The sequence below is a fragment of the Hemitrygon akajei genome, chromosome 17 (assembly GCF_048418815.1).
Source record: "Hemitrygon akajei chromosome 17, sHemAka1.3, whole genome shotgun sequence".
Lineage (NCBI taxonomy): Eukaryota > Metazoa > Chordata > Chondrichthyes > Myliobatiformes > Dasyatidae > Hemitrygon > Hemitrygon akajei.
The window spans coordinates 39,283,279-39,571,636 of record NC_133140.1 but is presented as its reverse complement, the minus strand read 5'-3'; the positions used below and the strand labels follow the sequence as shown (position 1 = coordinate 39,571,636).

General features: G+C 41.2%; 1 protein-coding gene and 1 long non-coding RNA gene across 8 annotated transcripts; one reads left to right on the top strand and one right to left on the bottom strand.

Moving 5' to 3' along the window:
* The first annotated feature begins 67,954 nt into the window (after window positions 1-67,954).
* Window positions 67,955-268,185, top strand: slc12a4 (solute carrier family 12 member 4). 7 transcript variants are annotated; one of them, XM_073069964.1, is made up of 26 exons: window positions 67,955-68,120; window positions 68,541-68,642; window positions 115,521-115,639; window positions 200,582-200,676; window positions 205,822-205,953; window positions 209,421-209,567; window positions 212,372-212,426; window positions 212,792-212,922; window positions 221,660-221,901; window positions 223,558-223,766; window positions 226,745-226,909; window positions 238,486-238,584; window positions 239,904-239,961; window positions 244,185-244,359; window positions 246,224-246,342; window positions 248,585-248,683; window positions 249,043-249,162; window positions 250,786-250,890; window positions 251,855-252,023; window positions 253,579-253,774; window positions 255,040-255,209; window positions 258,263-258,394; window positions 258,487-258,594; window positions 260,729-260,916; window positions 262,442-262,575; window positions 267,094-268,185. In XM_073069964.1, exons 3-26 carry the CDS (start codon window positions 115,621-115,623, stop codon window positions 267,183-267,185), a joined length of 3,159 nt encoding a protein of 1,052 aa, XP_072926065.1. In that variant the 5' UTR covers window positions 67,955-68,120; window positions 68,541-68,642; window positions 115,521-115,620; the 3' UTR covers window positions 267,186-268,185. The 7 variants fall into 7 exon arrangements, with proteins under 7 accessions (XP_072926065.1, XP_072926066.1, XP_072926069.1 ...); XM_073069965.1 differs by lacking the exon at window positions 68,541-68,642; XM_073069968.1 differs by lacking the exon at window positions 115,521-115,639 and having other exon boundaries at window positions 68,572-68,642.
* On the bottom strand, window positions 148,729-157,832 carry LOC140740632 (uncharacterized). The gene is made up of 3 exons (XR_012101889.1): window positions 157,675-157,832; window positions 157,333-157,446; window positions 148,729-149,202 (listed from the first exon to the last, which is right to left on the bottom strand). It is a non-coding gene; the product is annotated as an uncharacterized lncRNA (long non-coding RNA).
* Window positions 268,186-288,358: the final 20,173 nt, after the last annotated feature.

Genomic DNA, 288,358 nt, shown 5'->3' with positions numbered 1-288,358 from the left:
GTGGGGAGGGAGGATGAAATAAGAAGCTGGGAGATGATGTGGAAAAGGTAAAGAGCTGGAGAAGAAGGAACCTGATATGAGAAGGAAGTGGATTATAGGAGAAAGGGAGGGTGGAGGGGCACCAGGGGGAGGTGATATGCCAATGAGGAGAAGAGGTAGGAGGGGAACCAGGGAACCAGAGTGAAGAAAAGAAGAAAGGGGAAGAGGGAAGAGGGAAAAATATTATTTCAGGATGAGAAATCGATGTTCATGCCATCATGTTGGAGGCTACCTAGACAGAATATAAACTGTTGCTCTTCCAGCCTGAGAGTGGCCTCTTCGAGGCAGAAAAGGAGACCATGGGCCGACATGTCGGAATGGGAATGGGGTCTGGAATTCGAAAGTGTTGCCTCACCTGGGAGGACTGTTTGGGGCCTTGAATCTGTTGGGACCTGTTACTGTATCTGGTGCTCCTGATGCAGCCGCTTCTACATTGGTGAGACCTGATGTAGACTGGGAGGACCACTTTATGGAGCACCTTCACACCATCCATAAAAAGCAGGAATTCCTGATGGCCAACCATTCCAATTCAAATCCCCATTCCCATTCCGACATGGCCTCCTAGGTTGGAAGAGCAACACCTTATATTCTGCCCAGATAGTCTCAAACCTGATGGCATGAACATCGATTTCTCCATTCTCTCTAAATTTTACCTCTTCCCCTTACCTCTTCTTCATCTCCCCACTCCTCCCTGCCACCACTTCTTCTCACCTGCCTGTCACCTCCCCTGGTGCTCTTCCACCTTCCCTTTCTCCTGTAGTCCACTCTCCCCTCCTATCAGATTTCTTTTTTTCCAGCCCTTTACCTTTTCCTCCTGTCACCTCCCAGCTTCTTGCTTAATCCCCCTTCTCCCTCCCACCGGGCTTTGCCTATCACCGTATACTCCTTCCTCCCTGCCCCCACCTTCTTATTCTGGCTTCTTCCCCCTTCCTTTCCAGTGCGGATGAAGGGTCTCGGCCTGGAGCGTCGGATGTTTATTGGCTTCCATAGATGCTGCCTCACTGCTTGAGTTCCTCCAGTATTTTGTGGGTGTTGCTCTGGACTCCCAGCAGCTGCAGAATTTCTTGTGTTTGTAGCCTCTCTCTCTTTTTCCACTGTAGCTGTTACCTGAACCAGTGGCAACTGTGTGTGGGGATTGTTCCCAAGTCTATGTACTCAAAGTACTATGCACGGCCTCCGGAGCAGAGGTCACTCTTTCCGAGCTCTGCATAACTTTGGAGTTGGGTTCTCAATTATACAGCCAGGCAGGCCCAACAAATTCTACTTAAGCTGTTCATGAAAGGATTTCAGTTATATTCATCATTAGAGCCATCAGGGATAGTACAAACAATGGAACAACAATCCCCCACTCACTTCACCGCTCCAGCATTGCTACTGTATGTGATGAGCCCCATTCATGGAGACATATTGCAGCTTACTTCTGCCCAGTGCTTCTCCCTAAAGCACAGGCTTCTCTCGGTCTCCGAGGTGGTGCAGTGGTGTCATTTGCAATGATGCTTTGTGTCCTCACTGCTATCAGCAGCAATGTCATCCTCTTCTTCCCCATTCCCTCTGCTCCTCCCTCTTTTCCTGCTCCTGCATACTGGAGCTTTTAAACACCATTTGAAGCCTTTGAGTATTAAAAATACCATTGAACAATAACTATACTAAGAAACATGTTCTTTATCATGAAACTTTAAAATAGCTATACATGAGGAGGTAAACTTTTTAAATTAGTTAAAATTAGGTAAAATTACTCAAGCAGGCACTGATTAAAATATATCTGACTTTATTAACCTATCTTAATCATTGTAGTAAAACTGCATTAGATTGCTGCACTCAAATATACAGTACTAAGGAAGATTTTTTAATCCAAGAAAAAAATTAGTACTGCATCTCAAAACACAGCTCTGTAGAAATCAGTTACGCAAAAGCTTGAGTGGTAAAATCACTTTGGCACATGGATTGGAAACTCTACTCCACAATCAACTAGAGTCACAGCCAAAGGCTCTTGCTGAATGAACAAGGGATGGCATTGAAAAGTTGTCTAGATTCTGGCCTCTGTGTTGAACCATGGGTTGGGGCATGCCCTCCTGAATCCATTAACCCCAATCCTCTTTGCAGTAGCATGCCACAACATTGATAACTTTGGATGTTCGCTTTCCAAAGATTGTCCACTGTTGCTCAATGACTCAGGTCCTTTGCCATGAATCCTGATGATTTAGTTCAAAAGTGCCTCCCAAAAGCACTTGCTTCATTTTTCCAGTCCTTCGTTAAGATTTTAAGTGGAGTAATTAGATGTCTGTAGATGCCTGCCCTGCAACCATTTTTCCAAAGTTTCTGACACTTGAGGGATACCATCGATCACTGTAAAATAGAACATTTGTGACAACTGCAAAGACATCAGACTGAATTGACAGTGGAATACATTCTGAAGGTTGTGAACTTAGTTTGGAAGGCAGAAGAAACGGAAATGAGAAAATAGACAAAGGTTTGGCAATATGTCATATTATTTTAGTCCTTGTTAAAACATAGGAGGCCTTTCAGCCTACTGGATCCATGTCAGCCCCAGCAGTCCTCCACAACCTGGATTAACAAGTTGATGCCATGTGGAGGCTTGCATGGTTCAAGGACTCCATCAGGCAACACCAACTCAGGGCCAACCATGTTGGAACAGCTGTGGACAAGATGCCAGGTGAAGATTGATCCAACCCCAGCTCCCAAACAGACAAACTCGCATCTGCCCCTCCCAGGCCGTGCCATATGAAACAACTGAGCTGGTTGTTTGGCCAGCTCAAGATCTAGGAAATTGTCCAATGCACTGGAGTCAATGAAGGCTCCAAGGGTGTGCTGATGTTCCTTCCAAAATAAAAAAGAAGGTAGTACCACTTCAGAAGCAGCAGGACTTGGGAACCATCATAATCATCTGCTTCTTGGACAGTCCGGGAAGCTTTTCTGATAATTCAGGGCAAGAAGAGTGATAGTGGCCAGCTTCTCCACAATAAGCACAACACTTCTCTCTTCTTCATCTCTCGCACTCAGATGGAGAGAGTCTGGTTCTGCCTATTTGCATTGGATCCTCCGGTGCACAAATTGGCAGAGATCTGAGCGAAGTCCTTGAACGTGGGGGTCGAAGAAAATGTCGAACAGGTGTGAAGGGAAGTTCACCACATCTTTCTTGCCTCCTCTCAGGCAGTCAGTTGTCAATCCAGATTGCTTGGTCTATGCTAATCTCCAGATCTTCAACTAGGTCTTTGGCCACTAACATGTCCATACGGTTATTATTAAGGCCCTGATGAAGTATGGTGGTCAGCACTTCCATGTTCCAGCCACCCTCTGCAGCCAAAGTGCGGAATTCTATAGAGTAGTCCACCACAGACCAAACCCCCATGTAGATGGAGGAGACTGTTGGCTGCCTTCGGACCATTGGTGAAGTGATTGAACTCCCACCTCACTGTTCTAGTAAAGAAGTCTACATCAAAGTAGGTAGGTGAATCCTTCTCCCATTGTGCCATTGCCCAAAGGAGGGTCCGGCCCAAAAGGAGTGAGAGGATGCATGCCATCTTACTTCAATCTGAAGGGAACTTTGAAGGCTGTAACTCAAGTGCTAAGGAGCATTGCGTCCAAACCCTCAGCAGGACTCAGAGTTAACATCGAGCCACTCAGGGGCTGCTTGGTTTAATGATCCCTCAGAGGAGTCAAGGAAATCCATGGCACGGCACATAGGCGAGTGCTCAGAACTCGGACCAGTCTCAGGAGAACATAAATCTCGCCCAGCCGTCTCAGAGAACTTCTGCAGCAAAGTTAGTATCTCCTGGAGCATGCTCTCACGTTTCTAAACAGGCCAATGTCATACACAACTGTTCACACTCCATTGGGTCCATAACAACTTGCTGTAATGATGAATTCAGACTGCGAACCCAGCCATGAAGTAACTGGAGACTTGAGTATAAAACACTGATGAGAGTTTATTCATGGAAGAATCAATGAAGATACACAGGTCACTCAGAATGAACGTCACTATAGACTAAGACTGAACAACGAGTGCTCAGCAGGCGTAACTTAAATAGTTATCAGGTTGCATGAGAAGCCTGCAGTTACCATTAAGCAGCACGGAAATTTTCAGGGAGCAATTAACATGTAAAACAAGCCACAGTTAGGTAAATTAACGATATTCAGGTGAAGTAGAGTGTGAGGTCTGGGGCATCTGGGGACCTCCCACTGATCCAAAAGATTCATGACAATGGCTCCTGTGCAGTGTGCTTCTATAACTTTGAAGATGTTATTTCTATTCAAGTGCTGATAATAAGTCACTGCGCCAACTTGGATACTAAAATACATTAGCCGATGAGCCATTAGAGCAGAATTACACCGTTCAGCCCATCAAGTCTGCAAAGCCATTTGATTATGGCTGATCCATTTCCCTCTCAACCCCACTTCCCCATAACCTTTCATGCATTGATTTATCAAGAATCTATCAACCTTCGCCTTAAGTACACTCAATGACCTGGCCTCCACAGCTGCCTGTGGCAGTGGATTTCACATATTCACTAGCTAAAGAAAATCTCCCTCATCTCCATTCGAAATGGACAACCCTCTATTCTGAGGTAGGGCCCTCTGGTATTAGACTCCCCCACTGTAGGAATCATCTTCTCCACATCCACTCTATCTAGCTTTGTCAACATTCAACAGCTTTCATTGAGGTCTCTCCTTATTCTTCTAAATTCCAGTGATTACAGGCCTAGAGCGATGAAATGCTCCTTATATGATAAACCTTTCAATCCTGGAATCATTCTTGTGAACCTCCTTTGAAGCCTGTCCAACGTCAGCACATTCTTTCTTAGATAGGGACCTGAAACTGCTCACAATACTCCCTGAGGCATTAACGGAGCCTTATAAAGCCTAAACATTACATGTCTGTTTTTATATTCTAGTTCTCTTGAACTGAATGCCAACATCGCATTTGCCTTCCTCACCACTGACTCAACCTGCAAGTTAACCTTTAGGAAATCCTGCATGAGAACCTACAAGTCACTTTGCACCTCAGATTTTCTCTCCATTTAGAAAATAGTCTATGCTTTTATTCCTCCTATCAAGATGCATGACAATACATCTCCCAACACTGTCAAAACTGTCACTTTTTTGCTCAGTCTCCTAATCTGCTGTCCTTCTGCAGCCTCAACCTATCCTCCACCTATCTTCATATGGTCCACAAATATAGCTCCATAGAACCATAGAACCATAGAACACTACAGCACAGTACAGGCCCTTCAGCCCTCCATGTTGTGCCGACCCATATAATCCTTAAAAAAAAGTACTAAACCCACACTACCCCATAACCCTCCATTTTTCTTTCATCCATGTGCCTGTCCAAGAGGCTCTTAAATACCCCTAATGTTTTAGCCTCCACCACCATCCCTAGCAAGTCATTCCAGGCACTCACAACCCTCTGTGTAAAAAATTTACCCCTGATGTCTCCCCTAAACTTCCCTCCCTGAATTTTGTACATGTGCCCTCTGGTGTTTGCTATTGGTGCCCTGGGAAACAGGTACTGACTATCCACCCTATCTATGCCTCTCATAATCTTGTAGACCTCTATCAAGTCCCCTCTCATTCTTCTACGCTCCAAAGAAAAAAGTCCCAGCTCTGCTAACCTTGCTTCATATGACTTGTTCTCCAAACCAGGCAACATCCTGGTAAATCTCCTCTGCACCCTCTCCATAGCTTCCACATCCTTCCTATAATGAGGTGACCAGAATTGAGCACAATACTCTAATATATAAAACTGCAGCAATTTGGATCATTGCAATAATAATTAAAAGAATCTACCCAGGAATGAAATGTATTACCCTTACATGGCTGATTTTATGGATAAATCTATTAAAGTATTGAGCCTAGCTACCAAGGTTGAGTGAAATGTATTATGGAATTTGGGTGCTTTATATTGTCATCATAGATAGTGCTATACTATTCATCCTGGTCATAGGTAACTCTGACTCAAAGGCTTATGCCACAAGGAGTCAAAAGCATTATAACAAAGACTTGTAATTTGAAATTTTGTAAACTAAATGATTACCTTTATCATTTGCTTTATCGGCACGTCAATTTATTCTGTGATATGAGCCATTGGAATAAAATGGTCTGTCTAAAATGATCATTTCAGTTCTATTTGATATTCTTTTGGTGTGACATACCTGTTCATATCCTCTTGTACAATAAGATGGACTCTTGACCTCCCAATCTATCTTGTCATGACCTCGCATTTAGTGTCTGCACTTTCTCTGTAACTGTGAGACTATATTCTGCATTTGGATTGTTTGCTCCTCGATGTAATGATGTTGCGAAATGATCTGCATGGATGGAATGCAAAGCAAAGCTTCTCACTTTACCTTGACACATGTCAATAAAAAAAAACAGATAATAGTCTCTAGAGTCAAATAATACCCACAGAAATTTAACATTCTCCGTGAGTTATTCTTGTGACTTTTGGTCATATTCATGATACCAAATAATTTTCAATTTGATGATATTTGATATATCAAATATCAATTTGATATTTCAACTTATCAGATTATGTGCAATTCTATAAACTAATGGACACAATTAATCGAGTTTAAACTGATTGAGGATGCTCATGAAAAGAGATTTTTACAGCTTTAAAATTCTAAAAGCAGCATTGCACTTCTTAGCACCAAGTAGCTCTTCCATACAGTTGCTATGTGCATACCAAAATCACACACTGCAGGAACTCCAGGCCCTTCAATCCATGAAGACCACACCAGCCCTCAAAACCAGTCAGTAAACTCCAATACCTGGGCCTCAATATCCCCTTGTGCCATTGGATTCTGGATTTCCCCACTTGTAGACCCCAGTCAGTTTGGATTGGCAACAACATCTCCATGATCTCCTTCAGCACAGGAGAACCACAGGCTGCTTAGCCCCTGCTCTGTTCACTTCACAACTATGACTCACTCTGTGGCTAAGTACAGCTCCAACACCATATACAAATTCACTGATGACCTCGCTGTTGTGGGCTGTATCAATAGTAGTGATGAATCAGCGTGCAGGAGAGAGACTGGAAATTTGACTGAGTGGTATCATAACAACAACCTCTCACCTCTCACTGAACAAATGCAAGACTTCAGGAGAGGGAAACCAGAGATCCATGAGTCAGTAATCATCAGAGGATCAGAGGTAGAAAAGGTCAGTAACTTTAAATTCCTGGGTATCACTATTTCAGAGGATCTGTCCTGGACCCATCATATAAATATAATTACAAAGAAAGCACGACAGCACCTCTACTTCCTCAGGAGTCTGCAGTGATTCGGCATGTCATCAAAAACCTTGACAAACTTCTATAGATGTGTAGTGGGAAGTGTATTGACTGGCTACCTTACGGCCTGGTATGGGAGCAACAATGGCTTTGTGCAGAAAATCCTACAAATGTTAGTGAATTCGGCCCTGTACATCACAGGTAAAGCCCTGCCAACCATTGAGCACATCTGCATGAAATGCTGTCATAGAAAAGCAGCATCCATCGTCAAAGATCCCCACCATCCAGGCCATGCTCTTTTCTCATTGCTGTAAGCAGGTAGAAGGTACAAGAGCTTCAGGACTCACACCACCAGGTTCAAGAACAGTTACTACCCCTCAACCATCAGGCTCTTGAACAAAAGGGGATAACTACACTTGTCTATTGAGATGTTCCCACAACCAATGATCTTACTTTAAGGACTCTTTATCTTGTTTTTTCATGCTATCATTATTTATTGCTAATTATATATATTTGCATTTGCACAGTTTGTTGTCTTCTATGCTCTTGCTCTTTCATTGATCCTGTTTACAGTTACTGTTCTATAGCTTTGCTAAGTATGCATGACGTACGTGGTGACATGTATGTACTCTGATAACAACTTTGAACTGAGAAGCACCCATTTACACTAATCCAATTTCAATCCTTCCAGATCCCAGTGCTCACCTGCTAACTGGGGACAACTAACCCATCATCCTGCACATCTTTGGGGTAGTGGATGAACCTGGAATACCAGGGGAAATCCACATGATCCCAGGGATAATATGCACGTTCCATACAGGGCACTACAGAGGTCAGGACTGAACCACCACAGTAAAGGCTCTGAGACAGCACCTCTATGAGCTGAGCTTTAAATCCACGTTTTTTTTTCCAGACTGACCACCGTGTCTAATATTTTAGTAGATTTTGGCTATTTGTCGGAAAAAAATATACACAGACAGATTCCTTCACTGAACCCACTGCAAGACTTCAGAATCCTCAGGATATCAATTAGATAGGAAGTTTACATTAAATAGCTTGACCCCATTTAAATCTGCTAAAAACATTCAAATTGCAGGAAATTAACACATTCTTAGCAACTATTATGGGCACTCCAGGGGCAGAATAGCACTGAGAACTGTACATTTCATAAATGTTAGTGCATTATGTTACCTTTTGGCCCATGAACTGCACAAGTATAATAATGTGTCTTGCCATCCATTTAGTGGGTTACATTTTCTACAGACTGATGAATCAATTCAGCATCTTTAACTCTCTGTGTACTGTGGCTGGCTAGAAAAATACTCAAAAAAAATAGTATCATTGAAACAATGATACTTCAGTCACATAGATCTACTTTCAACTTGCGTAAAAGTAAACTGTTATCGCAAACAACTGGGATAAGGAAATAATCAAGTGTAAGTAGCACATTTGCTTTGCAGCAAATGATACTATTGAAATTCAAACATGTAAAACTCCAGCTACTGTTTTAAAGTTTAATTCTTTGCAATAGTGTTGTATCTAATATCCCAGCTCACGACCTCATAGCCCTCCCTCCAGTTGTTTTGGAATTAATTCCATTAATCAACTTGTTATGTGTGATGAAATAAGTTTCCAATTATGAAAGCTGGTCATAGCAAGAAAAGGGGTTCCATATTTTACCAATTAAACAAGCATGAGGTCAACAGGGCTTGGCTGGGAATTTAAGCATAAATGCTGCAGTAATCTTCCACTACTGGATGGCTAAAAGTCAAAATCTATCCTTTGTTGTTTGCATTGTACTGTCCCTCTGGTAACTTTCATCACTAAATTGTTCCAAATGGCAATGTTATCATAAGTTGTAGTAAACAAGAAGTAAATTCATTAGAGAATTAGAGAGTTATACCTTGGAATTTCAGGTAGTAAGATTGTTATTCTTCAAAACTATGGAGCTGGCTGGTATTGTTCACCATAATTGTTCTCTAGAGGCAAGTACATTTTTGGGCTGGAGTCACGTGCAGGTCAGATCGGGCAGGGATGATGGATTTCAGTGGTTCAGTGTTTAGGAAGATGTTGGAAGAATGAGGTTTCGAGAACTTGGAGGCGCAGGATAGAGTAGACTAAAATCAGTATGGTTTCTTCAGGGGGAACTCTTGCCTGACAAATCTGTTGAAATTATTTGAGGAAGTAACAGGCAGGATAGAACAAAGGAGAGTCAGTGGACATTGTGTTTACTTGGATTTTCAGAAGGCCTTTGACAAGGTGCTGCACATGAGGCTGCTTAACAAGATAAGAGCTTGTGGTATTACAGGAAATGTACTAGCAGAGATAAAATATTGGCTGACTGGCAGGAAGCAAATACAAGGACTAAAGTTCTAAAAGGATTAAAATCAGCTATTCTGGCTGATTAATCTCATTTTCTAAATAGGAGAATGGTAAGTGCTGGAGCAAGCTTCAAATGCGTGAAATAATTGCAGATACAGCTAATTCTGATTTTCACTATAAAATTAGTCGACAATCTGGACCTTTCTTCAATTTACTACTGTTCCTCTTATCCAATCCTCTTTATGTCTTCATTCTTCTGGGAGAAGTATGACCTCTTCAAAATTTGTTGCCATGTGCAGCTGTGGAGGCCAGGTCGTTAGGTGTATTTAAGGTAGAGATTGATAGATTCTTGATTAGACATGGTATCAAAGTTTCAGGGAGAAGGCCGGGAAATGGGGTTGAGGAGGACGAAAAGAAAGGATCAGCCATGATAGAATGGCGGAGCAAACTCAATGGGCCAGATAGCCTAATTCTGCTTCTATATCCTATGGTCTTATGGTCTTATCCTGATCTTCAAGGGTAATTAATTAATTGAATTATGAAGTACTGTGACCTAGATCTTATGATGTGTTTTACATCTATGGCATTTTGTAAGACTTAAAATGTGTGAGAATTCATTACTAAAATGATCCAAGAGTTACCTTTGGATTGTTGACTTGGAGGAAGTAGGCAAACCAGTTCTTCATACTAACTCTGCACACGGATTCTGTGCCTTCCAAAGTGTAATAATTTGCTTTTGAGGATTGAGGTATAGAAAGGCAGGGAATGTCAAGAAAGTCCAAAAGAAACCTCTCACAGCCCGTTGATCTGCACTAAATGACTAACTAAAGTTGTCATGGACTGAATACTTCAGACTTAAAGACTTTTAAAACTGCATAAATGTCACGGTCCTGGCCGTTTATTCCTCATGTTCTCCTAATTCCCTTTTCCCCGTGTTCTCCCGGGCTTTCTGATTGCAGAGCACCTGATTTTCATCTAGCCTGCAGCATAAATACATCGGCTTTGCTTCCACTCATCACCAGATCAGTGTTTCAGCCAGTGTGGTAGTTCATGTCCCCGGCTGCTTAGAATTGTGCATTCTAAGCGAGGAGAGGTGTTTAGCAAGCAACGGGCCCTTTCTCTGCCTCCACATCGCCCTTACGACTGCACGATTGACCTTCTCTCCAGAGCCTCATTACCCACCAGTTGGCTGTATAGCCTGTCCCATCCAGAAAGAGAAGCTATGGAGACGTACGTAAATGACTCCCTCGCGGCTGGCCTCAGCTGACCCTCATCTTCCCCCATAGGCGCTGGGTTCTTCTTTTTGGCGAAAAAAGATAGCTCGCTACGCCCCTGCATCGACTACCATGGCCTGAGCAACATTACCATAAAAAATAAGTATCCCCTGCCCCTGATCAACTCAGCATTCAAACCCATTCACAGAGCTACTGTATTCACCAAATTGGACTTGCGGAACACCTATCACCTGGTCAGGATACGGGAAGGAGATGAATGGACGACAGCCTTCAATACCCCCCTCGGCCGTTTTGAATACTTGGTGATGCCCTTCGGCTTCACCAACGCTCCGGCGGTGTTCCGGGCTCTGGTCAACGGCGTCCTTAGGGACTTTATTAACCGATCTGTCTTCGTTTATCTGGACGATATCCTAATCTTCTACCGTAACCTCCAGGAGCACACCCTCCATATCTGCCAGGTTCTTCAGAGGCTCTTGGAAAACAAACCATTTGTTAAGGCAGGGAAGTGCGAGTTCCATGCCCGTTCCGTCAGTTTCCTGGGGTACATCACTGAGAGCGGGCAGGTGAGGGCGGATCTCGAAAAGATCCGGGCTGTGGCAGAGTGGCCAAAACCCACGTCGCTTAAACAACTCCAGCAATTCTGGGATTCACCAATCTCTACCGTCACTTCATTAGGAACTACAGCCGGGTGGCAGCGCCCCTTACTCAGCTCACCTCTCCTGATACCCCCTTCCACTGGACCCCCGAAGCGGACTCAGCCTTCTCAGAGCTTAAGAGGCATTTCACCTCCGCTCCCATCCTGGTCCAACCTGACCCATCTTGCCAGTTCATAGTAGAGGTGAACCCCTCTGACACTGGGATGGGGACGGTCCTCTCTTAACGCTCTGTCCCAGACCAAAATCTCCATCCCTGCACCTTCTTCTGTCTCCATCTATCCCCCGCTGAACGGAATTATGACGTTGGGAACCGGGAGTTGCTGTCAAACTCGCCTTGGAGGAGTGGAGGCACTGGCTGGAGGGAGCAGAACACCCATTCATCATTTGGACAGACCATATGAACCTGGGATACAAGGTATATTCAGACAGCTAAACGCCTTAACTCCCGCCAAACCCGTTGGGCACTGATCTTTGGCCGCTTCAACTTCACCCTCACCTACCATCCTGGTTTCAAGAACGTGAAGCCTGATGCTCTCTCTCACCAGTATGTCCTTGAGGAGGGCCCTTCCAATCCAGATACCATCCTTCCACCATCCTGTGTCACAGCAGCTCTCACCTGGGAGATCGAGGCCATAGTTAGAGAGGCCCAATGGACTCAACCTGACCCAGGCGATGGTCCCCCCAGTCGTCTCTTTGGGCCTGTCTCTGTCCAGTTTCAGGTTCTTCAGTGGGGGCATACGTCCTGGTTCACCTGCCATCCTGGAATCAGGCACAACCTATCCTTCTGAAGCGACATTTCTGGTGGCCCTCCATAGATGCTGACACTTGCTCCTTCGTCTCCGCCTAAACTGTGCGTGCCCGTGGAAAAGCCTTCCATTGGCCACCTTCTGGGCTGCTTCTTCCCCTACCTGTCCCTGGCTGCCCTTGGTCCCACATTGCTCTGTATTTCGTCACTGGTCTACCCCCTTCACATGGTAACACAGCTATTCTCACCATTGTGGACTGCTTTTCCAAAGCCGTGCACTTCATAGTGCTTCCCAGCTCTTCCCAAACTTCCTACAGCCTGTGAAATTGCCGACCTCTTTGTCCAACATGTCTTCCACCTTCATGGAATTCCCTCCGACATCATTTCTGACCGGGGGCCCCCAGTTCATCTCCAAAGTCTGGAAATCTTTCTGTCAAGCCCTCGGAGCTTCAGTAAGTCTGTCTTCCAGTTTCCATCCACAGACTAACGGTCAGACGGAGCGAGCAAGTCAGGATTTGGAAGCAGCACCACGCTGCATTTCCGCCAGTAACCCGTCATCCTGGAGCACCCATCTCACTTGAATTGAGTATGCCCACAACTCCCTGGTCAGCACCACCACCAGTATGTCCCCTTTCGAATGCTCCCTCTGCTATCAACCCCCTCAGTTTCCTGCCCACGAAGACGACGTCACTGTGCCTTCAGTTCAGGCCCATCTCCGCCGGTGCCACAAGGTCTGGGGAGATGCTCCGCTCCACTGACTGCAACCGGAGTATCGCTGATCACAGCTGGATTCCAGCACCCAACTATCAGCCTGGTCAGAAGGTTTGGCTCTCTTCAAGAGACATCCCCCTCAAAACCAAATCCAAGAAACTCACCCCTCGTTACATCGGACCATTCAAAATCAAGAGCATCATCAACCCCTCAGCAGCCAAACTCGAGCTACCCAGATCCACGCGCATTCATCCCACGTTCCACATCTCCCAACTGAAACCCGTGTCTGTCAGCCCTTTGTGCCCTCCTGCTGAGCCTCCTCCACCCGCCCGAGTCATCAACAATTACCCAGCTTACACCGTCCGGCGAAAACTGGATGTACACCGCAGGGGTTTCCAGTACCTCATCGATTGGGAGGGATACAGTCCTGAGGAGTGCACCTGGATCCACCACTCCTTCATCTTAGACCCTTCCTTCATCCGAGACTTCCATCGCGACAACCCAGGCAAGCCTGGCGATTCGCCTGGAGGCTCCCATTGAGGAAGGGGTATTGTCACAATTCCGGCCGTTTATTCCTTATGTTCTCCTAATTCACTTTCCCCTGTGTTCTCCCAGGCTCCTTGATTGCAGCACTCCTGATTCCCATCTAAACCTGCAGCATAAATACCCCGGCTTTGCACCCACTCATCGCCAGATCGTTGTTTCAGCCAGTCTGGTCGTTCACGTTCCCGGTCACTTAGAACTGTGTATTCTAAGTTTTGTTTCAGTGTTGTTGCCTGTGTTAACCCTGTCTCTCCGTGTCAAGAGAAGCATTGCCTGCCGCCTGCCTTTCCGTTCACCCTCCTGTTTGCCGTTCGGCTGCAGCCGCACTCTCGCCCTCATCTGCATCCCAACTCTACCTCCGTGCCAGCGACCTGCGTTTGGGTTCACCCACTCTCCGCAGCAATAAAAATACCAAACATTCAAATTTAAATTAACTAGTAATTTGGTTCAGCTCTGACAGGAGCCACCAATGTTTCAAACTGTGAGCTACTTTGTTAACACAAGTACTATTTGCTAACACAACTGCTATTCACTATTTTCAGGTTGTTTTGTCACAGAACTTTCAGAAGAGAATAAGGACACTTGATGAAGATCGATGGACAGATGAAATAGATGGTAGTTCAATGATCCTTTCTCAATTTGATCCCATGCTTGGAAAAGCAAAGTCACTGAATGGCTCTAAAGATAGCAAATATATTTTGTTACATGGAGAGCATCTTCTGTACTAAATCAAGATTCCTTTTCTGAAAATAAAGTTCTTCTGATGCTGCTTTCTTCAGTGTTTGTAAGCTGTTCCTATTATTTAAGCATTAACCTATTCTTTAAGATCTCCATGGTCGAAGGCCAGCGATTCCCAAGGATGGAGATGGGTCAACAGGTGCTGAGGACGAAGACCAGCCATCACTGTGGTCAATGGGCACTGTGAACAAGGGCCAGTGACCACTCCAGGTTGGCAAGTCGTGTGGTCAGAGGTCCTGTGAGTATGGAGGTCAAAGTCTAGTGATCAGTGAGTCTTGGGGTTGCTAAGCAGAGTTCGGTGAAGTCTGGAGATCAAAGCTGGAGGTTGAATTCCAGACTCTGGCAAATCTGAAGTCTGAAGCATGAAGGTTGAAGCCCCTGGGTCATCTTGTCCAGAGATCAGAGGTCAAAGGTCTACAAGTCTGTGAATTTAGGCCAGGAACTGGAGGTTGGAATCCAATGTTTATGACTCTGAGAGCTTGGCGCCAAGGACTGGAGGCACAGAAATGGCCGATCCTGTGATTGGAGGCCTGTCTCCATGTGTGAGTGGATGGGTGGATAGGAAGGTGGGAAAGGGGCTTGTTTTGTTGTTACACACACAGAATGCTGGAGGAACTCAGCAAGTCAGGCAGCATCCATGGAAATGAATAAACAGTCAATGTTTCAGACAGATTGTGCAAGAGATAGGTAAATGAATCTGAATCTGCTGTATGTTTTTGGCCATCAATCTTTTTTATCAAATCATATTGGCAGGAGATTTTATTGGAGTTGTTATTGTAAAATATCATTGGGTTTATATTGTAAAACAAGGAGCTGCTATTGTAAATATCTTGTGCAGTATTTGATAAAATGTACTGCGGGCAAATTAAGAGTAAATGTGCTGTTCGTTGAATCCTGGATTCGTTACAGTCATTATTTTATTTCCTGCTACACTTTGGGTGGAACAGAAGGTGGGGAGCTAAGAGACCTGTGGATAATAAACCCTGGGATTTTATTATCCACCTTTATTAATATTATCCGATATTTTATTAAATAATTGCTTTGACTTTCATGAGAAATTCCAGCACATCAACACATAAATCTCAGGAAGTCTGGAACCCCTGCACGAGTGAAATTCCTGAATTTCTGGCAGATGTTGCTTCAGGTTTTTCTGCCTACGCACTACCGCTGGACCGCTCATAACATTTCAGATTTCTCCAGTCCCAGCATTTGCCTGTTCAGCAGGTTCCAGGTTGGTTCTGGAACAGGAACAGCAACTCCATTTATTTCAGCAGGGAGAGGACATTGAGAAGTATTAAATATTTCCATTTTGTTTTGAATTAATGCAGTTTACATAAATTTGTTGTATTTAAACAAATAACATATAGATTGAATGGATAGACCAAGATTTTTCCAGGCCAGAAATAGCTAAAGACAGGGGCATAATTTTAACGTGATTAGAGGTAAGTACGTGGGGTGTCAGAGGTAGGTTTTTAAACACACAGAGTGGTAGATGTATGGAATGTCATGAATATAGAACAGTACAACACAGGAACAGGCCCTTCGGCCCTCAATTCTGTGCCAAACCGGCTAAAAAGCAAATTAAAAACACCCAAACATTAATCCTTCCTACCTGCATAATGTCCATATCCCTCCATCTTTCTCACATCCATGTACCTATCAGAATGCCTCTTAAAAGCCTCTGATGTGTTTGCCTCTGCCACCATACCAGGCAGCATATTCCAGGCATCCGCCACACTCTGAATAAAAAATTTACCCCTCACATCTCCTATGAGTCTACCGGCTCTCACCTTCAATGTATGCCCCCTGGTATTAGGCATTTCTACCCTGGGAGAAAGATACTCCCTGTCTACTCTATCTACATCTCTCATAATCTTATAAACCTCGATCAGATCTCCTCTCGGCCTCCACCTCTCCAAAGAAAGCAACCCAAGTCTGTCCAGCTTCTCATGATAGCACATGCCCTCTGAATCAGGCAGAATCCTGATAAACCTCTTCAAAGCCTCCACACCTTCCTATGGTGGGGCAACCAGAACAGTATGCAATACTCCAGACATGGCCTAACCAGATTTGATAAAGTTGCAACATAACTTCTTGACTTTTGAACTCAATGCCTTGACTAATTCATAGAAGTCTTTGTAACCACCCGTTCAACCTGTGTAGCCACATTCATGGAGCTATGAACTGGTAAAAAAGTCTTGCCCTTAACAGTATATGCCCAACAAAGGACATAAGAAATAGGAGCAGGAGTAGGCCATCTGGCCCATCGAGCCTGCCCCACCATCTGTCCATAAACTCAGCTCCATCTACCTGCCTTTTCCCTATAACACTTAATTCCCTTACTATGTAAAAACCTATCTAACTGTATCTTAAATATGTATTTAGTGAGGAAGCCTCAACTGCTTCCCTGGGCAGAGAATTCCACAGATACCCCACTCTCTGGAAAAACAGTTTCTCCTCATCTCCATCCTAAATCTTCTCCCCTGAATCTCGAGGCTGTGTCCCGTAGATCTAGTCTCACCCACCAATGGAAATAACTTTCCTACTTCTATCTTATCTATCCCTTTCAAAATGTTGGATGTTTCTGTAAGATCCCCTCTCTTTCTTCTGAATTCCAGACAGTATAGTCCCAGGCAACTCAATCTCTCCTCATAGGTTAATCCCTTCATCCCTAGAATCAACCTGGTGAACCTCCTCTGCACTGCCTCCAAAGCCAGTATATCCTTCCTCAAGTATGGAGACCAGAACTGCACACAGTACTCCAGGTGCGGCCTCACCAGTACCCTGTATAGTTGCAGCATGACCTCCCTGCTCTTGAATTCAATCCCTCTAGCAATGAATGCCAATATTCTGTTTACCTTCTTAATAACCTGTTGTGCACGCAAGCCAACTTTTTGCAATTTTTGCACAAGCACTCCCAAGTCCCTCTGCACAATAGCATGCTGCAATCTTTCACCATTTATATAATAATCTGCTCTTCTATTATTCCTTCCAAAGTGGTTGATCTCACATTTACCAACGTTGTATTTCATCTGCCAGACCTTGGCCCACTCACTTAACCTGTCTATATCCCTTTGCAGATTCTCCACATCCTCTGTACAATTTGCTTTTCCATTCAGTTTAGTTTCATCAGCAAATTTTGCTACGCAAAGTTGAGCTAACCTTTTAACCAACACGAAGATCAATCTAATGATTCTCCCCCACCCCCATGTAGTGCTCCATTTTTCTATCATTACCAATTGGGACAATAAAAGTAGGTGAGAATAGAGACTAATTAAGAAAGAAGAAAATCCCACCACAGCAGCTGAGGAAATTTAATTTGTGTCATTAAATAAATCCATCGAGTTCACTTAATGTGTTTCAGCAAAAGGAGCAGAACTAGGCCATTCTTCCCATTGAGTTTGCTCCGCCATTCTAACATAGCTGGTTTATTATCCCTCTCAATCCCATTCTCCTGCCTTCTCCCCATAATCTTTGACACCCTGACTAATCAAGAACCTATCAACCTCCGCTTTAAATATACTCAATGATTTGGCCTCCACAGCTGTCTGTGGCGATAACTTTATCATCCACCAAATAACTTCTCTCTCATTAATAGATGTTAATATAGGGGCAGAGGTAAAAGAGGTGGCCAATTAATCCCATGAGCAACTTTCAACTTCCAATGAGATCATGACTAATTGGTAACCTAACTCCATTTACCCATCTTGGATCTAAAACACAGAGCATAAAACATCACAGTATAGTACAGGCCCTTTGGCCCACGATGTTGTGCTAACCTTTTAACCTCCCCTAACATCAATTTAATACCTCCTTCCCACATACACCTCCATTTTTCAATCATCCATTTGCCTATTTAAAGGGCCTCTTAAATATCCCTAATATATCTGGCATAGCACCACCCCTGGCAGCACATTCCAAGCACCCACTACAGTCTGTGTAAAAAATTTGACATTGACAACCCGTTACATTATCCTTCAATCTCCTTAAAAATACATCCCCTCATATTCGTCATAATCTGTATGCATTTAATACCTTTCATTGGCAAAAATCTATGAACTACAAAATGAAAATTATTTATTGCATTTCATGGCAATGGTCATCCAGGAAAAATGAATAAAATGCATTACAGAATATTACACTTTCCATTTATATATTTAGACAGAAACCCAATAGGGATTTTTTTCAGTTACAATAACACCAGTGTTGCAAACCAGTAAAAAAACACTTATCTGTTTAGAAGATATATTAACTGAATATGTTGATTGATTAGTGAGTATGCTGAATAACAGTCAGAAGTTAGAAGCTGCCAGTTGGTTTGAAGCAGTCCCAAGAGTTAGGGACTGCCTACATTTTGGGAGGGAAAACGGTTGCAGCTTGTTTTTATACACTGTCAGGCCTGGAGTTTCCAAAGGATTCATACAAGTACAAAAGGAAAGGGCAACAGAACCCAAATACACATTTGATTAAAAAAAACTTAACATCTCTGCCCCATGTATTTTTCATGCTTAACCAAATACAATAATATTTGCAGAAATTCAGAATTGGTGTGAGAACGTCGTTGGTGCATTCTGATGACTGGTTTAAGACACATCACTTACAAATAATGACCTCACCACTGGGCTCAGATGTTAAGGTTGACATTTCTGTATTTTCAGAACATGAACACCACATGGGTCTCATTAAATCTAAAGAGGTGCCCAAATGTGGCTCATTCTATGAATTTTACTTTTGGTGCGGATGAATTCTCATAACAAGCAGTTAGAAGCTCAAGAATGAAAAGAAAGCCAAACTTTTTGAGTCCAAAGATGTGGCCCAGATGACACCATCCTCCGTTTAAGAAATCGATTATCTTCCTCATACAGACATCTGAAATTATGAACTGGTTTTATGATAGAACCTCAAAAGTTTAAGGTGAAGCACGATTAAAATAAATCAGATTTGAAACTTCAGATGTCCATCTTGTTACGTACCCCGTAACTGGGTGTTTAACCAGCAGAGAAAGAAGAATCCGTTGGAGTCTGATGGTACCAAACTAAAGGTGTTTATTAATAAAAATAAGCAAAACCATATCAATAATGCAAATATACATATAAAACAAGTTAGCAGTAATAAACCTAAAAGTGTAGGAATAATAATAATCAATAATAAACAAGCTCTATCGATGTCTGGGGGTAAATAACTTGTCATAGAAAAGTATAAAGTTCAATTCAGTTCATGAGTTCTGATGTAGTTATGGTTGTTGTATTGTAATTGTTAGAGAGAGAGAGAGAGAGAGAGAGAGAGAGAGAGAGCGAGTGAGATGTAACAGCTACAGTCAGGCAAACCTTCCTTTGCTTTCTTAATCCGTCGTATCGGGGTGGTCATTCAGTTATGACCTCTCTGTCCTTCTGCTAGACTGTTCTTCTGTGGTGGACTCGTCACTCTGGCATGAGTGGACACACACACAAGTCCCCACCAGCCCTGCGTTAACACTGATTGCCTTACTGACCGATCTCCTGGTTCGGTCTTCGAAGCCCCCACCTTTCTTGTGGGTTCCAACACTCAATCAGTGTCCACTGGCGTGTCTGGAGGGTGTCTCTCCAGACCTGTCTTTTTATCCCTACTCACGGGGACTCAGCTATCCATTACTCCTGAATGACTGTGTCCATCAAATAAGGCCACTCCTTCAGTCCACTCAGGAATGTTTATGAGCAAACTATTGTCCTTGCAGCGAAACAGTAAATAATTCAAAAAGGAGTCACAATACGGTTAATCAGCAATTTCCCCCTCTCTCTTATCTGTCGCCGATGTTCTTGCTTGTTTTTCCGTCTCTCTTTCTCATGGTCGGCAAAGCAACAGTAATAGTTCGTGGTTCTCAGGAGGGGGATGGTTAACTCTGTACCCCATTGTCCATCAGGTCTGTTCATCACTCATAACAATCTTAAATATAAGTAATTCTGCAAAGTTAACTTCCTGTTCAAGTGATAGAACATTTACATAACTTCTGAGGACATCACAGAATGGTTTAGAGCCAATGAAATAGCTTGCTGCAATAAGACCACTTTTGCAATTAAGGAACCTGATCATCTAGTGTACAGAATAGGTACCAGCAATCAGAAATACAATAACAATCAAACCATCGGCACTTGTAAAATAACAGCAAAATGCTGTAAGAATTCAACAGGTCAGCAGCATCTGTGGAGGCTGTTATGCTTTGTAAGTCCAAAACATAAAAGCTTATTGCAAGAAAATGATAGGAGCCCAGGAGTATGTGTCTTAGTTTCATGTTTACTTTAAGCAAGGTGTGCAAGTATGAGGTGATAACTCTATGACGTATGCCATTTATGTACTTTTACATATCACCTGTAATGCTTAATCAAACTATATATTTACAACATTACTCAAATATTACTGAAATATTAAATACACAACACTCCTCCCTGCTTAGCTATAATCTCCAACTCAATATAGAATCCATCATAACTCTATACACATTATACTCCATAATACTATATAGACATCCACAGCACAGTAAATTTTAAATTGTCCTATTCAAGCTTAAAGGTTTAATTGCTGTGGAGACTTTCTTACTTTTGTGATATAACATCTTTCCTAACAAGTCTCACCTGCTTGGGAGGTAAGACTTGGGGCTGTGAAATAGTCTCAGGTTCTGGGAGCCTCCTTTGTGGTGGTTGCAGGAGTTGACTCTGGGACTGCAGGAAGTGGTTCTGACAGCTCTGCACATTCTTCATCTGGATATGTTGGCCTCCCAAACAGGGCACGGCAAGCTGCTCAATCAGGCCACCAGACAAAGCTTTGAGCCAACGATTTAACTCTGACCACGTCTAGATGACTGTCATTTGGATGGTACAACTCTTAATCCTCACATAAAGCAACATCTGACCAGGACAAGTTCATCCCAGAGCTGTAAAAATAAGGGAACTGGGATTGTTGCTGCACAGTCCAGTCATTTTGAGTCATCATGTAGACCTGAGACAGTGTGGGGTCTTTTCTGGTTTCCCTTTGGATCTTCTCTACCTTAATAGGGAGATTTCTGATTTGCATTAGGGAGAATGTGCCAAGTGGAGTATCCTCTTTTGTAAGTTTTCAGGTATTTTCTTTTCCAAAAGTAAATGGGACAATCCATAAACCTTTCCATGATCAGTCGTCCTCTTGAATACAATTTAGTAACTGCGTTCTCCAAAAAACAGAACCTATTTCTGCATTCGAGCTACTGCTGTTAGTGGAACACCATTCTGTTGACTGAAAATGGACACCAGTGGTTGATGATCAGTAATGAGGGTAAACTCTCTCCCATACAAGTATTTGTTGAAACGTTTTACATCCCAAACCAGACTCAGGGACTCTCTGTCAATCTGTGCATAATTTTTCTCTGCAGCGGTAAGGGAACATGATGCAAAGTCTACGGGGTGTTCAATTCCATCACTCATAACATGTGACAAGACTGCACCTGTACTATAAGGTGAGGTGTCACTGGACGATGTCGATCATAATGTGTGAGCACAGTGTCTGACGTCACCAGTTCCTTTACTTTTTGAAAAGCCACCTCACACTATTTTATCCATTGTCATTTCTTCCTGCTCTGCAATAATGAGTTCATGGAATGGAGCACCGTAGCAAGGTTTGGCAGGAACCATATATTTATAATATTACTCAAATGTTACTGAAATGTTAAATACATACCTGAGGCAAAGGGATAGTATGCAATGATATTTTAACGCATGATATTATGGAAAAGTATCTAGAGTAGAACTTGAACCTACAAATTTTCTGTCAAGGTTTCTGCCACCCAACAGACAGATCGTGAAAGAGACCGTTTACATCTGGAAATTTGAGTGCAGCATTTTGGAGTTAGAAATTATGATCTTTCTCCAATTTACTGGTTTTTGAGATGCCATCATTTCTGGCCTTAAGCTTTCCAAATTTGGTGTTTGGTTTAAAAGGATCCATAACCACAAGCGTTTTGGAAAGGATATCTCTGTTATTCTTAATTATTATCTTGCCCATTTTGTGTTAAAGCAAATTATTACAACGGGAGCGTCATCCCTGTTGTTATCAGTTCACTTAAAACAGACCAGACAACGAAAACAGAAACTTCAAGTCTGCATATTTGAAGTACAAAACCCAGGAGACGATTAACAGCACAAAGAAAGAAGCCTTTTCTGCAATACTTAGTCAGTAACTTATCCTATCTGGATTCATTGCTCAGGAAGAAACAAAGCATTGGGTAGAATAGATGGGAAGGATCTGCTTCTGTTAGTAGAAGGCTCAGAATTAATTAATTAATTAATTAGTTAAGTAGGGAATCAGGAGGAAGTTGGGGAGGATTATTCTCACTTGTGGATGATGGGATTCTGAAATAAACAAAGAATTATGGAGGCAGAGATTTATAACACATGTTAAAGCATCCAATGTTCTAAAAACCACAAGGGCATGAAACTGGATCTATGGTGTGGTATTAAGCCACATTGTTTGTTCATAGCCAGCACAAAGGCAATGCAAATTTCTACAGCACATTTGTTTGAGTACATTTAGACTCATACATGGTTTATCCAGGTTATAAATATTATTGGGAATTTGCAAGAACAGACTCAACAGCGACAAAATAATAGAGGGAAAGTTTAGGATCAAATATGTCACTATATATTTTGCTTTATTACATACCATTCTTCATTACTGCAAATAATGATGGCAAAAATTAAACACTTGTGTTCCTAGTTTGAGAGTCACAAAAGATTCACTTTCAGAATCCAACTTAAAATATGGTATGTCCATTATTTATTAAAAAATCTGTCTAAAGGCAGTTAGTCCATAGAGAAAAGACCTGATCCCAGTCACTCATTGCCAGTCTTCTCATCATATAATAAAATGCCACACTGGCTTTATAACTCCCATTTATCAACAGAGGCTGGAATCAGACTACTTATCCTCATTCAATCAACTTAACATAACTGTGTGTTAGTCAAATGTCTGAGGACACCAGGGGCCAAACTGGCCAAGATCAGAGCAAAACAACCAGCATAAAGGGAACAAGCAAAAGTTCAGAGTTAACTTTCAGAAGGAATTAGGTTTGAATATTGCAATATATTCTGCATAGCGGAAAGCTGACATTTCTTAAAATAACCTCAGAATCACTCAGAGCATTCCTTCCCTCAAAAAGTGGAAAGTGCACTGCATTAGAAGGATTCTTCAGAGGAACGCCAGCAAATATTAGTCAATTTTTCATAAACCCCTTCGTCAACTCTGTATTCAAAATGAAGGTCCAATTCCCACTCCCGATATTATTTCTGATGCAATACTTTGACAGTAGATGATAATCTCATTAAATCTAGCTGGATATGTTAATATTTTTTGTTTACTTGCTTTTCTAAAAATTATTATTGTATGATATCATAGGTAGTCAAAAAATCCTAAGCTATTTCATATTCAATCAGGTATTTTATGGAATTTCTGCTAATCTGTAATTATCTTCTTAAAATTAAGGGAATGCCATCAATGGATGAATGCAAATAAATGATGACATAGATTAGACGATGAAATGAGGATATGGATTAGTCTCCCATGGAAGGAATATTTAATATCTTTTCAAAGGATGTAACAGAACAGAGCAAGAGATTCTAATGTATTCTCATGATCTTATTATTTTATCAACCAATGTATTATTATAAACAAGAATATGGTGCATACAAGTATCTTAAACCAATAGAAGTTGCTTATTTCACTCTTTTTTATGATAATGAAAAATCTTTTATTGTGCCTCACAGGAGCTCAGTGGAATGTTGTTATGCAGAGAAGCAATAGTCCACAGGTAAACACCAGTCAATCAAATTACTAATTCAATTGTATTGTGATGTTAACTGAGGGCTAGATATTGGAAGAACTTTCCTAATCTTTGACAGAACTGGCAGATTCCTTTGCATCCGTCTGAAAATCCTTATCTAATATAGGTACTGGCAAAGTGTCAGTCAAGATTTTGCATAACCAGGATCCAGTTTGTAAGTTGCTACCACCAGCTGAAATGAGCAAAGCTCTGGGCAAAGCCAAATAGGCTTAGGAGATGGAGAGGTGCTTTGTGGAGGGAAGAAGTTGTGGTTGTTTAAATGTTGTTAAACAAATCTGGCTATGGTAACTACAGTGGGATGTCCCTGTGGCCTACCTCAAAGGAACCCATCACCAGGGTTCGCCTCAACTCACTAAAAATCACAGTTTAGATTCTGTCCTCCTAGATGCACAGTTAACACGATGAGTCTTGGCCTGAAAGATTGACTGTTTATTCCTCTCTCTATAGATGCTGCCTGGCCTGCTGAGTTCCTCCAGGATCTTGTATGTATTACAACTCAGTAAAAACTGGTATCAAACAAGGCTGAATCATTTTCTCAACCTTTCCTGCCACGGCATTGAATTTCACCTCTCACAAACCTCCCACAGGTGTGGGGATAATCCTTAAATATAACGAAAAGCTATTTATCTGATAGCATGACCTATTAGAGCCAAGACCCTCAAACCTCTGTGGACAAGCTGCAGCATGCGTACTCAGAGACTAACTCATTGTTAGAATTTTCACTGAAACATACAAGAAAATGGGCCTTACATGCAACATTTGCAAGACCAAGGCCCCTGCTTCACAGATCTTCATAGTGAGACACTAGAAAAATTCAAACTGCTTCCCATATCTGGGGAGCCACCTGTCACTGAAGGCGGACATCTATGATGAGATTGATAGCATCTTCAATGCACCAGCACAGAGTTTGGTCAATTGAGAAAATGGATACCTGAAGACAAAACCTCAGACCTTGCACAAAATCTCATGGTTTACCAAACAGCCATCAAGCCTGACCTCTTAATTCTCCTGAGACTGGACTATCTGCAGCTGACATCTCAAGCCAGAGGAAGAATAATCACCAAATCTGTCTCTGCAATATGTTCAAATTCACTGGAAGGATGGGCAAATTAAAGAAGGAATAACTGGGCAAACAGTGGAAAAGATCCAATGATCTTTCAAAGCCTTCTTAGAGGAATCCAGGGATTTGCTGGCCCATAATCACTGAAAACAGAGAAGAAACATTCTAAATGATGTTGAAAGTCTCAAGTTCATGCATCAGTAGCCCAAAGAAATTCTGCCAAAGCTACAGAAAGAATAGTCCATCTCATAAACTACCAGCCTGATTTTCCAGGAAAAGTCTGTAGTTCTCACACTGGCCTCATCAGCCACATCAGAACCCGCAAAACTGGAGTGGAATTAAATCATGCAGAGGAACCACGTGAATAGAAGAAGAATCATCTACTGCCCAGTCCATAACTGCTTTACACATTGCTGAGGCAATACACTCTAATCATTATCTACTAACCAAGAGCGGAACCTAACTAGCAAATCTATCAACAGAACGTTCACATTTCTTGTTACTCCAAGTCTCACATCTATATGCCGTGCACACTGGCAACACTCCTCAGTAACTTCACATTTGAATAGTCTGATATCACTCTGGAGAGGAATATCCGCCTTGACGAACTAACACTTCCCAGCACCAAGGATGGAATTGATGTTTGCATGGGACAGATAGAGAGTTAAGAGACTGGTAGGTAGTTGAATATGATCAAAAACACGATAAATCCACTGGTGGACCAGGCCCACAGAGTACCTACCGCTCATCTTGTGCAATACATCAGGCCCATGAGTGATAAGGCCATTCAAGTGTTGCTCCTTCTGAGTGTAACACTTACCCAACAGGCTGATATATGTCTAGGGGAAAAGGAGATCCAGCCACACACCAACCCCACCTCCCGTACACGCAGGTGCTGTGAGAATCAAGTTTATGCCTCGCGCCCGCACACAGTATCAAATTCACACCAGATACCGTTATGAAATACACTTTAAAGAGTTTACTGAAACTAAAAGAGTACTAGGCAATACAATATATATGAAAGGAAAGAAAAAAAACAAAAGGCGCCAACTTATCAAAGTTCAGTCAGTTTAGTGCACATCGTTGGAGCTCAACCATCGAACCATTCGACCCCTCGTCGCTTGCCTCTGACCTCCATGTCTTCACACCTGGGACCACCCCCGGTGGTCAACCAAGCAGTGCAGCACACGTCCACCTTCCTTGGCGTCTTCCTCTCAACTCTCCTCAAAAGACCGCGAAAACCCCCCCCAAGTTCCCAGCCTCACAAGACAAAATAACATTCCCCATTGGTTAACAAATGAATACAATCCCCATATCAGCAAGTCTAAAACTAAACAACTGCGAGAGAAACACTTATCAGACAAAGAAGCATTCCTACTCTTAACAAACCAAAGAAGCCATTTTGAGTAACATACACAGGATATTGTACATGAGGAAGAAAGAGTACTGATCGCTCATTCTTTGCTCCATCATTCATATTGATCAAGAAAGTCCCCAGAGCAAATATGCAAAAATGGGCTCTTACAAATTTGATATCAGCACGAGCAGTATAGAGTCCCAACATGATTTACACAGTGTACCAGCAGGTCAGATGAAACCAGTGTACCAGCAGGTCAGATGAAACCAGTGTACCAGCAGGCCAGATGAAACCAGTGTACCAGCAGACCAGATGAAACCAGTGTATCAGCAGGTCAGATGAAACCAGTGTACCAGCAGGCCAGATGAAACCAGTGTACCAGCAGACCAGATGAAACCAGTGCACCAGTGCCCCAGCTTAATCTATCCAAATCCATTGTCATGATCTGCTGTGCTAGATTTTTGATAGCACATACTCTGAACCAACTTAACATAATTGTTAACTGGTCCCATATCTTCCAAGGGATCATTAATATCCATCAAGAGCTGATGATGTATCTAGTGTATTTTCAATGCTAAAATGAAATATAAATGGTTTAACACTGGAAACACACATTGGTTGTATTTTAGCACATCCTTAAATCAAATGTAAAATGCATTCTAAGGACTCAAAGTCCTACATTTCCATCATTATAATGCCTAAATAAACAACTTCAAAATGAGTTATGGAGGCAGACTGATCATGTTACACTACTAGGGTTATTTCATATTCTGTAGACTCTTGTGAATTGACGTCAATTAAAGGTCAACTGTCTAGGCCATGGTTGTCATGTCAGAATTTATATGGCTACACTAATAGACCAATTTTATTTGCAAAGAGTTGTGTTTTATCTGGCACTTTTCCCCTCAGCCTTTGGTATTTTATGTTCTATCTCTCGTCTGTTAGGCTTCCCATTGCCATTCAAGCTGGAACCAGGCATTCAGAGTACGTTATACTAACTCAAGCTACCTTTTCCCCACTGTTGGGAAACATTTTGCCCAGAAACATCTCCAAATTGTTAAGGAGAAGTGAATTTTTGGTAGATCTCAACTGTGAACCCTACACCACCGCCTATTCCGCAAGGATACACAAATTTGCTTTCTGCTAAGACTACACAGAACATAGAACACAGACGAGTACAGGACAGGAACAGGCCCTTCGGCCCACAAAGTTGTGCCAAACCAACCAAAAAGCAAATCAAAAACACTCAAACATTAATCCCTCCTACCTACATAATGACCATATCCCTCCATCTGCCTACCTAAACATCTCTTAAAAGCCTCGAATGTGTTTGCTTCCACGCTATACCAGGCAGCATATTCCATGGCATCCACTGCTCTCTGAGTAAAAAATTTACCCCTCACATGTCTTTTTAACCTACCCCCTCTCACCTTCAATGCATACCCTCTGGTATTAGACATTTCAACCCTGGGAAACAGATACTGCCTGTCTACTCTATCTATGCCTCTCATAATCTTATAAACCTCTATCAGATCTCCCCTCAGCTTTCAGCACTCCAGAGAAAACAATCCATGCTTATTCAGCCCCTCATGATAGTACATGCCCTCTAGACCAGGCAGCACCCTGGATAACCTCTTCTGCAGCCTTTCCAAACCCTCAACATCCTTCCTATAGTGGGGCAACCAGAACTGTACGCAATACTCCAGATGTGTCCTAACCAGAGTTTTATAAATTATACCGTCTGCTTGTATTTGCCCTACCAAAGTTAGCACCTCAGACTTAATCAGGTTAAACTGCATCTGCCATTTCTCTGCCCATAGCTGTAACTGATCAATATCACGCTGCATTCTTTGCCAGTATTCTATACTATCCACAACTCGGTCAATCTTGGTATCATCCACAAACTTACTAACCCATCCATTGAAAAAATAACATTTTCATTCAGGTCATTTATATACATCACAAACAGCACTGGTCCAAGCACAGATCCCTGCAGAACACTGCTAATTGCAGATCTCCAGCTTGAATAAGTCCTTTTAGCCAATACCTTGTGTCTTGGCTAGTTCTGAATTCAAACAGCCAATTCACCGTGGACCCCATGCACCCTTTCAATATTCAATAGGTTTCAATGGGATTCTCCCTCATTCTTCTAAACTCCAGCACTACAGGCCCAGAGCATCAAATAACCCTCATATGATAACCTTTTCATTCCGGGAATCATTTTCGTAAACCTCCTCGGGACCCTATCCTTTGCCAGCACATCCTTTCTCAGATAAAAGACTCAAAATGGATCACAATACTCCAAGTACAGTCTAAACAATGCCTTATCAAGCCTCAGTCATTATTGGCCCTTGTATGCTTTGTCACATCTGGGTGCCCTCATAGGCCGACAGCTGAACAGGGTCGCCAGTCACGCTTGTGAGCATGCACGTTCCAGCCAATTAGTGTCTTACTATGAACTGTTCACTCCACTTCATCGTCTCTCCCTCTGTTCTCGGGCCATCACCGCACATCCTTTTCAGCAAGAGTCAACCACCAAAATGGACCCAGTGGAGAAAGAACAACTGACCATGGTGCAAGTGTTCACGAATAAAATGGCAGAGGCATTTTAAGTTTAAGAGAAACCATAAAGACTCCTTTATTGTCCAACAAACACAAAAAGTAAAGCACAGTAAAAAACTTCACGTCATGACATCATCACGTTAGACCAGCCCCTTAAAGGAGACCCCAATTCAAAGTCAATGGCTGTGAATTATAGACAATAGACAATAGGCGCAGAAGTAGACCATTTGGCCCTTCGAGCCTGCATATGCAGATGTTTCCACCCTTTATATTATCCTACAAAGGCATTTGCAGAATGACAAGCCCAGCTCAACTGAAGTTCATGGAGAAGTTGGTCAGTAGAGTCTGAGATGGCAGAAGTGACTCATGCAGTGTGACAACTACTTTCGGAGTGATAAGCCCAATCCAAGCGGGAGGAATAGGTGTCGGACTTGCAGCAGCAGTTCAGCCGCATAGCACAGACAGCCAGAATCAGATGGCAGCCATTACTGCTCTCACTGCTACTGTTCAGCAGCTCACTACTGACAGCCATTCCTGCTTTTGCTGCCGCAATTCAGCAGCCTTCAGCCAGGACGGTCCCACTCCCAGCGTCCGCAACACCCACTTCTTTCTCTATAACAGTCTCATCTGACTCAGCTACTACTGCCCCGACTCCTGTCACAACGTCCAGACCAGAACCAAGTATTCTTCCACAGGCAGATACTCCAGTGATCTCGATGGCTGCAGGAACCTTTTACCCAGTGACAGCTGACTTTCCAAGCCAAGCCAGGTTGGTTCAGTGATGATGCAGGTAAACTGGTTTGCATGGTGAATAAATTAGACAGATCTCAATGCTCCACGAAAACAAGACACCCCTGCAGCCCAGTCTTTGCGTTAATTTGTATTCGAGTTCAAGAGAGTGCTTGATCTTCCAGGAGGCTCCTGGACCTGGGCCAAGGGAAAGGGACAGTGAGGGGCTACGAAGTAAGCTTCTGCACTGTTGCAATGGAGACGGGGTGGACAAGAGATTCCCCAACAATGCTTTCCAGCGTGGGCTGAGCACAAGGGTTTAGCATGAGATTGCAGTGTATGATGAGTGGGACAGTCTAGATGACCTGATAAATCTGGCCATTCAAACTGACAACAGAGCAACTGAGTGGAGCAGAGAAAGCATGCCCTGATCTTCCTACTCTTTAGATTACCACTTCACTCCCTCCCTCATCGCCCAGTGCACAGTCCACAAAGCAGCCTATAAAGCTAGGGTGCGTCTACGTATCTCAAGAGGGACAAGGTTGGCTCAGGAAAACAGATTCTTGCCTCTAATGTGGCATTCCAGGACACTTTCGGGTATCATGTCCCAAGCACCCCGTAAAAGAGGAATTCTGGTCATTCTGATGGGTCGATTCTCCCTGCACGCATCTGTTCCAATCATGTAATGCTCCCAGCTTCCTGTCGTGGGGCGGGGGGGGGGGGGGTGGGGAGGTCCCAGACCCATGAGCTTCAGGCTCTAGGGCAGCGGAGAACTGCATTGATATCTCTCTGGCTCAAAGAGTTCTGACTTAGCAACTGAGAGGGGATATCGATGTCAAGGCTCTGGATAATCTGCCTCTGGGCACTGGTTTCCACAGAGCCCTTTCAACTTGTACCAGAAGGTAACCATAGGGAACAGCTCTCCTATCTTGTTGATTCACCTGAACCTCCGCTGGTGCTTGGTCTTCCCTGGCTATCTCAACATAATCCATGGATTGATTGTTCCCAAAAGAAGCTCCGTGCCTGTCTACCTCTCTGGGTCCAGCTCCAGCCCTGTCTGTATGTCCCTTCCAGTGCTAACTACTCATGTGGACCTGTCTGGTGTTCCAGCAGAGTATGCTGATCTTCGTCAGGTCTTTAGTAAGCAGAAAGCCACCTCCGTTCCTCCGCACCAGCCGTATAACTGCACCATTGACCTCTTGCCTGGTGCTAGCTCTCGGGGCCAGCTCTTTTCCTTCTCTCATCCTCAAATGGTGGCCATGGGAGAATAAATCAAGCAGGCATTGGCCTTAGGAATTATCCATCTGTCGACTTGGCCAGCAGGAACGGGCTTCTCTTTTGTGATCAAGAAGAACGGCAGGCTCTGTCCCTGCATTGATTATCAGCTCCTCGTCAACATCACAGTGATCTGTCCCTGCATTGATTATCAGCTCCTCATCAACATCACAGTGATCTGTCCCTGCATTGATTATCAGCTCCTCATCAACATCACAGTGATCTGTCCCTGCATTGATTATCAGCTCCTCATCAACATCACAGTGATCTGTCCCTGCTTGCTCCTGCATTTGAACTTCTCCAAGGAGCAACCATATTTTCCAAGATAGATCTGTGCAATGCTTACAACCTGGTTCACGTGCGAGAAGGAGACAAGAGGAAGACAGCATTCAACTCCTCTACTGGCCACTATAAGTACTTCAGATGCTGTTTGGTCTGGCCAGTGCCCCAGCTGTTTTTCAGGCCCTGGTCAATACTGTGTTCTGGGACATGTTGTATCAGTTTGTTTTTGTGCTTTTGGATGACTTTCTTATTTATTTCTGCTTTTGCCAGGAACACACCCAGCATGTCCAGAGGGTTAGAAACATAGACGTAGAAACATAGAAAAACTACAGCAAAATACAGGCCCTTCAGCCCACAAAGCTGTACTGAACATGCCCTTACCTAAGAAATTTCCATACTAAGAAATTACCCATAGCCCTCTATTTTTCTGAGCTCCATGTACCTATCCAGGAGTCTCTTAAAAGACCCTATCGTATCTGCCTCCACCACCGCTGCCGGCAGCCCATTCCACGCACTCACCACTCTCTGCATAAAAAAACTTACCCCTGACATCTCCTCTGTACCTACTCCCCAGCACCTTAAAACTATGCCCTTTCATGCTAGCCATTTCAGCCCCGGGAAAAAGCCTCTGACTATCCACATGATCAATACCTCTCATTACCTTATACACCTCTATCAGGTCCCCTCTCATCCTCCATCACTCCTAGGAGAAAAGGCCGAGTTCACTCAACCTATTCTCATAAGGCATGCTCCCCAATCCAGGCAACATCCTTGTAACTCTCCTCTGCACCCTTTCTATGGTTTCCACTTCCTTCCTGTAGTGAGGCGACCAGAACTGAGCACAATCCTCCAAGTGGGGTCTGACCAGGGTCCTATATAGCTGCAACATAACCTCTCGGCTCCTAAACTCAATCCCACGATTGAAGAAGGCCAATGCACTGTATGCTTTTTTAACCACAGTTAAGATGTCAGATGGCTCCTTGAGAACAACCCTCATGCCAAGTCAGAGAAGAGTCAACTCCACAAAGAGCAAGTGTCATACTCGGGCTACATCCTCACCCCTTCCAGTGTTCAAATGGACCCATGTAAACTTCAGGCAGTCACAGAGTCACCCACATCATCTACAGTCAAACAAGTGAGGCCCTTCATGGGATTTGCAAACTTTTTTCACTTCTTCATCAGAAACTTCTGCTCTATCACAGCCCCCATAAATGCACTCACCAAGAAGACCAATGGACAAGTGAAGCAGACCAAGCATTCTCAGAGCTAAAGTGATGCTTCACCACTGCCCCAGTACTGCAACATCCAGACCCATAGAACCATAGAGCACTACAGCACAGTACAGGCCCTTCAGCCCTCCATGTTGTGCCGACCCATATAATCCTTAAAAAAAAGTACTAAACTCACACTACCCCATAACCCTCCATTTTTCTTTCATCCATGTGCTTGTCCAAGAGGCTCTTAAATACCCCTAATGTTTTAGCCTCCACCACCATCCCTAGCAAGTCATTCCAGGTACTCACAACCCTCTGTGTAAAAAACTTACCCCTGATGTCTCCCCTAAACTTCCCTCCCTGAATTTTGTATATATGCTCTCTGGTGTTTGCTATTGGTGCCCTGGGGAACAGGTACTGACTATCCACCCTATCTATGCCTCTCATAATCTTGTAGACCTCTATCAAGTCCCCTCTCAATCTTCTACGCTCCAAAGAGAAAAGTCCCAGCTCTGCTAACCTTGCTTCATATGACTTGTTCTCCAAACCAAGCAACATCCTGGTAAATCTCCTCTGCATCCTCTCCATAGCTTCCATATCCTTCCTATAATGAGGTGACCAGAATAGAACACAATACTCTAAGTGCGGTCTCACCAGAGATTTGTAGAGTTGCAACATGACCTCTCAACTCTCGAACTCAATCCCCCTGTTAATGAAGCCTAGCATCCCATAGGCCTTCTTAACTACCCTATCAACCTGTGCAGCGACCTTGAGGGATGTATGGATTTGAACCCCAAGGTCCCTTTGTTCATCCACACTCTTAGGTAACTGACCATTAATCCTGTACTCAGTCTTCTGGTTTGTCCTTCCAAAATGCATCACCTCACACTTGTCTGGATTGAACTCCATCTGCCATTTTTATGCTCAACTCTGCAGCCTGTCTATATCCTCTTGTAATCTTCGACCACCTACAGCTCCATCCACAACTGCTCCAACCTTCGTGTCATCTGCAAACTTATTCACCCATCCTTCTGCCTCTATATCCAGGTCATTTATAAAAATCACAAATAGCAGGGGACCCAGGACAGATCCCTGTGGCATTCCACCGGGCACCCCTCCTGTCCTTTCAGCATTGAGATTGATACATCAGTGTCAGCTCTTGAGTTGTACTTTCTGCATATAGCTGGTTGCACCCCTGTACTTTTCTTTCCCATCGCTTGACTCCTGCAGATTGTAATAATACTATTGGGAACCGAGAACCTTTGGCTGTCAAGGAAGTGCTGGGAGCATGGCGATGCTGGCTGGAAAGGGCATAGCACCCCTTTCTGGTGTGGACAGATCAAAACAACCTCTCCTAGATCCATGACGCCAACTCCTGTCAAGCCCGTTGAGCTCTCTTCTTCACCCAGTCTAATTTCACCCTCGTCTACCATCTTGACAGCTAGAATATGAAAGCTGATGTTACTGACAGCTCAATTTACTGAGGACAACATCACTCCAGAGCCTGTACTTCCTTGCTCATGCATAACTGCCTTGGTGATTTGAGGGACAGAAGCAGAGGTGAGAGCTGCCCGACAGTCAGATCCAGGTGGGGGACCCCCAGATTGCTGTTTGCCCTTGCTTCTGTGCACCCCAGAGTGCTGGAGTGGGGACGTAGCCTCGGGATTCTGGGAAATGCTTTTCCCAGAGAGTGGTGAATTTGTGGAATTCTCTGCCCAATGGAGCAGTGGAGGTTTCTTCATTAAATCTATTTAAGATGAAGTTGGACAGATTTTTTTGCATAGTAGGGGAATTAAGGGCTATGGGGGAAAGGCAGGAAGTGGAGATGAGTCCATGGCCAGATCAGCCATGATCTTATTGAATGGTGGAGCAGGCTTGACAGGCCTGATGGCCTACTCCTGCTCCTACTCCTTATTCTCTTATATTCGTACGTTATTCTTCGTGTCCGATTGACCATCTAAGGATTCAATGTGCCTGGAATATATAAAGATACGATTTTGGTAACTGTCTGTGTCGCTAGATGTCCAGGACTTTGTCTCTGGTAGTTGTGGACTAGTTCTCCAAAGCTGTTCACTTCATTTCTCTCCCCAAGCTCATGAAACTGCCAGGCATGTGTTCAGCCTGCAGGGCTTCCTTCAGGACATAGAGTCTGATCAAAAAGCACAGTTCATGTCCCGTCTTTGGACGGCTTTTTTGTTCTCCTTTGGGAGACACCGGCAGCCTCTCATGTTATTTCCACTCCCAATCTAATGGCCAGACTGAGTGAGTCAATCTGGAGACAACCCTGCCATATTGGTACCAACGACATAGGTAGAAAAAGGGAGGAGGTCCTGAAAGCAGAATACAGGGAGTTAGGAAGGAAGCTGAGAAACAGGACCTCCTGGGTAGTAATCTTAGGATCGCTACCTGTGCCATGTGACAGTGAGTATAGGAATAGAATGAGGTGGAGGTTAAATGTGTGGCTCAAGGACTGGAGCAGGGGGCAGGGGTTCAGATTTTTTGGATCACTGCGACCTCTTCTGAGGCAGGTGTGACCTGGATAAAACCGACAGGTTGCACTTGAATCTGAGGGGGACCAATATCCTGGTGGGGAGGCTTGCTAATGCTATTGGGGAGGATTTGGACTAGATTTGCAGGGGGTTGGGAACTGAAGTGAAGAGGCAGAGGGTGGGGAGGTTGGTGCACAAGTAGGGGCAGCTTGTAGGGAGTTTATGAGGAAGGAAAGGCAAACGTTAGAGCAAAGAGGCACTCAGCTTAATGGTTTGAGATGTGTCTATTTTAATGCGAGGAGTATCTTAAACAAGACAGATGAACTTAGACCGTAGATGAACACATGGAACTATGATGTTGTGGTCTCTACAGAGATTTGGATGTCTCAGGAGCAGGAATGGCTGCTGAGTGTGCCAGGCTTTAGATGTTTCACAAAGAACAGAGAGGGAGGAAAAAGAGGTGTGGGCATGGCATTGCTAATTAGGGATAGTGTCACGGCTGCAGAAAAGGAGGAAGTCATGAAGGGATGGTCTACTAAGTCAGAGACTACTTAGCCTCAGAATAAATCTGGTTTTACTTGCATTTCTCGAGTAGAAATTGTATTTTATATCCCAATCAATTTGTTTTCTACTTGTGTAAATTAGGAAGGTACATCTGAAGAAAAATAATCTGTGGTGATATAATGTTTATTAGATGATGGAAAGCACAGAATAGTTAAACTTTATTATTCAGCAGTGCTATTTCTGTATTTTTGAAGCATAAATGTTTATATAACAAGAGTCAATGCCAGCAGCAAGTTTCTCTATCTACAAAATCAAGAATCACATTACCAAATTTGCTTATGCAAACACTCACTTTTCTCTGCATCATTGTGTTTGTGGAATTTGTTTTTGTCAGTTCAAATGTCATCAATTGTTATTGAAATACCATATTGTTTCATTTTTCTCATGTCGTCCAGTTTTAATGCTGACTGCTATTTCACCCCGAGGCCACCTTTAATATCTGAAAACAGATCTGACGCTCTTTTTCTTTCTTTGCTTGAGTGATAGCTTCTGATTTCAAACAAACATTCTAAGATGTCAGATCATGGAGAATTTGTAGAAAACATGAAATTACTCATCTTCAGAAACACTTGTGCACTTTTCCTCCACCAAAAGACGACTTACTCCACGATTATCGCTTTCAAAATTTGCGCTGCTCACACCCACATCAAACAATCTCGTGAATCTATGCAAGAATACAAATTGATACAAATCTGCCTGCTCCAACAAATCTTTGTCCTCCTTTTTTGTTGCATAGAACAAAAACCAAGCTTTTCAACCAAACTTTTATTGCTAGTGGTCCAGGTCAAAAATGATGTGTTTATTTTTTCAATGTCAATCGTCCTTGTTACTCATTGGTTCAATTACATCTCTTTTTATTAAACTTGAAGAACACACTATACCTTTTAAATGTGGGAGACGTTTTGCAATTGGTTGGTAGTCAAGGATACCCAAAAACAGCACAGCAGCTAAGTTAAAACAAGGACTGGACTTTACTATCTTTTCTATTTGATGTCTCTCATCAACAGAAACTGAAAAACACATAGAGGTGCTCACTAATCTGTAACACCAAGCATTCTACCCTAACTTGACCTGTGCGAGGGAGAATGCTGTGGCCCTCTGTCATATTTATTTCCTTGTTCTTGTATATTTTTCTCTTTCCATTTGTTTTACAGCTAGCCCACAATGTCCTAAACCTAATGCTTCTGCCCCCAGAACAAGTGCACAAAGGAAATCTAGCAAATCTCCACAGAAGGTCCTGGCGGCTTGCGTCACTCTCTGATAAGAAGGTGTCAATGCACAGGATGGTGAGCGGTTTCAGAGGGTAGAAAACTCAGCCAGCTCCATCACAGAGACAAGCCTCCCCAGCTTTGAGGACATCTTCAAAACGTGGTGACTCAAGAAACTGGCATCCATCATAAAAGGCCCTCATTGTTGTGTTTTGTAACTTCAAAACACTAAACTAATTCAAAGGCTCGTGAGTAACTTCATCTTTATGGGAGTAACTTTGTCTTTACTTTCAGTGAGGCACATACATAGTAGCTTGATGATGTGTGCAATTAACATATTTTTTCATATAACCCTTAATAATTAAGTATTTAAATGATCAGGAATGATTAGTCAAATAATATTTTAATGCAAGATTACTTAAATATTATTGAAATATTAAATACACAACAGTCCTCCCTGCTTAGGTATAAACTTCAACTCAATATAGAATGCATCTCATCCATATACACAATATACTATACAATACAACTACTATATACAAACATTGCTCCTTTCAGGCCTAATGATTTAATTGCTCTGGAGGATTTCTTACACTTTTGGGATAACGTCTTTGCTGACAAGGGGGATCACTCTGCTTGGCAGGTGAGAGTTGTGGCTGTGAAACAGTCTCACATTCTGGGGGGCCCATAGTGGTTGTAGGAGTTGACTCGGAGACTGCAGGAAGTGGTTCTGACAGCTCTGGATACCTTTCTTGTCCTTTTCTCTCTCTAGATCTACTTTGATCCCTTTCTTTTTTTCTCACATTCCTTCTCTCTTTTGCACAATTCTCTTTCTTGTTCACCTTCCTTTCCTCCATCTCTTCCCTCCTTTTTCTTCATCTATTTGTGTATCTTGATCTTGGGAAGGTCCACTTAGTTCACTGGAGTATTCTCCTATTAATGCTTCTATTGCTCCCTGTACGATCTGATCTCTCCTCTTGGCTTCCTCATTCACGGCGCCCTCTGACAAGTTCTCTGTATTCATATCTCCATTGATTCCTTTCTTTTTCACCTTCCAGCTTCAAACCAAGCCACACTTCACAAGTAACTGCCTGATTAACATATCAGAAGCTTTCTCAGATATGTTGCCTACAAAAACTGTTGTAGTTGGACCACTGCTTTTGTCAGTTTTATGCTTCCTCTAAGCAGCATGGTCCTTCCTTGGTCCAAAGTGCTTTCCAACCAGTGGCAATGAGATTGGCATCAATACCTATTTGGCCTCTGTTGGGCAACAGTTCGTGGTGTTCAGAATGGAGACAGTTGTGGCATCATCCAATACTGTTCTTAATTCACTTTCATATGACTTCATTACAGGTGATGTGGCATGCAAATAGTGGATGAATCTCCAATCAAGCTGTAGTTGTCTCAGCCAATCACATCCTCACAATGCCAGTCCATCTGTTTTTGTCACATACAGAATCAGAATCAGGTTTATTATCACCAGCATATTGCATGAAATTTGTTAACTTAGCAACTGCAGTTCAATGCAATACATAATATAGAAGATAGAGAAAAATAAATAAATAAACCAACAAACAAACAAACATATAAGTAAATCAATTACAGTTTACATAGATCAAAAAATATGCAAAAAAAACAAATAGTGTATATTTCTCAATTTGGTTAGTCTGTTGTTTTATTTCACTACTAAGGAGGTCATTCCCACAGGAGTTATCTCTTCTCCAGTATAAGTTCTTAGTTGGATATCTGCAGGCTTCAGTTTAGTGTCTTTGAAATGCCTCTCAAATCCATTTTGTGGAATAACTGAAGCAGCAGAACCAGTGTCCAATTCCATTTTAATTAATTTGCCGATCACTTCTGGCATCAGCCATAGTGCTTGTCTATTGTTAATTTTCACACTGTAAATTTCAGAGCTACATAATCCTGTGTCACTCTCCTCATTATCAGATTTTTCGTCAACAGCATGCAGATTAGCGCTCTTTTTGAATCTGTATCTTGACTTTTTAGCTTTTTCACTTCTCTGTGCAGTCCATTTATTTTCATCTGCCCGACATGCTCTTTGTATGTATCCTACTTTGTAGCATTTTCTGCAAGTTTTGCCTTTAAATCTGCAGTATTTTTTTGTGAGTGTGAGTTCCTGCCACAATAGTAACACAATTTGTTCTACCCGGCCGGTTTCTGTTGAGGCGATGTAATGTTGTTCACGCTCACTTTCATTCCAGACTGCAACTCAATTGCATCTCTGTCAGTGGTTTCTGTTGAAGTAACAATTTCCACTGCTCTTTTATATGTAAGTTAAGCTTCAGTTAGGAGCCGTTTTTGAAAGCTTTCTTTCAAGATTCCATAAACTAAATGATCTCTCAGTGTATCATTAATCCCAGTACCAAACTGACAATGCTCAGACAATCTCTTTAATTCAGCCACGTTCACGGAAATGGACTCCCCTTCTTTCTGATTCTGCTCATGAAACTTAAAGCATTCCGAAAACAACAATGGATTCAGTTCCAAGTGTTCCTGCGTCACTTTTACAATAGCAGCAAAGTTCATTTCTGATGGCTTGGCTGGAGGAGTTAAACTTCGAAGCAAACTGTATGCCTTTAAACCCAATGCACTGAGCAAAATTGGCACTCTTTTCTCATTGGCTATTTCACTTACTTCAAAATATTGTTCCAATAGTTCAGTGTACATGAGCCAATTACTCATTGCGTAATCAAACTCTTCAATCCTGTTCTTTTTAATAGATAGTTTACTAGTTCCATATGTTCTGTGTGGTGCAGATTATGTCCGAATGATTAGTTCCAGGATATTGGATGGCAACGTTTATTTCAGTGATTAAGCCAATGCAATAGGATGCTGTCTGCTGGTGAGATCCAGGGTAATTGATTCATTTCTCAGGAAAGGTGACAGAATCAGATGTACTGTGATCTTCTCCTGACATGAAGGGCTGTGACCATGAGAAGGACAGCTTGCAGCCTGGACTGATACTTACGATTCTAGCAGCTCGGCCCTAGAAATTTACCGGAACGCTTGCGGAATTGGCAAGCCCTGACGATGTTTCAGAGTGGGAACGGGAATGTAACTCTGTGATTAATAAATTTAGTTTGTCTGTCTCTTCCCCTGTCCATGGATGCTGCCTGATTCATGGAGTCATTCTCCATTAATATCCTTTTGCAGGTGCAACCCGGCATCTCTCAAAGTCAGCACTCTCTGGAAACTGGAATCACATAAATGAGGAGTCAACACGTGATGCCTCCATTAAATCCATGGCATGAGCTCCAAGTGACACTGTTCTCATTTTCAGATGGCATTGACGCAATCAGACAAACAGTGCATACTCCAGTCAAACCTTCTCTCTCTCTCTCTCTCTCCTTCATCTATCCCATCACAATATCCTACAACTCCTTCCTCCATCATGTACTTCAGTATCTTCCATCTTCAAACCATTTACAATGTTCATATCAGCTTCACTGGGTGCTAGTGAGTTCCACATAATCACTAATCTGGATTCTCCATTAGATTTGTGATGAGTGTTTTACTTTAATGGTCCCAGTTCTGGCAAAGTGGGGAAGTCCTTTCTGTATTTGCTCAATAATTTTAATGCCAAAAATACATTGCTGAACATCAGTGCAAGGAGCTAACTGGAACCAAAAGGTGCGTCACCCAAACCCCAAGCAGATTTTGTCAGTAGCAGAAGCCTCCACCAGCATTTACTTTAAAGTTTATAACTTCAAGGTAATTTTCCCAATGGCAGATGAATAGGGTTTGCAGAACTGAAAGAAGAATTTCTTTAGCCAAAGGGTGGTAAATCTGTGGAATTCTTTGTCACAGATGACTGGGGAGCAAAGTCATTGGATATATTTAAAGCAGAGGTTGGTAAGTTCTTGATTGGTAGGGGCATCAAAGGTTTCGGGAAGAGGCTGGGGTTGAGGGGGATAATAAATTAGATATGATTTATTATCATGTCTGTGGAGCAGATTTTGTGGGCCAAATGGACTAATTCTGCTCTTTTGTTGCAGCACAGACTCTCCAAACCAATACAGTGTCCTTGGATTCCACCTGAATCTACGCTGAGACAGTTCAATGGTTCTTCAATGTCCTTTATCACCATCTGGCTCCAAATGTAACTAAAATTAACTTGCTATTGTTCCCTCAATAATCCACAACCTTCTGTTTTAATGACTCCCTAGCCTCTCTGACAACTTCTTTTGCCTTAACCTAAGGATGATACCTTTCCCATTTCAGCTTTGAGCTATTTTTTGGAACATCTATTTCTTTTTTTTTTTAGCATGAGAATGGCTTCAAATATATTCCAGGCTGTATTTATTATTGCCCTAGCAAGCCCTCCGTCACTTTTGCAATTTTGCCCTTTTGATATCTGGAGCTAGCATTAAATGGTAGATGCTAAGGAACATTTGAGAATACTGTTCTTGGTTCATCACTTGATGTACACTTTGAAATGTCCTTGTAAAATCTGTGCTTGAAGCATTTGTGAATGTTAATGCTAGCATATTGTACTCACTTACTAAATGTAAAACAGATCTGGAGTAGATCAAAAGTCATCAGGATTGCTGCAGTCCAAAGCTATAAATGTCAAATGATTTTGGAGAAATTAATATCAGAGGTTTATTTGGCAAAAATATATCCTAGCATAAGTTACAAGAAGCAAAAAAGATATTGCTAAACGAGACAGAGAGCTTTGATTTTTTTTCTCCCCTATGACTGTATGACCCTTAAGGCATTGATAGTTTTATCATTTTTCAGATACTTTTCCCAAGCATTTATTTTAGCTTCAAATGTGCCTTTTCTTTTTATTTATCTCCATCTTTCATGGAGGCTGCCTTATGTGACTCTGTTCTATGCCTAGAATCCAACTATATTGTCCTAACTTTATGCAAAACAGTTACTAGAATTCTGAGCTCTGAGGGCAGACTTTAACATGTTTCACGTAGCAAGAAAAGAGACCATTACTGCAATTCTATATCCACAGATGCTGCATGAACTGCCAAGTATTCCCAACAGTTCCTGTTTTGATTTCACAGCTCTGGCATTCAGTGCACTTGTCATTTTTAAACGTAGAGTGTGCATGCATTGTTTCCTAGTTGGAGTCCCTGCCATCTTGCTTGCTGCAAGTGTCACTGAAGCATTTTAGAGGAGCACTTATGATGTCAAAAGACCTTCCCATACAATAATAAACAAGAAAAAATTGCAGATGTTGAAAGTCTGAAATAAGAACAGAAAATGCTAAAAACAATCAGCCGTTCAGATAGCATCACTTTAAAGAGGATCAGAGGACCCTGGATCTGAAATGTCAACTGTTTCTCTTTTCAGCAATACTGCCTGACCTGTTGAATACTTTCACCCTTTGTGATCCCCAGTGCAATTTAGAAGTACAATAGAAGTAGAATGCAGATCTGGACAGGTTTGAAACATTAATGGAAATTGGAAGGGTCTTTCCTTTGCAGGTAGATGGATTATTGATATCAATATGGATAGACCCAGCTGGAATTCATCAGCCTATTCCAAATCCCTGATTTTTATATTTAATTTACTCCTAAGCCGCTGAGAATCCAAGGGCTCAAACTGAGAATTACCCTGGTGAGTTTACTGTGGTTAAGGACAAAGAAGCAACAGAAGTGACATCATTGTAAAATGAAGTCAAAGTGAAGGAACAGCAGCAGTGATCTTTGTTAAATATCGGTGATGAGGGATATATATATAGAGCTGATCATCTGGGAAGTTGCATCTGTCCTTGTGATCCTTTACATCTGCACAAGAGGGCACACAGGAACTTGGTTTAAAGTCTCATTCAGGTCATCTTTTGGACAGTGCTCTTTCACTGCACTGGGGTATTGGGTTTGAGTCTCGAGAGAGTGTATTAAACCCATAACCTCTCAATCATTACCAATCCAGCTACAGCTGACACTACAAGATGCAAAGGTTAATTCCTCCTCAATTTCATCCTCATGTGTCTGGGGCTAGTCTGTTGCACACATTTAAGAACATTGTTATATCCACAGTGGACCAGATTTTTCTGATTAAAGGTATGGAATGCTGTTAACAGAATCACTAGTATTTACACACTTAAGTGACAGCAAGCTCAAGATGTTCACACATGCAGTCAAATACAACAGAGCCGGGTTCGCTCACCTTTCGTTGGTGCATTCATTTGTTGGATCGTCAGACACAAAGACATAGAAGCAGATTAGGACATTTAATCCATCAAGTCTGCTCTGCCATTCCATTGTGGCTGAGTTATCCTCTCAACCCCATTCTCCTGCCTTCTCCTGTAACCTTTGATGCCCTTACTAATCAAGAATCTGTCCATCTCCACTTTAAATATAACTAATGACTTGGCCTCCACAGCCATCTGGGCAATTACTTCCCCAGATTCACCACCTCTGCCTGAAGAAATTCCTTCTCATCTCTTTTATTAAGGCTGTGCCCTCTGGTCCTAGACTCTCCCAATAGTGAGAATATCCTCTCCAGGTCAACTCTATCTAGGCCTTTCAATATTCCATAGGTTTCAATGAGATCCCTCCTCATTCTTCTAAACTCCAGTGAGTACATGCACAGAGCCATCAAACGCTTCTCATATGTCAACCCTTTCATTCCTGGGATCATTTTCACGAACCTCCTCTAGACCCTCTTCAATGCCAGCACATCCCCTCTTAGTCAAGGGCCCCAAAGCTGTTCACCATTTTCCAAGTGGAGATCAGATTCCAGAGTTAGAGCTCCACCTTGCTGACATTTTCCAAATTGCTATTTGCTTCTCAGATCCGAGGCTAGGTTAACCCAATCACGGGGCCTTCAAGCTTATTGATATGTGTGGGGATTCTGCACCTGTGGGGAAGGAAGGCGAGGAAAGGGCAAGGAGTTCCCTTTCTCCTAAGCATCTGTATTTTGTGTTTAATTTTAAAGTCTCATTTTTTAGTTGATCAACACACACAAAATGCTGGAGCAACTTAGCAAGTCAGGCAATTTCTATGCAGGGAAATAAGCAGTCAACATTTTGAATAAGCTACTTCAGCCTAAAATGTCACCTATTTCCTTTCATAAATGCTGCCTGACTAGCTGAGTTTCTCCAGCATGTTGTGTGTTGCCCGGATTTCCAACATTTACAGAATCTCTCATGTCTCTGCTTTTAGTTGATTCCTTTTTAATTGTAACCAGTTTAAAACTTGTTTAGCTTTTTGTATCTTTATATGAATGTGAGCATTCAGAAACATTTAAAGTTACATAGATTTGACAGGTGACAAAGCTGGGGGTGGTACTTTACTGGCTGTCACTGTTGTTCGGGAAGCTCTGGGAATTCACTTCTTTGTTTTCAGGGCCTTGTTATTGCATGATTGCACTGGGTAAAGAAGATCATTATTGCACAGCAGGAGTGCAAATGAGTGGCAGTTTGGGCATGGAGTGACAACACGCTCATAATGTTGTATATGCACCAAAAAACCCCAGGCAAGTTGCAAAGATCTCCATGCAGCATCAATGGGAAGGAAAAGGCTACCCTGTCATCTTCTTCCTCTATTGAACAGTTTCACTGTCCTGAGACAACAATATGACTCTTTATTTAATGAAGTTGGCCATCCTCAGAGATTCAAACTTTACTATTAAGTGATGTGGTTTTATATTAAATATTGTTTCACTTCACTACATAATCTCCAGAAAGAGAAATTTCAATTCATTTCAGGGTTCTCAAATAAACTTGTGTAACAACAGATTTCACAGAAATAGGTAATATTTTCAACTAGCTTTATTTGAGCAGAGCTTAGGCCAATTGCTCCCAATTCCCACTCATCTGCACGCAGCTAGACCAAGTACAGTGATGATCTTACTGTCCCACTGCACCCTTCAGCTGAATTGCACTCCAACAATGTTTGTCCGGCGACAATAGAAAATGTTAAACTGTAATCAAATAAAATATATAAATTACTTTGAACTGAAAGTTAATTAAAAACATTATTTTGAAGGAAACAATTAAAATGATATAACTATTGACGTAGTTCTTGCAAATGCCACTAGCTACCTACATTTCTCCATGGAATTTCTAGTTTCCAGCACTGACCTGAGTCTCTAGTGGCCTCTTCCAGTCTGTCTTAGTGTTGCTCTGTCAGCTCTCAGATGGGGAAACTTGTCACAGTTTTAAGCAGGAGCAAGTACATTAATATGAATGGGATAAACTGGCTTCTGGGGAATAAAGGGCAAATAGTCAATTTTACATTATTTATTTGAGTAAATTTCAATGTCTTCACTTGATGTTATTTTGGTTTAAAGACTTTTTTTGGACATTCACAATTGTTAGCATTGGTAACATTGGCATTTGGAGAACCTAGGATTGGGGAGATAGCAGGGTATGGGTTGGGATGGGGCTCACAGGATGTTAAAACCACTCCTCTGTGTGCTGCTGGTTGCTTGAATGAGAAAGTATTTGTCACGCCCAGGCAGGGGGAGTCTGTGGAGCTCTGCAGTCAAGGCCATACTGAGCAAATGGTTACTCAGAAACAGGCAGAAGATAATTTTGTAGCCATGAAAAGTTTGTTCCTTTTATTTTAATTACTTTTCCTGTTATTTATCACCTGCTGTTTCAAAATCTTCAACAAATCAACAGGACTAGGGAACAAAATGTAATGTTTCAAAGTTTATTAAGGATATGTAAACAGATGGAAGACCATGGTGATTCTGCAGGACATAGATAGATTCAATGATTAGATGAAAACCTGGTAAATAAAACTTAATGTGTACCATACTGTGAGGTCCTGCACTTTGGTGGGAGGAAATAAAAAGTGTGTTATCAGATAGAGAGAGGCTGAGAAAGAGTATTATTCCTTTTTTTTTCACAGGGATCTTTGGGCCAGTTTACAGCAGTCAAGTGGGAAAAATCCCTCCTGAAATTTTACCCCAATAATAATTCAAATTTATATGACATACTTTTTTGGATCTCTTGCCAAAAGATTTGTTGTTATACAGTGAGTAATTAAAATCACATATAAACAGTATACATAAGGTGGATTAAACTGCAGCTCTTCAGTGTTGAAATTTGCAACATAAAACTTCCATTGTCATCAATGGTGCAAATTCTGTTGAATTTGAACACTGTGGTGAACAGATCTTTTTTTAATCTGAGAGAAGGGAATTTGCATTAATGGCTGGTTGGTGGTTATGGCTGCAGGTTAGTACTGTGTCTATTCTACACTAAAATGAAGAGTAAAGTTGCTGTGAATGATCACTTTGAAATTAATATTCTGATAAACATGAAAGATGTATATTTTTGTAGTTTACTTCATCTTATCCAATGAAGTACTTGTGCAAAGAATCATCCGTGATGATGGCAGAATAATTTAAAAGAAGATGCCGATGACTTAACTCCTGCAACAAAGTACTGGCAATGCCAAAGGTAACCATTGGGCTCTTAACTGCTTCAATAAGAGCAAGTCAGGAACTTCCATGCGTATACTGTCAAAAGAAAAAATCGTAAAGTTATTGACTGATTCGATCATTGAATCTATCAGTTCACTCTGTTGCTGATCACCATATGAATAGAGAGACCAAGCCCAGATTTGCTGAGATTCCCCGGCCTTTGTATCGAGGAATAGGCTCTTGGACCTTGAGTCAGATCAGACCCACCTTGGATCTAACTACAGGCATATTGAGGATTGTCAGCATTCAGATAATAACACAGAAATTATTAAAGGCAATTGAGTTTGGTTGCAAGTTCCTGATTATTTACAAGTATTTTAAAGTGCTTTTAGTTATTTTAGTGAAGCAAACATAATTTTTATAGCTACATTTTCAATGTTTTATGCTTTATTCAGTATGCTTTAGAGATTGTTTGCTGCTTTGACAACTGACAGATCTATGGTGAGACATTACCAGCTGCCAAAGATGAGGAGGCAGGTCTTGTTACTAAACCATTGGCATTGTTGTCATTGCTCAGACTATGTTGCCGGGGATCAGAACACTTCTGACCAGAATAGGAGGCCCTCCACACCTAGATTTACAAAAACATCGGTGTATGGAGAGTGGGGGTGAAGGATTCCAATTCAATAAGTTTCAGCCGATTTTAATTACAATCAGATAATCTAATTTCTATAGCGCTGGTTGAGGAATAAATATTGGCCACCACACCAGGGATAACTACTCCTCTTCAGTGCCTTTTACATCTGACTCAAAAAGCAGATGGAGATCTCCAGTTAATTCATCCTACAAGTCCAGCACTTTAGATGGTAACCCTCCCTCACCACTTCACTGGATTATCAACATCAATTTATTTTCCAGAAGTATCTGACGCAGATATAAGTCAATAATTTTCTGAGTCAAAGGCAAGGTTAATAATGAGACAGAATATTCCACAAGGATTTATAAGTTGTTCCATTTTAATTAACTGTTTATTAATAATAGATAAACTTATTAAAGATAATTTTAAGTAGACATAGATTAATTAATTGCTTTAATTTAGCTTCTCTTCTAATAAGTACAAGGAAGTTGAAGCGTTAAGAACATCCTTACTTGATTTTAATAATATATGGCACAGCTCATTTAATTAATTTGAGGCACAGAATTTTGCTGACTAAACTGTAACATGACTAAATCCAATAGCAGAATAAGAATTCTCTGTGTTCTTTATTTTAATTCATTCAGAACTCAATTACTTCAAATACCAGTAATGCGAGAAGGAAAATTTGGATTAGCTTTCCCTGGTATCAAGTCTTTTATTTAATTCAGGTGAAGGATGTTGCAATTACACCAAGGTTAGCATTTTTGACAAGATCTCAGTCCTGTGGCGGCACTGAGAGAAGGGACTTCATTTATGTAACAGCTAATACCCTCTCTTCATTCCCATCTTACATAGTTAATCCATTATAATATAATCCATATTTTTATGCTGGTGGTCCAAAAGATTGTTTTTTCGGTTCTAGAAATTTGTATAAAATTTTGGTTAGATTGTATATGGAGTATGTGTGCAGCTCTGGTGACTCATTTAAAAGAGTCACATCGAGGCTATGCCTGGATTAGAGAGCATATGCTATCAGGAGAGGTTGGACAAACTTGGATTATTTTTCTTTGAAGTGTCAAAGGTTTTTACTTTGGATTGAAATGTTGGACACTGAAGGCCATAACTTGGATGTGAGGGGTAATGCTTAAAGATGATATATGGATACAGGTTTTTTTTACAGGAGAATGGTATTGCATGTCCTTCGATATCTCGCTCATTTATTAGCCTACCTAAAAGGTAAAATAGGCTAATGAATAAGCAGAATATGGAGGGATATGGATCATGTGCAGGAAGAAGCGATTAGTTTAATTTGGCATCATGCTCAGTGCCGACACGATGGGATGAGGGGCCTACTCTGGTGCCATACGGTTTTATGTTCTGTGTTCCACGTACCCAGCAGCAATCCCTTGCAGCACGGTGTTGATGCAAATTCAAACCATCACAATGTTCTTCTTATGATTTTGAGCATGTGATTATCAGTTTGAGGTCACCAACTCCATAGGTCATATGACCTTATACAAATGGAATTGTTTCAAGTGATCAGTTGGCACACCTTGACGTCTTTTGCCTCTCTGGGTCTTAAACCACGTTTCCAGGTTATACAGCCATAAATAATAATAATCAACACTGTCCAATGTCGAAGTATAAGTCATGGTTTTTATGTAGTGTCATTAACTTGGTAAAATGTTTTCAGTAACATAATCAGATTTAAAAAATACCACTGAGACAAAGAGGGAGACATTATGATGCAAAGCCCGATTAGGCTTGAAGGTTTAAAGCGAGGGCTTCAACACGAGGAAGAGGTGGGGAGGTAACTGGTTAAGAAAACGATTTCTAAGTGTAGAACCATGTGAGCATGGAGATGATGAGTGAACCTTACATTGTGTGAGTTAAAACATGATCAGCAAATATTTGATATTGCCTTTTGCTTAACATTCCACTTACACTCAGTGGCCACTTTATTAGGCACCTCCTGTATCCAATGAAGTGCCATTGAGTAGATGCTTGTAGTCTTCTGCTGCTATGGCCAGTCCACTTCAAGGTTCGACATGTCCATTCAGGAATGCAACTTTGCACACCACTATTGTAATGCCTAGTTAGCTGAGTTACTGTCGCCTTCCTGTCAGCTTGAACCAGTCTGACCATTCTCCTCTGGCCTCTCTCCTTAGTAAAGCACTTTCACATCCAGAACAACCACTTACTGGATGTTTCTTTGTTTTTCACACCATTCTCTGTAAACTCTTGTGGTGAACTACATATACCTGTCTGGACACGCCCCCTGATGACTGCTCCTGTGGCTCCTCCCACAGGCCCCTGTATAAAGGTGATGGAGGTCTGAGCCCGGCCTGTCAGTCTCCAGGATGTAGTATGGTGGTCACTCACTGCTTGTTCCTTCTTCCAGTCAATAAAATTGATGCACCATCAATAACTCACTCTGAGACGTGTCACTCACTGCTTGTTCCTTCTTCCAGTCAATAAAAGCCGATACCTCGCTTTTACGTCTCAGAGTGAGTTATTGATGGTGCATCAACTCTAGAGTCTGTTGTGCATGAAAATCCCAGTTTCTGAGATACTCAAACCATCCCATTTGGCGCCAACAAACATTCCACAGTCAATTAGATCACATGCCTTCTCTATTTTAGTGCTTGATCTGAACTACAACTGAATCTCTTGACCACGTCTGCATGGTCTTATGTTTTGAGTTTCTGCCACATGACTGGATGATTAGATATTTGCATTAATGTACAGGTGTGCCTGAAAAAGTGGCCTCTGGTAATATATTCCTAACTGGTGTGATTAATTCCAATTGTATGAGTGGGCTGTGCTACAGATTCCAAAACCATAGGGAGGCTTTTAACATTAAGCAGCAGGTTTGGGTGGAGATGGAATGGGGGAAGGGTGATTTAAATATGCCCGATCAATCAGTATGTGCTCCAGCTCCTGTGTACAACTTCCAAGTGCTGTGCTAAATGTGAGAGGCAAGCTTGCAAGCTGAATGCCAAAATTAGTGCTTTGAACTATATTTTAATAGCATTCAAACTTAATAACTCAAGTTTCCTGGATTTTCAGAAACTCACCTTTAAAAGCAAATGAGGATCAGGTGGCCATTCAAAACTTTTCCAGTCGGAGCTACTGACCACAGGGGTTATTTTAGCTTACACCAATACTTCTTTTGAGAAGCCAATTTATTGGTTAAGATGCTTTTGGCTGACAACCTCTGGAAATCTGAATGTGTGGGTGGAGAGTCTTACCAAAGGCTGTTACAACTGCGCCCGGACAGAATGTTCACACATCAGAGAGAAGGGACTGTGTCAGCTATTGACTACAGGAGAACCTTTAAGAGAGAAACAAGAAACTTTTGAGTGAGGTTTCTGTTCTGTTTCTCCTTCCACAATCCTTTTTCGCATGGGGTGGCCATACTTAATTTATAGCCTGCTGACGAGCAACTGGTTAGGTACATTCTATAAGCCCCGGGCTGAGATTTCCATTGCTTTACTGGAAGTGACAGAGAGGTTGGCATTCAGTCTGAACAGCCATGTTCTTTACTCCTTCACTCTGAATAAATTTCGGATTTAGGATCAGGATCTGAGCATCCCACAGTGCTGTACAACATTTCACCTGAGCCTTGCTTTCCCCCATCTGAGCTTTGCACTAGCAAAGTTGTGTGAAAGTTTTATTTGAATATGTATATTTTGTCCAAATTATGACCTTTGGCCTATGTGAATACTTCCTTGATTTTGAAAATTCATTTAGCCATGGCACAGTTCATTAAAAGTAAGCAGTGTTGGGAAAGAAACCATTAAAATGACGATGAGTATTTTTTTGGCAAGTGGTTTATTTATTTTTTCCATGTATGAAGTAATATGTCAAAGTTTAACAAATAACACCAAATTTCTTCATTCTTCTCAGCAGGCTATATGGAATGTCTTTACATAGAAAAAGAAATAAGCAACAGACAAAAATGCTGGAGGAACTCAGCAGGCCAGGCAGTATCTATGGAGAAGTGTACAGCCGACATTTTGGACCGAAACCCTTCATCAGGATGAAGGAAAAATGATGAGGAGTCAGGGCTCGAAGGTGGGGAGAAACAGAAGATGGTAAGTGAACCTGGTGGGGGGGTGGGAAGGGTGAAGTAAAGAGCTGGGAAGCTGATCGGTAAAAGAGATATAGGGCTGGAGAAGGAGAGATCAAATAGGAAAGGTCAGAAGACCATGGAGAAAAGGAAACGGGACAGAGCACCAAAGGGAGGTGATGGACAGGTAAAGAGAGAAGCTGAGAGGGAAAAGTGAATGGGGAATGGTGAAGAGTGGGGGGGGGGGGAGGGTGCGTTACCGAAAGTTAGAGAAACCGATGTTCATGCTATCAGGTGTTGTTCCTCCAACCTGAGTGTGGCCTCATCGCGACAGTAGAGGAGGCCATGGACTGACATGTCGGAATGGGAATGGGAAGTGGATTTAAAATGGGTAGTTACTGGACGAGCTGCTTTTTCTGGTGGACAGAGTGTGGGCGCTCAGCAAAGCGGTCTCCCAATCTACGTCGGGTCTCACCAATACACAGGAGGCCACATCAGGAGCACCAGATACAGCAGATGACCCTGACAGACTCACAGGTGAAGCATCCCCTCGCCTGGCAGGTGTTTTGGGCCCCAAAAGGTAGTGAGGGAGGAGGTGTAGGAGCAGGTGTAGCACTTGTTCCACTTGCGAGGGTAAGTACCAGGAGGGAGATCAATGGGGAGGGGCAAATGGACAAGGGAGCAATCCCTGTGGAAGGCAGAAAGTGTGGGAGAGGGGAAGGTGTGTTTGGTGGTGGGATCCTGTTGGAGATGGCAGAAGTTGTGGAGAATTATGTGCTGGACACAGAGGCTGGTGGGGTGGTAGGTAAGGAGAAGAGGAACCTTATCCTCGGTAGGGTGGCGGGAGGATGGGGTGAGGGCAGACATGCGTGAAATGGAAGAGATGTAGTTGAGGGCAGCATTGATGGTGGAGGAAGGGAAGCCCCTTTCTTTGAAGAAGGAAGACATCTCCTTCATTCTGGAATGAAAAGCCTCATCCTGAGAGCAGATGTGGCAGAGATGGAGGAATTGAGAGTAAGGGATGCTGTTTTTATAAGTAACAGGGTGTGAAGAGGTATAGTCCCGGCAGCTGTGTAAGTCATTGGGGTTTAAAATAGATATCAGTAGATTATCTGTCTCCAGAGATAAAGACAGAGAGATTGAGAAAGGGGAGGGAGGTGTCGGAAATAGACCAGGTAAATTTGAGGGCAGGGCAGAAGTTGGAGACAAATTTGATGAAGTCGACGAGTTCCACATGGGTACAAGTAACAGCACCAATGCAGTTGTCAATGTAACTGAAAAAGCAGGATCTCCCAGTGGCCACCCATTTTAAATCCACTTCCCATTCTCATTCCAACATGTCAATCCATGGCCTCCTTTACTGTCGCAATGAGGCCACATTCAGGTTGGAGGAGCAACTCCTTATATTCCATCTAGGGAGCCTCCAACCAGATGGCATGAATATCAATTTCTCTAACTTCCGGTAACAACTCTCCCCTTCATCATTCCCCATTCTCTTTTCCCTCGCCCTTATCTCTTTACCTGCCCTACACCTCCCTCTCATGCTTCTCCCCATTTTCTTTCTTCCATGGCCTTCTGTCCTCTCCTAATAAATTCCCCCTTCTCCAGTCCTGTATCTCTTTCACTTATCAACTTTCCAGCTCTTTATTTCACCTCTTCCCCAACACCTGGTTTCAACTATCACCTTGTGTTTCTTCCTCCCCTCCCCCACCTTCTAACTCTGACTCCTCATCTTTTTTCTTCAGTCGGGATGAAGGGTCTTGGCCCAAAACATCAGACTGTACTCTTTTTCTTAGATGCTGCCTGGCCTGCTGAATTCATCCAGCATTTTGTGTCTATTGCTTGGATTTCCAGCACCTGCAGATTTTCTCTTGTTTATGAAAGAAAAACAACAGGCCATCAGACCAGCATTCAGTATATAGATCAAAATAATATAAGTAATTCATTTAGAGTTAAAATTATAGTGAATAAAAACCCTACAGCAAGATTTAAAGTGCTTAAGAATAGAATTAACTCACAATGAGTTAATGTCTATTTGTCCTGATGGCCCTTCAAATCTGGCATACAAGATGCAGCAGTTGAGTTTTTTCTAAGATGAGAAATGGGATGTAAATGATACTAAACAGTCCAAGACTCAAAGTTTAACAGCCAAAGTTCTGTTTATAACAAAAGGTTACTTCCATGTTATTTCAAGAAAACAAGTTAGTTGCAAAATTAACAGCCCTTACATAATGTGGAATGAAGATTTAGTGTCTGGAAAATTACTGTCCTGTTTTCCTGGAAAGATTACTACACTTTCATTAGATTTCTTTGGCCCTGGAGTGTTTAAATAGAGGAGAAGCTTGTTATGCAATGAATGTTTTTTTTATATTTATCTCACTGCTGGTCCTTTGAAAGAAATGTTCTCAGTTATCTGTTTCCGTACAGTCTGAGCATATGTGATTCCATAACTGGCTGATGATGACAACTTGCATTCATTTCACTTACTAATCAAAAACAATAATAATGCAGTTTTCCATTGTGATAGTGTTAACCATGATATGGAAAGTGATAATGTCACCATGCTAAAAACATTCACTGTTTGTTGTCCACTCTGTTGCAGGGTCTGACAATATTGCAATGGGAAGGGAGCTGGCCAACGTACCCAGGTCTGCACTGGTCAGGTGGGAGGTGACAACCACGTCCAGGTTACTACAGGCCGATGGGGAGATGTCTATCTCACCCAAGGTAGGACATATAGGTAGGGAGGTGGCTATCTCATGCAGGTTAAGGAAGGCCAGTGTGGAGGTGGTCATCTCATCCAGGTTGGACAGACTGATGGTGAGATGTCCATCAGACCCAGCTTACAAGGTATCAATTGCCTAATAAAGCCTGTAGTTCCTATGGTATGGATGAACAAATAAGTAAATTTAGAGGTTGAGAGAAGTTTGTTACATATTGATTCCATTTCAACTAAGATACAGATCTAAAGTTAGTATTAATTTCAGTACAAGGGAAAAATCATGTGATTCTGCATAGGACGTCTAATCATTAATGCCCATTTTACTCTTATGATATCAAATGACAATTATTCCTTTTGTAACCAGATACATGGTGCTGTGTATTTAAAATTTCAGTAATATTGTAAATATATTGTTTGATTAAGCATTCTTTAATTGTTTAAATAATTCATTACGGGTTATATGGAAAAGTAACATATGATATTTTGTCATTAAGTCATAAGCGCGGACACAGTATTCCTGGCTCCATGTTTCTCTTTCGATTAGTTTTATGTTTTGGAGTTACAAAACATAACAGTGGCCATGGGTAAGGTTAAAGTGAACCTGAGGCAACTACCTACCTGTTGAAGTGCAGCACGTTCTTTCTTCGCAAGAGAGAGAGAGAGACACTTAAGTTTAAAAAAAATAGTATGGCACTCTTTTATTTGAGCAAGATATTTGAGTTTTTTTTTAAAAAGGATGAAATTCTTGAGTCAAAAACAGTGAAAACTGGGTGATAATTATGATAAATTTTAAAAAGCAGAAATGGCTGGCCGTATTGGAAAGGTAGACGTGTTTGATTGCACAAGAGGACCAGTCAGTTCGGATTGGCAACAATATCTCCTTTGCATTCTTCACCAGTGTAGTTGCACCAGAAGGCTGTATGCTTAGCTCCCTGCTCTAATCACTTCAACCTTATGTCTATGTGGCTAAGCACAGCTCCAATGCCATATTTAAGTTTGCTGATGATACTCCTGTCATTGGACAAAACAGAGGTGGCGAAAAATCAGTATATAGGAGGGAGATTGAAAACCTGGTTGAGTGGTGCCATAATAACAACATCTTACCCAATGTCAGCAAGACCGAGGAGCTGATTATTGATTTTAGGAGGAGGAAACTGAAGTTCCGTGAGCTAGACCTCATCAGGGCATCGGAGATGGAGAGGGTCAGCAACTTTAGTTGTTCCATGTTATCATTTCAGAGGACCTGTCCTAGGACCAGCTTGTAAGGACAATTATGGAGAAAGCAGAGCCTCTACTTTCTTGAAAGTTTGCGAAGAATTGGCATGACTTCTAAAACTTTGAAAAACTTCTATAGATGTGCAATGGCAATGAATATTGATTGACTGCATCACAGCCTGGTATGGAAACACCAATGCCCTAAAATGGAATATCCTGCAAAAGATAGTGGAATTGGCTTAGTCCATCATGGGTAAAGCTCTCCCCACCACTGAGCACATCTACACAGGGTATTTTTACAGGAAAGCAGCATCCATCATCAGGAAAACCCACCACCTAGGTCATGCTCTCTTTTCACTGCTGCCATCAGGAAGAAGGTACAAGAGCCTCAGGACTCACACCACCATGTTCAGGAACAGTTATTACCCCTCAACCAACAGGCTCTTGAACCAGGAGGGATAACTTCACTCAAATTCACTGACCCCGTCACTGAATAGTTCCCACAAACTATGGACACATTTTCAAGGACTCTTTATCTCATGTTCTCAATGTTTATAGTTTATTTCTTATTCTTTCCTTTTTTCCTTTCTTTTTGTATTGCACAGTTTATTGTCTTTTGCAAACTGTTTGTCTACCCTGTTGGGAATGGTCTTTTGTTGATTCTTTTATGGTTATTGGACTTATTTAGTATGCCTGCAAGAAATAGAATCTTAGTGTTGTATATGGGGACATATATGCAATTTGATAAACCATTTGCTTTGAACTTTGAGATAACTGGATATTGCGTATTGAGTGAATTGAACAGTATTTTGAACCAAATGAAATGCAAGGCGAGTGCCAGTTTTGCTGAGTGCAATAGGTGGAAAGACAGACAGTTGGCTTAGAAATTTGATTGCCCCAACCAAACCAGCTGAAATTATCTTTGTTGATATTGTGAAAGTAGCTGAGGAGCATATAGAACCAAAGCCATTGTTGACTGTATAACAATGTAGGTTCCCTAAGCAGAATCACCAGGAACGAGAGTCATTTCAGAGTATGTGGCTGAATTGAAGAGATTGTCAGTTTAGTGATAGCATTAATGATGCACCAAAAGATGATTTAGTTTGTGGAATCTTACAAGAAGGCATTCAAAAACAGCTCCTAACTAAACCAAACCCACATTTAAAAGATCAGTTGAAATTGCTGAATCAATGGAAACTGCAGACTGAGATGCAATTGTTGCAGTTAAGAATGAAAATGAGTGTGAACAAAATTGCAACATCAAAACAGAACCCAGGCTGGCAGAACAAATAGTGTTACTGTTGTGGCAGGGGCAAGTTTAAGGCCAAAACTATTAGAAAATGCAACAAAGTAGGACTCGTACAAAGAGCATGTTGGGCAGACAAAGATAAATGGACTGCACAGGGAAGAAGAAAAGATAAAACGTCAAGCTGCAGTGTCAAAAAAAGCACTAATCTGCATGCTGTTGATGAAAGATCTGATAAGGATGAGAATGACGCGAGACTGAGTAGCCTTGAGATATACAATGTGAAAGCTAATATGAGACAAGCAATATGTTTTACCCCAGAAGTAAAGAGCAAATTAATTAAAATGGAATTGGACGCTGGTTTGGCTGTTTCAGTCATTCCACAAAATGAGTTTGAACAGCATTTCAAAGATACTAAACTGAAACCCGCAGATATCTAATTAAGAACTTCTGCTTGAGAAAAGATAACTCCTGTGGGAATGACACTCGTAACAGTGAAATACAACAATCAACAAGCTACATTGGGCTTGTAAGTGGTAATAACAGGAGGGCCAGCATTGTGGGGCTCTAAATAACTGAGACAACTAAAACTTGATTAGCAATCAAACCACCATTTTCATGCCACATTCGCTGCAAAAGAGTGAACTGAAAGTAAATTAGAAAAAGTACTGGATGATGCCACAGCAATGTTCAAGGAAGGCACCGGAAAACTCAAAGATATCAGGGGTAAAATAGTGTTAAATGAAAATGCCACAGCCAAGTTTTACAAAGCCCACACAGTTCCCTGTACCATTTATTATGAAGTAGCCAGTGAGTTAAATCTTTCCAAGATTGAGTAGAGCCCATGGGCAAAACCAGTTCACTCAGTAGCCAAGAAGGGTGAGCTGTCAGGATCTGTGGTGGTTTTAAGGTCACCATTAACCCAGTACTGAACGTAAATGAATATCCTCTGCCCAGAATACAGGATATCTGTGCAAACCTTTCTGGAAGGAAACACTTCAGCAAAGTGGACTTAGCTGAGGTCTACTTACAGATGGAATTGGAGGAAGGGTCAAAGTGCTTCTCACCATAAACTCTCACAAAGAGATTTATTGATTTAATAAGCAATTGGAGCAGCATCTGGGCCAGCTCTCTGGCAGAAAACTCTAGAAGGCTGCCCAAGCACTCAGTGTTACCTGGATGACATCACTATTACTGATGAGGATGACAAGGAACATCTCGGGAAGATTATGGGTTCAGAGCATAATGCAACAAAGGTGAATTCTTTAAACTAAGTAGCATATACTGTGGTAACACAATTGATGCATAAGCATTACACAAGTGTGCTGAAAAAAAATTCAAGCAGTGGTGGATGCCTCAAGGCCAAAGGACATGCCACACTCACAGTTCTTTTTAGGATTTGTCAATTACTATAATAGGTTCCTGCCAAATCTGGCTACTGTGCTTAACCACAGATTGGGAAGAAATGGCAATTGACAAAGCAATGTGAGGTGAATTTTGAAAGGTTAAGGAAATGGTGATACTAGACTCTATACTCACACATTATGATTGACATTCTACAGTGAAGCTTGTCTGTGACACCTCACCTTATGGTATACAGCAGGTATGGTCATGTCATATGTTATGAGTGATTAAATTAGACTTTGCCTCACATTCCCTTACCACCGCAGAGAAAAAGGAAATTAAACAGTGGCCTTGAGTCTGGTTTGGGGTGCAAAATGTTTCAACTAGTACTTGTATGGGAGAGAGTTTACCCTCATTACTGACCGTCAACCATCAGTGTCTATTTTTGACCCACAGAAGGGTGTTCCACTAACAGCAGCAGCATTACTGCAGAAATGGGCTCTGTTTCCAGGAGGACAATATTACAAGATCAAATTCAAGAGGACAACTAATCATGGAAATGCTGATGAATTGTCCTGTTTACCCTTGGAAATGAATAAACCAGAAAAATTTACAAAAGACTACATGCCTCTGGCTGGACATATTCTCCCTAATGCAAATTGAATGTCTCCCTATTACAGCAGAGATGAACCAAATGGAAAACAGAAAAGATCACACCCCATCTCAGGCCAATATGACTACCCAAAATGGTTGGAATTTGCAACAGAAATTCCAGTTCCCCCGTTTTTACCAACACCAGGATGAACTTGCCTTGATGGTGGTAGCCATGAGGATTGAGAGTTGCTGCAACATCCAAGCCAAGAGCTAAAGTGTTAGAGGGGCTACATGCCAGTTATCGAGGCATGATCAAAATGAAAGTGTTGGCTCGAAGCTGTGTCTGTTGGCCTGGGATAGAGCAGCAGATCGAGGAGCTTGCCATGCACTGTTCAGGATGCCAAAATGTCCAGAAGAAAAGAGTCTCAAGCTGTCAGAACCATTTACTGCAGTCCCAGGTCAACTTCTACAGCCACAGCGGAGGAGGCTCAGCACCTGGAATTGTTTCACAGCCATGAGTCTCACCTGCCAGGCAGAGTGACTCTCCTTGTCGGGAAAGATGTTCAGTAGGTTCAATAGGTACATTTAATGTCAGAGAAATGTATACGATATACATCCTGAAATTCTTCTTCTTCACAAACTTCTACAAAAACAGAGGAGTGCCCCAAAGAATGAATGACAGGTAAACGTTAGGACCCCAAAGCCCCCACAATAATCCTCCCATGCACAAACAGCAGCAAGGCAATGACCCCCCCACCAGAAAAAAAGTATCAGCACCCTCCACCAAGCACTCAAGTGTGCAGCAAAGCATCAATAAAGACACAGACTTACAGTACCCCAAACACTACTTGTTCACCCAGTAATCCAAAATACCATAGGCTCTCTCTCTCTCCCTAATAAGGGAAAAAGTGGTGTCCCCATTTCAAGGCAAGAGGGGAAACATAACAAACAACTCACTGATTTACGATGTTAAAAGTCTGTTGCATTGCTTTTTCTGAGCTCTGCATCCAGAGAATCGGCCACAGAAAGGTGCAGATCTCCGGACACACACTCCCAGCAGCTAACCCACTGCTCCCGATGTTCTGTGTTCTCCCGTGACACTTCAGTCAGAATAATTTCTTATTCTTGTTATCCCATAAGAAAAAGAAATCCTCCAGAGTGAATACATTTTTATGTCTGAATGGCACAATTTACTTACTACACTGTGGATGTCTATGTTGTAGTTTTATTATGTAGTATATTGTGTGTGTGTGTATACAGGAGGGGTGATTGATAAGTTCGTGGTTTAAGGTAGACGGAGTCCATTTTAGAAAACCTAGCACATTTATTTTTCAACATAGTCCCCTCCTACATTTACACATTTAACCCAGCGGTCGTGGAGCATACGGATCTTGGACCTCCAGAAAGTGTCCACAGATGGGTGATTGATAAGTTTGTGGCCTAAAGTAGAAGGAGATGAGTTATACAACAAACACGAGGAAATCTGCAGATGCTGGAAATTTAAACAACACACACAAAATGCTGGTGGAACACAGCAGGCCAGGCAGCATCTATAAGCGTCGACAGTGCTTCTCCCTATAGATGCTGCCTGGCCTGCTGTGTTCCACCAGCATTTTGTGTGTGTTGTTTGAGTTATACAGCTCTCATTACATGCACATGCAGTTCAACTCCTTGAGTGATTATGCAGAAAGTTTGAAGTTAATAACTCATCTCCTTCTACCTTAGACCACAAACTTATCAATCACCCCTATTAACTGATAAGTTATTAACTTCAAACTTTCTGCATAATCACTCAAAGAGTTAAACTGCATGTGCATGTAACGAGAGCTGTATAACTCATCTCCTTCTACCTTAGGCCACGAACTTATCAATTACCCATGCTGTGGACACTTCCTAGAGGTCCAAGATCCGTATGCTCCACGACCGCTGGACTAAGTGTGTAAATGTAGGAGGGGACTATGTTGAAAAATTAATGTGCTAGGTTTTCTAAAATTGACTCCTTCTACCTTAGACCATGAACATATCAATCAGTGTGTGTGTGTGTGTGTGTGTGTGTGTGTGTGTGTGTGTGTGTGTGTGTGTGTGTGTGTGTGTGTGTGTGTGTGTGTGTGTGTGTGTGTGTGTGTGTGTGTGTGTGTGTGTGTGTGTGTGTGGTGTCTGATGATGATAGGAAACCTGTGCGGGAGCGTTTTTAAAGTGGAAAAGCTGTTGAACTGGGGTAGTTCCTTTCTCTCGACAGCTCAAGTGCTACAGAGATACGTCACAAACTGGGTCTTGCTTGGTTGCAGTGGATGACCGTGACATCTCCTGAGCCTTGTCACGCCCTTCGCTCTCCACAGAACATTGCACTACCACCTTCCTGGCCATTGGTTCTCACTGTAGATCTCATCTGCCCAGTCCACTGGAGCTGGCTTCACATGCTAGGACAGCTATGTCCCTATCTCAATGAGGTATGAAGCTTGCTGGCTCCCCTCACTTGATTTAGCCCACCTGTCAAAGCGGAGTCCCAGGGTATGGCTACTGTTGCGTGCAGGCAGTTACTGGGAGCCCAGGCGAGAGCTGTGTCCAGAGGGGACCAAAGGTGACAGAGCTGCCCCAGAATGGACATAATAAGCCCCTTCACCCCTCCCTGAACACTGCATACAACCCATATAAAGATAATCAGGGAGGAGTGTGTATTTAATATTTCAATAATATTTGAGTAATTTTGTAAATAAATTGCCAATTTTAGTCTTTGATATCAAATGAAAATTATTCCTTTGTATCCAGGTACATAGTGCTGTGTATTTAAGATTTCAGTAATATTGCAAATGTATTGTTACAAAACATAACAGATAGGGCTAAGAAATTTTTCATTGATGATTATAGTTACTATAGTATTTACAGTTCCAAGAATTGTAAATTTTAAATGCACATTAAACATGGTACACTAACTTTCCTAACTGTTAAAACAGATCTTAGGAGAATTGGGGCATCTGGAACCTAAATATCATTCAGGGGGAGGAGCTAAGGCTGTTTTTAATCCTATATATTTCCATCCTACTTAATAAAATCTAATATGATATGAAATTATTATATGTTTATTGCAAAAAAAAAACTTCATCCGTAGTAACAGCTTCTATCACATAAGAGCAGAAGGCAGTTTTAAATTTTGGGAAGTTATTTAGAAAAGAATATGGTAGCAATGTGTAAAGTTTACAAGTTACTATTTTGAATCTTTGCAAAGGGCTGTATCACTTCTGGGAGAGAAAGCAGACAAATACAAATTGCATATAAACACTTACAAATGCATAATCTGACCAGATTTTCATCCTTTCATATTTTTCACTGTATGTTGATACTGGAACAAATTAATAAATAACTTGGAACTTTTCAATTTCACACAATTTTAAAAATAACAGGAAACAACAAGCAAAAACAAGAGTTTAATAATTGTAGTTCTCCAACCTCTCCTTGGTCACAGCTGTACTGATTCTGTAACCATGATGTCGTAATTACAGCTTCCTTATCTTCACAGCGGGTCAGTCCAATCATTTTTTTTCTCTAATGCCTAATTAAAAGACTAATTATTGAGGTTAGTATACTTAGGACACCAGTTTGGGTTGCTTCTTAGATCTAAGTGTTTACATTTTCCAAGCCCTCATGAGAATGCTTGCTGTTTCAACCCTTGGTGTTATTTTGTGAAAGCTAACCTAAAAGACTTGGAATGCTGAACATTTCTTCCTGACACTGAAACACTCAAATTTTCATTTCCTCTAATTCAATAGATATTCCTTAGCTCCCAGGTTTATGGAAAATATTCTAACACCAGCAAACATACCACACCGTATGGACAAATCTGAGGTCTCTCTCTGGTCTTTATGTTCAATCCCTCATTGTCTATCAAATTTTGGCAGGTTATCGATATGAAATGTGAAAAGTAATTTTCTTCTCCCAAAACCATTCACTATTTTCAGAAATAAGGGGAAAGCTTGCACCAAGAATTATTTAATGATATTGAGCACGTCAATATATTGACTTGCTTTTTGACATCCTTCCTTCCCAACCTCACTCCCAACGTATAGCTCTCCTGAAGGCTTGGCTGCAGCTCACTTCCAGGGAATGAGTTGCAAAGCTATGTTTTACAAATGAAGGCAGAGGTACGCCTACCCAGAAATCTTTGTGAGCTTCAGCACCACAAGTATTCCTGGAATATGTTTGCAGTAACTTCTGGATTAAATCATTCAGTATTGAAAATACAACCAGGAGCTTCCAATCATGATTACATTTGCACTATTGATGCCATTTCCACTTCCGACACACAAGAATGATTCCATTAGTACTCTACCTAGAAAATAAAGTCAGATTGTTCTGGGGTGCACCTGCAACTAAGCACTTTGGAAAACAGACATAAAAGCCAACAGATACTGGAATCTGGAGGAACTCAGTGAGTCGAGCAGCTTCTGTGGAGGTGGGGAGCAGGTCCATATTTCAGGTCAAGAGCCTGCATCAGGACTGAGTATGGAGAGGAAAGACAGCCAATATGAATCAGATTAGAGGGGGTGGAGAAATAAGACAGGGGTTAGTTGGAATGAGAAAGGGTGAAGGTGATGGGGGTAGAGTTGGACTGGGGAGGCAGGTGGACAAGAGATGGAAGCAGAAAACTGAAGAAAAAAAAGGCAGATGGAGTCAGGGGGGTGAAGATGGAGACAGAGGCTGGAGGGTGACAAGTAGAGACACAAAGGCTAACAGTGATATAAAGACATCGATAATGGGAACCATTAACGGAGAGGTGAAGGGCAGAAGGAACTAGAGAGGAAAGGTATCCATTGGGGGAATTGTGTGGGAAATAGGCAGATGGAATCAGGAGAGGGAGGCAATGAGAGGCTGGAGGAGGGGTATGGGTAAGGAACAAAATAGGAGGGGCAGAGGAAGGTTGGAAGGAAAGAGAGAATGGAATAAAGAAGACAACAGTGAGCTGAAATTGCAAAATTCAATGGTTATAGCATTGTGTTATAGACTACCCAGGAAGAATACTTTAGTGTGTGTCGAGCTGACACTCTGAGAGGGCAAAAGGTAGAGGACAGGCAGTTCTATGGACAGGATGTTGAAGTGACAGAAGGGAGATTCTGGTCAGAGCTCAGACCAATCTCCTGGTCTGTGGTTGATCGATATGAAGGAACATGCATCAGGAGAACTGAATGTACTAGACAAGATTGGAGGAGGCTCATGTGAAACCCATACTTTACCTGGAGACGTCATTTTGGTCTCTGGATGGTGGTTTGGGTTGAGGTGCAGGAACAAGTGTTACACCTCGTAGGGTGGCCAGTTAAAGTGCCAGGGGACAGGGAGAGATTGGTAGAGAGGAAAATCAAAGAGAGAGTGGTTCCTGCAGTGGGAGGAAAGGGGTGAGGGGGAGAAGATGAGGCTGGTGGTGGCAGCTGGAGGAAATGATGAAGGATGATGTGCTGCATGCAGATGCTGGGAGGGTGAGAAGAGAAAACCAAGGGAACTCTGTCTCCATTCTGTTTGGAGAAAGGGGATAAGAGCATCAGTGTAGGGAATGGAGGCTCCATCAATATTTGCCCACCCTCCCTTGATTCACCACACCTCTCATACTTACTCTTTTTCCCAGACTTCTGTTCTCAGCTCCTCCCCCCCCCCCCCCACCCCTCCCCTTCAGGGCAGGGAGGCAAAGGGTGGCCAAGACGAGCATGGAGGAAAAAAGACCTTATATTCCAATCTGATGGCATGAATATTGATTTCTCCTCCCAGTTAAAAAAAATCCCTTGCCCTCCCCTCTTCCTCTTTTCCCCACTCTGGCCTTTTGCCTCTTCTCGCCAGCCTATCACTTCCCCTCTCCTTCCCTTTCTCCTATGTCCACTCTCCTCTCCTATCAGATTCCTTTTCTCCAGCCCTTTCCAGTCCCCTGAGAGAGAGAGAGAGAGAGAGAGGTTGAAGCAGTTCAATAGTTCACAGATTTTAATGCAAACAGAGTTAGAGGGAAAGGAAAACAATAAACGTTTGTCTAAACAGGGCCGTTAATTATTACTCTCAAATGGGAAGTGAAGCCAACACTGCAGCTGAAAGGAATAACTAAATATAAAATGAACACCGCTAGTCTTCAGGGCCAGTTGACTCGACAGTCCAATTTCTCAGGCAAAGCCGAACGCAAACAGGCAGCGGAACTTTGCTGTGCTTTGCTCAATTCTCAACAGACACTACAATGGAAAGAGTAGAGTTAAATACCATCACAATAATTAGCTGACACGTGCATATTCACAAGTGCAATTGCCACATCTGCTGAGCTGCCAAATCCGTGGTTGTGACAATAATGTTGACTGTTTATTTCCACAGATGCTGCCTGACCTGCTGAGTTCTTCCGGCATTTTGTGTGGGTTGCTTGGGAGCAAGGAAGGTTGTGGAGTTCAGTCATGTAGAGCCATCCATAAAAACATCTTCATAATGCTCTCCCTGACTATCTCTGGTATCTGTTGTTCAGCAAATGCAGTATAAATTTCACCATCCTCTACTCCAATTTCCTTGAGCAATCACACAGATTCTGAGTAAAACCACCTTTAAACATTTATCATTATTTTACATATTGTAACAGTTTCCCTCACTGATCTATGAAGTAATCACAGTGTCATGCAGCATAGTGACTTATATTGACTGTTTTAAGAGAGTGGTTGATCAAGGGTCAAAGGCGACTTGAGATGTTGAGCTGATAAACCCAGTAGTGGTTTCAAAGGTTAGGGATTTAACTACTTCAGATAGGACAGAAGCTTGCATCTTCAATTAATAGATAGTCAAGGAGAAAAATGGTGGCAGATATTGACCATTACTTTAGGCTAAAAAAAAACAGAATAGAACAGAATGGTTTATAAGCTGTAGAGAATTGGGAGCAGTGCAAAGAGACTTTGTCCTTTCCTGAACAGTACTGAGTTCTTCTCCAACTGCTGATTTCCACCTTAGGTTAAATGATACCCTGTTCTGCAATGAAATTTTGGAATTTAGTTTCAGGTTGGGATTCTGATTTATTATCCCATGTATATTGAAACACGCAGTGAAATGCAGTGTTTGCGTTAACAACCAACACACCCAAGGATGTGCCGGGGCGGCCCAGAAGTGTTGCTACGCACTCCGGTCCACAATGTTCAGTAGAATAACACACAGAGCAGCAACAATAACAACAGAATAAAACAGCAGCAGCAAAGCAAGCACTTTTCCTACCCTCCCACCCACTCACCCCCTCACACACACAAATGGGCCTCTAATGCCAGGCCAGGCCGCCTCCGGCCCACCAGTTCAGTTCTTCAGGGTGCCTCAGAATGTTTGTGCCAGCGGTGTGAGCGAGTAAAGGAACTGCTTCCAAAATTTGGCTCTTCCAAGCACTGCTCTTTCATGACTTCCCTGCAAGATCAGCCATGGCCCATGTGATAGAATTCCTACCCAAAATCCAAAGGATTCTAGGAGCAAGTGCTGCCGTAGCAACCTGACAAAAAGTCAAGGCTGGCACTCTACCGGAGCACTGGAGGAGTACTGAACTGTTCTGGCTTTCACACTGAATGTTAAAGCAATGCATGCCCTTTTGGATGAACGTAAAAGATTTTGGAGTGCTTTCCCTGGAATGAATGGTTTCCTTCTCCCTGTAAACCTCTTACCAGGTTCTGAAGTGGTCACGCTTATGAAATGTTATATTCCTGAGTGGTGAGTAACAGGAAACCCTAATATGTAGCCACAGGGGAAAAGAAAAACTATTTCATTTTGGATAAACTTTTACAGTTATGTTCCCCTCCCTGTGTGGTCACTAAACTGCCCCGACATTGCATCCCTGCCGTTGACACAGAGTTGCTATTGTTGGTCTCAGGCTGTCGTGGGAGGAAATGGTCTATCCAGCGTCGTCTCCCCTTTCTCATTGACTGCTCAGTAACCACGCAATCAAACTTAACTGACTGACTCTGTCACAGTAACCCTAACTTGGTATGTTTTTCTTCACTTTGTCCTTCTTGGCACTGATGACACTAAACCAATCTTGCACAAATAATTTTGCAAACACAATATAGGGCATTTCCTTGCAGTTCGAGGGCTCGAAAGCTGCTTGTACAGACTCGGGGTTCTCCATTTTCAACATAGCTCTCCCAAGGCAAACTATTCTATGTAGGAATGCATTTAAAGACAGTGGCTCTGCCAATTTTCCTGCACCATCATTGCAGCATGCGTCAATGCCTGGCAGTGGAAAATGTGCAGCAATGAAATCCAGGCAAAGATTAAAGTTCAAAGCAAATTTATTATCAAAGTACATACATGTTACCATATACAACCCTGAGATTCATTTTCTTGTGGGCAGGCTCAATAAATCGAATAACCATAAAAGAGTGATTGAAAGACTGCACCAACAGGACAGACAACCAACGTGCAAAACTTAACAAACTGTGTAATTACAAAAAGAAATAATAATTAAGTAATAAGTATTGAGAACATAAGATGAAGAATCCTTGAAAATGAGTCCATTTGTTGTGGGAACAGTTCAGTGATGGAGCAAATGAAGTTGAGTGACATTATCCCCTCAAATTCAGCAGCCTGATAGTTGAGGGATAGTAACTGTTCCTGAACCTGGTGGTGTAATTTTGAGGCTCCTGTACTTTCTTCTTGAAGGCAGCAGCATTAAGAGAGCTTGACCTGGTAATTGTAGTCCGTGATGATGGATGCTGCTTTCCTGTGGCAGCATTCCTTGTCAATGGGCTCAATGGTGGAGAGGGCTTCACCCATGATGGACTGGGCTGTATCCACTACTTTTTGTAGGAATGTCCATTCAAGGGTATTGGTGTTCCCATACCAGGCTGCGATGAAGCCAGTCAATATACTCTCCACCACTCATCTATAGAAGTTAGTCAAAGTTTGAGATGTCGTTCCATATCTTCGCAAACTCCTAAGGAAGTAGACGCGCTGCCATGCTTTCTTCATAATTGAAGAAAGCCCAGGACAGGTCCTCTGAAACGTTAACACTGAGGAATTTAAATCCACTTAATCACTGCACCCCTGATCCTCCAATGAGGGCTGGCTCATGAACTTTTGGCTTCCTCTTCCTGAAGTGAATAATCAGCTCCTTGGTCTTGCTGACATTGAGTAAGAGTTTGTTGTTGTGGCACCGCTCAGCCAGATTTTCAATCTCCCTCTGATATGCTGATTCATCACCACCTTTGGCTTAGCCTACAACCATGGTGTCATCAGCAAAAGTACTGACTTAAGGTACAGTATTACTACTTGTGTGTTCCCTCTGTGCCTTGTGCAAACTTCCATTGATCCCAGTAAACTCCATATTTCCTAATCACAGAGAAGAAGACAACTTGCACTTGATCAAGTCAATGCCAGTTCATAGAGAAATCCCATTTCTCTAACATATTGTCTATCAAACCATTTTTTGATGTTTAACATCACGTTCATGGTTCAGAACCAGTCAACTAGTTTCTGTTGGTTTGTATTGGCTCTAAGTACTGGTAATAAAAATTCTATCACTGTATCTTCATGCTGGATCCCTTAATTTGATGATACTGGTTGAGATTTTGGAGTCATTCATAAACAGCAGAGTTGTGTATTATTCCTAAACATTTCATTGGCTTTTGCATTGGAACATTATGGTGTCCTCAACAAGGCCTCTGTAACTTGAGTTCAAAGAACAAGTAGTTTTTTAAAATCTTCTTAACAATTTACATCAAAGAATTCTTACCTAGTTATGTATCAGCCGGCGGTAGAGCAGTAATCCAGAATAATTAATTCAATATCAAACTGCGTACAAACCATTTTCTAAAATATTCAACAATAATTCACATCTGAAGGAACAAGATTGGTTACTTATTAATTTTTAGGATCAAGAAGGTTCTTAGTGTCAGAGAATTTGAGACTTATTGCACAGTTAGGTTGATTTTCCATTAGTTATTTTATGACCTGCTCATTGGATAGTGATTGTGCATGCAACTCAACTCTACTCCTCTCCAGGTGTCTCTGTGGCAAATCTCTGGGCTGGAGATTGTAAAAGTGAAGCATCAGAACACATTCAATCATCCATGAACAGCACCTTCCTTGTTTAGCTCTGGACTCCAGTGCTTGCTGTCAGATGCCTTTACAGGTAATATGCTCATGGTTATTTCTACCACAAATTTTCAGCAAAGGTGAATTCTTCACTTGAGTTTGGATGTCAATTTAATTGATAGCTTTGCTTACTCTAACAGCAGTGCTAAACTAACCTGGAGGGATAGTGTCCCTCCAGTATACCGAGTCTTATAAATTGGCTTGGTTCAAAATTCCTCTTTAGAATGCAAGTATTTTTTGAGTGCTGCAGCATTAACTGCCCAGCTAACCTGGCTAGCCTACTATTTAAGATGTGATCTCAGAAGACAGCATTTTTGTGAGAAGCAATATATCATACTTTTGTTGAAACTGGCAGCAGCTGTTGAAGTGATGTAGAGCTGTGATGTTAACTTTGGCAGAATGTCACAAAAATGTCCACCTTCAAAACAGCACAGGCTTAATTTTATGTTTGTTTCAGAGTCCCTCATAATCTTACTTCTTGCATGCAGTGACCCACAACTATCATCAGTGGCTTGAAATAGCAGCAACAGCTCAAACAAGAAAACAAATTAGATGTACTGTAAGTACTGTATTTGCAAAATTAAGGCTCTAATCGAATACCAGAAGGATAGGACCATTAGTTGCTCTGTCTGCTCAAAAATGATCTTGCAAAATGGTTGAACACACATTAGAAATCTATATCTTTTTTGTAACAGAGGAGGAAAAGCTGAAGATAAAGTATTTATTCTTGCAGTATCTATACTAAGATGACAATGTCTTATACCAGCAAAAGAGATCAACAGTTTCAGCCAATAAATAGAATTTACTTCTTAGGACTTATGATCAAGAAAATTGCATCAGACTCCGGAGAAAACATTTTCAAATCTAATGCCCAGAAAATAAGTTTCAAATTCTTAAATAATTCTAGTCATATAGCAGATCTGTTCTGACATGGTATCTGTGAGCATGATGTGTGAGGCTGGACTGCGTCTTTGATCAGGTCGCACTGTTTGCCCATTTATTTTGGCTGTGCTCAGTTGGCTAAATGGTGCTTGGGACCTTACAAACCTGGCTAGTTAAGCTGGTTTTGTAATTTAAAATACACCAAAAGTCAAGCAACATCTGTGAATAGAGGTACACAGATCTGTCCGCACATCGGTCCTCAGGTGCTGCCTGACCAGATGAGAATTTCCAACACACACAACATGCTGAAGGAACTCAGCAGGCCAGGCAGCATCTATTGAAAAAATAGTACAGTTGATGTTTCAAACCAAAATTCTTCCACAAAACTGGTGAAAAAAGTGGAGGAGTAGATTTAAAAGGTGGGGGGGGGGGGGGCGTGGAGGGGAGAGAGAGAAACACCAGGTGGTAGGTGAAACCTGGAGGGGGTGGGGGATGAAGTAAAGAGCTGGGAATTTGATTGGTGAAAGATACGGAAAGCCGTGGAAGAAAGAAAAAGGAGGGAGGAGCACCAGAGGGAGGCAATGGGCAGATAAGGTGAGAGAGGGAAAAGGTGAAGGGGGTGGGGATTAGGGGGCATTTCCAGAAGTTTGAGAAATCAATATTAATGCCATCAGGTTGGAGGCTACCCAAACGGAATATAAGGTGTTGTTCCTCCAACCTAAGTGTGGCCTCATCACAACAGTAGAGGAGGCCATGGATAGACATATCAGAATGGGAATGGGAAGTGGAATTAAAATGTGTGGCCACTGGGAGATCCCACTTGTTCTGGTGAACGGAGCATAGATGCTCAGTGAAGTGGTCTCCCAATCTACCTCAGATTTCCAAGCATCTGCAGATTTTTTCTTGTTTTAGATTGTCCAATGTCCTCAGTTTTATTTCTGACTTCCAGCATCTGCAGTTCTTTATTTTTTTTCTTTCTTGAAGTACATGGTTATGTTGCCATAATAATAGACAGTTGTTTGTGATCACTTCCATGAAAAGACCATGAGACATACGATAAGAATGAGATCATTCAACCCATTGAGTATGCACCACCTTTCAATCAAGGCAGATTTATTTTCCCTTTCCTGTCCTCTCCATGTAACCTTTGACATACTACTCAAGAACCTATCAACCTCCACTTTAAAGATACCCAATGAGTTGGCCTCCACAGCTGATTGGGGGTTGTAGTGGGGTGGGTAAATGGGAGAGGTGTGGATCTGCCAGGCAGCTTGGATTCGGGTGGTCCTGGCATGGATGCTGTGTCGCCTCTTCCCTGATACAGTCTTATATTCTTATATTTTATTTTGTCTTCTCAAAATGAATATTAAAATTGTATTTGCCTTCCTTGTTAATGACTCAACCTGCAAGTTAACCTTTAGGAAATTCTGCACTAGGACTCAAAAGTCCTGTGCACCTCTAATTTCTGAATTCTATACTGAGCGATTCTGAATTCAATACAATAAACAACCTCAATGCAAGTGCATCCTGAGAATTGCAGCTTTTGAGGTTTCGATACGTGAGAACGTTGTTGAAAGTTGGACACCATTACTTCGATGTCTGATCCACCTGGAGGCACTGTCTCACTAACAAATGTAAAAACTGATTTGAACAGCAACTTTTCACTACAATTATACTAATTAGATTTTTCTATTTTTTAACCACTGGTGTTTAAAATTAATTAATAGGGGCCTATCAAAAATGTTTTACTTAAGTAGCTGCTGAAGAAACGATCTTTGTTTTTGCAGATTTTTGTTCATCACTGGGAATTTCTCTGCTCATCTCTGTTCCTCGTCCTCAGTTCATAACTGGAATCAGCCAGCTCAATTAGTTAATTACACCTTTATCTTTTAAAAGTATTTGGTCATCTCCATTCACTCTGCACTCAAAAACAGCTACACGGTTCTGGCATGGAACCTCACCAGGTGCCACAGGCCACTACCAAAGCCAATCATTCTGGTTCCATTCATCTCTCCTTTCCTCTTTACCTCTACATCACTCTCCTTCCTTTTATTCCTGCTTCAGAATACTCTACTCCTAAAGGCTCAACCCTTTGCCTTTCATCATCTTTTCCACTCTCCCATCCAGGCTCACCTCCCTCTCAGGTAGTCCCTCCCTCCCTACCTCTCTTGCACCCTGAGAGGGTAGCAACCACAACTGTTCAAGTCATTCTCTCTCGGTCTTACAGCTGCCCACCCCCCATCTCCCCATCCACATCATGGACACCTGCAGTGAAATAACCTTGCCAACCCTCTGCACAATCTACTAGCTTTGATTCTAACATTCAGGTAAAATAATCATCACTGCCCCTCCCTATCATTTGTTCCAGACAGTACATTTCCTTATGAACAAGAACCCTGATATCCATGAGCCTGTTGAGGGTAATTGCTCCCTCTGCTTTCCTCCTTAAATCCTTCCCTATCAGTTCTTTTGCCATTTTCACCATTGTTTTGCACATTCACTTGGCTTTGCAAATCTGATCGTAACGACACAGATATTGCAAATTCTAATCATTCCCTTTATTTCTCTCCACCCACTTTCTTGTTCCATCCCATGTCTGCCTTTTCTCTGATTTTTTTTTCATGAAAAACATTTTGCCATCAAATCACTTATTAATGCACATTTAAACTTTCAACCACTTTGAACCTGACTCATTAATTATCATGCCTATTTCTGCAGCTGCCAATCTTCTGCACATTCTCATCACTATCTTTAATGCCTTTTTCCTTATTAAAATCATAATCATAGTCATTTTCTGTAGTATAGCTCTTATTTATGATCCCTTAAGTAGTATTGTCTTCAAATGCTTAGGGCAAAAAGCTAGTTTAACTTTCCCCTGGCCAGATTTGGCATGAAGGTCAGAACTGATCTCTAGTATACCTCTCTTTCTGCTTGACAAACCACATCAAGTGTCTAAGATCTCCTCTTTCTCCAGTTCCCAGTATACGGCCTGCCTCTAGGTTCTCTCCAAGTACAGTATATGAGGTTCAACTACTTCTTCATTGTCCCTATTTTGAGCAGACTGTAATCATCCAATTTTCTTTCCTGGCCCTTTACTAATGATGTCAGTGTTGTCTCTCTGTTCTCAAGGAGTACCATTGTATTTCCACATGCTTTTATCTATCCAAAGGCTTTGAAGATTTTGTCACCTCTTAAACCAATACCCATTCTTCACATGTATCTTTGTCTGAAATCCTTTGTCCTGGCTTCTGATCCTGTCACGTACTGAAAGAGATCATATCAAAGTCACATGATATTCTTTATAATCTTGACTGTGGTGATTCATTCTTCCATATTTTTCTCAATCTACTACCCTTGCTACAATTCACCACTCCATTCTTCTCCAATACAACCGATAGTGGTCCAGCACTAGAACCATAGCTGGTAGGTTATCTACAATGACTCCTCTTATCACCCTCAAGCAATTACATTTGGGTTCTCCAGAGGCCCATCCTTGGTCATCTGTTATTTCTGATCCGTGTGTTGCTTCTCAGCAGTATCATTTGAAGACACTACATCTGTTTGCATGCCTGCCACTGATACTTGGCTCCAGCTCACCATCACTCTCTGTACCAAACTAATTTACCATGGCTTATAAAATAGGTTGGTGCTGTTTTTATTGAACTTTATCAACTTCCCTTCCTGTCAAGATAGAAATGAACTTCAGAGTAATGATATTTCTTTACATTACAATCTAATATGAGACCAAATGAGACGGATTTATACAACAAATGAAAGTGATGGACTCTGCATTAGATATTATGCCATTCAAATCTCGGTTCTAAGTGCTCTCAAATTAACTTAAGCCAGACAAACAGAAAAAGAGGAAGATCACTTCTAGATAAAAAGCGATACGATTTGTCATAGTTCTTTTAAAACTGAAGCAATCTACTCTCTTATCTCAAAAAGTTCCAGGATGTCAGGCTGAACTTCAAACAGATCTCCACATCGCTTTTATAACAGAGCAGAATTCTCATAAACACTGGGGCACTTTACTGTGACTTTTATTTTCCATGAGATTAATTCTAAGTCAAAACACTCCGATAGTTTTCTGTTATGAGAAACAAAAAATAATAAGCAATGTCTCCACTTACTTTGAGGAGACGAGTAGTAATCAATTTCAAGTTTAAATTCAACTGTGTTCAACCCATGAACACAGCCAAACAAGGCAGTGTTCCTCTGGGGCCAAGGAGCAAAACCCAGAACCAACAGTCATACACAGCACACTAGACATATAGCATATATAATTACGATAGCAGAAAAACAGAGTTACAAAAACATTTAAAATATAATAATATACCTAAGTCCCAGAGTGTCATATCCTGTAGATTGATGGCACGTGGATGTTGTCCTGGAGCCGTGTTTCCGCAAGAACAGCCTGCAGCAGTTCCTCATATCACTCTGTGCAGCTGCAGATGAAGTCATCCAGCTTGTTTTCCACCAGGCCAACACTGGAGGGCAGCACTGACGGGTGGGAACAGCCTCCAGCACAGCACGGAGTCCAGCGGCACACACCCATTTCCGGCGTCACCTTCCTCGGCGACCATTACAGATGACCCCGAGGCCTAGTCCACACAACAACTGAGGCAACACAGCTCCCACACCATTAGTCTCACCACTGAAGCGGAGAATCGAACTCCCAGTATTCCACATCACCAATCAGCCTATAACCTTCGCCCAACGAAACAGGCATTAGTTGTAGCTTTTACATTTAGTCTGTGAGCATTTGCCACTTCATTATTTACAAAATGGCCAAACACTTTGCAATCTGCAACAATCCCAAGGAATTGGAAATACTTAAAGAGCACTATAGAAGCTGATAAACTTGTACAGAGGAAAACGAACCACCTGCCTTCTCTGCTAAATGAGCTACCAGCCTCAATTTAAGAAAATATCTACAAAGGGAAATAGTTTGTACTGATACAAAAATAAAGACATTCAGTTGTTCGTTGCTCTCCCTATAGGGAGGTGGTTACCTATGTAACATCCGTACCAGGACCGCCAGAGTCAAAAACAGTTACTTTTCCAAACAGTAAGGCTGATCAACACCTCTACCCACTAATCCACCTCTCCACACCACCACCACTACTTATTTCCTGTCAGAGTCACCTTACATACAGACACTCTTGTGCCTAACGTCACTTTATGGACACACAGTCAATCTATGTATATAAGCTATCTTATGTATTTATATTTATTATGTTTTTATTAATGTGTTCTTTATCTTAAAGTATTTTTGCGCTGTGTTGGATTTGGAGTAACAGTTATTTTATTCTTGTTTACACATGTACTGGAAATGACATTAAACAATCTTGAATTGATCTGTGATACCTGAGAAATCTCTCTGAAACAAAGAGCTTGACAATACAGATCCCTTTACAATCTTCCATGAGAATGAACACAACACCAGGATATGACTTCCACACTAGCATTCTTTACATTGAGTTTGACACATACTTGTAAAGCAAGTTTCCAAAGTTCAAAAAGGATGCTACCCAGTGCTGAAGTGAAACCAACCAGCAGTTCGGGCCATCAGAGTGCTTTGAATTTTACTGCTATAGATGGTGTCAGAGAGTGTTCTTGTTGAAGTTCTAAACTGGTTAGAGATTAGCTTTAGCCTGAGGTTTCCCACCTGAACACCATGTCTTGAAAGAGAAAAGTTGCCGGAGATAATATTATTGTGACCACTTTAAAGAACAGACAGATCCGGTTGCACATGGGCCTCCCAGCGACTGCCACAGAGAAAATAACCACCAGTGTCTTGCTAATGGTCAAGGAAAATCACCATGTTTATTTTAAAGATTCAAGGTTTATTACCTTCGTCTTGCATGAACTCCAGGAAAATAAAAAAAGAGGAACTAACCATAGTGCATGGCATTTTTGGATCCCACAAAAGCCTTTCCCAATGGTGAGAAACACCATGATGGGACATGTCTTCTTCCCCATTATGAGGCTTACTCTCAGTGAAGAGAAACATCAGTGGTGAAATTCATCAACACCTTCAATATGGCAGCAGAGCCCTTAACAGTCAGAACAACAGAAAATTGACTAATGTAATCACCAACAATGTTGATTCTCTCTCTATTTAAAAATAAACTGCCTTTTTCTTTTCTCTCTCTCTATGAAAGTGAAATAACTCATATTTTGCTACGTTATATTCCCTCTGCATGATCTTCCTCCATGACTAGAGGTTAAGAGTGAAAGGTGACAAGTTTAAGGAGAGCATGAGGGGAAACTTCTTCAATTAGAGGGCCATGAGAGCATAGAATAAGCTGCCAGTGCAAGTGGTGCATGTGAGCTCGGTTTCAATGTTTAAGAGAAATTTGGTTAGTTACATGGATGGTAGGGGTATGGAGGGCTATGGTCCCAGTGTAGGTCAATAGGAGTAAGCAGTTTAAATGGTTTGGCACAGTCTAGATGGGCCAAAGGGCCTGTTTCTCTGCTGTACTTTGCTATGACTCTATGACTCTAATTATCCTCTTCATACGTCCCTGAACTTTCTCTGCATTCTCCTCAAAGTGCATACTGCCACCTAGCTTTGAGCCATCAGCAAACCTCAATCTATTATAGTTGCTCCTCTCATTCAAGTGATTGCCTTGCATTATGTACAGTTGAGGCCCTAACGTCAGTTTCTGTGCCAATAAAATAGTCACAAATTCGCAAACCAAAATTTACCAATTCATTCCCTTTGTTCCATGTCCATTAGCCAATCCTTAATCCACACTAATACATTATACAGATCCTATTTTGTTTCATAAATTCTTGTGTGGAACCTCATTGAAGGTCTCCTGCAAGTTTAAATACATGATATCCAATGGTTTACTTTGATGTATTATTCTACTTTATAGCATCAAGAAACTCAAATAGGTGTGTCAAACATGATTTTCTTTTTTAAAAATCTCTAAATTTCCCTCTGCTATTATTCTTTATCAAGCCCTCTTCCTGGGTGATGGTCTTACATCTTCTATACTACCTGTGGCTACTGAACGAGAACCTGAGGAAATGTGGAAGATGAGAACTAATGTTTCAGCTATCTTCAGCACCACCTCTTTCAAAGGATGCCATTCACGTCCTGGGGATTGATCAGCTTCCAGTCTCACTAACTTCTTCTTTTTTCACACTAGGTGTGTAGTTCTCTATTGTCTCTGAATTGTTTCCTGTCTTCTTCTGTGAAGCTAGATACAAAATATTTGTAAATACCTCTGCCATTTCCTTTTCCTCTAGCTTCAGTCGGACAGCTCTTGGCTCTGGCTGCACATTCTGACTTTGGTATGCTCAGTTCCAAACTCCTGAAACATTGCTCTGACTTCTCTGATAGTAAATGCTCACCAGGCAGATATAAGAGATATTCCAATGCTGTTCTCAAAAGCCCTTTAAAAATACACTACATTCCCACTAGTTGATGGGAACCCCTGATCCAACTTTGCCCAAAATACGAGGGAACAATCAGGATATCACTGAGAACCTCCAATCTGTTCATCAGAGAAACAGAGAAGCCAAGTGTAAGTGGTAGAAGTGTGTCATCATCCTGCGAATGGAGATCTAGACCTTGAATAGTTTAGTTAGGTACTAGTTTAATTAGTTCAACACAACATTGTGGGCCCAATGGCCTTTTCTTCTACTGTATTCTCTGTTCTGTCCAAAGTTCTGAGTGTCTAATGGATACAAGATAGTAAGGGGAATTTGATATCAGTTGGGTAGGATTCACCCAACGCCAGCAAATAGATTTTTTAAAGATTTAATGAGATAGTAATGGGGAAAGATTGGAAAGGGTACGCTTGTTTTCCCTGGGGTAAAGGAGGCTAAAGAGTAACCTGATGGCAGAATGAAGTCTAAAATTCTAAGCTATGATCCTGTTTGTAATGCCAATAAGTGGGTGGAGCATTTCAAGAATTGAAAGAATAGTTTGTAACTATGTTTTAAGTTCAGGACATATTTTGGTTTACCAAGATTATATAGCTCATGCTTTGCACTGTTTTGTTCACCAACAGATAGACAATGTTGATGTAGCCTTGTAACTGACTTATGGTGTCTCAGGGCCATTTACTTAGTGAGGCTTTACTCTCATCTGTCACAGCTCTCTAGGTGATTTCTTCTGTCATCTGCTTATCAGTGCAGTCTGCTTTTCTTAGAAATAAGCCAAATTTCAAACAACATTTGACACAAAGCACTTAATGGCATAATCTGACTGAAAAGGAAAATGGCAGGCAGAGGATCACATGACCACCTAATTGCAGAAATACCCCAAATTAGCTGAAGATGAAATTACAAAAGGAAAAGATGAGCCGAGAAACTTGGTAAATAACAGCCTGCAAGCAAAATGATCAATCTTTGTAAATTAGAGGTTTCTATTGCTTGGAGCAGAGACCTTTTATAAGCAGATAAACAGATGGTAATGAGTAATTCATCTTGTGGGAATGGTCAGTGGCATCTATGTATTTGCCTGAGGAACTCAGCTGTCACTGCTGTTTTGAAATGTTGAATTAGAAACTATTTGATCACATCCATTTATTAAAAACCTATTATTATTTAAGAATCTACCAACATTCAGATAGTCATGTGCTGAATCCTCTGCTAAATAAAAAACAATACTTGACGCACAATAAACTGCACCATCATGGTGATATCACACGAGAGTTTGAAATTGTAATTTTTCTTATCTCAATCCAAAAATGCTAAAAATAAATAGCAGCTTCAGGAGTATTCAAGCAGTAAAGGTGGGTTAAGGTTTGGATTATGCAGATAGGTAGAAGAGAAGAGTGATGTGAGCAAACAACAATGGATGGAAATCAAGCTCTGAAACACAGTTTCATTTTCAAAAGTAGCCAAGAGAAAGCAAAAAAGAGTATAATAAAATAAAGTCTTCCTATGACCTAGGTAGATCTCAGTGGAGCCAATGTCATACTATTCAAATTAAGTACATTTAACAATACTGACACCTTATGTTAGGTCCCTCAACTGAGTTAAACTTCCCTATCTACATTATCATTTCTAATCCTACAGTCGTCTACCTTCAGACCTTTCACTCCCAGATTTGGGCTCTCTGCTTTCAACTACCAAGACACAAAGTTCAATAAACCAACCTACCCACAGCAACCCCTGAACCTCAGCTTAGAAACTCCGCATGGAGCTCAGTGAAACCATCTTGTATGTTAACAAGGAGCACACACAAAAGGCAGGAGGAACTCAGCAGGCCAGACAGCATCTATGGAAAAGTGTAGTCATGTTTTGGGCCGAGACCCTTCAGCAGGACAGGGAAAAAAAAAGATGACTCCTGAGGAGTTATAGATGCTGGCTAGCCTGCTGGGCTCCTCTAGCATTTTGTGTGTGTTGCTTGGATTTCCAGCATCTGCAGACATTCTCTTGTTTGTGATTGTATGTTAACATTCCTACAAAACATCTGGGAAAGTTTTGCTGCTATGTTCAACAAAGTCTGGAAGAGGTGCAGGATCACCATTATAGTTTGTCACAACACAAGTGCCAGCAGGAATTACTGAGGATTGGGCTTTGACAGGATAGACCTTGAGATAGATTTTAAGTACCGTTGTAACACGCTCCAAATTCGATTCTCATAAAGAAACTTGATTAGCAGAGTTTGAATGGTTCTAGGACTGTTAAGCAACTTGGACAATTCTAGTTGTTCATCGATTTGGTTTCTATTGGGCCTGTCACGAGGTTTATGTCAAAGATTCCTTAGGGGAAATGAAATGTAGACAGAGGGTAGTGTATCAGATTCTCTGAGTTCTTCATATCAATCTGTATTTAGTTCATCACTAATTTTATTTAAGGAATGTGCTTTGATGAGAGGTTTCCTGGTTTAACAGTACTTGCCATAGAGTCATCTGCATGTTGTTCTTTTTTTGTAATTTATTTTTTAATTGAAATTCATCATCAAACAAACATTTCCATAAGATATATTTCAGACATTGTACATATATATCATATAATCATATATATCACAAATCTCCACAAAGTATTTATCTGAGGTATACACTTATAGAAAAGAGTGGAAAGAAAAAACAAGCAAAAGGAAAGAACTATGTGCAAGTAGGGAGTGATCTTTTTTTTTACAACATATTCATTGATTTGTGAGAATAAAATCAGGCCTATGAGGCATTATGTAGTTAAACCATTTTTCCCAGTATGAATCAAATTGTTCCAGCTTATGATTAACAGATGCTATTATCTTCTCCATTTTGTAAATGTCTATTGTAATTCCCATCCATGTATTTAAAGTTGGGCTCTCCTGTGATAACCATTTCCTAGTAAGAGTCTTTTTACCAGCCACCAGCAGTATATTCATTAAATATTTATCTCTTTTCAACCATTCTTGAGGTATATATCCAAAATATATGGTCTTACTCTCTAAGGGTATTTCACATTTAAGGATGTCTTGTAGGGCATTGTGTATCCCCCTCCAATAGTTTTTGATAACAGGGCAGTCCCAAAAAATATGATAATGATTTTCATTTTGATTTCCACAATTTCTCCAGCAAACAGGGAGGTTACTATCATAATGGGATGTTGTTCTAAGGATAAATTATTTTCATTACAAATATCTTCTGGATTTCAACCTTATGGGTAATGTTTCTGCATCAGTCTTCACTGTGGAAGACACTAGCAGTCTGGTGAAAGTTTCCAGGTGTCAGGGGTCATGAAGTGCATGGAGTTACCATTACTACGGAGACGGTTCTTGGGAAACTGAAAGGTCTGAAGGTAGATAAGTCAACTGGGCCAGATGGTGTACACCCCAGAGTTCTGAAAGAGGTGGCTGAAGAGATCGTGGAGGCATTAGTAATGATCTTTCAAGGATCACTAGATTCTGAAATGATTCTGGAAGATTGGAAAATTGCAAATGTTACTCCACTCTTCAAGATAAGAGAGAGGCAAAAGAAATAAAACTATATGCCAGTTAGTCTGGCCTCAGTGGTTGGGAACATGTTGGATTAAGGATAAGGTCTCAGGGTACTTGGAAGAAAACGACAAAATAGGCCATAGTCAGCATGGTTTCTGCAAGGGACACATGAGCCTGCCTAGCAAACCACAAGCCCATGGTATTACAGAAAAGATTCTGGCATGGATAAAGCAGTGGCTAATTGGCAGGAGGCAAAGAATGGGAATGAAGGGAGCATTTTCTGGCTGGCTGCTAATGGTGTTCCACAGGGGTCTGTGTTGGGACTGATTCTTTTATGTTATATATCAATGACTTGGATGATGGAATTGATGACTTTGTTGAGGAGTTTTCAGACGATATGAAGACAGTTGGAGGGGCAGGTAGTTTTGACGAAGTAGAGAGGTTACAGAAGGGCTTAGACAGATTAGAAGAATGGGCAAAGAAATGGCAGAGAGAATAGAGTGTTGGGAAGTATATGGTCATGTACTCTCACAGAAGAAATGAAAGGGCTGACTACTTTCTAAATGGAGAGAAAATGCAAAAAAACTGAGGTGCAAAGGGACTTGGGTGTCATTGTGCAGGATTCCCTAAAGGTTAATCTGTGGTGAGGAAAGCAAATGAATTGAATTCAATTTATTTCTTACATCCTTCACATACATACACATACAGTCAACATAACATAGAAATACACTCAAATCAGTGGGATTTAATCAGTCTGATGGCCTGGTGGACGAAGCTGTCCCAGAGCCAGTTGATCCCGGCTTTTATGTTGTGGTACCATTTCCCAGATGGTAGCAGCAGGAATAGATTGTGGTTGGGGTGACTTGGATCCCCAATGATCCTTTGGGCCCTTTTTTCATACCTGTCTTTGTAAATGTCCTGAATCATGGGAAGTTCACATCTACAGATGTGCTGGGCTGTCTGTACCACTCTCTGCAGAGTCCTGCGATTAAGGGAGGTACAGTTCCCATACCAGGCAGTGATGCAGCCAGTCAGGATGCTCTCAATTGTGCCCCTGTGGAAATTTTTTAGGATCTGAGGGCCCATACCAAACTTCCTCAACCATCTGAGGTGAAATATGCAATGCAATGTTAGCATTAATTTTAAGAGGATGAGAATATAAAAGCAAAGATGTAATGTTGAGACTTTATAAGGTACTGGCAAGACCTCACATGAAGTATTGTGAGTAGTTTTGGGCCCCTTATCTTAGAAACGATGTGCTGAAACTGGAAAGGGTTCAAAGGAGGTTTATGAAAATGATTCCAGGATTGAATGACTTGTCATATGAAGAGCATTTGATGGCTCTGGGCCTACATTCAATGGAATTCAAGAATGAGGGGTGATTTCATGGAAATCAATCGAATGGTGAAAGTCCTTGATAGAGTGGATGTGGAGAGGATGTTTCCTGTGGTGGGGAAGTCTAAGAACAAAGGACACAGCCTCAGAATAGAGCTGTGAAGGCCAAGTCTATATGTATATTTAAGGCAGAAGTTGACAGATTCATGATTGGTCAAGACTTGAAGGGATTTGGGGAGAAGGCACTTAAGATTGGGACTGAGAGGACAATTGGATCAACCATGATAAAATGGCTGAGCAGACTCAATGGGCCAAATGGCCTAATTCTGCTCCTATATCTTATAGAATTATAGTCTTATAGTTTTAAATCTGATGTAATTGTTGTGTCAGATGCATTATCACTGTTTTACAGACGGCAAATTCAGTTGTAAAGTGCATGTTTGTTATATGCTGTGGAACTAAATTGCAATATAAAACCAATTGGAAAAATGATCAGGACTTTGCAACATTGATAGTGCTTATTGCAGCTGATCCAAGCAGTTAGAGTGAAAGTACATGAAGAAAGCTGGGCACACATATCTGACACCTGACACACCTTCTGATATAACATAGACACAGAGTCATATTACATAGAACAGGTCCGACCCTGTCCATACTGCCGATTTACTAATCTATACTAACACTATTTGGTCACATTGTTTCTGTTTTACCCTACTGCATCCATACCTGTTATAGAATGTGTAACAGCATGCATTACTGTAATCAGGAGCAAACTTCTGCTGCCTATTAAGGTACTATGTATCTCCTACACACCTGGGGAATGAAGTTTTCAGATTCCCTCTCTGAGTATCTACCGATGTCCACCTAATCAATGAAAACCTGCTCAGTCTCCTCTAGGAGAGAAATTAACACTGACACACAAATTCAAAGGGAATATTTGTTGAAATGACTATCATAACTCAGAAGGCAACAACACGTGAACTACAAGAGGGGAAATGAGTAGTAAAATTCTCAGAACTGCTAGGGGATAGTAGGGGAATTTTGCATAGCTGGGCAATTAAGGGCTATGGGGAAAAGACGGGTAGGTGGGGATGAGTCCGTGGTCAGGTCAGACATGATTTTATTCAATGGTGGAGCAGGCTGGACAGGCCAGATAGCCTACTCATGCTCCTATTTCTTATGTTATGAGTTTGAGACTCTCCAAATTTGCTAGGAGTAAGAGGGTGCATTTGAGGAACGAGTTCTGTCTGACAGTGATTGGAGGTGAGTAATGTGAACAATGGAGATGTGTTGCATTGAGCAGTGTGACATGTACAGTTGGTGCAATGTATATTATGATAATAAATTAGGCTTAAGTTACTTTGATGTGCTTGAATGCTTACTGACACATCTCTTGGACACTCAAATAATCTGGGTCTGATTAATCCAGCCCATTACAACTAGCAGTAGACAATCCCTTAAGAGAACATCATATTTGACTTGACTGAGTGCACTGCTACCTTCCACTTCATCGTCTTGTGTTGCTACTTTCCAAGAGCCATAGACTTTGCCCCAAGATTCATCTGTCCATCAATGCTCCAATGGATCCTACCGTTTACAGTACATTCTCCTCTTATATTTGACTTCCCAAAGTACGTTATCTCACACTTGTCCAGCCTAAACTTCATTTGCCCTTTCTCCACCCGAATTTCCAGCTGATCTCTATCTTCCTGTATCCTTTAAGAAGAAATGAAATAACGTGGTTCCATTTCAAGGCTTGAGTGATAGGACAGAGAACATATTGGCATCTCTAACAGCATTGAGTGCAGCGTAGGAATTTATTGACTTTCAGAAACCTCTACCAGTGTTCAACCGAAGCCACACAGAGCACTGAAATCAGTCTCATGCCAAACTTTATGTCCTCTATAGTCCCAAGTCTTTACGCAGAAATTATACAGCAGAGCAGGACTTCTGAAGGTATAGGACGCAGACGCTGTACTCGAACAGGCAACTTTCATTTACCTGGTCTGTGTTTATTCCAATGCAGCATTACTACACTTTCTGGGTCAACACTTCATCATAAGAATATACACATCAGATCAGCTGTGCTTGCTGCCTTGATGAAAGGACATGTGCAATAAAATAAGAGGAGTTATATGGTGCATCCTTCTGGTAACATCTAGTATTGGTTTGTGTTCTTCTGCACCAAGAATTATGTGTGAATAAATATACTTTCATGTTCCACTGGCTCCCAAAATATGAGCCCTGTAGTCCTCAGGCATTTCTCTCTGTTCAGGCACCTCCAGACCTATTTAGTCAACGATGTTGTCTTCCCAGTGCAGGTGGGAGTGCACGTGGTCCCAACGAGCTCTTACATAAAGTCTATGAAAACTCGTTCCTGGTTGTTGCAAATACTGAACTATTACTTGTAAACACATGCATGCTAAAAGAAGAAGTGAACCTTGCAAAGTTCAGCAAAGCTGATTTTAAATTCAGCTCTGTCCTGCTACAGTCCGCACCTCTCTCCCTCGTATCAGTTTCCTTGTCGCATCCTAGATGTAAAAATAGCAATGAATAGATCTAGTGTTTCTCCTGCCTGTCATCATCTAGATTAACGATGTGATCTGAATGAATTTAGTCGAACAGGATAATTTATACAGAGCTCAAATTACAGTGTGAATAAATAAGCATATGTTAGCAATTAAAGTAAATCTCACGATAAATATATGCAATTTTTGAATCACAGACTATAGGAATGAATAAATTTGACAAAGAGGGGGCTAAACATGCTCCATGCCTGATGCATTTCCATCAGTCCTTTGTTATAGAAGATATAGTCATAACTTTGTTATAGTCATAAATTGTTTCTCATTACAAAATATTCTGCTTAAAGATGACCCCAAGAAGTTCTAGTTGGATCCAATGAACACCAGAAGAAAACTTGGACATGGAGGCAAATCTATGAAAACAGAAGTCATATGATTAAAAAAAGGAAAGCAGAATACCAAGCTAGCGAGCAAAAAGTGTATTCTGATTGTGAGAGTTCCTAACAGTACGTTAAGTTGGAAAAAGATTAGAAAAAAGTAATATTGTCCCTTGTTGATAGGAGAAATTATATTGAGGAATGAGAAAATGGTAAATGGGTCTCAACACCTCTCTCTGTAATTGCATCTTGGACTTCTTGACAGAAAGACCACAGCCAGTCCGTGTTGGAAGCAACACTTTGAGCTCCACCATGCAGAGCACTGGCACACCCCAGGGCTATCTCAGCCTGCTACTGTACATTCTGCTGACACATTTCTGTACTGTTAGCTGCAGTTCCATCCGAATCACCAGGTTTGCTGATGACACAGCAAAGGTTGGCCTCATCAATGACGAAGAGGAGATGGCGTACATAGAGGAGGTAGATCAGCTGGTAAAATGGTGCGAGCACAACAACTTGATTCTCAACGTGGAGAAGACTAAGGAGATGATTGTGGACTTTAGGAAGGTGAAGGCTAACCACTCCTCACAACACATAAACAGCTTCTCCATGGAGAGGGTTTCTGGGAGAGCACATAATGGGCAAGCTCACCTGGCTACTCACCTCCACATCTCGAGTCAAGAAAGCACAGCAGCATCTCCACTTCCTGAGGAGGTTGAGGCGAGGGAGGCTCACTCTCCCCTCACCCCCCATTTCTATCCAATTTTTCCAGCAAAACCATTGAGAGTGTCCTGGCCAGCTGCATTACTGTCTATGACGGGAAATGCAAGACATCTGACTGTAATACTCCACAAATGATTGAGAGGACTGCTGAGAAGATCATCAGGGTTTCTCTTACACCCACCTGAGATACTTAGCGGAAGAACTGCCCTTAGCATCGTCAATGATCCCTCCTATCTGTCCCACAATCTCTTTGACCTCCTACCATCAGGCAGGTGGTACCATAGCATTAGGACAAGGACTATTAAGATGGGAAACAGTTTCTTTCCCCAGGCTGTGAGACTATTGAACCCTCTGCAATCACCAAGGTCTCACCACATATGAAGCGCCAGGAGTGTGTACTGCTCGTTTTTGAACTTGTGATGTAAATGCACCTTACAATTTCTTTGTGGTAATATGACTTATTGTGTTTTGTGAGCTATATGTACTGCATTGTGTACCTTGGCCCAGAGGAACACTGTTTCATTTGGCAGTATACGTGTACACAGCTGAAATGGCAATAAATTTGAATGTGAGAAGTTAAACAAAATTTTTGTGTCTGCTTCTTGGAAGAAGGCACAGAAAATATTTAGGAGTTAACAATGGATTCCTGATCCAGTCATATTCTATGCAATTGAGCAAATTTTTAATAAAGAGTATTGTAATTGCCAGTGTAGATATAAGAGATTGTGGATACTGGAATCTGATGCGGAAAAAAAAGAACTGCTGGAGCAACTCAGTGCACCAATCAGAATCTGCTGAGGGAAATGCGCAGCCAATGATTTGGATCAAGGCTTTTCAGCTAGATAGTCAATGTTTCAGTTCAAGACCTTCTAATTGGATGAAGGGTCTTGAACTGAAATGTCATCCATCCATTTCCTCCACAGATGCTACTTGACTCAATGAGTTCCTGCAGTAGATCTTTTCATGTTCTTTCTAGTGATGCCAATGACTGAGGCACCCCTCAAGTATAATATGATTGTTAACCAGCACACATACTTTTTTTTAACATTGTCAATTCACATTAAAGTTACCTAAGCATCATTAACCTTTATTTCCTGCCCAAATTAAATCTCACTTGGGTTGTTCATTTATATGCGTTACTGAAAATTAAACACAATTTCCTTTTTGAGAAATCAACATGCTCAAAATGCATCGTACTTCTTTAGTTGATCTTTAACATAGGGAACGTATGAGAAAAATTTTTTTGCGTTTTGCAGTAAATCTGGAAAACCTGAAAAATAGAGAAAGCTGAATAAATTCCTAATAAACTGATTCCCTTATGAGAGTTTTAAATCATGCATGTATTAAAAAGTTCAAAAGTTTATTTTCTTATCGAAGTACATATATGTCACCATATACAACCCGTAGATTCATTTTCTTGTGGGCATACTCAATAAATCTCTAAAATAATCCGGATGAAAATGTAGATGGATGGGTGAGTAAGTTTGTGGATGTACCAAGACTGGTGGGGTTGTGGGTATTGTAGAAGACTGGGAAAGATGCAGGTGTGGGCAGAGGAATGGCAGATGGAGTTTAACCCAGGTATGAGAAGTGTTGCATCTTGGCAGGGCAAATGCAAGGAAACAGTACACGGTTAAGGACAAGATACTTAACAGCGTTGCTGAGCAGGGAGATCTTGGAGTCCAAGTTTATAGCTCATGAAAGTGGCAACACAGACCGATAGGATGGTTAAGAAGATTATGGAATGCTTGCTTTCATTACTCGAGGCACTGAGTTCAAAAGTCAAGACATTATGTTGCAACTTTGTAAAACTCTGATTAGGCCACATCTGGAGTATTGTACACAGTTCTAGTCACCACACTGTAGGAAGGATGTTGAGGTTTTGGAGAGGGTGCAGAAGAGGATTACCAGGATGTTGCCTGATTTGGAAGGCGTGTTCTATCCTGAGAGGCTGGACAGACTTGGGATGTTTTCTTTGGAGCAGCGGAGACTGAGGGGAGATCTGATAGAGGCTTATAAGGTTATGAGAGGCATAGATAGAGTAGACAGGGGGTATCTTTTTCCCATGCTTGAAATGTCTAATACCAGAGGGCATGAATTGAAGCTGAGAGGGGATACGTTCAAAGGGGATATGAGGAATAAGTTTTTTACTCAGAGAGTCGTGGATGCCTGGTATGGTGGTAGAAGCAAATAGGTTAGAGATTTTTAAGAGACGTTTGGATAGGAACATGAATATAAGGATGTGGGCATTGTATAGGTAGGAGGGATTTTCGTTTTTTTCCCGATTTACTTTTTAGCTGGTTTTGGTCAAGATGGCACCTGCATACATCAGTCCGTCAATTGACATTTTCTGGATAGATCATGAAACCATTTAATTCACTCCTTTTATATCATTTATGTTTGTTTTTTTTTATCTTGAATGTGATTCTGGAACTGTTGGAGCCTATGGTTTGCAGCTTGGAGATTGTTTGCTTGTTTCAGTGCCCTGCGATCTCCGAGGGGATTCTGGGAGGGCACCGGCAGCGTGCACAAGCCTCGGGGTGAGAAGACTGCATGACATGGCGTAAGCCGAGGTACAACTCTATTTTGCTGAGTAAAGCATCCATTGTCGCCGATCGAGGCAAACATGGAAGGTGAGTGCCAGCTGCCTGCCTTTTGATGGCTTGGGGATCACTCTGCTACAGGGAGGGAAGACTGCCTTTTGATTGCTGAGGATCACTCTGCTACAGGGAGGGAAGACTGCCTTTTGATTGCTGAGGATCACTCTGCTACAGGGAGGGAAGACTGCCTTTTGATTGCTGAGGATCACTCTTCTATGAGAGAGAGGACAGACTGCTGCTGTGACTAGAGAATGTACCCAGGTTTTCTGTGTTTTGGATATGGACTTGGACTATAGACTTTATTTCAGACTTATGGTGTTTTCCCCACGCTTTCTTATTTTTTGTGTGTAGGGAGGGGGATTTGGGGGTCAATGTGCCTGTTCCATTTTTCTGGGTTTTCTTGTGCAGGGAGGAAGGATTTGGGGAGTTGATGATGGTGCTGCCATTCTTTTCTCTTTCGGTTTCGTGGCTATCTGGAGAAGAAGAATTTCAGAGTCATATACTTTGATAATAAATGAACATTTGAACCTTTGGTACAGCACAATGTTATGGGGTGACTGGCCTGTTCCTGTGTTGTACTGTTCCATGTCTATATCCATGTCTAACCATAACAAAATCAATAAAAGACTGTCTAACTATGGCATTCAACCAGTGCACAGAAGACAACAAACAGCAAATACAAAAAGAAGAAATAATAATAATAATAAATAAGCAATAAATATCAAGGACATGAGTTGAAGAGTCTTTGAATGTGAGTCCATTTGATGTGGGAACGTTTCCATGAGGTAAGTGAAGATGAATGAAGTTACCCCCTATGGTTCACACTCTGATGGTTGAGAGGTAATAACTATTTTGAACCTGGTGGTGTGAGTCCTGAGGCTCCTCTACCTACTTCCTGATGCAATAAGGGAGCATATTCTGGGTGGTGGGAGTCCCTATTGTTAGATGTTGCTTTCCTGCGACAATGCTTCAGGTAGATATGCTCAGAAGGTAGGGAGAGCTTTACCCCTGATGGACTGGGCCATATCCACTAGGTTTTGTAGGATTTTCCATTCAAGGGTATTGGTATTTCCAAACCAGGCTGTGATGCAACCAGTCAATATACTCTCCACTACACATCTATAGAAGGTTGTTAAAGTTTGAGAACATGCTGAATCTTTGCAAACTTTTATGGAAGTAGAGATGCTGCCATGCTTGCACTTATGTGCTGGGACCTGGACAGGTCCTCTGAAATATTTCATTACTGTGGATGTAAGTGCTACTGGGGCAGGTCACCACACTCTCTCAGGGCACCAGTATAAGTGAAGGCTGCTTGGGTCTTACACACTGCCAAAGCGAGGGGTTAAAGATCTCAATGAACACTAGCTAGTTGATCAGCACAGGTCTTTAGTACTTTGCCAGGTACCCCATCTTGTTTGGATGCTTCTTGTGGTTTCACCCTCCTGAAGGGTGCTTGGATGTCACCTTCAGAGACTGAAATCATAGGATCATCAGGGATTGTGGCTCATGATGTTTTGATGGTCAAAGTGACTCTGAATGTTATATATTGTATCAAAACTGAAAATGATCTACCTCATTAAGGTAGCTAACACTCTAACCACACATACTTGCTAAATCTCCATTAGCCTCATTTTCTAGTTCATTCAGCTGGAAAACTTAAATGTTTACTGTCAGGGCTTCATAGATTTGTGCTTCAAATTGCAGCTTTCAGCAGCAAAGCCACCAACTGCTGTGCTCAGCTGAGTTACTTCACTGAGAGAGAAAAGAAATCATGCCACGAGCCCATTACAAGAGGTTCAGATTTGATGCAATATATCAATCAGAGGAAGGGACTGCTGTTAATCACAAAGACTTTAAGCTGCATAACTGGAACCCTGGCTTCCTCTGTCAGAGAAATAATTAAAATTTTGGAGTAAATATCTGATTAGATCCAACTGAATTGGTTTTGCTCCTTTGAAATGAGGTTAAGAATCAGATTAATTGTTCATTCAAGAGGCAAGGATTAATGTCCAAAGGGCCTGAAAGGACTCACTGTTTTATTTTTTTAAGTATTACCTTTTATGTAATATAGTTTTAAATGTGTGACACATTGGATGAATTATCACAATAATCTCAGTTTCCTATCTTAACACTGAAAATAATGTTTTTTTTAGATCCATGCTAAATTATCAGTGAGGAAGTTGACTGTAAACTGTCAATGTGGCAATAGCAAACCCTTCCCTCTCTTGCCAGGTGAAATCAGAAGAATGGGACATTCTTCTATTGCATTGTGGGGAAGGAGCTAGGAAGCCTGGTAACCATCAAGGGATCAACACTTCCTGGGAGGTCATGGGTACAAGCCTAAACATATGTCTCAGTGAAACAGGCAAGAATTTTCAAAACAGCATGAAATAAGAGAAATCAAGATCAATTTTATGATACAGAGTTCCTGAGAAGAGGAAGATAATTAGAACAAAATGGTATAAGAATGCAAGGGAGAATGGGATCCTAATAAAGGCTAGGATTTGTAGAAAGTGCTGCTTCAATTTTCTGAACTGTTCATGCTACTATTACGAGAATTTGGTTTTTCGTGTAAAGTATGCTGTGTGTAAACTTAGCCTGTGCTGCAACGTTTACTCTGGAACATATAGATTTTTGAATTGTATTAGGACAAATAGGCATCCCAAACTTCAGATGTTGCTTACCTCTTGCCTTAGCACCTGCAAGTCCCTTTGTAAATGAGAATAGTTGGGCTCACACTCTGCATCAATGCTCTGGTGATGCTAAAAGTGTAATGCTGCATATTTTCCATTAAACCACTGAATGCTCTTCATTCCAGATTGCAAGGAACCCGTGAAGCTATTTTGCTTCCATTAACTCTCAGCTGAAGTCATGCTGCGTCTATTGATGCCTCTGGACACATCTTCAGTGATGTTCCTGGAATCATCGGGTGTTTTGGGTCTTTCAACATCATATACCCTCCTCCAGGTGACCCAGCCGGGGCTGATCAGACCCCAGCTTGGGTCCAGATGGCTAGCTACACATGACTCCATGGCTCCCCTCTCTTGAGCCACAGCCATCTTGAGGCCCTCTCTGCCGCATCGGTGGTACTGCGGATGGCTCTCCTCCTCCTCTCTCCCTCGATGCCCAAGTTGCTGTAGGCTCTGGCTAAGGAACGGGCTGCAAACCCCCTACAACCAACCTCCACTGGGAGACACCTCACTCTCCATCCAGCCTGCTGGCAGTTGCTGACCAGACCTGCATACTTCGATAGCTTCCTTTCAAAGGCCTCTTCCAAGCGATCTTCCCATGGGACTGTCAGCCCCAGCATCACCACCTGCTTCGTAGACTCAGACACAAGGACAATGTCTGGTCGCAGGGTGGTGGCTGTGATATTGTTGGGGAACTTCAGCTGCCTTTCAGGGTCCACCAACAGCTGCCAGTCTCTTGCAGAGGTCAAGATACCTGCAGATGGTCTTTTGGCGGGTATTGGCTGCTCCCCAGCTCTGACAAAGGCAATGGTCTGTTTGGAGGGTCGGGACCGCTTCGCCCACTCCACTCCTGCGCTGATGGCTTCGACGGTGGTCTTCAGGACCTGATCATGCCTCCATCGGTACCGTCCCTCACCAAGTGCCTTGTGCAGCCGCTGAGGATGTGCTCCAGGGTTCCTCACTTGGAGCACAGATGACTCTGCTTTGCCCCGTGTGTGCAGGTTTGATGGGCTTGGAAGCACATCGTACACTGCCTGGATGAGAAATTGGATGCGATTTGGCTCGGCTTTCCAAAGCTCAGCCCAGGCCACTTTCCTCTCCACCACATTCTCCCATCTTGCCCAAGCTCCCTGTTGCTTCATTCCCACCACCTTGCATGTTCTCCTCTCCTGCACTGCTGCTCTCACCTCCTCCTGAACTAGGCGGCACCTTTCCTTCCCTCTGATGGTGCCCATTTGGAGAGTTGGGAAGGATCCTAGCTCAGCTCTGCCTCTTGTGACCACTCCCACCAGCCTCCTGTGACGCAGCCTTTCCTCCGCTTCCTGAACAGCTTCCTCTGCCCTCCACTTCCTGCCAGTCCTCTCTTGGATCCCTGCTCTAGCCACTTTCGGATCACTTGAGTCCCAGTACTGTACCACTTCTCTGGCTCTTGTTACCTTGAATTCCTGCTCCAAGGATTTGAAGGGCAGTTGCAGTTTGTTGTGGTGTCCATAGAGGGCGATGCTGCTCAGGCTCCTTGGCAGCCCCAGCCATCTCCTGAGGTGCTTGCTGACCCTCTTCTCTAAGGTTTTGACTATCGAGATCGGAACTGCATAGACGAGGAAGGGCCGCAGGATTCTGGGAAGAATGCCATGCTGATACACCCAGGCTTTGAACTTCCCAGGTAGGCCAGACTTGTCCACAGATTTCAGCCAGCCATCCAACTCGGTGCAGGTCACCTGAATGGATGCCGTGTCCCTCAGAGAGCTGTCAGAAAACTTCCCTAAGCTCTTGACTGGCTTTTCTGTGATGGTTGGGATGGCTGAACCTGCGATGCTGAACCGGAACTTGTTTTCCACCTTGCTTTTCCTCAGCACCATTGATCTTGATTTGGCTGGTTTGAAACGCATCAGACCCACTCCACCAGCTTTTCGAGCCCCTGCAGAATCCACCGGCAGCCTGGGGCTGATTCTGTGGTGACTGTGAGGTCATCCATGAATGCCCTGATTGGTGGTTGCCGTTGAGCGGAATTCACTCTGGGCCCTCTGCACTCTGGTTCAGCAGACTCAGTGAGCATGTTCATGGCTGGGGAGAACAGTGTCACTGAGATAGTGCACCCTGTGATGATGCCGATCTCCACCTTGTGCCAGCTAGATGTAATTGCTCCTGAAGATACCCTCATCCTGAAGTCACTGTAATAATCAGCGATAAGGTCTCGGATTCTGCTGGAGACGTGATACTTGGTCAGTGTGAGTTGCACCGGCTTGTGCGGAATGGAGCCATATGCATTTGCCAGGTCGAGCCACAACACTGACAGGTTGCCCCTGTTCTCTCTGGCCTCCCTGATGAGCTGTGTCACCACACCGGTGTGCTCCAGACAGCCCGGCATCCCTGAAATGCCACCCTTCTGGACTGATGTATTAATATAGGTGTTCTTTGCTAGGCAGGCGCACGGCCGATTGGAAACGGGGCTGAAGAAGATCTTTGCCTCGGCACACAGCAGGGAGATGACGTGGAACTGGTCTATCTGGGTGACGTTTTCCACACCCCTTCAGCCACACTCCACTGTTCTGGGATCTTCCCCCTTCTCCAGAGGACTCGCAGAGTCTTCCACAGATGCAGCAGGAGTCTGGGGCAGTTCTTGCACACTCTGTACGAGGTGCTGCTTGGTCCTGGAGCTGAGCTTGCCCTTGCTTTGAGGACGACCTCTCTGAGTTTCGTTAGCTGCAGCTCCGACATGTCGAACTACACATCCGGTTCAGGGGGGGTGTATTAGGATGTTGCACTCTCCCAGCTCCCGCTCTCATTCAGGATCACTGTACACCTTCTTCAGATGTTGGTCTATGTCTTCCTGCAAACAGGCCAGTTTCCCACTGAGCTTCTGCCCCGGCAACGCCTTGGTGAACTTGAAGGGGTTGGCAATAGAGGCAGCACGTTTTCGGGCCCTTTCGTGACGCCGCCTCCGATGCCACTCTGCCCAGCGGAGAGCCCTGATCTTCTTTTGTAGTGTGCACGTCAGCTGGGCCAAGCCGATGCGCTCCTCTTCTCCTGCCTCCTTGTACTGGGACTTCAGCGCTTTCATCTCCTGCCTGACGTTGTGGATCCTCAACGCTCTTTGGTTCTTTGAGTAGAAGGACTACTGCTTTGCCATTCAATGGACCCAGTTGCCCTCTACTACCAGCTTTGCTCTTGCTGTGTACACTTCTTCCTCTATACTTACGGGTGGTGGATCATCTAGCATATCTTTCTGAAACACACTGTTGAATATCTGTGATGGTGCTTGTGACTGATGGGTTACAAGATACAACTTTTGAAAACATATCCCGAGCCAGTTGCCCCTACCAGCTAGGCCAATAAAGCAGGGGAATGGGAACTCCAAAGCCTACAAGTTGCCTTCCATGAAACAAAAAAATTGCCCTGGAGATATAATACTGTTCTGTCATCATTGCTGTATTTTAATCTTGTTAAACCTTATGATACAACACTCTAGTCTAGTGATAGCAAATCTAGGGCATGTGCGCCCAAGATGGCACACAGAAATTTTGTTGGGAAGCAGCATGCAGTGCCACCCATGATTCTTTCAACCCCAGCCATAATAAAAAGATACACCATGATTTAAAGAATCTCTTCAGCAAAAGGATGGTGAATCTGTTGAATTCATTGCTACAGACAGCTGTGGAAGCCAAGTCACTGGGCATTTTTAAAGCAGAGATTGATAGGTTCTTGATTAGTAACTGTGTCAAAGGATACAGGGAGCAGGAAGGAGGATGGGGTTGAGAGAAATAATAAATCAGCCATGATAGAATGGCCAAGCAGACTCAAGGGGCCAAATGGCTTAATTTTGCTCCTATATGTTCTGGTCTTACAGTCTTATTATCTTTACTGCCGAATGAAACTGCGAATGACATTTTTGGAAGCTGAGAGCAGTGAAATGTTTTCACAGGAAACGTCTCAGCCAGCTTGGTGCCAGCTAGACACTGGTGAGAACGTATGGTGTTGGATGATATGCTTTGAAATCCTCGCAAACCTGACGTGCACATCAGTATTTGTACAGTAAACGGCTAGGCCAGTTGGCATTGGCTTCACTCCACCTATATTTTTCTTCTGTCATTTCTGAGTGAAATTGGATATTCAGTAATAATAACAATAAATACTGCATGTAGTTTAGGGCCTCCATGAATATCTTTCAATTGTCTTTTTAAAGGATAAGTTTAGAACAGGCTTTCTAAAATGCTTGTTTATTTCAATCTGTAATTATTACGTTTTTATTAATAGTAAAATAATGAATACACACAAGTAAGCAAGAAGTTCATTCTTTTTTCCTTAAAAAAGTCCATAATTATTAGAACATAGAACGTAGAACAGTACAGTACAGGAACAGGCCCTTCAGCCCACAATGTTGTGCCAAACCAAATAAATTAGCTATCAAATTGCCATCTAAGCTAATCCTTTCTGCCTACACAATGTCCATATCCCTTGATATCCCTCACATTCATGTGCCTATCTAAACAACTCTAAAAAGCCATTCATGTATCTGCCACTATCACCACCCAAAGCAGTGCATTCGATGAACCCACCCCTCTGTGTAAAAAACATGCCTCTCACATCTCCTTTAAAATGTCCCTCTCTCACCTTAAATGCTTGCACTCTGCTATTAGACAAATCTACCCTTGGAAAAGGATACTCCCTGTCTACTTTATCTATGTAGCTCATAATCTTATAAACCTCTATCAGATCTCTCCTCAGCTTCTGCCACTCCAAAGAAACAACTTCAGTGTGTCCAACTTCTCATTTTACCACATGCCCTCTAATCCAGGCAGCATCCTGGTAAACCTCTTCTGCACTCTTTCCAAAGTCTTGACATCCTTCCTATAACAGGGTGATTAGAACTGCATGCATTTCTCCAGAGGTGGCATAACTAGAGATTTAGAAAGCTGTAACTTTTGAACTCAGTGCCTCGATTAATAAAGGCAAGCATGTTGTGTGCCTTCTTAACCACCCTATCAAGCTGCATAGGCACTTTCAGAGAGCTCTGAACTTGGATGCCAAGATCCCTCTGCTCATCAACACTCTCTTTAAATCTGACCTACCAAGTACAACACCTCACATTTCTCTGGGTTGAATTCCATTGGCCATTTCTCTGCCTATATCTGCAAATGATCTATATCCTGCTGTATTCTTTGCCAGTCTTCTGTGTTATTCCTCGTTTTCCCTCCTCCCAGTTATACTCTTGCTCCTGATGTATGTATGTATGCATGCCTTGGAATTTTATTTAATCCTCTTTGCCATGGACTTATCATAGCCCCTCCAGGCTTTCCTAATTCCCTTCTTGTGTTCTCTTCTCGCTTCTTTTTAATCCTCCATGGTTTTGTCTGATTCTAGCTTCCTAAGCTTTAGTTATTTTCCATTTTTGTTCTTGACTAAACTCATCACCTCCCTCGCCATCCAAGATTCTTTTGCCTTGCCATCCTTGTCCTTTCTTCTAACTAGAACGTACCTGTCCTGCAGCCTATGTACTTGGTCTTTAACACCCTCCAATGTCCGATGTGAACTTGCCCAAAAACAGTGTACTCAATTAACTCTCCCTAATCCCTGACTAATGCTCTTGTAATTTGCCCTGTTTCATTTTAATACTCGCCCGTAAGTTTCATGCTTATCCTTGTCTATATCTATCTTAAAACTGAAGAAGTTGTGGTCACTATTCCCTAAATGCTCACCCATTAAAAGGTCAATCACTTGGCTTATTACCCAACACCAGACCCTCTACAGCCCCACCTCTTGTTGGACTATCTACATATTAATTTAAATATCTCTCCTGGATGCACCTAACAAATGCTGCCCCATCTAAACCCCTTGCACTAAGAAGGTTCCAGATTATATTAGGGAAGTAGAATTCCCCCACAACAACAACCCTATTGTTTTTACACTAGTCCTTAATATGCCTGCATATCTTTCCTTCACTGTCCTGGTGGCTACTGGGGGTCTGTAGTATAATCCCACCCCAGACTGATTGCTCCCTTCATAGCATTCGAGTTCTACCTATATGGACTGAGTGGAGAAGCCTTCCATTATGTCCCCTCTGAGTGCACCTGTGATATTGTACCTGATCAGTAGTGCAACTCCCCACTCCCTTTTTTACCTCCCTTGCTATCTTTCCTAAAACATGGAAACCTTGGGATATTAAACACCCATTCCTGTCCCTCTCTCAACCAAGTCTCTGTATTGGTCACAACAATGTAGTTCCATGTACTGATCCATGCTCTAAGTTCATCACTTTTACCCATGAAGCTCTCTTTTACCGGGCATCCACAGAAACAGCCACTGGACTCAACGTTGAGAAAACCACCTTTCTTGTACTCCATGCGTCTCGGGTCAGTATGACTGGGGTCTTACCAAATTCAGGAGGTTGGGAAGTTTACACCTCTCGCATCCTGATCTGAGAATGCTGTGCAAATACTGCTCACCGTTGGCAAGAAATAATAGATCATACACTGCCTACAAATATAAAAAAGGTGTATTTATCAATGTCAACTTAATCAAATCATTATTAAGGAAGAAAGAGAAAAACAAACAGGTCCATTTTAATTAAAACAATCAAATGTGCACAAGGTTGGAGCCCAGATCTGCCAAAAGCTGGACGTGTCCGTTTCACCCATGGCACCAACTCCTATTCACTGATCTCTGGTAGAATTTCCCATCTTGGACTCCAACGAATCGCACGTTCCAGTTGGATTGAATCCTATGGCCGGTTCTCTCGAGCTTCTTCTCTCTCCATCTCCCACTGAAAAGACCTTGACTTACCCCAGTGTCCATCACAAAACCTCTCCACCCAGCTTCCTCTAGAACCTTCTCTCAATTCCACCATCCTAACTGGCTGTCTCAATACTCCTACGCTAATCATCACAACCCCTTATCTCTAATGGTAATCCAAACGCCTCTGGCAGAACACACTGCTTCTACAGAAAGCTATTAAATGAACTACCCTGCATATTAACAGTAAAATCTTAACCAGACTGCTCCACCCATAATAGAACCAGCATTAAAAATGCCCAAACTACCCGTCCTGTCATATCTATTACTTTCTGTGCTTGTTTTTACTAACCTTGACATCTAGTGTCTTCTGCATCCTTCCACTTTCCAACCTGGTCCCTGGGTTGCTATCCCCCTGCAAAACTAGTTTAATCTTCCTGAGTAGCACTAATGGACCTCCCAGTCAGGATATTGGTTCCGCTCCAGTTTAGGTGCAACCCGTCCCTCTTATAGACGTCACCCCTGCCCCAGAAGAGGTTCCAATGATCCAAGGCACTGATATCCTGCCCCTGCACCACTTCCTTAGCCATTCGTTCATCTGCCCTGACTAGCACTGGGAGTATTCCAGAGACTAACACCTTGGGGGGCCTTCTCTTCAGCCTCTCTCCTAACTCCCTAAACCTCTCTGTGCAGAACCTCTTCCACCTTTCTACTCATGTTATTCGCGACAATACGCACCACAACCTCTGGCTGCTGACCCTCGCCCTTGACAATATTCTGCAGCTGTTCAGTTTTGAGACATCCTCGACCCTAGCACCTGGGAAGGGACACACCATTCTGGGGCCACTTTCTCAGCCATGGAATCTCCTGTCCGTTCCCCTATCTATGGAGTCTCCTGTCACCATCTCTCTGCCTGACTTTACCTTTCCCCACTGAGCCTCAGAGCCCGCCACGGTGCCAAAGGCCTGGCTGCTTCTGCAGGTAGGTCATTCCCCCCCCCCCCCACTATATCCAAAGGGTTATACCTGTTGCTGAGGCCATGCACTAAATGCTTACTCCCCTTATGTTTCCTGGTTGTCACCCATCTACTATCGCCACAGTAAAAGCTTCATCTATGAGGTTTTCAGCCTCCCAGGTAGTCCTGAGACCATCCAGCTTCAGCTCCAGTTCCTTGACCTTGCCAGTCAGGAGCTGAATGTAAGTGCACATCCTGCAGATGTAGTTATCAGGAAGAGTGCCAGGTACCATGAAATCCCACATCTCATTATTATTATTACTGACTCACTAGTCAATGATAATCTCTGCTCAAAATTACCATGGCAAGCAAGAAAACCTTTTAGATTATTGCCAGTTTGGGCACATGCTCTCTGTAAGATTCGCCACCCCCTGCTCTGGGCTGATAGCTGTGGTTCAAGAAGGAGGCTCCCATCAGAATTAAAAGTGGGCAATAAATGCATCCTGTAAGCAAAGCGGTAAAATGCTGGCATTCACACTAGACTTAACTTAGATATTATCATCTTGGCAAAACACCTAAGCATGGGTTAGTGTGTGAAGGAAGAGAAGTGGGTACAGTCACTACTACAAGAGAGAAGGTGCTCAAAGAGCTGAAAGATCTAAAGCTAGATAAGTCACCTGGACCAGATGAACTGCACCCCAGGTTTCTGAAAGAGGTAGCGTTAGAGATTGTGGTGGCATTAGAAATGATCTTTCAAAAATCAATGGACCCTGGCATGGTGCCAGAGGACTGGAAAATGTCACCCCACTCTTTAAGAAAGGAGGAAGGCAGCAGAAAGGTGTTACGAAAACCCCGTAACCAGGTAACTTACCAGCAAAGATAGATGGATCAGCTGAGTCGGATGCTACTATTTTCAACCGTTTTATTCAACAAGGGCACAAACGTATGGTTAATACAAAACATTCAGATCATCAAAACTCAATCTAAAACACCGGTGTAATAATAATCATTCAAAACACAAGCTCGATCGTCGTCTAGGGGTAATGTAGATTTTATATCGTTCACTGGATATCTAAAAGTCTTTTAGATCACGGCAGTTTCACTTAGTTGCCGGCGGAAGTGTCGCGTTGGTGCACTTTTAGTTAGAAAGACAGAGAACATGAAGCATTTACCCGACAGGTTTTCCAACCTGTAGGAGGTAGTCGGAAGTCTCGTTGGGGGAATGGACTCTCATCTGTGGCTTCCCCTGTAGCTAGGCCGTCTTCCGTGGTGAAGTCGCCAATCCCAGGCAAGGGAAGGACGCACACGAACCCCACCACCGGCTGTAGCTATTAAAACGCTGTCGCAGGATTTCTAGCGTTTCTCCTTCGTGTGTTTCCTTGGTGCATCTGAGGGTCCTCCCCTCAGACCCGCCTTTATACTTCTTCACGGGATCGCAGGTGTCAATCAAGTTGCAGGTAATGCGATCTCTCTCTCAACCAGCCCACTTTGCCCGAGGGCTTTTCAGGTGGTCTCCATGAGACAATAGTCAAAGTCACTTTTATTCTGCTTCTTGGGAGAACGTGGTCTTTCGCACGTCTCTCTCTCTCTTGGGTCAGTTGACCCCCCTTAACTAGAGTTCTTGCGATTTTCACAAAGGAGGGGGCCAACGGCATAACAAAGGAAACAATGGACCAGTTAGCCTGACTTCAGTGTTTGGGAAGATGTTAGAATTGACTGTTAAGGATGGGGTGATGAAGTACTTGGTGACACAGGAAAAAATAGTACAAAGTCAGCATTGTTTTCTTCTGAGGAAGTCCTGTCTGACAAACCTATTGGAATTCTTTGAGGAAGATAGATAAAAGAGATGCAGTGGATGTTGTATATTTGGACTAAAGAAGGGCTTTGACAAAGTGCCTCACATGAGGCTGTTTACCAAGTTCAGAGCCCATGTTATTCCAGGAAAGTTACTAACATGGTTAGAGCATTGGCTGATTGGTAGGAGGAAGCAAGTGGGAATAAAAGGTTCCTTTTCTGGTTGGCTGCTGGTGACTAGTGGTGTGCCACAGGTGTCAGTGTTGGGACCGTTTCTTTTTATGCTGTATATCAATGATTTAGATGATGGAATAGATGGCTTTACTTCCAAGTTTGCAGATGGTACGAAGATTGGTGGAGGGGCAAGTAGTGTTGAGGAAACAATTAGGATACAGAATGACTGAGACAGATTAGGAGAACAGGCAAGAAAGTGGCAAATGAAATTCAATGTTGGACAATGCATGGTCATGCACTTTCGTGGTAGAAATAAATGTGCCGACTATTTTCTTAATGGGGAGAAAATCCAGGAATCTGAGATACAAAGGGAATTGGGAGTCCTTCTGCAGAACACCCTAAAGGTTAACTTGTGCGTTGAGCCAGTAGTGTGGAAGGCAAATGCCTCGTTAGCATTCATTTCAAAAGGTCTAGAATACAAGAGCAAGGATGTGATGCTGAGGATTTATAAGGCACTGGTGAGGCCTCACCTTGAGTATTGTGAACAGTTTTGGGCCCCTCATCTTAGAAGAGATGAGCTGGGATTAGAGAGGGTCCAGAGGAGGTTTACAAGGATGATTCCAGAAACGAAAGAGTTATTGTATGAGGAACATTTGATGGCTCTGGGTCCGTACTCGCTGGAATATAGAAAGATGAGGAGGGGATCTCATTTAAACCTTTTGAATATTGAAAGGGCAGATGTGGAAAGGATGTTTCCTATGGTGGGAGAGTCAAGGACAGAAGGGCACAACCCCAGTATAGAAGGGCACCCTTTCAAAACAGAGATGCAGAGAAATTCCTTTAGCCAAAGGGTGGTGAATTTGTGGAATTTGTTGCCACATGCAGCTATGAAGGCCATGACACTGGGTGTATTTAAGGCAGAAATTGATACAGGTTCTTGATTAGACATGGCATGAAAGGTTATGGGGAGAAGTCCAGGAACTGGGATTGAGGAGAAGAAAAAAAATGGATCAGCCATGATTGAATGGCGGAGCAGACTCGATGGGCCAGATGGTCTAATTCTGCTCCTATGTCTTATGGTCTTATGGTGATGAAAGTTATCATTGGTTGGGTTATGGAGTTTGGGCAGGCTTCATGCCCACCTGACAAAGCAGCCAAGGCTTCTATTTAACATCGGAAGAGCAATCCCATCACTTCCAACAGTGCAGCACTCCCTCAATGCAAGGATGGGTTTTTGAAATGAATTCTCTAGAATGGGCAATGAACAAATATTTTAACTCAAAAGGAAGATTACTACTAATGGAGGCAATCTTGATTCATACTAGTGGAAACAAATAATGCTTCCCACATACAGTTTCTGGAAATTACTATTTGTGCAAATATACATTTATCTCAGATTTCTGTCTTCACTTTTTTAACAATGGTGTTACTTCTTTCCAAAATAAATGAGTTAATATTGCCAGTAAAAAGCAAGCAAAGTGGTATCCTCATAGTGCAATTTCAAAACCTCAAGACTTTCCTGATGGTTGGAGTGTTATCAAATGGGTATAATCTGTATTTGTACAGCAAAGGGTTCAATCATTTCAGCCTGTTTTCTATTTTAAATTTGAAAATAATATTGACAAAAGAGAAAAATATTTTTCAACTGCTAATTCTGACACGTTGAAATATATTACCTCATTAAACAGGAAATGCTATAATTTAGAGCAACACACAAAAAGCTGGTGGAACTCATTGGGACAGGCAACATCTATGGTGGTCGACAACTTAAATCTCAACCCAAAACATCAACTGTTCAATTCCCTCCATAAATGGGGCTTGGCCTGTTAATTTCCTCCAGCTTTAAAACTGTTGCTGCAGATTAGATCATAACCCATAGAACATAGGAGCAGAATTGGACTATTCAGCCCATTGAGTCAGCTCTGCCATTTCAACATGGCTGATTTATTATCCCTCTCAACCCCATTCTCCTGGCACCTTTACTAATTAAGAATCTCTCAATCTACATTTTAAATATACCCAATCTTTGTCCTCTACAATCATCCACCTCAACTCTGTTCTAAAGGTCATCCTTGTATTTTGAGACTGTGGCCTCTAGTCCTAGGCTCCCCCACTATAGGAAACACCCTGTCCACATCCACTCTATCTAGGACTCTCAATATGAGATCCCCCATCATTTTTCTAAACCTTAGCAAGTACAGCCAGTATAACTTTCTATTTAGATCTGCAGTCTCTTGTGTTTCCTCTGATCTAGAATATAACCTGGTTTAATTTTTATTGGTTCAAGAATCAGGATGAAAATGTCAAATTAATGAATTTCATTACCAAGAAGACCAGGATCTGCTGTATTGCTCTTTTAACCATAATATAGCATGACAAGTGAAAAAAGATACTAAGAATAAAAGACTGAAGCATCTCAGTACAAGATCAAAATCGAATCTGTTACCATGAGTGAATCAATGCTGTACAGGAATAAATCAAATCTTTGGAACTGGAAAGGACACCTTAATGTATTGTTTCCAAAACAAGTTTATTTATACTGGATATCTTTATGATCAATATGGTTCTTCAGAAACACATTTGTATGGCATTTCTTTTAAAAATTAGTTGTTACCTGAAACTTTTACACAAATTTTACTAAAGAGAAACTTATTTCAAATACGTACTGTAACAAAAAAATGAAGTATGTGATGTCTCAGAATCCTTTTCCCTGTGTAAACTTTAGATTTGACTGTGGAGATTACTGAAAACAAGACTGACAGTAAAAGCGAAATAGTATATGAAGGTACCCACCAATTGAAACAGTTTAACATTTTTTAAAATTCCAAACCATTCCACCACAAGTGGCAGACTGGACCAGATGGTGTACACCCCAGAGATTGTGGAGGCATTAGTAACAATCCTTCAAGAATCACTAGAATCTGGAATAGTTCCAGAAGACTGGAAAATTGCAAATGCCACTACACTCTTCAAAAAGGGAGAGAGGCAGAAGAAAGGAAATTATAGGCCAGTTAGTCTGGCCTCAGTGGTTGGGAAGATGTTAGAGTCAACTACTAAGGATGTGGTTTCGGAGTACTTGGAGGCACATGATAAAATAGGTCATAATCAGCATGGTTTACTCAAGCGAATATCTTGTCTCACAAATCTGTTGGAATTCTTTGAAGAAGTAACAAGCAGGAATAGACAAAGGAGAATTGCTTGATGTTGTGTACTTGGATTTTCAGAAGGCCTTTGACAAGGTGCCACACATGAGGCTGCTTAGCAAGTTAGAGCCCATGGTGTTTCAGGAAAGATTCTAGCATGGATAAGTGGCTGGTTGGCAGGAAGCAAAGAGTGGAAATAAAGGAAGCCTTTTCTGTTTGGCTGCCAGTGACGTTCCATGGCGGTCTGTGTGAGGACCAATTCTTTTTACATTTTATGTTAATGATTTGAATGATGGAATAGATGGTTTTGTTGTAGTTTTCAGATGATATTAAGACAGATGCAGGGTCAGGTAGTTTTGAGGTAGTAGGGAGGCCACGGAAGGACTTAGATCAGGAGAATGGGTTAAGAAATGGCAGATGGAATACAGTGTCAGGAAATGTATGGTTTTGCACATAGGTAGAAGAAATGAAAGGGTTGATTATTTTCTAAATGGAGAGAAAATACAAAAAAAACTGAGTTAAAAAGGGACTTGGGAGTCCTCATGTAGGATTCCCTATAGACTAATTTGCAGGTTGAGTCTGTGAGGAAGGCAAACGAGAGGTTGGCATTCCTTTCAAGAGGACTAGAATATAAAACAAAGGATATAATTTTGAGACTTTATAAAGCACTGGTGAGGCTTCACTTGGAGTTTTGTGAACATTTTTGGACCCCTTCTGTGCTAAAACTGGAGTAGGTTAAAGGAGGTTCGCGAAGATGACTCCAGGATTAAAAGGTTTGTCATTTGATGGCTCCAAGCCTGTATTCACTAGAATTCAGAAGAATGACGGGTGAACTATTTGAAACCTATTGAACGTTAAAAGGCCTTGATAGAGTGGGTGTGGGGAGGTTGGTACTTCTAGGGAAAGAGTCTAGGACCAGAGGCCACAGCCTCAGAATAGTTGAGAGTTCTTTTAGAATAGAGATGAGGAGGAATTCCTTTAGCCAGAGAGTGGTGAATCTGTGGAATTCTTTGCCACAGGGAGCTGTGAAGGCCACGTCTTTATGTATATTTAAGACAGAAATAGATAGATTCTTGACTGGACAGGGCATGAAGAGATACTGGGGCTGAGAGAAAAAATGGATCAGCCATGAAGAAATAGTGGAACAGACTCAATGGGCCATATGGCCTAATTCTGATCCTGTATCTTATCATTTTATGCTCTAATAGAAATTAACAGGGCAAGCAATATCTGTGGAGGGAATTGAACAGTTGATGCTTTGGGTTGAGATTAAAGTTGTCAACCCCAAACGCTAACTGTGTATTTTCCCCCCATAGATGCTGCCTGTCCCAATGGGCTCCTCCAGCTTCGAGGGTGATGCTCTAAATTACAGCATTTCATGTCTAATGTGGTAATATATTTTCACCTAACTAAGTGATTTTCAACATGTCAAAATCACCAGTTGAAAAATATTTTTCTCTTTTCTCAATATTATTTTCTAATTTAAAATAGAAAACCGGCAGAGATGATTGAATCCCTTGCTGCACAAATACAGATTGCACCCATTTGATAACTCTCCAACCATCAGGAAACTCTTGGTTTTGAAATTACACTGTGGAAATATCGCTTTGCTTGTTTTTTAGTGGCAATATTAACTCATTTATTTTGGAAAGAAATAATACCATTGTTAAAACAGTGAAAACAGAAATCTTGGATAAATTTGTTGCATATTAATATGCTTGAATTATTCTCTTTTATTTTATAGACAGGCTTAACTTCATGTTTCAACTTTTGTCTTGTTATAGCCTTTTAGTCGCCTTCTGTTAGTTTTTAAATGTTTCACCAGTCTTCTAACTACCTACTACTTTTTGCTTTGTTGTTTGTCATTCATATCAATGATCTGGATGATAATGTGGTTAACTGGATTAGCAAACTTGCATATGACACCAAAACAGGTGGTGTAATGGTGGGCGAGGAAGACTATCTGATCTTGCAGCGGGATCTAGACAAGCTGGAAAAGTGGGCTGAGAATGTCAGGTGAAATTTAATGCAGACAAGAGTGAGGTGTGCACTTTAACAGGACCAACCAGGGTAGGTTTTACACAGTGAAAGGTAGGGCACCGAGGAGTGCTGTAGAAGAAAGGGACCTGGGAATATAAGTCCATAATTCATTGAAAATGGTGTCACAGGAAGATAGGGTCGTTAAGAATGCTTTTGACACATTGCCCTTCATAGATCAAAAGTATTAAGTACAGGAGTTGGGCTGTTATGTTGAAGTTGTATAAGATGTTGGTGAGGCTTAATTTGGAGTATTGTGTGGAGTTTTGGTCACCTACCTACAGGAAAGATATAAATTAGGTTGAAAGAATACAGAAAACATTACAAGGATGTTGTTGAGTCTGGAGAACCTGACTTATAAGGCAAGATTGAATAGATTAGGACTTGATTCTTTGAAACTTAAAAGACTGAGAGGAAATCTGATAGAGGTATATAAAATTACAAGGGGAGAATAATTGGGTAAACGCAAGCAGGCTTTTTCCTCTGAGATTGGGTAGGACTACAAGCCGAGGTCATAGGTTAAAGGTGATCAGCACAAGTGGTACATGTGAGCTTGATTTCAATGTTTAAGGGAAGTTTGGAAAGGTATATGGATGAGCGAGGTATGGAGGGCAGGTGAATGGGTGTAGGAAATTTAAATGGTTGGGCATGAACTGAACAGGTCAGAGGGACTGTTTCTGTGCTGTACTTTTCTATAACTCTATGACTCTTATATAAAGGTACTGATTTCAGAAAGGCAAAATAACTTGCTTCCAAACAAGGCAAGATAATCCATCCAATTTTATATAACTGAAATAGATTAAAACACACATCTATTTTAGTGCATTCACTAATATTACTGTTTGTTTTGAGTAAAACTTCCAATTAAATCTATTCTTTTCTCATTTTTTATCATACAGGCTGCTATTAGAAATATTCTCAATAAAAATCAGTTAAGATTAAATAAAAATATTAATTGTTTTCTTACTCACAGCAACCACCTTAACTACTTTAAGTGGATGATGAGTTAAAACCACGACAGAAAATGTGTTGCCAGAAGCTACTTTATTGAACGAACTGTAGATTCTTTCATTCGCTCAGATAAAACATGTTTCAACTTACTTAATAGCTGCCATAATTTATCCAATAAGTAGCCTTTGGCAGTTAAGTTTATAACAAAAATCCATAAATGCAGATCACTTTTAAATTATATTTAAGCCAGTTTAATGTGAATCTCTGAAATGTCATGCACGAATATATAGAATTACACAGCACAATTAGCTCCTTTGCTGCTTGTTAGGCTTCTGTCCCCACTATCCACCCCATCATATCACAAAACATATTTCTTCCCAAATATTAAAGATTCTCTTTCTTTAAAGATTAGCTTCATTTCTCACACTTTGAAACAAGCAGTGAAATGTGTCGCTTGTTTTTAATCAGATTAGCGAGGGTTGTGCTCGGCAGCCTGTATGTGTGGCCATGCTTCTGGCAGCAACAGAGCAAGCCCTTAACTCACTGACCTTAACTGTGCAGCTTTGGAAACGTGGGAGGAAACCAGAGCATCTGGAGGAGAATGTACAAACACCTTACAGGCAGGGGCAGGGGCAGGGGCGGGAATTGAACCTGATTGGAGGTCGCTGGCCGGTGCTGTAAAGTGATGAACTAATTTCTACACTACTGTGCTGACTCTTTCCTCCTAGATTGATCATTCCTTGACGCGTATTTATGCCGTTCACCTCAATTTTTCCTTACAGTAACAAATTCCACTTTTCAACCATTCTCAAAGGGTGCTCGTGTGAATTTTCAGTGAGATCCATTTGTAAGCATTTTGGAGTTATGATCCTTAGTTTTGGTCATCCAGGCCAGGAAAAATCAGGTGTGAAGCATGGAAGTAAATAATTACTGCGTCCTGCATCACAAATTTTGGAACATAGTGATCTGTCTTAACTAGAAGGCAAAGTACACTCTGTGGCCACTTTATCTGTACACCCGCTCATTCATGCAAGTATCTAATCTGCCAATCATGTGGCAGCAGCCCAATGCATCCAAGTATGGTCAAAAGGTTCATTTGGATCTCAGGCAAAGTATTGAAATGGGGAGGAAAGTAATCTAAGTGACTTTGACCATGGAATGATTGTTGGTGCCAAATGAGGTGTTCGCAGGATCTCAGAAACTGTTGATCTCTATGGATTTTCACGATCAGCAGTCTCTAGAGTTTACAGAGAATCGTGTGAAAAACAGAAAAAAAAAATACATCCAGTGGCAGTTCTGTGGGCTAAAATACACTGTTCGTGAGGGAGTTCAGAGGAGAATGGCCAGACTGGTTCAAGCTGACAGGAAGGTAGCTGTCAAAGGTGGTGTGCAGAAGAGCATCTCTGAACGGACAACACATCAAACCGTGACGAGGATGGCCTACAGCAGCAGAAGACCACATATTACTTGGAGGGCAAATTGAATTATGCCACCGAATGTTATAATGATTTTATGGATTAAAAGTGGATCAAATACTAGCATGCCAATACATTATACAAGTTAAAGTTCAAGTTCAAATTTAAGTTCAATTGTCATTCATCGTATACAGGAATAGAGCCAAATGAAACAGCATTCCTCTCCTCTGGGGCTAAGGAACAAAGCACAATACCAAAAGTCACACAGAGCACATATAGCAGTTATAATAATGACAGCAGAAAATCATAGTTACCTATATATATATATACACAAAATAAGAATATCGCCCAAGTCCCTGAGCATCATGGCCAGTAGATTGATAGTGCATGGATGTTGACCTTGGACCATGTTTCTGAAGAACAAAGACGAAGCAGATTCTCATCTGGCACAAGTACAGCTGCAGACTAACACAATTCAGCTTGTCTTCCCGGGTGTGAACACTGCAGGCCAGCACCGATGGGAGGAGCTAGCCCCCGACCCAGTATGGAATGCGGCAGCACAAAGCCAGCTCCGGCGAATCTTTCGCCAGCAGCTGCAGCAGGCGGCCCCAGGACAGATGGACCTTGTCCGTGCAACAGCCAAAGCAACACAGCTCCCCCGCCATCGGTCTCTCTGATGAACCAGTGAATCGGACTCACAATATTGCAATGTATCAGAGTACATTGTTAATAGAAGATTTAATCTGTTGTTTTAGCCCGTCTTCGTCAGAAATTTAAAAAAACCTCTCACTTGGCTTTGAAAGATTTCAGCAAATAACCATTTGATTTATATGAATTTATAAGGTTAGATCCCATGGACACATTTCTGGACATGAGAGGAATCATGGTCGAAGGATAGTCAGGGACGTTCTTGCTTTCTGAAACAAATGTGTTGTACTAATAGCAGATTCATGGGGCTGGGATGTGCCAATAGCTAGCTGGACGTCCTGGATGCATCTGACGTTTTGCCTCATTCCTGGACCTACCAGTGAGTACAAAGACTCACATAAATTTGTAAAGTGAAAGGCCAAAATCACTTCACACCTGGCCCCTCCTGTTTTTGCCAACCGTGGCTGAGCTGAACGGCCATAAACACTTCAGACCTGACCCCTCCTCTTTATGCCAACCATGGCTGCCTTATTTAGTGTAACTCTGCTCATTGAATGGAGTTAGGAATATTCAGTTTCAAGGTAAGGGTGGGTAATAATCAACTCAATGTTTAGGAAATGTGCTTTAATATATGTTGGTGAATAGTTTTTCACTTTACCCAGTTGACCCTTCAATTCAAGGACTTACTACTTTCCATAAAATAGCTAACTGATGACCTTGATTTATGTAAGCTAAAAGTAACCACCTCGGGTAAATTCATTCCCCAGTGCAGCTCATTTATCTTCCAGGTTAAATTCATAAAAAACTAAAACAGATTATATGTGCTACAAGGTCGATTGCATGTTCGTAGAAAAAGTAGAGACAAGGTCATTGCATTGCAATGTACTGTAACTTTCTTACAGTGATTCAGGAAGGACAGCGAGTACGCATTGGGCCTTTCACACGAGCACAGGAAGTCATTTGAAAAGAAGAGAAAACTGAAGTGAGTAATAACTCTTAAAGGACTGTTGTTCCCATTATTGTGGCTTTATCGGATAGCAAGAGAGGATGATTCTCAAAGCATGAACAGGTAGAATTTCTGTGAATTATGGCCTATTCTGGGATACACATTTGATCTTGCTTAAATGGACTGGACAATGGAATCAAATTTGCAGAATTAAATATGCACATTCTACAATATTCATATCTTGCACATGTAACCCATTTGTTACCCCTTACATCCAGTGCATTCTAATGAGGAGGGAAGAGCTAAAAGAGGCTAGTTAACTTTAAGCCTGTGATACAAGGAACATGTGGTATTCAGTGCTGAAAGGATCAGCTGCAAAAATTCCAGCAGCATCCAGGAAGAAGTAAGGTAACATTGTCCTGAAATAAAACTGGGTTCTCTGTATGAATGCCACAGACACCGTCTATAGCAAGATGTGCTAATTGGCACTAGGGAAAATGCTGGTTTAATAGCTTAAACTTTGCAGAGTCCAACCTCACATCAAGAATGCTTAAGGATGAACTTTGCAGTTGAACAGTGTGGACGGAAATGTGCTTCTACGTTACAGAAATCTCATGTTTCAGTGTCAAGTCCAAATGTAAATATAAAATTGTCCTCCCACAGGGGAGCCAAGGTGCGATGGGAATCCATATTTCCAAATGTTAGCACTTCATGTTTTCTCTGCGTAGCAAATCTATCAGAATTTTACTGAGCAACTAAAATAAATCAAGGATGAAGGCATGAGGAGCTTCTTGGATAAATCATGTACAGTTAAAGATGAACTATTTCATTTTTTAATGAAATATCCCAGAGGCTTTAGAAACATAAAAACATAGAAAACCTACAGCACAATACAGGCCCTTCAGCCCACAATGCTGTGCCGAACATGTAGATAGATAGATAGATAGATAGATAGATAGATAGATAGATAGATAGATAGATAGATAGATAGATACTTTATTCATCCCCATGGGGAAATTCAACTTTTTTCCAATGTCCCATACACTTGTTGTAGCAAAACTAATAACATACAATACTTAACTCAGAAAAAAATATGATATGCATCTAAATCACTATCTCAAAAAGCATTAATAATAGCTTTTAAAAAGTTCTTAAGTCCTGGCGGTTGAATTGTAAAGCCTAATGGCATTGGGGAGTATTGACCTCTTCATCCTGTCTGAGGAGCATTGCATCGATAGTAACCTGTCACTGAAACTGCTTCTCTGTCTCTGGATGGTGCTATGTAGAGGATGTTCAGAGTTTTCCATAATTGACCGTAGCCTACTCAGCGCCCTTCGCTCAGCTACCGATGTTAAACTCTCCAGTACTTTGCCCACAACAGAGCCCGCCTTCCTTACCAGCTTATTAAGACGTGAGGCGTCCCTCTTCTTAATGCTTCCTCCCCAACACGCCACCACAAAGAAGAGGGCGCTCTCCACAACTGACCTATAGAACATCTTCAGCATCTCACTACAGACATTGAATGACGCCAACCTTCTAAGGAAGTACAGTCGACTCTGTGCCTTCCTGCACAAGGCATCTGTGTTGGCAGTCTGTACTTACTTTAGAAATTACCTAGGGTTACCCATAGCCCGCTAGTTTTCTAACCTCTATGTAACTATCCAGGAGTCCCTTAAAAGACTCTGTCGTATCTGCCTCCACCACTGTCGCTGGCATTGTGTCCTTCGATGTTTATCATTCTATATCTTCAGAAACATTCCACACAGTAGCTGTAGAAACTAACTGGGTAAAGACAGCTGCATTAGATGACCCCATGACCAAACTGCATAAACCTGTAGCTACCTGTTCTCTCGAGAAACATCTGCAATCAGCCATTCAGAGTCCAGTATTGCTTGGACATTTGTGCAGGTTATTGTACCTGTGTCAACCAGCTCATTACATTACCCACTGCCTGAAAATGTTGCTCTCGGGACCCTTCTAATTCTTTCATCTCTCACAAACCTATGCCCTGTGGATTTTCACCCTATTGACACTACCGATTCCCCTCACGATGTTATGCATTGTTGGATCACATGGTAATGTAGTGGTTAGCATAAGGTTAGTACAGCACCGGCGACTCGGGTTCAATCCCACTACTGTCTGTCCATTCTCCTCATGACTGTGTGAATTTCCTCTGGGTGCTCTGGTTTCCTCCCACATTCCAAAGAGGATTAATCAGACACATGAGTGTAATTAGGCGGTGTGGGTTCATTGGGCCAGAAGGGCCTTCTGCCATGCTGTAACTCTAAATAGATAAAATGAACTAAGGTCACCCCTCAATCAAGTATGTTCTAAGGAATAGAGTCCTACCTGGCCAACCTTCCCTTATAATTCAGGCCTGAGTCTTGCAAAATCCTCATTAATCTTTTCTCAATCTTTCCCGTTTAATGATAGCTCTTCTATACAGGACGGCCAACCCTGTACAAAATAAGCCAAGTGCAGACTCAGCAATGTCATGTAAAACTGCAACATACCCATGTGCCAACTCCTATACTCTTGCAATGATGTTGGTGCATGGCCAAGTGGTTAAGGCGTTCATCTAGTGATCTGAAGGTCGCTAGTTCGAGCCTTGGCTGAGGCTGCGTGTGTGTCCTTGAGCAAGACACTTAACCACACAGTCCTCTGCGATGACACCGGTGCCAAGCTGTATGGGTCCTAATGCCCTTCCCTTGGACAACATCGGTGGCGTGGAGAGGGGAGACTTGCAGCTTGGGCAACTGCCGGTCTTCCATACAACCTTGCCCAGGTTTGTGCCCTGGAAACTTTCCAAGGCGCAAGTCCATGGTCTATTGAGACTAATGGAGGCCTACACTACACTCTTGCAATATGCAAGTCTGGGTGGGCAGTGATCAAGGGCAGCAAGATGAATCATATAGAAAACTATTTCAATACCTTCAACATGTGTGCAAGAAAGTGAAAGCCTACAAAATGAAAGGCTACAGTTGAAAGCAGGAAACCCAGCTATGCTGATGTTAAATACGGGAGAGTGAGGTGGGAACGATGTGGCAAAAGATAAAGGCTTAGGCTTTCGGGAGAAATAAATGACACAAAATGAGACACCATATTCGGTATTTCTTCTAGAAACAAGTTTTTCTTCTTTAAAAAAAGTGAAAGTATTGTTTTCATTAAAATTCCACAACTCTAGAATATGTGGAAATTGACAGCAAACGTTACCAAAATCATTATCAGAGAACGCTGCCTAAGTAAATCCCTCAAAAAAGATTTCTCAGAAGAGGTGCAATAGTATTATGCTCTCCTTCCAAATTCCAGGTAAACTCTAAGCAAATCCAAACCCCAAGTATAATTGGGCTTTCATCCACAAGTGTATTTCAACTGCTTTGTCTTTCAGATGGCTCCACAGAATTCAAACTGAAATATAAATCCGTTGAGTCTTTTTATTTAAATTTCCATTGCCTACTGTTATTTGTCGTTTTAACGAAAACATAGTTTACCACCCACGGTACCTGTTCATCTCCCACCTCTGTAATTATTGAACTTAGCATTCCATCTAATGTGAAGCAGCAACAGAATTAGGAGAGGCAACATGGGGAGACTGCCAACTATTAAATATAATGAAGGAAACATTATGAAATATGTGAAGAGGGATTATAAGATTTATTTCTTGATCTTGACTGTTTGAGGTTAATGGCCTAGCAATTCATATGAATAGGTCTATTCTCATCAGCTCACGTGTCCTGTTAGTTTGGCTCTGACAGAAAATGCGTACTCAGTCAGAAATTACAATTCAAGTCCAGATATAGTAGAGAGGTAATGCCATGTTTGCATACTGATGTCAACTTAGCTGTGTTTAATAAAAATCAGAGAACTATGCTAAAAATATGAATTAAAATGCAGGGATTCATCATTTTTGAACAGTTATAATAATCAAATTATTAGACAAACCAATTGCACCTGAGTGGATTGCCTACACTCATTGAATTCAAACTTCATCCCATTGTTTACATATGAATGATAAGAGAATATATAATCAAGGAAGGTAAACTACCTTTCTTCCTTCAGCATTTTCCATACACTATAGAAACTTCCTAAAGCAGTATCCATCAAGAGAATGGTGACATTTGTAAAGGGGCTTTACTGCTTGATGACAGGATGACTATCGAAGATAATCCCCAAATCAGTGCCAAAGTTTAGAGGTTAATGTTCCACAAAATTTTGGGAGTTATTCCATTTCTGTGGTTTCACATAAAGCTCAAAAGTGAAGCGGAACGCAGCTCAGAACCAATGGAATGCTTTTTACTCAGCCTTTGGACTGCGCGTTGGAAAGCTGACGATAACTACTACCAGCCATTTGGCAACGATTTCATGGACAGTTTTATTAAGGCCCTGAGACTAATAGTTCCCTTGATTTAAACATTTGCTGGATTTAATTAATCTTTAGCCGCAGAGCTCTCTACAAGGAATAAAGTTCCTTCAATGGTGGGAGTTATGGATCATGACAGGAGATGACGGAATTACAACTTTCTATCACATGTAAATGTGACTTGTAATACACACAAAATGCTGGAGGAACTCAGCAGGCCAGGCAGCATCTATGGAAAAGAGTAGAGTCGACGTTTCAGGATGGTGAAGAGCAAGGATAGGGGCTATGTAAATGCAGGTCTTACTTTCAATTAAATGGTCAACAGTCAGAAGTCATTCACTTAATTTGACTCAGAAAAAATCTACAATGCACATTTAACAAAGATTTTGCTGAGACCGTAGCAATTCCAGGTTTGTATATAGTCATAGAGTTATACTGCGAAGACACAGCCCTTTCAACCTAACTTGTCCATGCTGAATAAGTTGTCTCCTTGAGCTTGTCCCATTCCCATACATTTACCCATATCCTTCTTTACCTTTTTTGTACCACCACTTCATAGAACAACTGTCAGAAAGCTATCTCCTTTCCTTCTAAGTCAGCAAGTGATCACCTTTCCAAAGAAATGTGTATAAAGAGGCTTGGACTACACACCTCCTGGTGATCTTTATTGACCCTTGGAACTTTCAGCTGAACTCATGAGCAAGAAAGCAGTCAACCTAATCTGCACCCCACCCCCCATCGCACACACACCACACACACCACATGGCATTCGGCCGAAGATTAGGTCAGGCAATGAAGAATTTTCATTACATTTTATTTTACATCTGAGGATTCATGTAAAATGGAACATCAATTAGGCTGTTTACTTAGGAAGGTGTACAGCCTTGTCAAAAGCAGGATTCAGATTAAGCCAAGTTATTTTTGTTTTCCAAGGAACTTAACACGGGGCAAAGGGTCAAAGTGAGTCACAACTAAATAATGAAAGTATAACATGGAAAAGATCACTTTTACTTTTGTAGAGGATAATAGGCTGCACACTGGATTTGAAAGTGTTGTTTATGCCAAAGTGTCAAAATACATAAGTAACTTTACTTGCATGTTTAATTCTAGCTCTGGGACATATCTCTGAGCATATCAAGGAACACTACTGCTTGAATTACCAAATAAATCAATCACTTTATTGTTAGGCTAATGTTCACTATGATTTCTCTTTAATTAATAGCAATGAGCAACTTCATGTGTTTTCTCACAGAATCTGATCACAGTGTTCTGTTCTAATAAGATAAACATATTTTTTTACATATTTTGTGTATGAGGCTATTAAAGAAAGAGGGGTAATGCCACAGGAACAAAATTGACTTGTGAAATAGGTCTAGTATCACAATCCACTGGGTGCTCAGATATACAAAGCACACACTATCATGAAATTAGAACCGTTCATTATTTCATACTACAAGCCAAGGCTTTCTTTTCCTCTCAATGCGCTCACAGTTTTCTTTTTCTTAGTTAAACATAGTTTAAAGGTCACTTCTGCAAGATTTGACACCAAGAATTATAACTGTTCCACAGAATTTCTTGTTGAAAGATAAGATGCAGAAGGAAATCTGTTCCACATTCCGTGTTGCTGAATATTTAACGAACTACTTTCATTGACCAGCAAATTTAGTTTAAGTCAGGGGTTCCCAACCTGGGGTCTACAGACCCTTTGCTTAATAGAATTAGCCCATGGCATAAAAAAGGTTGGGAACCCCTGATTTAAGTGATTTTAAAATGCAGTTCTCCAGCTTGTGATTCAGCAAACTGAGGTAGCTTCTTCTCACAATCAGCTGTTATTCGACTTAAAAACTGCATCTAGAAGGAGCACCTTCTTAGTAAAGACCATCAATAATTTACGATCAAAGGACTCAAGGATTTGCTATCTTTCAGATGAATAATTTATATTGATAAAAATCACTTTGAAGAGCATTGAGGGAGTTTCCCGTTAACCTGGATGATACCTTTTCTGTCCTGACGAAGGGTCTCGGCCCGAAACGTCGACAGCGCTTCTCCCTATAGATGCTGCCTGGCCTGCTGTGTTCCACCAGCATTTTGTGTGTGTTGTTGTTTGAATTTCCAGCATCTGCAGATTTCCTCATGTTTGATACCTTTTCTCCTGACTGACAACTGCAAAAAGGACCACCTAGTCAGTATCACATTGGTGCCTCCGTGCAAAATGGCTGCCATGTTAAGTGAGCTTACAAGTCTAATGTACTTTTCCAGGTGTAGTGTTTGGGAAACACTAGAGATTGCAGATGCTGGAATCTGGAGCAAAGGACAAGCTGATGGAACTCAGTGGGTCAGCCAGCATCTGTGGAGGGAAATGACAGACAATGTTTCAGGTCAGTACCCCTCATCTAATGTCCCAGACACTGGCTCCAGTGCATTCTCACCTGACACTCTGGACCCATACACTGTCCACGAATTGACCCACCTTCCTGAACCCTGGCGATCCCAACCCTGATCTTGCATGCACACAGATTTTACATGGATGGTAAGTCAGTGGATGACGAGCTCTTAGTGTACAACACACCTATTGTTAAACCAGGATCCCCATTAGAGCCAAAACCCTTCCCTTGCAATATGAATATGAAGAAAAACGGTTCTGTAGATCTTGCCATCCATATTAATTATGAAGTGACTAAGGATCCTGAGGCATGAATGCCACCATGTCCATCCACAGGATAGCCAAGCAATCTCCTCCATCCCACAGGCAGAGGAGACACGGAGAGGGCAGTGCAGTGCTATTTAGTAGGGAGGTGGATGTTCGAAAAACCTTCAATGTCAATGCCGTAAGGCTTCATGGGATCTAGCCAGACATGGGAAAGGAGATAATTCAGTATTTCTTCATGTTAAGCACCATTCAGTAGGCAACTTTGGGTGAGGCGTTCATATGGCCATTATTAAAAGTCATTCATTCGTATCGTGAGGGTAGCTTCAAATGCTGTGGCCCAGGAAGGTTTTTTTGGATATACTTTATGCTTGATCTAATAAGGCTAACCATGATTCATTCATGTATCTTGCAGCTGATGCAGTGCAGTATGATTAAAATTAATGGTGTCCATTCTCTGAAGAAAACAAATGAAATTATGAGGCATGTACTCCTACTAACCAGAACTGGCCTGAAACATCAATAGCTTATTCTCTCTCTGGATACTGCCTGACCTGTAGAGTTGCTAAAGCATTTTGTGTGTGGTCCACTAAAAACCTTTCAGCATTAAATCATTTTCTTTTCTTTTCTAAAATGTAACACCCAAACTTGGCAATCAAATCATATTGAAATGTTTCCTGAGTATCAAGTTTGCCGACAATTTACGAGCAGGACTTTTCTCATTTGAGGAAGAGTTTTACCCATTTTTAAAGTCGGGATACTTTAGGCAGGAAGGCGGGTTCCCAGTAGGATTGCTTATGCCAGATGGGTGCTTATTAGTGCAGTGGAAAAAAAATCAAGAAATTTGGATCTGCATAACATTACCACCCCGAGCAGAATGAGGAAGATAACCTCCAGTGAAGCTTTTTTAAGATAGATGGCATGCTGTAGGCCAAATAGAAAAGTGAGGAAGTCACAACCAGGTCTCTTAGTTCTGACATTTTGAGCTTTGTCACTGCAACCCAAGGGTTTACCCTTCGGGTTCTCCTCATGATCCAGGTAAATTATAGGAACAATGCAGGATAACACCCAGGAACCTTGGTCCTTCTCCACCTTCACCCCTCCCCTAACTGTTCTCATGCAATAGGTCATGAAATGGTTGTCTACAGTGGTCTCATTTGCAGGAAGGCAAGATAAATGAAAATGAATCTGTTGGCTATTGAATGATTTTCTGCTTCTGGCCAATTAGAAGCCATGTTAATCCACTGCCAAAATTCATCAATGGAGAAAGAACTATCAAATTTTGAGCCTAGCTATTCAAAGTTAAATTTTTCTTGACGGTCTTTCTTTTGAAATGAATTGGTAAGATAATGATATGAAAGTACTGTAATAAATCTTGGCAATGGTGATTGTTATGATAGGATAAAATGTCAAAATAAATGAGTTTATTAAGAGTTATAATATGATCCATAGAATTATTCTCCATCATCATCCATATCCAGCAAATACTCTTTCCATTTCTGATCTCCCCCTAAGCTCAACAATGAAACAGTCAAATCTCTTTAATGTGCAATTATAATTCTTGCGATTAGCTTTTGTTACAAAAATTGCAGACACTAATGGAAATCTTTACAGCCACATTTATGTGGGATGCAGTATGAATAACCATTAGCTAATGTAAATAAAATTCCTCTGCAATCTCTCGCCACTGGTATATTTTGGCTGCAATGGTCACCGAAGGCGTCCGTCTGTCTTTGTGGATTTTACTTAATGGTAACAGAATCCAGCAGGTATTTCCAGTGCAGGTCCAGCTTACAACTCTCTTTCACAGCGTAGCAAATGAAGCTTCATTTGAGGGCTCATTCTCAACCAGCAGAGATTTGCCTTTATGAGTATATCGACACTTCCTCCGGAAACAGTATTCACGATTTTCTTTCACCAGAATTAAACTCAATTTATGCACAAAGTTAGCATCTCATGTTTTTATCCCCACATGGATATCCTTTTGGTAAGGCCGCATCCCTCTCTAATATCTTTCCAACAATTTAACCACTAGGGAAAAAAGTCATATAAGGATAGTCTCAAATCAATTTCAAATGAATCTGCAAAAGTGTTCAGAATGACAAATTTTGACAGAATGACAAAAGCCCATTTTTTCAGGAAGTCAGTTTGTTTATTCCATAGCACAAGTGAAATTAGCCAGTAAATGCACCCAGTGAACACTTTATTAAGCATCTCCTGTACCCAATAAAATGGGTACTGAGTGTACGTTTATGGTCTTCTACAGCTATAGCTATCCACTTCAAGATCGATGTGTTGTTTGTTCAGAGATACCTTCTGCACATCACTGCTTAACACATGGTTATTGGAGTTACTTTGCCTCCCTATCAGCTTGCACCACTCTGGCCATTCTCCTCTGACCTCTGCGACAAAGCATCACAGAAATGTCTCTGCTTGCTGATTGGCTCTTTCTGACCGACCGCTGATCTGTGGATGATGGCCAGAGGACAAACTCACTGAGGTGCAGAGGAGCAGAAGGCTCACCAGGAGTGGGAGACAAAGTGTGGGCCCCAGTCTGACACAATGTCCTGTGAGAAGACATGGAACCAAGCTACACGTTGGAGAACCTAGTCCATTATCGTAGCAGCTGATGGAAGCTTGCGGAGGGCAATGAAGTGGGCGGCCTTGGGGAACCGGTCTGCAACTGTCTTGATCACCATGAGCCCATCGGAAAGTGGCAAACTCATGATAAGTCCATGGCAATGTGGGACCACAGACAGAGGAACCAACAGGAGCCACAAGAGCCCAGAGGGCTGCTGATTGGAGGAATTGGACTGAGCACTCTAAGGGCAGTCAGTGATGAACTGATGTACATCTGCGATCATGCTGGGCCACCGGAAATGGCGTCACAGAAAGTACAAAGTTCGTCATGCACCAGAATGGCTGGAGAGGGGTGAGCAATAGAGCTCCCAGCTGCTGGCACATACATGCAGTTGTTAAATAGCTGGCCAGAGCAGGCTCATGCTATAGGGCTAGGAAGACCTGGTTCTCAAGGTCCTAGACAATGGGGGGGGGGGGAGTGCGAGGATCTAGGAGGATGGACCGATGGGCTGAGGGTCCATCTCAATTTCAGCTGGGTTGAACTGTTAGTGGCAGGATGTCTGCCTTTATGTTCTTGGAAAAGGATTGGTAGGAGATGGTGAATTTGACCTGTTCTAAGAAGAAGGTCCAGCAAGCCTGATGTGGGTTGAGCCGGCAGATCTTTTGTATGCATATGAGTTTTTGGTGGTCATTCCAGATCAGGAAGGGCTCGGTGTTTCCCATCAGCTGATGTCTCCAATCCTTGAAGGCCTATTTAACAGTGAGTAGCTCCCTATCTCCTACTTCGTAACAGCACTGTGTAGGGTTAAACTTATGCGAGACGAAAGCTCAAGGGCGTGTCTTCCTGTCCAGTTGTTGCTAGTAGAGGATGGCCCCAATGCCCATTTCAGACGTGTCCACCTCTACCACAGCTGGTCCAAATGGTCTGGATGGCAGAGAATGGGAGCAGTTGTGAAGCGTCTCTTGAACTCTTCAAAGGCATAGCCCTTGGCAGCAAACCAGGTTATCCACGAGGAAGGTGACTTGGTGATGGAGGTGAAAGGAGAAAAAACTTGCCTGTAGTTTCTGATGAAACAGCTGTACAAGCTGGAGCAGCCCAAGAAAAGCTGTAGTGTTTGAGGGAGCGCAGTCGGGGCCATCATGATGGCGCGTACTTTTTCTGGGTCTTGGGGTGAAAGGACATAACCCACGAAGGAAATGGCTTTGATATGGACTGGCATCTTTCTAACTTGCAATACAGTTGGTTTTGGAGGAGATCCTAAAGGACTGACTAGGTGTGACAGATGTGGTCTTGCGGATTCATGTAGAAGATAAGGATGCCATTGAGGTAGACGAACACATATCTATATACGTTAAGTATGCAGCACATCTAAGATTTTGTTCATGAAGGCTTGGAAAATAGCTGAACTCTTGTAAAGTCTGAAAGGCATTGATGGATATCTGCTTATTTTCTGATCCTCAAGGTCCTTCTAGGAGTCACAAATGACGAGTAGTCTTAATTCTAAGCTGTACGTTTATTTTAGAGTACAAACATGCAAATACTAAGCAAACTACTGTAAATAAAAAGCTGAGGAACAATGCTAAGAGGTGAATGCATGTGAAGACAAAAGGAATAAAGATAGTGCCTCTGAAAACTGCTACAGTTTTATGGATAAGTTAAGAAATTCCTTAGATAAGGATGAACTAGTTAATAGGCTACATAATTAAAACACTTACATCACATGGGTAATCTGCTAATACATGGCCAATGAACAGTGAGAAAGGTGATAAACCGTCAGTTTAGTTGCTATATCGCTTTTTGCCAGTGAGTGTGCTTCATCACCACATACTGGAAAAATACATTAGTTTGTTAAAAAGCACAAGTCTTATAAAAAGTATTTTAAAAAAACAGTAGTTTCTTGCAGCATCACCAAGTATTCATAGTAGCCAGTGGGTGTTATGAACATTGACTTCCACTCATCCTCCTGGTGGATGTGATTCAGTTTCTATGCATTCCGGAGATCCAGTTTGGTGAAGATCTGGGCCCCACAGAGTTTTGTTGAATGGGCTGTCCAACAAGGGGAGAGAGTATCAGTTCTTAATAGTGATACTATTGCATCCACGGTAGTCAATGCATGGACAGAGACCACCCCCCCCCCCCCCCCATCTTTCTTTTTGACAAAGAAGAATCCTGCACTGGCTAGGGACCAGGATGGACAAATGAAGCTGTGTTGTAGTGTTGGGCAATGTAGTCAATTGTGGCGTGGGTCTCAAGAGGAGAGAGGGAGAAAAAATGGCCTCTGGAACTCGGGAGGAGGTCAATCGGGCAACTGTGTGGTTTGAGTGGTGGCAGGGTGTTGGCATCCCTTTTATTGACGGTAATGGCCAAGTTGTAGTATTCCTGTGAGAGGTTGGTGAGGTTGAGAGTTTCCTCTGTATCCACAGATTTACAGGGTGCTGTGTCAAATGAGACTGCAGCAGGTGGGTCTCTATCTCAGCAATGAACAGGTAAAGTGAGGGTTGTGAGTGGAGAGCCAGGGGCAACCCAAGATGAGAGGAGTGTTGGGTGAGCCGATAAGGAGGAATTGGACAGCCTCTCTTGTGTTTTCTGATGCCGATGTGCACAGGCCGTGTGCATGCTCTGACCATTCCAGGTCACAAGGGATGCCCGCCAATGGCCAAGATATTGAAGGTGTGAGAGGTAGGTTAATTGGGAGTCCAACTTGCACACACAGAATCCAGTCCAGATATCTGTCTGCTGCGCCGGAATCCACCAGAGCCTCCTGGGCATGTAGGACCGACAGAGTGAGTGAGATCGGCTATGGTGTTGGGGAAAGCTTACTAGATAGAAGGTCCTTCATCTCTACCTGGAGGCACTGTGTCCCAAACCCAATGGGCATTTGTTGCATTGGTGATCAGCTGCCCCACAGTAAGCCCACAAGTTGTTTCTCTGCCAACGCTCGTGCTCGGGGGCAGGGGAGAGTTAAAGGAGTTTTCCCTATCTACATGGATTCTAGTGGAATTGGCTTTGAGGGTCCTGCAGCCTGAAATGGTTCTGGGAACAGAACTGGGGGTATGGATGATGATCTGGAGGGTCGATCATGAGGGTGGCACAGTAGCATAGTGGTTAGCATAACACTTTACAGTACAGGCAATACAGGTTCAATTCTCACCGCTGCCTATAAGGAGTTTGCACGTTCTTCCCGTGACCACATGGGTTTTCTCCGGGTGTTCCAGTCTCCTCCGACAGTCCAGAGGTGCACTAGTTAGTAAGTTAATTAGTAATTGTGAATTGTCCCATGTTTAGGCTAGGATTAAATTGAAGGATTGCTGGGTGCCGGAGCTCGAAGGACAGGGATGGCCTACTCCAATCTGTATCTCAATAAATTTTAAAAAAGACACCTGTCAATTTGGAGAGCCAGAGTGATGAGGCTTTGAAGGCCAGTGGGCATCTATTAAGCACTCAAAGGGGCCGTGATAGTAATGGGCCAGAAGCACTTTCACATTCCAGCCACAGTCTGTGGAGAGGTTCCTGAATTTCATGGTGCAATCCAGCACAGAGAGCGATCCTTGAAGCAGGTGAAATATCAGATCCACTTCCCAGATGGTCAAAAACCAGGAACATCTCTGCACATTTATTGCAACAAACAACATATTTGTTGCAAATGGTAGCACTATTGCCCAGATGGAAGTGGCCAGAGATGAGGAAGGCAATCTTGGCCCAGTCCATAGAATACGTCGACGACTGGAGCGTAAAGTTTACGTCGCACTGGGACAGGACGTTGTAGAATTGAGTTGGAGATCAGTTGATTGTGTTCAGGCACAGGGCTCAGAGGGAGGAGGTTGATTGGTATGGTTGCTCCTCCGAGGTGGACAGTTGGATGAGAGTGGTTTCCTGCTGCTCCTGGATCGTGTGCTGGATGACTTCCTTTAGGTGAGCACACTTGGCTGGGTCGATCATTGGTTCACTCCTCCTGTCAGGAAATGTAGGTGAGGCTTGACCCCAAAGTCAGAGCAGCCAACAATAGCTGTAATAATAGACCAGAAAATAAAATCCACAAGGGTCCACAGAACAAGAGAGAACTGAAACTGAACACAACAAGGTGAACCTTAGGCCGGGAGAGCGAATGCTAGGTTGAGGCCGGCTGGTTCAATGAGTGAACAAGGACTGCGAATGAGAACAACGGTTAAATAGACTGCAGGTGATGAGCGGCAGGTGAATCCTATCAGCTGGGTGGAGATTGGGAGGTGCCTGCACGTGCAGGCTGGGAGGTGTTGGTGGGAGCAGGTCTGACACCACCCTAACCAGCATGCCCTACTCTGATACACTATCCCTCTGGTATTTGCAAATGGAACCTTTAACAGTTCAGTAGGTCTTGATGAAATCTTCTCGTGCTAAATTACAGAAATTGTAGCCCCCTCAGTCTCCAATCACAAGTGAAGGCATTTGCCCGGAACAAAAAAAAATATTATGGAACACTCAGGGGTCAGGCAATCCCCACAGAAAGCGGAACAGTTAACGCTTTGGGTCTGTAACCCTTTGATAGGTTAGTCCACAGCCTCTGGAACCAGCCTAGTGAGGCTTCACTGCAATCTTTATATGGAAAGTACAGCCTTCAATAGTTACATAAAGCTGTACATGATACTGCAAAAGCAATCTCATTCAGGTCATATACAGTTATATTATGACATCTTTACTCCTGTAGTCAAACTATCCCATTTTCCCTGCTGCATGTTGGCCTTCAGCAGCTTGTATAGAATACACTCGGGTCCTTTGAAGAGGAAAACCACCCAGCCTCTCATCAGTTAACAAATATTTCGCCTTTCTGTTATGTTCATCGTTTTCTACATCATGTAACACACGGGAAATGCTGGAGGGACTCAGCAAGTCAGGCAGTATCCATAGAGAGGAATAAATAGTGGGTGTTCAGAACGGGCCCCTTCATCAGGACTGGAAAGGAAGGGGGAAGCAGCCAGAATCAGAAGATGGGGGGGGGGTGACAGGTGAGACCAGGGGAGAGGTAAGGTGGGTGGGTAGGGATGGGGGTTGAAGTAAGAAGCTGGGAGATGATAGGTGGAAGAGGTAATGACCTGAAGAAGAAGGAATTTGATAGGAGAGGAGAGATAATGGAAGAAAGGGAAAGAGGAAGGTCACCAGAGGAGGACAATAGACATGTGAAGTGAACAGAAAGGGTAAGAGGAGAGCTAGGATGGGAAATGGAAAAAGAGAAAAGGGGATTTTTCCACCTGCAATGCTTTCAGCACTCACCCAGCTTGTCCTATTCCCTGAAGCCTCTTTACTACTTGCAATCCTGCCTTGTTTAGTATCATAAACAAATTTGGAAATATGATATTGATCCCCTTGGCCAAATTGTTGATATGGATTGCAAATAGCTGGAGCCCAGGAGCTGACCAGCCTGAGAGGGATCTGTTGATCCCCACTATTGGTTTTATGTTCAATTTACATTTGGTATATTATCTCCAACTCCTGTGTTGGACTTCCTCAAAAGTCTCATGTAGCACATCCACTGATCATCCCCTCTTATCTATTTTACCAACCATCTCCTCAAAGAACCCTGGTTGATTAATCATGCATGAATTACCTCCCATGGTACCAGACTGATTCTACTCAATCCTATTATTCTTTTCAACATGTACTGTAATGGCATACTTCATCATAACTTCCCATATTTGCCTACCTGTGCATGACCAGGTTAGTAGTTTCCCTCTGTTCTTAAGTTCAGAGTCACATTTGCTACCCTTCAATCTACGAGAACATGCCCAAAGCTTATAAAACCATGAAAGATGGTGCCCACTATTTCTACAGGCAACTCCTTAAATCTCTGAGTTGTAAATCATGCAATTAATCAGCTTTCTCTCATACTGATTCCTGATTAATACTTAGTTATTCCTCCCGCAGGCTTGTGAGCTTCCTCCATGAAGGCAAGTGCAAAGTACGTAATTGTTTAGTTCTTCGGTTTTATTTTCCATTCTAGATTCTCCAGTCACTGTGTGTAAGGAGCCTATGTTTGCCCTCTCTAAAGTGACACATACATTTATGATTTGCCCTCTCTAACCTTTTCCTTTTTGTGTCCCAATAAAAAGGTTTACAGTCCATTTTTGTTTCATTTCTACCAGTTTATTCTCATTTTCCATCTTGCCTTTCATTATTAATTTTCTGGTCCTCCTTTGATGACTCTAGACTGCATCCAAATCTCAGGCTGGTTGTTATTTCTGGCAACTTTAGCAACTTCTTGCTTTGATTTAGAACTAACTTTTATTCCTCTTGACAGCCCTGGATGCATCACTTTTCCTTTGGGTTTTTAAAAATTTGTTCCCTTTGCAATTTGTCCGTAATTTGTTCAAGTGTTATTATCAGTCTGTTCAATATCACCTTCTCCCAAGTAACTGCAGCCAAACCTCCTGTCATTCTTTCACAACGTCCTTTGTTTAGATTCAAGACCCTAGTTTCATAATGAACTATATCACATTCACCATTTTCAAATGCAGTGTAAAATTCCAAAGCTTAAAGGCCAAAGCTCAAAGTTAATTTATTATCAAGGTAACTTTATGTCAATATAAACAACTCCGATATTCAATTTCTTGCGGGCTTTCACAGTAAATATGAAAAACACGATAGAACAAATGAAAAACCACACACAGCAGGACGGACAAGCAAACAATCTCCAAAAGACAACAAACTGTGCAAGCACAAAAAAGAAAAGCAAACTAAGTAATAATAATAAATAAATAAATAGCCAATAAATATTAAGAACTTGAAATGTAGAGCCTATCCAGTCATTGCTTTCCCAAAGACCTTTCTCATGGCACAAATCAAAATCAAAAATAGCCATTTTCCGATTTGGTTGCCAAGTATACTGTTCCAATAAAAATCCCAAAGACATTCTAGGAACTTACTCTCTTTAGTACAATAAATTTAATTAATTTATCCAGTAGCTAAGTAAGTTAAAGTTTCCCTTGATTGCTGTTTTATTTGATATATCCCTGTTACATGACTGTTTAAATCCTTAGGGTATACCTCATGACCTATTGCAATAACTATTTTGTGGCCCAAAACATCTTCTACCAATGCTTCCCCCACCCTTACCTGTCTTGCCTACATTTGACTCCAGACCCACCCATGTGGTTGGCACTTAACTCCTCTCTGAAATGACCTTGGAAACCACCAATGTGAAGAGCAGTCAATAAAAATATAATAAAATAAAAAGAGCAGGTAACAAATTCTGGCCTTGCATCTTCTCCCTGAACCCCAGAATAATTATAAATAAATAAAAACTTTTCTCTTTCAGTAACTGTGTTTCAACTGATGATATATTAAACATCATAAAAAAAATTAACGTCAACACCTTTAACATTAATACAATTTGTAGCCCGGTCTTTCCATGATAAGTAGAGTTTGCTCTGAATGCTGCTTTGATCTTTATCTTGCTCATATGACTATCAACTGTGTTAGGGCTGACCACTGTATATAAATCTTCTCATTTCTTTCTGACTGATTTTTAATAACAATCCTGCATTTGGTAGAAACAAAATGTTTAATTTTGACTTCTATCAGCTGTCCACCAAATACCTTAAAGTGGCTAACTATAGCCAATATCTAGTTATTGAAAATATTCATCAAATATCAATTGTTTATTAAAGTTTTAAGTACTAAATTCTGATTGTGACTTCAGTGAAATTAACCCTTTGGTGGAAGTCATGCAATGGGACAACTGTGGTGGTAAATGCTGCCACCTGGTGGAGTTATTTATGCCATACCTGCCTGGTGGAAGATTTGCACTATCAAAAATCATTTATCAGAATGCCACCAACACAAATTGAGTAATTAATTTGATAGGTGGACCTCCCACCATCTCCTGTGTCCAAACACACAATAACAATAAACAAATCAGCCCATCCTTAGTAATAGCAATTGTCTTTGTTTCAGTTATCACTGCATAAATATTACACCAATTGCAACTGTGATAATGGATGGTTCAACAACTATATTGATTTAGCTGCCTCTTTACTGTTTGATAAGTATTAGAGGATCATGACTATAAAATTATAAAAACTTGTTGGTTGCTGCTGATAAAAAGATCACTCGTCCACAATGCTTTGTTGTGTCACTCGTCCACAATATGATGAAAAATGAATATATCGCCTTTGCCTGTTAAAGAGGAAAATGTGCCACACGTCCTGGTGTTAAATGGTAGAAAGTTGTTAATTGTTGAAAATGCAAGCTGGGCATCAATATTTCTAATGTCAAATGATACACCCATTACTCAGAGGGGCTGTGCTCTCAGTGTTTCTTGGGGCAGAACAAACACAAAGTGCACCATCATATCTTTATCCCCACAACTCCTTTGTAAGGCATCAGATAAAGAAAAAAAAACAGCTTTATTTGTCACATCTACATCGAAACATACAGTGAAATGCACTGGTCGAATCTGCGAGGAATGCACTGGTACCTGCCATGCTTCTGGCACCAGCGTTGCATGCCCACAACTCGTTGACCCTCAGCAGTACGTCTTTGGAGTCTGGAAGGAAATCAGAGCACCCGGAGGAAACCCACGGGGTCAAGGAGAAAATGTATAAAGTACAGACAGACGGTGGTGGGAATTGAATCCCAATTTACACCCAGCGCAGTAATAGCAATGCACAACTGCTACGCTACCATGTCCCCTCACTCCTCCCCCCACAAGCAGAAGACCACTTTCCTCCAATAGGAAAAGAGGGTTAGCATTGAACACAATTGAATTAAATGTTTGCCCTGTTTCTTTCTTCACAGACGCAGTCTGACCTGCTGAGTGTTTCTAGCATTCTTGTTTTCCATATATGTTTATCTACCAATTCTACGTTTAGAAAACTGTAAAATGGAATAGAATCTCTCACAATCTCAGAATTCTCCAAAGCACTTCTCTGTTGAAGTTTTCTATATCACCTTTGTAATGCAGCAGCCCAATTGCACACAGCAAGATCCCACAGAGATGACAAGATCATCAGTTAGCGGGATATTGCAAATGCTAGTCCATCTATTTGAGGGACAGGAGGACTGAGAAACAGAACAAATATAAATATCTAAATTAAGTTGACAAATAATTAAATAATTGTCTGTAAAATGGCATTTCTGCCAGCATAATGCTCCCCCTCACACACAAAACAGAAGCGTAAATCTAGAGCACACGTTAAAGCCTCTGTATCAGAATTACATTTACAGTTACGTACGATGCAGGGCTCAAGTTGTACCCATTGAGTATATTCATAGTTTGTAACATTGGTTGAGGTAACATGAAGAAAATGATAAAAGGTTATTCTAGAACTGAAATTAAATCTGCAAATTAACTCAGACCCAATTCAGCCCACAACACACAAAGTTCGCCACTTAACCAATCACCGATGAGATTTTCTCCCTACATCGCAATGGTGTTTCTGTAATGCTGATTGATAAGTATATGATGGCCAAGCATTTGGAAGATGCACTACAATTAACAGCGAACTGATGATGTTTCCTCATGTGGTGATAAAATGTTTGCAAGTGAGTTGCAAAGATCAGAGAACAACTCAACCCAACCACCTGAGCTATACATTTTCCAAATCAAGCCCAATTCAGTATCTCTTTATGTAAAACACTCTCTACTTAGTTATCAGTAAATTATCTGTGCATTACCTACTTTAAAAATACAGAAACACATTGTCCTGAAATTTGTTTTGTTTTAAAATGATTCCACATGAAGTCTTCAGAATATTACCTCATTGTTACAGAATCTACTTGCAACTGAGGATTTACATTTCTGATCCCTGTGCAAGCGAGGACTTTGTGCATGTTGCTGGTATAAAATGGACAATTGCATGCATTGTTTACAGTGTGCAACAGCCCAATGGGGAAAGTGAACTTCGTGAGAATTTAACATGAAGTCCCTGGAAAGATTGGGGAAAGACAGGGGAGACGTTGGGTGGGGGGCGGGGGGAGTAGTGATTTTTGATCCCTTGTGAGCTTCTACGGCATCAAAACCAAAACTTTCAAGTTGATAGATTGTAAGCATAACAATGAATAATTTGGAATATCTCTTCCTGAAGTGTTCACAATCGAAATTGGCCTATTTTCAAAATGGTAATGACTTACATATTCATTGGCAAAATCCCAGTGAGGGATTACATGTACCTTTGGAATGTGTTCTCCTACAGTGATTATTCTATATTTCATATCAAGAATGAAGCCAGTACTTTTATCTTCTCTCTCTAACTTGTCTGAAGCTGTGCTAATTCATTTTCATTGACGCACTTGCATAGTAATGTCTTTGTAGGGTTCCTCTGAAGCAAATAATAGCTTTTATAGGAAATGAGCTGTTGAATCTGAGGTGGGTGATGTTCAGTACATAGTCACATACAAGAGCTTTCTTTAATCCTTCAAAGCCTCGGACTGCCATAGTACTGACATCACTGAATGCTATTGTGAAATGTCACTTTAAGTGCATATTAATGAATAAGACTATTTGTCCCACTCCCATCAGTGAGGAGGTTTACGTTGCATTCATGACAGGACCACCAGACTCAAAAACAGTTACTCTCCCCATGAAGTAAGGCTGATCAATCCTCCACCACTAACCCATTTCTGCACACCCCCAGCACTCCTGTGCCTGGTGTCACTTTATGGACATACAAACAATCTACGTATGCACACAAGCTATCTTATGTATCCATATTTATTGTGTTTTTAATTAGCATTGTGCTCTTTATCTTACTGTGCTGCATCGGACCTGGAGTAACAATTATTTTGCTTTCCTTTACACTTGTGTAATGGAAATTACATTAAACATTGAATTTTGAATCCTGGGAAGGAAAAGTAGGGACTCCAGCTTTCACACGGTAGAAAATAACAGAAGATCTTGCAACTATATAATTTCAGTGAATATTTTACTTTTTTTAAAATGAAGGTAGCATTGCTAGTTAAAGATAAATCACAAGCAGGAAGTGCACGCTCCCCCCTATACAAGTACAATGTTACTTCTTTGCTAATAATTTCAATTTTCATTATGTTTCAAAATAAACCCAAGCTAGAAATAAGCTGCTGCTCTGAGCACATTTGGAAGCCCTGAAAATGGATATTAGTGATCAGAATTTATGACAATAATTGCCCTGGAACGATGAGCTGCACCTGCCAATCACACTGACTGTACTAGATACTTCGAGGACCACAGCAGGTCAGGCAGCATCTGCATAGTCTCAGGAGTGATCGGCACTTCATCAGGACCAAGAGTGCAGAGTTTCTAAAGAGGTGACAGAAGCTCAGCCCTTTCTCTTCCCTCTTGATACTCTCCATCGTCCCGCTGCGCTCACAGTCATGATACAGAATCTCCGGCTGAAAGCTGACCATCTCCCCTGCCTCCACAGATGCTGCCAGACTTAACATCCTCCAGAATTCTGCTTAATGCTGCAGATTCCAGGATCAGCAGTCTCCATAATATACACTTGCCCTTCTCTGTAATCGCTAAGATCGAAGTGTAACACCTCCTCAGATATTAGCCTGGAGTTTGCATTACCACATTCTTGCTGCTGCTAAAACTATGTTGGGATGCCACCTGAAAACTACTTGTGAACATTCCATAAGCACCATAATCTTCAATTGTGAGGCTTAAAGAACGGCTTTCTTGGGATGTCCCGTCTAACAGTGCTGGCACTGGACGGCACTGCTGTGTCGAACTCTTTGCCAGCTCTTCGTCCTACTGCTGTAACCTTGAGAGACAACGCCCATGCATGCAACAAGTTTCCAGCTGTAGAGGAGTGTTGTCGTTAATTGAATGTCCAGTGCCTTGATGGAAAAGGGGAATGAGAAAGCTCCCAGAAGGGTGTCAGAGGAGCCGAAACAGGCTAGTAAACAACAGCTTGTAGAGGAATCCTGTCAAAACCAGAGATAATCCTGCAAGAAGTAACATGACCTGATTGCTGCGGGCGAGTGCCTGGGTATTGAAGGTGGCTGCTACGTTCAGGGTTCCCCAGGTATGCTTTGCTTGTGGGATGAAGGAAAAGTGATCAATGTTTACTGCTCATGATTATGGAGCTCAGGTGACCTCCCCAATGCAGCAGGGAGCAGCGAACTATGAGATGTCGCAGAGATCAGCAGAGGTGGCAACCAGAAATAATCCTGAGGCCAGGAAGCAGAGGGTAGTGTTGGCATTGACCTCCAGGGAAAGAGCATCCGGGCACACAAGTCTGGATTCAGCTACAGAAGGGCCAGGAGCTCCACGTGGACCAAGAAAGAAGTTTGAGTGTTTGTCTTTTAATTTGAGCAGTTTCAGAAAAAGGTGATATTAGAAATACTGGGTGTTTTATCAGCACAAAATATCATTTTAGAGAACAGTGGGGGTGAAAATCTGAGAGCAGATAAATGCCGAACGTTACACTATTGATAATACTGGAAAATGAGAAGGTGGGTTATCTGAGAAAGGCCAAAGCACCAGAAATGGGTGCAACTTGATCTTCAACCCTGATTTTGAACAGCACAGCATTTTTCAATAAAACTCCAGTTAGCCTGCATCTGGAGGCTTGCATTCAATACAGGTTGCCCCATTGGAGGAAGGATGTAGAGGCTTTGGAGAGCATCCTGCCTGGATTAGAGGACAGGCTGTAGAAACGTGGGTTGCTTTCTCTGGAGTGACAGCGGCCGAGGGGAGAGTTGACAGAAGTTCATAAGATTATGAGAGGCATTGATAGAGTCAACAGGAGTAACCTTCCACCCAGGTCAAAATGTTTATTAGCGGAGGGCGAGTGTTTAAGGTGAGAGGGGATAAATTGAGAAGAGAGATGTATGGGGAAAGTGAATGGGAATGAGCTGCCAGGGGTGGTGCTGGGGACAATAAAGGCAGCTGTTTGATCGGCTCATGAATAGTCAGAGAGTGGGGAGAAATGGACGATAAGGCAGATGGGATTAGTTTAGTTAGATGTTTAATCTCTAGTTTATTAGTTCAGCAAAGCAACCTTCTGCTGCTGTATTGTTCTATGTTTTCCACTGAAGTTACCTTAAATAATTTCCATCTTTCTGCTAGTTATAAATGTCACAGAGGTCCAAATGCACGCAAGAAATTAAATTTATTTTACATTCCAGGATGTGTGTTTCTGACTATAATCAAAGAGATCTTGTGGGATATATCCATTTTGACATAACAGCTCGTTCTGTAATGGGGGGAGAGAATGATGTCCACCCAAATTCCAAGCTGAAAAAATCATTATAAAGCAACACACCGTCATACATTTTATCATAAACAGAGCTTGGGTGGGGAGGAGGGAAGGGCCAGTTTTGGGTCGGAGGGGTTGCTAAGATGACGGTCCAAATACATCTCTCTCTAGCATATTGTTCAGGTTTGCGCTGTTCATCTGACTCTTGGTCTCTTACAACGCATAAAATTAAAGGAAATGATGGAAAGCAAAAAAAAAAGCTACAACAAAAGGAAACTTAAATACTAAAGATAATTTTCCAGATATATACTGTATGCTCATATCCAATATTATAGAAGTATTTCAGTTATTTCCAACCCCGCCACATTAAAAATAGATTAGTACTTGGTGCCATCTAGTGGTCATGCACCTTCTTGCAAACAATTCATTGAAGTTACTGTATTTAATAAAAATAGTGTAATTTTAAACTCAAAAAATAAGTAACTGCAATGCTTACAACCATACCTTTCTCAAGCAGAACAATGGGAATAAAATATTTTCCTAGACTCTGTCAGTTTCCAGCCCACAGCCATCTCCCTGCCTCCACTCCCTTTTAAAACCATGTTTGGTGATTCTCCACCCTTCAATTAAAAACTACAGAGGTAATTTGTTTCTGAATCACATCTGGTGTTTCTTCATCATCATTATTGCGGAGAGTGTTAACAATTCGGATCTTCTTTGAACAAGGTAAAATGCATAGTTTGATGTTTGATGTCTCCGGTGAGGTCAAGAGTTCACAGAGCAAGAAATTTCAGGTATTGTTATCGGTTTATTATTGTCATGTGTACAAAAATACAGGGAAAAGTTTGCCTTACATATTGTTTATACAAACCAAATCTTAATACAGTGTATTGAGCTAGTAGAAGGTTAAAAATAGCAGTCAGAATAAAGTGTAAAACCTACCCAAAAAGTGCAGTGCAGGTAAACAACAATGAGGTAGATTGTGAGGGCAAGAATCCATCTTTATCGTACAAGAGGTTCATTCAAGGGTCTGATAACAGTAGGGTAGAAGCTGACCCTGAGCCTGGGGGTACGTACTTTCAGACTCCTGTATTTCCTGCCCAGTGGAACAGCAGGGAAGTGAGAATGCCCTGGATGACTGGGGTCTTTGATTATGCCAGCTGCTTCACTGGGGCTGAGAAAGGTATAGACAGAGTCCATAGAGGGAAAGCTGGGTCCTGTGATGATATGAGCTGTGTCCACAACTCCCTGCAGCTCCCTGTTTGCACCCTGACAGAACCCTTTCCACGGTGAATCAATAAAAATTGGTAAGAGTCAACGGGGATCTGCCAAATGCCTTCAGCATGCAGAGGAAGTAAATGGTGTTGCTGAGGATTCTGGGCCGTGACATCAATATGGCTGGACCGGGGCACGCTAGAGGTGATGCTCACATCTAGGAACTTGGAGCACTCAACCCTTACAGCCTCAATACTGTTGATATAGACAGGAAAATGTCTGCTGCCTCCCATTCTGAAGCAATGTCTAGCTCTTCTGCTTTGTTGACATTGAGGGAAAGATTATGATCATGACACCATGTCGCAAGCTATCTCCTTCCTGTCATTGTTATTTGAGATGCTGCTCACGAACGTGCTATCAACTTGTGGGTGTAGTTAGAGCATAATTTGGCCATGCGCTCATGAGTGAATTAAACTCCTGATATTCTCTTCAATGGATTTAACTAAATCGTTCAAATATACTCATTATCTCGGTAGCTCACAACTGTTTTAAATAAAAACCACACTTGTTCACACTCAGTGAAACTCAGCCCAGACCATAAATCCCTGATTGTGTTACAAACCATTCCTTTAAATCCAGGAATTCCAGAATGCTAACTGCTCCAAGGCTGGGTATGTTATTACTTTGTCTTTGAACTCCGTAACTACATTCAGTGGCCACTTTATTAGGTACACCTGTACACCTGTTCGTTAATGCAAATATCTAATCAGCCAATCATGTGGAAGCAACCCAGTGCATAAAAGCATGCAGACGTGGTCAAGAGGTTAATTTGTTGTTCGGACCAAAACATCATCGAAGTGACTTTGACCATGGAATGATTGTTGTACCTGACAGGGCGATTTGAGTATCTCAGAAACTGCTGAGCTGTTGGGATTTTAATGCACAACATTCTGTAGAGTTTACAGAGAATGGTGCAAAAAAAAACTATCCAGCGAGCCGCAGTTCTGTGGGTGAAAATGACTTGTAAATGAGAAAGGTCAGAGGAGAATGGCTGGGCTGGTTCAAGCTGACAGGAAGGTGACGGAAACTCAGAAGCATTACAAAGGTGGTGTACAGAAGAGCCTCTCAAAACGCACATCACATCGAACCTTGAAGTGGATGAGCTTCAGCAGCAGAAGATGGCACCAGGTCCTACTCCTGTATCTAATAAAGAGGCCAGTGAGTGTACATTGCATCAATTTTATGGAAGACTTGTGGACCTTCAGTAATTGTTGCTGCAGCCTCCAAGCTGGCCACAAACACTGGACTGGAAACTTAACTTTAATTCACACTTCAGAAAAAGTCACAGCATCTATGCTTTCATCTATATTTATATACCAGAGATGAAAACAGCAACTACGGGAAAAAAGAGGAATCAGTCACTAATCAGAAATAGAAGGGTTACAGCAGACCATGAGTTCAGTATTGTCAATGTTTTAGAACAACGTTCATTAGTAATGAAAGAACCAGAATTAATCATAGAAAGATAAAATCACGTATTAACAGAAGTGGAATAAATGCTCCTTCCATTAATGTCCAAAAGTGAACAAATATAGCCTTGTGAATTGGGTGTAATGTATTCTTTTTGAAAAAATTTTGGTGGATGCATATGGCAGCTCATATATTGCACAATCTCCCTGCCCAAAATCCCTTCAAATTTCAGCTTCAAGGATCACCTTCTGTTCTTGCATACTCCAGAGAAAACAAGCCTGTTCGATACTCTCCCTCGAGGCTTAATCTTTTTGATTCCAGTTTCTGTTACGTTAATCTGTGCTGTTCTAAACTTTCTGTTGCACATGGCTTAGAATGAGCACATTACTCCAGGTGTGTTACTAACCAGAACTTTATATGACAGTGGAATAATATCCACCCATTTGTTTTCCAGTCCCATTGAGATGAAGGCCAAAATATTATATGTATTTAAATGCTGATGAAATTACTCCATGGAATCTTGACTGATATTTCTATGAGAATTTGATTGAAGTGTCTGATATGATCTGTCTGTGATTAAATGATTAAAATTAAATTCAACACAAATGACCGCAACATTCCCCTAGATTGCCTTGAGAAATGGGTTTCCCTCTCTGGTAGCACCTTTAACTGATTTTGCTGATTTAACTGATTTAACCTTTAACTGATCTCAGAGAGAAAATGTTTCATCTGTCAAGAAGAGCATTTTTCTAAAAGATATTAAGTACTCAGGGAAATTGGCTTGGTCTCTTTCTCTTCCATAGGAGACATCATTAGAGAGCATAAACTTGATTTCCATAGTAACGCAGATGACTCACGTTTGTATATCTTGGTCAAGCCTGATGACGATAACACCCTATCTTGTCTGTCTCCTGGTGTGGCTACAATAAACAAATAGTTGAGCAATAATTCCCTAAAAAAGATAAAAATAAAAGTCTTTTAGATTCAGATTTGAATTTTAATTCTCACGTAAAGAAAGTGACTAGAGCAGTATTTCTACCCTTAAGAAAGGTTGCTGAGAAACTAATCCACAGCCGTATCTCGAATGAACTAGATTACTGCAATGCACTATTTACTAGTCTACCGAAGCAATCTACTAAAAAACTTCAACTCACTCAGAATGGCATTGCTAGACTTTTAACTAAAACCAGGGTGAGGGAGCAAATCACCTCCATTCTAACTACTATGCATTGGCTTCTTGTATCTTTTAAAACTGATTTTAAAGCACTCAATAGTCAGAAACTGGAGCACATCACAAAATCGCTTTTGTTTTATAATCCTGTTCAAGCTCTCAGGTGTTCTTCAATCAGATTCACCTGAATTTAAACAATATCTCTCAAAACAAAACAGGCAGGTCAGATTTTTTTACCTACACTCCGAACCTGCAGAACCCCATAACTAAAACTATAAGGGATGCAGACTCAGCCGGCAGCTTTAAATGCCAGCTCAAAACCTATTTATTTAACCTTGCTTCTACCTCACATCATTTTGTTGTTTTATTTTTATGTTTGCACTCTATCACATTGTAAAGCACTTTGAACAACATCATTTATATGAAATAAGCTATGACTATTATTAATCTATGTTAACATTAATGAACACCATTGTGGTGGTTGTCTCACGGAGTCCGAGGAAGACTAAACAGTGTGCAGTCATCTGTGGATACGCATGTGGCTTTGGAGGCTGAAGGCCGAAGCACACGTGCGGTTGCGGGTTGGACGTGGAATGGCGGTTGTTGGAACAGGTGCATACACAGCTTTGTGGCGTTGGTCTCGTGCTGCTGCAAGGTGCTGATTTTGGTCATCCTCAAAGTCAGATGCAACTTTTCTGGTCAGGGCGCACCACGCAGCCCTGTCGGCTGCGGACTCCTCAAGTTGTCAATGCTGGAGGTCTGCCCATTTGATGTACGATTAAAATACTGATAAAGTGGGAATGTAGGTTTGTACTCTGTCTTTCCTACTTGTGATCATTAACTGGTTGCTCTTTCTTCTTGTAGCTGTTATTTTTATCACATAAACTATATTGGGAAATCAAATGGATGAAAACATGCTTTTGAACTGCAATTTAAAGTTGTAGTTTTCAATCTGTGGTCTATAACCAACATGGAAGTTATAGCAAGATTGTAGGGTGTTCATGAAGTTTTCATAAGACTGACATAATACAGTTAGAAAATTCACAGATAAAGCGATCATATGACAATTCAGATAAACCTAAATCTGGCTTTAGAGTTATTAGCTTCCCTAGAATTTCTCATGGTTCATCAGAGAAGTGTCAAACTTTTAATTTGCAGGGGTGGTGGGGGGGGGGGGGTGGATTTAAACTAAGAATTGCAGGAGATGGGAACCTGAGAGCCAGAAGAGTTAGTGGAGACAGATGTTGTTAAGAGTTCAGATAAAGTCAGGAATCGAAAGTTTCAGTGTGGTGCAACTAATGCCCTGAGCTGCACATATTTCAATGGTGGAAGTATCGTAGGAAAGGCAGATAAGCTCAGGGCATGGGTCAACACCTGGAATTATGATATTGGCACCATCAGTGAGACTTGGCTGTAGGAAAGGCCGGACTGGTGGCTCAATATTCCGGGGTTCCATTGCTTTAGATGTGACTGAGCGGGGGGGATTAAAAGAGGAAGGGTGGCATTACTAGTATAGGGAAGTGTCACGGCAGTGCTCAGTCAGGTAAGTCTGGAGAAGTCATCTAGAGAGGTGTTACGTGTGGAACTGTGGAATAAGAATATAAGACCATGTTAATGGGGCTATATTACAGACCACCCAACAGTCCAAGGGATTTAGGTGAACAAATTTGTAGAGGGATCGCAGACTGTTGCACGAAACATAAGGTGGTTGTTGTAGGTGATTTTAACTTTCCATGTATTGACTAGGAATCCCATACTGTAAAAGAACTAGATGGGACAGAGTTCATCAAATGTGTCAGGGAAGTTTTCTTAATCAGTACTTAGTAGAAGTCCCAACAAGAGAGTGTGTGAAACCTGATCTGCTTAGGGAATAAGACAGGGCAGGCGGCAGAAGCTTGTGTAGGTGAACATTTTACATCTAGTGGTCACAATGCCATTAGTTTCAAAGTAAATATCCAAAAACAAAAATAGGTCTGGTCTGCAAGTTCAGATTCTAGATTGGAGAAAGGCCAATTTTGATGGTGTCAGATAGGATCTAGCAAGTGTGAATTTGGGCAGGCTGTTTTCTGGCAAAGCCTTCAAAAATGAAATTCTGAGAATACCAAGTTTGTACGAGCATGTCAGAATAAAATGTAAAGATAGCCGGTGCAGGGAACCATGAGATGTTTCAAGAGATGTTGAGGCCCTCATTATGAGAAAAAATGGAAGTGCTTTGCAGGTATAGGCAGGTAAGAACAAATGGGATGCTTATGAAGCATAGAAAATGCAAGTGGACTCATAAGAAAGAAATTAGGAGAACTAAAAAAAGACATGAGGTTGCCTTACCACACAAGGTGAAGGCGAATTCTAAGGGATTCTACAGATATGCTGAGAGAAAAAAGGATTGCAAGGGACAAAATTGGTCCTCTGAAAGATAAAAATGGTAATCCAGGCATGGAGCCAAAAGAGATGGAAGTGATCTTAAATGGATTTTTTGCAGCTATATTTACTCAGTAGATGTACACAGAGTCTATAGAAACGAGGCAAAACAGCAGCAAAGTCATGGAGCCTATACAGATTACAGAGGAGGTGTTTGCAGTCTTGAGGCAAATTAGGGTGGATAAATCCCCAGGGCCTGACAAGGAGTTCTCTTGGATCCTGCGGGAGGCAAGTACAGAAATTGCTGGGGCCCTAGCAGAGATACTTAAATCATCCTTAGCAACAGGACAGTTACCAGAGGATTGGAAGATAGCCAATGTTTCTGCTGTTTAAAAAGGCTCTAAAAATAAAAATTATAGGCCGGTGAGCCTGACATCAATAGTGGGAAAATTATTAGAAAGTATGCAAATGGACTGGATATGTGAGTACTTGGAAAAACATGGACTGACTAAGGAAAGTCAACATGGCTTTGTGTGTGATAGGCTGTGTCTAATCAATCTTATAGAGTTTTTCAAGGAAGTTACCAGGAAAGTTGATGAAGGCAAGGCAGCGAATATTGTCTACATAGATTTTAGCAAGGCACTTGACAAGGTCCAACATGGAAGGCTGGTCAAGAAGGTTCAGTCACTCAGCATTTAAGATGAGGTAATAAACTGGATTAGACATTGACTTTGTGGGAGAAGCCAGAGAGTGGTAGTTGATGGTTGCCTCGCTGACTGGAGGCCTGTGACTAGCAGAGTGCCGCAGGGATCAGTGCTGGGTCTGTTGTTGTTTGTCATCTATATCAATGACCTGCGTGATAATGTATTTAACCGGATCAGCACATTTGCAGGTGACACCAAGATTGGGGGTGTAGTGGACAGCGAGGAAGACTATCAGAGCTTGCAGTGGGATCTGGACCAGCTGGAAAAATGGGCTGGAAAATTGCTGATGGAGTTCAATGCAGACAAGTGTGAGGTGTTGCTCTTTGGTAGGACCAACCAGGTTAGGTGCAAAAAGCCAAAAATGTTATTGATGTGGCAAATCTTCCAATGATGCAAATGACTGTTGGTTCAAAGAAAAATTCTGAGGGAAGTATCACAGACAAGGTCCGATAGAGGAAGTGTGCAAGTCTGAAAAACAGCCCAACTGAAGAGTAAAACAAACAGTGAAAAGTTTCAAACCCAAAACTAAACAAATGCATAAAGTGACCGAAAATGAAACTAAACCAAACAACACAGAGTCTGACAAAGGTAAGCTGTCATGCCTAGAACTGCAGAGCATTTCTGGAGCAGATCACCGAATCATATGGATCACGTGTCTGGTGTAAAACTGAAAATGGAGCTGGATACAGGGTCAGCTTTGTCTATAATTTCAGAGGCTGACTACAACAGACTGTTTTCTAAGCTTCTATTAGAAAAGATCTTGGTGATGCTATAAACCTACACAGGCAAAAAAAAGTGTCTCCCAAAGACAAACTGAAAGTTAATGAGTTTCAGAGGCTAAACACAGTACTTAGAGCTTTATGTATTGAAAAGTGGAAGGCCAGCACTTTTCGGACATGAATGGTTGAGAAAAATCCAACTAGGTTGGCATACAATCAAAACTCTCAATCTATCATCAACGGGCAACAGCAACTCAAATGGTAGCACTAACCAGAGACTGTCATAGCTGCTTAATGCTGATGAGAAGGTGTCTGAGAAAGGGATTGGTAAGCTCAAAGGCATGAAGGCCAGAATCGAACTGGATGAAGCAGGAATACCAAGATTTCATAAAGCGTGTCCATTATCTAATGCACTGTGTCCTGAAGTGAATGCTGAACTTCAGAGCTTGGGGGCATCTGGCATTCTCTCCAAGGCTGAGTGGAGTGATTGGGCCATGCCCATTGTTCTGGTAATTAAGAAAAGGAAGGCCAGGGCTTCAAAGAGAGCATGAACCCTGTGCTGAACACTGTGCAGTATCCCCTGCCATGAATTGAAGACAGTTTTGCATCTTTGGCAGGTGGGGAGAGGTTTTCAAAGATTGACTTCTCTCAAGCCTATCGGCAAATGGAGATCAAGGAGTCAAGCAGGAATTTCCTCACAATCAGCACTCACAAGGGATTGTTCCGGTATAATCACCTCATCTTCGGTGTCACATCAGCTCCGACAATTTGGCAAAGGGCAATGAACCAAGTGCTCCAAGATATCCTGGGACACGATGTTACCTTAATAACATCATTGTGACTGGTAAAAATGATGAAGAGAACCTCTAGAACCTTTGTAAAGTGGAGGCTGAGTGAGTATGGTCTGTGCACAAAGAAAGAGAAATGTGAGTTTTTCAAGAATGAAATCTCATATTGTAGACATGTCATTGATGAGCATGGCTTACATACGTCACGAGGGAAGACTGAAGCAGTGCTACAGGCACACAAATCGGAAGATTTGTCACAACTCAGGTCATATTTGGGCTTCCCAAAGCTTGCTGTGGTATTGCAATCATTGAACACACTGTTGCAGACAGTGGGAATGGTCAGAAAATTGTGAAAGAGTATCCAAGAAAACAAAGAGACTAATAACATCAGATGAACACCTCACCCATTAGGACCCATCAACACCCATCAGACTGGCGTGTGATGCATCCCCTTAAGGCATTAGAGCCGTTTTCTTACTCGCTGTGAAAGATGGATCTGAACATCCAATTGCACCTGTTTCAAGATCACTGTTGAGTGAAGAATGCAACTACGCACAGATCAGCCGAGAAGCCTTTAGTCTAGTCTGGGGGATAAAGAAGTTCCATCACCATCTCTACAGACAAAAGTTTACTCAAGTGACAGACCACCAGCCCCTTGTGTCCATTGTCAATCCCAGGAAGGGAATCACAGTGATGCCTGTTACCTGATTGTAACGTTGGGCACTTTTCCTGGGTGCCCACTTTTATGACATAGAGTTCAAGGGTGCCAAACAGCACAGCAACACTGACAACTTGTCGCACCTTCCACTGTTGACAACTGAAGAAGATAATTCTTCACTCTCTGGCCCAGCAGAAGCGTTCCACGGAGCATTGGTGAACCAGCTGCCAGTAACAAATTCTGAAATACAAAGAGAAACAAGGAATGATCCAAAATTGTCAAAAGTCTATAAAATCACCATACCAGGAGGGCCAGCTCATGGTAATTCTATGTTTCTAGAGTTCTCAGTGAGAGTAGACCAACTGTTTGTATGTCAAAAAACTCTGAAGTGTGGATCTCAAGCTGTGATTCCCTCTAATCAGTGCACTAGAGTGTTAGAGAATCTGCATGAAGAACACCAGGGTACAGTCAAGATGAGGAATCTTGCCTGGAGCTACATGGGGTGGCCGGGAATAGACAGCCAGATTGAAAACTTGACCATAAGCTGTTTCAGATGCCACAAAGTTCAAAATGTACCCCACACGCATGTTTACACCATTGGGAATGGCTGTCTTCAACATGGCAAAGAGTGTATATTGACTTCGTTTCTGATTACTGTGGATGCTCATTCGAAGTGGCCTGAGGTCATGCCAATGAAGTCAACCACATCAGAAAAGATATTCCACTCTAAGGACCATCTTTTCCAGAAAAGGCTTATCTGAACAGATTGTGAGTGACAATGGACCACAATACAAGTCAGAAGAATTCTGACTGTTCATGAAGAAAAATGGCATCAAACATTTCAAGTCAGCTCCTCACCACCCAGCAATGAATGGGTTAGCTGAAAGGTTTGTCCAGACCTTCAAGAAATCCATTAAAGCTATGTACAAGGAGGATGTTTCTCTGCAGCACAAGGTACACAACTTCCGTTTTGTGTATCGGAACTCTGTTTAAGTAGTGACAAATCAAACACTTGCAATGCTGTTCATAAGCAGGAACCTGAGATCTCACATAGAGCTCCTGAAACCAGATCTATGGATGGAAGTGCAGAATAAACAGTTCAGCCAGTTGCCAAGTAAAACATCAAGGAACTTTGAGGCTGGACAAGATATCCTAGCTCATGATTGCTGAGAAGACAAGTGGTCACCTGGTAGGATAGCGACAAGAACTAGACCACTGATGTACACAGTGGATGTTGGAGATCAGATATGGAGAAGTCATGTGGACCAAGTACTGGATTCTCAGCCAAAGATCACATCTGGGTCGTCTGCGTCCAACAAGATGGACACATTCAATCCACAGGACTTAACCATCAGTGATGATCATGTTACTAACAGCAACATGACACTTGCAACAGAGAAAGCTGTCTTTGACAAGACACCTGTCAAATCTGATGCCACTCCACAGATCCAGACGTGCTATCCAGAAGGAAACAGAGGGCCACCTAAATGACTGAGTCTTTAGTATAGTGAAGTTGGTTATGGACTGTTATTTAAAAAGAAGAAAACAAATCAACCAAACACTGTTCTTGTGAAAGCATGTTTAACTGAATATGGTTTGTTAAAGGGAAATTGAATGTTTTGTTACACATATAGTTTTATGTTACATCAATCTAAAGGAGGGAGTGTAATGTACAGATCTATTTCTTTTAACGCAATGACTCCCCTTAGCACTAATCATCGACGAATAAATTACACATGCACATTGATTTGTTGCTCTCTCTGCTAAGTGAATATACGCTTCTCCAGTGTGTCTTTATTTATTTCATATGTAGTTGTACTGACATAATAACATTGAGGTTGTATAAGACATTGGTGAGGCCAAGTTTGGAGTATTGTGTGCAGTTTTGATCACCAACCTACAGGACAGATGCAAATAAGGTTAAAATAGTACAGAAATTTTTACAAGGCTGTCGCCGTGTCTGGAGGTCCTGTTATAGGGAAAGATTGAACACTGTAGGTTAGAACTTTATTCCTTGGAACATAGAAGATTCAGAGGAGATTTGATAGGTATACAAAATTATGAGGGGTATAGATGGGGTAAATGCAAGCAGGTTTTTTCCACTGAGTTTGGATAGGATTACAACTAGAGCTCATGGATTAAGGGTTAAAGATGAAATGTTTAAGGAAACATGAGGGGAAACTTCTTCACTAGGAGGGTCATCAGAGTGTAGAACGAGTTGTCACAGACATCTCACCTCTCCCGGAAGTTCCGGGAGTCTCCCGCAAATTGACAGTGGCTCCCTGACACCCGCAAATGATATACAATATCCCGGAAATCAATTTTTGGGAAAGTGAGGGAGTGGGAGAGCACGAGCGGTTGAGGTGAGTTTAACAGGTATCATTCGTTCATTAGCATAATTGATGTTATTTAAACTAGCTGGCTAGCTGCTAAGGAGCCACATCCCACCTTTCCTGGGAGTCTCCCGCAAATTGATGGTGCTACCTCCCTGAAATTAGTTTTTGCAGGGTGGGATGTCTGCTATCAGCGTAAGGGGTGCCTATGAACTCGATTTCAACATTTAACAGAAGTTCGGAAAGGTACCTGGATGATAGGATTAAGGAGGCCAATGACCCTGGTGCAGGTCAATAGGAGTAGGCAGTTTAAATGGTTTGGCAGGGACTAGATGAGCCAAGGGGCCTGTTTCTGTGTCATACTTTTCTATGACTCAGCTGTTATGTTGAAATATCTGGGTGCTGGACAGTGCTGGGATAGATTAGGCTCAGTTTCAAATATTCCATTCATTTCAGTAACAAGCAATAAAAACAATGTTTTGCAAGTTTTCGATAATTTATTTTCTTGTGAATTAGATATGGCAAAAATAAGTACATTTTTCTACTGTAATTAAATGTTTTTATAATTTTAAAGCACGATCGTTTTAAAAACCAAAGACAGCTGCTAACATTTCAAACCCATAAATGTGTGATATTCTGATGATAATGTTAGATCCACGGTAAGCTGCAGATGTAACACTAAACCAGCACCATGGGATGAACTTCAAATGTCCCTCCTGGCTCTGCGCAGCCAATGGCGCTCAGCACAATTGTGTCCTATTGCATGCCGGGAGATGTAGTCCATTTTTTAAAAAGTTAACGCAGCCAGCGCTTTGAGGACTGCAACGCCTAGAATGCCTTGCTGTACGTGCGCATGCGCATCATCAGCATCAGCGGCAGGTGGCGGATTTTGAGTGTCTTCTCCCGTTGCTAATGGTAACGGGAGGTGTAGCTGACGTAAGAACAGAGGGGCGGGAATAACGTGAGATAATGGAGGAACGGAGTGTTAACTATTCGGTGCTCGGAGGTTAGGTTGAATATCAACTTTGTTTCCAGTTGTAGTTTGGGGACAGAATGTCGAGGGGCAGGTTTATCATCACCTTCATTAAAGGCAAACACAAAAAAGGGAAGGAAGCGAAAGCCCAAGAGGAAAAGAAAGAATATTCCTGTAATATTGGAGAAGAAATTGAGAGAGCCGAGACCTCCACCTCTATCATCTCCAGTCGATCAGGTGGGCTCTTTTAGGCATATTTATGTCAGCAAATATACTGACTTTTCGCTTAGGTACCAGCCTTGCACTTGAGAGCATCAGTCAGTTGGAAATTCAAACTCCCCCTCCAGAGGCTTGAGCATTAAATTAGTATTGTACAGTACAGTATTCCCTGTACGATTCCCGTCACTTGGCTGAATGTTACACTGAAACTCCTTGAATAAAGTTAAGAGTCCATTATGTTGCTTTGAAAGAGAATGATGACCTGGTCATTTTTTGTCATCAGCCCACGTTGCTTAAAATGGATAACTTCACAGCATATTAAACCAATAGTGCTTATGGTTATTTGGTATGCAAAATTAAACCAACTTCTGGCCATCTTGTGTGCAGTTTAACATTGATATTGGAAAATTATAATCTGAAAAGCTTCCTTCTGCCCTGATATTCTAAAGATGGCATTTTGCTTTCTGATTTACCATTCCAATTTATTGACGTGACCATCTTTACTTCAACTAAACCAGTTATTTGGCTCTGATGCTTTTAAGTGTCATTTCATTAGTACCTAGTTATTGCCTGACATGTTAATTTTTTTAAAAAAATCTTTGTCTTTCTATTTCTGGTCTTTCTGTCTCTAGTTTGCTTTGTATGCTTAATATTGTGTTCCCAAATCTAATTTAACATAGCCTGGTTCAAAGCTAATTATGCTTATTAATGATTCTTTAAATTACTTTGTTTAATAGGATACAGTGTTGCTAGCAATATTAATTTAGGATTCATATTTTCTGAAGCTGATGCTGTACTTTGCTGAAACTGAGCTGAATATCTGCTCAAATGCTTGAATGTGCAAATGACTGAGCCAGAAAATCCATCCCTTTATTTTTTAAGTTTATATGTACCTGCTCTATCTATCCTGTCCTTTGTGTTTGTCTGCGTAAGTGAATTGATTAAAATGCCTCCTGATTTGGACATACTATGGTCTTGAAGGGGGCTGCATTTTCTGCTGTTTCATTCACATCAGACTAACACAAGGGCCAAGTGTGTGCAATAGCTGTTCATTATCTGAACTCCCTATACATCTGACCCTATGACAGCCATTTGTGCTGGATATTTTCCAGAGTTTATTCTGCTTTGACTGTCCTGGTGCTCTTAAGGAGAATGAAAATTGAGCAAAAATGAGTACATTATAAACTAGTTATATGCAATTATAACTCCAATTAGTACATTTGGTAGTTTAGATTGTTCTTAATTACCTTTGCTTATGGTGTTATAATCTTGCAGAAGTATATTTTTATTTATTTGAAAGCTTACAATCTAAAAATGTAAACTATTTAATTTACACATTCTCTGCTCAGGCAATGGCTATTTTTCTTTTGTAGGTTTAGGTATTTGCACTTCAGAAATTTCTCAACAGGTTTATTATATTAAAGTAAAACTATTGTAGCATAGTTTTTAAACATGTTTTCAATTATTATATCTGTATTTCATGTCTGGTTTGAAGGATATTTGAAGGAGGTCTTTGAAGGAAGTTTGAGTGACATCTTTAAAGGAAGAAGATATTTTGCTTCTTGAAAATATGACTGAAAGACCTACATAGAGTGGAAAGGTTGTTTCCAGTAGTGGAGAGTCTAGGACCAGAGGGCATTGCCTCAGAGTAAAAGGGCATCCCTTTAGAACAGAAACAAGGAGGGTGATAAATCTGTAGAATTCACTGCCACAGGTGGCCGTAGAGGCCAAATCATTGAGTATATTTAAAGCGGAGGTTGATGGCTTCTTGAATCATAAAGGTGTCAAAAGGAAAAGGCAGGAGAATGGGGTTGAAAGGGATAATAAATCAGCCATGATGGAATGGCGGAGCAGACTCAATGAGATGAATGGCCTAATTCTGCTATGTATATGTCTTATGACTTATGATCTTTTAAATGAGGGAGAAGTATTGCAAAATTAAGGAAGGGCCTAAGAATCAAGAAAGGAATAAACAGTCTTTTGTGAGTGTGTTACGCATCTCCTATAGTCAATGAGAGACCCAGGAGTAGATACGTGGACAAATCACAAATCTGCTGTGCAAAAATAATAGGGCATTTCAACTCTCCTGTATTATCTTAGTAGCTTATCATGAGAGGCTTAGATACAGAATTTTTCAAGTACACTGAAGAGACTTTTTAAAATCAATACATACTGTAGATAGTCATATCTGAAACAGGTCAATAGTGGGTCTAATCTCTGTGGGAGTATCAGTGGGAGATAACTGAGACTGTGATCTTAACTCTTAGTTCAAAGTTGTTACACAAAGCACAGGATTAGCCTAGAAGTTGAGATCCTGCATTTGAGAGTGGGGATGGCGGCAGGGTGGGGGGGGGGGGGGGGGGGGAGTGCGGAAGAGTTGTAGGTCAAGGCTCATTGCAATACAATAAGTCAGAATGGCAAATGGCAAAAATGGCTTAGAAACATTTACCTGCAAGTAAATCTGGTTGGATATAGAACAATACAGCACAGTACAGGCCCTTTTGCCCACAATGCTGTGCCGACCCTTAAACCCTGCCTCCCATATAACCCTCCACCTTAAATTCTTCCATATACCTGTCTAGTAGTCTCTATAGCTGAATCAATCCAGTTAACACTGGGTGAATCAATGTGAAGCCTTCAGAAATATAGCTATAAGAGTTCAAGGTAGACATTCTTCAGTTGTGGTGAAAGTCAAAGTCAACGAGTCTGAGGAACCTTGATTGTTGATGAACATTAAGGTTTGAATAAAGAGAGGGGAAAAGGTAGCTGGAGCAGGTTTGAGAATTCGAGACAGTCAAAATATCAAAATCAAAGTAAAGTTTATTATCAAGGGACATGTATGTCACCTTATACAACTCTGAGATTAATTTTCTTGTGGGCATACTCAATAAATCTACAGAATAATAACCATAACAAAATCATTGAAAGACTACCCAACTAAGGCGTCCAACCAGAGTGTTGAAGACAACAAACTGTGCAAATACAACGTGATGAAATAAATATAAACAAATAAGCAATAAAGATCAAGCGAGATGAAGGGTCCTTGAAAGTGTCTGCTGATCGTGGGAACATTTCAATGATGAAGCAAGTGAGTTGAGTGAAGTTATTCCCTTTGGTTCGAGAGCCCGATGGTCAAGGGATAATAACTGTTTCAGAACCCGGTGGTGTGAGTCCTGATGGCAGCAACAAGAAGAGAGCATGTCCTAGGTGGTGGGGGTCCCTGATTATGGATGCAAGTTTCCTGCAACAGCGTTTCACGTAGATGTGCTTAATGGTTTGGAGAGCTTTACCCATAGTGGACTAGTTCATATACATTAGTTTTTGGAAAATTTTTCATTCAAAGGCACTGATATTTCCATACCAGGCTGTCAGTATACTCTCCACTACAAATCTCCTTTGTGTGTTGTTGTTGGAAGTTTGACCTATGCTTGTAGAGAACACAAAAACTGGTGTGTCGGGGTACAGATGAGTTGCTAAGGTGGCAGAGAAAAGGCAGATGGAAGTTAATTTTGAAGAATGTGAGAGGATGCATTTTGAGAGGTATGATAAGGCCAGGATATGCACAATAAATTGTAGGACCCTTGGGAATGCTGAGGAACAGGGTGATGTTGGTATATAGGCCAAGAATCCCTAAAGGCAGCAGTATAAGTGATAAAATGCTTAAGAAATATGTGGTATTCTTGCCTTTGTTAGACAGTACACAATATTAGAACAGGCAAGTTATGCTATATTGTACTGGCCACATCTGGAATGCTATGTTGTAGTTCTAGTCATCAGAGTGTACAAAGGATGAAATTGCACAAGAATATTCCCCAAAGTGTTGACTGGGATCTTGGGTTCAAGCAGTTCAACTATTACAAGAGATTGGTTTCCTTTGGACCAAAGAACACAACTCTTGTTGGCAGAATTTCAAATGGTATAGGTGTACAGGAGCGAGATATACCAGCTAGTTGAGTGACGTTGCAGCAACAACTTCTCACTCAACATCAGTAAGACCAAAGAACTGCTTGTGGACTTCAGAAAGGGTAAGACGAAGGAACACACTCCAGACCTCGTAGAAGGATCAGTGCGGCTATATTTTATTAGGCTGTATTTGTTTTCTCTGGACCAAAAACATTGAAATTTAGGGTCAGAATCAAAATCAGGTTTAATATCACTGGCATGTGTCATGAAATATTTTTTGACAGATGTTCATTGCAATACATAATAAATTGCAAATTACGATAATAGTGAAAAAAGAGAGGTTTCAAAGGCACATTTAATGTCAGAGAAATATATACAATATACATCCTGAAATGCTTTTTCTTCACAAACATCCACAAAAACAGAGGAGTGCCCCAAAGACTGAACGACAGTTAAATGTTAGAACCCCAAAGTACCCCCAATTCCTCCCTCCTGCATGTAAGCAACAGCAAGCAACAACACCCCCCCCCCACTGGCAAAACAAAAGCATCGGCACCCGCCACCGAGCACTCAAGTCTGAAAAGCGACAGCAAAGACACAAACTTGCAGTTACCCCAAAGATTTCACATTTCACCCAGTATTCGACATACCACATGCTCTCTCTCTCTCTCCCTAATAGGGAGAAAAAGGTGTCTCCATTTAACAGCAAGAGGGGACACATAACAAACAACTTACTGGTCTACGATGTTAAAAGTCCGTTGTGTCACTTTTTTCGAGCTTTGTGCCCAAAGATCTCAGGTCTCTGGGCACACAGCTGTAGCTATTCCAACTCCCCCAACGACGCATGGATCTCCTGCCATGACACCGAGCTTCGATTCACCTGTCTCCAGAGCCCCAAGATCCTAGGCCTCCAAAGTCGAGCCGAGCTCTTAGGCCGAGCCTTTGGCATGCTGAACAAAGGCCAGTTACGAAAACCTGAGAGCGGGTCCCATTCCCGCAAAGAGCTGTAGTCAGCATGTTACTCTAGGTCAGGGTCTTCAAAAGAACCCTGAAAGAGAAAAATAGAGATATTAAAGATGGAAATAGAGCTGTTTCCGAAGATGGAAGCAAAGGAGTCACAATTTAGCACCATCATCACTTCCCTCCACCCCTCGTGGCCTTGACAGCAAAGATAAATGGGTTCCTTATCCATTCAGAAATCTCAGGGCAGTGGGGAAGAAGCTGTTACTAAAGTGTTGAGTGTGTGCCTTCAGGATCTTGTACCACCTCCTTTGAGGGCATGTCCTAGATGATGGGGGTCCTTAATGATTGATGCCACCATCTGAAATTCTGTCAATAATAGTTGTGTCTTCAGCAAATTTATAGATGGCATTTGAGCCGTGCCTAGCTACTTAGTCATGGTGTAGAGAGAGTAGAGCAGTGGGCTAAGCACACATCCCTGTGGTGTGCCAGTGTTGATTGTCAGTGAGGTGGTCACTTTCTGATCCACACTGACTGGTCTTCCAGTGAGCACGTTGAGGACCCAGTTGCAGAGGGAGATACAGTGGCCCAGGTTTTGGAGCTTATTGATTAGTATTGAGGGTATGATGGTGAAAACTGTGCTGTTATCAATGAAAAGCAGCATGATTTAGGTGTTGCTATTGCCCAGATGATCCAAGGCTGAGTAGAGAGCCTGTAAGATTACATAATCTGTAGCCCTGTTGTGGCGATAGGCAAATTTCAGCGGATCCAGGTCCTTGCTTAGGCAGGAGTTGGTTCTGGCCATGACCAACCTCTCAGAGCACACAGTAGATGTAAGTACAACTGGGAGATAGTCCTTGAGGCAGCTCTTCCTACTCTTCTTGGGCACTGGTATGATTGTCACCCTTTTGAAGCAGGTGGGAACCTCTGACAGTAGCTGTGAGAAATTGAAGATGTCCTTGAACACTCGCCAGTTGGTTGGCACAGATTTTCAGTGCCCTACCAGGTACACCATCACATCCTGATGCCTTGTGAAGGTTAGTCTTCATGGAGGATATTCTGATGTCAGCCTCTTGAGACAGATTACAGCATCACCAAAAGTATACAAAACTCTAATCGAGATAATGTAGACAACGAGAAACATTTCTTCTTAGAAATATCTACTGTATGACCTGAGGCTACAGGTTAGTGGAAGGGCTAAAAGTTTTAGAAGGATTAGAGAAATAACTTTTTATCAACCAGAGGAGAAACCTAGAACACGTTTTACAAGGAGTTGGTGGAGAATACCTTAAATTATATATTTAGATGAGCAATTGAAATGCTGGAAATTGTGATTCATGTAGATAACTACTAAATGCCCAACTAGACCTAGTAGACCAAAGAGCATATCTCCGTGCTCTGTGACTTGTCGTTATCTGGGCATATTGCACCCCTGGAGTCAATTTTGAAATCAATTTCAGATGGCTGGTTTTTACTGTTTTTCTTGGAACTAGCCTGTTCCAATGTAAAGTCATCCACCTGTGATATTAATTCAGTTTTTCTCTTTTTACAGATGCTATCTGACTTGCTAAACACTTATAGCATTCTCTTTTATTTCAAATACCTTTCAGCTGCTGTGTACTGCACCTCATGGTTCCAGTATTTTTTCCTCTCTTACAACTACTGCCACCTATCTCCCTCAGTTTGCATTCCTTCCGACCTAACTACTATGATTAACAAGTATTCATCACCCTCTCTCGGATAGTATCAGTGACATTTAGGTTCCCTCTATGTCCCCTTTACAACTTAAAACAAGGCCAAATTCTCACTTTACCAGTTTTTATGGAAGGTCATCATCCTGAAATATTAACACTGCTTCTCACTTCACTGATGGTGTCTAACTTCTTGAATATCTAATATTTTCTATTTTTATTACTTCTGTGATTAAATCCCACACATCAAATTAATTTTAAGAGATTTCAAATTTCTTCATTTTAGTTAAAGATGACTTGATAACTTGCTCATAGCTCCAAGGTATAACATTTTCACATTTTTATGGCAAGGAATAGTGCATAATAAGTTATGATTCATTTCAAATTGTTGATCGAAATACCTTGCTGTCTATCACTAGCATAAGTTACTATCAAGTGCAGAGGTGAGTTTTTGTCAATTTCAATGTATTGGAGGTTGATCCTGACAGTTTTGTCATTTTCTGCAAATACCATACCCTGAGTTGTAATAGATTATAATTGATTTTGATCTGACCAGCTTTTTAAACTGAAGTTGGTCAGAAAAAGAATTCAATGGTGAGGGAGGGAGGAGGAACGGGGAAGCTGCGCATTAGTGGTAATATACCATTTACAGAATAGTTGTGTTTCAATTGAGAATAGAGATAAAGCCAGTATAGCTTTAATTAATATTGTGTGTTGCTCATTTTATAATGACTAATTCCAGTAAAGTATTGATTTTGCCTCTATTCTTATCAATTTCAAGTTAATATTCTACTGAATATATATTAAACTTTTAAATTTGCATTGTCTTAATTTAAAAGGAATGATGTCATTGTAGAATTGGTTCTGAAGAAACATTATCAAGTTCAGGAAATAAACAGCAGAGGGCTACAACTAAATTTTGTTGAGAAATGCAGCACTATTTAATGTTACTGCTATCAGTATTCACCATCATTGAAAAGAGCAAGTTAGACAGTATATTTAGGACAGTGCGTGCATAGTGCAGAGCAAAAGTTGTAGTAGTTGTTTGACCAATACCTTCTAGATTCAGTAGAAAATTGTTTATTCCAATGGACAATGGTCAGAAAGCAGAGTTTTATTGTATATCAATTCTTTTCCCAAGTAGCGGGCAGTGACTAGTGGTTTGCCTCAGGGATCAGAACTTGGGCTCCAGCTGTTCACTATATATAAATGATTTCAATGAGGGAATAAAACATAGCATCTGTAAAATTTCCAGACATCACAATTTTGGGGTCCACGATGTGGTTGGATGGAGTTTATGGGCATGTGAAGAATGAGGAGGATACAGATAGATTCCAGTGTGATTTAGACCAGTTGTGTTAATGGATATATGCACGGCAGACAAAGTTTGATGACGATAAGTATGAGTTTATCCACTTTCTAAATCTGCAAGATGACTGAATGTTGATAAATTTGTGGAAAAGGGAAAATGCAACAAAAATATGCTTGTATACCAGTTACAAGATACAAGTGTTGAGATACAGCAACTAGTTAGGAAGACAAGTTGACCTTCATTGCAGCAGGATTTGTGTAGGAGCATGGACATCTTGCTGCATCTGTATGCAGTCTTAGAACACATCTGGATTTTATGTACAATTGTTCTTTATTTGAGGAAGGATAATCTTGCTGTTATTGGGCAGTTCCATAAGTGTTTATTGCGGGGGGGGGGGGGTGTTTGTGTTTGTGTTTGTGTTTGTGTGTGTGTGTGTGTGTGTGTGTGTGTGTGTGTGTGTGTGTGTGTGTGTGTGTGTATGGACTGACTCATGAATGGAGGATTAATAGGTTAGCAATACACACAAAATGCTGGAGGAAGTCAGCAGGCCAGGCAGCAACTATAGAAGTAACGTTGACATTTGGGGCCGAAGGGTTTTGGCTGAAAACGTCGATTACACTTTTTTCCATTGATGCTGCCTGGCCTGCTGAGTTCTTGCAGCATTTTCCATGTATTCCTTGGATTTCCAGTCTCTGCAGATTTTCTCTTGTTTGTAATTGATAGGTTAGACCCATTTTCAACAGTGCATAAAAGAATAGGAAATTCATTGGAAGCAATTTTTAAAAAGTAAGATGACATACAGGGAAATGTTTCAAATGGCTGTAAAATTCTGAACTGGTAGTCTTGCCTTAGATATGCCATTTAGAACCAAAATCAAAAGAATTTGAGGGCAATTAACTTGTGGAATTATTTACACAGATGCAGTAAAAGCAATGGTTTGAACATATTCAGGAAAGAGCTAAATATATTTTCCTGTGCCAAATGTATCAGGAATATGGGGAGAAAGTGCAACCGAAGCCTAAACATTATAATCAGTTGTGATTATTCTGAATGATTAATCAGGTCCACAGGGCTAAATAATGCACACTTCCTATTATCTGTTATGTTTTGTAACTCCAAACCAATTAATTGAAAGAAAAACAAGAGAGCTCACAATGTAAGTCTACTTAGTGTGTGTGTATCATATATATATCTCTAGACACACACACACACACACACACACACACACAAAATCTTGGGTCCTGTCTGGTGCGATAGACCCCTGGTTTTATTGCTCTTGTGCTCAGTGCCTGTTCTTATGCAGCCATGAGCAGCACCTCGGTGTTGTCCCTCAGCCCTGCCCTTTCCAGCCATTGGTAGGACTTTCTTATGTCAGCCGTCTCTGATATCTGACGATGGTCCATCCTGTGCAGTGGTTTGCCCTGCCATGGCTTCTGGTCCTCTGGCTTTGCTTCACCCACTTCCATTTCCATATCCACTGTCTGCTGTCTGAGGTATTCTCCCAGCAGGTCATACTTAGAGGCCATCTTCCTGACATACACATGCATGTTTCGTATTTCTTCCAGCACTGTGGCCTTGACACTTACACATCTCCATCCTCCTTTATTCCAGCGGGTTTACAGTTGCTCGACATTGGATGGAATCCTCCACGTATTGTTAGTAGTCTCTGGGTCTTGATGTTAGTGGCTTCCAGTTTGTTCCTTGGCCAGCACACTATTGCAGTTGGGTATCAGATGATTGGTAGGGTGAATATCTTGATGGCTCTTATCTTGTTCTTCCCATTCAGCTGGATTTTTAGGATCTGTCTCACTCTTTGGATGAACTTGGATGTTGCAGCCTTCTTTGTGTCCTTGTCTTGGCTTCCATGCACCAGCAGGATCCCCAGGTACTTGTAGTTATCCTGTGCATCTAGTATGTGGCCTTCAGGTAACTCAACTCCTTCAGTCTTGATGAGTCTGCCTCTTTTCACGACCATCCGGCTGTGCTTTTCCAGTCCAAATGGTATCCCGCTATCTCTCTGTACACCCTTGTCAAGTGGATTAGTGAGTCAATGTCTCTTTCATTTCTGGCATACAGCTTGATGTCATCCATGTACAGGAGGTGGCTGATGGTCACTCCACTCTCGAACCTATACCTATATCCACTCTTTGGGATGATCTGTCTGAGGGGATAGTGCAGAACAGCAGTAGGGATAGTGCAGCACCATGCTATATTCCACATCTGACGGTCATTTGTGCTATTGGCTTTGAGTTTACTTCTAGCATTGTCTGTCAACGGCCCATTGAGTTTTTAATGAAGGTCCTTAGTGTCTTATTGGCCTCGTACAGAGCATTCCAGGGTTCGTGTGTGGGGCATTGAGCTGTATATTTTCTGGTAGTTGATCCAGGCTGTGCTTAGGTTGGTTTGCCTGGTCTTGGAATCTCACATGACTGCTTTGTCTACCAGTAGTTCGTGCTTGGAGTCTCTGGTTCCATTACCAATCCCCCTCTGAGCAGGGCCCAGGAATTTACACACATGTTTCTTCATTTTTGGTGACTATGATACCTGATAGGAGCTTCCATGTTGTTGACAGGCAGGTTATAGGCTGGTAGTTTGACAGTGTTGCTCCTTTGTGAGGATCCTTCATTATGAGTACTGTCCTTCCTTGAATTAGTCAGGCAGGGTGGGAGCCTGACACTGGCAACCATCCACAGTATGGGGGTCTGGGGTTCAGATCCCAGTGGTGGCGGCCCAGTAGGGGTTTTGGGCTGGAGGCCTAATACTTACGCTATTTCAGCCTACAAAAACCTCCAGATGAGAGTGACAAGAACAAAATCAACAAGTCATTTTGGTTTGGATGTCGCCTGGATTAATGAGGTTTGCGTCAATGATTAGGGAACCAGGACCATCTGGCTACCAGAACAAATCATAAATGAACGAGACTACAAGAATTAATGGAAAGCTACCTCAACGCCAATCCACATGAAAGAGGATACATCAATCATTCAGGCCTAAAGATTTAATCACTGTGGAGGATTTCTTACTTTTGTGGATTAACATCTTTCCGGACAAGGGAGGTCACTCTGCATGACAGGTGAGACTTGTGGCTATATAAACAATCTCCGGTTCTGGGGCTTCCTCCATGATGGTTGTAGGAGTGACTCTGAGACTGCAGAAAGTGGTTCTGACCATTCTGGGCACCTTTATTCTCCTCCTTTTCCTTCTTCTAGTTTGTGCATCTTGATCTAGGGAAGGTTCGTTTAGTTGATTGGAGTATTCTCTGATTAATTCTTCTATTGCTTGCTTTACAATCGGAATCTCTCTTCTTGGTTTCCTCATCTACAACATCATCTGACGAATACCCTTTTTCCACATTTCCATTGGCTCCTTTCTTTTTGGCCTTCCATTCACCCAGTGGGCTTTAGTTTTTGCATCTACTTTTACACACAGCTGTTTGCCTCCCACTTAAGGTTCATGCAATAATTTTAATGCACACAGAATAGATTCTGGTTCTTTATCCTCACAAAAGCCAAATGCTCTGCAACTTTCCTGAAGCTCCTTGAATTCTCTTCCAGCCTAAAATGAAGCCACATTTTACAAGTAATTGTCTGAGGCTTTTATATATGTGTTACCTACAAAAACTATTGTAGTTGGACTATTGCTTTTGTCACTTTAATGTTTCTTCTGAGTAACATGGTTCTTCCTTGGTCCAGTATGCTTTCCAACCAGAGGCACAGAGGTAGGCAGCTACATGGTTCAGGTACAGCATAGAGCCAGATGTGGCATCATCCAGTACCTTTCTTAATTCACTTTCTGTTGACCCTATTGCAGGGGATGTGGCATACAAGTGGTGAATGAATCTCTAATCAAACTGTAGTTGTCTCAGACGCTTGCATCCCCACAACAGTGGCCCTCCTGTTCTTACCACATACCACATTACCATAATGTGGTTTGTTGGCTGTTGTATTTCACTGTTACAAATTTCATTCCCACAGGAATTATCTTTTCTCCAGTATAAGTTCTTAGCTGGATATCTGTAGGCTTTAGTTCAGTAATGCTGTTCAAACTCATTTTGTCAAATAACTGAAACAGCCAAACCAGTGTCCAATTCCATTTTAATTAATTTGCCATTCACCTTGGGTGTAAGCCATATTGCTTGTCTATTATTAATTTTCACACTGTATATCTTAGGGCTACACAGTTCTCTGTCACTCTCATGATCAGATTTTTCATTAACTGCATGCAGATTAGTCCTCTTTATGAAATTGCAACTTGACTTTTAAGCTTTTTCTCTTCCCTCAACAGTCCATTTCTTTTTGTCTAGCCGACATGCTGTTTGTATGTGTCCTACTAAGTTTTGCCTGTAGACATGCATTGGTCTGGTGTATATGAGCCCCTGCCACAACAGTAACACAATTTGTTTGGCCAGGCTGGTTTCTGTTTAGATGTTGCAATTTTGTTCATGTTCACTTTCATTCCTGACTACAACTCAATTGCATCTCTGTCTGTTGCTTCCATTAATGCAGCTATTTCAACTGTTCTTTTAAATGTATGTTATGCTTCAGTTAGGAGCCATTTTTGAATGCTTCCTTCTAAGATTCGGCAAACTAAACAAGCTCTCAGTGCATCATTAAGTCCATCACTGAATTGACAGTGCTCAGACAATTTCTTCAATTCTGTCATGTACGCTGAAATAGACTCCCTTTTAATTCTGCTTATGAAACCTAAAGTGTTCTGCAATCAGCAATGGTTTTGGCTCTAAATATTCCTGCTTTACTTTCAGCAGAGCTCATTTCAGCTGGTTTGGTTGGATCAGTTAAACTTCGAAGCTGGGTATTGTGGTGTGCATTTTTTTTACTTGACCATTTTTTGCTGCGCTTTTATTAACACAAACATCTCACTGCACTTCAACAGGTTTTGTTTAAAGCTTCCTCATTGCCACTGTTATATTTTGTAACTCCGAAACATAAAATTAATTGAAAGGAAAACAAGAGAGCCAGAAATATGAGTCTAGCTTAGTTTTTTTTTTACATTAAGCGAGGCTTGTACATACCGTGGTGGTGTGATGATGTATGCCATTCACGTACTTTGTACATATAACCATAATGAATTATTTAAGTAACAAAGAATGCTTGCTCAAACAATATATTTACAATATCACTCAAGTATTACTGCTACATTAAATACACAACATTATACAAGGCATTTAAAATTTATCTGAAAAAAATGATCCTACCTCTGCATGTTTGCTTTTTCTTAACCATGTTCTTTTCAAGATTGTGAAACCTTTTAAATCTAAGCTGATTTTACCTCCGATGATGTTCCAATGAAATTCTGCAATGTTATTATGCTATGAAAGAAAACAAAATACCTGAAATTTAATGATAATTAGAGGACTTCAGCAAAAACTATTGAAATGCATTTACAAAATCATGTAATTTCAACTGTCCAATTCAGCCCATAAAGTACAGCAATCCCATCCATTCCATTCTTGCATTTTTTTATATAGCTCTGCAAATTCTTTCTCAAGTATCAACCTGTTTGAAGGCACTAATTCTGTTTCTACCACTCTACTGACCTCGCAGTATGTTGCATACAAAACCAGGCAGCGAGTTAAGCACCTTCTCAAAAATGGTTAAGCTTTCTTTCAGGGTACTTAATGAGAAAAATTATGAAAAGATATTGCTGTTTCAAAGGCAAATTAACAATTGAATGGAGATGGATGTCTTTCTACTGTGTGTGCTTCAATTCGAAATCCGAATTAACCCGAGCAGGAAATGATCTAAAAAGAAAAAAGCTTATGAACAGGAAACAATGTTCCTACTAAATGAACAACGCCTCTAGAGGCAGAACACTCCCTGTCTGACATCCACAATGTCAAACTTAATTTCTGAAACTGAAATTCAAATGATCATTTCATTATGTCTTAGCAAAAGAATGGACAGTTTCAGAGACTAGACTTGAAACAATCTAAACTGCAGTCTTTAACCATTCTCGCTTTGAAAAATTTGTCCTTAATGACATGGTAACATCTAATGAGCAGTACAGTGACACAGTGCCCACCCAGAATGACGATTGTATGAGGTACCTCTGGAGTGACTTGTGCCTCCTTAATGCATCCTCCAGCTTTTTCATTGCATTATACCCCTTCCCTCCAGCCCGGTTCCCACTGTATTGATTTGATTTGACATCTACTGGGCATGGAGTTCCAGCAACTCTGAGTCAAGAAAATGACAGAGTTCACTAAGGTAACTTTGGATTGGGAATATGATCACAGTCAATGAGAGTTGGCATGGGTAAGCAGACCTTCCCCCCCCCCCCCCCCCATTGATTCTGTGACAAATCCATGGGCTCTGCTTCTAGTAACTTCTGATGTTCCAGAACATGTCTTTTTTCCTCAAAAAACCCAGTAAGATTGATTAAACATGAGTTATCACACAAAAAGCCACGCTGACTATCCCTAATCAGTCCTGTCTATCCAAATACAGTCGGCCCTCCTTATCTGTGAATTCCGCATGCGCAAATTCAACCAACCGCGAATCGCGAAAACCTGGAAGTGCTTGTCCAGCACTTGTTGTTCGAACATGTACAGACTTTTTTTTCTTGTCATTATTCCCTAAACAATGCAGTATAACAACCATTTTACGTAGCATTTACATTGTATTAGGTATTATAAGTAATCTAGAGATGATTAAAGTATACAGGAGGATGTGCGTGGGTTATCGTGGATCGGGATCGAAAAAAATCGTAAGTTCTCTTACTAAGTAATTCAGAACAGGTACATCTGGTATTATTTAGCGTCAGTTAGTCAAACGTTTGTCTTAGTATATAGTATAATTTTTACCCTTCTATGCATATAAAACATTTAAGAACGTATGTTTCAGCGCCGGGCTCGGGAATGGAAGTTCCCGGGACTCGGTACAGACCGCTGCGGAGTACACTCTCCATCGTGTCGGGTTGATGTGGAGGATCAAAAACCCAAAACCCCAAAAACCAATAATTAAACCACTGCGTTGCTTAGTAATAATTGTAGCTTTCATCGGGGCAGAGCCTTTCTCACTTTATCCTTTAAAATTGTTCCGATCGTTGACTAACATAGCCTAACGCTTTTCCAATGACCGATGGCGTTTCACCTCTTTCCAATTTATTTCAATATTTTCAATCGTGTTCATGATTATTTTCGTGAACAGAAACACTGCGGATTCAGAGTTCTGCCGCCAGGTCCTAATGTCCGCTGCACTGAGACAGGTTAAATAAGGTCTGGGGTTCCGCTGGGTCCTAAGGTCCACCGCATTGAGACAGGTTGAATAAGGGACTTGAGCATCCGTGAATTTTGGTATCCACGAGGGGTCCCAGAACTAATCCCCCGGGGATGAGGAGGGCCGACTGTACTCATGTATGCAGTGCCTTAGAGTATCTTCCAATAACTTTCCCGCTACTTATGTTAGGCTTACTGGCCTATAACTTCCTGGTTAATTCTCAGAGCCTTTCTTAAACTGTGGAACAACATTAACTATCCTCCACTCCGCCAGTACCTCAACTGTCCCTAAGGATAATTTAAATATCTCCACTAGGGAATACCTTGTCAGGCCCTGGGAATTTATCCACCCTAATTTGCCGTAAGACAACAAACACATCCTCCTCTGTAATCTGTATAGGGTCCATGACCTTACTGCTGTTTGGCCTCACTTCTACAGATTCTGTGTCCATCTTCCAAGTAAATACAGATACAAAAATTCCATTTAAGATCTCCTCATCTCTTTTGGCTCCATGCATAGATTGCCAATCTGATCTTCCAAAGGACCAATTTTGTCTCTTGCAATCCTTTTGCTCTTAACATATCTGTAGAAGCCCTTGATCTTAGATCCAAGATGGCAGCGCGACGCAGCTTGTAGCGGCCACTCTGGAACTATTATAACTGTTATTTGTGAAGTGGGGTGCCGTGCGCAATCATAATCGATTGAAAACGGCCGTGGAAGCACGGAGAAACATCAGGAAATTCCAGGAAGACCTTCTTCATTGCTGCTGTGAGGTCTGGGACTCTGCTGGGAAGAACAGGCCCCCAGTCCTCGGAGTCGCATTGCCGATGGCCATTGGCAGGGCCGTCTTAATACGCTCGGCAGAGGATGGAGCTCAAAGAAGCTGTGCTGGAGGGGATGGTCGTCGGTTCAGAGGTTTGATGGACTCGGAGTCCTTTCGACGGACTCAGGTCGCTTTCAGTGTGTGCTGCGTCTGGAAGGCTGGTTTCGACGGAGCTTCCATTGTGTGCTGCATCTGCGAGGCTGAGTCGGGCGGTGCCGTGGAAGTCCATAGCAGGGGTATTCCCTTCTGCCGCCGGCGTGAGATGGCGAGTCTGTCGGGACCCTGGGGACTTGTGGAAACTCTGGTGATTTCTTTTGAACTTACACTCCTTTAACATCTTGGACTATTTTTACTGTGCCCATAGTCTGTTTTTTTTTTATCAATTATGCTATTATTTGCACTGTTGTAACTATATGTTGTAATTATGTGGTTTTGTCAAGGTCTTGTAGCTTTAGTTTTTGGTCTTGTTTTTGTCTAGTGGATTGGGAGCTCCTTTCCGGGGAACACGCTAGACGGTAGCGCGATATTAATACGCAGCAGTCTCTCCGGACTCTGGATTGGAGATTGCCAAATGTTACGTGGATTTTCTGGTGTAGTCTGTTTTGTCATATGCTTTTGTGATATCATTCTGGGGGAAAGTTGTCTCATTTTTTAACTGCATTGCATTTGTGGTTTCTAAATGACAATAAACTGAATCTGAACCTGAAACGTTCTCTTGCATTTCTTATACTCTTCAAGTCCCTCATTTGTTCCTACCTGCCTATACCTGCCTCAATATCTCTTGAAGTCAAGGTTTTCTCAACCCGTTATCCTTGCCCTTTATTCTGAAAGGCTCATACGTATAAGCCTTGTACTCTCAAAATTTAACTTTTGATGTCCTCCCACTTGCCAAGTACACCTTTGCTAGCAAACAGCCTGTCCCAATCCATACGTGCCAGATCCTTTCGTATATATCAATTGGCCATTCTCCAAGACAGTTTGAGGCCTGTGTGTCAGGTAAGTTTGAAGAAATCATGGGAAGTGAAAAGATTTTGAGTGAGTGAAAATAGGGATAATTTTGGAGGAAACGAGTGGACCTAAAGGAGCAGTTTTAGAAGATAATTTGCAGTAGAGGAAGAAAAAATGGATTATTTGTGTGAGCAGTCATAGCAACAAGAATAAATTGGGTAGGGTGAGTGGGGATATAATGGCAAAGCAGGTGTCTACTGATCATTCCTTTGACAAAGAAACTAGAACTAGAAAGGAATGAAAATCATCCTCATCCTAGAATGAGCAACATGTGAAACGCATCAGTGGTGAAGATGTGTAGAACATAGAACATAGAATAGTACAACACATTACAGGCCCTTTGGCCCACAATGTTGTGCCGACCCTCAAACCCTGCCTCCAATATAACCCCCCCACCTTAAATTCCTCCATATACCAGTCTAGTAGTCTCTTAAACTTCACTAGTTTATCTGTCTCCACCACTGACTCAGGCAGTGCATTCCACGCACCAACCACTCTCTGAGTGAAAAACCTTCTTCTAATATCCCCCTTGAACTTCCCTCCCCTTACCTTAAAGTCATGTCCTCTTGTATTGAGCAGTGGTGCCCTGGGGAAGAGGCGCTGGCTATCTACTCTATCTATTCCTCTTAATATCTTGTACACCTCTACCATGTCTCCTCTCATCCTCCTTCTCTCCAAAGAGTAAAGCCCTAGCTCCCTTAATCTCTAATCATAATCCATACTGTCTAAACCAGGCAGCATCCTGGTAAATCTCCTCTGTACCCTTTCCAATGCTTCCACATCCTTCCTATAGTGAGGGGACCAGAACTGGACATAGTACTCCAAGTGTGGCCTAACCAGAGTTTTATAGAGCTGCATCATTACATCGCATCTCTTAAACTCTATCCCTTGACTTATGAAAGCTAACACCCCAGAAGCTTTCTTAACTACCCTATTTACCTGTGAGGCAACTTTCAGGGATCTGTGGACATGTACCCCCAGATCCCTCTGCTCCTCCACACTACCAAGTATCCTGCCATTTACTTTGTACTCTGCCTTGGAGTTTGTCCTTCCAAAGTGTACCACTTCACACTTCTCCGGGTTGAACTCCATCTGCCACTTCTCAGCCCACTTCTGCATCCTATCAATGTCTCTCTGCAATCTTCAACAATCCTCCACACTATCTACAACACCACCAACCTTTGTGTCGTCTGCAAACTAGCCAACCCACCCTTCTACCCCCACATCCAGGTCGTTAATAAAAAATCATGAAAAGTAGAGGTCCCAGAACAGATCCTTGTGGGACACCACTAGTCACAACCCTCCAATCTGAATGTACTCCCTCCACCACGACCCTCTGCCTTCTGCAGGCAAGCCAGTTCTGAATCCACCTGGCCAAACTTCGGTGGATCCCATGCCTTCTGACTCTCTGAATAAGCCTACTGTGTGGAACCTTGTCAAATGCCATACTAAAATCCATGTAGATCACATCCATTGCACTACCCTCATCTATATGCCTGGTCACCTCCTCAAAGAACTCTATTGGGCTTGTTAGACACGATCTGCCCTTCACAAAGCCATGCTGACTGTCCCTGATCAGACCATGATTCTCTAAATGCCCATAGATCCTATCTCTAAGAATCTTTTCCAACAGTTTTCCCACCACATATGTAAGGCTCACTGGTCTATAATGGTGGCCGATTAGGAAAAGAGGAGGTGCAACAAGACCTGGGTGTCATTGTACACCAGTCATTGAAAGTGGGCATGCAGGTACAGCAGGCGGTGAAAAAGGCAAATGGTATATTGGCATTCATAGCAAGAGGATTGGAGTACAGGAGCAGGGAGGTTCTACTGCAGTTGTACAAGGCCTTGGTGAGACCACACCTGGAGTATTGTGTGCAGTTTTGGCCCCCTAATCTGAGGAAAGACATTCTTGCCATAGAGGGAGTACAGAGAAGGTTCACCAGATTGATTCCTGGGATGGCAGGACTTTCATATGAAGAAAGACTGGATCGACTAGGCTTATACTCGCTGGAATTTAGAAAATTGAGGAGGGATCTTATTGAAACGTATAAAATTCTGAAGGGATTGGACAGGCTAGATGCAGGAAGATTATTTCCGATGTTGGGGAAGTCCAGGACGAGGGATCACAGTTTAAGGATAAAGGGGAAGCCTTTTAGGACCAAGATGAGGAAAAACTTCTTCACACAGAGAGTGGTGAATCTGTTGAATTCTCTGCCACAGGGAACAGTTGAGGCCAATTCATTGGCTAATTTAAGAAGGAGTTAGATATAGCCCTTGTGGCTAAAGGGATCAGGGGGTATGGAGAGAAAGCAGGTACAGGGTTCTGAGTTGGATGATCAGCCATGATCATACTGAATGGTGGTGCAGGCTCGAAGGGCTGAATGGCCTACTCCTGCACCTATTTTTCTATGTTTCTACCCAGACTAATCCTACTACCTTTTTTGAACAAGGGGACAACATTCGCCTCCCTCCAATCCTCCGGTACCATTCCAGTGGACAACGACGACATAAAGATCCTAGCCAGAGACTCAGCAATCTCTTCCCTCGCCGCGTGGAGCAGCCTGGGGAATATTCCATCAGGCCCCGGGGACTTTTCCGTCCTAATGTATTTTAACAACTCCAACACCTCCTCTCCCTTAATATTAACATTCTCCAGAACATCAACCTCACTCATATTGTCCTCACCGTCATCAAGTTCCCTCTCAGTGGTGAATACCGAAGAGAAGTATTCATTGAGGACCTTGCTCACTTCCACAGCCTCCAGGCACATCTTCCCACTTATATCTCTAATCGGTCCTACCTTCACTCCTGTCATCCTTTTGTTCTTCACATAATTGAAGAATGCCTTGGGGTTTTCCTTTACCCTACTCGCCAAGGCCTTCTCATGCCCCCTTCTTGCTCTTCTCAGCCCCTTCTTAAGCTCCTTTCTTGCTACCCTACATTCCTCAATAGACCCATCTGATCCTTGCTTCCTAAACCTCATGTATGCTGCCTTCTTCCATCTGACTAGATTTTCCACCTCACTTGTCACCCATGGTTCCTTCACCCTACCATTCTTTATCTTCCTCACCAGGACAAATTTAGCCCTAACATCCTGCAAGAGATCCTTAAACATCGACCACATGTCCAAAGTACATTTCCCTGCAAAAACATCATCCCAATTCACACCCACAAGTTTCAGCCTTATAGCCTCATAATTTGCCCTTCCCCAATTAAAAATTTTCCTGTCCTCTCTGATTCTATCCTTTTCCATAATAACGCTCTAGGCCAGGGAGCGGTGATCACTGTCTCCCAGATGCTCACCCACTGACAGATCTGTGACCTGACCCGGTTCGTTACCTAATACTAGATCTAGTATGGCATTCCCCCTAATCGGCCTGTCAACATACTGTGACAGGAATCTGTTCTGGACACACTTAACAAACTCTACCCCATCTAAACCTTTGGAAATAATCAGGTGCCAATCAATATTAGGGAAGTTAAAGTCACCCATGATAACAACCCTGTTATTTTTGCACCTTTCCAAAATCTGCCTCCCAATTTGCTCCTTGGTATCTCTGCTGCTACCAGGGGGCCTATAGAATACCTCCAGTAGAGTAACTGCTCCCTTCCTGTTCCTGACTTCCACCCATACTGACTCAAAAGAGGATCCTGACATTACCCATCCTTTCTGTAGCTGTAATAGTATCCCTGACCAGTAATGCCACCCCCCCCCCCCCCGCCATCCCTTTTAAAGTACTGAAATCCAGGAATACTGAGAATCCATTCCTGCCCTGGTGCCAGCCAAGTCTCTGTAATGGCCACTACATCATAATTCCATGTATGTATCCAAGCTCTCAGTTCATCACCTTTGATCCTGATGCTTCTTGCATTGAAGTACACACACTTTAGCCCTTCGACCTTACTACCTTTACACCCTTTATTCGGCTTCTCTTCCCTCAAAGCCTCTCTATATGTTAGATCTGGCTTTACTCCATGCACTTCTTTCACTGCTCTATCGCTCTAGGTCCCATCCCCCTTGCAAATTAGTTTAAATTGGTTACCATGTAGATTGGTTACCATTTATCATTTCTAGTGACACAAGTCTAGACAGTTGAGAGCAATGTAGGCTTCTTCTATCGACCATGAGTGCAGTGACATTCTAATTTGAATGTTATGTGGGAGGGTGTGGTTTGATAAATCTCCAGGAATAGTGATATGCATAGACATGGCTTTATACTAAAGAATCAGCATAGCCCTTTAATTAGGCTAGGGTTAAACAGGTGGGTTGCTGGGCAATGTGGCTTGTTGGGCTGGAAGGGCCTGTTAAGCATTGTACTTCTAAATAAAATAAATGATAGGTTTATTTCTTCCCTTTGGAATAATTCACCTGCCTAGAAAATAAAGTGTATTAAATTGTGAAGCACATACCCGAGGTTTAAGATTGTATTTAATTTTGTTTTAAATTTTATTTACATATTTGTCAAACGTGTCTTTTCATTTGGATAATTGTAGTTAATCTACTTTAAACATATTTCAAAAATACTGTTCATGATTTGAAAAGTGGATGTGACAAAATAAATTAATACAATATCATGGTGCTTTTATTTAATGAGATTGTGTTACATCATTATCTTTTTCTGTATGCTCATTAATTATAGTTGCCAGATTGTAATTCATGGCACAAACAACTTGAACAAAAAAAGTAAAGTATGCACACCATATGCTTAAAACTTCTGCTACTGGGAGAAACCAATGCCATTTAGAAAAGTAAATTCTGCCCCAGATTGTAAACCCTGAAAGTTGAATTTTATTTTGGTAAAACAGATTTCTTACGACCACTGTAATGAATCACAAGATTTAAATTTAAATTGCTGACAACCACTAACATTTGTTTAGCTTGTTGAAAAATATTTTGAGTATGTGTTACCTCTGAGTTTTGCCATTTGTGCATGTTTGCATAATTTCAGTTAATCTTTGTAGGCAAGAAGAAACTAGTTTGCATTCTCTATGTACGTAATGGTATATCATTGCCTTGGTACATTCCATCCTTTTATGTTAGTAGGTGATAAAGCTCTTTGTAAATATTTAATCAGTGATAACTTAAGTTGTGATGTTAAAAAGATCATTTTTAACTGTAATGCTCCTGCATAAGAACATTTTTGGATACAAGTTCTAGCCTATACCTATTGATGAATGGGTATGGGAGGTATCATGACTCTAGACTCAAAATTTACATTATTTATTCCCTAATGTACCTTTAGCAGGACACAAGGTATGTTGTGTCATAAATATGTTGTTTTACTTTAATTACAAAGAATATAGTTAAATGTTTGTAGGTGCTTCTAAAACTAAGAAAATATGGCTGAAATCCAATCAGTCACACAAAAATCTTTTGCAACTATTGACTATTATTCTTAAAAGTTGCTGAACCAAAGTCATTCAGAATTACTAATCAGGGTCCATCGCTGACCCTTCCCTTTCAGCACTGCTCTGCATCTGTTTCAAGATGGGCTGGTAATAAACATCTAGTACAAGTCCACAAGTTCCCACAGCTATCATGACTGCTTCCTCTGAACAAATATCATAAATGAAAGCTTACAAGGACAAGGATAAGAGCATTAAAATTGCAGAATTGCTCAAATGAACGCTAGTGTAGATCAGGAGACACAGGGATGATGGATAATTGTGGATTAAGTTGCAAACATCAGAATTTTAAATATGCCCACGTTCATGAAGAGCAGAGTAAAAATAAGCTATCCAAGGAATCTGTGGGATAATAGAATGTACAGTAAAGCTGGTAAAATTTGTGTGAGACTTGGAGCAAATGAACTGAAGCAGGAAGATAGTTGGATGGAAAGATAAACAAGGGATATTAACTACTAAGCATACTTTATCAATGCATTGTGATTGGAACTACAGTCAGCCCTCCTTATCCGCGGATTGGGAAAACCCGGAAGTTCTCTCTCCAGCACTCGTTGTTTCAGCATGTACAGACTATTTTTTTCTTGTCATTATTCCCTAAACAATACAGTATGACAACTATTTACATAGCATTTACATTGTATTAGGTATTATAAGTAATCTAGAAATGACTTCAAAGTACAGGCAGTCCCCGGGTTATGAATGAGTTCCATTCCTGAGTCTGTCCTTAAGTCGGATTTGTGGTCAGAACAGGTACATCCAGTATTATTCAACGTCAGTTAGTCAAACATTTTTCTTAGTATATAGTAATATTTTACCTTTCTATGCATATAAAACACTTAAGAAGCATGCAAATTTCAATAATTAAACCACTGCGTTGCTTAGTAATAATTGTAGCTTTCATCGGGGCAGGGCCTTTCACATGCTCCATTAAAATTGTTCCGATCATTGACCGACTGTAACCTAACGCTTTTCCAATGACCGATGACGTTTCACCTCTTTCCAATTGCTTTATTACTTCCACCTTATTTTCAATCGTGATTATGATTATTTTCGTGAACAGAAACACCGCGGATTCAGAGCTGCACCAGGTCCTAATGTCCACCGCAATGAGACATGTTAAATAAGGTCTGGGGTTCCGCTGGGTCCTAAAGACTACTGCACTGATTCAGGTTAAATAAGGGACTTGAGCATCCACGTTTTTTGGTATCCGCGGGGGGGGGGGGGGGGGGGGTCTCGGAACCAATCCCCCATAGATAAGGAGGGCCGACTGTATAGGGAGTAGCATGTAGGAACTATTGAACTGAGAATAATATGGCTGTCCCATACCCAATAGTCACTATTAGAGAAATGGTCCATATGGTCAAGCACATTGTTCCCCAGCAAAGAAATTTGGTGAAGACTAAGACTACTGAAGAGTTGAGGGGAACAAGTGAAAATGTTTTGGAGGACATATTATTACCAAGCATGAAGTGTTTGTAGCCTTCCAGTGCATAAACGTGAATGAATCCCATGGCCTGATTGCATCCTTGAACTTTGTGGATTAGGGTGGGGGTGCTAGAGAAGAGATAGTGGAAGCCCTTGAGCAGATATTTGCTGCATTGTAATACGACAGGTGGCTAATGTCATTCTATTTTTTTAAAGAAGGGTAGCAATGGTAAACGAGAGAACATGGTCACCCTGATATCCGTAATGGGGAAATTACTAAAGAGAATTCAATGGGTTAGGAATACAAGTATTTGGATAGACTGTCTAATTAGAAGGAGCCAGTAAGGCTTTGTGAATGGAAAGTCATGTTTGATGAGCCTTTTAAAGTCTTATTCTGGAGGTAGTCCAAAAGATAGATGAGGGTGGGGCAGTGATGTTGCCTATCGGACTTGAGCAAGGCCATCGACAAAGTCCCTCATGGTAGGTTGGTTTGGAAGGTTAGGTCTCATGGAATCCAGAGAGAGCTTGTTAAGTGGATTCAAAATTGGCTTGGAGTTAGGAACCAGACTTTTCTTTTGTTTTTTGTGTGTTTTTGTTTTTGATGTTTTTGGTGTGTTGAAGATTAATTTTTTTGGAATGGTGGCCAGTGACTAGTGGTGTGCTATAGTGGTCAGGTTTGGATCCCTGTATTTTTACTTCTCTAAATAATTTGGATACAAATACATGAGGCTTGATTAGTAAGTCTATGGGTGACATTGTAGATTTCAAGTGATTGTGATGAGTTGGGAAAATGAGCCAAGGACTGACAAGTGAACTGTCGTTTCTCTTTAATCTATTTCCTCTCCTATGCCTATCAGTTCCTTTCAGTTCTCCTTCCATCCACTTACACTAGGGGCAATTTACAGCAGCCAACTAACTTGCCAGTTAGCATGTTTTTGCTATATGAGAGGAGAGTAGAATGCTTGAGAGAAACCCATTCAGTCACCAGATGCCACTTGCTGGAAGTGTTTCGACTTCGTTTTTTTGAGTTTGGAATATTTGCATCAATATAATGAGATACCTTAGTGATGGGACCCAAGTCTAAACACGAAATCCATTTACATGACATATACAGTTATACAGTTTGTACGTATGTCCTGAAGGTAGTTTTATATAATATTTTAATAATTTTGTGCGTGAAACAATGTGTACATTGAACCATCAGAAAGGTAAGCTATTCCTATCTCAGTCACCCAGGTTAGTGGCTGTTTGGCATTCCCAGTTCTGAATTTATGTGCTACTGGTAAGCAGTTTTGGTCTTACACTTGCAATGAATTGATGCAGTGTTTGAGAGGTTGGTGACAAAACATATCATCATCTTCCTGAGAAGAAGTGACTTAGATCCGGACCAATTTGCCTGCCAGAGCAACAGATCCACAGCAGATGCCATCGCATTGACTCTTCATTTAATGCTGAACAGGGGACAGCAACAATGCTGTCAGGATGCTCTTTATTGACTGTAGCTCAGCATTCAATACCATCATCACCCTTAAACTAATTAATAAACTTCAAGACCTTGGTCTCAATACCTCCTTGTGCAATTGCATCCTTGATTTCCTCACTTGCAGACCACAGTCAGCTCAGATTGGCAACATCTCCTCCACGATCTCCATCAGCACAGGTGCACCACAAGGCTGGGTGCTTAGTCCCCTGCTCTACCCGCTCTACACTGACAATTGTGTGGCTAAGCACAGCTCCAATGCCATATTCAAGTTTGCTGATGACATCACAGTTGTAGGCCAAATCAAAGGTGGTGATGAATCAGCATATAGGAGAGAGATTGAAAATCTGGCTGAGTGGTGCCATAACAACAACCTCTTACTCAATATCAGCAAGACCAAGGAGCTGATTATTGACTTCAGGAGAAGGAAACCAGAAGGCCATGCCCCTGTCTTCATCAGAGGATCAGGGGTGGAAAAGGGTAGCAACTTTAAGGTGTTATTCTTTTGGAGAACCTGTCCTAGACCCAGAACATAAGTGCAATTACAAAGAAAGCACAGCAGTGCCTGAATTTCCTTAGGAGTTTGCAAAGATTTGGCATGACACCTAAAACATAGGCAGACCTCTATAGCTGTGTAATGGAGAGTATATTGACTAGCTGCATCACAGCCTTGTATGGATACACCAATGCCCTTGAACAGAAAATCCTACGGTCCAGTCCATCACGAGTAAAGCCCTCACCATCATTGAGCACATCTACATGAAACAATGTTGCAGGAAAGTAGCATCTATCATCAGGGACCCCCACCCCTCAGGACATGTCCTTTTCTTGCTGCTGCCATTAGCAAGAAGGTACAGGAGCCTTGAACTCACACACAACCAGGTTTAGGAACAATTACTACCACTCTTGTACCAGAAGGGGTGACTTCAGTCAACTTCACTTGCCCCTACATTGAAATGTTCCCACAACCAATGGACTCACCTTCAAGGACCTCTTCATCTCCTGATTTGATACTTATTGCTTATTCATTATCATTATTTCTTTCTTTGGTATTTGTACAGTTTGTTGTCTTTTACACACTGGTTGAACACCCAAGTTGGTGCAGTCTTTCATTGACTCCATTATAGTTATTATTCAAAATATTTACTGAGTATGCCTGCAAGAAATTAACGTCAGTGTAGTATATGATGACATATATGTACTTCGACAATAAATTTGCTTTGAACTTTGAACTTCATCACACATATGTACTGGTACAGCCGTTCAGCATGTTAGATTTTCATAAGCGATGATCCTGGCAAACTTATCAATGAATTTCTCTACTACTTCATGATCAGCAAATTCTTTATCACTATAAATCTTTTTTTAAAATTAATGACATGCCTGTTCTTAAATTTCTGCAACCAGCCTGCTAAATATTCACAATTTCCTTCAATTTTTCTGCTTATCATGTTAAATCTTTGCTTGTTTCATGATCAGCATACATGTATTCACTCTGATGCCGACGAATCCACTCTTTCAATACACAATCGAGATCTTCATTTTTCACTTTATGCTGTGTTCTTCTATTTTTCATTATATTGTTCAAGTCACTTCTCACAACTGTTTGTGGTGTCCAGAGACCTGCGCATTACCTGGTGACGTTCCCAGCACCTTGTGAAATTTTCCATTTTGATGTTATTTCAGTGCCTTAAACCATTTTGGATTTTGGAACTTTTTGAATTTTGTAATTTCAGACCAGGGGTACTCAACCTGTATTGTCAATAGGATGTTAAATAAAACAATTTTTACAGTAAGCAAAACAAAATTACATATGCAAGTCATTCATTTCAGGTAAATTGAAGTATTTTGCTATTATTTAGACACTAGATGGTTTAGGTTTTATGTCAAATTTTAATGTTTAGTTATTTAAGGGGATTAGCAGTTTGATTTTTTTTGTGTGGTAAGTTTAAATTCGAAGAGTACTTGCCATTCTACCTTATCTTTTTATTCTCTGACTTTAGAAGGTAGCATTGGCAGTTGGGTGGGGCAGAGGGCAAAGATGAGGATACATGTACACAATTTGAGAGCAGTTTGCTGAGATTTGCAGCTCTAGCTCTGGGTGGAGTTCCAGACTACAGTTATTTCCTCCCAGAGGAAGTGACCACATAGTGTTGGAATGCAATCTTAGCAAAGAAGCCCTCGCTGTTCAGCTCGGATAGAAAGAATAGACAGCCTGACTGTGAAAAATGCATCAGTTTACTGTGGTGCCAGTAGAAGAACAGCATACATCAGATTATGATAGCTTGGAAGGATTGACTTGGGTTGATTACAGAGAGGGCAGGCATTGTTCACAAGATCCAAACGACACAGTGAGCTCTGACGGTAAGTTGTGAAAACTTTTTGAAAATCTCTTCAGCTCCTGCTCTCTTTCTTTCTCTCTCTTTTTCTCTCTCTCTCTTTCTCTCTTTTATATTCTAGCCTGATTCCCCCTCCCTGCCCTCAACTCCAAACTGTCTTTAAACACAGTATTGATCAAATATCCTAAGTTATGATTTCTTTCATGAACAAGGCATTGGTATCTCTAATTTTTTAGACAGATTTACTGTATTCAAGGATCTGTTTTAACATGTAGCTTGCAGTAAATGCAGACCCAGTACAGGGGTGAGGTCATGATGAGCTTCTTTATAATCCTAGCGAAATTTGAAGCAGCAATTTGAGATGGAATCTTACATTAAACAAAGTCCGTTGATAGACAAAATTATTTGTTTAAACTATTTCCACAAGTAGACAGTTACTCTCATATATTGTTTCTTAATGCTTATAGAAAAAAACTCGTATTAGTAGGCAGAGATTGTGCATTTTCTGTTTGCCTGTTTTTATGGTTGGACAGATGTTGGATCCATTTTTGAGAGCTTAATTAATGGAATCGCAGAATCAGTGGTTACAGCCATTCATCCTGTCAAGTTGTTACGGGTTTTATGCAAGAACAATGCAGCTGCTCCCATTCTTCTCCAATCTCCCATAACCCTGCAAATAATTTCCTCTTGGTTACTCACCCAGCTTCCTTTTGAAAGCTACAGTTGAATTTGCCTCAGTGTCTAGGTCTGACTATGGATTCCTGAACCTTTTTATGTTTTATGTTTTAAAAAATATTTCTCATTATTCATTTGTTATTTTGCTATTTTCTTAAATACTTCATTTGCTTGTTCTTTGATGTATCCATCACAGTTTCTCTCTATCTACTCTATTGATGCCCTCATGATTTTAAATACCATCTGATCTCCCCACATCCTTCCAGCTTCTCCAATCTGTCCTCATAATTGGCACCTTTCAGTCCTGGACCACTTCAAGGAAACCTCTTTTGTACCCTCTCTAAAGCATCAATAGTGTCTCAGAGAATTGGTCATAGTAGACAAGTTGTGGCTGATTAGTATTTTGTAAAGGTTCATCATGTCTTCATTGCTCTTGTACACTATGATTCTAGAAACGTTTGTATTTATAAAACTCAAAGCCCTGTATGTTTTTTTTCAATCCATTTATTTGCCTGCTGTACTACTTTTAATAAACTATGCATATACCCCAGATCTCTGTTCTTTTACCCTCTTTAGAATTTTGCCCTTTTATGTTCTATTTCCCATTCTTCACAACAAAAGGAATATTTCACATTTTTCAGCATTAAATTTCATCTAGCACCTATCACTCAGTTATATCAGTCTTTCTATATCTCCTTAAAGTCTTTAATGGTGTTTGTAGTTTGCTGTGCCTCTATGTTTTGTCATCATGAAATGTGAATGCTTTACACTCTGTACTTTAATACAACATTAAGAAAACTAATGCCCCTTATACATCTGGGGACTTAACTGTACAATTCTTTTCAAGCCTGAAAAGAAACTTTCACTGTTACTCTGGTTCCTGTTACTTAGATGGCTAACTCCAGAATAAAAAGTTTAGTAAGGGATAATAATTTAACTTCAGGCAACATGGAGACAAAATTTTAAAAAAGGACGATGAAAATAGGACTGAATTTGTTATATTTCAATGCATGCTGTTAATGAAATAAGTTAAATGTAACTAAGTTAGAAATTAACAAATATAATATTGTGGGTACCACAGAGTTGGGATTGAAAGAAGACCACAGCTGGAGCTTAACATCTAAGGATACATATCGTGTCAAAAGAATGGGCAGGTGGGCAGAAGTGGGGTGGCTATGTTGGTAATAAATGAATTCAAATCCTTAAAAAGAAGTGACGTAAGATCAAAAGATGTAAAATTCTTTGGATTGAGTTAAAAAACAGCAAGGTTAAAAACACCCTGATAGGAATTGTATACATGCCTCAGAACAGAAGCAAGGATGTTGGATACCAATTACAATGGGAGATAGAAAATGCATATAAAAAGGGCAATGTTAGGATGGTCAAGGGATTCCAATTTGCCTGTAAAATGGGAAAATCAATTCGGTGCTGGATCCCAAGAGAAGGAATTAGTAGAATGTCTACACAATGACTTTTTTGAGCAGCTTGTGTTTGATCCTACAGGAAAAAGGTATTGCTGGGTTGGGTGCTGTGTAATGAACCAGATTTAATTAGGGAGCTCAAGGTAATGGAACCCTTAGGAGTTAATGATTATAAAATGATAAGAATTCACCCTGCAGTTTGAGAGGCAGAAGCTAAAATTAGATGAGCAGGTATTACAGTAGAGTAAAGGGAGCTACAGAGGCTTGAGGGAGGAGATGGCCAAAGATGATTGGAGGGGAACACTAGCAGGGATGATGATAGAACAGTAAATCATGGGTGTTTCTGGAAGTAGTTCAGAAAATGCTGTACCTGCTCAATCCAAAGAAGAAGCAGCACTCTAAAGGGATGATGGGGCAATGGTGCCTGACAAGGGAAATAAAATACAGCATTAAAACAAAAAGAGAGGCAAAAATTAATGGTAAATCTTAGGATTGAGATGCCTTTAAAAACAAACGGAAGGAAACTAAAAACAATAAGAGAAATGTTGAAGCATGAAGGTAAGCTATGCAATAATATAAAAGAGGATACCAGAAGCTTTTGCAGGTATATGAAGAGTAAAAACAGCAAGAGTGGACATTGGACCACTGGAAAATGATGCTGGAGAGGTAGTAATGGGGAACAGAAAAATGGCAGATGAACTGAACAAGTATTTTGTGTCGGTCTTCACTGTGGAAGACATTAGCAACCTGCCAGAAATTTAAGAATGTCAGGGAGCATAAGTGAGTGTAGTCATTATTACTAAGGAGAAGATTTTTGGGATGCTGATAGGTCTGAAGGTAGATAAATCACCTGTACCAGATAAACCAAGGTTTTGAATGAGGTTGCTGAAGAGATTGTAGAGACATTAGTAGTGATCTTACAAAAAATGCTAGATTCTGGAATGGTTCCAGTGCACTAAAAAATTGCAAATATCGCCCTACTTCTTAAGAAGGGGGAGGAAAAAGGCAGAAAATGATAGACCAGTTGGCCTGATTTAAGTGGTTGGCAAGATATTGAAGTCCATTATTAGGATGAAGCTTCAGGATACTTGGAGCCACATAAATAAAATAGGCTGATGTCTGCACAGTTTCTTTTAGGGAAAAGTTGCCTGATAAATCTGTTGATATTCTTTGAGGAAAGAACAGGCAGGATAGACAAAGGAGTGTCAGTGGATGCTGAATACTTGGAGTTTAAGAAGGCCTTTGAAAAGGTGCCACACATAAGGCAGCTAAACAGGATAAGAGCCCATGGCATAATACAAAAGATACTGGCATTGTAGTGGCATTGAAGACTGGCTGACTGGCAGGAAGCAAAGAGTGGTAATAAAGGGGGTGTTTTCTGGTTGGCAGCTGGTGATTAGTGGTGTTCTGCAAGGGTTGGTGTTGGGTCTGCTATTTTTAAAGTTATGTTAATGATCTGGATGATGGAATTGCTGGCTTTATGGGCAGATTTGCAGATGATATAAGGATAGGTGGAGGGGCAAGTAGTGTTGAGGAAAAAGAGGAGCTGCAGAAGGAATAAAGGCATAGACTGTTTTCTAAACTGGGAAATCTGATAAAGTAGGGAAATGTATGGTCATACACTTTGGCAGAAGAAATGAAGTGAAGGCTAATTTCTAAGTGATTCAAAAATCAGAGGTGCAAAGGGACTTGGGAGTGCTTGTGCAGGATTCCCTGAAGGTTAACTTGCAGGTTGAGTCAGTGTTAAGGAAGGCAAATGCAATGTTAGCATTCATTTTGTGAGGTCTAGAATATAAAAGCGAGGGTGTAATGAGAGACTTTATAAAGTATTGGTCAGACAACATTTGAAGTATTACGCAAATGATCGGGGGAATGAAAAGAGTTAATATATGAGGCGTGTTTGATGTCTCCGGGCCTGTACTCACTAGAGTTTAGAAGAAGAAACATATCAAATATTGAAAGGCTTAGACAGAGTGGATGTGGAGAGGATGTTTCCAATATGGGAGAGTCTAGGACCAGAGGGCACAGCATCTGAATAGTAGAACTTGCCTTTATTACAGAGATGAGAAAGAATTGCTTTAGCTAGAGGGTGGTGAATCTGTGGAATTCATTGCTACTGATTGCTGTGGAGGCCAAGTCACTGGATATACTTGATTAGTAAATGTATCAAAGGTGATGGGGAAAAGGCAGGGGATGAAGAAAATAAAATCAGCCATGATTTAATGGGAAAGCAGACTCTATCCAAATAGCCTAATTCTGCCCCTATGTATTATGGTTTTCTGACTACAGACCCTTCTTTGGCCTTCACTCTTGATGACAGGCCAATTTTGTTCAAATATACATCCATATACGCACATCAACCACATTGAACCACATTGGCCGTCATTGCTACTTCATTTAAAAAAAACTAAAAACTAGACAATCTCCTTTTATAAATCCATGCAGTATTGCTTTGGTTAGTCTTGGTTAGTGGTTTGCTGTTTCTGACCCTGACCATTGCTTTTCAAATTTTTCTCATTGCCATGGCTTAATTGTTGAGCCCATAGTTACTATGGTAGATTTAATTGTGTACCTTGCTTTTGAATAAGGATCGAACTCCTGTAATTTCCTAGAATTCAGCCATCCCTAATTCTGTTTGGAGAGAATGGTAACATTTTTTACCTTTAAAAAATTCATAGATTGTAAATTAATTTTATATATTGAATTATTGATGCAATGTTATGTATTAACATTATTTGCTTTTCTGTTTTCTTTATAGTGAGGTTAAAAAGTCATTGGAAGTTACATTCCTTCTATTATATTTTGTTTAAAACTAGTATGGGCTAGTATTGTTGAAGTTGTGATCCATCTTTGCTATGTACATAAATGTACAAAATCTTCATCTGGTGGACAATAGAATGAATATTGGCTCCCGGTAGTTTGTTAAAAAAGTGAATCTTCATAAAATGCATGAGCACAGCACATGTGATGTTGTTTATAATTAAGTTAATTTCAATATTTTCCCATTCTTCTTGGATCGTGGTCTTCTAGGCTTTTGGGCGTTAATTATTTTAAAGTTACCAAAGGCAGAGCATGAATTAAGACATATGTTAGTTTATTCTGTGTGATAATGCTAAAAATTGGGAAAGGCATGAAGAAATTGGAAGTCATTGTTAGCGGAAGATATGCAACATTTGTGAAATTCTGCCAGGCCCCAATGTGTTTGCTCTATTTGTACAATAACTGCTGTTATCAATAAATGGTTACTTTTAAAGCATACTGAATTGGGTAACACTCATCTTTGTCACATTAACCACTGTAGAATGTGCCTTCATTGGTAGAAAAGGTACGTCTGATTTCGGATGCGGTTGAATAAGGGATTTCTGACTTTGATTCCAACAAATAAGAGGTTAAAGTGCTATTCTATTGTAAATCTATTCTGTCTGCTGTAAATATGTTCCATGTTTAATGCAGCTTAGTTATATCTATTAATAGAAATTCATTCAAACTGCCCTGATTCTACTGACTAAGTAACAGTTGCATCTTGACGTCAGAACTAAATTTGAGTCTCTGTGAGTGTGTATCTTTTTCCAAATTCTCTAAATATAGTCCATGTTAACAGGGACAAAGTGAAATTCTATAAAATTTGACCAATGAACTACCTTGTTCCACAAATATAACATGCAAGGCAATAAAGTGAAAGAATTTAACTTCTGTATAATACTTTGCTATGTACACAGGCTCTTGGAAAGACTTTTCATTTTCTGTCAATGATCTACTTTTGAAGTGTATTCTTTTACAATGTAATCATTGTAGCTAATGTATGTGTATGTTGCAGAACACCAATTGAGTAATGATTTTAATTTTATAGAAGTGGGCAGATGTGTACTGATTTACAGCATCAGTAGAACAAATAAAATGCTTATCCCTGGAGTGGAGCTACAAGGACAAGCACAAACTTCTACGATAAGAATGCTTGTACCCAAGACAAGGATTTGATCATATGCTGAAATAAAATCATTGGATTGTCTTAGACAATAGACAATAGACAGTAGGTGCAGGAGTAGGCCATTGGGCCCTTCTAGTCAGCACCGCCATTCACTGTGATCATGGCTGATCATACACAATCAGTACCCCGTTCCTGCCCTCTCCCCATATCCCTTGACCCTGCTATCTATAAGAGCTCTATCTAACTCTCTCTTGAAAGCATCCAGAGACTTGGCATCCACTGCCTTCTGGGGCAGAGTATTCCACATATCCACCACTCTCTGAGTGAAAAAGTTTTTCCGCATCTCTGTTCTAAATAGCCTACCCCTTATTCTTAAACTGTGGCCTCTAGTTCTGGACTCACCCATCAACGGGAACATGCTTCCTGCCTCCAGCATGTCCAATCCCTTAATAATCTTATATGTTTCAATCAGATCCCCTCTCATCCTTCTAAATTCCAGTGTATACAAGCCCAGTCACTCCAATCTTTCAACATATGACAGTCCCGCCATTCCGGGAATTAACCTTGTGAACCTACGCTGCACTCCCTCAATAGCAAGAATGTTCTTCCTCAAATTTGGAGACCAAAACTGCACACAATACTCCAGGTGGGGTCTCACCAGGGCCCTGTACAGCTGCAGAAGGACCTCTTTACTCCTATACTCAATTCCTCTTGTTATAAAGGCCAGCATGCCATTAGCTTTCTTCACTGCCTGCTGTACCTGCATGCTTGCTTTCATTGACTGATGTACAAGAACACCTAGATCTTGTTGTACTTCCCCTTTTCCTAACTTGACTCCATTTAGATAGTAATCTGCCTTCCTGTTCTTGCCACCAAAGTGGATAACCTCACATTTATCCACATTAAACTGCATCTGCAATACATTCGCCCACTCACCTAGCCTGTCCACGTCGCCCTGCATTCTCATAACATCCTCCTGACATTTCACACTGCCACCCAGCTTTGTGTCATTGGCAAGTTTGCTAATGTTACTTTTAATCCCTTCATCTAAATCACTAATGTATATTGTAAACAGCTGCGGTCCCAGCACCGAACCTTGCGGTACCCCACTGGTCACAGCCTGCCATTCCGAAAGGGACCTGTTAATCGCTACTCTTTGTTTCCTGTCAGCCAGCCAATTTTCAATCCATGTCAGTACTCTGCCCCAATACCATGTGTCCGACTTTTGCCCACTAATCTCCTATGTGGGTCTTTATCAAAAGCTTTCTGAAAGTCCAGGTACACTATATCCACCGGCTCTCCCTTGTCCATTTTCATAGTTACATCCTCAAAAAACTCCAGAAGATTAGTCAAGCATCATTTTCCCTTCGTAAATCCATGCTGACTCAGACTGATCCTTCTACTGCTATCCAAGTGTGTCATAATTTCCTCTTTTATAATTGACTCCAGCATCTTTCCCACTACTGACGTCAGGCTTAACCAGTCTATAATTCCCTGTTTTCTCTCTCCCTCCTTTCTTGAAAAGTGGGACAACATTAGCCACCCTCCAATCCACAGGAACTGATCCTTAATCTATAGTACATTGGAAAATGATTACCAATGCATCCACGATTTCTAGAGCCACCTCCTTAAATACCCTGGGATGCAGACCATCAGGTCCCGCTGACTTAACAGCCTTCAGACTCAACAGTCTATCCAACACCGTTTCTTGCCTAATATGAATTTCCTTCAGTTCATCCATTACCCTAGTTCCTTTGGCCACTATTACATCTGGGAGATTGTTTGTGTCTTCGCTAGTGAAGACAGATCCAAAGTACCTGTTCAACTCATCTGCCATTTCCTTGTTCCCCATAATAAATTCACCCGTTTCTGTCTTCAATGGCCCAATTTTGGTCTTAACTATTTTTTTGCTTTTCACATACCTAAAGAAGCTTTTACTATCCTCCTTTATATTCTTGGCTAGTTTACCTTCGTACCTCATTTTTTCTCCACATATTGCCTTTTTTGTTATCTTCTGTTGCTCTTTAAAAGCTTCCCAGTCCTCCGGCTTCCCACTCATCTTTGTTATGTTATACTTCTTCTCTTTTATTTTTATACTGTCCTTTACTTTCCTCGTCAGCCACGGCTGCCCCTTCCTCCCCTTAGGATCTTTCTTCCTCTTAGGAATGAACCGATCCTGCACCTTCTGCATTATTCCCAGAAATACCTGCCATTGTTGTTCCACTGTCCTCCCTGCTAGGGTATTATTCCATTGAACTTTGGCCAGCAACTCCCTCATAGCTCCATAGTTCCCTTTGTTCAACTGTAATACTGACCCATCTGATTTTCCCTTCTCCTTCTCAAATTATAGATTAAAACATACATATTATTGTCACTACCTCCTAATGGCTCCTTTACCTCGAGGTCCCTGATCAAATCCGGTTCATTGCACAACACTAAATCTAGAATTGCCTTCTCCCTGGTAGGCTCCAGTACAAGCTGTTCTAAGAATCCATCTCGGATGCACTGCACAAACTCCCTTTCTTGGGGTCCAGTACCATTCTGATTCTCCCAGTCTACCTGCATGTTGAAATCCCCCATGACAACTGTACCATTACCTTTGCGACATGCCAATTTTAATTCTTTCATTCAACTTACACCCTACATCCAGACTACTGTTTGGGGGCCTGTAGATAACTCCCATTAGGGTCTTTCTACCCTTAGAATTTCTCAGTTCTATCCATACTGACTCTACATGCCCTGATTCTATGTCCCCCCTCGCAAGGGACTGAATATCATTCCTCACCAACAGAGCCACCCCACCCCCTCTGCCCATCAGTCTGTCCTTTCGAAAAGACGTATATCCTTGAATATTCATTTCCCTGGCCCTGTCCACTTGAAGCCATGTCTCTGTTATTCCCACAACATAGTACTTGCCAATTTCCAACTGAGTCTCAAGCTCATCTACTTTATTCCTTATACTTCGTGCATTCATATTTAATACTTTTAGTTCGTTACTCCCCTCACCTTTCATATCAATTCCTATTTCATTTGGCCATACTGTATAATCTCTTCTTGAGCTTTCTGCTCCATTGATTCTGTTGTCCTTTTTAACTTTTCTTATTTTCATTTTCCCTTTAACTCCATCTTTATATTTCCAGTTCATCCCTTCCTCCCAACTATTTAGTTTAAACACATCCGTGTTGCAGTGGCAAACCTGCCTGCCAGAATGCTGGTCCCCCGCCCATTAAGGTGCAATCCGTCCCTTTTGTACAATTTTTCCTTACCCCAAAACATACCCCAGTGGCCCAAGAATGTAAATCCTTGCTTCCTGCATCAGTTCCTCAGCCACGCATTCAGGTCCATTATCTCCCTGTTCCTGCCCTCTCCAGCATGAGGAACTGGAAGCAAACCGGAGATAACCACCCTGGAAGTCCTGCTTTTCAGCCTTCTTCCGAGTTCTCTGAAGTCCCGCTGCAGAATGTCCTTCCTCTTCTTCCCGATGTCATTTATGCCGACATGCACTACCACTTCCAGCTGTTCACCTTCACCCTTAAGGATTCCCTGCAATTGGTCCATGATGTCCTGGATCCTAGCACCAGGGAGGCAACACACCATCCTTAAATCTCACCTGTTGCCGCAGAAACCCCTTTCCGTACCTCTTACTATGGAGTCCCTTACTACCACGGTTCTTCCTGATGTCTGACTCCTTGGCTCTGCTTCTGCACCAATTTTCGACTCGCAGACCTGTCCACCTCTCAGACTGGCAGTATCTTCAGTCCTGGCGGCTTCCAAGAGGGTGAACCTGTTTACGAGAGGTACATCCCCTGGGGTCTCCTGTGCTTCAAGCATCCTTTCCTTCCTCATCGTCACCCCCTTTCTCTCTTCCAGTATCCTCAGTGTAACAACCTCACTGTAGGTCCTGTCCAGAAAACTCTTGTTTTCGCGGATGAACCTGAGGTCATCCAGTTCTTTCTTCAATGCTGCAACATGCTCCTTCAGAAGCTGAATCTGAACTCACTTTCCACAGCTGTAGCAGCTGGGGGCACCATCAGTGTCCCTGACCTCCCACATCATGCACATAGCACACTGAATCGGCTTAGCGGTCATGTCTTCACCCTCTCCAATTATGGCGTAGTCTCTTCCCTCAGCCTCCTCCCCAAAGACTCTCGAGTCAAAAACTAGCACTTTTCACACCAGGCCGCTTCCCGACAGGCGAAGCCTTCTCATCGAAGCCTCTCGAGTCAAAGCCTCAAATCTCCACTCCTTCACTGGCCCACTCACTCACTGGCCGCTTTCCACAGGCTTAGTTTAGTTTAGATCAGGATATTTTTTGAGTCATATCTGGGCATAGCCAATCTAACTCATTCTGCCTTTTGTATACTTGATCCAAAGCCTTAATTGCCTCTGAAGGAGAGAACATCCTGTAGTTGTTTTGTAGAACTGGCCATTTTCATGGACTAGTATAGGTTAAGTGTTTTCCAATACAATAGTGAGGGTATCCTTTTCTCTGAATACTGACAGCTAGTCAACCAGATCATGTTAAGTGTTTGAGTAAAGGATTAATTGGTACATAACCAGAAGTTGTGATGCCTCTGATTTTAAATGCTGTAGCGATGTACTACATACAGAGCTAGAGACAATGACACACAGTCGGTAAGTCGTTTCGAGACTAGTTTAGTCAAACTTCGCAGCGCTGGCATTTAATCCCTAGCACCCGCCCTCTCCGGGCGGAAATGACATCAGAGGTGCATTACCAAAGTCTGTCCCCGCGCGTTGGCTATTTGTGAGCCGGTTCGCCTGCACAGAAAGTGGGTCGCCACATAACCCCCCCCCCACCCCCCACAGAACCGGCGATACACCCCCCCAATGTCCACAGTCTGGATCAGCCTCTGTTTGGGAGGTCTGCCTCTGTGCCGCGGTGCCTGAACCTCGACCGACTGTGCCAAGTCCACATGGGCTGGTTTGAGTCGGTCCACCGTGAAAACCTCCTCTTTCCCCCCAATGTCCAGAACGTACGTGGACCCGTTGTTGTTGATCACCTTGAACGGCTCCTCGTGTGGCCCGGTGTCCACCCCTTCATACAAACACAAACTTACAGTTCTGCAGGTCTTTGGGTACATGGGTCAGGGTCCATCCATGCTGTGAAGTCGGTACAGGGGCCAGGTTGCCGAGCCTTTCGCGTAGTCTGTCCAGGACTGCTGCGGGTTCTTCCTCCTGCCCCCTTGGGGCTGGTATGAACTCTCCTGGGATGACCAGGGGTGCGCCGTACACCAACTCGGCCGACGAGGCGTGCAGATCCTCTTTAGGCGCTGTGCGAATTCCAAGCAGGACCCAGGGAAGCTCGTCCACCCAGTTAGGCCCTTTGAGGCGGGCCATGAGAGCCGACTTCAAGTGATGGTGGAAGCGTTCCACTAGTCCGTTCAACTGTGGGTGGTAGGCAGTTGTGTGGTGTAGCTGCGTTCCCAACAGGCTGGCCACAGCCGACCACAGGCTGGAGGTGAACTGGGCGCCTCTGTCGGAGGTAATGTGGGCCGGTACCCCGAAGCGTGCTACCCAGGTTGCAATCAGTGCTCGGGCGCAGGAATCGGCAGATGTGTCGGTGAGTGGGACCGCCTCTGACCACCTTGTGAACCGGTCTACCATAGTTAGGAGGTACCGCGCTCCTCGGGACACTGGTAGGGGGCCCACAATATCCACATGAATGTGGTTGAACCTCCGGTGGGTGGGTTCGAACTGCTGCAGCGGGGCTTTAGTGTGCCGCTGCACCTTGGCTGTTTGGCACTGTGCGCATGTTCTGGCCCATTCACTGACCTGCTTGCGAAGTCCGTGCCACGCGAACTTGCTGGAGACCAGCCGGACGGTTGTCCTGATAGATGGGTGTGCCAAACCGTGTATGGATTCAAAAACTTGCCACCTCCAGGCTGCCGGGACGATGGGGCGAGGTTGGCCGGTAGCCACGTCGCACGGGAGGGTCCTATCACCTGGGCCTACGAGAAAGTCTTGCAGCTGCAAACCCGAGACTGCAGTCCTGTAGCTGGGCATCTCGTCGTCTGCCTGATGCACCTCCGCCAGTGCTGCATAGTCCACCCCCAGGGACAGGACCTGGATAGCTGGTCTGGAGAGTGCGTCCACCACGACGTTGTCCTTTCCCGAGACATGCTGGATGTCCGTCATGTACTCAGAGATGTAGGACAGATATCGCTGCTGGCGAGCCGACCAGGGATCGGACACCTTCGTGAACGCGAAAGTCAACGGTTTGTGGTCCGTGAACGTGGTGAACGGCCTGCCTTCTAAGAAGTACCTGAAATGCCGGATTGCCAGATACAGTGCCAACAGCTCCCAGTCGAAAGCACTGTACTTGAGTTCGGGTGGTCGTAGGTGCTTGCTGAAGAACGCCAGGGGTTGCCAGCATCCCACCGACTGCTGTGTCAGATGTGTCCACCGTGAGGGCGGTCGGAACATCCGTTCTGGGGTGCACCAGCATCGCGGCATCTGCCAAGGCTTCCTTGGCTTTAATGAAAGCGGCCGCGGCCTCTTCGTCCCAAGTAACGTTCTTGCCTTTACCCGACATCAGGGTGTACAAAGGGCGCATGATACGGGCTGCTGAGGGGAGGAAACGGTGGTAGAAGGTCACCATACCAATGAACTCCTGCAGGCGTTTGACCGTGTTGGGCCGGGCAAAGTGGCAGTTTGTGTCTACCTTGGCGGGCAGAGGTGTTGCCCCGTCTTTGGTAATCTTGTGGCCCAGGAAGTCAATGGTATCGAGACCAAACTGACATTTGGCCGGGTTGATCGTGAGGCTGAAATCACTCAGGCAGGAGTAGAGCTGGCGTGGTGGGACAGATGCTCCTGACGACTACTACTGGCTATAAGGATATCGTCCAAATAGATGAACGCAAAGTCTAGGTCGCGTCCCACCACATCCATTAGCCGCTGGAACGTCTGTGCAGCATTCTTCAGGCCAAACGGCATTCGGAGGAACTCGAACAGACCAAACGGGGTGATGTGTGCTGTTTTGGGGATGTCTTTAGGGTGCACCAGGATTTGATGGTATCCCCGGACGAGGTCTACTTTGGAAAAGATTCTTGCCCCGTTCATGTTTGCTGCAAAGTCCTGTATGTGTGGCACGGGGTAGCAGTCTGGAGTTGTAGCCTCGTTCAGTCTGCGGTAGTGACCGCATGGTCTCCAACCCCTGGCTGCTTTGGGCACCATGTGCAGGGGGGAGGTCCATGGGCTGTCGAACCTCCGTACGATCCCCAATTCCTCCATCCCCTTGAACTCCTCCTTCACCAGGCGGAGCTTTTCCGGGGGGAGCCTTCGTGCGTGGGTGTGGAGGGGTGGTCCCTGGGTCGGGATGTGGTGCTGTACCCCATGTCTGGGCATGGCTGCCGTGAACTGCGGTGCCAGAATCGATGGCAAGACCGCCAGGATTCTGGTGAATTCGTTGTCCGACAGTGTGATGGAGTCCCGGTGTGGGGCCGGCAACTTGGCTTCACCCAGGGAGAACGTCTGGAAAGTCTCGGCATGTACCAGTCTTTTCCCTTGCAAGTCGACCAGCAGGCTGTGAGCTCGCAAGAAGTCCACCCCTAGGAGTGGTTGGGCCACCACGGCCAGTGTGAAGTCCCAAATGAACCGGCTGGCGCCGAACTGCAGCTGCACTGTGCATAGGTCCGTATTGTGCTGCCGTTTGCGGCCCTCAGGGTGGGTCCTGGCTTCCTGTTGTGGGTGTGGTACCTCGTCGGGGGCAAGACGCTAATTTCCACTCCAGTGTCAACCAAGAAGCGGCGTCCCAACTGTTTGTCCCAGACGTACAAGAGGCTGTCCTGGTGGCCAGCCGCCATAGTCATTAGCAGCAGCTGGCCCTGGCCCTTGCAGGGCGGGCGACAACGGTGGGCTTCTGTTCCCCTACCACTGGTGGTAGAAACACCACTGTTCACTGTCCTCCTCACTCCTGCCTCTGTGTTGTGTGCGCCCCCCTGCCGGGCCTGGTCTGGTCTACTGTTGGGCGCGTGGCCTGGTAATCTGACCAATGGACGCCACGCTCTCCCTCTTGGCTTTCCACAGCACGTCTGCCCGGGCCGTCACCTTCCGGGGGTCACTGAAATCTGCATCGGCCAGCAGCAGATGTATGTCCTCGGGCAATTGCTCTAGGAACGCTTGCTCGAACATGAGGCAGGGCTTGTGTGTGTCAGCCAGAGCCAGCATCTCGTTCATCAATGCTGATGGCAGCTTGTCTCCCAAACCGTCCAGGTGAAGCAGGCGGGCACCCCGCTCACGCTGTGAGAGGCCAAAGGTCCCAATGAGCAACGCTTTGAATGCTTCATATTTGCCTTCTTCCGGGGGCGACTGTATGAAATCCGCAACCTGGGCGGCCGTCTCCTGGTCAAGGGCGCTCACCACGTGATAGTAACATGTGGAATCAGAGATATCTGCCGAATCTGGAACTGGACTTCTGCTTGGCTAAACCACACGCGTGGTCGCAGCGTCCAGAAAGTCGGCAGTTTTAGCTAAACTGCGTGAACAGATGAAGAGTCGGTCATCTTTGGTCCAAATCCCGTTTGGACCGTCGGGGTCACCAATGTAGCAATGTACTACATACAGAGCTAGAGACAACGACACACAGTCGGTAAGTCATTTCGAGACTAGGCAGTTAATCCCTCGCGCCCGCCCTCTCCGGGTGGAAATGACATCAGAAGTGCATTACCAAAGTCTCTCCCCGCGCGCTGGCTATTTGTGAGCCGGTTCACCTGCGCAGAAAGTGGGTCGCCACAATGCATGGATAGTGTTTCAGGTACGATAATCCAAGTTCAACTCAATTTCATGGAAAAGTAAATGATTCAAAAAATGTGACAGATCTAAATTATCCATGTGTCTAGAGTACAGGTGTTGATTACAATATAATAATTCACTGATGCATGATTTTTGCATCTATTTATTTCAAACATTTTAAGTTTACCTGAAAGAATACTATCTTTACGTTGCAACTATATGACTTGTTTTTCCATTTTCCTGATATGTAGTCACTTCAACTCTGCTTCACCTTCCCATTTGGATATGTCCATACATGGCCTCCTCTACTGCCATGATAAGGCCAAACTCAGGCTGGAGGAGCAACACCTCATATACCGTCTAGGTAGTCTCCACCCCTTGGTATGAACATCGAATTCTCCAACTTCCGGTAATTCCCTCCCTCTCCCTTCCCCCATCCCACTTTCACTCTGCCTCCTCCTCCAGCTGCCTATCACCTCTCACATGATTCTGCCTCCTACTACCCATAGTGCTTTCCTCTTACATTCCTTCTTCACCTTTCCTGCCTATCCCCTCCCCCACCCCTTGATCTATCCCCTTATTGGTTTTTCACCTGGCATCTACCAGCATTCTCCATCCCACCCTTGCCCCACCTTCTTTATAGGGCCCCTGCCCCCTCCTTCTTCAGTCCTGACAAAGGGTCTCGGCCCGAAACATTGACTGTTCGTTTCCACGGATGCTGCCCGACCTGCTGAGTTCCTCTGGCTTTTTTGCTCTATCAGCTTGCTCCTTAAAATCCTCTCCCCTGCACCTGTTCACCCACCTCTCTGAAATTGAGAGGTACTTATTATTTAGGATTATATCTAAGGTTAATTCAGTTTGATTTCCCATTATTTGTATAGTCCCCCATTCAGGCTTTCATGAAGGTTTCCTTCTATGTGCACTTTTCTCTAGTTTCTCTGTTACCTCTCTTCATCTTGCCTGTAAGGCTTCTTCTCCCTTGCCCATAATCCCATTTCCATTATATGTTTGCTGATGTTGTAAACAGTTCCTATGTCCCTACTACATTCTTACTCTCTTCCAATTCTGCCAACTTCGTACTTTCAAAAGTACTCGTTTGCTGTATACTTCAAAACTATTGCCCCACTTCCCATCTCCCTCATTATCTCTGTTTCCTAAATGTTAACATCTCCCAAATCTACACTTAAACTTTATCCATTTCTCTGTTTGTGGTTCTGCCCTTACACTGAAAAACCCTACTGAATAACTGGTGCTATTTCAGTGAATACTGTGCATTATCCTTCCTTGGAATGAATTGGGATCTTATTACAATATACGTAAAATTGAAAAGTTCAATAAAGAAGATGTTGAGATGTTTCTACCAGTGAAAGAATCTCAAAAAGACAGGGCTATAAGAAAAAGTAAATTTAAACTGAGTTGTGTGGGAATTTCTTCTTGCTGAAGCTAATGAGTTACCGGAGTTCTCTTCTCAAGAGATATGTGGTGCAGATCATTGGAGGTACTTATGGTGGAAATATCTCAGTTTCTGAAAGATCCCGCTGCTAAGGATTGTAGGGTAAAGGACATGAGAGAAGTTGAGACATGGAACATTCTACAATGGGGTAGGGATGAGGGTTCGGTTACCATAATCCTGCTGCTATCGTATTCATACTTTGTCTTATTGAAGGCATGTGTTTACAGCTGGTCATGACATTTTTGTGTTTTATTATTCAAAATCCCAAGTTCTTCATTGGATCCAAAACATGCAACACTTTCCCAACAACACTGTGAGGATACCTTCAATGAAAAGAGTTTTCCATTTCAAGCTGATGGCTATATAGCACTTTCAAGGATAATTGGGGATGGGTAATAAATGTTTATTCTGCCAGTGATGCCCAAATCACTGTCCTGCTCACTAGTGATTTGTGGCCTGTGAATGTGAACCACTATCTGCCAAAGCTGTAATTGTGAAATTCTCAACCTTCAAGTCTTTTTCATGATCATGATTTTATATGTACAATCAGTCTGTGAAGAGGACTGCAGTGTTGATAAGAGATTCCTTATTTAGAGGAACAGAGACAAGGGTCTGTTGGCGCAGTAGAGATACCCGGATGGTATGTTGCCTCCCTGGTGCCAGGATCTGGATGTCTCGGATTGTGTCCATGGCATTCTCAAGGGCGAGGTTGAGCAGCTGTAAGTTTTGGTATATATTGGCACCAGTGACATAGGTAGACAAAGTGAGGAGGTCCTGAAGAGTGATTTTTGGGGAGCCAGCTAAAAAGCTGATGAACAGGAACTCCAGGGTGTCAATCTGTGGATTGCTGTCTGTGCCATGTACCAGTGTGAGTAAGAATAGGATGATTTGGCATGGCTGAGGTACTGGTGCAGAGGTTCAGATTTCTGGATCATTGGGATCTCTTCTGGGGAAGGTATGACCTGTACAAAAAGGACGGGTTACACCGGAGCCCAAGTGGGTCCAACATCCTCGCAGGCAACCTTCATTGAGTTGTTCGGGTGGGTTTAAATTAATTTGGCAGGGGGATGGGAACCGGAATGATGGTGTTGAAGATAAGGTAGTTGGTCTACAGACAGAGGCAATGTGTAGTGCAACTCTTAGCAAAGAGAAACTGATGATAGGGCAAAATTGCAATCAACAAAATGAGTTGCAATGTAAAAGGTGGACAAAATCAAAAAAAAGGTGAATATAGTATTAGAGGTGTTATTTTTGAATGCGTGCAATATACAGAATAAGGTTGATGAACTTGTAGCACAGTTACAGAATAGCAAGCATGATGTTGTTGACATCACTGAATCATGGCTAAAAGAAGATTATAGCTGGGAACTTAATGTCCAATGATACACATTGTATCGAAAGGATAGGCAGAAGCGCAGAGGGGGTGGTGTGACTCCATTGGTAAAAAATGAAATTAAATCATTAGAAAGAGGTGACATGGGATCAGAAGGTGTTGAATCATTGTGGATGGAGCTAAGGAACTGCAAGGGTAAAAAGACCCTGATGGGAGTTGTATACAGACCACCCCTGCCCCCCCCCAAACAGTAGTAAGGATGTAGTCTACAAGTTACAATGGGAGATAGAAAATGCATGCCAAAAGGGTAATGTTTCAATAGTCATGAAGGATTTTAATATGCAGGTAGATTGGAAAAATCAGATTGGTGCGGGATTCCAAGAGAAGGAATTTCTAGAATGCCTATAAGATGGCTTTTTAGAGCAGCGCATGGTTGAGCTCATTAGGGGATCAGCTATTATGGATTGGGTGTTGTGCAATGAAACTGAATTGATTAGAGAGTTTAAGGTAAAATAATCCTTTGGGACAAGTGATCATGATATGATTGAATTCTCTCTGAAATTTGAGAAGGAAAAGCTAAAGTCAGATGTATCAGTATTACTGTGGAGTAAAGGAAATTCGAGAGGTGTGAGAGAGGATTTGGCCAGAATTGATTGGTAAACAACACAGGCAGGGATGACGGCAGAGCAGCAATGGCTGGAATTTCTGGAAGTAATTCGGAAAGCATAGGCTCTGTACATCCGAAAGGCGAAGAAGTATTCCAAAGGCAAGATGACACAGTCATAGCTAACAAGGGAAGTCAAAGCCAAAGAGAGAGCATATAATAGCTCAAAAATTAGTGGGAAGTTAGGTGATTGGAAAGCTTTTAAATACCAACAGAAGACAACTAAAAAAGTCATGAAGAAGGTAAGGATGGAATAGGAAAGTAAGCTACCCAATAATATTAAAGATGATACCAAAAGTTTCTTCAGATACATGAAGTGTGAAAGAGAGGCAAGGGTGGATATTGGACTGCTGGAAAATGATGCTGGAGAGGTGGTAATGGGGCACAAGGAAACAGCGGATGAACTGAATAAGTATTTTGCATCAGCCTGCGTTGTGGAAGACATGAGCATTATAGTGGAAATTCCAGATGTTATGGTCAGGAAATGTGTGAAGTTACCATAACTAGAGAGAAGGTTCTTGGGAAACTGAAAGGTCTGAAGGTAGATAAATCACCTGGGCCAGATAACGTACACCCCAAGGTTCTGAAAGAGATGTTCAAAGAGATCTTGGAGGCATTAATGGTAATCTTTCAAGAATCACTAGATTTTGGAATGGTTCTGAAAGATTGGAAGATTCCAAATGTCACTCCACTCTTCAACAAGGGAAAGAGGCAGAAGAAAGGAAATCGTTGGCCAGTTAGTCTGACCTCAGTAGTTGGGAAGATGCTGGAGTCAATTGTGAAGGATGTAGTTTTGGGGTACCTGGAGGCACATGATAAAATAGGCTGTAAACAGCATGGTTTCCTCAAGGGAAAATATTACCTGACAAATCTGTTGGAATTCCTTGAAGAAATAACAAGCAGGATAGATAAAGGAGAATAGATTGATGTTGTGTACTTGGATTTTCAGAAGGTGCTTAACAAGGTGCCACATATGAGGCTGCTTAACAAACTACAGCCCATGGTCTTACAGGAAAGATTCTAGCATGGATAAAGCTGTGACTGATGGGCTAACCCCTATTGACATCAATGGATCTGGGGATGAGAGGGTAAACAGCTTCAAGTTCCTCGGCATCCACATCACCAAGAACCTCACATGGTCTGTAAACACCAGCTGTGTGGTGAAAAAGGCACAACAGCGCCTATTTCACTTCAGATGGTTGAGGAAGTTTGGTATGGGCCCCCAAATCCTAAGAACCTTCTACAGGTGCACAGTTAAGAACATCCTGACTGACTGCATCACTGCCTGGTATGGGAACTGTACCTCCATTAATCGCAGGACTCTGCAGAGAGTGGTGCGGACAGCCCAGCGCATCTGTAGTTGTGAACTTCCCATGATTCAGGACATTTACAAGGACAGGTGTGTAAAAAGGGCCCATAGGATCGTTGGGAATCTAAGCCATCCCAACCACAATCTATTCCAGCTGCTACCTTCTGGGAAGTGGTAACATGGCATAAAAGCCAGAACTGACGGACTCAGGGACATCTTCTTCCACCAGGCCATCAGACTGATGAACTCACGCTGATTTGAGTGTACTCTATATTACATTCACTGTTCTATTTATTATAAATTATTCTGATTACATATTGCACATTTAGATGGAGAAGTAACATGAAGATTTTTACTCCTCATGTATGTGAAGAATGTAAGAAATAAAGTCAGCTCAGTTCAATGATTTGGCTGATGGAATTGTGTTTGCAGACTATATGAAGATAGGTGGACTACACACAGGTAGTTTTGCATTTCTGTCATTGATGCAGTGATTTCAACTGCTGTCTTAAATATGAGTTGTGTTTCAATTAGAAACTGTTTTTGAATCGTTTCTAGTTGGATTCCACAAATTAATCAATCTCTCAGAGAATCTTAGCTCATCACTAAGCTAACAATGCTCAGACAATCTCTTCAATTCAGCCACATATGTTGAAATGGGCTCCCCTTTCTTTTGATTACATTGTTGATTCCACTTATCAAATCGAAAGCGATTTGCAATCAACAACATTTTTGGCTCTAAGTGTTACTGCATTACTTCCATGATATCAGCAAAGGTCTTTTCAGCTGGTTTGTTCTAAATACACTGTATGCTTTTTCACCCAATGCACTCAACAAAACTGGTACTCACTTTACATTTACTATTTAATTTGCCTCAATATACTGTTCAATTCACTCAGTATACATAATCCAGTTATCTCGTGTATTCATATGTGTCTATCTTTCCAATGTAGCCAGCCATTTATGCTTTTTAAAAATTTATTATTATTTTCGCCTGGTACTCACTGTTTATGAACCCGTGAATTTCGTTCATTTTTGCCTTTTTTTAACTCAACTTTCTCTTCCCTTTCGATGAACACGTGCTGCTTCAAAAATACTGTTAATTCACTCAGTGTACAGTACCTATTCCAGTTATCTCTTGTGCAAGCAAATGCATCTATCTTTCTGATGTAGCCACCCGTTTTTTTTCTTATTTATTATTATCTTCAGTGTTCACTGTTTATGAACCCATGAATTTTGTTCATCTTCTGCCGTTTGTTTAAACTTGACCATCTCTTCCCTTCCAAAGAACAAGCGCTGCAATTTTTTTTTAACTCAATCATCTCATTGCACTCCAACTGTAGTTGATCTGCTCAGATTCATGGAAAACATCCTTTTCTCCACTGTTATGCTTTATAACTAAAACATAAAACTAATCAAAAGAAAAACAAGGGAGCCCGAGAGATGCATGTAACTTTAGATTTTACTCTTGGTGGTGGTGTGATGTATGTATGCCATTTATGTACCTTTACATATAACCTGCAATAAATTATGCCAGCAACAAATAGTGCTTAATCAAATCATCTATTTACAATGTTACTCAAATATTACTGAAATATTAAATACACTACACTCCTCCCTGCTTAGCTATAAACTCCAACTCATTATAGAATGTATCTTACTTATATATGCTGTATACCATATAATACAACTACTATCTAGGCATCCACAGCATAGTAAATTTTAAATTCACCCATTTAGGTCTAGAGATTTAATTGCTGTGGAGATTTTCTTAGTGTTGTGGGGTATCATCTTTCCTGACCAGTTTACTCTTCTTGTGGCTGTGAAACTGAAACAGTTTCGAGTCTGGATGGAGCTCCTCCATGGTGGTTGTAGGATTTGAATCTGGGAATGCAGGAAGTGGTTTTGACAGCTCTAGATAAGTTTCTTCTGGACGGGTTGTTATTCCAAACTGTGCATGTCAAGCTGCTCGATCTGCTGATCTATCCCATGCCACCAGACAATGCTTCAAGCCAATGCTTTCATTTTGACAACACCTAAATGACTGGCATGCAGCTCCTCCAAGCAGTTTGGCTGTCAGCTTGTATAATGGTGGTGTGATAATGTATGTCTTTTATTTCACTGATACAATAAACATTTAAATGATTGTCACATGGGATTTCTTCAGTATCATAAATTGATGCTTACAATTCCAATTGAAATGATGATCAACCAACACCTGGTTTATCATGCTGTAAATTGCATTGCTTTCAGCAGAAGGAGCCCCTTCATACAAAGTTATTTGTGAAAAGTATAATTTGATGCCAACTCTGTAAAATGACAAATTCTATCTGGAAAACAATATACAATGTAACAGTTAATCATTATTTATTTATTTGACTTCATTAACAGACTGCTATTACAGACAAAATTACAACTGCTATTTGTCTTGTATTTTAAATACTGATGAATCCAAGCAAACTACTTTAACTGCTTTGGTGAGAGAAAGATGAGAATACATTAACTTTAATATTAACTTTAGTTACTGTAACACCGGTAGTTTTCTGGTGAGTTTCTTACTGGTTTATAGAGAAAAGCTGGGGAAACCCATATTGGACAAAAGAAAATCATGTTGCTATAAGTAACAAAGTACTAGATAGATTCAATAAATCAGATGGAATCAGTGAAAAGAGAAAAACAGTTAACCTGAAATGCTAATGACCCTTCATTGGAACTGGAGAAGTGAGGAAACAATGGGTTTTAAATTGCAGGGAAGGGAAGGGACAAGGCTGGAGAAAACAAGGGAATGTTTGTCATAAAGATATGAGTTGTCCAAGTCACAAAGTGTCCACGAGGTTAATAGATGAATGTCAGTTTGATGGGGTGGGGTGGGGGGGGAGAAGGGGTAGAAACTTTTAAAACCGAGATACAATTGCAAAACACTGCAGTTACCAGAAATACCTAATAGAACAGGTAAATATGGCCTGTGTGTTTAAGAAGAGTCTTTAAATTATAAAACTTTTAGAGCTGTGGTCAGGTACAAAACAGGCATTTGTTTTTCTTTTTGATTTGAAAACCAGTGAAGTGAGTTTTGAATTCAGTTCTTTTGATGCTTGCCCTACCAGACTAATAACATTTCTTAACAGCTAAAGTTTTAGAAAATGGATTCTAAAACATTTTCTGCCATCTGAAACTTTGAACAATGGTTGGGAAATTGAAGTTCAGATTTATAACAGTTTTCACTTTAATTTGCCACCAAAATTTTTGATGAACTTTATTTAAATAGCAAATTTTAATTTCACTTCAAATTTCCTGAGTATCAAATAAGGTTGTAGTGATCTCTGAACTTGTTCCAGTTTGAAACGTCCTTCTTGCCCAATTTAGCTGGTCTGACAATAGCACTGATGTTATAGTGACTTCAGAATCCAAAGTTTTTATCTCTGGTTCCCTGCCTGGCCAATGTTTATTCAACTTACCATAACAAATCAGGCTTAACTAGTCATTCATTTTGTTGCTATTTATGGGATCTCCGATGTTCAAATTATACCAAAATAGACTTCAAATGCAAGGATGACTACGGTACTTTTCAAAAGTTACCGTTACTTTCAAAGCATGTTGACACCATGTGGAGATGGGAAAACAGCATTTAATGTAAATCAGTTTACTGATTGCTGGAACAATTAACCTAAGGGCACTTCTTAAATGATGCAATTATTTAGCAGCACCTATTTACCGATTTTTAATTAAGACTTTTTAAGATGTGAAAGCTTGAAACAAGTTGCTGCCAGCTTTGGTCTGCTGCAAAGTGAAATTGTCAAGTGCTCTTAACTGTGCCACTCTGGTGCTTAATTGGCAAAGTAAATTGTTCCATGAAATTAACCCGTCCATCTGTTGTTCCTCTTTCAAAATTGATATGTTAAAGACCTCTTCTTTTGGTAATCTGCAAAAATGTTATCAGATCTGTTAGTGCTTAGTTTTTGATAAATGCTGTTATTATTTTTGCTTTCAGAAAACTGCAATATCAAACACTTTGGATTTAAATGGAAAGAGTTGAGTGATATCTGTATAAAATAGGACCTATTTTTACATAATTAAGCAAATCAGTTTATCTTTTCATGCACCAATTTCATAAAGTTCATGAATCAGAGAAAAACATATCCCCATTTTATTCTCTTGCTTCTACTTTTTTTTTGATTGACCCAGGTCTCAGCTCACAGTAAGGAACCAGTCACCAGCTCACAAAGTCTGCTTTTTCTGGAGTAGGTCTCTGGATGACATCCCAATGTTTGGCAAGACCAATGCAGCTAAAATCTTTTCCAAACAGAGCTGACAGTCTATGCTCCCTACAGTTGCTTTAAGAGCTCATTCTGCAGGTTACCAGATGCCAAAACTGAAAGAGAATGTTTATGAATATCTTTCTCTGTCTACAGTGTGCCCACTAGACTCCTGCAGTGTTCATTGCACAAATTTTACAACTGAATTGCTGGAAAATCTCCAGAAATATGTGGATCCTAGTTAGATTCAGTATGGAGCTCAGTAACAGAATACAATTGTCCCACAGTCAAAGGTGAGCTGAGTACAAGTTCAAGACTATGTCTTGTACTCAACAGTCTTGATTTTCACTGCACTATGTAGATTAAAAATAGAATAGTTCCAAATGGAACTGCCAGCTTTTGACTGGAAAATCCAGCTAATATCATCATCATTATGTGCCACGTCGTAGGACGTAGGCTGTAATGGTCCCATAACCATGATTGTTTTTGGCATATTTTTCTACAGAAGTGGTTTGCCATTGCCTTCCTCTGGGCAATGTCTTTACAAGACAGGTGACCCCAGCCATTGTCAATACTCTTCAGAGGTCGTCACCTTGGTGTCAGTGGTCGCATAACCAGGACTTGTGATATGCCGCAGCTGTTCATACGACCATCCACCACCTACACCCATGGCTTCACATGACCCTAACCAGGTAGTGGTGGGGGGGGGGGGGGCTAAGCAGCTGCTACTCTTTACCCAAGGATGACCTGTGGGCTAGCAGAGGGAAGGGAAGACATTTCTCCACCCGGCTACCCGGCCAGCTAATATGTAATAGCAAAATGAATATTACATCAAATGCAGAAAACTAGATTGGAAGAAAAAGACAATGAGGCAAAGGAATTAATTTGAAACAGATTGCAGGAAGCAGACAACAAGCCTACTGATTTCCCAGCCATGAAATACTGTCATACTGCTCTTGTTTTACAAAAATGCACTTATCATGCAATAACACAACATAATAGTTCACCTTTACAATCTTAACTTAGATTTGTTATCATTGGGAGTTGATTTTTGCATTCTTGTGGTGACAATTTCTTATGATAACAGTGCAAACTTCCCAGAACCAGGTACTGTAAATTCTGCTGAAGTCAGTATTCCGCCTAATACCTGTATGTGTTTTTTACTACTGGAGTCATAATCAGAGAATCAGAGCAATACAGCATGGTTACAGCCCCTATGGCTCAACAGGCCGAAGCCAAACATGGTGCCCACCTAATTCTTCCCAGTTTCTTGCTTTCAGCCCATATTCCTCCAAGTCCAGCTTGGCACTTAAATGGTACTATTTTACCTGCCTGAACCACTTTCACTAGCAACTCATTCCAGATACTCACCTCTCTTTGTGTGAGGAAAAAGTTGCCCCTCATGCCTCTTGTATCTTTTTCATCTCATGCTAAACCTACTATTTGCCCTAAGTTTTGGACTTGCCTACCCTAGGGAAAATTATTTTGCCATCCACCTTATCTATTGCCTCTCATAAGTTTATATACTCCGTAAGGTTACCTCTCATTCTCCTGTGATCCAAAGAGTAAAGTCCTAGCCTGAGTAAGCATTGGAATAAATTAGTTATAGTTTTTTTTTCCTTTTAAGAATCAGAATCAGGTTTAATATCATCGGTATATGTCATGAAATTTGTTAACTTAGTGGCAGCAGCACTTTGCGATACATGATGGTATAGAAAAATAAATCAATTAGTAAAGCAATTACAGTAAATATGTAAAATGTGTGTGTGTGTATCAAATTGTTAAATTAAAAATAGTGCAAAAATAAATAATAAAAAAATGAGGGTAGTGTTCATGGGTTCAATGTCCATTTAGGAATTGGATGGCAGAGGGAAAGAAGCTATTCCTGAATCGCTAAGTGTGCCTCCAGGCTTCTGTACCTCCTTCCTGACAGTAACAATGAGAAGAGGGCATGTCCTGGGTGATGTGGGTCCTTAATAATGGACAGCCTTGTTCAGACACCTTCAACAGGACCCCATCACTAAGCCCATCTTTCCCTTTCTACCCCCCTCCGCGAGGATCATTCCCTCCTCAACTCCCTGGTCCACACGTCCCTCCCCACGGATTTCTTACCTGGCACTTATCCCTGCAAGTGTAAGTACTACACCTGTCCCTACACCTCTTCTCTTACCACCATTCAGGGCCCCAAACAGTCCTTCCAGGTGAGGCAACACTTCACTTGTGAGTCTGTTGGGGTCATCTATTGCATCAGGTGCTCCCAGTGCGGCCCCCTCTACATCTGCGAGACCCGATGCAGATTTGGGGACCGCTTTGTCGAGCACCTCCGCTCCATCTGCCACAACAGACAGGATCTCCCGGTTGCCACCCACTTCAACTCTGCTTCACATTCCCATTCGGATATGTCCATACATGGCCTCCTCTACTATCATGATGAGGCCAAACTCAGGTTGGAGGAGCAACACCTCATATACCGTCTGGGTAGTCTCCAGCCCCTTGGCATGAACATTGAATTCTCCAACTTATGGTAATTCCCTCCCCCTCCCTTCCCCCGTCCCTGTTTCACTCTGCCTCCAGTTGCCTATCACCTCCCTCATGGTTCCGCCTCCTTCTACTACCCATAGTGCTTTCCCCTTACATTCCTTCTTCACCTTTCCTGTGTATCCCTTCCCTGCTTCCCCTTCCCCACCCCTTGATCTTTCCCCTTACTGGTTTTTCACCTGGCACCTATCAGCCTTCTCCTTCCCACCCTCCCACCCCACCTTCTTTATAGGGCTCCTACCCCCTCCCTCTTCAGTCCTGATGAAGGGTCTCGGCCCGAAACGTTGACTTTTCATTTCCATGGATGCTGCCTGACCTGCTGAGTTCCTCCAGCGTGTTGTACATGTTGCTTGTTCAGAGGCACTGCTCCTTGAAGACGTCTTCAATACTACAGAGGCTAGTACCCAAGATGGAGCTGATTAGTTTAACAACTCTGTGCAGCTTTTTTCAATCCTTTCAAACAAATCATCGTTTCAATAACAATATATTGTTCATACTTTTGTTAGAATGATTCTCGCTCAGTGATTTGAGAATTCTCCAGCTGTTACTAATTTCCATCTATTTCAATCATGTGCTTGGATATGATGAAATTTCAGAAGCTCCAAGTTGAGTTTTGGAATGTATTGTCACTCTCCCCACTCTCCTCTGCTCGCAAATATAAACAGTCCTCTCCTTTGACTAGCAGTAAAAGAGAGGATCTAATTACTAGTCAGAATAGACAAAGCTTCATGTGCATTTCAAATATAATGAAAAGATATAAAAATCCATACAGATTTTCTATTAGTAGTCTTTTAAAAATATTTTTAAGATCATCGTTGAATAGGATTATCAAAATGGTAACTCTTCCATGCAGCTGATGTTATCTTTCACCTTGAGCCCTTCTTCATTGGCTGTCAACCATATTTCATGGACCTCCGCTGTAAAGATTCAGTTGATCTCTTCAGTTACTTCTGCTCTTGTTTATTCTCTCTTTCCCTACCATGCCAATTATATTTTTCTAGTCTCCCCTTTAATTTCCATAACACCTCTATAATTATTGATTTAGTAGATCATGCCACTTTTGAGAATGTTCTTGACATTGCATCAGGAAGCTGGGTTTCATCTTACTCTAGTTTCCCTCCAGTGAATTCGATGGTTAGGTAGCCATTTCAGTTTTTATTGTGTCCCCTCAACTTGTTGCTATTTATTTGTTTTTCCTCCCACCTTTAAAATTGGAGACTTTTTCACTAGCTATATTACTTATTGGTTGAAATATTTCTCATAACCACTAAGATGGAAAGTTTTGACTGTAGAACCAGAGTATGCTGCAGTTGAAGAGCAAACACGAGGAAATCTGCAGATGCTGGAAATTCAAACAACAACACACACAAAATGCTGGTAGAACACAGCAGGCTAGAAATGGCACTTATCCTTGTAAACGGAACAAGTGCTACACCTGCCCTTACACTTCCTCCCTCACCACCATTCAGGGCCCCAGACAGTCCTTCCAGGTGAGGCGACACTTCACCTGTGAGTCGGCTGGTGTGGTATACTGCGTCCGGTGCGGTCTTTTATATATTGGCGAGACCCAACGCAGACTGGGAGACAGTTTTGTGGAACACCTACGCTCGGTCCGCCAGAAAAAGCAGGATCTCCCAGTGGTCACACATTTTAATTCCACGTCCCATTCCCATTCTGATATGTCTATCCATGGCCTCCTCTATTGTCAAAATGAATCCAAACTCAGGTTGGAGAAACAACACCTTATATACCAGCTGGATAGCCTCCAGCCTGATGTCATGAACATTGACTTCTCTAACTTCCGTTAATGTCCCTCCTCCCCTTCTTACCCCATCCCTGACATATTTAGTTGTTTGCCTGTTCTCCATCTCCCTCTGGTGCTCCCCACCCCCCTTTCTTTCTCCTGAGGCCTCCCGTCCCATGATCCTTTCCCTTCTCCAGCTGTGTATCACTTTCACCAATCACCTTTCCAGCTCTTAGCTTCATCCCACCCCCTCCGGTCTTCTCCTATCATTTCGCATTTCCCCCTCCCCCCTCTACTTTCAAATCTCTTACTATCTTTCCTTTCGGTTAGTCCTGACGAAGGGTCTCGGCCCGAAACGTCGACATCGCTTCTCCCTATAGATGCTGCCTAGCCTGCTGTGTTCTACCAGCATTTTGTGTGTGTTGTTGCTGCAGTTGAAGTTGTGTTTCTTAGGTGTGAGCAGACCCCCGTTCTATCCTATACTCATGCTTTGATCTATTTTCTATCTACCTATCTGAAACCAGAAAATGGATACACTAGATATTAAAATCAAACTTTAATACATAATGTACAGCAATAATGGAATGTACACATAGTATACTGCATGGCATACTCCTGATACAGTTGCTTTTAGATTGTTCTTCACTGATGTGCATTACAAACTGTTTTTTAGGTCATGGATACCACAAAGAAGATAGTCCTTTCCTTAACAACACTGACACTTCAAAAGGACGCGAATATTATGATAGAAACCTGGCCTTATTTGAGGTAAGCTTTTTCAATGCAATAACTTGCTAAGCGTTCAAAATTTTCCTTTCTCAATTTAAGATAGAAGCTGATTAATGCTATTTGATATAATTCTCAGTTCTAAACAGATCACCTTTGTATAATCAGCCTTTGTCACTGGAAACTTAACTTGCTGCTAGCATCAAGCTGCTACACTAAGTAAATCAGATTCAGATGTATTTGTTTATCACAAGTACATCAAAAATACTGTGAAATGTGCCCTTTGCGTTACCAACCAATATAACCCAAGGATGTACTGAGGGCAGCATGCAGCCAAACTAGGGCACAATCACAAAATTAATTTTTCTAGGCTGCCTATGTCAACACTAACTGACACCACTCAAATCCAAAATAGCCAAGCCCTGTGCAGCTTCAAAGTTTCGTGCAAACCTAATGCTGTTCTGGATTTATTACTAACTTCTTACAGCCTTTGAATATGTCCCATGTAAACAATTTTTAAAATGTTCATTTGTAATGTAAATTGTTTGCATTTTTGTAATCAAATAGAAACATTAAGACAAGCTCACTTGTACTTGTTTTTAAAAAAAGTTACGAATAATAATGGAAACTCAATCGTTTACAAATGGAAATACTATAACCTCATTTTTCAGTACTTTTTTTTTCCCAGGATTAAAATGAATGCATCAGTGTTCTGCGAAATCTGCATTCAGAGGGCAGATTTCCTACTCTAACCACTGGGGACTGAAGCCAGCTTTTGCTCTGTTAAATACCATAATGGATAAAACAAAAATACCAGCAGATCTGTGCTAATCTTCCCAAATGGGACTTTTTGGTGGCAGTTGGATTTTGCATACCTTCATTGAAGGTGCTCTAAAGTTCAAAAAAATGTATGTCACTATAAACAACCCTGTAGGTTAACCCCCACAACTCCTCAGGCTTTGATGGTCTACCTAGTAGGGCTCTGGAAACCTGTGCCAACCAACTGGCAGGAGTGATCAAGAATATCTTCAAACTCTCACTGTTGTATTTGGAGGTTTACACATACCAGTGCCCAAGTAAAGCAGGGTGAGCTGCCTCAACAACTATCACACTCATTTATTGTGATGAAGAGCTTTGGGGGGTTGGTCACGGCTGGAATCAACTCCTGCCTGAGCAAGGACCTGGACGCACTGCAATTTGCCTATCACCACAATAGGTCTATAGTAGCAGATGCAATCCTACTGGCTCTTCACTTGGCCTTGCATCACCAGGACAAGAGTAATACCTATATCAAGCTGCCGTTTATTGACTACAGCTCAGCATTCAGCACCATCATACCCTCCATTCAAATCAACAAGTTCTAAAACCTAAGCTTCTGTGCCTCCTTCTGCAACTGGATCCTTGACAGGGAGGCAATAGTCTGTGTGAATCAGAAATAACATCTCCTCCTCACTGATAATCAACACTGGCACACCTCGAGGATGCTTAGCCCACTGCTCTACTCTCTCTACACCCACCATTTTGTGGCCAGTCACAGCTCATACACTGTCACAGATGGTGACGAGGAGGCATACAGGAGCGAGATAGATCAGCTGACTGAGTGATGCCACAGCATTAACCTTGCACTCAGCGTCAGTAAGTCCAAGGAATTGATTATGGACTTCAGGAAGGGAAAGTCGAGGGAACACACACCAGCCCTCATCGAGGGATCGGAAGTGAAATGAGTGAGCAGTTTCAAGTTCCTGGGTGTCGACATCTCCGAAGATCTATCCTGGGCCCAACAAACTGATGCAATTAGATAGATAGATAGATACTTTATTGATCCCAAAGGAAATTACAGAGTCACAGTAGCATTACAAGTGCACATATATACAAACATTAGAAGAGAAGAAAGAATAAAAAATAAGTTACCTCAAACAGTCTAACAGGAGGAGATCATTACTTCTCCGGCTATAGGTTGACTCATTATAGAGCCTAATGGCCGAGGGTAAGAATGACCTCGTCTAGCGCTCTTTGGAGCAGTGCAGTTGTCTTAACCTATTACTGAAAAGCTCCTCTGTTTAGCCAATCTGGCATGCAGAAGGTGAGAAACATTGTCTAGGTTTGCCAGTATTTTCCATAGAGTTTTTTTTTCTACCACAGCCTCCAGTGAGTCCAGTTTGACTCCTGTAACAGAGCCAGCCTTCCTAATCAGTTTATTGAGCCTGTTGACATCACCTGTGTTGATGCCATTGCCCCAGCACACCACTGCATAGGAGATTGTGCTGGCGACAACAGACTGGCAGAACATGTGAAGGAGAGGCCTGCACACTCCAAAGGACCTCAATCTCCTCAGGAAGTAGAGGTGACTTGGGCCCTTCTTTACACAGCCTCTGTGGTGGTGCTTCACTTAAGTTTGTCATCCAGGTACACCCCGAGGTACTTCTAGGTCCTCACCGCATCTACATCCTCACCATCGATAGTAACAGAGTACAAAGAGGCACGACAGTTACTATATTTCATTAGAACTTGAGGAGGTATGTCACCAAAGAAGCTTGAAGATTTCTACAAATGTACCATTGAGAGCATTCTAATTGGTTGTGTCATTGCCTAGTAAAGCGAGGCCACTGCATAGGATCAGAAAAAACTGCAGAAAATTGTAAACTCAGCCAGTTCTATCATGGGCACTAGCCTCCCCCGGCATACAGAACACTTTCATTAAGGACCCCCATCATCCAGGACATGCCTATTTCTCATTGCTACTATCAAGGAGGTGGTACAGGAGCCTGAAAACACATACTCAATGTTTCAGGAACAGCTACTTCCCCTCTGCCATCAGATTTCTGAATAGACGATGAACCCATTTAAACTACCTCAGTACCTCTTGTTTTTGCATTGCATATTTAATTTATTTTTCTTTTTATTTCATGTAATTTATAGTTATTATTACGTATTGCAATGTACAGGTCAATGGCAGATGCCATCTCTCTGGCACTACATTCCTCCTTATAACACCTGGAGAATAAAGACTCATATGTAAGGCTCCTTTTCATTGACTACAGCTCTGCCTTTAACACCATCATTCCAAATAAACTGATTCCTAAGCTCCGGAACCTGGGTCTTAGCACTCAGATCTGCAGCTGGATCTTCAACTTCCTCACAGACAGGACCAGGCTGTAAAAATAGGGGACAAGCTCTCCTCTACAATCACTCTGAACACCAGTGCCCCACAAGGCTGTGTACTCAGCCCCCTGCTGTACTCACTGTACACTCATGATTGTGTAGCCAAGTTTCCATCGAACTCAATATATAAGTTTGCTGATGACACCACAATTGTAGGCCGTATCTTGGGTAATGATGAGTCTGAGTACAGAGAGGAAATTAAGAACCTGGTGGCATGGTGCAAAGACAATAACCTATCCCTCAACGTCAGCAAGACAAAGGAATTGGTTGTTGACTTCAGAAGGAGTAGCAGCCCACTTGACCCCATCTACATCGGTGGTGTGCTGGTGGAACAGGTCAAAAGCTTTAAGTTCCTCGCTGTAAATATCACAAATGACCTGACTTGGTCTAACCAAGAAGAGTCCACTGCCAAGAAGGCCCACCAGCGCCTTTACTTCCTGAGAAAGCTGAAGAAATTTGGCTTGTGCCCTAAAACCCTCACTAATATTTATAGATGCACCGTAGAAAGCATTCTTCTAGGGTGCATCACAACCTGGTATGGAAGTTGTCCTGTCCAAGATCGGAAGTAGCTGCAGAAGATCGTGAACACAGCCCAGCACATCACACAAACCAATCGTGCTGTCGGAGCAGTGCTGCCAGGATAATCAAGAACACAACCCACCCAGCCAACACACTTTTTGTCCCTCTTCCCTCCAGAAGGTTCAGGAGCTTGAAGATTTGTACAGCCAGATTTGGGAACAGCTTCTCTCCAACTGTGATGAGACTACTGAATGGATCCAGACCTGGATCTGGGCCGTACCTTCCAAATGTCCGGACCTAACTTGCACTACCTTACTTTACGTTTTCTATTTTCTAATTATGATTTATAATTAAAATTTTTAATTATATTTACTTGGATTTGTACTTCAGGGAGCACGAAGCGCAGTATCAAATAGCGCCCTGATGATTGTACGCTCTAGTATCAATTGTTTGGTGACAATAAGTAAAGTACTACGGCAAATAACAAATTTCATGACATATGCCAGTGATATTGAACCAGATTCTGATTTTAATTATGTTTATAAATCTACCACAATGTGGCATCAGTGATATACTATTAATGACTAACCAAAGGGAGTAGGATGCACTTTGTTCTTATGATAATGAGGAACTTTGATTTGTTTTATCTGATTGCACCTGCATTTCTATTACCAGAGAAGCAAAGTAATAATTTTTTCCACACTATGCTACTTAATGAATTATTACAGAAAAACATAGGATCTTTTCACCACGCCTGTCAGGAAAAAGATAGAAAAGCCTGAGAGTATAACCCACCAGACTTGAGGACAGCTTCTATCCTTTGGACAGATTTCTAGTATACTAAAAGATGAACCCTTGATCTTCAAATCTGCCTTGTTATGGCCCATGCACTTTATTCTTTAACCTGCACTGCACTTTCTCTGTAACTGCAACCCTGTATTTTGTATTCTATTTTCTTCTTACTACCTTGATATAATTACATAAGACATGATCTGTCTGGATGGCACACAAAACAAAAGGTTTACACTGTATCTCAGCAGATGGGACATTAACAAAGCCAATACCAATAAAGGTCAGGTCTGGAAAGGCATTGATAAAGGATTGCTTACACCCCTACTCCATTTAGGAAAATAATCCCAGGCTATCCCCATATCAGTAGGTCAGTTAACAATGTATATGAGAGAGTGCAGATTGTGCACAGCCATTTCTCAAGTTACAAAAGGGTTCCTGGAAAATCAGAAAGACTAGGAAAAATTGCGACCATTCTGTACAGTTTATTTCTGTGTACAGTGTACCATCCTATTCTTCATAGCGAAAAATAGCTTTGTAAATTTAATTTCTCATAAAGTAGGAAGAGGCCTTTTGGTTCATGAAGTCAATCTATCTGTGTCCAAAGTATAAATTGTGTTATATCAAAAATACTTAAGCTGAATATTTATAACTTAATGAATAATTGTTTTATGTTGGTTTAATAACTGGTGCACATTTTCCCTACCTCTTTTCCAGGAGGAATTGGACATTCGACCAAAGGTATCGTCACTACTCAGCAGATTAGCTAATTACACAAACATTACTCAGGGAGCAAAGGAACATGAGGAAGCAGACAGTGCAGAGATTTCAAAGAAAAAAACAGCCAAGGTAATTACACCTCCACTAACGTTTTATTGATGTGTATCTTTTTTTTAACAGTAATCATTATTCAGTGTAATTATTTTGCATCCAGCCTTTGACAATTCTCTGAACGAATTGATTCATCATTGTGTCATTCAACCAAAACACTAAAATCAATTATTTTAAATGGTTTTCAGAATATTCTGGAGGGAAATCTTAAATGCTATGATTGCTTGAAATTTACCATGATAGTAAAAATGGTAATCATTGGTTACAGCACAGGCAGCATCTGTGGCAAGCAAAATTAATATTTTAGATTGTTGATGTATTTACCAGAAAAGGGAAAATTCAAATAGCACATATTAGACAAGTATAGACGTCTTGATATACTGAATATTCATAGCATTTCCTGTCCTTATTATAGCACAATACAGATGTTATCCGTCAGCTTTGTTCTTTGCGTAGTTATAGTATATAAACCGTGGTTATGTGGGAGCTTGTCTTTTCCAGATCCATTGTAGCAAAATTGCTCTTTTTTGATGCCTTGTTCGAAATAGCAGAGAGTCATGTAATACTATGGAGTCTGTAAATGACATCACATTAGGCAGAAGCATGGTGAGAATAAGTCCCTCCCACAGAACTAGAGAAAAGCTTTTGACATCTAGCTTCCCTAAAGTATGCCCAGGGAAAGTTCATCTTCAAGTTGACTGCCTTCTGTTTGCAAAATGAGCTTATACTTGAGGTGCACAAATTTATGCTCTCATTCCATTAGATAATACATTGGGCTGTGCATCTAAAGTGATAATTTACAGTGTCCTGAACCAGTAACTTTCAAGGCAGGTGCTTATTCAGCAATAATGATGAAGATCTGGTGACTTCTGCATATCCCAAAGTGAAGTTGACTATTTACTAATCACACCTGGCATGACCACTATATTTATTGGTAGAATTCCTGGATTTTTGACAGCTGGCACACAGGAAAGATAAGTGAAACATGAAGGAAAAGTGCCCAATTTATCTATGAAGGATGCAGAAGGCATTGCAAATGTCATCAGCATAGACTGTGCTCGTGCTGGTACCATTAGTCAAAATGTCTGCAAAAGACATAAGTAAACTTTGGTTTTCAACAAAACTGTTGCATGCATAGGTGATAAGGTTTAACTTCCTTTTTGTTGTCCTATCCTTCCTCTGCATTTAGCCTAGCGGAATTGTTATTCCCAAATTTGTGTCCAGTGCATCTAGAATTGATGCTTTTTTCTAGTCTGGTGAACAATTCAAAGAGCAAGTATGAAATATATCTGGACACTCAGATACCTTTCACACTTGCTCTTTGAATATGTTCACTATGAAATTGTTACAATGCTGAATAAATTTCAGAAATATTTCATTGGTTGTGTGCTTTGGGGCATTGTCAGATTGTGAAAAGTAATGCAAAAATGACAATATTTTCATAATCATTCATTAAGATGTATTGAAATAATTAAATGGACAAGTAAATAATTTGTGAGGCCTCACAACTCTAGCAACCCACAATCAGTGCTCACTGTGTGAAGTTTGTACATTTTCCACTTGCGAATCCTCAAAGGCGTGCAGGTAGGTACATTAACTGAACACTCTAAGTTGCCCCTAGTTTGTGATGAGTAGCAGAATCTGGATGAAGTTAATGGAAACATGTGAACATGGAGCACAGTTAGGATTAGTATGTATGATATTGTGGGCATCACTGAATCGTGGTTGAAAGATTATAGCTGAAAGCTTAACGTCCAAGGATACACATTGTATCAAAGCGACAGGCAGGTAGGCAGAGATGGTGGGGGTGTTTCCATTGGTAAAAAATTAAATTAAATTGTTAGAAAGAAGTGACCTAGGATCAAAAGGTGTAGAATTGTTATGTGTAGAGCTAAGAAGCTGCAAAAGTAAAATGACCCTGATTGGAGTTGTATGCAGACCTCTGAACAGTAACAAAGATATGGGCTACAAATTACAACAGAAGATAGAAAATGCACATCAAGTGGGCAATGTTACAGGAGTCATGGAAGACTTCAATATGCAGATAGATTCGGAAAATCAGGCTGGATCCCAAGAGGGGGAATTTGTAGGTTGCCTCCAAGATGGCTTTTTAGAGATTTTGAACCCCTAGAAAATGTTGCTGGAGAAGCAGTAATGGGGGAGAAGGAATGGGCAGATGAACTGAATAAGTATTTTGCAGTGGTCCTTAATGTGGCAGACGCTAGATGTATGCTGGAAGTTCAAGAGTGTTGGGGCCAGAAGTGAGTGAAGTTACCAATACTAGGGAGTAGATACTTGGGAAACTGATAGGTCTGAAGGTAGACCAATCACCTGGTCCAGATGGTCTACAACCCAGGGTTCTGAAAGATGTCCAGTGTCACTGATTTGGATGATGGCTTTGTGGCCAAGTTTGAGGATGATGCGAAGATAGGTGGAGGGGGCAGGTAGTGTTGAGGAAGCAAAAAGGCCACAGAAGGAATTAGACAGATTGGGACAATGGGCAAAGAAGTGTTGGGTGGAATATAGTGTCAGGAAGTGTACAGCCATGCAATTTGGTTGCAGAAATAAAAGTGTAGGCTATATTCTAAATGGAGAGAAAATTCAAAAATCTGTGGTGCAAAGGGATTTGGGAGTCCTCACATTATATTCCCTAAAGGTTAATTTGCAGGTTGAGTCAGTGGTGAGGAAGCCAAATGTAATGTTAGCATTTATTTCAAGAGGGCTAAAATTTAAAAGTAATGGATGTAATGTTAAGGTTTTATATGACACTGGTGATGCTTCACTTGGAGTATTGTGAGCAGTTCTGGTCCCCTTGTCTAAGCAAGGATGTGCTGCCATTGGAGAGGAACAAAGGAGGTTTATGAAAATGATTCTGGGATTGAAAGGATTATCACATAAGGGGTGTTTGATGGCTCTGGGCCTATACTCACTGGAATTCAGAAGAATGGGTGGGGGGGGGAGTAGGATCTCATTGAAACCTATTGAATGTTGAAAGGTCTCAATAGAATGGATGTGGAGAGGATATTTTCTTTGCTGGGTGAGTCTAGGATTAAAGGACACAGCCTCAGATTAGAGGGCTGTCCATTTAGAATGGAGATGAGGAGGAATTTCTTTAGTAAACAAGTGGTGAATCTGTGGAATTTGTTGTCCCAGACAGCTGTGGAGGCCAAGTTTTTACATACATTTAAAGCAGATGTTGATGGATTCTTGATTGGTCAAGGCAGAAGGGATACAGGAAGAAGGCAGGAGATTGGTGCTGAGAGGGAAATGGATGAGCCATGACAGATCAGACTCAATGAGCCAAATGGCCTAATTCAGCTCCTATATCTTTGGGTCGAATTGAACATATGAAGAATAATACAAGGTCAGTGAAGACATGGTGAACCAAGAGCCTATTTTGGTACTCTATGACCCTGTGATCTCTGTGATGTGGCTCACAGTTTCAAATGAAAATACTAATAGCTATTTCATTTTGTTTTTTTTAGTCTCCAAGTATGGGCACTCTTATGGGAGTGTACCTGCCTTGTCTACAGAATATCTTTGGAGTCATACTATTTTTACGTTTGACATGGCTTGTCGGAATTGCAGGGGTCTTGCAGTCGTTTTGTATTGTGTTCATGTGTTGCTGCTGTGTAAGTACCAAATTGTTAACCATTTGATTTATTCTATCTTTTGAAAATTTCTCACCCAAAATGTTTTTTGCACAAGAAATTTGTATTTTTCTCTCAATTTTAAAACGAGACTCAAAACCTATAATCTCTCTCCTGAGATTTTCTTAACATGTAAATATTGTGCTTGCAAAACAGCTTATTTAGATGTTGATGAGAATTCACAGTTTAGAAAGTAAGAGACTAGATCATTTAAAGTAATTTCTTAGTTTTGAGAGGATTCTGTGCAGCAAATTAATAAGATCAATATTCTGGGTAATTTTAATGTTAGCGAATGCATAGTATTTACTTGTATGCTGGAATTTCTAGGACAGGTTTGCACCAAATGAGATAATATCTTGTTTAATGTTTCTCTTGAAGCATTATGGGGAAATTAGCTTATTCTGAGGAGCAATCATAACTCCTGAAACAAATGGATTTTAATGGAATTTAGTACCCTTGCTTTCAGTCCACATCTATAATTTAGAAGGATGAGAAGGGATATACACTGGAATTTAGAAGGATGAGAGGGGATCTGATTGAAACATATAAGATTATTAAGGGATTGGACATGCTGGAGGCAGGAAGCATGTTCCCGCTGATGGGTGAGTCTAGAACTAGAGGCCACAGTTTAAGAATAAGGGGTAGGCCATTTAGAACAGAGATGCGGAAAAACTTTTTTACCCAGAGAGTGGTGGATATGCAGAATGCTCTGCCCCAGAAGGCAGTGGGGGCCAAGTCTCTGGATGCATTCAAGAGAGAGTTAAATAGAGCTCTTATAGATAGTGGGGTCAAGGGATATGGGGAGAGGGCAGGAACGGGGTACTGATTGTGTATGATCAGCAATGATCACAGTGAATGGCGGTGCTGGCTAGAAGGGCTGAATGGCCCACTCCTGCACCTACTGTCTATTGTCTATAATATCAATTCCACTGATTTCTTCCAACCACCTTCATTAACCTCAGCCCCAAATAATCCTTTGACTGATCCTATATAAGCCAGCCATCTCCCCAAGTGGACTTCATGTCAGTCTGGGACAGTACACTGTATAGCATATGAAAGAGAATATAGAAGCCAAAGGAGAAACTGTAGTGGTAACTCTCCCGCCATCATCTTATAACTTTGAAAATACTTTCATTTCAAGAATTCATCCACACTTGTTTGAAAACTACAATTGAATACACGTCTATAACTCCCCCTGCACTGCATTTCCAGATTTAAAAATAAAATTTGCTCGTTTCAGTTTTGGTTCTTTTGCCTGTCATCTGTGTTCTCTAGTTTTTGACCCGCTCCACTAATAAGAGCAATTCCCCTTTAGCTATTTTGCTTATATCTTCCAAATTTGCAAGGACAACAACCCCAGCTTCTCCATTTATCCACTAAGTCCTTCATCCCTGGTAAATCTCATGCACATATGTTTTTTTTTTACTTATTTCCTAAAATGTAACCAGACTGGATATGCTTATGGCCAAACCAATATGATCATGATTTCCTTTCTCTTGTAATTTATACTGTTGTTTTTATATAAAGCCCAGGATTCTGAACAATTTTTAACCATTCTCTTGTAGTAGGGTTCTTGGAATCATGCAAAACCTATACTTTTGGTACTGCACTGAAGTTTCTAAATTGTGGTTTCGTAACCTATTGCGCACCTTCATTATCATTGAGCTTTCCTCTAAGTAACCAAATAATCGAGAACAACTATAAAAAGGTGGCACGGTAGCATAGTGTTTAGCTCAACACTTTACAGTACCAGTGACCCGGGCTGAATTCCCGCTGTTGACTGTATGGAGTTGGTACATTCTGCAAGTGACTGCGTGGGTTTTCTCTGGGTGCTTCGGTTTCCAAAGACATGCTGGTTGGTAGGTTAATTGGTGTTTGTAAATTGTCTCATGATTAGAATAGTGTTAAGTTGGTGGACTGCTGTATGGCACAGTTCATGGGGCCAGAGTGGCCTACTCCACACTGTATCTCAATAAATTAAATAAATAATCTTTTTAAAAGGCAGGAGCCTAAGAGTACAGATTTGATGAGTATAATGGAAAGTGTATTTCTTAGGTTTTTTTTCAGAACCCTATCAGCTATGAATTCATTTTTTGCTGGACTGGTTTAGTAGCACAAGCTAATTATGTGCAAACATTTTTACAGGTCAGTTATTCAGTAATTGACAACAACATCCTGTTATGAAAAGACATATTTTCCTCAGATTACATTGTGTCCTTGTCAATTTCACCTCAGAGTGTCCTGCGTAATCTGCATTAACCACTTTTATATAGTACTAAGGTTTGTTGAAACTGCATTTCAGGAGATCTACGTTTACACAATTAAATTTGATTCCTTTATCCCAATTTTCATTTGGGTTAAGAGAGGTTACCTTAGTTGTGCAAAATGCTGGCCTCTCAGTATTCAATTTAAATGTCTAAACATGGATCTTGGTGGTCAAATCAGTATAACTTCTCTCACTATAGATGAAAGGATTCCTGTGCCATCTGTATTTTATACAGTATTTAAAATGACAGTATTTAAATACATAATAACCAGTTGATGTTGATAGTAGTAACACCTAGTTACAACTATTCCAGTGCTTCAGGGAGTAAAATTGTTCCATCTTCACAGTTGAAATTCTTTGTAATCTGTAAATATCTTTACAAAGGTAGAATATAAAGATTTTCATTTATTGATGCATATAAAATTATTTAAAATTTTGTATTGATGTTTGTATTGCTTAAATTCAGGGGCATAAAAAATTGAAAAGACATTTTGCAAAGTTTAAATCTTCTGTTTTTCAGACAATGTTAACAGCCATATCAATGAGTGCCATAGCAACAAATGGAGTTGTACCAGGTAACAAGTTCCCTAATGAGGGATTTAGGGAACCAGGTGTATACTTCCGGGTTTTATTTTATTTTATTGTGTTCATGCTTAGCCATTGTTCTTTAAATAGTGTTCTACATAAATTCACTGAAACTTATCATTCGTATAGCATTAATTTTAACAGTTATCCCTTAAAATGTACATATTCATCACTTTAAGACTAACTGGCTTCCACTTTGTCTTCTGAAATGGTTATTTCTGAGTTTTACAAGATCACAGACAGGTAGAAATTTGCTACATTCAGTCCAAGATCCCACCTTTTAAAGTTTGCTTTCACCATGTTTTGATTTGATGAATAACACTTTGTTTTCCTTTCATTCGTGCTTCCGTTGCAGCCGGTGGTTCTTATTTCATGATTTCAAGGTCACTTGGTCCTGAGTTCGGGGGTGCTGTGGGCCTGTGTTTCTATCTTGGAACAACTTTTGCAGGAGCCATGTACATACTTGGTGCCATAGAAATTCTACTGGTGAGTACCTAGTGATAGCTTTCAAAGATTTATCAACACTCCAGTAACTGTTTCAAGCACCATTTGCAAAGAAACACAAAGTACTGTTTTATGAGAAGCCAGGAGGTTGTGAGAGGAAGGATAGATCAGCCATGATGAAATGGCAAAACAGACTTGATGGGCCAAATAGCCTCATTCTGCTCCTATGGCTTACGGTCTTTCATAATGCTGCTATTATTCTGATTTTATGATCTGCTTTATTAATCAGACCTGTTCCGATCATTGCTGTGTGAGTACATTAAAAAACAATTACTATGCAGACTCAGTTTCTATAATATGTTTTGGAAAAGTAAAACAACTGTGCAAGAAATCTGAAATAGAAATAATGTGAGAAGTATTCAGCAGATCCAGAAATATCACCTGTGCAGGGAGAAACACAGTTAACATTTCCATAAAATGATGTTTCATCACTATTGTGTCTTTAATACTTAAGTAATATTGTAAATATATTCTATGGTTAAGGATTCTTTGTTATTTATATAATTCATATGGGTTATATATAGAAGTATGTAAATGGTATATGTCATTACACCACCATGTCATAAATGCATGCCTAATTAAAACCAAATTTGGAGTATACATTATTCCTGAGCTCCCATGTTTTTCCTTCAATCAGTTTATGATTTGGAATTACAAAACATGACAATGATGACAAGCAAGTTTTAAAACTAACCCGAGACAACTATGTACCTGTAGATAAGCAGCGGGACATTTTTTCCTTCTTCGGAAGAGTGAAGAGCTATGAACATTTTTTTAAAAAAGTGCATTACATCTCTTTGGAATAGGAGAAAGATGGTTGAGTTAAAAGCAAAAGGCAAAAAATGGACAAAATTCACGAATTAATAAACAATATTGGGTGATAATAAATTGTTAAGAAAAACAAAAATGGATGGCTACATCAGTAAAATAGACACATTTGATTGCACAGAAGATAACTGGATATTATATACTGCACGAATTGAGCGATATTTTGAAACAAATGGAACAGCCAATGGGAAACAAGTGCCAGTTTTGTTGCATGCAATTGGTGGAAAAGCATGTAGTTTGCTTAGAAACCTGACTGCTCCAACCAAACCAGCCAAATAAGCTTTGCTGGTATCGTGAGAGTAATGCAGGAATATTTAGAAACGAAACCATTGTCGATTGCAGAATGCTTTAGGTTTCATAAGTGGAATCAAGGAAGGAAGGAGAATCCGTTTCAGCGTACATGGCTGAATTGAAGAGATTGTCTAAGCATTGTCAGTTCAGTGGTGAGCTTAATGATGCACTGAGATATTGTTTAGTTTGAGGGAAATTACAAGAGAGTGTTCAAAAATGGCTCTTAACTGAAACACAACCTACATTTAAAAAGCAGGTGAAATCACTGTATGAATGGAAAACACATACAGAGATGCAATTGAGTTGCAGTCAGGAATGAAAGTGAGTGTGAACAAAATTGCCAAGTTCAACAGAAACCGACCTGACCAAATGAATTGTGTTACCATTGCGGCAGAGGCTCACATGCACTAAACAAATGCAGATTTAAAGGTGAAATAGCAGGATAGCTAGAATGAATATGTGGCTTGAGCGGTAGTGCAGGAGGGAGGGTTTCAGATTCTTGGGGCATTGGAACTGCTTCTGGGGGAGGTAGGACCAGTAACATACGAATGGTCTACATCTAAGCAGGGTCAGGATCAATGTCCTAGGGAGATTGTTTGCTAGTGCTTTTGGGAAGGTTTTAAACTAACATGGCAGGAGGATGGGAACCAACACAGAAAAGAAGAGGGAAGTGATGCAAATACCAAAGCTAGAGTTAGTGAAGAAAAAGGTAAGAGTAGAGTGCATAAAAGTTAAAAGCAAAAATCTCATAGGTCCTAGATTCTAAAAGGACAATGAGTATCGGGGCACTTTATCTAAATGCCCGTAGTATTAGAAACAAGGTTAGTGAACTTGTGGCACAGATCAGTACCAAGGCATATGGTTTAGTGGCCATTACAGAAATCTGGTTGCAAGGTGGAGATGACTGGGAATTAAATATCCAAGGGTATCAGGTAATACGGAAAAATAGGCAGGAAGGCAAAGGAGGTGGGGTGGCGCTCTCAATTAAGGATGAGATCAGGACGATTGTGAGAGACGATATAAGAACTACAGAGCAGAATGTTGAGTCCATCTAGGTAGATATTAAGAATAATAAAGGGGAAAAAAATCATTGGTAGGCCACCTAATAAAAATATTGCAGTGGCAGAGGCGATTAACCAAGAAATAACTGAGGCTTGTAAGAACAGAACGGCAGTTGTCATGGGGGATTTTAACTTCCACATAGATTGGATGAATCAGGTTGGTCAAGGAAGTCTTGAGGAGGATTTCTTAGAGTGCATTCATGATAGCTTTCTTGAGCAGCATGTTGGTAACCCTATAAGGGAAAATGTTATCTTAGATCTAGTCCTGTGCGATGAGGCAGGTAAGATTAGCTATCTTGAAGTCAGGGATCCTCTTGGAAAGAGTGATCGTAGTATAATTGAATTTCACATACAGATGGAGGATGAAATAGATCTAAAACTAGTGTATTATGCTTGAATAAGGGAGACTACAACAGGATGAGGGAGGAGTTGGCTAATGTGGATTGGGAGCACAGGCTATTTGCTAGGACAATTGAGGAACAGTAGAATACTTTCAAAGAGATTTTTCACAGTGCTCAACTAAAGTATATTCCAGTCAAGAGTAAGGACAGTAAGTGTGGGGATAACTAAGGAAATAAAAGATAGTATCAAATTATAAGTTAATGTGTACAAAATCGCAAGGAGTAGTGGGAGACTGGAGGATTGGGAAAACTTTAAAAAGCAACAAAGAACAACTAAACAAGAAATAAGGAAAGGGAAGATAATGAAAGTAAATTAGCACAAAATATAAAAGCAGATAGCAAAAGTTTTTATAAATATATAAAGCGGAAGAGGGTGGCTAAAGTCAACATAGGTCCCTTGGAAGACGTGAAGGGGTAATTGATAATGGGTGATAAAGAAATGGCTGAGGCATTGAACTACTATTTTGTGTCTATCTTCACGGTGGAGGAGACATCTAATATGCCAAAGAGTGATATTATGGATGAAATGGGAGGTGAGGACCTCAATAAAATCACTGTCTCTAAAGAGATAGTAATGAGCAAACTAGAGGGCCTGAAGTTAGATAAGTCCCCTGGTCCTGATGGGATGCATCCCAGGGTGCTGAGGGAATTGATAGAGGTTATAATAGATGCATTGGTAATCATTTACCAAGATTCTCTAGACTCTGGGCAGGTTCCGGTGGATTGGAAGACAGCAAATGTCACGCCACTTTTTAAAAAGGGGTGTAGGCAAAAGACGGGCAACTGTAGACCAGTTAGCTTAACATCTGTAGTCGGGAAAATGCTTGAAGCTGTCACTAAGGAAGAAATTGCAAAACATTTAGAAAGGAGTGGTTCCATTAGACAGACACAGCACGGATTCAGAAAGGGCAGGTCCTGTTTGACAAACTTACTGGAGTTCTTTGAAGACATAATGAGTGCACTGGATAGAGGGGAATAGGTGGATGTCATATCCTTGGATATCCAGAAGGCGTTCGATAAGGTGCCGCACAAGAGACTTATAAATAAGATACGGATGCATGGAGTCGGAGGAAGTGTATTGGCATGGATAGTGGATGTTTCTCCAGTTGGCAGTCAGTGGTGAGTGGGGTGCCACAGGGGTCGGTGCTGGGCCCACAGCTGTTTACCATTTACATTGATGATTGGAAGAGGGGACTGAGTGTAGCGAGGCAAAATTTGCTGATGACACTAAACTGAGTGGAAAAGCAAATTGTACAAAGGATATGGAGAGTCTGCAAAGGGATATAGATAGATTAAGTGAGTGGGCCAAGGTCTGACAGATGGAATACAACATTGGTAAATGTGAGATCATCCACTTTGGAAGGAATAATAGAAGAGCAGATTATTATTTAAATGGTAAATGTTTGCAGCATGCTGTTGTGCAGAGGAACTTGGGAGTGCTTGTGCATGAATTGCAAAAAGTTGGTTTGCAGGTACAACAGGTTATTAAGAAGGCAAATGGAATGTTGGCATTCATTGCTGGAGGGATTGAATTCAAGAGCAGGGAGGTCATGCTACAGATGAAGGTAGAAGAAAAGTCTGAAGTGTTTCTCACCATAAACACTCATAAAGGGTTTTATTGCTATAATAGGCTTATGTGGTGATTGAGAGTTGCTGTACTATCCAAGCTGAGAGCTAAAGTGTTGGAAGAGCAACATAGTAATCATATAAGCATGGTCAAAATGAAAGCATTGACTCAAAGCTTTCTCTGGTGACCTGGGAAATTCAGCAGATCAAGTAGTTTGCCATGCACTGTACAGGATGCCAACACATCCAGAAGATGCCAAAAACAGCACCTCTCCATCCCTGGGAATAGCCTGTATTGCCCTAGCAGAGGATTCATGTGGACTTTGCTGGATCATTCATGGGCACAAATTTCTTGGTAGTAGTGGATGCAGCTACAAAGTGGCCAGAAGTGTTCCCAGTAGTTGCACACTGTTGATCTGCTGAGAAGCATCTTCTCAAGGTCTGATGTTCCAAAAAACCTAGTCAGTGACAATGGACCACAGTATTTTTGTGGAACCGTTTCAGTCATTCCTGAAAATTAATGGAATAAGACATATTACATCTGCACCATACCACCCAGCTACAAATGGCTTGGCGGAAGAGTTTGTCCAGAGTCTGAAGAATGCACTGAAACTAATGTTGGTAGAACACACTACACCGACACTGAATCAGAAGCGCACCAATATCCTACATGTATATCAGAATGCAGCACACTCTACAACCAACAACTCAGCAGTTTTGTTGTTCCTGGATCATCCCTTGTGCTCACGCTGGGATCTTCTCAAACCCAATCTCAGAAGAATTCAGCTGAGACAAATTGATGTTCAGTGTTGCACTCCTGGACAGGCAGTTCTAGTGAGGGACGATGGAGCTGATCAAAAGTGATCAGTTCTTGTTGGAGAAGAAATGTGCCCAGATCTGTCAGAACCACTTCCTGCAGTCCCAGAGTCAACTTCTACAACCACCACGGAGGAGGCCACAGAAGCTGAGATTGTTTCACTGCCACAAGTCTCACCTGCCAAGCAGAGAGATCCTCCTTTTCAGGAAAGACATTATCCCAGAAAAGTAAGAAAATAATCCGCAGCAATTAAATCTTTAGATCTGGATGGGACAATTTACAATTTACTACCGTAGATGTCGGATTATAAGCCGCTACTTTTTTCCCACGCTTTGAACAGCTTTGAACACTGCGGCCTTTACTACGGTGCGGCTAATGCATGATTTTTTTTCATGCCGCCAAAAACATTTTGCCTCGTAACAGTAGACCAATAAAATTGATGAGTAGTTCACAGAGGTCCAATGAAATTGTACGATAAATCAAGCACAATTTCACAATTAAATTATTGTAAATCAGTCATTTGTACTCGCCCTCATCAACATGGAAAACACTCGAAGAAAAGCATTGTGATGCCTTTATGGCAGTTATTTAGTTTATAATATTTTCGCTTAGTAATTCATTTGTTAGTATTTTCTAGTTGAATAAAGTATCTATCTATCTATTTGTTTTCTGTACATCCCGGGATACTATGACATCACATCCGGTTTCGCCGCGTCTTGTGGGAAATACCGGTTTGCGATAAACGGGAAGGTGGGGGGGAGCACATTAGCCGAGCACATTACCCGAGCGAAAACGCTGCTTTTAAGTTAAAGGCGATCAATAACTTTTCCTGGTAGGCTGCAGTATATATTTTTTTACGTCGTTAGGAGATATTGGAATGTTGTTTGTGCACTGTTCAGTAAAAAAGTATATGCAACGTAATTTGTGTGTTACCGATACGTATGTATATTTAAAAGTAGCCCTGTTAGAGGCACGGTTCGAAAAAAAGCATTTGCAATATGTATTTGTTTATGTTACCATACGGATTTAATTAAAAGTTAAAAAATCCTCACGTGTAATATCTTTCTGTGTAAATATCTCATATTACAAAGTGGGACACCTGCGGCCTAAAATCCGGTGCGGCTTGTACAAGTACAAAATTGATTTTCTTTCTAAAATTAGAGCCAGCGGCTTTTAATCAGGTGCGCTCTGTAGTGCGAAATCTACGGTATGTTGTGGATTTCTGTGTAGTAGTTGTATTTTATCATACACTGCGTAAGATAACTAGAGAGCAATAGATAGATAGATAGATAGATACTTTATTCATCCCCATGGGGAAATTCAACTTTTTTTCCAATGTCCCATACACTTGTTGTAGCAAAACTAATTACATACAATACTTAACTCAGTAAAAAATATGATATGCATCTAAATCACTATCTCAAAAGCATTAATAATAGCTTTTAAAAAGTTCTTAAGTCCTGGCGGTTGAATTGTAAAGCCTAATGGCATTGGGGAGTATTGACCTCTTCATCCTGTCTGAGGAGCATTGCATCGATAGTAACCTGTCGCTGAAACTGCTTCTCTGTCTCTGGATGGTGCTATGTAGAGGATGTTCAGAGTTTTCCATAATTGACCGTAGCCTACTCAGCGCCCTTCGCTCAGCTACCGATGTTAAACTCTCCAGTACTTTGCCCACGACAGAGCCCGCCTTCCTTACCAGCTTATTAAGACGTGAGGCGTCCCTCTTCTTAATGCTTCCTCCCCAACACGCCTCCACAAAGAAGAGGGCACTCTCCACAACTCAACTCATATTTGAGTTGAGATGCATTCTATATTGAGTTGGAGTTTATAGCTAAGCAAGGAGGAGTGTAGTGTATTTAATATTGTAAATATGTTGTCAATTAAGCATTCTTTATTTATATAATTCATAATGGGTTATATGTGAAAGTACCTGACTGGCATATGTCATTGCACCACCACAACTGCACGCCTCATTAAAGGAAAAACGCAGTACACACATTACCCCAGACTCTCATGTTTTTCTTTTGATCAGTTTTATGTTTTGGAGTTACAAAACATTTAACTAATTGTAAGAAAAACATGGGAAGAACAAATAGTGAAAGCAGTATTATCAGACTTGTTGCTACTGTTCTTATGATATCAGTAGCTCCCATGTTAGATGGTGAATACTGGAGAACCTCTGGGACATGGAACTACTTGGCATCGTCATCATCCCCATTCCTGTCTCAGGCAGGACTATGAAAGCTATCCCCTTGCAGCAATAATCATGGTGCTTACTACTTAACCTTACACCATGACTGCTGCTTAATGGAATTAGTTCATACAGTGGTAGCAAGGTCTGTTCGGCTACTCATCTTTGGTAAGATCCCTGATTGTCAGCTGAGGGCATTTACTATCAAGGTTTGCACAATGTTTCTCTATTTATTCATTGGCACACACAATGGAATAGGCCCTTCGAGACCTGCCGACCAGTACTCCCCCAATTTAATCTTACCTAATCACGGGACAATTTACAATGACTAATTAACCTACCAACTAGTACACCTTTGGACTGTGGGAGGAAACTAGAGCACCCAGAGGAAACCCACATAGTCAATGGCGAGAACATACAAATTCCTTACAGGCAGCGGCATGAATTGAACCCGGGTCACTGGTACTGTAGAGACTTGCGCTACCATACCACCCTTTAACAATGCCCATATTTTGTTTTATTCTTTCACATCCCAGGAATTGTGTGTAAAGACACGAAATTCTGCAAATGCTGGAAATTGTGATCCTGGTGAATGACCTCAGCCTGAAACACGAGCTGTTTACTCCTCTCCATTGATGCTTTAACTGTCTGAAAAGGCTTGCTTTTAATCCCTCTCCTGAAAAATTCTTCCAGCTAAATATTGTGCGAACATGCTTTAGTGACATTGTCCACTGCAATGTGTGGATTTACTTTCCATACAGCATTACTGAAAATGTAATAATTTCATGGTTATCATTCCCAATTCTAGCTTTTTAATTCTAGAATGTATTTAATTAACTGTACTTAGTTGCCATGGGAAACTTCAAACTTATACCTTTGCTTTGTTCATCAAGGCTATTAAATGCTTGTCTAGTAACTTAATCACTGGTTTCCGTTCCACATGTATTTAGTATGAAATATCAGCTAAGGTAAATGCATCATGAATCACAGGGTGGATTGAGAAAAGTGCTATTCTCCCTACTGAGATTTTTCTGCAGTGTTTTCATGTATCACATACAGAATGTCAAACTAAATTATTATTAAATTTAAACTCTGCATTCATATGTCAAAGTAATTTTTTTGCATGAGGAGGTGGTGGTGCTCTGGAATCAACAATGAATGCTGTGGTGCCAACCTCCTCGTCTCCCTTTTGCCCTTTTATTTCCGCCATCCTGAGGTTAAAACTTGGAGCAATCACAGTTAATCCTATATGCACTATTAGATATTTTACTTCTAGTCTGTTTGGTCCAGAACAAAAGAAATACCAAAGGGCTTTTTTTTTCTTACCATGCCTGGAGCATTCACATAGCAAAGAAGAACACACAGTAGAGATTTGCAAAATGTCCTTTCCCTGATGCTGTGCAAGGGTGGCTGTTTTTTTAAGCTGGGATACTCAGTTCAGTGGTGGTTGATACAAGTCCAGTCCACTCTCTTAACCTGTGATACGTGTTGTTATCTTTTTGTTTTTGCTCCATTGTTAGTGCTACTTGTCTTAATTCTGTCGGTTCATTTTATTTTGCAGGCCTACATTGCACCCAAAGCAGCAATATTTAAGCATGTTGAACCGCATGAAGAAACCACTGCTCTGCTTAATAACATGAGAGTCTATGGAACAATTTTCCTCACTTTCATGTGCCTGGTCGTTTTCATTGGTGTCAAATATGTTAATAAGTTTGCATCTTTGTTTTTGGCCTGTGTGATATTATCCATCTTCTCCATTTATGTGGGTGTCATTAAATCCGCTGTTCATCCTCCAGAATTTAAGTAAGTAAAATATTTGTTTCACAGTCTGTGTTTGATAAGAAGGACACCGTTTTATTTTTTTTTAAAGACTATTGAGTAGAGTCACGGTTAACTTATTTACCTAACCACCACCCTCCTTCCCAACCTTCTGACCCCAGTCCAGCATAGTTGAGCAGAATCTGTAGTAGGTGATTAAGACTGGAAGTAGCTAAGCAGTAGAGTTTTTACTTACCTATTTTTACACAGATGGAAGCCACTTAGTCGATAAGATCCTCACTGATTCTCAGCAGAGCTAATTCCATCTGCCCATTTCTTTATAGTTCTGCAGCATATTCTCTCAGCAACAGCAGTCAACAACTTTTGAATACTTTCATTGTTTATTTGGTCATTTATAGTAGATGTGAGAAGAATCTGGAGTATCCAGCTAAAATCCATGCGATCATAAGGGCAATGTGCGAACTTCACACAGATACTACCCAAAGTCAGGATGTCAGTTTGCTTTATTCAGTCCTGGGATGAGGCTGCCTTTGAAAATCATTAATGACATAGTGGTACATGCCCTGCATAAGCATACTGCATGAAACTTGGATGTGCAAAAGAACCAGAGGTGACATGTCAAAAAATGGTTTACCAACAATAGTGAGAATTTGGAATGTGATTTTTTTTGATAAGGTATGGCAAGTATCAGTTCAAATGTAGTTTTTAAGTAGAACTGGAGTTAATGCTCAAAGTATAAAAAATTGCCATCCCTGGGGGCAGTGTGTAGCAATGGACCTAATGGATTACTCTTTGAAACTCCTCCCATAATCTTGATAGGCCAAATGGTTTCATCTTGTACACTTTGATAACATAAATCTAAAGTGGAGATTGTAGCAGCAGACTTGTGCAGAACAAAGACCTGCTGATGAAACGGAAGGACAAATGCCAGTGCAGTTTAATTTGGAGTTATGGTGTGATTCATTTTGAAAGAGAGAATGTTTGTGAACTAAATAGTCTGGTGCAGGAGAAATAGACTGTGAAATAAGTGACTGCAAATCTTTGAAAAGGCAAACATAAGAAGGCTGATGCAAAAGCATCTCTGGTTTTGTTTCTGAATGAATAAATTAATAGAGGATTAAAACAAGTGAACTGTAAAAACTTCTTAAGCAATGGTTAGGCCATGTGGAATTTATTTTTGACACCATTCTACAGAAGGAGCCTCTGTTTATATTTGGCCTATGTGATGATCTCCATCTTGTTTATTTATGTGCATGTAATTACCGTAAGTCTGCTGTTCACCTTCCCAAATTTAAGTAAAAATGTTGTTTTGTCACAAGCTGGAGTTGCTACAAGTATAAAAGGATGTTTTGAAGAGGTTTCACATAATGAATGGTTTTGCTGGAATAAATAAAAAGGAACATGTTCCCATTGGCAGGACTGTTGGTAGCCTTAGGGTCGAATGTGGGATAATACTCAAAGAAACTGGGGTTGAGTGAGGGATGGGTGAGGGAATTTCACAGTGAGCTGTGATTGGAGCGCACTGCTTGAAAGCTTGGTGGAAGCCTTCAAGGGGAAGTTAGAATCTTTTGAGTTCATTGAAGTACTTGTTATTACCATTCCCTTTTGTTACACACATTCAGCACTAAGAGTTTTAATTAACCTAGGAATGTGAAGTTTAAAAAAAACCCTTGTTTTTAGAATTTGCATGTTGGGAAATCGAACTCTCTCCAGAAATCAGTTTGATGTTTGTGCCAAAACCACAATTGAAAACAACACCGTTGTGACTACCAAACTGTGGGACATGTTCTGCACTAGCAATGTTACGGATAGTTGCGATGACTATTTTGTTCGAAATAATGTCACAGAAATCCAAGGAATTCCAGGAGTGGCAAGTGGTGTATTAAAAGGTTTGTGCAAAACTGAACATGAAACCTCCATTTTATGTAACTATTTAGCCAAATGAAGTAATTTATTAACTGTGTATTTGAAATGGTACAAATGTCTTCCAAATTAAAGTCTCGCAGAAGTATTGTTACTGGCATGAGTAATCTTACAGAGTAATACACACGAAATGCTGGAGAATCTCAGCAGGCCAGCTAGCATCTGTGGAAAAGAGTAAACAGTTGATGTTTCAGGCCGAGGTGGTCTTGACCTGAATCGTCAATTGTTTGCAATAGATGAGTCCCTCCACCATCTTTGGATCTCCAGCATCAACAGATTTTCTCTCGTGTGTCAGTTAATTTACTCCTTTTTAAAAGTGAGCAACACACACATAATGCTGGTGGAATGCAGCAGGCCAGGCAGCATCTATAGGGAGACTCCTATAGATGCTGCCTGGCCTGCTGCGTTCCACCAGCATTTTGTGTGTGTTGCCTTGAATTTCCAGCATCTGCAGATTTCCTCATGTTTGCTTTTTAAAAGTGATTTAGTTCTAGGTTTCTCTTTATCTTGTAACATTTACCATTGTTAATCCAATGTACGTAGCTTCAGGCTAATTATGCATGGAAATCCAAACCCTCTAATCACATCGGCCATCATAAAGATCCTTTTGCTTATTCACTTGTCTTTAAGTCACTAAGTAGAGCGAAGTATAAATTGTAAAAAACTAACTTGTGTAGATCAACAAAACTGGAAAATAGCTGGATTGTTTTAAAAGACCCCCAATAATGTTAAAATACCAATTATTCAAATGTAGAATGTTTCTTCAGGGATATCCCCAGTTTCATCTATATTAATTTTACTTCATCAGTTTACCATGTTTAATTAAATATGTTATGCATGTTTTGTTTAAAAAAAAATTTCAAGAGAGACAGTTAACATTTCTCAGAATCCTGATGAAGGATTTCGGCACAAAACATTGACTGTTTACTCTTTTCTATAGATGCTGCCTAGCCTGCTGAGTTCCTCCAGCATTTTGTGTGTGTTGCTAACATTCTCAGAAGATAATCAAATGCAGAATCTTTCAGATCTGCATGAGTCAGTTGTACATTCAGACAAGAGGTTGGATTCTGTATAGTGGTTTAATCTAATCCACTAAATGGAGAATGTAAAGAGTTGGCACACAATTTTTGAAGCTCAGGGAAAATGTGAAGAATTGGTTTAGTTGGATATGAGATATCGTTCATGTCCCAATTAGTACAGTTATTACCCCTCCACCATCAGACTTTAGAACTTCAATCACCCCAACACTGAACTGATTACACAACCTATGGACTCACTTTTAAGGACTCTACAACTCAATGTTCTCAATATTTCTTTCTCCCTTTATTTATTTATTTTCTTTTTGTATTTACATCGTTTTTGGTCTCTTGCACATTAGGTGTTTGTCCATCTCAGTGGTGTGCTGTTTTTGATTTTATTACATTTCTTTCTATTTACTGTGAATGCCCACAAGAAAATTAATCTCATGGTGGTATATTGTGACATGGGGTACTTTGATAGTAAATTTACTTTGAACTTTGAATTATTAAACTGCAGTCACTTGTGTAATTCCAAACTTCTAATTTGCAGAAAGCACTCATTTTGTAGGGGTTAATTTTGTTGTTTAATGTAGCCCAATTTAGATGATTTAAACTGGCACAAACCTGGACCAATCTGTTCAGTGTTTCCTTCTGGTCACATGCTTCCTCCTTGAATTTTAATACATTCTTTAGCCATATAAGTTATACATATGTCAACAATGTCAAGCAATATTCAAGCTTTTGTCTTTTGATAAGTGATGGTATCACATTGCTGATAGTGTAATGCATTGTTGCATATTCAAGGAATATGTATGCAAGAAAACAGTCTTATTTCTTGAGGTGTTTTGGTTTGGACTACTAAATGTAGCAGAGCTATCTTGTATGGACAAGGCAATGCCACTTTCAAGTTAAACTTCCATAAATATTTTACCACTGTGCCTCTGTTCCATTTGTTTGAGAGGCTGTGGCCCATATATTGCAAATCTTCAAGATTCCAACATATACAACCAGGCTTATTTTTCACTTAATTTGCCCACAGTATATATTAGGAGCCTTTGTACTGAAGCCAACTGACGTGTTAGTTAACAAAAAAGGACTTGAAACAACACACACAAAATGCTGGTGGAACACAGCAGGCCAGGCAGCATCTATAGGGAGAAGCACTGTCGATGTTTCGGGCCGAGACCCTTCGTCAGGACTAACTGAAAGGACAGATACTAAAAGAGCTTAAGAGAGATACTAAAAAAGGACTTGCATGTGTTTGTTATTCTGTCTATTAATGTTATGATGTAAATCATGCTGAAAGTATGCTTTATGTTAACAAGTTGATAAAATTTCTGAAGAACCAAAGTTGAATATTTTCTAATAACTGCATCGATAGCAGATTATTTTCATTGCAAAATCAGTTAATACTCTGTCCCTATGGCAACTCACAAAACAATCCATTCAACCACTCGGGTTCCCAATAATCAATGTTTATTGGGAACTCAAAACCCTTCCCAGATTCTGTTACCCAATACACAAGAAGCAATCTACCTTCATGTGCTTGGGATGTGGAAGGAAGCCAAGTAGCCATGTGGACACATGCACACTCCACACAGTGCACAAGGTCAGATGTGAATCTAGGTAGCCATAGTGTGAAGCAGCAGCTTTACTATTTCCACCGCTGTGCTCGCTGAGTATTTTCAAATGTTAATTTCAATAGTATTGGCAATGATGCTTACATTTGCTTATATTAATAAAAGTGCCAAATGTATCTTTAAACAGTATATTCAAAATTATAGTTCTGTGTAAATCCCTCATTCAAAAATACCAAACTGAACAATTTAAATTAAAAATATTAACATCATTCATGAGCTCTATTTGTTTATGTATTTATTTTTAATCTATGGTTCTTGCATTCACTATTTTTGATCTTAACATAGAAAATCTATGGAGCAACTACATGAGCAAAGGGGAGGTGCTTGAAAAGCAGTCTTTGTCATCTGTTGAAGCTGCTGGATCAAGGAAAAATCGGGCTGTGTATGTTTTTGCAGACATCACTACTACCTTTACCATGTTGGTTGGGATTTTCTTTCCTTCAGTGACTGGTGAGTAAAGTGAATTACTGCAAAGGATTTGTAATTAAGACTATGATAAAATGTACACCACATTTTTTATGCTGGGAACTAAGTCTTGTCCTTACTTGATCTAACTTGATGAAAATGTTTCCACTGCTACTCATGTTGTTCTGTAGGGGGAACAGGTTGATAGATTACTAAAACAGCTTTGTTTTTTTATATATATCTGCAGCCCTTGAGGTTTTCAAAACCAACCTGAATGCTTTTCAAAACTTTAGACAATCATACTGCCTTTCTTCAAGGAGACTTTGAGCAGATCTTTCCCTGCCTCTTCTTATGATGGAACTTAGTATAGATTCTCCACAAGCACAGAAGCCAGTCTCTAACCAACTTCACTCACTTAACGTGATATCAAGATATGGCAGTGAGCATTAGATAATGCAAAAGCTAGTTGAACAGAAAACATCGGCTATAATGCTGAACAATTTCCCCTCAGAATTAGCTCCTCTTCTACCAAGTTATTCCATTTTGGTAAAAAGACTGGAAAGTTGCCCAGGTTTGCCCTGTGCACAATAAGCAGGTAAAAGCCAATCTGGGTATTTATTGCTCAGCTTACTTTCAGCAGGAGCAAAGTGGTGGAAGGTGCCATAGACGAAAGCTACTCACTCTTGAACAACCTGTTTGTTGGTGGCCAATCTGGATTTAACCAGGACCACAGAGCTCATCACAACATCGCTCCAGACATTATCCAAAGACCTGCCAGATGTGAAATGAGAGTAATGGCCCTTGACCTCATGTATTATTTGACACAACGTGGCATTAAAGAACTCCATAAAGGTAGTCAGTGGGAATCAGCGAATGCAGTCATACTTTGTTGTTGGACCTCAATCATCATTGCCCCAGAACATAATGGCAGGAGTTCCTCAGGACAGTCTGTTTGCGCCAACCTTCTTTACCTATTTCATACAACAACACACACAAAATGCTGGTGGAACACAGCAGGCCAGGCAGCATCTATAGGGAGAAGCGCTGTCGACGTTTCGGGCCGAGACTCTTCGTCAGGACTAACTGAAAGGAAAGTTGGTAAGAGATTTGAAAGTAGTGGGGGGAGGGGGAAATGCAAAATGATAGGAGAAGACCGGAGGGGGTGGGATGAAGCTAAGAGCTGGAAAGGTGATTGGCGAAAGTGATACAGAGCTGGAGAAGCGAAAGGATCATGGGATGGGAGGCCTCGGGAGAAAGAAAGGAGTGGGGGAAGAAGCACCAGAGGGAGATGGAGAACAGGCAAACAACTAGACGTCCGGTCCCTATATACCTCCATCCCCCACTGAGATGGTCTCGAAGCTCTTCGCTTTTTTTTGGATTCCACACCTAACCAATTCCCCTCTACCACCACTCTCCTCCGTCTAACGGAATTAGTTCTTACTCTCAATAATTTCTCCTTTGGCTCCTCCCACTTCCTCCAAACCAAGGGTGTAGCCATGGGCACCCGTATGGGTCCCAGTTATGCCTGCCTTTTTGTTGGCTTTGTGGAACAGTCCACGTTCCAAGTCTATACCGGTATCCATCCCCCTCTCTTCCTTCGCTACATCGACGACTGCATTGGCACTGCCTCTTGCACACATGCTGAGCTTGTCGACTTCATTAACTTTGCCTCCAACTTTCACCCTGCCCTCAAATTTACCTGGTCCATTTCCGACACCTCCCTCCCCTTACGTGATCTTTCTGTCTCCATCTCTGGAGACGGCCTATCTACTGATATCTACAATAAGCCTACAGACTCTCACAGCTACCTGGACTATTCCTCTTCCCACCCTGTCTCTTGCAAAAATGCTATCCCCTTCTCACAATTCCTCCGTCTTCGCCACATCTGCTCTCAGGATGAGGCTTTTCATTCCAGGACGAAGGAGATGTCTTACTTTTTTAAACAAAGGGGCTTCCCTTCGTCCACCATCAACTCTGCTCTCAAACACATCTCTCCCATTTCCTGCACATCTGCCCTCACCCCATCCACCCGCCACCCCACTCGGGATAGGGTTTCCCTTGTCCTCACCTGCCACCCCACCAGCCTCCAGGTCCAACGTATAATTCTCCGTAACTTCTGCCACCTCCAACGGGATCCCACTGCCAAACACATTTTTCCCTCCCCCCACTCTTTCTGCTTTTCACAGGGATCGCTCCCTACATGACTCCCTTGTCCGCACGGCACCCCCATCCCTTCCCATCGATCTCCCTCCTGGCACTTATCCTTGTAAACGGAACAAGTGCTACACCTGCCCTTACACTTCCTCCCTCACCACCATTCAGGGCCCCAGACAGTCCTTCCAGGTGAGGCGACACTTCACCTGTGAGTCGGCTGGTGTGGTATACTGCGTCCGGTGCTCCCGGTGTGGCCTTTTATATATTGGCGAGACCCAACGCAGACTGGGAGACCATTTTGCTGAACACCTACACTCGGTCCGCCAGAAAAAGCAGGATCTCCCAGTGGCCACACATTTTAATTCCACATCCCATTCCCACTCCGATATGTCTATCCATGGCCTCTATTGTCAAAATGAATCCAAACTCAGGTTGGAGGAACAACACCTTATATACCGGCTGGGTAGCCTCCAACCTGATGGCATGAACATTGACTTCTCTAACTTCCGTTAATGCCCCTCCTCCCCTTCTTACCCCATCCCTGACATATTTAGTTGTTTCCTGTTCTCCATCTCCCTCTGGTGCTCCCCCCCCCCACCCCGCTTTCTTTCTCCTGAGGCCTCCCGTCCCATGATCCTTTCCCTTCTCCAGCTCTGTATCACTTTCGCCAATCACCTTTCCAGCTCTCAGCTTCATCCCACCCCCTCCGGTCTTCTCCTATCATTTCGCATTTCCCCCTCCCCCCCACTACTTTCAAATCTCTTACTATCTTTCCTTTCAGTTAATCCTGACGAAGGGTCTCGGCCCGAAACATCGACAGCGTTTCTCCCTATAGACGCTGCCTGGCCTGCTGTGTTCCACCAGCATTTTGTGTGTGTTGTTGTTTGAATTTCCAGCATCTGCAGATTTCCTCGTGTTAACTATTTCATCAATGCTCTTCTTTCCATCATAAGGCCAGAGGTACGGATATTCACTGTTTTAGAAAGTTCAGTTTGATTCACAGCAAATCAGACCTTGTCTTCATGCAATAAAATCCAGACAGCATGCAGACATGGTTACCTCTGTGGAAAGTTGCATCCATGCCATAAATGCCAGGCGGTCAGAGAGAGTCCACCCACCTGTCCTTCACATTCAATGGCATCATCATTGCCAAGTCCCCCACTATCATTATCCTTTGTGTCACCATAGACAGAACTCACTGACCACAAGCAAGCTGGACACTAGGTATACTGACCACCACACAGCCAATGACATTTACACTGTCTACAAAAAGGAATATTCAAATGTACACTTGCCTTGATGAGTTCAATGCCAGCAACTTGGAACTCAGCACATCCCGTAAAAAGCAATTTTATTTGATTGGCAGCTTAGCAATTCTAAACATTCTCTTCACCACAAGTACGTGATGTCTACTGTGTGTACCATTCTGAAATATACTAAATTTACTAACCCAGGCTACTCCACCGGCATGTCCAAAGTTCTGACCCGAGTGTAAGTTGCATGGGAATACCCCAACCTGCAGGCCCTCTTCCAAACTACAAACTATCCTAACTTGGAAATGTATCATTTGTCCTTTGAATTTTGTCCAAATCCAGCTTTAGAAACCTCACATTCGAAGATTGCAATTTCAGTGGGGCATCATAAATTGTATTAGCATTGTGCAGGATGTTATTTTCATGCCTCTTTTTAAAAAAAATGATACAGGAATTACTGTATGACTGAACATGTATCATGACTGAAAAAATTATAGCTAGAAGCTTAATGTCCAAGGATACACATTGTTTCAAAAGGATAGGCAGGAAGGCAGAAGGAGTGGCATTACTCTGTTGGTAAAAAATGAAATTAAATCATTAGAAAGAGGTAACATAGCGTTGGAAGGTGTTTAATCATTGTGGATAGAGCTAAAGAACTGCAAGCATAAAAAGACCCTGATGAGAGTTGTATACAGACCCGCGAACAGTAGTAAGAATGTGGCCTACAAATTACAACAGAAAATGCATACCAAAAGGGCAATGTTACAATAGCCATGGGGGACTTCAGTAGGCATATAGATTGGGAATTTCTAGAGCACCTACGAGATGGCTTTTTAGAACAGCTTGTAATTGAACCCACTAGAAGATCAGCTATTCTGGACTGGGTGTTGTGCAATGAACCAGAACTGATTAGAGAGATAAAGGTAAAAGAATCCTTAGGGGCAAGTGATCATAATATGATTGAAGTCACCCAGAACTTTGAGAAGGAGAAGCTAAAGTCAAATATATCAGTATTACAGTGGAGTAAAGGGAATTACAAAGGCATGAGTGAGGATTTGGCCAGAATTGATTGGAAAAGAACACTGGCACAGATGACGGCAGAACAGCAATGGCTGAAATTTCTAGATGAAATTCGGAAAGCATAGAATATCTACATCCCAAAGAGGAATAATTACTCTAAAGGAAAGATGGCACAGCTTTGGCTAACAAAAGAATTCAAAGCCAACATAAAAGCCAAAGAGAGGGCATATAATGGAGCAAAAAAATTAGTGGGAAGTTAGAGGATTGGGAAGTTTTTAAAAACCAACAGAAGGCAACTAAAAAAGTCACTCAGAAAGTTGAGGTGGAATATGAAAGTAAGCCAGGGAATAATATTTTTTTAAAGTTTCTTCAAAAACATGAAGGGTAAAAGAGAAGCAAGAGCGCAAATGATGCTGGAGAGGTATTAATGGGGGACAATGAAATAGCAGATGAACTGAATAAATATTTTGCATCCGTCTTCATGGTGAAAGACACAAACAGTAGGGTGGAGATTCCAAGTGTCGGGAGCATGAAGTGTGTTAAGTTACCGTAAGGAGAGAGAGAGTTCTTGGGAAACTGAAAGGTCTGAAGGTGGATAACTCACTTGGACCAGATGTTATACACCCCAGAGTTCTGAAAGGAGTAGCTGAAAAGATCGTGGAGCCACTAGTAATGATATTTCAAGAATCACTAGATTCCAGAATGGTTCTGAAGACTGGAAAATTGCAAATGTCACTCCACTCTTCAAGAAGGGAGAGAGGCAGAAGAAAGGAAAGCATGGGCCAGTTTGTCTGACCTCAGTGGCTGGGAAAGATGTTGGAGTAAATTGCTAAGGATGTGGTTTCGGGGTACATGGCGGCACATGATAAAATCGATCGTAGTGCAGATTCCTCAAGGGAAAATCTTGCCTGATAAATCTGTTGGAATTCTTTGAAGAAATAAGCTGGATAGGCCAGGAGAATCAGTGGATGTTATGTACTTGAATATTCAGAAGGACTTTGAGAAGTACCACACAAGAGGCTGCTTAACAAACTATGAGCCCATGGTATTACAGGAAAGATGTTAACATGGATAAAGCAGTGGCTGATTGGCAGGAGGCAAAGAGTGGCTGGCTGCATGTGACTAGTGGTGGTCCACAGGGATCTTTGTTAGAACCGATTCTTTTTACATTATATGTCAATGATTTTAATGATGGAATTGATGGCTTAGTTGCTAAGTTTGCAGACGATATGAAGATAGGTGGACAGGCAGGTAACTCTGATGAAATAGAGAAGCCACAGAAGGACTTAGACAGATTAGAAGATTAGGCAAAGAAATGGTAGATGGAATACAGTATCAGAAAGTGTATGGTCATGACCTTTGGTAGAAGAAATGAAAGGGTTGACTATTTTCTAAATGGAAAGAAAATACAAAATACAGCAGTGCAAGGGGACTTGTGCAGGATTCCCTGAAGATTAATTTGCAGGTTGAGTCTGTGGTGAGGAAGGCAAATGCGATGTTAGCATTCATTTCAAGAGAACTAGAATATAAAAGCAAGGATGTAATGTTGAGACTTTATAAAGCACTGGTGAGGCCTCACAGAGTATTGTGAGTAGTTCTGGGACCCTTAACTTAGAAAGGATGTGCTGAAACTGGAGAGGGTTCAAAGGATCACAAAAGTGATTCCAGTATTGAATGTCTTGTCATATGAAAAGCGTTTGTTGGCTTTGGGCCTGCATTCACTGGAATTCAGAAGAGTGAGAGTGACTTCATTGAAATTTATCAAATGGTGAAAGACCATGATAGAGTGGATGTGGAGAGGATGTTTCCTATAATGGGAGAGAGTCTAAGAGCAGAGGACACAGTCTCAGAGTAGAGGAGTGTCTGTTTAGAACAGAGATGAGGAGGAATTTCTTTAGCCAGAGAGTGGTGAGTCTGTGGAATTCTTCACCACAGGGAGCTGTGCAGGCCAAGCCTTTATAGATATTTGAAGCAGAGGTCGATAGATTCTTGTTTGGTCAGGGCACGAAGGGATACGGGGAGAAGACAGTAGATTGGGCCTGAGAGGAAAATTGGATCAACCATGATGAAATGGCAGAGCAGACTTGATGGGCAAAATGGTCTAATTCTGCTCCTATATCTTATGGTTTTATGATCAAAATATTTATAGAGTGATTACCTTTTTTACCATTGTATTTCCCTATCTTTCATTATATTTGTATTTAGTCTCACCACAATTCCTAGAGTTTCATGGTTATTAACTCAATGTCCTTGCAAATCTACCAGTTGCTCATATCATAATTTTCATACTCCCACAGAACTTTTGTGACAAATTGCTGAATGTTTTTGGGAGCTGCAGTAACTCCCAAAATAATAAATAATGTGCAAGACATATATGTGCATAATCTTCATATATAGCATGTTTTTGCTATGAAATTAAACACGTGTATGGAAGTTGTTCCGTGAACTTTTGCTATACTTAGAACATTAAACACTCTTCTGTGCAAATAAAAGTTATGTATAGACAGTCATATTTAAATAGTACTAATTTTATAATTATCATTATCATTCACTCATGTTCTTTATTTAACAATGCCCAATGGATAAATGTCAGTGTTCCATTTCTGAACCAGATTTGAACTGACTCTTCTGATTAGGATTTAAAACTTAAACATTTCTTTATGACTTTATGAAATATATGTATAGTGCAAGTACAATAATAGATAAGACAGCTTATGGATGACTGATTGCATCTATATCAACAAAGAATGGAACTATCAAAATCAAAACAAATTGCTGGAGGCCTTTAAAAAAAAAAGGAAAATAATAAGAATGTTCAGCATGTGAGGCAGTATCTGGCATCTGAAAAAAGATAACCTTTGTGGATTGAAAATTGTAAGTCAGAACTAAGAAAGAGAAAACTAGTCCACTTTCATGTGGCAGAGAGGTTGAGTGATGCATAATACGATAGAAATACCTTGGGTTTGAGTTGCCATGGGAATAAACTGTTTATAAAGTATGTTCATGCTTTTACCTCTTATAATGTGGTGAGAGGTTTTGCCTTTTGCCACTTCTCATGCGGTGAATTACAAACCATCTCAATTAATTCAGTTCCATGCTAACTTTTCTACTTAATATTAAAATTGTTTCTCTAACTGAACTTTCAGTCAAGAAAGGTGGATTTTTTTGTTCATCAGAACTGTTGATCAACCCAAAGATCTCTGACTAATGCCTTCTATTCTTTGAGTAGACACTGCATTCTCTGGTATTCCCCTTCTTTGCTGAACGTATCTCTTCCTTGCCCCAGAATTGGGACATCTAATCTCTTTGTCACCTTTCAGTTTTCAATAAAACTTTTGACTGACCTTCCTTAGTTATTATTATTTGTGACCAACGTTTGAAAGATTTTGTTCAATGGATTTCAGCGAAAGTATGATGCACTTGAAACTCCTATATCATCCATCCCATCCTACCTGAAACCTTTGCCCATCCAGCAGGTAATGAAGTAACCTCCTCTTGAAGAACACTGATCATTGAGCACTTAGCCTCACAAATGCAATGATGCCATCTGCTGCTCAAGGTCTGAAATGCAGATTTCAGGTGATGGTTGATGGCTTACTGCTTGTGTGGTTGTCCAAGATGCAAACAGTAACTGAATATCACACATGGTTCAGGAAGTCAAATGAGCTAAAAGTTACCTGCCCTGACTTTTATTCAACTACTGTCAGCTTTATTTCATTTTCTTGGTTTAAAAAATGATTATGTTCTCAACTTAATAGCCATCAATGCCTCTTTCACCTTCTTTACCAAATCCCATCCTAATTCACATCCATATTCCATACATCCAGTTCTTCCCCACATTCCAATTGTTAATTCACATGGTCAATTACCCCTTGAAAGTGTATTTTTACAATCACTTAAAGCGAAAACTTGCTTCCTTTTCCAGTTCATTGATTGATGATGCTCCATGTGACGTTCCAAATGAAACTGTGGCATTTTATAAACATTTTGTTTATTGTAAGTAATTCTACAATACATAAGTTTCAGGTTTGATATCACTGGCATATGTCATGAAATTTGTTGTTTTGCTGCAGCAATATACTGTACAATAATAAAGAAAATAAATTACAATAAGAAGAATATTTTAAAAATAAATAAGTGGTACAAAAAGTGAGGAAAAAAAGTATTGAGGGAATGTTCATGTCCATTCAGAAATCTGTGGTGGAGGGGAAGAAGTTGTTCCTGAAATGTTGAGTATGTGACTTCAGGCTCCTGTACCGCCTCGATGGTAACAATGAAAAGAGGCATGTGTTGAGTGATGGGAGTCTTTAATGATGGATGCCTCCTTTTTTTGAGGCATCATCTTTTGAATGTTTCCTGGATGCCTGAGAGGATAGTGCCCATGATGGAGCTGGCTGAGTTTACAACTTTATACAGCTTTTTATCCTGTGCAATAGCACCTCCATGCTAGACACTTAGAATACTCTCCACGGTACATCTAGAACATATAGAAACATATAGAAAACTTACAGCACATTACAGGCCTTTTGGCCCACAAAGTTGTGCCGAACATGTCCCTACCTTAGAAATTACTAGGCTTTACTATAGTCCTCTATTTTACTAAGCTCCAGTAGCTATCTAAAAGCCTCTTAAAAGACCCTATCTTATCAGCCTCCACCACCGTTGCCGGCAACCCATTCCACGCACTCACCACTCTTTGAGTAAAAAACTTACCCCTGACATCTCCTCTGTACCTACTCCCCAGCACCTTAAATCTGTGTCCTCGTACGGCAACCATTTCAGCCCTGGGAAAAGCCTCTGACTATCCACACAATCAATGCCTCTCATCATTTTATGCACCAGTATCAGGTCACCTTTCATCCTCCGTCACTCCAAGGAGAAAAGGCCAAGTTCACTCAACCTATTCTCATCAGGCATGCTCCCCAATCCAGGCAACATCCTTGTAAATCTCCTTTGCACTCTTTCTATGGCTTCCACATCCTTCCTGTAGTGAGGCGACCAAAACTGAGCACAGTGCTCCAAGTGGGGTCTGACCAGGGTCCTATATACCCTGTCGGCTCCTAAATTCAATTCCACGATTGATGGAAGGCCACTACACCACCGTACGCCTTCTTAACCACAGAGTCCGCTGCGGTCAGGTCGCTTTCAGTGTGTGCTGCGTCTGCGAGGCTGGGTTCAATGGAGCTTTCATTGTGTGCTGCATCTGCGAGGCTGAGTCGGGCGGCGCCGTGGAAGTCCGTAGCGGGGGTATTCCCTTCTGCCGCTGGCGTGGGATGGCGAGTCTGTCGGGATCCTGGGGACTTGTGGAAACTGTGTGGTGATTTCTTTTGAACTTATAGTCCTTTAACATCTTTGGACTATTTTTACTGTGCCCATAGTCTGTTTTTTATCAATTATGCTATTGTTTGCACTGTTGTAACTATGTGGTTTTGTGCAGGTCTTGTAGCTTTAGTTTTTGGTCTTGTTTTGTCTGGTGGATTTGGAGCTCCTTTCCGGGGGACGCGCTAAGACGGTAGCGCGATATTAATATGCAGCAGCCTCTCCGGACTCTGGATTGGGGATTGCCAAACATTATGTGGATTTTCTAGTGTAGTCTGTTTTGTCATGTGCTTTTGTGATATCATTCTGGAGGAACGTTGTCTCATTTTTTAACTGCATTGCATTTGTGGTTTCTAAATGACAATAAACTGAATCTGAATCTGAACCTGCACAGCTGCTTTGAACGTTCTATGGACTCGGACCCCAAGATCCCTCTGATCCTCCACACTGCCAAGAGTCTTACCATTAATACTATATTCTGCATCATATTTGACCTACCAAAATGTACCACTTCACACTTATCTGGATTGAACTCCATCTGCCACTTCTCAGCCCAGTTTTGCATCCTAACAATGTCCCGCTGTAACTTCTGATAGCCCTCCATACTATCCACAACATCTTCAACCTTTGTGCCATCAGCAAACTTACTAACCCATCCCTCTACTTCCTCATCCAGGTCATTTATAAAGATTACGGGGAGTAAGGGTCCCAGAACAGATCCCTGAGGCACTCCACTGGTGACCGACCTCCATGCAGAATATGACCCATCTATAACCACTCTTTGCCTTCTGTGGGCAAGCCAGTTCTGGATCCACAAAGCAATGTCCCCTTGGATCCCATGCCTCCTTACTTTCTCAATAAGCCTTGCATGGGGTACCTTATCAAATGTCTTTCTAAAATCCATATGCACTACATCAACTGCTCTTCCTTCATCAATGTGTTTAGTCACATCCTCAAAAAATACAATCAGGCTCGTAAGGCACGATCTGCCCTTGACAAAGCCATGCTGACTACTCCTAATCATATTATACCTCTTCAAATGTTCATAAATCCTGCCTCTCAGGATCTTCTCCATCAACTTATCAACCACTGAGGTAAGACTCACTGGTCTGTAATTTCCTGGGCTATCTCTGCTCCCTTTCTTGAATAAAGGAACAACATTCACAACCCTCCAATCCTCCGGAACCTCTCCCGTCCCCATTGATGATGCAAAGATCATTGCCAGAGGCTCAGCAATCTCCTCCCTCACCTCCCACAGTAGCCTGGGGTACATCTCATCTGGTCCTGGTGACTTGATGCTTTCCAAAATCTCCAGCACATCCTCTTTCTTAATATCTACATGCTCAAGCTTTTTCAGTCTGCTGCAAGTCATCACTACAGTCGCCAAGATCCTTTTCCATAGTGAATACTGAAGTAAAGTATTCATTAAGTACCTGTGCTATTTCCTCCGTTTCCATACACACTTTCCCACTGTAGCACTTGATAAGTCCTATTCTTTCATGTCTTATCCTTTTGCTCTTCACATACTTGTACATCTGTAGAAATTTGCAAGTGGGAAATACTTTTTCACTGTAAATGAAGGCTGTCCCTCGGTCATGTGGTGTATTTTAATTTGATGTGTGATACGAATAGAATTATCATAATGCTGCTGGGTAAGTTGTATATTTGTTCTTTACCTAATAAAAATTAAAAGAATGCTGGGTCCTCACTGAAAAGCTATACCTGCAGATTTACTTGCAATTTCTAATCTTTTCTGCCATATTCAACATTCTACTCATTTTATCTATTAGTTTATGTGAAGTGTAAGTTGTATTTATAACCATAATTTAGATTTCATTTTCACTATAATATCCATTTTCTGCTTCTATGTGTTAGGTATCATGGCTGGTTCCAATAGATCAGGAGATCTGAAGGATGCACAGAAATCTATACCTATCGGTACAATCTTTGCTATTGCTACAACATCACTGATTTGTATCCTTTTTTATTTAATTGAAAATACTGCAGCATATTTTGCAACTGCAGCATAAGTTTAAAATCTGAGTTGGTGTTTTGAGTAGTTTTAATAATTTCATGCTGTCTGAAGCAATTTGTTTGCTTTTCTCTGTTAGTTATCACTCAGATGATTTATTGGCTATTAAAGAGAAGAGAGGTTCTGACTTGATTTATTTTAATTAATTTCCAGTACTATTATTACATGTAATTATCCATTTGTTCCCTTTGAATTTTCACTGTGGCTCAGTTAGTGCTATTCTCTCCTTTAGGTCAGCTGATTCTAAAGTTGAAGTTGATTCTAATACTAAATACATTATCTAAGCTGGCACATCAGTTATGTTCAAAGGGAATTATGCACTTGCCAGGAATCATTATTTTAAAGAATAGCAATGGACCTCCCTGATTGTGGTTGGAATTTGACTTCAAAAATATTAAAGATCTAATACCAGGTAAACGGCACATTGCTTTTTGTGGGATTCATCTTAGAAGAAATCGGATGTTGTATCTGCTACAACAGTGTTACTGCAGTGACTTTTTTTAAAAAGGCACCTAATTAACTGTTCTAGCATTTATGCATACTGCAATAGGCACCATATAAAACCAATTCTTTCTTCATCTAATCTGCATGTCCTATTTTCTGAAGTTTATGTTGGCAGTCTTTGGTTTAGAGTTTGGATTTTAAAGTGCCATTGGGATTCAATTTATCTGCTTCCTTAATCAACGGAAGGAATTTTTGCACTCCAGACCTGGAAATCCCTGCCAGTTTTGTCATTCATTGTAGTTTAATTTCTGAACGTTTTAATTTGCTTGAATTCTCTGCTTTTGAAAAGAGGTGGCTATTCTAAATGTTTATTAAACAATGTTGTTTGAAGAAGTCTACCTGGTTTCCTATTTTCCCATAAAAGGCTTGGTGTCCAGAAATCTATAATACAGTACATGATTCAATTCAATTGTTAATAAGATTTTTACCTAATTTTGCAACATACCATTCCTGTTTAGATTTCTTGGTTGAAAATGGAAAAATATTTGTTCAAAACACACATGTAGTTAATTGGAGAAGATGTACAATACTTAAAAATTATGAACTTCTGACTCTTGAGGTTTGGAATAATGATTTTAATATTCCAAATCATGATGTTAGCTTGAATAATCCACTCAGTTTATTAACCAAATACATTTTTCAGCAGTATATAAACTTGAATCAAGTGACAAGGCTGGTTCAATGCATTGAATGACCTAATTCTGCTCCTGTGTCTTATTGTCTATGTCTATATGGACTTTCCTTGACTGTCAATCAGACTTGAGTAGTGTGATATTATTTGGAGCCTGCGTTGAAGGCGTTGTGCTTTGTGATAAGTAAGTTCCATCATTTTAAAAACTATAAAACTTAAAGATATACAAAACACCTCAGTTCAAAATATATTTGATTTGTCCATTGCATTTATTGTTTACCAATAAAATTATTTGTACTTAATCACTAATCTTTTATTAAATATTCATAACTATCATAGCTTGAAAAATAATAATGTTAATTAAAACCAAAGTTGTAGTTTAATTTCACTCTGTGCATAGAGGAAATATATACATTGTGCCCATTTTCCTTATTAGTCTGTCCCCACAGTACTAGATCTTTCCCAGCCAGTCCCAATCTACAAATATACACTAATTTTTTGGTTGTTTAATCTGATGGATAGACCATTACCCAAATATTTTGTAAAATTTTGATCTTTGTACGTCAATAATTCATACAAAAATATTTAGCTTGAGTTCACCGGTCCACTTACCCCAGCCTTGGCCTGTGATGAGAGATTTACATGAGGTGAGAGTGATATCAAAGCATTTGTGGGCCCTGATGGAACTCAATCCCTTGAGAGTTTCTGTCACCTGGCATCAAGAAAGATGGTAGTGAAAGCCATCACTAGATCTCCGCCCGAACTAGTGGTATAGGTGTTCCTTCAGCCAATGTCCTACATCCAGCTGTCTCCATCTGTTTTGTTGGTGGTCTTTGACTGGTTTGTTGGTGGTCTTCAACACAGATGTTTGAATTTGCATTGAATGGTTCAATTCCCTTTCCAACCACGTGAATTGCAAATTAGTCCCTGCCTACATGTATCAAGTGAGAGCACAGTATACAGGCTCAGGAAGATAAATGCAGAGTACCATCTGTGCCCTGCATATAATGTCTCCAATAATAATGTTACGTCCTTAGTCCAATATCATAATAGTTTATATGACTGATGCACTTCCTGTAATTTTTGATCCTGTTTATCATAAAAGCATTGGTGGCAGGTTTTCTTCTTCATCTGTGCCATTACCCACTGCTATAGGTAATGCCATCTGTTATATCAACAAACTAACCATTATTCAGATTCAGTTTATTGTCATTTAGAAACCACAAATGCAATGCAGTTAAAAAATGAGACAACGTTCCCCCAGAATGATATCACAAAAGCATATGACAAAACAGACTAGAAAATCCATATAACATTTGGCAATCCCCAATCCAGAGTCTGGAGAGGCTGCTGCGTATTAATATCACGCTACCATCTAGTGTGTTCCCCGGAAAGGAGCTCTAAATCCACCAGACAAACAAGACCAAAAACTAAAGCTACAAGACCTGCACAAAACCACATAGTTACAACAGTACAAACAATAGCATAATTGATTTTAAAAAATCAGACTATGGGCACAGTAAAAATAGTCCAAGATGTTAAAGGACCGTAAGTTCAAAAGAAATCACCACAGTTTCCACAAGTCCCCAGGGTCCCGACAGACTCACCATCCCACACTGGCGGCAGAAGTGAGTAACCCCGCTATGGACTTCCACGGCGCCACACGACTCAGCCTCGCAGACGCAGCACACACCGAAAGCGAACTGAGTCCATCGAAAGGACTCCGAGTCCATCGAACCTCCGAGCCAACAACCATCCCCACCGGCACAGCTTCTCCGGGCACCATCCTCTGCCGAGCGTATTAAGACGGCCCCGCCAACGGCCATCGGCAACGCGACCCTGAGGACTGGGGGCCTGTTCTTCCCAGCAGAGTCCCGGACCTCACAGCAGCAGCAGCAACGAAGAAGGTCTTCCTGGAATTTCCCGATGTTTCTCCGTGCTTCCACTTCCGATTTCAATCGATTATGATTGCGCACGGCACCCCACTTCACAAATAACAGATAATCAGTTCCGGAGTTATGAAGCCTCTGTGATGTTTGTTCTCTCACCTCTCACCTTTCAAAGATATTGACAGTTTTTATTTTTGGGCACAATGCAGTGAAAAATCCTTGTCACCAAGAAATCCACGTCAACAAACAGATGCTATTTTATCTCTCAGTTCATAATATGTATGGCCTTTAAGTGGAGTTAATTATACCAGTTAGGAGACCATCAGACCTTCTGAACTATTTTACTAATCAACCAGACCATGGGTGATCCTGGCTTCATTTATCTCTCTTTAACCCATATCCATTGATACCCTCAGCTATTAAAAAAACTATCAGTTTAGGTTTTGAAATAATTAATTTATAAGCATTCGCAAATTGTTCAGGCATCCATCTTTTGATAAATGATGGTATGACAATCTCTCTTGATTTTTATCCTTAATCGACTTGGTTGCAATTTTGAAAAGGAACAGGAAGCAATTGTTTTGTATCCATTCTATCTGATTGCCATTGTTTTAATGTACATATTTAGAACACACCTCAGCTTCTTAATCTCAATTTCTCATTGAAAGTAACTTTGATGCATTGAAAGAGACCAAAAATATTTGATGTTAAAATTACATGACTTCAAGATTTTAAAGAATACAATCAGCCCTCCTTATCCGCGAGTTCCGCATCCGCGAATTCAACCAACCACGAATCGAGAACTGAGTTCGATCCAGTGACAGACCACTATCGAGTGAGCTCTCTGTTCGTGCCGGGTTGATGTGGAGGATCAAAACCCCAAAACCCAATAATTAAATCACTGAGTTGCTTATTAATAACTGTACCTTTCATCGGGCAGGGCCTTTCTCACTTTACCCTTTAAAATTGTTCTGATCGTTGACCGATGTAGCCTAACACTTTTCCATTGACCAATGGCATTTCACCTCTTTCCGATCACTTTATTATTTCCACTTTATTTTCAATCGTGATCATGATTATTTTCGTGAACAGAAACACAGTGGATTCAGAGCTCCACTGCCAGGTCCTAATGTCTACCTCACTGAGACAGGTTAAATAAGGTCTGGGGTTCCGCTGGGTCCTAAGGTCCAAAGCATTGAGACAGGTTGGATAAGGGACTTGAGAATCCATGTTTTTTGGTATCCGCGAGGGGTCCCGGAACCAATCCCTCACGGATAAGGAGGGCCAACTGTACTCTTTGATCTTGCAAATCAGTGCAATAATACTTGAAGCTTTATGTTGAAGTATGGTGTATAATTTGTTGACTAAATTATAGAGTACAGGTTCCCAACCTGGGGTCCATGGACTCCTTATTTAACGGTATTGGTCCGTAGCATAAAAAAGGTTGGGAACTCCTGTTACACAGCAATGATGGCAAACCTTTTTGAGACAGTGTGCCCCAATTGGCAATAATCTTCTCATAAATTCCCTCACATACCATAGTAATTTTGAGAGCAGATTATCAGTGATTAATGAATTAGTAACAATAGTTTGGACTCCTTTTAGAAAGAAGGAGGAGTCCTGTTGCTTATTTATATGGCTTCATTAATAAAATTAGAACAAACACAGATTGAAATAAATGAAGCATTTTCGAAAGCCTATTCAAAAATTACTGATATAAGCATTTTAAAATGACAATTGAAAAATAACAGAGTTTCTAAATTACAATTATTCTAATTTATTGTACCTCATATATAACATAAGAAATGTAAATGTGAAATTATAAGCTTTGATTCATATCCATAAAAGATCCTATAATTAAACTTACCAAGCTTATCGCTGAAAACAGTGACTCGTGAATATGGTGATGAAAATACTGTTAATCTTGCCATTAAGATTTTCAGGCAGTTAAAAGTTTCAGGAATGGAATTCCAGGGCTTTGAGACTTCATTGACTGGATTATTATGGTTTGATCCAGACTCTTTCAAATCGCCACTCCTGCCTTTCCTATCATTTGAAAATTTTTTTGGTCTATCTAACATTCTGAACAAGCTGCAAAAGAGTAAACGTAATTCAAAAATATCTCACATGTACACTTAAATACCCCACTGAATATGTTGTCAAATTATTTCCAGTTGTGAAACTAGTTTCACATAACTTCAGTCTGTTTGGCTAAAGAAAACCGCTTCTGCTTTCTCTGTTTATTTGTCCTCAGATGCCATACTTCCCATTAATGTGCTATTATACAAGTACGTTTTTACCAATTTACAATGTACAACATAGTCTAGCTTTTCTAACTCAGTAACTTGACTTACTTCAGAAAATTGTGGGTCAATAAATTGTGCCAAATTTTCCTAAACCTTTTGTCTTGTGTAATAATTCTATTGTTCTAATATACATGCTTTGAACACTATGGATGTTTTTACACTTTCCAGTTGGATGTCATCATTTATATTTTATCTTTCACTTTCCTGTCCAGGTATGGTGATGCAGTGAAGAAAACTCTGGTAATCGGAACTCTAGCCTGGCCTTCTCCCTGGGTTATTGTGATAGGTTCCTTTTTCTCAACATGTGGAGCTGGTTTGCAGAGTTTAACTGGAGCTCCACGGTTATTGCAAGCAATAGCTAAAGACAATATCATCCCTTTCTTGAGGGTTAGTAGCACATGCATATACATTATTAATGTGTTCTGATTAGACACCTTCCCGTCTGGAACTTCCCAGATGTATTCTTTGAAAGTGATTCTTCTGATTAGTACTGTATACCTGTTCTTTGTGCTCAGTTGTTAATGAAAACTTTCAAATATTTTATGGTTGTCTATTTGAATGATTTTTTGCAAATCCCAATCCATTTTTCTGTTTTGCTGGTTCATTTGTACTTAATCCCAAATATATTCAAATAGTTAAAAAATTAACCTGTATTACCAGGTAGATTTTTCTTAAATCATCAAATTAATCTTTGGCACATTGAATAAAACTGATGGGAAGGGATAACTGATTTTACCTTCCATTTATTGACTGCTTAACCCTTATTCACATAATCAATTTGAATTAATGATGACTTAATTAGCTACCTTTACAAATGTATATGAAAAAAGCATTGCAGAATGTTTTGATTTTCATCTGCTTTATCATTATAATTGCCAATGACCCATTCTGTATTTTTCAGTTGCTAATGTATCTTTATGTATACTTAAGGCAGAGGTTGATAGATTCTTGATTGGTCAGGGCATGAAGGGATACAGGGAAAAGGCAGAAGATTGGGGCTGAGAGGAAAATTGGATCAGCCGTGATGAAGTGGCAGAGCAGACTCGATGGACCAAATGGCCTCATTCTGCTCCTATATTTTATGGGCTTATAGTCTTACAACATGCCATGATTGTCCCCGTCGATATCTGAATGTAATACACCACCAATAAGATAGACCAAATGAAGGGGCAGTACAGAGGAATATTGTTCATTTGGAGTAATATTGAAAGTTCTCACACTTACTGCAGAAGTCATGAGGTCTCAAGGCATTAGGACAAACACAGAAAAACTTGTCCTGTTTTACCATCTGCTGCCATGCCACTTTTAAACAATGCTTAGAAGAAACACTGAAAATAGCCAGGTCATAGAAAGTAATCTGGTCATCAATGGCACAAAAACAGCTTGGAAAAAGCAATGGAATGGACTTTTAACATCGTAAACCAGCGAGTTTGTTATGTCTCCCCGTTCGCTGGTGAAAAACGGAAACACCTTTTTCTCCCTTATTAGGGAGAGAGAGAATCTGTGTTATGTCATATGCTGGATGAGACGTGAAGTCTGGGATAACTGTGTCTTTGCCCGTGCTGAGTGCTCGGTGGTGGTACCAGTGCTTGCTTTGGTTTTGCCATGTTGCTCACTGCCATTTATGTGCAGGAGGGGGTGGGGGGACTTTGGGTTTCTTATTTTTATCTGTCGTTCATTCTTTGGGGCACTTCGCTGTTTTCATGGATGTTTACAAAGAAAAAGCATTTCAGGATGTATATTGTATACATTCCTCTGTCATTAAAATGGACCTTTGAACTCATTTTCCTTTATGTATTAATTAGCAGTTGTGAAAATAAATATTGCCTCAAAGCAATTACGTCATTGCACTGAATGATTAGGAACTAAAATGTTGTTACTAATGGTGCTGAACAAAAGGTTTTTTAAAAAGTTTTAAGTCCAGGTTTCCCTTTTTTATTGCCTTTTGGTTTCTTTCTTGTACATCAACATTTTGCCAGTGAATAAAAAAGCAAAAAGCAAAAAGCAAAATGAAACTTCTTAAGAATAATCATATATAATTTGTATTAAGCATCAAACGAATGCAGTGTTCTATAGCATCATTAGAGATGAATTGTTCCTTTATTTTGTTATTCACTTCCCTTACCAGTGTCAATTTACCTTTTGGCTTCACAATTTCATTGCTGAGCTGATGAAATGAATCAGAAATATTAATGCAACTTTATGCTTGTGATTTATAATTAGAAGATTGACAATATTTTTAATATTGTAGGTATTTGGCAATGGAAAAGTCAATGGAGAGCCAACCTGGGCCCTTCTTTTGACAGCCATAATTGCAGAATTTGGAATACTAATTGCTTCACTTGACATGGTGGCTCCCATTCTTTCAATGTAAGTGGATTTTCTTATAAGTAATGTATTTTAATCAGTGATTTCATCTTTCAATTTCATCAGTTTCACTCATTTCTACATCCCTTGCATACTTCCCATTTAAAATTTTCTTTCACATCCCTTTTACATTTTTTTCTGTATTTGTTATTTTTCCAAAGGAGAAAAATGTATTAACGACCATTTTCAGAAAACCTTACAGTGCTCACTGAATGTATCAAAGTAAAGTATTACATTACAGTGAATAAATATAAGGATAGGACCTTAAAATTGGCTTTCTTTGTATTTCAGGTTGTCCCTAAATATTTAACAGATAAATCTTGTCAATGCGAAGAGAAAGAGCTTTCTGTTCTCTCCTTTTGATTACTTAATTTTGGTCTGTTACATTTTGCATCAACATGAAATCAAGTCGTCTAATCATTTTTAAAGTATTCTTACTGATTTTACATCAGTAATTGCTTTGGTTTTATTGCTAATGTAAATCTCTCTTTCTGCAATCAAAATTGTGAAAATCAGAAGTACAGCTACATGTTTTGAATTGTTTAAAAGATTGGCTGAACTGTGCATTTCGTCACCCTTTGTTTTAAGGTTTTTATCCTTTTTAGATTGGTAATTTCTTGTAAGAAGTCAGAAAGATATTAAGTTAAACTGCAGAGTTGAAGCATGAATATTGTATAGAATTTGATATTCTGAATAGAACCATAGAACATTACAGCACAGAAACAGGCCTTTTGGCCCTTCTTGGCTGTGCCGAACCATTTTTCTGCCTAGTCCCACTGACCTGCACCTGGACCATATCCCTCCATACGCCTCTCATCCATGTATCTGTCCAAGTTTTTCTTAAATGTTAAAAGTGAGCCCACATTTACAACTTCACCTGGCAGCTCATTCCACACTCCCACCACTCTCTGTGTGAAGAAGCCCCCCCCCCCCCAATGTTCCCTTTAAACTTTTCCCCCTTCACCCTTAACTTCTCTGTTTTCATGGATGTTTGCAAATAAAAAGCATTTCAGGATTTCTGGTAGCCTCAGTGGAAAAACCCTGCTTGCATTTGCTCTATCTATACCATCATAATTTTATATACCTCTATCAAATCTCCCCTCGTTCTTCAACACTCCAGGGAATAAAGTCCTAACCTATTCAACCTTTCTCTGTAACTCAGTTTCTCAAGTCCTGGCAACATCCTTGTAAACGGGGTTGTGTGACTCTGTTGGTAAAATATTTAATGAAATCGGTAGAAAGAGGTGGCATAGGGTTGGAAAGAGTAGAATCTTTGTGGGTAGAATTAACGAACAGCAAATGTAAAAAAAAAAAAATCCCTGATGGGAACAAGTGTGAGGTATTGCACTTTGGAAGGACAAACCAAGGTAGAACATACAAGGTAAATGGTAGGGCACTGAGGAGTGCAGTAGAACAGAGGGATCTGGGAATACAGATACAAAATTCCCTAAAAGTGGCATCACAGGTAGATAGGGTTGTAAAGAGAGCTTTTGATACATTGGCCTTAATAAATCAAAGTATTGAGTATAAGAGTTGGAATGTTATAGTGAGGTTGTATAAGACATTGGTGAGGCCGAATTTGGAGTATTGTGTACAGTTTTGGTCACCGAATTACAGGAAGGATATTAATAAGGTTGAAAGAGTGCAGAGAAGGTTTACAAGTAGCTTGTAAAATGATAATATGTAAAAGAAATATGGCAAAAAGTTGTCATTAGCCAATTAAAAACAAAGTCTATCTTTGAGTAATCTTCATTTGAAGGGTATTTTAAGAATTTCCATGACAACTTTACCAATTTGTGAATTTTAGTAATGATCAAAAGATGCTGAGAAGTGAAAGTAGATTGATAGATACTGTATATTGAGAAGTCTGGGGTTGGGGTGACTGTTGCTGGAGGGGAGGAATTTAAAGAGAGTGGAAGTAGTTTAAAGAGTTGTACGACACAGAAACCTGCACTCCTGTCCAATAGGTCCACGCTGCCCATCTATTCCGACCTTTTGCCCATTTACAGAAATCTCATTTGAACACTAAAACTATGTAATATACAATCAGAATAAAAGTGATTTTCAGTAATTGAGTTGTGATACAGTGTGAAAAAAATTGTAGTTTCATGAATGACTATTTGCCCCCACCACCATTTGATAAGTGAATATATAAGGAAAAGGGGACAACTTAAGCTAACAATTTACAGCATTTTTTCGATCTTTAGAATTTTTTTTAAGTTATCTTTCCATTCATGTTTTGCAGGTTTTTCTTAATGTGCTATTTGTTTGTTAATCTGGCCTGTGCAGTTCAGACACTTCTACGAACACCCAACTGGCGTCCCAGGTTTAAATATTATCATTGGTAAGGTGCTAAATCCATCAATAATAACTATTCACTTTTATTCTTGTGAATGGTTATTAGTTTCTTTATGTTTAATCTAGAATACTTTAATTGCCAGCAAAACAAGTTGCAGATTGGTGTGATTTTTAACATTTAAAATTGTATTTCATTACAGTGAGTGTAGGGATCTTGGGTAATTGTATCCATTTAAATTATGAGTGAAAGTGAATTAGACTTATTTTAATTATTTTCCTTTGATTATGGCACCATGAATACTTCAAATAATTTTTTTAAATCTTTAAAATATTTTTCTTAAAGCCCTATAAAATGTAAATCTGGATAAAGCTTTATTTTAATTTATTATTGTTTTTTTCTTGTAGGGCTTTGTCTTTTTTAGGAATGAGCATGTGTCTTGCATTAATGTTCATTTCTTCATGGTATTATGCTCTTGTGGCCATGGTCATTGCAGGAATGATTTACAAATATATTGAGTACCAAGGGTAAGTGCTAAAGGAGTTTTCCTGATTACTTGATGCTCAGGTTCTTTGATTTCGCAAAATTATTTCTCTGCTCGTTTTTTCTGAAGAGTCTTATAATTTTAAAGACTTCAAAATACAATTTTTTTCAGGAACTTTAACATAAAAATAGAGGCCCAGAATTTGCTGAATTACTACCCTTCTGTATTACTACTGTATGCTAGAAATTGTGCTGTGGGTAATTTGGGCCATTTCTGGTACCACAACAAATTTCCTAAAACATTTTTAAACTCTGCTTTTTCTCAGGCATTTCTGTTTCAAGTTATCTAATTTCTACTTAGCATTTCTATTCCAAAATGATGAAAAAAGCTCATTCCCCATTAATAGCAAAGGTAAAATAATCAAATTTAATGAATTCATGTCAGCAAGATTATCACTATCACTTGCATTGTTACAGAATTAAGGTAAAATCAACACAAGGCATGCCTGTTAGAAGTCTAAAATTATTTGTACTAGTTTCCCACAAGGCTAAGTATTGTTATTTGTGGGAAAAAATAAAGTTACTCTTGAAATGCCATGAGGTTGAATCTTGGGCTGGTTGTCCTCTGTAACACTTCAATTGATTTCTGAAGTCAAATCACAGATGAAGTAAATCATTTTAAAAATTGCTGTCTCCCAGCTAGAACCTGACGATAGAGGTAGATGACATTATAGGAAAACTTTATTGTGGTAATAGTGAGTCACTAAAATAAATAAATACATTGGGTTGAAAATCATGCAGAAATCAGCATTCAGAATTAACTTTTAACTGTGTTTCTGCGCTACTCATTGCCCGCTACAACCACTGTGTTTTATTCCAATTACTGGTTCACCAATTTGTGATGTAAACTCACCAAGGAGGGTGGCCAAGGCAATCCAACCGGTAGCATTTGTCATCACTGTAGATTTATAGTTCAAGCAGAATTTGGTGCAGAGGATAAATCGACCTAGTCAAAGAAAAAAAGTTGCTGTGCTCCAGAGTAGTTTGAAGCTCCCACTGGACTGTTGTGTGAAAATGGAAGTTGTGTTGATGTTAGTGAAGAGAGGGTAGAGTAATTTCCATTTGAGAAAATGAAAGGTCAGTAGCGAATAATTCAAATCCTAGAAAAGCCATTCCAGGCATATGGAGGCTGGGCAGGACTTCCACCTTGGACTATATTTTTATATTGTAGATTAGAGATATTTACATATTGCTGGACATTTCCCGTGCTCTCTGTGGTGACAATAGATTTCTGACCTCAAGGAGGAAACAAACATGTCACTGTTGTCCCATGTGGACTAAAGCTTTGATTCATCAGGTAATAGTGATTACCGTAATTTGGTTTCTCAGAAATACTAATGTGTTACTTTTGGAAAAGAGACTTTGCAACCTCGCAAGTTGCCCAGTGTAATTTGTTTTGCCTACCTGCATTTACTAGTTTTGTGCTGAACCAAGGCTACTGATGGTAGATTTTGTGTTTCGTGCATTTTGGGAGTTCGGTGCCATAGCAAATATTTTAAGAGATATATCCAGTTAAAAGTTGTTATAAAGCATGATATAACTGCCAGTTCATTACTCTGCCGAGTATTTTAACCAACAGTGAATAATATGACCATGTCTTTCCACAGTGCTGAGAAAGAGTGGGGTGACGGCATCCGTGGTCTGTCTCTGAGTGCAGCTCGTTATGCATTATTGAGACTGGAAGAAGGTCCTCCTCACACTAAGAACTGGCGGTAAAGCAATTACATCTCCACAATGTAAAGCTGGAATGGAGCTCACACGATATAACTTGATTTGTATTGTGTGCTGATCATTGTTAAAAAGATGCTAGAAGCTTATTTTTATAAAGGTCACATCATAGCAAATCATGATAAAATTTATTTCCAAATCTGAAGATGTATTTAGTCAAGAATGATTGTTCTGTCTGAAGCTGTAACATTATTTTACACCTTTCTTTGTTGCATGCCATCTTCTGTGTTTAGTGTGAATCCACAGATTTGCCATCACTTGCACTTCGGTACATAATTGCTTATAAAGCTAGGGGCGTTTGACTGACATTGAACTTGTTTTTAAAAAATCTCTATTAAGATATCTTCTTTACAAGTTTCTTGCATGTAGGCATTTAGCAATTCCTGTAAAAGCAAATTCCTGTCCCTTCCCCTGCAAAATATATACTATTGATAGAATCCACACCCACTTCCACTTGCTGCATCTCCTCCTTTCTAAGACGTGCCTTGTTCTTAAGGCATATTTTATACTTGAGTTGATTAATAAATAGTCTTAAATATAATTACCCTGCAGTTTTGCAGCATCTTTAAATGTATCTCACTGGTAGTAATCTTATGCTCCCTCAGGCGTTCACCCCCTCCCCACTTTCTCTACTGCTTCCACACCTTCATTCTACCTCATGGTACCCACTCCAAAGAAATTCTATTACTTGCATTAATCTTTTTTTATTCTGGATAAAGGTCTGCCATTTTGCTGAGCTAAGACTGTTTTGATTATTGATTACATAACAAATGAAGACTATAGCCTTTTTTAGTTTGGATAGAGATTTCTTAAAAATTAAAGATTGTTTTTCTTAGATCTTATTCCATTGCTCTTCATCTCTCTGCTTAATTCAGCTCTGAGGGAGCTCACTATTTTTATTGCCAACATTGAATGACTCTGCTAATTCAACAATTGTTTCTTTCCTAGGCCTCAGCTATTAGTTATGTTGAAACTTGATGAAGATCTTCATGTGAAGCACCCGAGGTTGCTAACATTTGCTTCCCAGTTAAAAGCTGGCAAAGGTCTTACAATTGTTGGTTCAATCATTCAAGGTAATTTCTTGGAAAATTACGGAGAAGCACAAGCTGCTGAACAGGTATCACAAGATTTTATAATTCCTTAACTTAATATCATCAAAGTGAAAGATTTTATTGTCATAAAACAGGCCACCCCCGCATCACAGCATAGTTTGCAAGGTTGAAATGCAAACCATTTCCTGCAGACTTGCAGGACCAGCAAATATCCTACCACTGGTTTCTAAAGTGTTCTTTTATATGTCAGTGTTAGTAAGTCGGAGAAGACCTTTTTTTCCAAGCATTCATTAGTAAGGCACAGAGATTGAATATAACATGACATCGTGGTACTAAACAAAAATGGCAGTCTGATATTTGATGGTAGCCCTAAGTATGTGGTTTACAGTTTCCTGGGAGGTTGATGCAGAGAGCTTGCTTTTCCTTCCTTCAGAGTTCTTTTTTCTCAATGATGGTTTAATAAATGTGAGTAAAGTACATCTGCACTTTTGTTAATCAACTAATGCAATGTATCTGGAGAGGGTCAGCAAGGCACATTTAATGTCAGACAAATGTATACAATATCCATCTTGAAATGGTTTTTCTTTGCAACCATCCATGAAAAACAGAGGAGTGCCCCCAAACAATGAATGACAGTTAAATGTTAGAGCCCCAAAGTCCCATAATCAGCTCCCTTTCCTCCCGCACGTAAGTGGCAGCAAACAATGATCCCCTAGCCCCCACTGGCAAAAAAAAAGCAACTGAGTACTCAAGGATGAACAAAGCAACAGCAAAGACACAGACTTGCTGTACTCCAAAGACTACTCATTCACCATTCACCCAGTATTCATACCATAGGCGCTCTCTCTCCCTAATAAGGGAAAAAGAGGTGTCTCCATTTCACAGTGAGAGGGGAGACATAACAAACAACTCAGTGATTTACGATGTTAAAAGTCCGTTGCGTTGCTTTGTTCGAACTCTGTGCCCAAAGACTTCGGGTCTCTGGGCACACAGCCTTAGATCTTCTGACTCCCACGACACACCCATCTTCCTGCCCAGACACCGACCTCTGATCCCCCCCCCCCCCCCCCCGTCTCCAGAGCCACAAAATCTCAGACCTCCGAAGGCGAGCGAAGCTTTTAGGCCGCGCTCTTGGCGTGCCGAATAACGGCCCGTCGTGAAACCCTGAGAACGGGTAGGCAGATAGATCAACATTAAAATGTCTTTGAGTCATTAAAAAGTGTCTCTCAAATGATACATTGTGCACACTACTTAGAAAATGGACTCATCACTGCAGAAAATGGACAGGAATTTTAGAAACTCAAATAATCAAGTTTTTTTGAATCTGGTAATAACCTACAATTCTTTGAAATGTTCTTGTATTCTCTTTTTTTTATAATATGTGCTAAAGTTCTCAATATTTTGTAGTTTTGACAATCCTTTCTATCTTTAACGCAATGTGTAGCTAAGCAGTCCGTTTTTTTAAATGCCTAAGATCATATATTTGTTTATTAACAATTCAAAAATAGAACTGGTAACTGTGAAAAGTTGAATGAGATATCAGTGGAGCAATTTAACATTGTACTTATACAGAAGTTTAACTATACTTACACTTTGAATCACATATACTTTTCACTTTAGACAATCAAAAACATGATGGCAATTGAAAAGGTCAAAGGATTTTGCCAGGTTGTGATTTCTTGCAAGATTCGAGAGGGCATTGCTCATTTAATTCAATCTTGCGGACTTGGTGGAATGAAGCATAATACAGTGGTCATGGGTTGGCCTTATGGCTGGAGGCAGAGTGAAGATCCCAGAGCTTGGAAAACATTCATAGGTAATGATTATCAGCATCTTCCGTCTTTACGTTGTACGTTTGATATCATCGGAAATAAGATATTCTTTTCAATTTGTAGTTACTTTTATCACTAGTTTGTAAATCATCTTCTATCCTTGGAAGTAGGGGTTAGATCATCTGCTTGGATGTCCACCTAGGACTCCCAGCTGGTGTGTACCTGTAATGAGGGGCACTTTCTATCCAATGATGAACCTGTGGATTCTGTCACACTTCAGCAGGTTGATGCCCCATGCTGATGGCAGCTCTTCGATGTACTGATAATGTTGTTTCTTGCCGTGCCCTTTGAGTGGGCGGATGGCACCATTGCATTTGTGAGCTATAGTACTTGCCCAATCATGAGATGAATAGTAATAATAACTGAATGCAACACCACTTCCCAGCTAGAAAACTAGAGTATATGCAAGCCTGTATCTGATGTAAAAGGAAGGAGATAGCTCATTGCCCACCCTCTCAAATGGACAGTGGTCCTTTGGCAGGGAGGGGAGGGTATTCAAAGTTACAAAGAAAAAAATACCTTGTATTATTTTGAGACCCATGCTAACGGCATCAAAAAGAATCGGCTTAGCTCATGAATTATTATAGTCGCACATTAACAAATATGAAACCAATTAAAGCACTTCTAGCTTAACCACTTTGACTGCAGCTAGCAGTTTTCAGTGACTGTATCAAAAACATTTAACTTCAAGCTCATTGAAAAGTTGATGTTTGCTTACTAACTAGATGGAAATATGATTTGTGCATCCCAGACATAGACATATGAAGCCTTCTTGAAGTCTATTGTGTTTTGAATCTAAATAGCCAATTTTAGCTTAACACATCCGTGGTGCAATTTCTTTCTATTATCACTATTGAGGCTGGATTTGACAGCTGTATAGAACAAAATAGTTATAAACTAGATGTTAGTTGAAAGCAGATGTTCCCAACCTGAGTCCACAGACATCTTACTTAATGATAGTTTTCTACGGCATAAAGAAGTTGGGGACCCCAGCTTTAAAGCATTGCTGATCAAATTAATTTATATTTTAATGTCAGTTGGTATTTTTAGTCTTGTGATATTCTGGTGTTGATCACTATCTTTCGTGGAACTCAGCTTAAATGTGTTGGGCATTCCCCACAAAACTCTGTTACAGCAGTAGCAACATACTTTTCATGAACAAAAACAATATATTTCTGATTCTAATTGGCTATTTCTTAATTTGTTAATGAGAAAACATTGACTATTAACAGTATTCCTTTTTTAACAGACACAGTAAGAGTCACCACAGCAGGTCACCTTGCTCTATTGGTGCCAAAAAATGTTTCCTTGTTCCCAAGTAACCATGAACGCTTTACTGAAGGTTACATTGATGTTTGGTGGATTGTGCATGATGGAGGCATGTTAATGCTTCTTCCATTTCTTCTCCGTCAACACAAGGTATAAAATACTGACTAATGTATGAATATCTAGTATAGATTCGTAAATGAAAGGTTACAACCTGAATGGTACATTATGTAGATATTTTGAAGTAACAGGCTCTGTAATCCTATAGTAATGTATTTTTCCAGCTTGGGCTTTTGACATGTACTGAGAAGTGTGCCAGTTTTTCAATTGTGATGAACCAACTTGATATTGGTTTTAGTTTATTATTGTCACATTATAAGATAAGTCAAAAGCTTATCTTATATACTGTTTATGCAGATCAGAATCACTACACAGTACATTGAGCAAGAATAAAATAAAACAATTATAAAGCAAGGAAAGTCTGAAAGCTACCAAAACTGTGCAGTGCAAGTAGGCAATGAAGTACAAGATCATAAGGTAGTCTGTGAAGCCGAGAGTCCATCTTATTTTACAAGAGGTCTGTTCTGGAGTCTGATAACAGAGAGACTGAAGCTGTCCTTGAGCCTTGTGGTACATTCTTTCAGGTTTTTGTATCTTCTGCCCAATGGGAAGGGGGAGAAGGGAGTGGAGTAGGTGGGGTCTTTGATGGTGCTGGCTGCTTTACTGAGGCATCGAGAAGTATAGACTGACTCTGTGGAGGGGAGGTGGTTTGTGAGATGTGTGTCCCGAGCTCTGTCCACAACTCTGCAGTTTTTTGTGGTCATGTGCAGAGCGTTTTCTGTACTAAACCGTGATGCATCCATACACAATATGGTGCATTGATAAAAACTGGTAAGAGTAGACAAGGACATGCCAAATTTCTTCCTACTCCTGAGGGAGTAGAGGCATTGGTGGGCTTTCTTGACCACGACAATAATACGGATTGACCAGGACAGGCTAAGAACCTGAAGCTCTCAACACCACAGGAGCATGTGCACCCCCCTCCTTTCAGAAGCCAATGACAATCTCTTTTGTTTCTGTTGATATTTCTTCCTCTTCCTCTTCAAAACATAACCATAACCCAGTCCAACATGTCAGTCCATGCCCTCTACTGCAACAATGAGGCCACTCTCAGTTTGGAGGAGCAACACCTCATATTCCATCTGGGTAGCCTCCAAACTGACAGTATAAACATTAATTTCTCAGAATTGTCCCTTATCTGCCCCTCTTCAATAGACAATAGACAATAGGTGCAGAAGTAGACCATTCGGCCCTTTGAGCCTGCACCGCCATTTTGAGACCATGGCTGATCAACTACTATCAATACCCGGTTCCTGCCTTATCCCCATATCCCTTGATTCCCCTATCCATAAGATTCCTATCTAGCTCCTTCTTGAAAGCATCCAGAGAATTGGCCTCCACTACCTTCCGAGGCAGTGCATTCCAGACCCCCACAACTCTCTGGGAGAAGAAGTTTTTCCTTAACTCTGTCCTAAATGACCTACCCCTTATTCTCAAACCATGCCCTCTGGTACTGGACTCTCCCAGCATCTGGAACATATTTCCTGCCTCTATCTTGTCCAATCCCTTAATAATCTTATATGTTTCAATCAGATCCCCTCTCAATCTCCTTAATTCCAGCGTGTACAAGCCCAGTCTCTCTAACCTCTCTGCGTAAGCCAGTCCAGACATCCCAGGAATTAACCTCGTGAATCTACGCTGCACCTCCTCCACAGCCAGGATGTCCTTCTTTAACCCTGGAGACCAAAACTGTACACAATACTCCAGGTGTGGTCTCACCAGGGCTCTGTACAAATGCAAGAGGATTTCCTTGCTCTTGTACTCAATTCTTTTTGTAATAAAGGCCAACATTCCATTAGCCTTCTTCACTGACTGCTGCACTTGCTCATTCACTTTCAGTGACTGATGAACAAGGACTCCTAGATCTCTTTGTATATCTCCCTTACCTAACTCTACACCGTTCAGATAATAATCTGCCTTCCTGTTCTTACTCCCAAAGTGGATAACCTCACACTTATTCACATTAAACGCCATCTGCCAAGTATCTGCCCACTCACTCAGCCTATCCAAGTCACCCTGAATTCTCCTAACATCCTCATCACATGTCACACTGCCACCCAGCTTAGTATCATCAGCAAATTTGCTGATGTTATTTTCAATGCCTTCATCCAAATCGTTGACGTAAATTGTAAACAGCTGTGGTCCCAATACCGAGCCCTGTGGCACCCCACTAGTCACCACCTGCCATTCCGAGAAACACCCATTCACTGCTACCCTTTGCTTTCTATCTGCCAACCAGTTTTCTATCCATGTCAATGTCTTCCCCCTGATGCCCTGAGCTTTGATTTTACCCACCAATCTCCTATGTGGGACCTTATCAAATGCCTTCCTTCCCTTTCTCCCATGGTCCACTCTGCTGACATCAGGTTCCTTCTTTAGTTGTTACCTTTTCCACCTATCACCTCCCAGCTTTTCACCTCATCACCCCACCCACCTTTCCAATCCCCTGACTTCATCTATTACCTGGCAGCATCTATAGGAAGAAGTACAGTCGACGTTTCGGGCCGAGACCCTCTGTCAGGACGAAGGGTCTTGGCCCAAAACGTCGACTGTACTTCTTCCTATAGATGCTGCCAAGCTTGCTGCATTCCACCAGCATTTTATGTGTGTTGCTTGAATTTCCAGCATCTGCAGATTTCCTGTTTTCATCTATTACCTGCCAGCTTGTAATCCTTCCCCTCCCTCCACCACCTTATTCTGGCTTCTCCCCCTTCCTTTCCAGTCCTGTTTATTCCCTCCATAGATGCTATCTGACTTGCTATTGCTGAATTCTTCCAGCATTTTGGGTGTCGATCTGGATTCCCAGTATCTGCACAATCTCTTATGTATATCTGATTCACAAATTAACATCAAACAGAGAGACTCTGTATTTTGCTAAAAATCAGATTCATGTTGCTAGGTGACAAGTAATAGATGTGCCAGCAATGAGCATTTTCCAATAAAAGTTACATTTACATTTTTCAGGGGTCTGAATTTAGGGCAATTAATGGAAATGGGGCTCATTGTACATTTATTTTTAATTGTTTGGGCTTTTGTTTGCTGGCTCGCCAAAATATACATTGATCTCGAGTTGTAATTCTGTGTAGGTCTGGAAGAAATGCAAAATGCGCATTTTCACGGTAGCCCAAATGGATGACAATAGTATTCAAATGAAGAAGGACCTTGCAATTTTTCTTTATCACCTGCGGATTGAAGCAGAAGTTGAAGTTGTTGAAATGGTGAGAAGCAAACCTTTTTTGAGGACACAACAAAATGAAACTTTTATTAAGGAAATGTTTATTCTTATAATAATATCCAATTCTACCCTCAGCATGGCAGTGATATTTCAGCTTATACATACGAAAGGACTCTCATGATGGAGCAGCGGTCACAAATGTTAAGGCAGATGCGGTTGTCCAAGACTGAGAGGGAAAGAGAGGTAAATGGCAGTAATTTTTAATAATCACGCTCATCTATATATCTTGATCTTGGAAAGTGTGAATAATTGCCCCATTAGATTAATCTAACAAAAAGAAATGATGTTGTAACTAGGTCTCAGCATAGATTTTAACTTTTACAAGCTGCTTACTGAATATACTCTTCTAATGCACTTTTGTTAAGCATCTCAATCATATTCCTGCATCATTTACTAAAATGGTTCATCTCCCATCATATCATGTTCTGTACCTGGTAAACTCTTATGTATTATCCTCTAACTGCTTCAACATGCAAGACTGACTAATATTATTTTCCAAAAGCATACCTATTTTGACTTCAAGGCTATGTTCAATTTAAGGTGACTTAAAATTATGCATTCCTGAACTTCAACCATGTTCTTCGTATCAATTTGTATTTTGTTCATTTCATTAATTTAAGTAAATGATTTAAGACTCTGCAATGGACATTGTCACAATTCAGATCACAATTATTGATATTTTTTACATCGGAGGAGAATCTCGCAGATAATGTCCCATTAGCTTTTGGCAGTTCTGGAATGAAAAGGGTAACTCGATCATTTGGATGCATTGCATTCCTGGACGGGTTAAATCTGATTGAAATAGATGTTGAAGATCACAAGTTCCTTCTGCTTTTAAATGCCAGCTGGCAAAGCAAATTTGAACGTTATGGTGTTAGTGACCCTTGCTGTGAGGGTGGAGCAATTGAGTTCGCCTTCAGGAACATACAAATCTTTATCTGAAGCAGATAACAGGAAGTTTTGCAACCTGCAGAGCTCACATTGTGTTTCCAGTTTCAGTGGGTGGTTGGGGCTGAAGCTGAGAGCAATCACTTCCCTGCAGCCTATTGCTCACTTAAAAACTCATTTACAAACCTAAAACTCAATTTCAAACTTGTAGGGGCATTGACACCTTCAAGGATTTAGTTTTCTAGCATTAGACCCAGGGCATCCTACAGAAAGGCAATTGTTCCTTTATCAGAATTGAATTGACTTTATTTCTTACATCCTTCACATCACATACATGAGGAGTAAAAATCTTTATGTTACATCTCCATCTAAATGTGCAATGTGCAATCATAGTAATTAATAATAAATAGAACAGTCAATGTAATATAGAGTACACTCAAATCAGGGTGAGTTAATCAGTCTGATGGCCTGGTGGAAGAAGCTGTCCCGGAGTCTGTTGGTCCTGGCTTTTATGCTGCGGTACTGCTTCCCAGCCGGTAGCAGCTGGAATAGATTGTGTTGGGATGGCTCGGGTCCCCAATGGTTCTACGGGCCCTTTTTACACACTTGTCGTTGTAAATGTCCTGAATCATGGGAAGTTCACAACTACAGATGCGCGGGCTGTCCGCACCACTCTCGGCAGAGTCCTGCGAGTAAGGAAGGTACAGTTCCCATACCAGGCAGTGATGCAGCCAGTCAGGATGCTCTCAATTGTGCCCCTGTAGAAAGTTCATAGGATTTGGGAGCCCATACCAAACTTCCTCAACTGTCTGAGGTGAAAGAGGTGCTGTTGTGCCTTTTTCACCACACATCTGGTGTGTACAAACCACAAGGTCCTTGGTAACGTGAATGCCGAGCAACTTGAAGCTGTTTACCCTCTCAACCCAGATCCAAAGCTTCTCATAGGAAAAAACCCAAGGTCATTTCCAAACAGTGCTCCAGTGTTGTTTGCAGTCTAGGTAAAGTGTTTTAGTTTTTTAGTTATTACAAGATTCTGAAAACAAGATTAGATTTCTATCTCAGAAACCAGAAGCCTTAATCTAATGTACGCTTATAACACCATAGAAGACTTACTCATACTAAGGAATGCAGTAGATGGAAGGGATTTGAAATTATATTCCTACATCAGGAAAGCAAACTTGTGTAGAATTTTATAATATAAATTTAGTATAAATATAGTATTAAATTCTTAAGACAGGTATGACTACTTAACATATCTTGTGCATTTTACCTCTTTGGCAATATGCAGGAATCTTAATACCTGTGATATAGCAGATAATGCACCCAATCTTAAATTGTCTTATGGTAACTTTTTTGGAATATATTCTTTATTTTTAAAATGCTAATGCTATCGTTCAGTCTTTAAAAGTCCCACACTAATTTCTTCTAGGCTCAATTAATAAAGGATAGAAATTCATTAATCCATCCAATTCACGTGTACATGGATGAGGAGGAAGAGATGCACATTTATCCTGAGAAAGTGCAGATGACTTGGACAAAAGAAAAATGTGAATCTGAGAGAAACCGAAGCAGCGCTGCCACCCCAGACAGTTTCAGAGAATTAATCAGTATTAAACCGTAAGTGTCAAATGTCTCAAGGGAAGCAAGCTTTCTACGAATTACATAACCATAGAAGAGTTTCCTCTTTTTTTATGGAACTGATACGTACTGCTATTGATGCATTTCTTTGCCTTGAAGTATACTTCAAACTTTGTGTTGGCATTCAGAAACCTGACATCAACATCTAAATATCAAAAAAGTAATTATATTGTTGAATCAAGTCAGACCTGATTTCCTTAGCAAGTTGCTGAATAAGAGTTGATTGCTGTCAATTTAAATCTGGAAAAGTGAATTTTTCTAAGTTGCTGACAGTTAGAAACATTAAATGCATTAAAAGTTAAATCAAGTTCTTAATTTTTTAGTTTTTTTAAAATTTGCTTTCAAAAACTTAGACTTTAAAAGTAAAGTTGATCCATTCATAGAAATTCAAGTTATTTCAACTATAATTTCTCCCTTCCAGTTATTATTCTTCATTAAAATGAATGAAGTCTTTGTTTCCTCGCAGATTTGGGAGTAGATTTCCTTCCATTAATGCTGAAGAGTTGCAGGAAGTTAGTGCTGCATTTCTGGACTCAGTCAGAAAAATACCAGCAAGCACTGTCAGAAATTTCATGACTCCAATCCAGACACAGGAGTCCTGTCTTGAACTTACTGAACCAGTAGGAGTATTTCTCAGGAAAATCTTCCCCATGTTTTTTCTGGAGTCTTCATTCATTTGCTGACTAAAGACATCTGAGTTAGGGAAAAATAATACTCTGGTACACAGATCTTTTCACTTTCTCCTTTCACGCAAAGAATCCATTCATCTAGGCTAATAAACTGAATGTAATCATACAATATTTTGTATCTATATAATATTGAAAGTATGAGAAAACATTGCAGCCGACACTCACATTACTGGGGAGTTAACCTAGAACAGCTGGAAATCCACCTGTATCCCAATATTCCATAATGCAAAGTAGCAATGCATCAAAAATATGAATTGAAACAATAAATATTGACAGACATTCTGCAAAAGCAAATCTGTATTCTCTATCTCAGAGTTTTGGTAATGAGTTGTTAAGGGAGAATTTTTGTTGACCAAACTGCTATAATGCAGGGATCGCTTGTAAAAGCAAACAAGAAAGTGGAATTTTAATAATGTCGTTACCTGCGTGATTTGGTTGTACTCAGTCAGGATGATCCACATGAATGGGTCACCGTTTTCATGCCCAGCGCTCTTGCTATAAAGATGAGGGTCAGATGCTCCTCCCATCCAGTCATTTTCTGCAGCATGTCCATGACTTGGGGTGAATCTAGCTGCAGAGAAGGAAGGTAGATGAATGCCCATCTGACCTCCAGCTCTTTACCAGCATCTGCAATTCCACACACTGGTATGGAATTTTGGGAAGAGTTGAACAATGGATTAGCAGATGTGATGGCTCCCTATAGACATGACAACTAAAGCTAAGTATGTTTTGGCACAACACCCCAATACAATCTGTACTTAGTCTATATGGGTTTTTTTAATGTATTCAACAAGGATGTTGTTTGTCTTTTTCAGAGACCAGTCCAATGTAAGGAGAATGCACACAGCGGTGAAGCTGAATGAAGTCATCGTAAATAGATCCCATGATTCCAAACTAGTTTTGCTTAACATGCCTGGACCACCAAAAAATCAAGATGGAGATGAAAACTGTATCCTTTGTCAAGTATTTTCCAGTAAATTCTAGCAAGAATATTTGATGATATTTCAGTTGATCTTGATATTCAGTGTTTACCAATAGAGATACATGGTCACAACAAAGATCTTCTGTTGAGCTGTATACAGGTATTCTCAATTCTGTTCCTTATCATAAAATTACATATATACCTTTAAATATACACATCTAAATAAATGCTAGGTATTTAATTTGACATCTAATTTGATTGAGCAGACCCTGAAATTTTGCACTGGCTGACTGTTTAATGTACTGAAATACATTATGAAATATTTACTGAAGTCCTGCACAACAGAAAATGCTGGAACTTCTCAGCAGGTCAGGCGGCATCAATTGGAAGCCAAAGTCATCAGCTTGAATCTTTATTTTCTCTCATCACAGGCAATGTCTAACTTGCTGAGGGTTTCCAGCATTTCAGTGAGTTGATTAGATAATGTAACCTTTAATTTAACCTATGAAGGATAAACATTTTAATTTACTTGATTCAAGCAAGTAAGCAGGCAGGTTTGGTTTTTAACTTTTAGTCCAGATTTCATCCCCTCAGCCACACCTACCCATTGTCAATAATGAGTACTGTGGCTATACATAGTATCATGTGCGCATTCTTTGAAAGAGCATTTCATTTAGTCTTAATTAACTGTTCTTGTCACGTAATCGTTTTCCGCATCAGTGTTGTTATCTTTCAGTGCCCGTCTTAGAGCTCCACATTTGAAACTCTGCACTCAGATTTCTGTCGTGGCACTAAAAGTGAGAATGACTCCGTGATACATAACTTTTCTTTGGTGGTTCTGTGAGTTCTATAGTTAGTCACACCTTTCTTCTATAGAGCCGTCCATGAGCTGGTCTAAGTAACTACAGCAATGGAGTTTCTTTCTTTCTTAGCCCCCACCAGCTCCAGTATTAATCTCCACACCTTCTTCCCTTCAGAAATACAGTACGTGAACAGGCTCTTAAGAGTGCACTCATAGTGAGAGTCAAGAGCTTACCAAGTTCATACTGACCATGAAGTACTCCTTTTATATAAATCCTATACTATTTAAGTTGTATTTTCCCCTCCAAGTTCACCCAGATTCTACCATTCAAGGGCAATATACTGTAGCTATTTAACCTACCAAATGCCAGATAAACCAGATTATACAGGGGAAACCCATGTGGTCACAGTGCAAACTCCACGCAGACAACTGAGGTCAGAACTTAACCTAGGTTACGGGAGCTGTGAGGCACCAGCCCGACCAGCTGTGCCACAGCACCACTCTTCCCTTTTCAATACCCCTCATGCCATTTCAATTTCAATATTTAAGAGAAGTTTGGTTGGTACATGATTGGGAGAGATGGATGGCTGTAGTCCGGGTACAGGTTGATGGGACAAGGCAGTTTAAATGGTTCGGCATGGACTGGATTGGCCGAAGGGCCTGTTTCTGTGCTGTAGCTTTCTGTGACTCTGTGACTCCCTGCCCTTCAGCAGAGCCTTGGACAAGGATAGGAGCAGATGCTTTGGGAAAGAATTAGGAGAGGGCTAATTTTGATGCTATTAAGCAGGAACTTGGGATAGTAAATTGAAACAGATGTTCTTAGGGAAATGTACAAGGGAAATACATAAGTTGTTTAGGGACATTTCTATGGGGTTCAGGATAGTTTTATCCCATTGAGGCAAGGAATGGATAGTAGGGTAAAGGAACCATGATTGACAAGAGAGGTGGAACATTTAGTCAAGAGGAAGAATCAGACCACATTCTTGAAAGTTACAAGACAGCCAGCAAGGCATTTAAGAATGCACTTAGGAGAGCTGGAAGGGGGCATGAATAAACAAATGTGTTGTAACATGTCGACATTAAGAAAGAGTATGTGTCGGGACTTTTGAAAAACATTAGAATAGCTAAGACCCCAGGTGTTGATGGGATATAACCCACAGAAAGCAAGGGAAGAGATTGCTGCACCATTGACAATGATTTTTGTGTCCTTACTTGCCAAATGAGTAGTACCAGAAGATTGGAGGATGACAAATGTTATTCCTTTAATCAAGAAGATGATAGTGATAACCTTAGGAATTATAGACCAGTGAGTCTTATAACAATGCTGGGCAAACTATTGGAGTGAGTTCATAGAGACAGAATTTACGAGCATTTGTAGATGCATAGTCTGATTAGTAATAGTCAGCATTGTTTTGTGAGGGGCAGGTTATGTCTTACCAGCCTGCTTGACATTTTCAAGGAAGTAACAAATTGATGAAGGTAGAGTGGTGGATGTGATGTATATGGGTTATTGTAAGGTGTTGAACAGTGTTTCCCATGGTAGGCTCGTTGAGAAAGTCAGTAGGCATGGGGTTCAGGAAACTTGGTTGCATTGAACCAGAACTGGCTTGTCCACAGAAAGCAGAGGGTGGTAGTGTATGGAGTGTATTCTACTTGGAGGTCCAAGATCAGTGGTGTTCCACAAAAATGTGTTCTAGGTCCTGTGCTCTTTGTAATTACTTAGATGAGGAAGTGAAAGTGTGAATTAGTAAATTTGCAGATGACACAAAGGTCGTGGAACATTGACAGAATACAGAGCTAGGCTGAGAAATGGCAGAAGGAGTTCAGTTTGGAAAAGTGGGAAATGATACACTTTGGAAAGTTAAACCTGAAGACAGAGTACAAAGTTTATGGCAGGAATCTTAGCGGTCTGGAGGATGGAGGAATTTTGGGGTGCATGTCCATAGATCCCTCAAAGTTACAGGCAAGGAGATAGGGTGGTTAAGAAGGAATATGATCTGTTGACCTTCATTAGTCAGTGGATTGAGTTCAAGAGCCACGAAATAATGTTACAGCTGTATAAAATTCTAGTTAGACCACACTTGTGTTCAGTTCTGGTCACCTCATTTTAGGAAAGATGTGAAAACTTTAGAGAGGCTGCAGAGGAGACTTACCAGATGCTGCCCAGAATAGAGAACATATCTTATGAGTAAAAGTTGAGAACTTAGGTTTTTCTCTTTTGAGTAAATATGGATGAGAGCTGACTTGATAGAGGTGCATAAGATGATAAGAAGCATAGATAGAGTGGACAGTCAGCAGCTTTCTCCCTGGGCAGAAATGGCTAACACAAGTGGTCATACTTTTAAGGTGAATGTAGAAATTAGAGGGTGGATGTGAGAGGTAGTTTTTTCACACTGAGTGTTAGGTGTATGGAATGCACTGCCAGGGGTGGTGGTAGAACAAAATTCATTAGGGACATTTAAGGGACTCTTACATGGGCACTTAGGTGAGAGAGAAATAGAGAGCTATGTGGGAGGGTAGGATTAGATCGATCTTGGAGTAGCTTAAAAGGTCATTACAACATCATGGGCAGAGGGGCCTATACTTTGCTGTACAGTTACATGTTCTGCGGAATCATGCAAGACTTCTCCATATTCACTAATATTTCCTGCTCTGAATTTTTGATATCTCCCTAAAACCCATCTACCTGGATCTGCTTGATACCTCCTTAAAACATAAAATGTTGTCACCTTATACTCATCGTGCCCTTTGGCAGAGCCTTCCTTTTCCACATTATTTGGTAGTATAGCACAAACATAGGCCATTTTCCCAACCAATCAGTGGCAATGTTATATTCTGGTCACATCTACTTCTACTTTAACCTTACAGTTCGTGTTTCAGTTCTCACCTCCCCTGCTGTGTGATTTCCTGTTGAAACCATTTAAGTTATATGCCTTTGTCATATTTCACTTCCTTTGAATAAAGCACCGAATTGTCATTGTCCCCTTGGACTTACTAAAAACTTTTTTCCAACCGTAGTTTTACTTTCTCTATTAATCTTTCCTACTTTCAAGACCCGCAAGTCCCTCTCCTGTTAGGCTCTTCTTTAAAATTGTTCCACTTTGCATGCATTTTCACTCTGGACACACTGCTCTTTTCAGTAATGAATGACAAAAGGCATGTGTTGCTTGTTCTATCAGAGTATTTATATTTGCTTGCTTGATGTTAGTATTTTCCCTCATTCACTATGATTTCAAATCAGATATACTTGTATGTACTGGCTGTAGCGCATATCAAAACCACAGTAGTCCATGTAATAAACACTGGAAAACACAACTGCAGACGTTCATCACAGGTGTTTTTTCTTCCTTAATTAAGTTTGTACTTTGCTGCTGTTAACCTTTTTATCTCATGGGCTTCAATTTTTCTAATATAATTATAGCTGGTATTTTAGGAAACACCTTTTGAAAGTTTACAATCCCGTCAATTAAATTGTCATCATCTGATTTCAGCCTCCATCAATTAGATTGTCTTCATCTGATTTCAGCCTCATAAAAGCTCTATAATCAATTTAGTCAAATGTAATTTGCCTTTAATCAATGTGTGGTAGCCCTCCTTTACTAGATCCAAGTGGCTATTTATTTTCCCCCAGATTACAGGTTCTGAAAGCATTCATGTAGCCTTCAAGCACAATTTAAAGGACAACTCTAGAAGGCCCTTTAAAATAGATCACATTTTTAATCTCCTTGACGTATTAATTTTAGATATGGAATTTCTGGAGGTACTTACAGAAGGTCTGGAGAGAGTATTGCTGGTACGTGGTGGTGGCTGCGAAGTTATCACTATTTACTCTTGAACATGACTACTTTCTCAAGCAGTATGGAAACATGTCCACAGAAAACATTCCAAAAACTGTGTCTTCTGATGAACATTTTTTTTTATTGGTCAGACTTCAGACAAAATCTCATGGGTCATATTCCAAGTCCCGTGTCAGTTGAAGCTTTATTAACAATGTCTAATGTCAGAGTTCAGAGCTCCTGAGTACAATTTGAATAAACAATGCTACGGTGTAATGGTCGGTTAAAAATATGAAAGGAGTACCCTGGATAAAAGGTATATGGTACTGAATACCTTTTCTAAAATAAGATTGCAATTTGGCCTTGGAATATAGATGTCTGATGTGTCAGTATTGAGCTTTGCACTGCTTTTATATTTCAGCTAAGTCTAAATTTATATAAGTTAGCTGCAGTGGTAGTTTAACTGTATTGCAGCCCTAAAACATTGTACACAATGACACAGCTGGTGGTCACATATTGCAGTGGTGTCTCCAACACCACACTCTCTATTACATAATGTAGATTTTAAAATATTTTGACAGGTTTGGCTATTTGTTACTGAATAACTTTCAAGTCTTTTGCATAGTAGATGCTAATTATGAAGTAATGGGATCCAAACGGCCTAGCTGTATCTTCCAGGGTTTGGGATGCTCTTTGTGGCAAAGACAAATTTATTTATTTTAGTATTTATTATTTTTCAATGTTGTCCAAGATAGAGAGTGCTGTCTTTTCCTGCAGAATATAATTAGGACCATCAGTTGGGTGGACTGTGCTTGTTGAGTATGCTGCACCGAGGTTTGCGGAGTCTGAGGTTGGTGTGCCGGAGATGGAAGCTTGTAATTGCACAAGTAAAGGAGCTGCTAAATGTTTAGTTTAAAATTTCACAATACGCTTATCAGCTGTAAAATTATTCTAATTTTTTGGAGCTGTTCTATTATATAATGTGCTTTTGTTTATCATATTAAAAGTAAATAGTCATCAAAAATGTTATTTTTCTCAATAAAGTACTGTATAAAGCAAGTCCATATTTCTATATTAAAGTTTTGCCTTGGTAGACAGCTAGCCCACACATTAGTTAAAATTTACAAACCATGCAGTAAATATTTGGATAAGAGTTCTGAGCAACTTAATTATGATTTTATGTTTAGGCCCTTCATACCACTGTATGCTGAAATATGACTGGTATTTGCAGTGCTTTATAACTGGAAATCCGGCATGGTAATGGTGTTTACAACTTTGTTCAGGAAAGCTGATTTAGCAGCCCTGGCATAACTTGGTCAGTGAAGACTCGGCTATCTATCTACACCTAAAGGACAATGGACACTCCTTCGATAATAACAACGTGCACATTTTGGACAGGGAGGACGGGTGCTTAAAGAAGCCATCTTTGTCAAACTGGAAAACCCATCCAGTGGTGGGGTACGACTCCACCTATCAGCTACTTACAATGCAGTCCTAACATCTCTACCCCAGCATCTCCACAACAGTTCACACTTCAGGGACAAATTTTTCACACAGTGCAGTGGATGTGTGGACTGAGCTGCCAGAGGAAGTGATAGAGTGGGTACAACTACAACATTTGGACAGCTGCAGAGTTAGGGAACGTTTAGAGAGATGTGAACCAAATGCAAACAAATGGGACCAAATGTTCTGCATGGATGAATAAGGCTAAAGGCCTTGTTTCCATTCTAACAACCTGTACAATTGTTCTTTGACGCCCTTCATCACGTCATTTCCTTTGTTATTTTTTTTGGATAGCCAGGAAAGCAAAGCTGAATGGTGGTGTAAAGCAAAAACGGAAGTTAGGACGAAGCTGCAGTTTTATCTGACAACACCCCCTATTTATATTGTTCTTATCGCATCTGGAGATAATGAACAAGGTCAGCACTTAGTATCCATTTTTTATTTATCTGTGAGAGGTGATGATAAGTGGTAGAATCTGGGAGGAGCTAATCGGAATGCGGAGAGACAAAAACACATCGTTGTAGGACTAGTATAACATAAAGGTGCTTGATAGTCTGCATAGACTCTGTGTAGCCAAGGGCCTCTCTGACTCTATTCTAACCAAAACTGCCTCCCGAGCAGAAAGGCTGAAGGATAGAAATTTTGGTGGCCAAATAATTGCTAGTACTGTAATTGGATTCCATGGGGTGCAGTGCCAGGTTCTTTAAGTTTTATTTTACATATTTCACAGAACTTTGTTGCAGCATGATTAGGACATTTGTGAATAACCTAAAATAAAAATTAGTAAGAAATAATAGCACAGATTGCAGGATGGTGTCGACAGATTAAGTGGGCTTGAAAGTAATACAGATTTCAATCTGGAAAAGATATAATATATCCAAATAGGACAAATAAGGCAATAGAACACATTATGAGTAGAAGCTATAAGAAAGTAAAAGGATGTGGGATGTCCACAGGTAACTGAGAGATTAATGCAGATAGGCATGGTGCATAATCAGGCATACAGAGAGTCTTTTATGGGCCAAGACAAAATATACATGATTCATAAACTCACAGCTATAGCAGTTCTGGTCATCCCATAAATAACAAAAAAGGGTTCAAAGAAGGTTTTGGAAGAAGTTGCCATGCATGGAAAGGTCAGGTGTGCTTGAAATGAGGAAGGCTGAAGATGAAATGACATTAGGTACATATTTAAGTACATACAGTATACGAGAGATTTTTATAGTGTCAGATCAACGCTCTGCAAGACTTTTGTGGCATAGTAAGTGTGCTGTAGCCAAATTGTTGAGACAAATATAACAAAATAGATTCAGGCAAGTCTGTACAGACATCTGGGGAATGGATAATCTCCAAGTTCGTTAAGTAAATATAAGCAAGGAGACTGATGGATTTTCAAAGAAGCAGAGTATTTCCAGGGTCATTTGCAAGATTCTAATTTGGGATTTGTTTTGAGAAGCAATCTGTAGCAATGAAGACTTTGTGAAATAAACACATAGGCTCAAGCTAAACTGACATGAGACAGCACAGTTTTCCTTGGTCATGCAATAACTTTGGCACATAGAGACAGTGACCGGTTGACTGTAGTGAAGATAGCATCAATGGTCCACTCGGAAACACCTCAATCAGCACCTGAGATTTCAGCAGCGGGCAGAGAGCAGCTTGTTGATAATCAATGGACAATATCAATCGAGTTGTATAAAATCACGACAAGCATAGATAGGGAGACTATGCACAGTTTTTTTTCAGGGCTGGGGAATCAAGAACTAGAGGGCATAGGTTTGTGGTGAGAGGGGAGACATAAGAATCTGAGAGGCAACTTTTTCACCCAGAGAGCAGTCAATATATGCAATGAGCTGGGAAAAGACTGTTCTAATATATCAGGAGAGGAGAAATAAAATAAGAGAGCACATAATGAGCAGAAGTTATAAGGAAGCAAAGGGTAGTCAGTATATGAAATGAGATTCCAGGAGAAGGGGCTGAGGCAGATACATTAATAACAGTTAAACGACATTTGAATAGGTGCATACTGTAGATAGGAAAGGTTCGGAGGGATATGGGACTAGTTTGAAGGGCATCTTAGTCTACATGGACCAGTTGGGCCAAAGGGTCTGTCCCATGCTGCACGACTCTATGACATAACAGAAGTTTAGAATATAATTAAGAAATAACTAATTCAAGAGTCCTTGTCTTGAAACCAGTTCCACAGGGAAAATGTGATAGTGATATGAACTGTCAGGAGCAATCGATTCCATGCTCCTAAAGGATCAAAGGTTCATTTATTATTGAACTATGTATCCAGCTACAACTCTGAGATTCTTCTTCTCCAGATAGCCATGAAACGAAGAAAGAATGTGAAAGTCGTTCAGAGAGAAACATCAAATCCACCCCCCGCACAAAATAGACAGCATCCCGACCATCAGCACCCAAATCCACCTCCCCCGCACAAAATAGACAGCATCCCGACCATCAGCACCCAAATCCACCTCCCCCGCACAAAATAGACAGCATCCCGACCATCTGCTCCCAAATCCACCTCCCCCGCACAAAATAGACAGCATCCCGACCATCTGCTCCCAAATCCACCTCCCCCCGCACAAAATAGACAGCATCCCGACCATCAGCACCCAAATCCACCTCCCCCGCACAAAATAGACAGCATCCCGACAATCAGCACCCAAATCCACCTCCCCCGCACAAAATAGACAGCATCCCGACCATCAGCACCCAAATCCACCTCCCCCGCACAAAATAGACAGCATCCCGACCATCTGCTCCCAAATCCACCTCCCCCGCACAAAATAGACAGCATCCCGACCATCAGCACCCAAATCCACCTCCCCCGCACAAAATAGACAGCATCCCGACCATCAGCACCCAAATCCACTTCCCCCGCACAAAATAGACAGCATCCCGACCATCAGCACCCAAATCCACTTCCCCCGCACAAAATAGACAGCATCCCGACCATCAGCACCCAAATCCACCTCCCCCTGCACAAAATAGACAGCATCCCGACCATCAGCACCCAAATCCACCTCCCCCGCACAAAATAGACAGCATCCCGACAATCAGCACCCAAATCCACCTCCCCCGCACAAAATAGACAGCATCCCGACCATCAGCACCCAAATCCACCTCCCCCGCACAAAATAGACAGCATCCCGACCATCAGCACCCAAATCCACCTCCCCCTGCACAAAATAGACAGCATCCCGACCATCAGCACCCAAATCCACCTCCCCCGCACAAAATAGACAGCATCCCGACCATCTGCTCCCAAATCCACCTCCCCCGCACAAAATAGACAGCATCCCGACCATCAGCACCCAAATCCACCTCCCCCGCACAAAATAGACAGCATCCCGACCATCTGCTCCCAAATCCACCTCCCCCCGCACAAAATAGACAGCATCCCGACCATCAGCACCCAAATCCACCTCCCCCGCACAAAATAGACAGCATCCCGACCATCAGCACCCAAATCCACCTCCCCCGCACAAAATAGACAGCATCCCGACCATCAGCACCCAAATCCACCTCCCCTGCACAAAATAGACAGCATCCCGACCATCAGCACCCAAATCCACTTCCCCCGCACAAAATAGCATCCCGACCATCAGCACCCAAATCCACCTCCCCCGCACAAAATAGACAGCATCCCGACCATCAGCACCCAAATCCACTTCCCCCGCACAAAATAGACAGCATCCCGACAATCAGCACCCAAATCCACCTCCCCCGCACAAAATAGACAGCATCCCGACCATCAGCACCCAAATCCACCTCCCCCGCACAAAATAGACAGCATCCCGACCATCAGCACCCAAATCCACCTCCCCCGCACAAAATAGACAGCATCCCGACCATCAGCACCCAAATCCACCTCCCCCGCACAAAATAGACAGCATCCCGACCATCAGCACCCAAATCCACCTCCCCCGCACAAAATAGACAGCATCCCGACCATCAGCACCCAAATCCACCTCCCCCGCACAAAATAGACAGCATCCCGACCATCTGCTCCCAAATCCACCTCCCCCGCACAAAATGGAACAAAACCTACAACCCTCCCAAAGCCCCCTCAACCCCATGCAAAAAAATAACACTACACAACAAAAATATCAACCCCTAAATTCCCCCCTTTGCACAACAAAACAGGAAGGAATGGGTGAGAAGCACAGAGTATAAAAACCATGAGTCTGAAAAGTCCATAGTCCACAAGCACAATAATCTAATCCATAAACACAGAACCACAGTAACCACCTCCTTCATCATCGAAAGAGGGACACCACACCTCTGACCTGACTGGCTCAGTACCAAGAACTAAGTCACTACACAATGATTGAATGGTAATGTGCAATGTACACAGTGGCCACCGATATGACAAAGGGAGACCAGCATAGGTTGGACCTAACCAAACTTGACACAATGGAACCGACTCATTGATGGAGGAAAAGAAGAATAGGAAGTAGATGGGGCTTGGAAATAAGATTTAACTCTGTACCAAAGCCTGCAACAGCACAAGAACCCAGGACCACATGAGGAGCGGCCTAGAAATTTTTCTAGGAGAGGTCTAGCACTTACTGCCTTACAGTATGCTTAAGGGAGAACCCTCTCATTTTTTTAATATGTCTCTGGATGAATGCAGGCTGAGAGCTATGATTAGTCTTAGTAGCTATTTTGGCTGGAATGAACAAGATGGACTGAATGGCCTCTTTCTGAGACTTGTATCTCTGTGTTTCAGTTGGTGCGGCATCTCCAAGTTGATATACAACATGTGAGCAGTTACTTGTAGGTTACAACATTTCACCTGAATTCAAACTGTCCAGTTCTTGTTTTAAAAGTGTGCCTTTAACATTTTAATTTGAATGAAATAGTTACTTAATCAAAATTAATCGTTAAACTCACGTATGTCCTTGCAATGCACATTTAGATATATATTTCTTTGGATCTATTTTACATTTATTGCCTTATGGAAAATGGATAAAATAGGTAATGCCTCTTTCTAATTTAGATTTTAAATGTAAAATTCTCCTTCAGCTTTAAATAGAAAACAACATATCAACAGTAAAGCTGTGTAGGAAAAGGAGAAATAGACAGAAATTGCATCAAAATGTGCTTACATCGGTTAGATTGCTAATTTCCTTCCTAACAGAAAAAGACAACGTGGTTCCAAGAACAGCGTGCCGAGGCTGTATCTGACGCTGGAAAAGAAAGATCTACTATCATCTGGTTGAGGTTTTGACAGGAAAGCTATGATTAGGCAAAGGAGCATTAAGTAGCTCGGGTATTAAAAATCAAGTTAGAGCATTGAAGATGGTTTATTGCAATGATATTGTGAGACAATGAAGGTTGGCAAGGATGTGTTTCCTGAGAAGGTGGAGGATATGAAATTTATGAAAACGAAGTACGTGTAATGTCAATTGTCAGAATAAATATTCCAGGGGAAAGAGACTGTCATTACAAAAGTTTGGTAAAAAATATCAACTTGAGCTTTAGTTGTAAATATCCTGACTCACCAGAGGTTGAAGGGAACAGCTTAGATCCATGCGTCAGTTACTGGTAAGAGATGCAAGACCAGAATTTGGTCTCCTCACTGAGCATACATGGACAGTTCCAGATGCTGATGCATATCTTCAGACACTAGAGCCCTGTATCCAGGTTCTCATTCTTTGCCAAACCCTGTCTCTCGTTTCTATTCATGGGAACTTACTGTATTCAAATATTCCATATAACTGTATGTATAGTAAGTGTTAAACTGTTTGTGAAATATAATAAGATACCCAAGTTTGTGAAATGGACAACTTCTTTTTCTGATGGTTCTTTAATTAGCCATAACCTTTTGTCCAAGTAAGGAACAAAAAGTTTATTTACAGATATTAGATGAAAATGACTGCCCTTGACATGAGGAAGTAGGGTAAAACAAAAGGCGTCAAAAGGAAAACACCCACTTGCTGAAATCACAACAATAGTAAAGAAAAACGTCTTTTGTTGTTGAAGGTTAATCATTGCATATCCATAGACAGAGTCCTCAGCCCAGTCACCTCTGGCTGTGTCATTAATGAACTTCCTACCATTGTGTTGGTAGTTGGTACAACTGCTGATGAATGCACACCTACAACCTATCACAAAAATAGCCTCTGGGTGGTAATGTATAGAACCAACAAAGGGGTATAGAGTCATAGAATACGACAGCCCAGAAACAGACCTTTCGGCCTATCTAATCCATGCTGAACCATTAATTTGCCTAGTCCCATCAATCTGCACTCAGAGCACAGCCCATCATACCCCTCCCACCCATGTACTATCCAAATTGCTCCTAAATGTTGAAATTGACACGGCATCCACCACTTGCACTTGGCAGCTCCACACTATCACCACCCCCTGTAAAGAAGTTCCCCTTAAATATTTTACCTTTCACCCTTAACCTATGACCTCTGATCATAGTCCCACTCAACCTCAGTGAAAAAAGTTTGCTTGTATTTACTCTATCTATACCCCTCATAATTTTGTATACCTCTATCAAATCTCCTCTCAGTCTTATACATCCTAAGGAATAAAGTCCTAGCCTATTCAAGTCCCGGGAATATGCTTGTAAATTTTCTGTGCACTCTTTCAATCTTATCCACATCTTTCCTCTAGGTAGATAACTGAAACTGCACACAGTACTCCAAATCAGACCTCAGCAATGTCTTATACAATTTCAACATGACATCCCAACTCCTGTACTCAATACATTGATTTATGAAAGCAATGCGCCAAAAGCTTTCTTTATGGCCCTATCTTCCTGTGATACCACTTTCAAGAAACTATAGACCTGTATTCCCAGATCCCTCTGTTCTATTGCACTCCTCAGTGTCCTACTGCTCTCCGTGTATGACCTACCCTGATTGGTCCTCCCAAAGTGGAACACCTCACACTTGTCTGCATTAAATTCCATTTGCCATTTTCCAGCCCATTTCACCAGCTGGTCCAGATCCTTCTGCAAGCTCTGATGGTCTTCCTCACTGTGCACTACACCTCCAATCTTGGTGTCATCCACAAATTTGCTGATCCAGTTTACCACATTATCATCCAGATTGTTGATATAGATGAAAAACAACAAAAGACCCAGAACCAGTCCCTGTGGCACACCACTAGTCACAGGCCTCCAGACTGAGAGGCAATCATCTACAATCACTGTCTAGCTTCTTTCGTGAAGCCAATGTTTAATCCAATTTACTATCTCATCTTGAATGCCAAGCGACTGAACCTTCTTGACTAACTTCACACGTGGAACTTTGTCAAAGACCTTGTTTTAACCTTGTTTTATCCAATTAGACAACATCCACTGCCTCGCCTTCATTAACCTTCCTGTTAACTTCCTTGAAGATTAATTAGACAGTACATACCATACACAATACCATGTTAACTAACCCTACCCAGTCCCTGACTATCTAAATACCTGTAAGTCCAGTCCCTTAGAGTACCTTCCAATAACTTTCCCACTACTGATGTCAGGCTCACCGGCCTGTAACTACCTAGATTATTCTTAGAGCCTTTCTTAAACAACAGAACAACACTAGCTATCCTCCAATTCTTCCGCACCTCAGCCATTGCTAAGGATGTTTTAAATATCTCTGCTAAACTCCCTGCAATTTATGCAATAGCCTCCCACAGGGTCCAAAGAAACACATTGTCAGCACTTGGTGATTTATCCACCCTAATTTTCCTCCAGACAGCAAACACCTCCTCCTTTGTAATCTACATAGGGTCCATGGCCTCATTGCTCTATTCCTTCTCATCCATAGACTCTGCACATCTCCTGAGTAAATACAGATGTAAAATATCCATTTTAGATCTCCCCCATCTCTTTTGGTTCCACGCATAGATTACCACTCTGATCTTCCTGAGGACCAATTTTGTCTCTTGCTCTTAATATATCTGTAGAAGCCCTTAGAAGCCTCCTTTACCTTGTCTGCAAGGGCAAGTTTATCTCTCCTTTTGGCCCTCCTGATTTCCTTAAGTGTTCACTTGCATTTCTTCTACTCGAATACCTCATTTGCTCCTGCCTGCCTATCTACTCCTGCTAGGCACCTCCTCCTTTTTCTTAACGAGTGTCTCAATATCCCTCGAAAATCAAGGATCCCTAAACCTGTTATCCTTGCCTTTTATTCTGACTGGAAAATACAAATTCTGTACTCTCAAATTTTCATTTTTGAAGGCCTCACACTTACAAAGTATACCTTTGCCAGAAAACCATCTGTCTCAATCCACACTTGCCAGATCCTTTCTGATTCCATCAAAGTTGGCCTTTCTCCAATTTAGAATTTCAAACCAAGGACCAGACCTATCCCTCTCCAGAATTATCTTGAAATTAATGGCATTATGATCACTAGATGCCAAGTGCTCCCCTACACAATCTTCTGTCACTTGCCCTGTCTCATTCCCTGATGGGAGATCTAGTGTTGCACTCTGTCTAGTTGGGATTTCTAAGCCCGATGAACACATTTGACAAACTCTTTCCTATCCAGCCCTTTTACAGTACGGCCGTCCCAGTCAATATTTGTAAAGTCAAAATTACCCACTACCACAATATTTTGTTTTTTGCAACAGTTTGCGATCTCTCTACAAATTTCTCCTTTAAATCCCGAGGACTGTACTGAGACCTATAATTCCATTAATGTGCTATAAAGTAAACCCATTAATGTGGTCACATCTTTCTTATTTCTCAGTTCTACCCATAAAGCTTCACTTGACGAACTTGCCAATCTGTCGTACTGAGTACTGCCATGATATTTTCCCTAATTAGTAATGCCACCCCTCCTTTAATCCATTCCACTCTATCACATCTAAAACAACGGAACCCTGGAACATTGAGCTGCCAGTCCTGCCCGTCCTAGAAGCAACAAAGTCATAAGTTCATGTGCTGATCCATGCTCTAAGCTCATCTGTTCTTCCTACAGTTCTCCTTCCTTTGAAATATATGCACAGCCAGGGCTTAACAACATCTTTGTCTACAACCATTCTGCTATCTGTTCTGGCGCTCCCCCTACAACTCTATACGCGTCCCATATTCCCTGGAAGAGAGCCCAATGATCCAAAAATATAAAGCACTCTCTCCTGCACCAACTCCTTAGCCACATGTTAAACTGTATCATCTTCCTCCTGGCCTCACTAGTACTTGGCATGAGTATCAATCCTGACATCACAACCATGGAGCTCTTGTCCCAAACCCTGTGATCTCACTTTGCAGGATTTTGTCACCCTCCCAGTATGTCATTGGTAGCAATCCACAACCTCCTTCTGCTCACCCTCCCACTTAGGAATGACGTGGACTCGATCTGAGATGTCCTGGCCCTCAACAAACCATCCAGGAATCTCTTTCTCGTCCTTTCTGCTCCCCCTACCAATGGAATCCCCATCACTATTGCTCAACTCTTCTCCCCCCCACCGTTCCTCCCGAGCCACAAAGCCAGACATAGTGCCGGAGACCTGACCGCTGTGGCTTTCTTCTGATAGACCATTCCTCCCAACAGTACCCAAAGCGAGATACCTCTTGTTGAGGGAACATACGCTGCATTGGCTGCCTGTTCCCTTTTCCCCTCCTGACAATGGCCCATTTACCTGTGTCCTGCATCTTAGGTGTAACTACTTCCCTTTATGTCCTGTCTATCAACTGCTCATGCTCCCAAATGATCCGGGTTCGTCCAGTTCCAGCTCCAACTCATTAACGCGGTCCATTGGAAGCTACAGCTGGATGAATTTCTTGCAGGTGTAGTCATCAGGGACACTGGAGGTCTCCCTACCTTCCCACATCCCACAAACAGAACATTCCAATATCCTGTTTGGCATCCCCACTGCTCTGGATGTGCAATAAGAAATAAAGAAAGAATAAACAATGAAAAACAATCTACCTACAGCCTGTGCTTCTCCTAAGCCTCAATAAGCCAAAGCTTCAGCTCCCCACACCAGCACTGGTCCATTCACACAATGGCCGCTCCGCTTAAACCTAACTTCTTTTTATTGGTCTTTGCCAAGTGCCTAATTATGTGCAATCCGACGTCTCCTCCAGAATGTGACATGAAAAATACGAAAATCGTCACAGCCATCTGACTTACACTTGGGAGTGGAACCAATCTGGCTTTGAGGGAGGGCAGGCGTGATGAGTCCACCAGATCTGGCATCAGGCATGAATCTGCATCAAGATTGCAGATAATTTTGTTAGAAAAAGGAAGCTGGAGCTTGGGATCAAATTAAGGGAGGTTCAGTGCAGAGGGGTGAAAGTCACTGATCTATTATAAACATGCATCTTTAAGTCAACTGCATACACAAAACATGATTTGAGTGCTTGTTCGTTATATAATTATAGCCATGGTGGCCTTTGCTAAAATTACAAGATAAACTTCAAAATGATGTAATTTAAAGTCAAATGGTTATAAATATTCATGGTACTTGTCTACTTTGTTTTTCATTAAATTCTATTTGTTTTTCATTAAATTCATTCGAGGAAGCAATGAAACAATGGCTGTTCAGCAACTAAGCTGAAGGAGCACAGATGCTCCATTGTATAGGGAAAGTTGGTTCTGTGGCTGTGGACAAAACACTCGGATGATTATTTATCTCCCTGGTGACAGGGTCAATGTGGTCACAGAACAGCTGCAAAGCTCCCTGCAAGGGGAGGATGAACAGCCAGAGTCCAGGCCAATATCAGCACCAGAGAAAGTGGAGAGGACCTGCATGCAGAACATAGGCAGCTAACCAGAATGCTAAAACACAAGACCTCAAAGGTGGCAATACAGCCCTTGGTAATAGGTCTGAAAACAGGAGAATAGATTGAATGAACGTTTGAGTGGAGAGATGGTACAGGAATGAGACCTTTCAATTTCCAAGGCATTGGAACTCAGATCAGTATCTTTGCAGGTGAAGGTGCTTCTGGGCCAGTTTAAACTCACTCGGCAGAAGAAGGGAACTTCGAGACTAAACCAGGAAGGAGGGATACAAAATGAGAAGGAGAAATTAGAAAGATAGGAAGTGAAATAAATAACATGAACAAAGGCAAGTGGGGTTGGTATATGGAAAAATGTTAAAAAGCCAAAATTTAAAGTGCTGTACTTAAATGCTGACAGCATTCAGAACAAGGTGGCTAAATTAATAGTGCAAATAGAAGGAAATGAGTATGATTTATCTGCCATCACAGAGACATGGCTACAAGGGTATTTGCCATTTTGGTAAAAATGTGAAGTTATTAACAGGAAGAGATTTGATCTTGATTTGGCAAACTATTATGTACAATTTGAATAAATTTGGATCGAGCTAAATAATAACAAAGGGCAGAAAACATTGGTAGAAGTTATTTATAGGTAACCAAATCAATAACCCCTTTTTATGCATTGCCCAATATCACAACTACACCCAAATAGTAGCTGCAATATTGGGCGATGAATAATTATGGCAATGAAAGATGCATATGTAACAGGGATAACAATAATCATGGGGGGACTATACACATATAGACTGGATGTCAAATTAAAAGTAATAGGGTGGAAAATTAAAGATGTATGAGATGGTTTCAAGATCAATATGTTGAGAACCAAGTAGGGAGAAGGCTATTTTCAGATCTGTTTTTGTGCAATGATAAATGGCTAGTTGAGGATCTTATAGAGTCCTTTGGAGTAGAATGGTCGTAACATGAAAGTATTCTTCATTAATTCATCTAAAGCTAAGGTCTTAAAAGTAAACAAAGCAAACCATGAAAGTATAGAAGTAACACAGCTAGAGTGGGGAGCTTTATTAAAAGCCGACATAGTGGATAGAACATTGCTGCATTTTGTTGCACATCACTATATTTGTTCATAAATGTCAGCTGTTACCCACTCCTCTCCTATGCAAAGAATAGCACAAGCTGTCAAATGAAGCATAATATTAGGTCCTGAAAGGAGACGTGCAAAGTTCCCAGAAAATAATAGCGTGCCTGAAGAGTAGCAGAATTCGGCAAAAAGATTAATTAAGGGAACAAAAAATGGAATGTGAGAGGAATTTGAAAGTTATATTATAAACTTGTACTAGTATGTAAAAAGATTAGTGAAGATGAATGTATATCATTTCTAATTATAAGTGGGAATCTTTATAATGAGGACAAGGAAATAACAGTAATTTCAACAAATACTTTGGTTCTGCCCTCATGGAAGAGGTCACAAATAACTTCACAGAAGTACCAGGGGAGTAAGAATCTAATGCAATGGACATGTTAAAGGAAGTTGCCATGATTAAATGAATAATAATTGTGAAATTATGTTGACAGCTGGGGAATCCCTACAGTTTCATAATCTGTGATACTGAGCGCAACAAAAGACGGCTATGGAAACAGTAGTGCATTGGTTGTCATCTTCCAAAATTCTATAGATTATGGAATTCTGCAGATTGGAAGATGGCAAATGCAGCACCATTATTTAAAAAGAGAGGGAGAGAGAAAACAGAGAACCAGTGACCAGTTAGCCTCACATCATTGTATTGAAAAAAGCTAGAGTATAATGTAAGAGTCATGATACTGGAGCACTTCAAAACTATCAGCAGGATTAAACAAAGCTAACATGAAATTTGTTTTTGAGTGGGTAACTGGTAGAATAGGTAAGGGAGAACCACTACAGATGGCAAGCCATTAAGTGTTTTCTTATTCAAAGTACTGTATGAAGTGACATTATTAATGTTTTGAGGTAAGACGATAAGACAGAGGAAAATTAGACCATTCAGCTCAGCGAGTATGCTCTGCCTTTTCATTATAGTTGATTTATCACCCCTCTCGACCCTCGACTCCTATCTTCTCCCTCCCTTACTAATCAAGAATCTATCAACCTCTGTTTTAAATATACCCAATGATTTGACCTCCATAGCCATCTGTGGTAATGAATCACACAAATGGATCCCATCCTCTGGCTAAATAAATTCCTCTTCATCTCTGTTCTAAAGGGACGTCCTTCTATTCTGAGGCCCCACCCTCTAGACCAGGCATGGGCAAACTACGGCCCGGGGGCCATATGCGGCCCGTTAAGCTTTTTAATCCGGCCCCCAGAACTTGATGAAATTATATTAATAAACCTTGTTAACACCTCAGATCCATCCTGAGAATCGCCACAACTAAACTAAATCCAGACTTAGATGCGCTGGCTAAAAAGGGAGACCAACAACACTGTTCCCACTGAAATTAAAAATAAGTTTCTTTGTTGTGTTATGTAAAAAATGCATTTGAAAATATTTTTTTCAATAAGCCTTACATGTTACATGTCATTTCTGTTAAGTGATGGACATGAGTAGTGCACAGGTGCACGTACGTTCTCAAAATAAAAAATGCGCTCCAGATCAAATAACGCGCTCCGCATACTGTCGCGCTGTCACTGTTCTGTCCTTGTGCTGGTTGTTGTTGAGTTTTGGCACAGGGGACAATTGAATAAGAAGGAGCAGGACAAGTAGACCTGCATCTCCTACCGTTTTTGAAATAAAGACAGTCAGGAGGAGAGTGATGATGATAATATCTTGAAGGATAACAGAATTTTCAGTGCTTTAAAATAATAACTGTTACTATTAAAAAAGCTGTATTTTATTCATTTAATTTTCAGTGTTTTAAAAGTCATTTCAATAAATAGCTAAATACCATGGGACTTCAAAGACAGATATTTTGTTGTAATGCATTTGTTCATTTTCAATTGAAATTAAAGCACATGTTTTCTACATATCCCATGATATTTTATTTTCTCTTATGAGGTGTATTACCAAAACACTCCGTCCATCTGCTCCTGGTCCGGCCCCCCTGTCAAATTTTAGAACCCTTTGTGGCCCACAAGTCAAAAAGTTTGCCCACCCCTGCTCTAGACTCTCCCAATATAGAAAACATCCTCTCTACATCCACTCTATCTAGGCCTTTCAATATCTGATAGATGGTAAAATTTAGTTGTGGAGGATTAATATATTGGAGATGATCTAGAATTACTCACAATTAAAATTTTTCATGCAATGTGAATATCACATATGCAAAGTTTTCAAGGAGAAACAGTGAATGACATCACACACTGTATGCATTCTGTAGGATTACTTGAAAAATTCGTTTGAGTACAAACATATAGCCCACTTTCACCTTGCCATGACTTTAAAGATGTCAGAAAAAGATGACAAGGATGTTTCCTGGACTTGATGATCTGAGTTATATGGAAAGGTTGAATAGGGTAGGTCTTTATTCCTTAGAAAGTAGAAGGTTGAGGGGAGATCTGCTAGAGATATATACACAATTATGAGGGGTATAGATAGGATAAATGCAAGCAGGCTTTTTCCACTGAGATTGGGTGAGATTACAACTAGAGTTCATGGGTTAAAGGTGAAATGTTTAAAGGGAACATGAGGGGGAACTTCTTCACAGAGAGTGCTGAAAGTGCGGAAAGAGTTGCCAGTGCATGTGGATGTGGGATCAATTTCAACATCTAAGAGAAATTTGGAGAGGTATATGGATGGGAGGGCTATGGAAGGCTATGATCCAGGTGTAGGTTAATGGGACTAGGCAGATTAATGGTTCAGCATGGACTAGATGGGCCAAAGGGTTTGTTTCTGTACTGTAGTTTTCTATGGCTCTATGATATCCATTGTTGGATTTCTTTTATCATGTCTAATGTTAGAAATAGCAGATCAATTCTATTTTATTTCATCATTTTGAGGCTTACCTCTTTTCGTAGATTGGTATTATTCAAGGAAAACAGCATCAATGTCAGGCAGCAAGTAGCTGGGACACAGAGAAAAGGCATAACAGAAAACCTCAGTGATTCTTTTTCTAGGGCAACAAAGGATATCAAATTTACATTAATATTGCTGGTTCTGTCATGTTGCTACTATTAGATACCCAAGTATTTTATTGCATTGTTACTCCCCTCTCTGCAAACATCACAGAGATGAAGTACTGAAACAGTACTGTTCATGCAGATTTATTTCTTTTACCTTAAAGGACCTGTAGTGCAAATTGAAATAGGAACAGATCATTTCCTAAGAAGAGAAAAATTGGTTCAGGCACGTTTGTGAATTACTGTATGTTAAAAATGAAATGACAGAGTAACTGTGACAGTTAATTATCAATTTTTATTGATCAACAGTGAAGTTCACCAAAATAATACTTTAACATTCACTTTTCTACTACTACCGAGAAAATGAGCAAAACAAAATAAGTTCCCTAAATCAAAATACCACTCACGTAAAGTTGAATATTGTTTAAAGATGGTGGTATTCAAATTACTTTGCCTCTAATATTGAAATGCAAAATTAATTCACATATTATTGTATAATTTAGTGTTTAATCAACTAACATATCCACAACTTTGAATAGGGAACCATAATTTGAATTAAAAAATGAGAATTTCCATTTATCAAAACTTTAAAAAGATATCTGTGTTTTGAGTCAGCAAGATTTATAAAGTGAAGGTCAATACTCTACCCATTTTATAATGGTTATTGTCAGCTAAGAATAGTTCAACACAATGGAGCAGTGAAGAGATGGAATGAGTTGCCAGAGGAAGTACCCGAGGCAGGTACAGTGGCAATACTTTAGAGACATTTGGCTAGGTAGATGAAGGGGAGAAATTTCGGGGGTTTTGTCAGAATGCAGGCAACCAGGACTACTTGGGAGAGTGCTGTAGTGTGCCTGGAAAAGTTGAGTCGTATATGGCACAATAGAAACTCCTCCCTCCCCTGCCCATAAAACTAACAAAAGTGAAACAAGAACATCAGCCCCCAAACCTCCCCTCCCCCCCACAAAAACAATATGAACACCCCCCAATTCCCCTCTCATGTTAAAGTCATTTACATAAAAGTGTATCCAGTTTAACAGCTCAGCAAGAATTAAATACAGTGTCACAGAGCACTACTGCACAGAAACACTTCACACACCGGATTATTATTCTGCCTACTTCCATTGATGTGCACTGCGCAAGAGCCTTCCGTACCCCTCCCGTTCATGTACTTATCCAAATTTCTCTTAAATGTTGAAATGGAACCCATTTCCACTAGCAGTTCATTCCACATGTGGACCACCCTCTAAGTAAAGCAGTTTTCCCTCAGGTTCCCTTTAAATGTTTCACCTTTCATCTTTAACCTATGACCTCAATTTCTAGTCACACCCAACCTCCGTGGAAAAAGACTGTTTTCGTTTACTCTGTTTATACCCTTCATCATTTTGTATACCTCTATCAGATCTTCTCTCATACTCCTACTCTCTAGGAAATAAATTCCTAACCCTTTCTACCTCTCCCTATAACTCAGGCCCTGACAACATCCTTGTAAATTTTCTCCGTACTATTTCAATCATATTGATATCTTGCCTGTAGGTAGGTGACCAAACAGCACACAACCACTCCAAATTAGTCCCCACCTACGTCTTATACAACTTCAACATAACATCCCAACTCCTGTACTCAATACTTTGATTTATGAAGGCCAATGTGTCAAAAGTTCTCTTTTATGACCCCATTTACCCTAGACTCCACTTTCAAGGAATTATGGATCTGTATTCCCAGACTGCCCTTTTCTACAGAATGCTTCAATGCCCTACCGTTCACTGTGTAAGTCCTATCCTGATTTGTCTCCCAAAGTGCAACACCTCATTTGCCTGCATTAAATTTCATCTGAAAATTTTCAGCCCATTTTTTCCAGCTGGTTCAGATCCTGCTGCAAGCTCTGATACCATTCGTTGCTATCCACTACGCCCCCAATCTTGGTGTTATCCGCAAATTACCTGATCCAGTTTACCACGTTATCAACCAAGTTGTTGATGTGGATGACGAGCAACAATGGACCCAGCAATGAACCTTGCAGCACTCCACTAGTCACAGGCCTCCAGTCAGTGAGGCATCCATCTACCACCACTCTCTTGCTTCTCCTGCAAAACCAATGTTGAATCCAATTTACTACCTTATCTTAAATGTCAAGTGACTGAATCTTTTTGATCAACATCCCATGCTTGAGCTTGTCACAGGCTTTGCTAAAGTCCATGCAGACAATGTCCAATGCCTTTCCTTCATCAAACTTTCAAGTAATCTCCCTGAAAAATTCTGTATGATTGGTTGGACATGACCTGCCACAGACAAAGCCATGTTGACTATTCCTAATTGAGCCCATCTATCCAAATACTTATATATCCAGTCCCTTAGAATACCTTCCAATAATTTTCACACTATTGATGTCTTCAGCCTATAAGTTCCTGATTTATTCCTATAGTCTTTCCTAAACAACAGAATAACATTAGTTATCCTCTAGTCATAGAAGACTACAACAGAGAAACAGGCCCCTTGCTCCATCTAGTCCATGCCAAACCATTGATCTGCCTAATCCCATCAACCTGCACTCTGGATCACAGCCCTCCATACCCCTCCCATCTATGTACCCATCCAAATTTCTCTTCAATCTTGAGATTGACCTTGTATCCACCTCCTGTGCTGACAAGCCATTCCACACTCTCAACACCTTCTGAGTAAAGAAGTTTCCACTCAAGTTCCCCTTAAACATTCCACCTTTCACCCTTGACCCATGACCTCTAGTTCTACTCTCACCCAACCTCAGTTTGCATTTACCCTGTCTATACCCCTCATAATTTTGTATACCTCTATCAAATCTTTCCTCAATCGTCTATGTTCTAGGGAATAAAGTCCTAACCTATTCAACTTTTCCCTATATCTCAGGTCCTTAATTTCTAGCAACATCCTTGTAAATTTTCTATGCACTCTTTCAATCTTATTTACATCTTTCCTAAAGGTATGTGACTAAAATTGGACACAGTACTCCAAATTAAGCCTCACCAATGTCTTATGCAATTTCAATAACAATGACATCCTGACTCTTGTATTCAATACATTGATTTATGAAGGTTAATGTACCAAAAGCTTTCTTTACAACTCTCTACCTGTGACTCCACTTTCAGATCCACCTGCACTCCCAGATCCCTCTGTTCTACCACACTCCTCAGTACTCTACTGCTCACTGTGCAAGGCCCACCCTGGTTTGTCTTCTCAAAGTGCAAAACTTCACACTTGTCTACATTAAATTCCACCAGTCATTTTTCATCCCATTTCACCAGCTGGACCAGATCCAACTGCAAGTTTAGATAGTTTTTCTCACAATCCACTACATCCCCAATCTTGGTGTCATCTGCAAATCTGCTGATCCAGTTAACCACATTATCATCCAGATTGTTGGTGTAGGTGACGAAGAACAAGAGACCCAGCACCAATCCCTGTGGCACTCCACTAGTCACAAGCCTCCAGAGAGGCAACCATCTACAACCACTCTCTGGCTTTTTCCACAAAGTCAATGTCTAATCCAATTTCAGCCAAGCAAATTAACCTTCTTGACCAGACTCCCATGCGGGACCTTGTCAAAGGCCTTGCTAAAGTCCATGTAGACAACATCTACTGCCTTGCCTTCATCAACTTTCCTGGTAATATCCTCAAAAAACTCTAAGATTGGTTAGAAGCAACTTACTGTAGCACGCACAAAGTCATGTTGATTACCCCTAATCAGTATCTGTCTATCCAAATACTTGGATATCCAGTACCATAGAATACCTTCCAATAACTTTCCCACAACTGATGTCATGCTCAACGGCCAATAATTTCCTGTCTTATTCATAGAGACTTCCTTAAACAACTGAATAGCATTAACTACATACCCTCCACTCTTCTGGCACCTCACCCATGGCTAAAGATGTTTTAAATATCTCTGCTAATTTCAACACTAGCCACTGTAATTTCAGCACTAGCCTCGCACAGGATCCAGTGGAACATCTTGCCAGGCCCTGGGGATTTATCCACCCAAATCTGCCACAAGGCAGCAAACACTTCCTCTTCCATAATCTGTATAGGGTCCATGACATGGCTGCTGCATTGCCATATATCTATGGCCTCTGAATAAATACAGATTCAAAATATTCATTTAAGTTCTCCCTCATCTCTTTCAGCTCCATGCACAGATTACCACATTGAGCCTTCACCTTGTCTGCTAGAGAAAGCTGGTCTCTTTTAACCCTCCAGATATCCTTAGGTGTTCTCTTGTATTTCTCATACTCCTCAAGTACCTCGTTCGCTCCTGCTTGCCTATACCTGCAATGCACTTCCTTCTCTTTCTTAATCAGGGCCTCAATAGCTCTTGAAAACCAAGGTTCCCCAAACCTGCTATCCTTGTTTTTTAATCTGGCAGGAAAATACAAACCCTGCATTGTCAATTTAGAATCTCAGTTCAAGAACCAGTACTATCCTTTTCCATAATTACCTTGAAACTAAACCTTTTTTCCAGTGCTGAAATGGCTGCCACGAGAGGGCACAGGTTTAAGGTGCTGGGGAGTAGGTATAGAGGAGATGTCAGGGGTAAGTTTTTTACTCAGAGAGTGGTGAGTGCGTGGACTGCCGGCAATGGTGGTGGAGGCGGATACGGTAGGGTCTTTTAAGAGGGCCGTGTTCGGCACAACTTTGTGGGCCAAACGGTCTGTATTGTGCTGTAGGTTTTCTATGTTTCTATGTTTCTTTGTTTCTAATGGCACTGGATACAAAGTGTTCCCCTACACAAACTTCTGTCACCTGTCCCGCCTCATTCCTTAATAGGAGATCTAGTATCGCACTCGCTCTAATTGAAACTTCTATATACTGATTAAGGAAACTTTCCTGAACACATTTGACAAACCCGTTCCCACCCAGCCCTTTTGCAGTATGGGAGTCCCAGTCAATATGTG

Bases quoted from the DNA above. Each gene is read 5' to 3' on its own strand.
- slc12a4 (XM_073069962.1), top strand. From the start codon at position 144,113: ATGTCGAGGGGCAGGTTTATCATCACCTTCATTAAAGGCAAACACAAA. The intron at 205,954-209,420 runs GTAATTACACCT...TGTTTTTTTTAG, and splicing joins CAAAGAAAAAAACAGCCAAG to TCTCCAAGTATGGGCACTCT. The intron at 238,585-239,903 runs GTATCCTTTTTT...ACTGTCAATCAG, and splicing joins TGCTACAACATCACTGATTT to ACTTGAGTAGTGTGATATTA.